This window comes from Stenella coeruleoalba (genome assembly GCF_951394435.1).
Source record: "Stenella coeruleoalba genome assembly, chromosome: 8".
In the NCBI taxonomy this organism is placed as follows: Eukaryota; Metazoa; Chordata; class Mammalia; order Artiodactyla; family Delphinidae; genus Stenella; species Stenella coeruleoalba.
The window spans coordinates 30,235,776-30,524,133 of record NC_137154.1 but is presented as its reverse complement, the minus strand read 5'-3'; the positions used below and the strand labels follow the sequence as shown (position 1 = coordinate 30,524,133).

General features: G+C 39.6%; 4 protein-coding genes across 5 annotated transcripts in view; 1 reads left to right on the top strand and 3 right to left on the bottom strand.

Moving 5' to 3' along the window:
* LOC307190376 (xaa-Pro aminopeptidase 3-like) overlaps positions 1 to 7,499 on the top strand; it is a gene marked incomplete at its 3' end in the record, with an annotated part of 24,468 nt that extends 16,969 nt beyond the window's left edge. The window contains 4 exon segments of the mRNA XM_079929545.1: positions 5,053 to 5,185; positions 6,658 to 6,774; positions 7,106 to 7,204; positions 7,486 to 7,499. Coding sequence (XP_079785671.1) covers positions 5,053 to 5,185; positions 6,658 to 6,774; positions 7,106 to 7,204; positions 7,486 to 7,499 — 363 coding nt within the window.
* A 51,136-nt stretch (positions 7,500 to 58,635) lies between these two features.
* On the bottom strand, positions 58,636 to 111,195 carry CCDC34 (coiled-coil domain containing 34; the record flags this gene model as incomplete). The annotated part of the gene is made up of 6 exons (XM_079929698.1): positions 58,636 to 62,755; positions 64,177 to 64,318; positions 64,878 to 65,036; positions 85,203 to 85,310; positions 105,861 to 105,996; positions 110,738 to 111,195. 6 exons carry the CDS (start codon positions 111,193 to 111,195, stop codon positions 62,541 to 62,543), a joined length of 1,218 nt encoding a protein of 405 aa, XP_079785824.1. The 3' UTR covers positions 58,636 to 62,540.
* Positions 111,196 to 114,554: 3,359 nt separating this feature from the next.
* On the bottom strand, positions 114,555 to 211,601 carry LGR4 (leucine rich repeat containing G protein-coupled receptor 4). Of its 2 annotated transcripts, none has more exons than XM_079929430.1 (18): positions 210,902 to 211,601; positions 160,037 to 160,108; positions 141,865 to 141,936; positions 140,565 to 140,636; positions 132,191 to 132,406; positions 131,275 to 131,346; positions 129,319 to 129,387; positions 128,341 to 128,412; positions 128,087 to 128,158; positions 127,684 to 127,752; positions 125,642 to 125,713; positions 124,570 to 124,635; positions 123,791 to 123,862; positions 122,048 to 122,119; positions 121,668 to 121,793; positions 120,731 to 120,846; positions 120,392 to 120,475; positions 114,555 to 117,617 (listed from the first exon to the last, which is right to left on the bottom strand). In XM_079929430.1, exons 1-18 carry the CDS (start codon positions 211,084 to 211,086, stop codon positions 116,341 to 116,343), a joined length of 2,856 nt encoding a protein of 951 aa, XP_079785556.1. In that variant the 5' UTR covers positions 211,087 to 211,601; the 3' UTR covers positions 114,555 to 116,340. The 2 variants fall into 2 exon arrangements, with proteins under 2 accessions (XP_079785556.1, XP_079785557.1); XM_079929431.1 differs by lacking the exon at positions 210,902 to 211,601 and adding an exon at positions 160,715 to 160,968.
* Positions 211,602 to 223,098: 11,497 nt separating this feature from the next.
* LIN7C (lin-7 homolog C, crumbs cell polarity complex component) lies at positions 223,099 to 235,500 on the bottom strand. The gene is made up of 5 exons (XM_079930098.1): positions 235,435 to 235,500; positions 231,797 to 231,915; positions 231,466 to 231,537; positions 229,537 to 229,746; positions 223,099 to 228,940 (listed from the first exon to the last, which is right to left on the bottom strand). The coding sequence occupies exons 1-5, from the start codon at positions 235,469 to 235,471 to the stop codon at positions 228,785 to 228,787; spliced, it is 594 nt and encodes a 197-aa protein (XP_079786224.1). The 5' UTR covers positions 235,472 to 235,500; the 3' UTR covers positions 223,099 to 228,784.
* Positions 235,501 to 288,358: the final 52,858 nt, after the last annotated feature.

Below are 288,358 nucleotides of genomic sequence, written 5' to 3'. Positions count from 1 at the left end.
GTCACTTCTCTTCCAGATTCAGAGTGGTTTTACTTCCGATGGCTAGCTTAAAACTCTTTTTCAGAGGACTGTCCTCAGGCTACTGGAGCCACTTTGCCCACCTATGCAGAATGACAAAAATGTCTGGGAATTCACATCCACTTCAATTAACCCTTAGCCAATAACTGACAGCTGTGGGGATATGGAACCCCTCCTCCTACAACCAAGAGGAACAGCTCTGAAGTATAATACATACTTCAGAAGCACACTGTGGGATCAGGCTGAAGCTCTTTTCTGTGGGAGCTGGCCTAAGATGGTACCTTGCTTAGCTTCTTTTCCCCAGCTGGCCTTCACTACCCCCTCATATGCTTCTCTAATTGCATTTCTGTAGTAGATCAAGGACACACTCATCTTCATCTCCAAGTTTGCTTTGGAGGCACACAATAAGACAGCAGTTTTATTTTTTTCAATTCTCTATATTGTGTTTTGTTTTCTGTGACTTTCATTAATGCATTTCATCTTTATTATTTTCTTTTTTCTGTTATTTTTGGTATAACTTATTTTCTTGAATGGATGGTTAACTCCTTCATTGTTAGTCTTCTTTTTCTAATATTATCATTTAAGGCTATAAATTTTACGCTAAGTACTGCTTTAGCTACCTCCCACAAGTTTTCATACGTTGCATTTTCATTATTTTTTAGGTGTAAATGTTTCCTCATTTTCATGCTTATTTCCTCTTTGTGATAATCATTAGTGCTGGTCACTGACACATCCAGTTCTCCTCTTTTGGTCAGGTCCCCATCCCAAAGTCAGCCATAGCAATAGATATGCTTTGGTCAACATAAGATGAGTGGAAGTGATGTGTGTAATTTGGGGGCAGAAAACTTTAAAAGCCACATACTCTTCCCTCCACCACTGCAACTAGTTGCCAAGTTGCAGAAGCTGCATCAGCTTGGGTCTCAGAGGGAGGAAAACCGGGAATGGAGCTCCCAACTGGCTTACACTAGAAGTGCACCATATATGGGAAATAAACCTCCATTGCTTTAAGATCTTGAGATATTCTAGGTCTGTGCACTATTGCAGCATAATTTACACTAATCTGACTGTTGCGTCTACCATAGTCTGTAGAAATGCTTTTCCTTCTCTATTTCTAATCTTCAACTGTATAGAGTAGTTCCAGGTATTGTTTTCAAGTTTATATTTTATTGGAGAATGGTCAGAGAATATATCCTATATATTACTAAGTCTTTAGTATTTGATGAGATTTCCTTTGTGGGCTAGCAAGCAGTTATTGAGTCATACATGTGTAGACTAGATTAAGCTAATTAATTGGGTTATTCAAACCTTCAATCTCTTCACTAATTTTTGACTCTTTCATCTATCAATCACTAAAAGATGTTTTTAAAAACCTACTACATACAGATTTTCAAATGTTTCTTTATGAGTCAATTGATTTGTGCATTAAATATATTTGAGGCCGTATTATTAAGTACCTACAAGGGGCAAGGGGTGAACTGTTTTTGTTTGATTATGAAATGAACTTCTTTAGCTCTCATAATGCATTTTGTCTTAAAATCTACTTGTCAGAATGGCTGCTTCTGCCAAGGGCTCTGAAGTTATCCCTGCCTGGGATATCATTGGGTTGAGGGCACTTTTTATAATGATTTCTAAGCTGGGCAGGTGTGGCAGGCTATTCTAGGATCACACACATTGATAAATTCAAGTTCTAACCCCATGTGAGATAGGCCTCTCTTCCTTGTCATCTTGCTGTACTGAAGGTAGATTTTTTTCTAGTCTCCCGTTAGTGATGGTATAACTCTCCAACAGTTCCATCTTTAGGAAGGGGGATAAGTTCTACCTCTTCAGCTCAGGCAGGCCCACCACAGCCCTATCTCCCATCCCTATAGGTAGCCGCAGCATCAGTCCATAATCTTTCTCCTTTGGTTTTCACAGCGCCCCCCCCCCTTTTTTTTTTTTTTTTTTTTTTTTTTGCCCATGGGGACTTTATTTACTGCAAGTAGCACTTTTAAAAGGAGTTTTCCATCAGGAGGATTTTAGGTTATCTAGTACCAGCAGCACTAGATGTTGTCTTAATTATATTTTATAACTGTGTGTCACTAACACTTTTGCCTATCTAAGGTCAGTGGGCTGAAAGCAAGATTTGTGATAGGATGGAGAAAAGAGCATAATGTTCCTGTTCTTTGGAGGATTTTTTATTTTACGAACTCTGAACAAGAGGATGATAATCACCCTCACACCCTAACTTTTTTCTCTTTGTTTTATGTTTTCCTGTCCCTGTATTTTTCCCTGGAGGCAATATCAGGAATAGGAGATTCAGGGATCTTAGAAGGGTAATCAGTGAAAGAACACCGCTGATGGTAATAACAGAATTAATAATGAATTGACATTTATTAACATTTAAATAAGCCAGACCTGAGCAAATGCTTTACACATGTTCTCTCATTGAAACCTGGAAACCCTATGAGCAACTGGACCCTAGGATGCTAAGCAATTTGCTCAGGTCCCCACACCTAGGAAGTGGTTGAGATCCCAACCTTAGTCATCCAAAGCTAGAGCCTGCAAAGGCCTGCACTCTCCCTCCAACATTCCAATTTGAATGTTGAAATTGCTATCCTTTACTTAACACCCCTTCATCTTCTTCCCCCAACACAACATCTACTTAGCCTTTTCATCCCTTCTCATGTTAGAATGGCAAAGGAATATTATTCAAATATAGATTTCTGGAGGATAACTCCTGACTGTGCAGCTCAGGTGATGCCTCCCCCAGGAGGTGTCTGTGGTCGCCTGTAGGGTAGTTCAGTGACCCTCCCAGGGTTCCTGTAAGCACACTGAACCACAGTTATTTCATTCTATGAGTCTCTCCTACTGGTCTCTGAGCTTCCTGATTGTCAAGACAGTCTCCTGTTCCTTTCTGTATCTGAAGCACGTAGCACAGGCCCTGGCATGTAGGAGACACTTGGTAAACATTTGATGAGTGAACGAATGAATGAATGAATGACTGGAAAGTGTTTTTCATGGAGATCAGGACCTCAGCTAAATATATTTCCAAGGATGTAGATGTCTTTTTATTATTCTTAAAAAATTTCTTCTCCTCATGTCCTGAAAACATGCAACCATTCCTCTAGAGATGCATATTTTTCTGATTTATATGTTAAGTCTGTTTCAGAATCGCTAAGGTGTCACAGAACAAGTATGGATACACCTAGGGTCTATGACCTTACTCAGCGCAGTGTTGTGCTGGGCCTGGGGAGGTCTGCTGCCTCCTGGCTTCAGTCTAACTACGAGTCTTCTGTCCAGTTCTGAGGAACGTTCTGTTTTGCCCTGTGCCCAAGCATTGCTCTCCCCTGTTGTGACAGCATGACAACCAGATGGTGCTTCCTCTGTGGGTGGCCACTCTCGGAAACCCTGGGAGTTTTTGCAAACTGATGCACTTATCCTGAAAGCAGCATTTTGGCATCTTTTTATTCTCTTTGTTCCAAAATGCGACTTTCACGTGGATGCCCTTCTTTAACAAATGTAACAAACCCAGGCACAGGTATAAATTCAACTGCCCACGGCTGACCCTGTAGGCAACTTCATTTCCCACTCATTAAAGGGGATGCACCATCTTGCTTTCTCAGAAATAGCATTAGATGTCTCAGTCACCCGACTCTTATTAAACCATGCCAAGCTTCATGTGCCAAAGCTTGACTGGAACTGTTCCTCGTCTGAAAAAAGAAAAACCACATATACTCAGGAACACAGTTCTTTTTAATTGGCCCCAGATGGGATGTGTTAGTATCCCTCCTTTCGTTCCATAATAAATCCTTGTAATTAAATATCAAATACTTATTACTCTTGTGCACGCAGGAGCCAGAAGAAGCTTTTCTCAGCATAGGAAAGTGAGGGGTGAGAGCCGAGAAGATAGAGATGAGCAAAGTGGTAGTTTTTTCGCACTTAGGTGAAGTAGAAAGGCTACAGTCGAGGTGAGCACAGCAGGGCTTGTCTGAGGAAACTCACTGATCTTAGGCTTCTTCTCCATTGGTTGATCAGAAAAAAGGAAGCTGCTTGGTTAAGAGCATGGGCCTCAGTCAGACAGACCTCGGTTTGAACCCTATCTCTGCCATGCAGTAGCTGTGTGATGCTAGGCAAATTGCCTAACCCCTCTGAACTTCAGTTTGCTCATCAATAGAATGAAAATAATTCTTCCTACATCACAAGGTTGTTATGAACATTAAATGAGAAATCTGTTAAACTGTAGGCACAGTGCCTGGAACATAGTAAGTAACTATAATTAGTCATCCCATGCAATAAGAGCTATTGTTATTATTGTTTATAGAAAACAGAGCTAGTCCCACATAGTGAGGTGATGGATGATGTGAAGTTGTGTTAGGGAGTCCACAGACCAAACCAATTTCTCATCCGTGATCTTATCATGATTCCTGACCCTCCCCACTAAAAAGCCACCACCTAAGGGCCTTTTGGAGACATGTCTTTGACTGAATTAAGAAATTATGATACCAAGGCAGGCAGAGAAAGCAAGAGCTATCTTACACATTATCAAGGATTTGTTAAGGGGACCAAAACCTGTTAAACGGCCAGGGTTGCACTGGAGAAAACCAGCTGCTGAGAGACCCAGACAGAGGACAGGTAAGGTTCCATGAGGGAAAAGGGCCAGAAAAAAGTAATCAATGGCCCAAGGCCTAGAACAATACTGCAAAGGGGAAACTTGGGGGTCAGGTCACCCATGGAGCATAAAATTAAAAGGGTAGAATGGTGCTGAAAGGGGGGAATGGGAGAGAAGACTGGAGTCCATCTTTGCCAGTTTAAAAACTTTGCTTTAGGTGAGAACTACAGAAAAGATAAATATTTTGGAAATCAGAGCCATTTCTAAGATTCCTGTTGAATGATCTGATTGTGTAAAAATTCATGAGTAATCATGAAGCCTCATCCTGCGTTTCATTTCAGGCTTAAGTCAGGCTGCATTTAAGAAAGAAATGCAGGAAACCTTAAGCCCCTGTAATGAAGTGGGCTAAAGTCCTTATAAGCAGTGACTGCCCTGCTTTACCACAGCCCATCCGATCTCTGGCGGTGCAGCTCTGGACCTCGCCCCAAGTTTACTCCTCAAGTCAGGAGTTGGAGGCTACTCTTATGCAGGACGAACTGCTGAAGGCACAGAGAGCCCCCAAGTCCCAGGCCTTAACAAGTCAGTTGCCCAGCAATATGTATTGTGTTCATATTCTATTCAAGACAAAGAAATTATCCACAATGAGTAAAACTGGGCTAGTGGGCAAAAGCCACTGTGAGATGACTTGACCCAATATCAGGAAAGGCATCCTAACGGTCAGCAATGTTCTAAGGATAGACATAAAGTAGCAAGATCCCCATCATCAAATGTGTTTCAAGCAGAGGCTGGCTTGTAGAAATTCAGGGACTCAATGAATTTAAAGTTCCCTTCCAATTTCCCAGCCCTATAAAATAGAAGGTATGGCCTCCAATTATAACAAACTTACAGTTTAACCAAGAAGACAGAAACTGTGGAAATTATAACAGAGCCAAAGCAATACGCAATAAGCCAAACTGAAGGTCTAAAAACTCAGGACAGCAATTCCTAAAAGCAGCTCTCCTGAGAACATTTAAGACACACCTGAAATTCCTTCACACCTGAAGAAAAGTCATCCCTTTGCATAAGCAATAATTAGACTGGGCTCCTGGTAGTGAGGATAAAGATGAAGTACACATATGATTTAGAGCCAGAGAAATTAGTTCACAAACTCTTAGGCAGTGCCCACCAGATTCCTATGTAAATGAAGTACAGAGCATAATGCTTGCCAATAAAAAAACAATAACCTCAAATAAACAGTTGCTTTGCCATCTCATGGGAAAAATCAGATCGCTTCGATTCTGTTTTCTGTGTTTGTGCACGCTACGGGTCTATTCTCAATATTTTGCTTTGCAAGAAATTAGAATTCAAAGTCATGGCTTTCCAAACAATTGTTAATTCAGGAGATGGAATCTGTGACCTCACGATTTCCCTTGGGCTTTGAAATCATTACTTATTCATTCTTTATTTCTGACAGTGTCTGAGGAGTAGAAAAAGCATCCTTCATCAGCGTGAAACAGGAGCTAGAGATAAAAATTAACTAGGGCCTTGTTACTCAGCGTGGTCCACAGACCAGCAGCTTTGGTATCGTCAGCTTCTCCTCCCCTCACCCCAACCTCCAGATCTGCTGAATCAGAATCTGCGTTGTAACACGGTCCAGGTGATTTGTATTGCCCTGAAAATTTGAGAAGCCCTCAACTAGGGAACAGTGATTCTGTTGCCAACCTTCTGACCTTCACCATCTGAAAGCATGAAGAAGAAAAAACAGCCTCTGGAAAACAAAAAGGGGAGAAAATTACTCCGATTGTAATCACTAATGGAATCACTGATCAAGCCGTTTGCATTGTTTCAGCAAATTTCCTATCACTAACGGGATACCGTCATGCTTAAAGTGGAATGGCAGAGACACTGGCTTGTTCTGACCCAAATCAGCTGATTAGTCTTGGTTAGTGATTAGACTGCAGTGGAAAGGAGAGAAAAGCCTTCCACAAGGGCCTTGACAAGGAAATGCAGCTGTTTCTCATAAAGTACAATGAATGAGCCTATAATAAGGCTTCGCCCTTTATAACCTGCAGTCTCTTGCCTGTCTGTCATCAGAGAGGCAACCCCTTCCCGCGGGGTTACTTCTGAGGTGCCAAGAGTTGCAAGGAGAGCGCAGATGTGCCAGCGGAGGGGAGCTTTTGAGCTTCCAGGTAAGAGAAATATACTAAACCAAGAAAGGATTTCCTAGACTCCTTCCTCAATTCTAAAAGGCCACTGATTGCAGAAACACCTTAGGCCTAACAGGAGCTTTTCAGGAGGGATTATCAAGACTTGCCTGTATAAGTCACAGACGTCTCCATTTTTAAAATGTGAAATTGAGGAAGGCAGCATTGTGGGGACACATGTTAGAGTCCAGAGAACTTGGCAGACCAGTGCTTGACAGCTTCATTGCCCGGATTTGCTGATGGATGTTAGCAGTTCAGTCTCTACAGGGGTCCCTGAAAATGTATAAGAAAATACAATGTTCACTGTTTTCTGCAGGCATCTATTTTGCTGTGGAACTGAAATACAACCCAAAGAACTGCAAGGAAGAGAAATATCAAGACTCCTTTCTCCGAAGAAATTTGGATGGAAAATCAGGTAAGTCTCAGTTTTGTGCTCCTGCAAAACTTTGCCTTTCCTGACCTGCGGCCTGAGTCTGGTCACCTAATGATCCATTCTTGATGAAGAAAGACCATCCAGCCATGGGTGTGTATGTGTGGTGCTGGGGGGATGGTCAGAAGCAGAGAGAGAAACTGCGGTCCTAAAAGGGGACAAAAATTGTCCCGCAAATACATAGTGAGTCCATGACATTCTGATTCCCTAACATGCAAAGTCAGTGTCTTTCACTCTATCGTACCTCCTCCTTCAAATTATCCTAGGTTTTCTGGTGTAACCGTCAAGCCTCTTTAAATGAGTAAGAGTCCTCTCTCTCTAGCCCTAGCCTGAGAAATGCACACCAATTAAAAACAGCAGGGGGGCGGGGGGGGGGCTTCCCTGGTGGCGCAGTGGTTGAGAGTCCGCCTGCCGATGCAGGGGACAAGGGTTCGTGCCCCGGTCCGAGAAGATCCCACATGCCGTGGAGCGGCTGGGCCCGTGAGCCATGGCCGCTGAGCCTGCGCGTCCGGAGCCTGTGCAGCCTGTGCTCCGCAACGGGAGAGGCCGCAACGGTGAGAGGCCCGCGTACCGCAAAACAAAAAACAAAAAACAAAAACGGCAGGGGGCTTCCCTGGTGGCGCAGTTGTTGGGAGTCTGCCTGCCGATGCAGGGGACACGAATTCGTGCCCCGGTCCGGGAAGATTCCACATGCCTCAGAGCGGCTGGGCCCCTGAGCCATGGCCGCTGAGCCTGCGCGTCCAGATCCTGTGCTCCGCAACGGGAGAGGCCACAACAGTGAGAGGCCCGCGTACTGCAAAAAAAAAAAAAAAAAACAGCAGGGAATGCCACCAGAAAATCCAAAGTCAGAGGTCTTAATGCGTGCCAAAGTTAGACAATGCATTTCCCTATCCTGCTCACCATTGCCACATGTCACGGAATGAGCAATGAATCATCTTTCGCTAAGGGAAGAGCACTTTCTTCCTATGGCCCTCTCGAAAGTTGTTTTCTGCCTTTTTTTTTTTTTCACTTTTAAATTGATTGTGGAAAACGCTTATGTTTACGTAGAAACTAAATTTACCAGAGAAAAAGTCAGAAGGAAGAATCCTAAATGTTAAGAGTAGAAAAATCTGTGTCACCAGAAAACGAGGTCATGTTTGCTTTTATAGGCATTTATCTGAATTTTAAAAAAGAGAAGAAAGAAGGAAAAATCTAAGTGGCTATTTATAAAAGGCAAAAGCTTTCTGAAGAATTCCTCATAGAGGCCTCAAGGCTTTCCAGGAGTTACATCACTGGCTCTTCTTTCCCCTGAATCCTAAAGCTCCCTCTAGTGACCAACAATATAACACTGCCTACAGGTGCAGAGAGTAAACATTTTCTAAAGCCTCTCACTCTTAGATATGGTACCTGGAGGTTTCTACAGCATTATTCACATACGTCTGATCATTTGCCACAAAAACTGTAGGAAGTAAGAAGTAAACACGTTCTTTTCCCCATTTAACAGATAAGTAAACTGAGGCTCAAATGGGGCCGAGAGTTGTGCAAGGTCACATGGCTGGTAATAAGGGGACCTGGCCTCCAATTCCACTTCCCTGGGGTTCTGCTGCACTCCTCACATTCTGGAACAATTGTGTGAACTTAAAATCCATGAATATTCTCATAGAAAGCACTCATGGAAGTATTTTCAAAGGATTTATAGAAGTATTCTTGACTTTCTGGGGTCCCTTTGAGAATCTTATGAGAGCTATGGGCCCAAACTTACATTTTTCCATACAACATCAGGAGATCTTTGGACCACCAGAAGGGTATCCCCTGACCCTCTAGGACGCCAAGGATCCCATTAAAAAGCCATCGACATATCTTGGATATAATCTTGAGATATCAAGAACTCAAGGCATATGAACTTTGAAGTTCTTGTCTCTTTCCCTTCATTATGATGTTTTCCATGCTCATCCAGTTATCTCTTCAGCATTGTTCAGAGTATTTAAAAGTACTGAAAAAAATTAGTATATATTTGCTAACATTTAAGGAAGAGCCTGTGGATGTTGCCATCAACGCATTCTAGCATTCCCACAGGTGTGCCTGGGATTAGTGGCACACTGAGATGTTTCTAGGAAAGTAGTAATTTGAAAGCACTTTTTCAAATGTAAGAGCATACCACAGTCTCACCGGCTGGCTCTGGGGAGAGCCTAAAGAAGCAACACAGTAAATACAGTTTCTTCTGTGAACACAAACCAGTAGTGCTTCCAAATTTTCAGCTCTTTTCATCCTGGCATTTCCAATGGCTTTGCTAGTTCACCTAAGTCTCTTCCAGTTAAGCTCCATAAGGGTGGGGACCATTCTCTTCTCTGAGAATCCGTCATATTCTCAGCATACAACATGGTCCCCAGTTCTAGTATACCCTCAACAAATAGTTGATGAATATGTGAGTGGTCCTCGCTGAGTCACAGCCCCTCTGGGAAACTGCTCATTTCCCTCCCTAATGAATCAGTTTCCTGATGTCCAGGCCTCTGGTTTTCTGGGACACTCACTAGAACACTCCACACAGGCAACCTCAGATTCCAGATACTTGGCTGCTCTCATGAAAAGTTCTGTTCTCTATTCTGGGACCCACACCCACAGGCTAGATTGGGCTACGAACAAGCCTAAGCAACGATAACAGCTTCCTGCCTTTGCCCTCCTAGAAAGGGTATCACAGTTTTGAAGGGATGTATTAAAATTTGAGTGAAAATGCAGTGCTCTAGTGGCTAGAAGAAAATTCAGCCATCGAGGCTAGTAAGAGTTCATCTGAATTAGGAAGGCCTTTTGGATCATCTCATACATACCCCACTCCTCTGAGCTTTTATCATGTAACTTCCCTCAGCTTCTGGTCCACCCTGCCCACCTAGTGAAATGTCACCTCAGAAGTGTCTTCTCCAATGAACTTATGGTTACTGGGGGTTGCGGGGGGAAGGGTGGAGGGAAGGGATAGTTAGGGAGTTTGGGATTGACATGTACACACTGCTATATTTAAAAAAGATAACAAGACCTACTGTATAGCACAAGGACCTCTGCTCAGTGTTATGCGGCAGCTTGGATGGGAGGGGAGTCTGGTGGAGAATGGACACATGTATATGTATGGCTGAGTCACTTTGCTGTGCACCTGAAACTATCACAGCATTGTTAATCGGCTATACTCCAATATGAAATAAAAAGTTTAAAAAAATGTAATTAAAAAAAGGTGTCTTCCCCACCTCTCCTGGTTAGCAACTCTCACCTGTTTCCATAGCAAAGTTCCTACCTTTACGATGGTGCTGTGATCATAATTATATATATCCCCTCCTCTCTCATATGCATGAAGCCCAACAAGAGGGGCAGGAGTTACTGAATTCAAGAATGGACTAGGGGTGGGAATTCCCTGGCAGTCCAGTGATTAGGACTCTGCGTTTCCACTGTTGGGGGCCCGGGTTTCATCCCTGGTCAGGGAACTAAGGTCCCGCAAGCCATGCAATGCAGCAAAAAAAAAAAAAAAAAAAGAGTAGGGGAATAAGGAGGCAAGAGAGAGTCAGAGAAATGGCAACAGAAGGACTCAGCTGGCGTTGCTGGCTTTGAAGATGGAAGGGGCCACGGGCCAAGAAATGCAGGTGACCTCTAGAAGCTGAAAAGGCAAAGAAATAGATCCTCCCCTAGAGTTTTCAGAAAAGGTTTGCCCTGCCAACACCTTGATTTTAGCTCAGTGAGATCCATGTCAGACTTCTGATGACCTCCAGAATTGTAAAATAATAAGTCTGTGTTTTAAACCGAAAAAAACCCCCAAAAGAATGGACTGTTTTACTCTCCAGTTTGTTTCTTATCTTGATTCTGGCAAATCCTATTTTTTCAGCGGTTACTGGTAACAACCCCATGAAAGCATAGGGGCTTCTCAGTGAAGAATTACGGTCCGAGCCACAGCTAAAAGCTGGGATTTCAGGTGGCTGGGGTCTTAGTACCACTCACCAGTCTTTTTACCCACAGTGCTCTTCTTTTCCCGGGTGCCCTATTAGCTATCTTATTTAAATCAAAGTTTCCCAAATTTTTGAGCACCACCTTCAGGGTTTTTGCCATATCAAAGTTAACACCTAAGCTAATATTTACTGAATCCCTTCCTTCCAATTAACTGAATTTTTAAGCAGCACTTTTGCTTTATAAGTAATAGCCATAAAGTATTAGGTTTGTTTTTTATTAATATGCATTAAAACAAAAGCAAAACTATTAAAATTTTTAAAAACCTTTGCATTAAAATAAACTCATAACTACTACAATCTTAAAAATGACTTTGCCTACGTACCCACAGGCGTACCCAAAATCGCCTTCGAGTATCATCAGTGGCGTAGGTGCTCCACTTTGTGAAATACTTTCCGAAGTCTTCACTACCCTCCCCAGGCCTTCTATCCAGACCTACCGCTTCACTCCCAGGAGGCTCCCCCACCTCCTACATTCTTAAAAAGAGTCCATCAGATCTGAATTCCATCAAGCATCTCCCCATACCTTCCCACTCCATACACACCCCTGAAATCACACCTGCATGCGCTCTCACCCATCCTTCCTGCTTTGCTCCCAGATGAGGAGCTGCCCTTCTTTCTATTTAAGAAATGTCTGCTCACTTGTGTGCTGAAGCCCATCCCAATGCGATGCATTGCCTCAGGATCTTACCCCAACAATTAACTTCTCTTTTGCTATATCTAAATTATTTTAATTTGGAAATATATCATGCATACAAAAGCAATAAGTATATCTGTTCAGATTAAATAGTAATAAAAATACAAGCGTGTGTGTGCCCATCACTCAGGTTAATAGAGCACTATTATTAGTACTTTCAAACATGCTCTGTATCTCTGTCATATCTCCTACTCAGGAATAAGCTCTGGCCTTTCTTTATGGTTTTAATGCCTATGCATGCAGACTTAAACAATGTATTTAGTTTTGCTTAGTTTTAAGTCTTATGTAATACAATCATACTGACATATTCTGTGACTCACTTCTTGTATTCAATATTATGTTTTGAGATTTACCCATTTTTGTGTGCATAGCGCTAGCTCTTTATTTCTGTTGTGTATTTCATTTCATGACTAACCTGCAAGTTTCCTTCATTTTGTTTTATTTCTGTAGAATATTCCATTATATGACTAATCCACAATTTATTTATCATGTTACTGTTGTTGGATATCTGAGCTGTTTTCAGCTTTTTGTTATTATAAGCGATACTATTTAGACATTCTTGCAATTGTGTCCTATTGCATATTAAGGATTTATTTTTAGGGCAGTGGCTTTCAAACCATTTAATACAACTCGTACATCTTACATGTAAAATAGATAGCTAGTGGGAAGCAGCCACGTAGCACAGGGAGATCAGCTCAGGGCTTTGTGACCACCTAGAGGGGTGGAATAGGGAGGATGGGAGGGAGACGCAAGAGGGAGGAGATATGGGGATATACGTATGTGTATAGCTGATTCACTTTGTTATATAGCAGAAACTAACACACCATTGTAAAGAAATTATACTCCAACAAAGATGTTAAAAAAAAAAAAAGAAATACCTTTTACAACACAACCCAAAATGATTAACAGAATGCAAAACCTTACTATTAGCAATCCAAAAAAAATTAAACAATCCATAATCTTACTATCAGCAATGCATTCTGATTATTTCTATTCTGTTCTGTTTAAGTCTATCATATTCTGCAGTTTGTTTGTTTTAAAAAAGACTGGTTCACATCAAATCCTCTGGGATTGAGACACATAGTTTTTCGAGGCAGAAGCCTGGTGTGTCCCCCTTTGCCTGGCAAAGCAATAAAGCTATGCTCTTCTACTTCACCCCCCCAAAAAAAAATACTCATTCACCCACCAATGTGGTCTGACCTCGATCAAGAAAAATTAAACTGCCTTATGACACATACCTTGGAGTAACATTGCTGGGTTGCAAAGCACATACATGTTTTAACTTTCCTACATAATGATAAACCACTCTCTCTCAATTTATAGACCAATAGGACATGTAAGTTACAGTGCTCCCTGGCCTTGCTAACTTGGTGACAAATGAACTTTTAAAATGCTTTCTAATTTGTTGACATTCCATGGTAGCTCACTGTGGTTTTAATTTGCATTTCCAAGGTTACTAATGAGCATATTCCCTATACTAATGGACAATTTGTGTTTCCTCTTCCATGAAATGCCTGTTTATATATTTGGCCATTTTTCTATTAGGATACCTACACCTTATATATTTATAAAAGTCCTTTTTATTTTTGAGGTGCTGATCATTTGTTGGAAATGAGTTACAAATATCATCTCCCACTCCATAGCTTGTCTTTTGACTTTCTTTAGTGTGTTTTTTGATGAACCGAAGTTATGTAATATAGTTGAATTGATCAATCTTTTCCTCTATGATTTGCATTTTATTGTGTAATGTCTTAAGATCTCCTGTATCAGGAAATTGTATTAAACTACATAGTCTTCTAAAAGTTTTATGCTTTCAAAATTTGTCTTTCATCCACTAAAAGCTGACTTTCAGTATGGTACAAGGTAGGGAACACACTGTATTTTTTTAATCTACATGATCATGCCAGCAGCATGTACTGAATGGTTGATCTTCTCTTCAGTGGTCTGCAATGACTCCATCATGAATCAAGCTTGCATGCGTGATTGGTTTGTTTCTACACTCTCTATTCGGATCCACAGATCTATTTATACAATGTCTTGATCATCACAGCTTTAGTCCTAAATCTGAGTAAAGCAAGCCTCGCCACATCTTGTTCTTCCTAAGTTTCTGGTCTATTTGGGGACTTGTTTCTCTTCCACATCATTTTAGAGTCACCTTTTCAAGTTTCTCCTAAAACCTGTTTGGATTTTGATTGGAATTACATTGAATCTGTCAATAAATCTGGAGATAACCTGGCATCTTTACTGCACTGAGTTTTTCTATTCAAGATTATGGTATATCTCTTCCTTCATTTAAGCTGTCTTTAATGGTATTCAGTAATGTTTTATCATTTCCTCCACGAAAGGGTTTACATTCCTTAGAAATTTATACTTTATGTCGACGTTATAAAAAGGCAACTAACTGATCACTGCTAGTAAGTAGGAATGCATCTGACTTTCCTACATTGATACCGTATTCAACCACTTTGCCTAACTCTCATTAAGTAAAATGATTTATCTGTAGAAACTTTTAGAATTATTTAAAATCAGTAATGATCTTTTTTCTTTCTAGTCTTTATCATTTTTATTTCTTTTTCTTATTTTACTCTACTGGCCTAAATATGCAGTGGTTTCAGGTGCTAGCCAACCTCTCTGTTTTCTTCCTAATCTTAAAGGAAATACTTTTAACATTTCATCATAAGATGTATTTGCTTTATGTTTTTGTAGTTGCCTTCATCAAATTAAGTTTATTTTTATAGTAAGAGTTATTTCAGCTGTCATTTCTCATAATTCTTACTTGTAGTTCACTTTTTCCTTGTGTGTTTTTTTAATGTAAGACACTATTGAAGTATAGTGAGATCCTATAAACTGTACATATTTAAGATGTACAATTTGATAAATTTTGACATATGTACAGTTGACCCTTGAACAACACAGGGGTTTGGGTGCTGACCTTCCACTCAGTTTTCCACTCAGAAAAACACCTATAACTTGCAGTCAACTCTCCGCGTCCACTGTTCCACATCTGCAGATGCAACCAGTTGTGCATTCATGTAGTACTGTAGTATTAACAGTATTGATTGGAAAAAATCCCCCTATAAGTGGACCCATGCAGGTTCAAACCCCGTGTTGTTCAAGGGTCCACTGTACACATCTGTGAAACATCACCACAATCAAGATAGTGGACACATCCTTTACCTCCTCAAATTTTCTCTTGGATATTCATGAATCCTCCCTCAAAACTTCCCTGCCAATCCTGACACCCCTGTCTCCAAGCAACCACTGCTTTTTGTCAGTAATGATTAGCTTGCATTTCCTAGAAGTTTACATAAACAAAATGGTACAGCGTGTATCCTTTTTGGTCTGGCTCCTTTAACTCACTATAATTATGTTGTGATTCATCCATGGTGTATGTCTGGAGTACGTTCTTTTTTTTATTACTGAGTAATGTTCCATCGTATGATAGACCACATTTATTTATTATACAGTGACGGACATTGAGTTGTTTCCAGGTCCTGGCTACTAAATCACCTTTAGCCTTCTTCTGGGGTGCAATTAAGTTACTTGAGAACTATTTGATTCTGTTGGTCTTGCTCTTAAGCGTTGCTATGTGAGACTAGAGAAGCATTCATTCTTGGACTAATCGTGTCTCACTACTGAGGCAAAACTCTTCTGAGTACTCTCCCGGATGACTAGGCTTATGAGGCTTGAACTCTGTCTGGTGGAAGCAGGAAATATTACCGGCACTGCATGAGCCTTGGGGATTGTATCCTCTAATCACTGTAGATAGCTTTTTCCCCAGCATCAGATAGTTTCCTCACAGGTATGCACTGATCAGTACTTAGCTGACAACTTTAGGAGGACTCTCTGCACATCTCCAGAGTCCTCTTTCTGTGCAGCTCTCCCCTCTAGTACGCTGTCCTGTGTTGTCCATAATGATGGCTCCAGCATCCATCTTGGAACAAGAGGTGACTTTGAGGTTGGAAGCTATGCAGTAAGAGAATAGAGCAGAAAGACAGGTGCATATGTCCCTACTGACCCACGGAGCCCTATCAGCCTAAACCATCCATCTCTCGACTCCTTTTATGAGAGAGAAGTAAATCTCTGTGTTCAATCCTCCATTATTCTGGAGGACAGGGGGAGTGTTACTAACAGCATATCTAGGCCTAAGTAATACATCTGCCAACTCTGAAAGCTCAGTTATCCGAAATTCTTTTCTTGCCTTTCACATCAAACAAATTCTGCTGATTTTGACCCAAATCTTCCCTCACCTTTCATTTTGTACTACCCAAGTCTAAATTCAAGGCCTCAATGTTTTTTGCTTAGACAAACACAGTGACTATTGAAGTAAGTTTTCTAAAACATAAGCCCATCTTGTCTCTGAACCATTTTAAAACCTACACAAGTTCATTATCTACGGAATAAACTCTAAACCCCTTAGCATTTCTTCCTTGGCCCTTCACAGTCAGAGACCTACCTTCTTTTCCTTCTCTTCCACTTCAAATTTTACTGCTGACATATATGATGGATTCTTATATATTAAACATACCGAGTGGTTCCATGACTTTATGCCTTAGTTCACATTATACATGTGGGATGCCTTTCCCCTTTTCCTCATCTATTTCTTTTTGTCCTTTATTTCCCAGTTGGTATATAAGCTCATTCAGCCCCTCTTGTTTGATGTCCTGCATCCCTCTTCCACATTTCCTCCTGCCATCTCTGTATCTTGCACATATCTCTGTCACTGTATTTATTATGCAATAATATTTTGTTTACGTTTTTACCTTCCCTCCTATGCAATGAGTTCTGAAGATGGGGAAAATACCCTACTGACTTCTGTATGCCCAGCAAACAGTATAGTGAAATTCCTAGCTCGTAACATTGGTAAAAAACTATGTACTGAAGTAATGAAAGTGTTTTATGAAAATTAGCAGAAATTAATAAGCAAAACATAATAATTATGATAACTCTCAAGAAAAGATGTTTTCTCTAAAAACTAAAGAGGTGGGTCATGGTGTTTTAATGAATTTGATACAAACAAAAATCTCCAGTAAGATGAGTACAATAAAAGCATCTACCTAGAAGTGGCGTTGAACGAATTCTGTCAGCTATGTTTATAAAGGACTTAGCATCGTGCTTGGAACACAGTAAGCTCCCACTAGCTTGAGCTATCGTGATTGTGATTATTATTAACGTGTAATTCTGTCATAGAACACCAAAAAATATTATGAATGTTAGAGAAATCTTCATAGGGTAGAAAGATATCTAAGACACCTTTATGACTCTGTTGGGAAATTCGTGTCACAAATGTCAAAAATAGGGGCTTTCCTTCCTCCAGAGAGTATACTACATAACTTCTTGAAGTAGTAGTTATTGCTTGGGAATAGAAAGTAACCATCTATTTGCATGAGACCATTTGGTTGTTGAAATTGAAGCCCTAAAACTAGTTATGTGATCGCCTTTGTTTTTCAATCTGCAAGAGGAGCCAGAACTCTGAATCGACTTTAAGAACTCAAACCATACTTCCAAGAAGTTGAGCTTGGGTGTTTGCTTGCGCTTTATATAAATGTACGTATAAACAAAGCAATGCTTTAGCAGGATATGGGAGGAGTGTGAGAGGGAATTTAAACAGCGGACACATTGTCTAGGTTTTCTCTGGTATGAGAGATTAAAGAAATGATCATAGCTTCACACGTACTGCATGTTTGTGCAGTAATTATGCTTTACAATTGGTTCTGGTTTCTCCATTAATGCCAAAGGTTCTTTTTTTGAACGTGATAAACCTTTTTGGCTCCAGCATACCAGTTCCTAACATTCCTGGGCCTTTTTATGCTCAATGATGGAGTTTTAAAAGCTATATTTTGTATAACTCTGGTGTGTGTGTGTGTGTGTGTGTGTGTGTGTGTGTGTGTGTGTGTGTGTGTGTGTGTGTGTGTGTTAGAGCCACAGATAGGGCTGAGGAGATAGAAGAGGAAAAGAGAAAATGGGGCTTGGAGGGCTGACTATATTTTAAAAGTCAACTCATACGGCAATCATTCATAGTCAAAAAAAAAAAAGATAGATTAAAAAACGTGCGAAAGAGGGACTTCCCTGGCGGTCCAGTGGTTAAGACTCCGTGCTCCCAATGCAGGGGGCTCGGGTTCAATCCCTGGTCGGGGAAGAAAGATCCCACATGCTACACGGTGCAGCCAAAAGAAAAAAAAAAAGTGCAAAAGAAAAACAGTCGCAGAACATAATTTTAAGATTCGTACTCATTAAATTTATTTAGGTGACAACAAAACCTGATTCCACACAAACGTGTGGATACATGTCTAGGTCTGATTGTCTGTTCTCCATACTTTGCCTAGGTACGTCCATTTGATTGGCCCCGATAAGGAAAAAGTAGCAACAATTGTTTTGATGTACCGTATGCAACAGAGTTAAAATAGAATTTGCTCAAAATTAGTTTCCTCCTATTTTATTTCACTTTGCTGCTTAGGTTTAGGTTACCCTAAATCGGCCCCATGAACCTGGCATTTTTTAAACTCTTGTCCTTCTCCAACATTTATTAGTAAAGGCATCATGATAAATGGGAAACATTACTGATATTCTGATTTACTGCCAACATTTCCCTTTCTCTAGGTACCAATATCCTAATATTATCAATGCCTATTTTATATCAGGTGTTATGCTAGGTATTCTGAAACCCAGTTCACCTATTAACTAGTAAGTTAGCTTCTCTACACTAATGTTTTCTGGAGCGTAAAATTGGAGATAATGAAAGTACCTACATAATGGAGTTGTAAAAATTAACATAAAGTGCTTAGAAAAATGCCTGGTACATGGTAAACACTCAATACATGTTCATCACTATTATTATTTACTATTATTTAAATTAATCCTCAAAACCACCTTTTGAAGCAGAAATTATAATCCCATTTTACAGATAAGGACATTGTGACTCAGAAGCTAACAAATGTGCTCAAAGTTGCTCAGCTAATAAGCCTCAGAGCTGGAATGTGAACGCATTTCTGCATGCTTTTGAAGCCCATGCTCCACATTATGCTACCTTGCCTCCTCAATCTAACTTTTTATTCATCCCTTGGGCATATGGTCTTAACCCCTCTGTGCCTCCGTTTCCTCATCTGTAAAATGGGGGATATAATGGTACCTACTTCCCACGGTTGTTAAAGTAAACCCTCGATAAACATTGTTATACCAGTGTTTGTCCTAGTGATGACATTCCTTTCTAAAACCTAGGGCTACCTTGAGACTTTCTACGCAAGTTAAGGAAAAACACATAACTGGTTACATAGTAAACCGGTGGCCAATTTTAACCTCATCTTTCACTCAGTGACATGATCATTACTAAAGGTCCCTTTAATCTGCTTAACATTTTATTCCTAAATTTCTCTTTGAACCTCTCTTGGAAGAACCCTAACATCTTTATGTAAGAATAACAGACTCAAACCACCTGAAATAACAAAAGGAGGGATTTTTTTAAAGGGGATCTGTTTGTTCTGGAATACCATGAAAGAAGTCCACTAATTCAGCAGATTACTAGCTTCAAAGCACTTCATCTTGACCAACTTGGAAGCCCAAACACTCCTCATGGTCCGCATACAAATGTGAATTTAACGACTGGCCTGACAAGCACATTATAAAAGTTGTATGAAAGAGAAAAGAGTGAAGTGGGTGACCAAGGAAAGAGTGAGGGTTTCGTTCTGAAAGGAGTCTAGTTTATGATTGCTAACTTGTTATTTCAACAGCCATAGTTAACACTTTCTGCTGTCTAGTCTGGCTTAAGTTGTTACTTTGGTTGGATTTTTTTTTTTTTCCCCTGAAGCATGACGTGGTCTTCCTTTTTCTTAAATGGCTAAAAGTATTTCAAATGACATTCTAAAATCCAGGGGACCGAACAGGGCATTTTTCAAAAAATAGGCTAGTCAGAACTAAAACTTGTAAAAACAAAAACTAAACTCCTATGAGAAATTAAGTATCAAATTTTTCACCAAAGAATTGCTTATCATGTGTGGCATCATCAGCTCTTGATTATACATGTTAGTGGTGGGGACCAGTGACCCAGATAATCCAAAAATCCAAAAATCATTTATCTGGTTTTGGAATGTGGTGGTGGTTTTTTTTGGTTTGGTTTTGTTTTTTGTTTTTTCTTTTGGTATTTACATTTGATCTTGGGTATATCTGGAGTTCTTGGGATTAGAAATAGAAACAAAATAAGGAGGTCACACTGTTTGACTCAGAGAACCAGGAAAAGCCATCCAGATTCTTGACCTTGAACTTGTTCCCAGCTCTGCTTTCAGTTCTACCGGGAGTTAAGACTTCTTTGCCAGACTACCGACTTTCTCTTCTTCAGCCTGCAATATTTGTGGCTTATATCTTTCATTAAGTGAAAGAAAAAATAGTGTTTGGAAGTAGAAAAGCCTACTCTCTAGTGCCAAGGGGAGGACCACATGATGCATGAAATAAGAAAAAAACAGGTACTGGATGATCTTAAATGGGTTACTGCACTCTGTACCCTCATTTTCCTTCCTGCACAAGCTGATTCTAATGAGGGTTAAAAGTAATGCTGGGACAAAGCCCTCAGCCTTGTCCTTGGTACATATTTAGTTCTGTATAAATGACAGCTCTGTTTTATTAGCTTCAGGTTGAGGAAGCTTTACTGCTGCCAAATCACATGGTGAATTATCAATCTGTAAGAGAAGAATTAAATACAATCCTACAGGAAAAATATATTGTAAACATCTTTGCAGAATAAATGAAAAACAGCATTGCTCCACTACCCAAGTGAAACACTTAAAAGTCATACATTTAAAAAGTGTAAATGTCAAAAGGTCAAGAGGGAAGAAAACATTGTAATGCAGATAAAAAACACAGCCAGAAAACTCCTGATTTTTCTAACAAAAAGCCCTCTCTCAGTTGCTTGCAATTATTCCCTTTTATTACCCAAAATATAACAAACTTGTTTCATTTTAATTACTTGCTACCGGCAAGGCAAGCAATGTACTGTGTCACTTTTGTTTGGTGAGCGTTTCATTATACTGCTGGATTACTTATTAATGGTTTGTTTATTTAACTCCCAGGACACAAACGTCTGCATTATCAGAATACAATACCTCTGCCCAACCCATCCTAGAACTTCTTCACAATAGCAATAAATGATGCAGGGTTTTTAAAATATCCATAAACACTAACTATAAACTGGAGGGTGTCATGCAGTAATTGTTCAACTGCATATTCTGCTTTTGGAAGAGAAAGTTGCATTTCATTATCTAATTATGTCCTAGGAGTAATGTAAGTGTTAATCATAGTGGTGTTTTTCCATGATTTTATTCTGTTTCACCTCAGTAATTCTCAGGTTAGTTGGGTTTTGTTACACTTCAAGGATTTTCATTCCATACTATTAAAACTATACAACATCTGTAATACTCATTTGTAGACTCATGCCAAAAAAATTCACTTCCCAAATATTAAAATTGAAATGATCATTCATTAATGATGTGATTTCACTGTGTATTGTCCCTGTGTTCAACTTAGGTTGAACTTCCAAATCAACTTGAATTATTCCAAATGAAGGTATTAGCTTCTTCTCAAACAGTCCCAGTAGTTCTCAAAATTTAGAGTACATAACACTCCAGGAGGGTTTTTTAAAATGCGGATTCCTGGGCTCATCCATCAGACTGTACTAGTTTATAAATTCAGGCGTGGGGATCAAGGGTCTCTGTTTTTAACCAACACCATAGTCAATTCTCGTTCAGACGATTTGCAACACACATTTTTAGAATCACCAACTTATACTAATACATTGATTAAATGTGCAAAGGAATTTAGTTGCCATAACTATACCACAAAACTTTTTTGACTTGTCTGTTAATCCTAAGGATAAGTATTATACTGAAAAATGAACTTAAACACGTTTAAACTTGTTCAACTTAATAATAGAAGTTAGCTATACTTAAAGGGGCATTTTTGTGTGTGTGTGTGAGTCACTACTTCAAATATTTACTGCACGCTTATTTCATACGCTCTGCACTGAAGCATATAAAAAATAAACAAAACTAGATTCCATTCAGCAGGGCTTTAAAATCTAGTTAGGGAGGCAAGATACAACCATAAAGAAGTTAAGTTACTTAAAGTGAATGATTAAACGGCAAATAAGGGGAAATCAGGGGCACTGATAGGGATTGAAGTGAAAAAAAGGCCTTCCCATGAGTGCAGGGGCAGAGAGAGGGAGGTAACACAGACCTTGAGGTTAAAGAAAAGTCAGAGGGGGACTTCCCTAGCAGTCCAGTGGTTGAGATTCCCCCTTCCAATGCAGGGGGTGCAGGTTCGATCCCCGGTCAGGGAGCTAAGATCCCCCATGCCTCGCAACCAAAAACTCAAAACATAAAACAGAAGCAATATTGTAACAAATTCAATAAAGACTTTAAAAATGGTCCACATCAAAAAAAAAAATCTTAAAAAAAAAGTCAGAGGAGTGACTATACATTGGAGTAATTATACTCCTGCACTGCCAGAAACACATGACATCTCAGCAGTACGTATTTTGCTTCAGAGTTCAGAGATGCCAACCATAATTAAACCCAGATGCGTATATCAAGTCACTGCTTACTGTAAAAGGGGCAAGGCTCTAGCCCCAATTTTAAATTTTCTCCAACTGTCCAATTTTTTAATGTCAAAAATTGAAAATAAAAACAACCCTCATCCATGATCAATATTTATCAGAGAATGAACAAAATTGAGGAAGAAAAGGCCAGGAAGTCTAGTGTAGAGGCACATTTTTAAGAAAAATGAAGAGAGGTTTTTATTCAAGTATCATGCTGGAACAGAGGGCAAAAATGGAGGGGAGACAGATATGCCCACCCCCAGGGCATAGACCAGAAAAGATAAATACAAAAGTCATTGGGGGCAGTGTGAGAAAGCAAATGCGTGAAGCAGGCCAGGGTGGGAGGCAACAGGCAGTGTTAAGACCTGTGACTGAAACAACACTAATGTCCATAGAAAATATCAAAAATATAATATTCATTCAAAAAAACCCTGTACACAAAGGTTCATGGCAGCACTATTCATAATAGCCAAAAGGTTAGAAATAGGCAAATGTCCACAACAACCTATGAATGGATAAACAAAATGTGGTATGCCCATACAATGGAATATTATTCAGCCAGAAAAAGGAAAGAAGCACTGATGCATGCTACAACATTGAGGAACCTTGAAAACTTATGCAACATGAAAGAAGCCAGACATAAAAGGCCATATATCATATGATTCCATTTATAGGAAATATCCAGAATAGGTAAACCCAAGGAGACAGAAGGCAGATTGGCAGATGCTGGGGGCTGAGGGAAGGGGAGAATGGAGAGTGACTGCTTAACTGGAACAGTTTTACTTTGAGGTGATGATGTTTTCTGGAAACAGAGGTGGTGGTTGCACACCATTATGAATTCGGCACATTGCGAATGTATTAAATGCCACTGACTTGTTCACTTTGAAATGGTTCATTCTGTCATGTGAATTTCATCTCAACTTTTAAAGGTTTGTATACAACCATGACAACCAGCTAGGTACTGTGGCCTACCTCACAATAGGCATCTACCTTCCAGTCCTTGCCAAGAGCTGCCATGCCTCCACAAGGTCTGCTTGGTGCTGTCACACCTTACTGTTTGAAAGAGAATGGAAACTCAGATTTTTATATAAACACTCACTATTTTAAATATTGGCAGCTAATTCAAAAAATGTAAACTGTGCCGGCCAATGAAAACATACCCCAGGGCTAAATGCAGTCCGTGGACCATCAATTTGTGAATTCTGGCATTGCCCACCCCAATTTAAATCAGGATACTTTTAGTAGTGTATAAACTCACTGTATTGTTTCATGATTTAAATTATTAGAGATGGATTAATTTAAAAAACAATTTGGTTTCCTGAATACACATATAAATATACATGGACTTTTTTGAAAGAAGACACTAACATAAAGGCTGTTTTTTTCCCCATGACACCATGAAATGACAGTTCCCTTTCATGTATTTAATCTGAAATTATGCATTTTTTTCCTCTGTGGATGATATTCTGTTGGAATTATTCCAAACACAAGTTCTTCTCTGCTCAGCAAAAGCATTATGTTGAATAAAATGCAACCATCCATGTGCACTCTTAAACTAACTTCCTTAGCCTTGATCATTATTCAATTTGATCTTAGTTCTGTTTAAGACCTACAAATAAAGTGGAGTAAAGCCCTTATATTAAATAAATTCCAGATACTTATAACTATGTTTAAATCCTCTCCTACCAAATGACAAGTTGTCATGTTAAAATAGAAGAATAGCAAATCATGCAATATTTATAAGAATAAACCAAAAAACTCAAAAGCTCTGAATTTATAAGTACGAATTTGGGGGCAGCATATATTTTAACTTTTTATGTTAAAACAATTTCAGGTTGACAAAAGAGTTGAAAACATAGCATTGAGCATTTCCGTATACCCTTCACCCATCTTTTCCTTAGATATAATCATGGTATATTTATCCAACCATTTTAAACATTTATATAGCCATGGTACATTTACCAAAACTAAAATATTAACATTGGTACAATACCATGAACTCAACTACAGATTTTATTCAGATTTCTGTTCCAGGATCCAATCCATGATACTGCATTGCATTTAGTTTTTTCCTTAGTCTCCTCAGTCTGTGATGGTTTCTCTGTCTTTCCTTGTCTTTTATAACTTTGACTGTTTTGAGAAGTGGTCAGGTTTTTGTACCATGTCCCTCCATGAAGGTTTGTCTGATGTTTTATCATGAATAGACTGCAGTTCTGGGTTGGGGGGAGAATCCCACAGAGGTGAAGTGCCCTCCCAGTTGCATCATACCAGGGAGTCCATGTTGTCAAACCGTGTTATTACTGGTGATATTAACCTTGATCACTTGGTTAAGGTGCTATCTGTCAGATGTCTTTATATTCTCTTCCTCAAAAGTAAGACACTAAGTCCAGCCCACACTGAATGGGAGAGGAATTAAGCTCCACTTCCTGGAGGGAAGAGTATCAAAACATTTATAACTATGTGAAACCACTACAGTAATGAATAACGGTTTGGGAGGAGATAGTGTGAAACTATGCAAATATCCTGTTCCTCCTTAAAGTTTCATCTGCTGACATTAGAACTCAGCAGTAGATCTTGCCTGCAGCAATTACTACTGTGGTGTTCTAAGGGGGATTTTCTGTTTCCCTCATTCCTTCTACATTTATTAACTGGCATTCTTTTTTCTTTTACTAGCACTTTTTTTTTTTAACTGAAGTGTATTTGACACATAAATATTATATGTTATAGGTGTGCAATATAGTGATCACAATTTTTAAAGGTTATACTCCATTTATAGTTATTATAAAAGATTTGCTATATTCCCTGTGTTGTCCCCATGTTTTATCCTTGTAGCTTATTTTATACCTAACAGTTTGTACCTCTTAATCCTCTACCCTTATATTGCTCTCCCAGTTTCCCTCTCCCCACTAGGAACCACTAGTTTGTTCTCTATATCTGTGAGTCTGCTTCTTTTTTGTTATATTCACTAATTTGTTGTATTTTTTAGATTCCACATATAAGTGATATCATACAGTATTTGTCTTTGTCTGACTTATTTCACTTAGCATAATGCTCTCCAAATCTATCCATGGACACTTAGGTTGCTTCCATATCTTGGCAATTATAAATAATGCTGCTGTGAACATTGGGGAGCATATATATTTTCAAATTAGTGTTTTTGTTTTTTTCTGATATATATACAGGAGTGGAATTTCTGGGTCATATGGTAGTCCTATTTTTAGTTTTTTGAGAAACCTCCATACTGTTTTTCACAGCGGCTGCACTAATTTACATTCCCACAAACAATGTATGAGGGTTCCCTTTTCTCCATATCCTCACCAACGTTTGTTAGTTGTATTCTTTTGAGGATGGCTATTCAGACAGGTGTGAGGTGATATCTCATTGTGGTTTTGATTTGCATTTCCCTGATGATGAGTGATGTTGAGCATTTTTTCATCTACATAAATGTTTATTGAGTTCTTCTGCCCATTTTTAAATCAGGTTGTTTGTTTTTTGATGTTGAGTTGTATGAGCTGTTTACATATGTTGGATATTAACCCCTTATTGGTCATATCTTTGCAAATATTTTCTCCCATTTAGTAGGTTGTCTTTTCATTTTGTCGATGGTTTTCTTTGCCATGCAAAAGCTTTGAAATTTAGTTAGGTCCCATTTGTTTATTTTTGCTTTTGTTTCATTTGTTTTAGGAGATGGACCCAAAAAAATATTGCTACAGCTTATGTCAAAGTGTGTTCTTCCTATGTTTTCCTCTAAGGGTTTTATGGTTTCCAGTCTTACACTTAGGTCTTTAATCCATTTGAGTTTATTTTTATAAATAGTGTTAAAGAACGTTCTAATTTCATTCTTCTACATGTAGCTGTCCAGTTTTCCCAGCAACACTTATTGAAGAGACTGTGTTTTCTCCATTGTATATTCTTGCCTCCTTTGTCATAGATTAATTTACCGTAAGTGTGTGGATTTATTTCTGAGCTCTCTATTCTGTTCCATTGATCTATGTGTCTGTTTTTGTGCCAGTACCATACCGTTTTGGTTACTGTAGCTTTGTAGTACAGTCTGAAGTCAGGGAACTTATTCCTCCAGCTCTGTTCTTTCTCAAGACTGGTTTGACTATTTGGGGCCTTTGTGTTTCCATACAAATTTTAAAATTGTTTCTTCTAGTTCTGTGGAAAATGCCATTGTTATTTTGATAGGGATTGCACTGAATCTGTAGATTGCCATGGGTAGTATGGTTATTTTAACAATATTAATTCTTCTAATCCAAGAACATGGTATAGCTTTCCATATGTCTGTGTCATCTTCAATTTCTTCCATCAGCATCTTATAGTTTTCTGGGCACAGGACTTTTACCTCCTTAGGTAGGCTTGTTCCTAGGTATTTTATTCTTTTTGATGTGATGGTAAATGGGATTATTTCCTTACTTTCTATTTCTGATAGTTTGTTGTTAGTGTATAGAAATGCAACAGATTTCTGTATATTAATTTTTTATCCTACAAACTTTACTGAATTCATTGATGAGCTCTAGTAGTTTTTCTGGTGGCCTCTTTAAGATTGTCTAGGTATAGTATCACGCCACCTACAAAGAGTGACAATTTTGCTTCTTCCTTTCCAGTTTGGATTCCTCATTTCTTTCTCTTGTCTGATTGCTGTGACTAGGACTTCCAAAACTATGTTGAATTAAAGTGGCAAGAGTGGGCATCTTTGTCTTGTTCCTGATCTTAGAGGGAATGCTTTCAGCTTTTCACCATTGAGAATGATGTTTGCTGTGAGTTTGTTGTATATGGCCTTTATTATGTTGAGGTGTGTTCCCTCCATGCCCACTTTCTGGAGTTTTTGTCATAAATGGATGTTGAATTTTGTCAAAAGCTTTTTCTGCATCTATTGAGATGATCATATGGTTTTTATTCTTCAATTTGTTAATGTGGTGTGTCACATTGATTGATTTGCAGACATTGAAAAATCCTTGGATCCCTGGGATAAATCCCACTTGATCATGGTGTATGATCCTCCTAATGTATTGTTGGATTTGATTTGCTAATATTTTGTTAAGGATTTCAGCATTTGTGTTAATCAGATATATTGGCCTGTAATTTTCTCTCTCTTTTTTTTTTTTTTTTTTGATATCTTTGACTGGTTTTGCTATCAGTGTGATACAGGCCTCATAGAATATTCTCACAAGTGTTTCTTTCTCTGCAGTTTTTGGACTAGTTTGAGAAGGATAGGTTTTAACTCTTCTCTAAATGTTTTGTAGAATTCACCTGTGAAGCCATCTGGTCCTGGACTTTTGTTTGTTGGGAGTCTTTAAAGTACTGATTCAATTTCATTACTGGTAATTTGTTCATATTTCCTATTTCTTCCTGGTACAGTCTTAGAATATTGTACCTTTCTAAGAATTTGTCCATTTCTTCTGGGTTATCCAGTTTATTGGCTTATAGTTGTTCATAGTAGACTCTTGTAATCCTTTGTATTTCTGAGGTGGTTGTAACTTCTCCTTTTTCATTTCTGATTTTATTGATTTGGGCCCTCTCCCATTTTTTCGTGATGATTATGGCTAAAGGTTTATCAATTTTCTTTATCTTTTCAAAGAACTGGCTTTTAGTTTCATTGGTGTCTTCTGTTTGTTTTTTTTTTTTAACCTCTTTCATTTATTTCTGCTCTGATCTTTATGGTTTCTTTCCTTTACTAACTTTGGGTTTTGTTTGTTCTTCTTTTCTAGTTCCTTCAGGTGTAAGTTTAGGTTGTTTATTTGAGATTTTCTTGTTTCCTGAGCTAAGCTTTTATTGCTATAATCTTCCCTCTTAGAACTGCTTTTGCTGCATCCCACAGGTTTTGGATCATTGTGTTTTCATTTGTCCTTAGGTACTTTTTTTTTACTTCCTCTTTGATTTCTTCAGTGATCCATTTGTTGTTTAGTAACATATTGTTTAGCCTCCATGTGTTGGTGTCTTCTTGAAGTTATTTTCTTGTAGTTTATATCTCGTCTCATAGCAATTGTGGTTGGAAATGATGCTTGATATGGTTTCAGTTTTCTTAAATTTACAGAGGCTTGTTTTATGGCCTAGCATGTGACCTTTCCTGGAGAATGTTCCATGTGTACTGGAAAAGAATGTGTATTCTGCTGCTCTTGGATAGAATGCTCTATTATATATCAATTAAGTCTGTCTGACCTAATGTGTCATTTAAGGCCAGTGTTTCCTTATTGATTTTCTGTCTGGATGATCAGTCCATTGGTGTAAGTGGGGTGTTAAAGTCCCCTGCTATTACTGTGTTACTTTCAATTTCTCCTTTATGTCTGTTAATACTTATTTGTAACTGAAATTCTTTTATAAGGAAGATTTGTCCCTCCCCACCCTGCACATTTATTTATTTACTTAGTAATTTAATCTGTTATGTATATGAATCCATGGATATTTATTTCATTCTTTAGATCATAATCCAATGTAATTTTTATTTATTTTGTCATTCACATTGTTCCAGTCTTGGCTATCAGCAGCTCTTTTAGGTTGGCCCCTGTGTCCTTTTGATATGCTCTCATCTCCTCCTTACTCCCTTACTTTTTGATAGTATATGGTGTTCCAGGCTTATCTTGTATTTTTCCTGCCCCAACCCTTGAATCAAACAGCCATTTCTCCAAGGAATTCTGGCTCCTTTTATTGTTAAATGGCATTTAGAAACCAAGATCTTGGGTGTGTTCATCACTACTAGGTGCCAGTGCTTCTCAGTCCTCTCAAGGAACAGCGCTGGAAATTACATGTATCATACTAACCATTGTAAACACACCTATCTACATTTATATCTGTACCTACCTGTTTGTATAGTAAACCCTAATTCCCACCTTCATTCCACTTATTTGTCACTTCTTTCTCTGATGGTGAAAAATGTGGTGCCTGGCTCCCATTATCTACAATATATTTACTTATTGGTCCAACCCTGGCAAATATGTAAAGTGTCAGAATTGCTAAACTGTACCCCTTGAGAGAAAAAAATTTTACTAGTGTTTTTGTACAGTTCTTTTTGTCTTTATCCTTACAGGATCTAGGCAAAACACTATTTTCCATAATTATTTAGGTAAACTCCTTTCTTTCCCCTCCCCTTCAGAGAGACTCTGCCCTGTATTTGTAATATAGTTAGATTCATTTGTCACAGTCTGCATTACATCCTGGATTCCCCTGGCATCCTGAGTTTTTTGTTTTGGGGTTTTGTTTGTTTGTTTTTTGGTTTTTTGCATGCAGTAAAAGTTATCCTTGTGGTGTATGAGTTTTGAGTTCAAAACTATGAGTTTTGAAAAATTCACAGAATTATATAACCCAACACCATAGTACCATACAGACCAGGCCCATCATCCTAAAAATCCTGTTGTGCTGCAGGGACAGCATTTTGAATTCTTTTTTCAGACTCATACATGTTTAAAAATCAAATATGCAATTGACTAAAATAGTCATTTCTAGACTAATATTATTTCACACTATTTTTTTTTACTTTTTTTTCAAAGTTCATGTTATACTTTAAGAAATTTCCATTATTTATCAAACTCTAAAATTCTCTCTTGAAGAGATATCAAGTCTCAATTACTAATGACATGTATGGATCAACCAAAGCACATTCTGTAGCCCAAGTCCATTTCCCAATATGCCTGGTCCATTCTCCATACAGTCATAGCAAAAACATTTCCACAGTAAGCCAAAGAAAATCAGAAAAATAAGTACAAAAATAACTTTATAAATTACAAATACAGTATTTCTTTTTTAATTCTCCAATGCTTTGAATTTGAAGTTTCCATGTTGCTGCTCTTCTTTTGAGCTGAGATTGGCAAAAGTTGACTATAACTTTGCTCCCTTTTCCCATAAAAATTTAACAACCATTTTTCTATTTCTGAAAGTCAGAATATTTTCATTGCTTTCCTAAATTCTTTAATTTGAAAAAGGAATAAATGAGGGTGAGTCATGTAACAGAAGTAGAAGTCAGAAGCCAGACAGGTGGAAATGAGGTTAAGTCATGGTTCCTGGTTAAAATTCTGAAGGAGGCCTCTTCAGAAGCCAAGGCACAGAGAAACAGAGTGGCTAGCAGGCCTAAATTAGTGACTTGGTTAGTCAACAGACAGGGATCCAGAAAACATTCAATTTTTTAGACTGGGCAAATTGAAAGCACCAAGGGATACCTCTACTCAGCCTATTGCTCCTTTTTTTTTTTTTTTTTAATTTTTTTGCCTTACCATGTAGCAGGCGGGATCTTAGTTCCCCAGCCAGGGATCAAACCCGTGCCCCCTGCAGTGGAAGCTGGGAGTCTTAATCACTGGACCGTCAGGGAAGTCCCAGCCTATTGCTCCTTAGAAGGGTAAAATAAAGTAGAAGATTTCTACTAGAAATCTTAAACCAGCTATGATTTGAGCAGGGGGAAGAGCTCTTAATCCTCAAGTATATCACCTGTCCTTGTCACCCAAGCCAGCTTTGGTACCTGACAGTGGAACTATGCATGCTAATCTGGGGGTTCATGTAGAGGCTTGAATGGGGATGGGTGTGGGAGGTGGTAGAGTGAACTAGGAGAAATTGTATGTGAAATTGTATGTGCCTGTGTGCCTATGCACATTTTTCTGAGGACAGAATCAATAGATTTCAACAGATTATCAAAAGTTTCTGAGTTGTATAAAAAGATCAAGAACTACATGGATTTAGGTTCTGGCTGGAGGGGTCAGCGTCTCCATAAATGTGTCCAATCTGATTCCTCCTGGGTTGCTGCTTCCCAGGAGCAGGTGTCCCACCTGGGAGGAACATCACAGGACCACTGCTGTTTGAGCCTCCCTGGAGTACTGGCCGCACGGTCACTCCCTGCTTCTTAAAACACTTCTGGCTCTGATTTTTATAACACTCCTTCTACAAACGTTCTGTCTCCTGAATTGGCACATCTTAATCACCTCATGTTTCCTGAAGGCTTATGTTGTCTAGTGATGTGTTGTCTGTCCTTTGTTTTCTTTCTACACTCTTTCCCTTGCAGGCTTTATCTATCCTTTTCTGTCAAATTCTCCAGCACGTGCTATAATTTTGCATTTCCAAAACATGCTGGGATGTTTCCATTTAGATACATCACACCTTTCTTAAATTCACTAAATGTAAAAATACAAAGAAATCTTTTGTGATTGAATAAAATTACCTTTAAAAGTTTCTCCCAATATTGATATTTTATGATCCTAGCTTCTGGTAATCATAATGCCCTACTCCAAATGACTTGGGTTCAAAATCTGAGCGAATGACATCAAAGTATTATAAGAATTTGAAATCTAGAAAACGTAGAGAACAGTGAATCAAGACCCCTTAAAACACCTAATGACAGCACAGCATTGCGAGATTAATGAGACAAGTACACAGGGTCCTTGATGATGAAAGAAGGGTCCCAACCCGGCCAGAATAGGGGGTCAGAGGAGGCTTTGCTGATGTAGAGTTGAGACTTAATGGCTGCTTTCAAAACTTCAAGTTAGTTTAAGGGACAGCATTGCAGGAGAAACTAAAAGGTGAGGCATTCTAGAAAAAGGGGACAGAGATACGCAAAGGCATAAAAGATGGGAATAATATGGTTTACACTGGGAACTTTCAAAAGTTGGGAGTATAAGGAGTAAAAGTAAGAAGGTGAAAGATGAGATTAGGGATATGGGGCCAGATGAAAAGGCGGTCCCGTATTCTGTATTAAGGGTTAAGCCCCTTGGTTAGAGAGCACACATCAGAATGGGGGAAGTGGGCAGAGAGAAAAAGCAGTGGTGGGGAGAAAGTATTTTTCAAATTGCCCAGGCTGAGTCCTTTTCCAATATCCTGACACTCTTCTCGCAGGAGGAACACGTCCAAATAGGTTGACGATCACCACGTATAATGCTCACTGAAGGACATGTGTCATGCTGGTGAACACTGTGGAGGTGGTGGGGGGAAGGGGTGAGAAGCAATGCTGGAGGTGTGGGGACCATGGGAGGGCTGGAAGCAGAGTGGTGACATGGTCAGATTTGCATTTCTGGGAGGTCAACGGTCACTGTGGACAGGATAAACAGGAGGGGATAAGATTAGAAGCACCATGACTAGGTAGGGAGCTGGTGGGTGCAGTCATCCAAGTGAGAAGTGACTGGGGCCATGGGAATAGGGATGGAGAGAAGTCAGATTTGAAAAATATTTAAGACAGTGGTTTCCAAACTTATCTGCACATTGGAATCACTGGGGGGGCTTCAAAAAGAGCTTGTGATTCCATTGATCAGGGATGTGGCCTGGCCTTTGGAATTTTTAAAAGATCCCCAGATGATTCTAATGTGCAGACACGTGGAGAGAATCACTGATTTAGGGAATAAAATCAGCGGCAATCAGTGACTGATTAGATGGAGTTGAGAATGTGGGAGAGGCATGTGAAGGATGGCTAAGCCCAGGTTTCTAGCCCTGGACACTTGGCAGAGCTGATAGAACAGGACAGAGGCCTGATCCCTACCCTAGCCTTTTAGAATATTGTCAAGTGTGTCTCAATGCAGCAATCTCTGTTCCTTTTCAAATATGCTGTGACACTGATACTTGAGGAAAGCCACCGCCGAGGCCACTCTTCCCACATGCTGGCCGCTACTGACTGAGCACGGCGGGGGCTCTACAGCAGATCAGTTACTGCAGATGTGGACTCCTCTGGTGGGCAGCTTGGAGCGAGGGACTCACTAGCCTCACTGAAATTTTCTTAGAACTGCACTGCAACCTAAGTTTCTTCCTCCCCAACTTCCTTCCTTCCCTCTCTCCTCCACAGGGGTCGGACCTACATCATGGTCTGATGGGCCTCCTGGCCTCCTCTGGCTCCCTCCCTGTTTTCCCTCATAGGCTATTACTCAAATAATCTCTTGCATGACTAATTATGTCTTGGTGTCTGTTTCTCAGAGAATCCAAACTAACATAAGGTTTTAACTTTCTTAAATTTTAATCTTTCTCTTTGATTCTTATGAATTATGAGAAACAACTCTCCATCATTTCGGCCAAAGACAACTTAAATGAGTTTCCAAGGTGCACACTGACAAAGCTTCAAATTTAATTAGGCAAACCAACCTAGCCAGAGAAAAGCCAAAATATGCCAGGATTTTCCCTCATCAAATTCACATGGACATTTCTGCAAAGTCTTAACAAAGAAACCAATTACATTAAAGGCTCTACATCTTGAAAAGACTGACATCGCATGAAGCATTAAGGTATCAAAAGTGCCTCTGTAACTTTCAAAGACCAAATGTTTCATAAAACAATTACAAAAAAATGACACCACAATGCAGAAAACATCACAGTGGCAACCATGAGGAATTCCCCTTAATTATACAACTTGTTGGGAAATTTGTAGCCTCATACAATCTACTGCCAGGAAGTATAATGTTACTTGCATCAATAAATAAATATACAAAATAATACATGAAGCATCTTCCATGGGTCAAACATTGTATGAGGTACTTTACATGGTATACTAATTTTGCAACCATCTTATGGAGAAAAGATTATTAAGTCCATTTTTTAGAAGAATAAACGGAGGCTTAGAGAGGTGGTGACGTGTCTAGTTCCCACAGCCTAGGTAGCAGAGTACATATTCAAACTCAGGTGAATTTCTACTGCTCCCCTGAGGCAGGCTGCCTTCTGGCAAAACTGGGCATAGCCCATCAGAAGGCTTCCTGAAGTCAGATGTTTTTATGTCACACTCTAAGAGGAAGGGGACATTGCCCTCACTATCCTTACTAGGGAATAAGCAGTGACCTAAGTCCACATCCTAAAAATACAAAAATGAACCACACAGAATAATAGAAGCTTAGAGCAGAAAGGAGCCTTCAAGATATCTAGTCTAACATTGCACAGCTAAAGAATTTGGTGAGAATTTCTTCTAGTTTATTGAGAGACAGACACCTTTTAGATTTACCTATGTGGGTACTTTGCATCTCGGCCTACACCCAGAGAGGAAAGCCCTTGGCCGAGGGAGCAGGAGTTAAAAAGAGGTAGGCGCTGGGTGGTTGTTTTGGTAAATTTATTCAAACTAAGAAAACATTCTGCTCCCACGCTACCCTGTGCAGTGGCCACCAAAGAGAAACAAAGATCGCTCCCATTTCCCTCTGGCCCTCAGATGGTTCCCAGGACCCTGAAGTTGGTGGCAAGGGACCAGCTCCTCCTTTTTGCCAGGTTCCTATGCTAGTTCTATCAGCTTAGAGAATAGGAGTGAGAAAGGCAAGGGAAGTGGCTCTGTGGTTCTGGGAAAGAAAAGGACTGTGTTCCTTCCCAAATTTATTGTCCTGTAAGGTACAGCCTTCACCCTACTGACAGATAATTGAATATTTTCCCTTCTCCAGTGTTCCTAACCCCTTCCATTTTTAAGAGGAAATTCAAGATACCACTTCCCTTTCTGAAAAATTTTCTCTCTCAGGCAGGCTGCCATTATCAACAGTAGTATGTAAATATTCACTATAAAGCTACTTTGTACGTTTTATTTTTTTCTCAAGCCAACATATGAATTTAATTTACAATATTAATGGACACAGTAAATACATGAATATTATTTGCCGTGTTTTCTTTTTTGGATAAAGAAAAAAATTTTAGTTTAAATCATAAAGTATAATTTGTGAGCATAAACTACTCAAAGTTTTGTTATCCACCTGGGCCATGGGTAGCATAAGAAGAAAGTCTGAAAGTCCAGCCTTTGAATTGCTAATGAGATTGCCAGCAATTTATTCTTTAAATAAATAGCCCCATCTGTATTACTTCAGATGCTGAGGCCACAGATGGTCTATTTTTATCATCAAACTTCAAGGTGTACTTTCCCATGGAAGTCTAAAGATTTTCTTTAGAAATGACTACGATTTCAGAAATTTCCCTTGTAACTTCGTAGCAGTGTGTCCATGTATACCAGCAGTCTGAAAGTCACGTTGATGTTCAAGAGCTGTCATATTACCTATCCTTGGTCTTGGAAAGAAAGGTTGCACATGGAATCAGCACTGTTCTAAGCCCTTTCTTTACTCTTCAGCCACCAAAATAATTACATGCTAAGCTTTGTTTATTCGGGTCATTTATTTGAGGCTGCAGGTCAAAACTGAGTCTCAGTTTAATCACTTCCTCCTGGAAGCTTTTTCTGACCCCAACAAAGGTTAGCTTCCTCCTAAGGTGGCCTCATAACTTGTGCTTCGGTGTAAGGACTGGTTTAATGGTCATCTCCGCTAGAATGTAAGCTCTAACAGGTTCAAGATTAGGTCAGTGTTGTTGACCACTGCACCCCCAGAATATAGCATAGTGCTAGAAATGCAATAAGTATCAGTGGAATAAGCAAATAGAAGGCTTCCCTCATTCTATACGAAACTTTATACAACATTTGATATTATAGAACCATCAACTCCCCCTTCAAACTTCCCTGTCTCACAGCGAGAGCACCTCTTGCACCCTCTTCCCACCTTCCACATTGCTTTTCCAGTAGCTTCTCTCCCTCTTTATATCCTTATCCATACATTTTTAAATTGAAGTATAGTTGATGCATAATGTTATTTAAATTACAGGTGTACAGTACAGTGATTCATAATTTTTAAAGGTTATATTCCATTTACAGTTATTATAAAATATATTCCCCATGCTGTACAATTTATCCTTGTAGCTTATTTTATACCTAATAGTTTGTACCTCTTGCTCCCCTCCCCCTAAGTTGTCCTTGCCCCCTTCCCTCTTCCTACTGGTAACCACTAATTTGTTCTCTATATCTGAGTCTGCTTCTTTTTTGTTATAGTCACTAGTTTGTTGTATATTTTAGATTCCACATATAAGTGATATCATACAGTATGTGTCTTTCTTTGTCTGACTTATTTCACTTAGCATAATGCCCCCTAATTCTATCCATGTTGCTACAAATGGCAAAATTTCATTCATTTTTTATGGTTAAGTACTATTCCATTGTACGTATATACCACGAATATTACCCATTCATTGCTTGATGGACACTTAGGTTGCTTCCATATGTTGGCAATTGGAAATAATGCTGTTATGAACATTGAGGTGCATGTATCTCTTCAAATTAGTGGAGTTTTTTAAAAAATATATACCCAGGAGTAGAATTTCTGGCTCATATAGTAGTTCTATTTTTAGTTTTTTGAGAAACCTCCATACTGTCTTCCACAGTGGCTGCACCAATTTACATTCCCACAAACAGTGTACTAGGGTTTCCTTTTCTCCACATCCTTGCCAATGTTTGTTATTTGTGTTCTTTTTGATAATAGCCATTCTGATTGATGAGAAGTGATATTTCATTGTGGTTTTGATCTGCATTTCCCTGATGATGAATGATGTTGAGCATCTTTTCTTGTGCATGTTAGCTGTCCACATTTCCTCTTGGGAAAAATGTCTATTCCATTCTTCTGTCCATTTTTTTTTTACATTGAATGCATATTTCATTTTTTAATTTAATTTTTATTTTATATTGGAGTATAGTTTATTTACAATACTGTGTTAATTTCAGGTGTACAGCAAAGAGATTCAGTTATACATATACATATATTCATTCTTTTTCAGATTCTTTTCCCATATAGGTTATTACAGAATACGGAATAGAGTTCCCTGTGCTATACAGTAGGTCCTTGTTGATTATCTATATTATATACAGTAGTGTGTATATATTAATCCCAAGCTCCTGACTTATCTTTCCCCCTCCCCCAGATTTCACCTTTGGTAACCATAAGTTTGTTTTCATTATCTGTAAGTCTGTTTCTGTTTTGTAAATAAGTTCATTTGTATTATTTTTTAAAAATTTTATTCCACATAGGAATGATATCATATGATATATGTCTTTCTCTGTCTGACTTACTTCACTTAGTATGACAATCTCTAGGTCCATCCATGTTGCTGCACATGGCATTATTTTGTTCTTTTTTATGGCTCAGTAATATTCCATTATATATAGGAACCACATCTGTTCCTCTGTTGATGGACATTTACGTTGCTTCCATGTCTTTAATATTGTAAATAGTGCTGCAATGAACATTGTGGTGCATATATCTTTTCGAATTATGCTTTTCTCCAGGTATATGCCTAGGAGTAGGATTGCTGGGTCATGTGGTATTTCTATTTTTAGTTTTCTAAGGAACCTCCATAATGTTCTCCATAGTGGTTTTACCAATTTACATTCCCACCAACAGTGTAGGAGGGTTCCCTTTTCTCCACACCCTCTCCAGCATTTGTTGTTTGTAGACTTTTTCATGAAGACTATTTGCATTTTTCTGATAATTTGTGACATTGAACATCTTTTCATGTGCTTTTTGGACAACTGTATGTCTTCTTTGATGAAATGTATATTTAGTTCTTCTGCCCATTTTTTGTCTTTTAATTTTGGAATTTTATTTTATTTATTTTTTTAGACAGGTTCTTATTAGTCATCAATTATATATACATCAGTATATACATGTCAATCCCAATTGCCCAATTCATCACACCACCACCACCACCCCCGCTTTCCCCCTTTGGTTGGTGTCCATACGTTTGTTCTCTACATCTGTGTCTCAATTTCTGCCCTGCAAACTGGTTCATCTGTACCATTTTTCTAGGTTCCACATACATGCATTAATATGATATTTGTTTTTCTCTTCCTGACTTACTTCACTCTGAATGACAGTCTCTAGATCCATCCATGTCTAAACAAATGACCCAATTTCATTCCTTTTTATGGCTCAGTAATATTCCATTGTATATATGTACCACATCTTCTTTATCCATTCATCTGTCGATGGGCATTTAGGTTGCTCCCATGACCTGGCTATTGTAAACAGTGCTGCAATGAACAATGGGGTGCATTGTGTCTTTTTGAATTATGTTTTTTTCTGGGTATATGCCCAGTAGTGGGATTGCTGGGTCATATGGTAGTTCTATTTTTAGTTTTTTAAGGAACCTCCATACCATTCTCCATAGTGGCTGTATCAATTTACATTCCCACCAACAGTGCAAGAGGGTTCCCTTTTCTCCATACCCTCTCCAGTATTTGTTGTCTGTAGATTTTCTGATGATGACCATTCTAACTGGTGTGAGGTGATACCTCATTGTAGTTTGGATTTGCATTTCTCTAATAATTAGTGATGTTGAGCAGCTTTTCATGTGCTTCCTGGACATCTGTATGTGTTCTTTGGAGAAATGTCTATTTATGTTTTGTGCCCATTTTTTGATTGCATTGTTTGTTTTTTTAATATTGAGCTGCATGAGTTGTTTATATATTTTGGAGATTAATCCTTTGTCCATTGACTCATTTGCAAATATTTTCTCCCATTCTGATGGTTGTCTTTTCTTCTTGTTTATGGTTTCCTTTGCTGTGCAAATGCTTTGAAGTTTCATTAGGTCCCATTTGTTTATTTTTGTGTTTATTTCCATTACTCTAGGAGGTGGATCAAAGATCTTGCTGTGATTTATGTCAAAGAGTGTTCTTCCTATGTTTTCCTCTAAGAGTTTTATAGTGTCCGGTCTTACATTTTGGTCTTTAATCCATTTTGAGCTTATTTTTGTGTATGGTGTTAGGGAGTGTTCCAATTTCATTCTTTTACATGTAGCTGTCCAGTTTTCACAGCACCACTTACTGAAGAGACTGTCTTTTCTCCATTGTATATCCTTGCCTCCTTTGTCATAGATTAGTTGACCATAGGTGCGTGGGTTTACCTCTGGGCTTTCTATTTTGTTCCATTGATCTGTGTTTCTGAGTTTGTGCCAGTACCATATTGTCTTGATTACTGTAGCTTTGTAGTATAGTCTGAAGTCAGGGAGTCTGATTCCTCCCGCTCCATTTTATTCCCTCAAGATTGCTTTGACTATTCAGGGTCTTTTGTGTCTCCATACAAATTTTAGGATTTTTTGTTTGAGTTCCATAAAAAATGCCATTGGTAATTTGATAGGGATTGCATTGAATCTGTAGATTGCTTTGGGTAGTATAGTCATTTTCACAATATTGATTCTTCCAATGCAAGAACATGGTATATCTCTCCATCTGTTGGTATCATCTTTATTTCTTTCATCAGTGTCTTATAGTTTTCTGCATACAGGTCTTCGATCTCCCTAGGTAGGCTTATTCCTATGTGTTTTATTCTTTTTGTTGCAATGGTAAGTGGGAGTGTTTCCTTAATTTCTCTTTCAGATTTTTCATCATTAGTGTATAGGAATGCAAGAGATTTCTATGCATTAATTTTATATCCTACAACTTTACCAAATTCATTGATTAGCTCTAGTATTTTTCTGGTAGCATCTTTAGCATTCTCTATGTATAGTATCATGGCATCTGCAAACAGTGACAGTTTTACTTCTTCTTTTCCAATTTGTATTCCTTTTATTTCTTTTTCCTCTCTGATTGCTGTGGCTAGGACTTCCAAAACTATGTTGAATAATAGTGGAGAGAGTGGGCATCCTTGTCTTGCTCCTGATCTTATAGGAAATGCTTTCAGTTTTTCACCATTGAGAATGATGTTTGCTGTGGGTTTGTCGTATATGGCCTTTATTATTTTGAGGTAGGTTCCCTCTATGCCCACTTTCTGGAGAGTTTTTATCATAAATGGGTGTTGAATTTTGTCAAAAGCTTTTTCTGCATCTATTGAGATGATCATATGGTTTTTATTCTTCAATTTGTTAATATGGTGTATCACATTGATTGATTTGCATATATTGAAGAATCCTTGCATCCCTGAGTTATATCCCACTTGATCATGGTGTATGATCCTTTTAATGTGTTGTTGGATTCTGTTTGCTAGTATGTTGTTGAGGATTTTTGCATCTATATTCATCAGTGATACTGGTCTATAACTCTTTTTTTGTAGTATCTTTGTCTGGTTTTGGTATCAGGGTGATGGTGGCCTCATAGAACAAGTTTGGGAGTGTTCCATCCTCTGCAATTTTTTGGAAGAGTTTGAGACGGATGGGTGTTAGCTCTTTCTTAATGTTTCATAGAATTCACCTGTGAAGCCATCTGGTCCTGGACTTTTGTTTGTTGGAGGATTTTTAATCACAGTTTCAATTTCATTACTTGTGATTGTTCTGTTCATATTTTCTATTTCTTCCTGGTTCAGTCTTGGAAGGTTATACCTTTCTAAGAATTTGTCCATTTCTTCCAGGTTGTCCATTTTATTGGCATAGAGTTGCTTGTAGAAGTCTCTTAGGATGCTTTGTATTTCTGCAGTGTCTCTTGTAACTTCTCCTTTTTCATTTCTAATTTTATTGATTTGAGTCCTCTCCCTCTTTTTCTTGACAAGTCTGGCTAACGGTTTATCAATTTTGTTTATCTTCTCAAGGAACCAGCTTTTAGTTTTATTGATCTTTGTTATTGTTTTCTTTGTTTCTATTTTATTTATTTCTGTTCTGATCTTTATGATTTCCATCCTTCTGCTCACCTTGGGTTTTGTTTCTTCTTATTTCTCTTGTTCCTTTAGGTGTAAGGTTAGATTGTTTGAGATTTTTCCTGTTTCTTGAGGTAGGCTTGTAGAGCTATAAACTTCCTTCTTAGAACTGCTTTTGCTGCAACCCATAGGTTTTGGATCATTGTGTTTTCATTGTGATTTGTCTCTAGGTATTTTTTTTTATTTCCTCTTTGATTTCTTCAGTGATCTCTTGGTTATTTATTAACGTATTGTTTAGCCTCCATTTGTTTGTGTTTTTTACGTTTTTTTCCCCAGTAATTCATTTCTACTCTCATAGTGTTGTGGTCAGAAAAGATGCTTGATATGATTTCAGTTTTCTTAAATTTACTGAGGCTTGATTTGTGACCCAAGATGTGATCTATCCTGGAGAATGTTCCATGCGCACTTGAGAAGAAAGTGTAATCTGCTGTTTTTGGATGGAATGTCCTATAAATATCAACTAAATCTATCTGGTCTATTGTGTCATTTAAAGCTTCTGTTTCCTTATTTATTTTCATTTTTGATGATCTGTCCATTGGCGTAAGTGAGGTGTTAAAGTCCTCCACTATTATTGTGTTACTGTCGATTTCCTCTTTTATAGCTGGTAGCAGTTGCCTTATGTATTGAGCTGCTCCTATGTTGGGTGCATATATATTTATAACTGTTATATCTTCTTCTTGGATTGATCCATTGATCATTACGTAATGTCCTTCCTTGTCTCTTGTAACATACTTTATTTTAAAATCTATTTTATCTGATATGAGTATTGTTACTCCAGCTTTCTTTTGATTTCCATTTGCATGGAATATCTTTTTCCACCCCCTCACTTTCAGTCTGTATGCGTCCCTAGGTCTGAAGTGGGTCTCTTTTAGACAGCATATATATGGGTCTTGTTTTTGTATCCATTCAGCCAGTCTATGTCTTTTGGTGCGAGCATTTAATCCATTTACATTTAAGGTAATTATTGATATGTATGTTCCTATTACCATTTTCTTAATTGTTTTGGGTTTGTTTTTGTAGGTTCTTTTCTTCTCTTGTGTTTCCCACTTAGAGAAGTTCCTTTAGCATTTGTTGTAGAGCTGGTTTTGTGGTGCTGAATTCTCTTAGCTTTTGCTTGTCTGTAAAGCTTTTGATTTCTCCATTGAATCTGAATGAGATCCTTGCCAGGTAGAGTAATCTTGGTTGTAGGTTCTTCCCTTTCATCACTTTAAGTATATCATGCCACTCCCTTCTGGCTTGGAGAGTTTCTGTTGAGAAATCAGCTGTTAGCCTCATGGGAGTTCCCTTGTATGTTATTTGTCATTTTTCCCTTGTTGCTTTCAATAATTTTTCTTTGTCTATAAATCTTGTCAATTTGATTACTGTGTGTCTTGATGTGTTTCTCCTTGGGTTTATCCTGCTTGGGACTCTCTGTGCTTTCTGCACTTGGGTGGCTATTTCCTTTCCCATGTTAGGGAAGTATTCGACTATAATCTCTTGAAATATTTTCTCATGTCCTTTTTCTACCTCTTCTCCTTCTGGGACCCCTATAATGTGAATGTTGTTGCGTTTAATGTCACAGAGGTCTCTTAGGCTGTCTTCATTTCTTTCCATTGTTTTTTCTTTATTCTGTTCTGCAGCAGTGAGCTCCACCATTCCGTCTCCCAGGTCACTTATCCATTCTTCTGCCTCAGTTATTCTGCTATTGATTCCTTCTAGTGTAATTTTCATTTCAGTTATTGTATTGTTCATCTCTGTTTGTTTGTTCTTTAATTCTTTTAGGTCTTTGTTAAACATTTCTTGCATCTTCTCAATCTTTGCCTCCATTATTTTTCCGAGGTCCTGGATCATCTTCACTATAATTATTCTGAATTCTTTTTCTGGAAGGTTGCCTGTCTCCACTTCACTGAGTTATTTTTCTAGGGTTTTTATCTTGTTCCTTTATCTGGTACATAGCCCTCTGCCTTTTCATCTTGTCTATCTTTCTGTGAATGTGGTTTTTGTTCCACAAGCTGCAGGATTGTCGTTCTTCTTGCTTCTGCTGTCTGCCCTCTGGTGGATGAGGATATCTAAATGGCTTGTGCAAGTTTCCTGAGGGGAGGGACTGGTGGTGGGTAGAGCTGATTGTTGTTCTGATGGGCAGGGCTCAGTTAAACATTAATCCGCTTAACTGCTGATGGGTTGGGCTGGGTTCCCTCCCTGTTGGTTGTTTGGCCTGAGGCAACCCAACACTGGAGCTTACCTGGGCTCTTTGGTGGGGCTAATGGCAGACTCTGCGAGGGCTCACGCCAAGGAGTACTTCCCAGAACTTCTGCTGCCAGTGTCCTTGTCCCCGTGGTGAGACACAGCCACCCCACCTCTGCAGGAGACCCTCCAACACTAGCAGGTAGGTCTGGTTCAGTCTCCCCTGGGGTCACTGCTCCTTCCCCTGGGTCCTGATGCACACACTACTTTGTGTGTGTCCTCCAAGAGTGGAGTATCTCTTTCCCTCTGTCCTGTCAAAGTCCTGCAATCAAATCCCACTAGCCTTCAAAGTTTGATTCTCTAGGAATTCCTCCTCCCGTTGCCTGACCCCCAGGTTGTGAAGCCTGATGTGGTGCTCAGAACCTTCACTCCAGTGGGTGGATTTCTGTGGTATAAGTGTTTTCCAGTCTGTGAGTCACCCACCTAGCAGTTATGGGATTTGATTTTACTGTGATTGTACCCCTCCTACTATCTCATTGTGGTTTCTCCTTTGTCTTTGGATGTGGGGTATCTTTTTTGGTGAGTTCCAGTGTCTTCCTGTCAATGATGTCCAGCAGCTAGTTGTGATTCTGGTGTTCTCACAAGGGGGAGTGAGAGCACGTCCTTCTACTCTGCCATCTTGGTTCAGGGCCCCCACCCTGCCCATTTTTTGATTGGGGTTTTGTTTTTTGGGTTTTTTTTCAAACAGAGCTGCATGACCTGTTTGTATATTTTGGAGATTTATCCCTTGTTGGTCGTTTCATTTGCAAATATGTTCTCCCATTCTGTGGGTTGTCTTTTAGTTTTTTTACAGTTTCCTTTGCTGTGCAAAAGCTTTTATGTTTAATTGGGTCCCATTTGTTTATTTTTGTTTTTATTTCATTACTGTAGAAGGCATATCCTAAAAGATACCACTGCCGATTTATGTCAAAGGGTGGTCTGCCTATGTTTTCCTCTGAGATTTATAGTATCTGGTATTACATTTAGGTCTTTAATCCATTTTGAGTTTATTTTTGTATATGGTGTTAGGGAGTGCTCTAATTTCATTCTTTTACATGTAGCTCTCCAATTTTCCCAGCACCATTTATTGAAGAGATGGCCTTTACTCCATTGTATATCCTTGCCTCCTTTGTCATAGATAAGTTGACCATAGGTGCGTGGGTTTATCTCTGGGCTTTCTATCTTGTTCCATTGATCTATATGTCTGTTTTTGTGCCAGTACCATATTGTCTTGATTACTGTAGCTTTGCAGTATAGTCTGAAGTCAAGGAACCTGATTCCTCCAGCTCCATTTTTTTTCCCTGAAGACTGCTTTGGCTATTCAGGGTCTTTTGTGTCTCCATACAAATTTTAAGATTTTTTGTTCAAGGTTCGTAAAAAATGCCATTGGTAATTTGATAGGGATTGCATTGAATCTGTAGATTGCATTGGGTAGTATAGCCATCTTCTCATGATTGATTCTTCCAATCCAAGAACATGGTATATCTCTCCATCTGTGTTATCTTTGATTTCTTTCATCAGTGTCTTATAGTTTTCAGAGTACAGGTCTTTTACCTCCTTAGGTAGGTTTATTCCTAGATATTTTATTCTTTTTGTTGCAGTGGTGAATGGGACTGTTTCCTTAATTTCTCTTTCTGATCTTCATTGTTAGTGTATTGGAATGCAAGAGATTTCTGTGCATTAATTTTGTATCCTGCAATTTTACCAACTTCATTGATGAGCTCTAGTAGTTTTCTGGTGGTATGTTTAGGATTCTCTATGTATAGTATCATGTCATCTGCAAACAGTAACAGTTTTACTTCTTCTATTCGAATTTGTATTCCTTTTATTTCTTCTCTGATTGCCATGCAAGGAATTCGAAAACTATGTTAAATAATAGTGGCAGGAGTGGACATCCTTGTCTTGCTCCTGATCTTAGAGGAAATGCTTTCAGTTTTTCACCATTGAGAATGATGTTTGCTGTGGGTTTGTCATATATGGCCTTTATTATGTTGAGGCAGGTTCCCTGTATCCCCATTTTCTGGAGAGTTTTTATAATAAATTGGTGGTAAATTTTGTCAAAAGCCTTTTCTGCATCTATTGAGATGATCTTATGGTTTTTATTCTTCTATTTGTTAATATGGTGTATCACATTGATTGTTTTGCATATATTGAAGATTCCCTGCATCCCTGGGATAAATCCCACTTGATCATGATGTATAATTCTTTTAATGTGTTGTTGGATTCTGTTTGCTAGTTTGTTGTTGAAGATTTTTGCATCATATTCACCAGTGATATTGCTGTGTAAATTTTTTTTTTGTAGTATCTTTGTCTGGTTTTGGTATCAGGGTGACGGTGGCCTCGTAGAATGAGTTTGGGAGTGTTCTTTCCTCTGAAATTTTTTGGAAGAGTTTGAGAAGGATGGGTGTTAGCTCTTCTCTAAATGTTTGATAGAATTCACCTGTGAAGCCATCTGGTCCTGGGGTTTTGCTTGTTGGAACATTTTTCATCACAGTTTCAATTTCCTTACTTGTGATTGGTCTGTGCCTATTTTCTATTCTTCCTAGTCAGTCTTGGAACGTTATACCTTTCTAAGAATTTATCCATTTCTTCCAGGTTGTCCATTTTATTAGCATAGAGTTGCTTGTAGTAGTCTCTTATGATGTTTTGTATTTCTGAGGTGTCCATTGTAACTTCTCCTTTTTCATTTCTAATTTTATTGATTTGAGTCCTCTCCCTCTTTTTCTTGATGAGTCGAGCTAAGGGTTTCTCAATTTTGTTTATCTTCTCAAAGAACCAGCTTTTAGTTTTATTGATCTTTGCTATTGTTTCCTTTTTTTCTATGTCATTTATTTCTGCTCTGATCTTTATGATATCTTTCCTTCTACTAACTTTGGTTTTTGTTTGTTCTTCTTTCTCTAGTTCCTTTCAGTGTAAGGTTAAATTGTCTATTTGAGTTTTTTCTTGTTTCTTGACGTAGGATTGTATTGCTATAAACTTCCCTCTTAGAACTGCTTTTGCTGCCTCCCATAGGTTTTGGATCATTGTGTTTTCATTGTCATTTTTCTCTAGGTATGTGTTGATTTCCTCAGTGATCTCTTGGTTATTTAGTAACGTATTGTTTAGCCTCCATGTGTTTGTGTTTCTTACGTTTTTATCCCTGAAACTGATTTCTAATCTCATAGCATTGTTGTTGGAAAGGATGCTTGATATGATTTCAATTTTCTTAAATTTACTGAAGCTTTATTTGTGACCCAAGATGTGATCTATCCTGGAGAATGTTCCATGTGCACTTGCAAGGAAAGTGTAATTTGCTGTTTTCAGATGGAATGTCCTATAAATATCAACTAAATCTATCTGGTCTGTTGTGTCATTTAAAGCTTGTGTTTCCTTATTAATTTTCTGTCTGGATGATATGTCCATTGGTGTAAGTGAGGTGTTAAAGTCCCCCACTATTATTGTGTTACTGTCGATTTCCTCTTTTATAGCTGGTAGCAGTTGCCTTATCTATTGAGGTGCTCCTATGTTGGGTGCATATATATTTATAATTGTTATATCTTCTTCTTGAATTGATCCCTTGATCATTATATTCCTTGTCTCTTGTAACATTCTTTATTTTACAATCTATTTTATCTGATATGACTATTGCTACTCCTGCTTTCTTTTGGTTTCCATTTGCATGAAATATCATTTTCCCTCCCCTCACTTTCAAATTGTATGTGCCCCTAGGTCTGAAGTGGGTCTCTTCTAAACAGCGTATATATGGGTCTTGGTGTTTTTTTTTTTTTTCCTCACTGTTGTGGCCTCTCCTGTTGTGGAGCACTGGCTCCAGACATGCGGGCCCAGCGGCCATGGCTCAAGGGCCTAGATGCTCTGTGGCATGCCGGATCTTCCCGGATGGGGGCATGAACCCGTGTCCCCTGCATCGGCAGGTGGACTCTCCACCACTGCGCCATCAGGGAAGCCCCCTGGGTCTTGTTTTTGTATCCATTCAGCCAGTGTTTGTCTTTCAGTTGTAGCATTTAATGCATTCACTTTTAAGGTATTTATCGATATGTATGTTCCTATTACTATTTTCTTAATTGTTTTGGGGTTTTTTTTGTGTGTCCTTTTCTTCTCTTATGTTTCCTTTAGCATTTGTTGTAGAGCTGGTTTGGTGGTGCTGAATTCTCTTAGCTTTTGCTTGTCTGTGAACTTTTGATTTCTCCGTTGAATCTGAATGTGATCCTTGGTGGGCAGAGTAACCTTGGTTGTAGGTTCTTCATCACTTTAAATATATTGTGGCACTCCTTTCTGCTGAGAAATCAGCTGTTAACCTTATTGGAGTTCCCTTGTATGTTATTTGTCATTTTTCCCTTGTTGCTTCCAATAATTTTTCTTTGTCTATAAATCTTGTCAATTTGATTACTGTGTCTTGACGTGTTTCTCCTTGGGTTTATCCTGCTTGGGACTCTCTGTGCTTTCTGCACTTGGGTGGCTATTTCATTTCCCACGTTAGGGAAGTATTCAACTATAATCTCTTGAAATATTTTCTTGTGTCCTTTTTCTACCTCTTCTTCTGGGACCCCTATAATGTGACTGTTGTTGCGTTTAATGTCATAGAGGTCTCTTAGGCTGTCTTCATTTATTTTCATTCTTTTTTCTTTATTGTGCTCTGCAGCATTGAATTCCACCATTCTGTCTTCCAGGTCACTTATCCATTCTTCTGCCTCAGTTATTTTGCTATTGATTCCTTCTAGTGTATTTTTCATTTCAGTTTTTGTATTTATCATCTCTGTTTGTTTGTTCTTTAATTCTTCTATGTGTTTGTTCTGTATTTCTTCTAGGTCTTTGTTAACATTTCTTGCATCTTCTTGAGTTTGCTTCTATCCTTTTTCCGAAGTCCTGGATCATCTTCACTATCATTATTCTGAATTATTTTCCAGGAATGTTGCCTACCTCCACTTCATTTAGTTGTTTTTCTGGGGTTTTATCTTGTTCCTTCATTTGGTACATAGTCCTCTGCCTTTTCACTTTGTCTATCTTTCTGTTAATGTGGTTTTCGTTCTACAGGATGCAGGATTGTAGTTCTTCTTGCTTCTGCTGTCTGCCCTCTGGTGGATGAGGCTATGTAAGCGGCCTGTGCAAGCATCCTGATGGGGGGGCTGTAGTGTCCTTGTCTCTTGTAACAGTCTTTATTTGAAAGTCTATTTTGTCTGATATGTGTATTACTACTCCATCTTTTTTTTTTTTTTTTTTTTTTTTTTTTTGCAGTATGCGGACCTCTCACTGTTGTGGCCTCTCCTGCTGTGGAGCACAGGCTCTGGACGCACAGGCTCAGCAGCCATGGCTCACAGGCCTAGCTGCTCCACGGCATGTGGGATCTTCCAAGACTGGGGCACAAACCCACGTCCCCTGTATCGGCAGGCGGACTCTCAACCACTGCGCCAACAGGGAAGCCCTCCATCTTAATTTCCATTCTCATGGAATACATTTTTCCATCCCCTCACTTTCAGTCTGTTTGTGGCTCTAGATCTGAAGTGGGTGTCTTGTAGACAGCATATATACGGGTCTTGTTTTTGTACGCATTCAGCCAGTCTATGTCTTTTGGTTGGAGCATTTAATCCATTTACATTTAAGGTAATTATTGATATGTCTATTCTTATTGCCACTTTGTTAATTGTTTTGGCTTTTTTTCTGTTGGTCTTTTCATTCCCTTCTTTTGTTCTATTCTCTTGTGATTTGATGACTATCTTTAGTGTTGTGTTTGGATTGTTTTCTCTTTTTTGTGTGTGTATCTATTGTAGATTTTTGTTTGCAGTTACCATGAGGTATGTGTATTCCATTGAATACATATACCACATCTTTATTCATCACTTGATATACACTTAGGTTTCCTCCATATCTTGCCACTTGTAAATAACACTGCTATGAACATTGGCGTGCATGTATCTTTTACAATTATTTTTTTTTAATATACATATATACACAGGAGTGTAATTGCTGGTCTCATTGTAGTTCTATTTTAGTTTTTTGAGAAACCTCCATACTGTTTTCCACAGTGGCTGCACCAGTTTACATTCCACAAACAATGTACAAGGGTTCTTTTTTCTCCAATGTTTGTTATTTGCGATTCTTTTTGTTAATAACCATTCTGACAGATGTGAGGTGATATTTCATTTTGGTTTTGATCTACATTTCTCTGATGATGAATGAGGTTGAGCATCTTTTCATGTGCTTTCTGGCCATCTATATGTCTTCTTTGGAGAAATGTCTATTTAGTGCTTCTGCCCATTTTTTAATCGGATTGCTTGTTTTTTTGATGTGAAGTTTTTGAGCTGTTTCTATATGTTGGATAGTAACCCCTTATTGTTCATATCGTTTGCAAATATTTTCTCCCATTCAGTACATTTTCTTTTCGTCTTGTTGATGGTTTCCTTAGCTGTGTGAAAGCTTTTAGTTTTAATTAGATCTCATTTGTCTATTTTTGTTTTTATTTCCTTCAAGTGATAGCATAAAAAAATACTGCTGTGGTTTATGTCAAAGAGTGTTCTATTTTTTAATGGGATTGTTTCATTTTTCTGATAGTTCATTGTTAGTATAGAGAAATGGAACAGATTTCTATATATTAATTTTGTATCCTGCAACTTCACTGAATTCATTGATAAGCTCTAGTAATTTTCTGGTGGCCTCTTTAGGATTTTCTGTATATCATGCCATCTACAAACAGTGACAGTTTTACTTCTTCTTTTCCAATTTGTATTCCTTTTATTTCTTTTTCTTCTCTGATTGCTGTGGCTATGACTTCCAAAACTATGTTGAATAAAAGTGGCGAGAGTGGGCATCTTTGTCTTGTTCCTCATCTCAGAGGAAATGCTTTCAGCTTTTCTCCATTGAGTATGATGTTAGCAGTGGGTTTGTCATATATGGCCTTTATTATGTTGAGGTATTTTCCCTCTATGCCCACTTTCTGGGGACTTTTTAGTGTAAATGGATGTTGAATTTTATCAAAAGCTTTTTTCTGTATCTATTGAGATGTTCATATGGTTTTTCTTTTTCAATTTGTTAATGTGGTGTATCACTTTGATTGATTTGTGGACACTGAAAAATCCTTGGATCTTTGGAATAAATCCCACGTGATCATGGTGTATGATCCTTTTAATATATTGTTGGATTTGGTTTGGTAATATTTTGTTGAGGATTTTAGCATTTATGTTAATCAGTTATATTGGGCTCTAATTTCTCTCTCTCTGTCTTTTTTTTTTTTTGATGTCTTTGTCTGGTTTTGGTATCAGGTTGATGCTGACCTCAGAGAATGAGTCCAGAAGTGTTCCTTCCTCTGAAGTTAATTGCAGAAATTTGAGAAGGATAGGTATTAACTCGTATCTAAATGTTTGGCAGAATTCACCTGTGAAGCCATCTGGTCCTGGGCTTTTGTTGGAAGTTTTTAAAGTACTGATTAATTTCATTACTGGAAATTGGTCTGTTCATATTTTCTATTTCTTCCTAGTACAGTCTTTTGATATTGTACCTCTCTAAGAATTTGTCCATTTCTTCTAGGTTGTCCATTTTATTGGTGTATAGTTTTTCATTGCAGTCTCTTATGATCCTTTGTATTTCTGTGATGTTGGTTGTAACTTCTTTTTCATTTCTAATTTTATTGATTTGTTTCCTCTCCAATTTTTACTTGGCAAATCTAGCTAAGGGTTTATCAGTTTTGTTTATCTTTCCAAAGAACCAGCTTTTAGTTACATTGCTCTTTTCTGTTTTTTTTTTTTTGTGTGTGTCTATTTCATTAATTTCTGCTCTGATCTTTATGATATCTTGCCATCTACTAAATTTGGCTTTTGTTTGTTCTTTCTCTAATTTCTTTAAGTGTAAGATTAGGTTGTTTGAGATTTTTCTTATTTCCTGAAGTAAGCTTGTATTGCTATAAAGTTCCCTCTTAGAACTTCTTTTGCTGCATCCCATGGGTTTTGTATCATCATCTTTTTGTTTTCATTTCCTCTAGGAATGTTTTAATTTCCTCTTTGATTTCTTCAGTGATCCATCTGTTGATTAGTAGCATATGGTTTAGCCTCCACGTGTTTGTGATTTTTGCACTTTTTTTTCTTGTGGTTGATATCTAGTCTCATGGCATTCTGGTAGGAAAAGATGCTTGATATGATTTCAGTTTTCTTAAATTTACCAAGGCTGGTTTTGCAGCCTAGCATGTGATCTATCCTGGAGAATGTTCCATGTGCACTTGAAATGAATGTGAATTTGCTGCTTTGGGATGGAATGCTACCAATTAAGTGCATCTGGTCTAATGTGTTATTTATGGTCCATGTTTATTGATTTTCTGTCTGAATGATCGGTCCCTTGGTGTAAGTAAGGTTTTAAAGTCCCCTACTATTATTGTGTTACTGTCAATTTCTCCTTTTATTTCTGTTAATATCTGCCTTATACATTATGCTGCTCCTACGTTGGGTGCATATCTATGTACATATACACAATTGTTATATATATATCTTATTTCTTGGATTGTGTCCTTAACCATGATGTAGTATCATTCTTTGTCTCTTGTAACAGCCATATTTTAAAGTCTATTTTTTCAGATATAAGTATTGCTACTCTGGATTTTTTTTTTTTTAATTTCAATTTGAATGGAATAGCATTTTCCATCCCCTCACTTGCAGTATCTGTGTGGCAGTAGATCTGATGTGAGTCTCTTGTAGGCAGCATATATACAGGTCTTGTTTTTTTATCCATTCAGCCACTCTGTCTTTTGATTGGAGCATTTAGTCCATTTACATTTAAGGTAGTATTTGATACGTCTGTTCTTACTGCCACTTTGTTAATTGTTTTGTTTTTGCTTTTGTAGGTCTTTTTTTCTCTTCTCTTCTTTTGTGATTTGATGACTATCTTTAGTGTTTTGTTTGGGTTCCTTTTTCTTTCTTGTGTGTATATCTATTGTGGATTTTTGATTTGCAGTTACCCTGAGGTTTTTGTATAACATATATATATATACATACACACATATAATATATATTATTTAATATATATTAAATATATATTGTTTAATATAAATTATATATTTAATATATATTAATTATACATATGATTGTTTTATGTTGCTGATCTCTTAATTTCAAATACATTTTAAAAACCCTGCATTTGTACTTTCCTCCCCTCACTATTACTGTTTCTGATATTATATTTCACATCTAACTGTTTTGTTATCCCTTAACTGCTTATTGTGTATATAGATGATTTTAGTAGTTTTGTCTTTTAACCACCCTACTACTTTTGTGTGTGGATGATTTACTACCTTTACTGTATGTTTGTCTTTACCGGTGAGATTTTTCATTTCATAACTTTCTTGTTTCTAGCTGTGGCCTTTTCTTTTGCACCTAGAGAAATTCCTTTAACATGTGTTGTGAAGCTGGTTTGTTGGTGCTTAACTCTTTTAGCTTTTGCTTGTCTGAAAAGCTTTTGATTTCTCCATCAAATCTGAATGAGAGCCTCACTGGATATAATATTATTGTTTGTAGTTTTTCCCTTCCATCACTTTAAATATACTGTGTCAGTCCCTTCTGGTCTGCAGTTTCTGCTGAAAACTCAGCTGATAGCCTTATGGGAGTTCCCTTGTATGTTATTTGTTGCTTTTCCCTTGCTGCTTTTAATATTCTCTTTATCTGTAATGTTTGTCATTTTGATTACAGTGTGTCTTGACGTGTTCCTCTTTGGGTTCATCCTGTATGGGACTCTCTGTACTTCCTGGCCTTAGGTGACTTTTTCCTTTCCCAGGTTAGGGAAGTTTTCAGCTCTTATGTCTTCAAATATTTTCTCAGACCCTTTCTCTCTGTTCTCCTTTTGGGACCCCTATAATGTGAATATTAGTGCGCTTGATGTTGTCCCAGATGTCTCTTGAACTGTCCTCATTTCTTCTCATTCTTTTTTCTGTTCAGTGGCAATGATTTCCACTACTTTGTCTTCCAGCTCACTGATCCGTTCTTCTGCCTCATTTAGTCTACTATTGATTCCTACTAGTGTATTTTTCATTTCAGTTATTGTATTGTTCATCTCTTTGCTTGTCTTCATCCATTCTCCTCCCAAGTTCTTTCATCATCTTTATGATCACTACTCTGAACTTTTTCTCTGGTAGAGTGCCTGTCTCCACTTCACTTAGTTCTTCTTGGGTTTTATCTTGTTCCTCTTTTTTTTTTTGCCTAGGCTGCACGGTTTTTGGGATCTTAGTTCCCCGACCAGGGATTGAACCCACACCCTCGGTAGTAAAAGCACAGAGTCCAAACCACCAGGGAATTCCCACTGTTCCTTCTTCTTGAACATGCTCCTCTGCTGCTTAATTTTGTCTAAGTTGGTATCTGTACTTTTATGGATGTGGTAGATTAATTACGTTTCTCAACCTTGGAGATGTGGCCTTCTGTAGGAGACGTCCTATGCATCCCAGCAAGCACACTCCCATTTTGTCACCCAAGCTATATGCTCTAAGTGTTTCCCCTAAGAGGGCTGCATGCTTCCTTCTATTGTGTCAGGCTATGTGGGCAGTCTGGTAGGCTTGGTTGGTCCCTAGCCTGGTTAGTTTCCAGGCCCTGCCTTGTGCAGATTCTGCTGGCTGCTGGTTAGTGGGGCCTGGCCACAAGGCAGCTACCTGCAGAACCCCAGTGGGCCCCAGGTCTAGTGCTGGCTCTCTGTTGGGCAGAGTCAGGGTCTAGAAGACTCCGAGGGTGTTGCCCCTTAACTGGTGGGTGAAGCCAGATCCTGGAGTTAGTACCAGACTTTTAGCAGGCACAGCCAGGTCCTGGAGTGTGGCTGCAGGGCCCAGGGTTCCCAGAGCTGGTCAGATAACTGGTGGAGGGGGGACTGGTTCCTGACACAGTTGGATATGAGGCCTAGAGTGTCCTGAAACTTGTTTTGACCTGCTGATCAGCAAGACAAGGGCCCAACTCTTCCCAGGATAGGGTCTGGCTTGCTGTGGGTGGGCTGGGTCTGCAGGCTAAGGATTGTGGTTTTCTTAAGTCTTGTGTCTGCCCCATGGTGGGTGAGGCTGGTCTAGAGGCTTGTGCAGGCTTCCTGGAGGCCATTGGCGGTGCCTGCCCACTGGTGGGTGGAGCTGGGTCTTGGCCCTCTGGTGGGCAGAGGTGTGTCTAGGACTGTGTCTAGAGGTGACTGTTGGCTTGGGAGGTCTTTAGGCAGCCTGTCTGCTGATGGGTGAGGCTGTGTCCCTGCCCAGTTAGTTGTTTGGCCTGACGTGTCCCAGCACTGGTGCTTGCAGGCTGTTGGGTGGGGCCAGATCTTGGTGCTAATGAGCTAGAGGGAGGATCCCACAATAGCAGCCACCAGCAGATGTACTCATGTGGTAGAAAGCTCCAAATATGGCTGGCACCAGTGTTTATGTCCCAAGGGCGAGTTGCAGGGGCCCCCTGCCCCCACCTCTCCAAGAGACTCTCCAAGACCAGTAGGTAGGTCTGGTCCAGGCTCCTATCAAATTACTGCTTTTGCCCTGGGTCCCAGTGTACATGAGATTTTGTGTGCACCCTTTAAGAGTGAAGTCTCTATTTCCCAGTCCTGTGGGACTCCCAAAATAAGCCCTGCTGGGCTTCAAAGCCAAATGCTCTAGGGGCTCATCTTCCTGGTACAGGACCCCCAGGCTGGGGAGCCTGACGTGGTGCTCAGAACTCTCACTCCTGTGGGAAAACCTCTGCAATATAATTATTCTCCAGTTTGTGGGTCACCCACCCAAAGGTATAGGACTTGATATCACAAGTCCATCATTCCTGCCCATCTTGTTGTGGTTCCTTCTTTATGTCTTCAGTTGTAGAAAATCTTTTCTGTTAGATTCTGGTCTGTTTCACAGATAGCTGTTCTGCAGACAGTTGTGATTTTGGTGTGCTCATGAGGGGAGGTGTGCTCAAGGTCTTTCTACTCCAGTATCTTGGCCCCTCTCTCCCTATCCCTATGTTCTTTATGTCCTTTCTCTATATTCCAGCCTAGTCCATCTTCTCCCTGTCAGCACATGGTAGGCATTTGATAAATATGTGTTGAATGAATGAATGAATATCATGCTTCAAACTTCTCCTGGGAAATGTGATCCATCCCCATAGCTTCAATAATTAAGTCAAACTGATGAGGTCTAAATATCTGTCCCTAAACTGTATTTCTCACCTGGGCAATAAACTTGCATCTCCACAAGTACCCCATGTCAATATGTTTACAACTAAAGATTTCCAATTAAATACAACAGAATAATCATATACAATTATCTCTTTTCCTTCCCCAATCTCTGCTAAAAGGATGGCAAAGGAATTTCTTTAAGAAAGAAAGGGGGAAAAAAGGTACAAATCCACAAGGGTAAAGAGGATAGAAGAGAACAGTTAACTAAAGATTTCAACAAATTTCTGGAAGGTGGAAAATGGACAGAGGTGAAAATAACTGAGTTAGGATAGTAGCGGGGGTTAGGACAGTAGGGATGTGGTGTTTTATCTCATCACTAAGAATATTAATAAGTTACAATTTTTTTCTGCTTTTTAAATCGGCTCTGTTTCCTCCAGGTGCCTTTTTTTCCCCTTCCGTTTCTCTTTTCCTTTTAAAGGTTTCTAAATGATAAAACAGATACTGGGTGAGGGCAGGGTGTGAAGGGGGGAAAGAAAGCTGATTCAGCCTACAGAACCCTGGAAGGGCTCAGCATATGGAGACCCCAGGTACCACGGAGAACAGAGCTTATGCACTATCTGAACTGAAACATAGGTAAAGTGAGAGTGTTTCATAATGAAATGTGATATACAGAGCCACCTTCTCAGATGCTACTCAGGAAAACTGCAGCTGGTTTGTATTCACCAGGAAGATTAGAAGAATGTTCTCTGAGAAATTAAATAGCCTAAGGGGAAGGCTTCCAGGTATTTGGAGGTTCCCTCAACAACAAAATCCACCATCAACAAGCCCTGCTTATGCCAACGTAGCTTCCATTCAGCTTTTTAATGCCCCATTCTTAAGTATGAACAGACAGAAATTCACATTGTGAACATAAATGTCAGACGGGGATTAACAAACATTTGAGAACTGAAAAAGAGAAAATGAAGGGGGAGAAAAGGCACCTGGAAGAAACAGAGCCAGTTAAGTACGAAGAAAAAAAATGGCAATTGATGTACTTAGAGATGAGAAAAGATATTACAACAAAAAAATAAGTACAGGATGTTATGAAAAAGGGAATAAACAGAAAAAACAAAGAGTGCTTGGGATTTAAAATAAGATAGCCATAAAAAATTATTCAAAAATTAGAAGATAACATCAAAGAAATCTCACAAAAAGTAGTCCCTCTTACCAGGGAAAAGAAAAAAGAAAGGTAAGATTAGAGGGGAAAAAACACTTTAAAAAAATAATTAGAGAATTGATTCAGGAAGACAATAATTGCCTAAACAAATCGCAGAGAAAGACAACAGAGAATTCTGTGGGGAGGAAATTATCAAAGAAGTAATACAAGTAAATATCCCCCTGGAAGCAGGACTGTGAGGTAGCGAGAAGTGAGGCAAAGCTTTTATTACTTTTTTATTTTTACACTGTGTGCATTTACTACCATGACAAACAATTTACAAGAAAACAAACAAAAAACCCCTCAGTTCTTACCCCCAAATCTGTCCTTCTTTTCTGTATTCCCTTTCTCTGCTAATGTTATCATCACCAGTCAGCTCTAAAACAAGTTCTACTCTGGACAGATTTTTCACACATCTCTTCTCTATCTCTACTGTCCTCACCTGATCCTGTCACCTCTCCCTGGAATAGTTCCACAATATCATCACTGCTAGCTCTGTTTTTGGCCTCTACCTCCCTGCACTGCCCCCATCCTGCTATTGAAATGCTTTCTTTTGGCTACACGGCATGTGGGATCTTAGTTCCCTGACCAGGGATTGAACCCACACCCCTTACATTGGAAGTGTGGAGACTTAACCACTGGACCACCAGGGAAGTCCCCCCCCCCCCTTTTTTTTTGGAAATACTTTTTAAAAGTTTTTCTTGCCTGCAATGGACTGCTGACAATGCTCTTCTTTTGCAGTCCCCTACCTCTGGGATACATAAACCTTGAGGCTTAGAGTTGGTAGGTAGGTACTGTCCCTACCTACCTTATTCACCACGGCCACTCCTAAACCTCCCTACCTTCTTCAAAACTCCAAGTTCTTCTGAAGAATATTTCATCTGACCATACTAGCCAATATTGCTCTTTTTGACTGTTACCTGGCTAATAAGTTACATTGGTTCACTGAAATTCTAGCACCCGGCTCACCAACTTTCTTTCTACCACTACTTCTATCATAATCCTTGACAATTTCAACATCCATATTAAAAAAAAAAAGTCCTTCCAATATTCTGGCCTCTTACTTTTTAAATTTCCTCAACTTCATTGATATACTCCATTTGGGTCACTACTGCTGTGGTCATACTCTGGATCTTGCTGTCACCACCTTCTAACCACAAGCTCCTTCCTCTCCAGTTTCCCTCAAGCATCCCTGACCCAACATTCTCCAATAGCACTGGAAACGCTCATCAACTGAAAATTCTTCCTCACCACCCATCACTCAGCCCTTGTTAAATACCATGTTTCAGTGCTATGATCACCCCCTTGAAATCATTTTGCTCCTTTCTCTCTCCATCCTACCTGCCCTGCTTGTCCAACCCTAATTAAGCCTTACTCTGCTCCTAAACCCAAGTAGCTAAACTTTCCTCCAGAAATGGAGAAAAACATGACAGAATCCTGCTAATTGGTCCCTTTTTGGACCAAAATTATCAAATGGCAAATAACATTGCCCATCGGTCAGTCCCACTGATTTCCCTGGTAAATTTGTCCTCTGCTCTCCAAAATGCTCACTTCTCTGTAACCTTTTCCCCTTCCTACTTGCAACAACACATGCCATCCCTTGGCTGACAGCCTTGCCTCCCTTTCAGGCCTCATTGAAAAACCAGAAGCTATCAGACAAGAACTGCCCGTATCCTCCTCCTACCATCAATGCTATTAACTCAAGCTACACCTGAGCCTATGTACTATGCATTCTCTCCTGAAAAAATGGAAGAAATTTCCTTGCTCCCACATAAGCCATCATTTATTTATTTTTTTGCTATTTAAGAATTGCACTGCTAAAACCGTCCTTGATCTCTCCTAAATCTTCAAGTACTCTCCTTCACCTAGATCATCAACATCAGCAGGGACACCTGTTTATTATCACCTATTGTAAGCAAAACAAACAGAAAATGTCCTTGACTTATGCCCTCTTCCAGCTCCCACCTCACTTATCTTCTCGTCACTCTAAAACTTCTCCCAAGAGTTGTCTTCAGATATGGTCTCCACTTTGTTACCTCCCATTCTCTCAAGTTATTTTGCACTTTCATACTAGTTTTTCATATCATATATATATATTACACAGGAGGGACACAGAACATGGTTGTTAAGCTTGGACTTTGAACTTAGTTCTTATCCCTATTCTGTGACTCACTTTTTTGTATAAAAGCAGCATAGCTTCTCGGTGCCTCAGTTTCAACTATAAGATGGGGATAATAAAAGTATCTCATAGGGTTGTTGTGAGGCTTAATGAGTTAGCACATATAAAAGCACACAGAATACTGCCAGGCATATAGAAAGTATTCAATACGTGTTTGCTATTGAGGTCAACAGTGGCCTTCCTTCATCTTATCATACGCAACAAGGAAGGCTCTTTCCTGCTTTTCCTCGTCTGTCAGGTAGCACTGGACAGACTGCTCAATTCCCTGCTTCTAACACTTCTACTCATGGCTTCTGTGACATCATACTCTACTGGGTCTCCTTCTACTTCATGGCTGCTCCTTCTCAGCATCCTTGCTAGCTGCTCAATTTCTAAATAGCTGAATACTCAGCCTTCTTTTTACTATCTAAACTCTTCCTAGGTAACCTGATCCAGTCCCATGCTTTTAAATACCACCTACATACTGATGTTGCTTAAATTTGTATCTCCAATCCTGGCTCTCCCCTGAGCATCAGACAAGTATCTAACTGCCATTTCTACCAGGATATTAAGTTGTACCACGAATCTAACAGACCTAGGACAGAATTCTGAAGGACTCCCCTCTTTCCATTCTCAGCCTATACATCTGCTCCTATCACTTTCTAATTCTGTGATAGTTATCATCATTCACCCAGTGGATCAGGCCTAAAAACTAGAAGTCATATCTGATTTTTCCTGCTTCCCTCAACCAGACACCCAAATGTTAGCAGTCCTGTTTGCCTCACCTCCAAAATACATCCCAAATCCACCTCTACTTCTTATCATGTTGCTGCTGCCACGTTAAAACAGACTATCACAATTTCTTTCCTGGATACTGCAAATCCTCCCAATGAGTCTCCCTGCTTTGATTCTTGGTCCCCAGCAAGCCAGTTTCCTCACACAGCCAGAGTAATCTCAAAGTATAAAACAGATCACATCAATTCCCTGCTTAAAAACTTTCAAGGGCTTCCCAATACAATTATGATAAAATCTGAACTACTGAACTCAGGATTATATATGATCTGGCCCTGCCGGACTCTCCAACCTTCACTCCTACTATTTTCCCCAGTGCTCTCTCCACTCCAGCCACACCAACCTTTCTTCAAACACATCAGATTCATTTCTGCATTGGGGCCTGTGCACTGGCTGTTTCCTCTGACTGGATATCTCTTTCTGCAGATTTTAGCAAGGCAAGGCTAGCTCAGCCGCATGTTACCACTTCAGAGATGCCCATCCACTTAAAAGAGTAGACCCACTCCTCCACCCAGTCACTATTTATCCCAATAGTGCCCTGTTTTATTTTTATAGCACCTAGAGCCACATAAATTATTTGTTTATATGTTTAGTATCTGTTTCCTATCACTGTCATGTAAGATCCCATGTGGGCAGCAGGGACCCTCTCTTATTCACAGATGAATCTCCAGCATCTAGAATACTCACTCGCACATAGTAGGTATTCAGTAAACATTGATTCAACTTGAAGAAAATGAAGACAACAGTATTCACTTTTTGCCCTTAGCACAGGGGTAAATGAAAATCCACTCCAAGTACTGACAAGTTGATTTTGATATATCACCAGTCAAGATTGGTATGTTAAACAAAGTCAGTTATTATGTAAATCAATTATCACTAAAGAAAGAATATTGGTACATCTTATCAGAATTATCATCATACAAAAAAGAAACAAACTTGCATTTTTTGGTACTTCCATGTATTATTTTACATCCCCACAATAAGTTTCTAAATTAGATAAGGTATTGAACATTGAAAAAAATGAGGCGCCTTCCAGATAAGTAGATGTAAAACTAGGTCTATAATACCTGTGTTCTTTCTTTCAGATCATGAATTTGTTGACATTATAGGTTGCCTAGATATTTTAGAGCAGTTCCAATCAAGTAGCAGTAGAGTCAAAGAGATATTTTAAAAACCTCAATAGAAATTTCATACAGTTAATATAGTTTACAATGCCTAGAATACCAAGTATCCTGACTTTAAGAAAAATTGATTCAGGTTAAAAACACTAATCTCCTAGTAACAGGTGTATTGATTGGTTTGAAGAAGTCTTTGATGAATAAAAATGGAATTTTAGTAATAAATGTTTGATGGTCAAAATCTTTTAAAAAATGCACCATTGGGGTAGTAAAACAGGGTATCACAAGCCCACAGGATCAAGTCCAAATTCTGTAGTATACAGAACCTTTTTACTCCGACCCCTGCTTCTCTCCCAGCTACTTCTCACCACATGTTCATGATGGTTAAGGTCAGCCTCATAACCATCTAGAAAATTCCTGCTTATCTTTCACCAACTCAAATGTCACCTCCTCTTTGTAACCTTTCTTAATCCCTTCTCAGGCTGAGCTATCTCTTATCTATGTTCTCAGATGAACTCTGAGCATGATTTTAAGTATAATGTATTACAGCATTTATTCTATGTTTTCCTGGCTAGGCTGTAAATGTTTACTGAATTAAAGAAATATATCATTCAAATTCCTAAATCAATATGCAAAACATTTCTCACAGAGCAAATGTTCAACTAACATTGGTCAAACTAATTAATTACTGATTGAATGAAAAGTTTTATTAGGATTATGGTTACAGCTAAAAGTTGCCTAAATGACTTAATATGTGTAAAACTGAAGATTTTTTAGATATAACAACTATATCTAAAACGCCCAGGAACACAAGCCTATATATGCTGTTTTTTACACACAAGTTTATTGCTACCCTGGCAAATTCTACATTCTCTCTACATAGGAGAATTTGCTCGTGTAGAATGATCACCTGTTAAGTTTCACTGCATCTAACAGGTTCCAAGAAGGATGGTCAGGCCACAAAATCTCACCAATATTTTGACCCAACAAACTCTGACTCCTCCCAAACTGTTCTCTGCTTAGAAGTGAAAAAATAAAATAAAACCAAATGAAGATGCCTGAATTGAGTGCTCAGTCCTTATGGGGCTCACACACCCCCATGAGCAGGAAAAAAAAAAAAATTTTTCTAGATTTCTGACAGTATGAATATTCTTCAAAGATCCCATTGCTGTTTCCTGCAGTTGATCAACACCATTGCAGGTTAATCACTAGAAACTTGACAACTGACTAACCTAGCAGAAACATGAAATACAGTCTAAATAGGAATCACTTTTAAATGAATTCACTGAACTTTATATTGCCCCAACAGATTTTCATTTCTTGATAGCCCACTAAGAAAAGATACAGACTTTTAAAACTTAATAAAAAGCATTGAGTGCTACTTTAGTAATCCGTTGATATACTATCCTTAATGTGTATTTATTAAGATTTTTGATTTCAACTTCAGTAAAATATCACTCAACATTTAACATTAAAAAATAATGCATTGATATTTCTAATTTTAAAATTAACAACGTAACTAATTATAACTATTTGTACAAAGTATAGCAAAGTATAGCAAAATATTAGTGTCTCAAGATTACTACATACCAATCTAAGATTGAGTCCAAAACAGTGTTTTTAAATTTTCCTTTCAAAACCCAAACTTCATTTCTCTGTTACCAAACATGACTTCAGTTAGCGATTTACAAATATTTACACAGGGAAAAATATACCAAAAGCCATCAACAAAGACTGTTTTTGATTACTCTGGGATTCTAACCCATTTAGATTCTTCTAAGAATTATCTTGAGCATGCAGTTTAGAAATGCTTGTTTGAACAACTTAATCTTACATTGTTCATAAACATAAACACACAACATATAGTATGAAAGAACACATGAAAAATTGTTGCTTTTACTGGTATTAGAGGGTAGTTTTAATACAAGCTAAATACAAACACAATTGTTAGATTCAGTCACGTATCCTGCAAAACAATATGCCAAGATCAACCTTGAAGCATTTATAAAAATGAAAATGTATAAAATATCTTCCTCAATTAACTCTAAGGACTCTGTATACAAATGCAAGAATTTGAACTTATCAATAATACATCAAATGTTGAGCAACTAATTGAGCAGTAAAAAAACAATTTCTGATTTTAAAATTAAATAGCTCCAGGTAAAAGCATGTAATTTCCCACATCTACTATCTTTGTATTCTGCACAGAGTTCCAAGGCAAAGACTGCTTCTGGATTTATGCATTACCAGAGAGGATGACCTGTTTGGCTGGCTTATCACAGGCCTTTTAGTCTTCTTTCCTGATAGATCCTTTGCTCCTTTGGGAGGAGGCACAGGAGCTGGTTTCCATGGAATTGGGTTATAAAAGGCTGGCTCCGGATAAGAATTTCCACTGTAAAAACCTAAAATTATGAAAAAATCAGAACAAAACAAGAAGAAAACTTTTTGAGATCAAAGAAACTACATATTTTAAAATTCACAGAAAAATGTTAAAAGGGCAAAAATATTATTGATAAACCAATTTGACTCATTTAAAACTTGAACTCTCAAATATTTTCAAACACAGTAAGTACTGAAGTAAAAATTAAAATATAAATCTAAGCATTCAAAGAACATTAATGTTCACATCTATATATATAGAAACTCATAAAAGTTCTCCTAAGAAATTAATTTTAGAACCCTTAAAAAGAACAAAATCTTCATTTTAACTCAGTCTGGGAAACCGCTGATTGTGTACATGTTTCCCCTAGTTGGACACTAAAGTTTGCAGAAAAAATGTATGTTGCATATGTAGCTAAAGTGAATCAAGATTCTTGTTTAGAACCACTTAAATTCTAAATCACTGTCAATCAGATTTCATAATATCACTGTAATTTTGATAATTAAGAGCAGTAGAGCATTTGCAAAGATATTTATTAGAATAAAACTTATTTAAATGCAAAAAATAAAATAATCCATTATTTCACCAATTAACTTCTAGTCAATATGTATATTCCACCTAAGTTTTAACTTTACTATCCAATCATTTGGTTAAAACCACTGCTTATTACTCTTATTTCAAATAAGAGAACGAAAAAACAGAGCAGACCCTGCTCGGTAGCTGTAATGGATGACCTCTGTGACATGCAGGAGAGGCCTAAATCCTGACAGCAGGAATGTGTCATTCAGACATTGGCAACCCACTTTGACTGCATAGATATGTCAACACACACTTCACCACGATGGTCAAAACAAAGTCTGGAATATGTCCTATTGTGTGAACAAAACAGAATGGGAGTATTTTTAATAATAAATCACTTAAACAAGTGAAGGCAGCTGTCAGCAAGGCATGAGCTTCCAACATGAAGTACAAAGAAAAACATGCATTGCCATTTATAATCAGACCAAGCCTAAAGGCCAACCAGGTCTGTGTCTGGTTCATGTGCTGTCTAGTATTCCACCCTGCAAAAAGAATGTGCCAAAGACACTGGAAGCTCTGCCTCAGAGAGGGTTAGAAAAGGGGAAGAAAATGACCCCTTCAATATATCCTGATTAAGGCTTTAAAATCCAAGGAATGTAAGAAAATTTTACTTGTTTCTTAACCTTAGAAATCATTACTTTGCAGTTTTACCACTATTGCCTTTAAAATGTATCTGGTTTTAGAGAATGACAACAAATTTGTAGTATCTCCACAGGAATACAGTATGTTATAATCTTCCAGAAAATAGTAATTTGAAAGAAAAAAGATTTTTACACATTTCTATTTCTGTCAAAAGGAAACATAATATATAATATTCACTCCTGCAAGCCATATTTATGTAACCCACATAACATAAAAACCAACCTGTGAGTTTTCCATTGGCATAACCATAGCTCTTTGCAGCTGGACGAGGTTTATTTTTTGCATTTTCCAACCATTCCTTAAACTTTTTTTCTGCTATTTCCTTTTTTTCCTGTAATTCAGCCTGCCGTTGTTTTTCTTTTTCCTTAAAATGACAAGACCAAAGAATCTCCAGGGATATTCTGTAACTAAAAATTCTATTCAAATTCTACTGACTCTTTTCCCCAGTAGCTCCCCATCCCAATGGCTTTCTGATCAGAAATACTGAATCATAATTCTATAGAGAGCAAAATTTAACATGATCAGGGATGTGATATGAAGGTGGCTGCCTCTAAACAATGACATTAAACCTAAGAAGAAAAAAGCAATTTGCTGTTTTAAAATAGAATAGTAATTTATACTAATGTAATAAAACTTTCCATAAAAGTGCATTGAATAATATTTAAAAGCATAAACAACAATAAAAAGTTTGAACCTGACTGCAGAAATATCAATAGGCTTATTAATACTTCTCAACCTAAGAAAACCACAAATGCATATTCATTTCTGAAGCTTAATTATAGTATAACAAGTAGGGGTAGCTACATGTATTTATATTATGATAAGATAGTGCCAATTTTCTATTAGAAACTCTTTATACAATATAGCTGGCACATGTAAACACGAAAGTCATGTATTCTAACTGATCACTTTAGTGAAAATACCTTTTCTTTCTTCTTCTTCTCACATTCTTCAGCATTTTTTTTCTTTAACCATTCTTCATATTTTTCTTTTGCTTTTTCTTGTAAATGTTCTTTCTCCAGCTCCTTTGCTGCTTTTTCCTCCTTTTCTTTATTAATTTTTTGTTCCCTTTCTTTTCTTTTCTTAAATAAAAATGAAGGAATTTTAATTGGAGTATCTGTAGTCATCCTCATACAAGGGAGAAGTGTTATATGCAGCAATTCTCTAAACTTCAGTTATTTCTTAAAATAGGTGGTAAAATAGTGGTTGACACAGTGTGGCTTATGAAAATATATAACATACCTGCACTTACCTGATCAATTTTAGTCTACCAGCTTGAGTATACGTTTCATGATGGCCATAACAAAGGTCTTGCTTGACAAAGTACACTCAGAGACTGGAACAGTGTTAAGTAAATAGTAGGTGTTCTATAAAGATTTGCTGAGTAAATTAGTGGACAGTAATTATGACCTATTAGACTGTCCTGAATCTTAGTGTTTTTTGATGGATGTTTACCCCCACTCTAAAACAGGAGCCACATGTGTACACATTCCCCAGACAATTTGCCAATACAAATACTTGGATAAATTTTCACCATCAAAGAGTTACAGAGCACAAATTTTGGGCCATTAAGTACTGCTATAAGGGCACATACAGACAAATCTCTGGCTATGTAATTCTTATACGCCTTACACAGACCAAGGATTGGCAAACTATGGCCTGCAGGCCAAATATGGTCCATCAACCACCTGTATTTGTAAACGAAGTTTTACTGAAATGTGGCCACACATTTATTTACATATTTCTTGTCTATGCTGCTTTTGCACCACAACAGCAAAGTTAAATAGTTGCAACAGAGATTGCATGGTCCACAAAGCCTAAAATTTTATCTAGCCCCTTGAAGAAAAAACTTGACACAGACTATAAGTCAATGTTTCTTCCTTTTCTCACTCAAAAGATAATCTACCAACACAGCTAAATTCTAAATAACCAATGACATGGCTAGCTCTCTTTATCAAAGGTTTAGAAAATAATCTGCAAACATGAAGTATATGCAATACAAATGCCATATACATCACCCTTCATCGAGCAAAGAAATATGAGCCAAGAAATTCTTCCCTTAAAAGCGTCTTGTAGAATACTTTAATACAAGCAATTCAAGTAAGACCCAAGTAACGAACATCAGTTACATACAACATGTGTCCAGTGCTGTACAGGAAAGGCGGGTCTTAAAAATCAAAGCACGGGAATTCCCTGGTGGTCCAATGGTTAGGACTTCGTGCTTTAACTGCTGAGGGCACAGGTTCAATCCCTCCTCAGGGAACTAAGATCCCACAAGCCTCGAGGAGAGGCCAAAGAATAAAAAAATTAAAGCCCCTGTCATTCCCCAGGTTACTATATTTCCTTATTGTTGGTCTGCCAATAGCTGCAAAAGGAAATCCTTTCTTGCTGAGAACTCAATATCCATTGAAATAATGCTGGAATTTAACTATTGGGTTAAATTCCACAAAGAAGTTAAGTAATCTGCCCAAGGTCGCACAGATGGTAAATGACAGATCACTACATATCTCTTATATACATATGAGAGAACGCTGAAAACAATTTTTTGCCAATAAATTCAATTTAAATAAGATGTCAAAATTACTTAAAAATACATCACTTTCCAAAACCGATTCAAGAAGAAACAGAGTAACTGAATGAACCTCTACTTGTAAAACAATTCAGAATTTAAAACTTTCCCACAAAGAAAACTCTAGCCTCCAGTTGCTTCACTGGTAGAGTCTATCACACGTCTAAGGAAGCAACAGTACCAATTACTACACAAATTGTTTTAAAAAACAGAAAAAGGGAACACTTCCAAGCTCATTTTAGGAGCCCACTATTTCTCTAAAGTCCAAACCAAATATGAAAATTACAAGATAATATTAGGAATAAGTCAAGATAACTGCTCTCATCAGAAACATGAAATACTTAGGGATACATTTTAAAAAGACGTATAATACCCCTGTACACTGAAAACAAAAAAAAAAAGAAGAAAAAAACAGATAAATATGGCTTAAATAAATAGAAAAAAAATCATGTTTATAGATTTATAATTTGATATTATTAAGATAGCGATTTTCTCCTGAATGATCTATATATTTAATGCAATCCCAATAGTATCAGGCACTATTCAAGCAAGCATGATTAGGGAAATTGATAAGCTAATTCTAAACGGAAAGGGTGCAGAGCAGCTAAAACAATTCTGAAATAGAAGAAAAACGATGGAAGACTTACACTATTTGATTAGAAGAATTTTAAATTCAAGAATTACTATATAAAGCTATAGTAAGCAGATAGTGTAGTACTGGCATAGGAAATGGGTCAATTGAACAGGATACAGTCCAGAAATAGACCCAGACGTATTTGGTCAATAGATTTGAAATAAAAATGTCAGGGTAACTGAGTAGGGAAAATATTATCTTTCAACACAGTGTTGGAACAACTGTATATCCATATTCCAAAAAAATGAACCTTGACCCTTGTCACATGCCAACATTAAAATTAACTCAAAATGCAAATAGGTAAAAGCTGAAGTTATAAAACTTCTAGAAGAAAACAATGGAGAATATTTTATAACCGTGGCATAGGCAAACGTTTCTTTAATAGAACACAAAACCCACAGACTATAAAAGAAAAAACAGAAATATGGAACTTAACCAAAATTTAAAATTTCTGCTCTTTAAACATATAAAAAAATTAAAAGGAGGAAATATTTATAATACATGTTACAGGACTTAAAGGAATATAAGAAGAATTCTTACAACTTACTATTAAGGCACACAAAATGGGAAAAACTTAAACACTAAACTAAACAAACAAAAAACAAGAGATGTAGAAATGGTCAGTAGTGCTATGGATTGAATTCTGTCCCACCAAAATTCATATATTGAAGCCCTAATCCTCAATGTAACTTTTTTTTCTTTTTTTTAAATTGGAGTATAGGTGGTTTACAATGTTGTGTTTAGTTTCAGGTGTGCAGCAAAGTGATTCAGTTATACACAGACACATTCATTACTCTTCAGATTCTTTTCTCATATAGGTTATCACAGAATATTGAATAGAGTTCCCTGGGCTATACAGTAGGTCCTTGTTGTATACAGTAGTGTGCGTATGTTAATCACGAGGCTCCTGATTTATCACCCCCCCCCCCATGTTTCACCTTTGGTAACCATAACTTTGTTTTCAATATGTGTAAGTCTCTTTCTGCTTTGTAAATAAGTTCATTTGTATCATTTTTTAAAAATTTGATACCACATATGAATGACATCATATGATATTTCTCTTCCTCTGACTTACTTCCCTAAGTATGATAATCTCTTGGTCCATCCATGTTGCTGCAAATGGCATTTTGTTCTTTTTTATGGCTGAGTAATATTCCATTGTAAGTATGTACCAACTCTTCTTTATTCCTCTGTCAATAGACACTAGATTGCTTCCATGTCTTGTCTACTGTAAATAGTGCTGCAATGAACACTGGGGTACACCTATCTTTTTGAATTATGGTTTCCTCCAAATATATGCCCAGGAGTGGGATTGCTGAATCATATGGTAGTTCTAGTTTTAGTTTTTTAAGGAACCTCTATAATGTTCTCCATACTGGTTGTACCAATTTACATTCCCACCAACAGTGTAGGAGAGTTCCCTTTTATCCACACCCTCTCCAGCATTTTATGCTTTGTAGACTTTTTGATGATGGCCATTCTGACCGTTGTTAGGTGATACCTCATTGTAGTTTTGATTTGCCTTTCTATGGTAATTGGTTATGTTGAGCATCTGTCCATGTGCTTTTTGGCCATCTGTATGTCTTCTTGGGAGAAATGTTTACTTAGATCTGCCTACGTTTTCAAAAAATTTTATTTTATTTACTTTTTTATACAGTAGGTTCTTATTAGTCATCAATTTTATACACATCAGCATATACATTGCAATCCCAATCGTCCAATTCATCACACCACCATACCCACACCCCCGTGGCTTTCCACCCTTGGTGTCCATAAGTTTATTCTCTACATCTGTGTCTCAACTTCTGCCCTGCAAACCAGTTCATCTATACCATTTTTCTAGGTTCCACATACATGCATTAATATACGATATTTGTTTCTGTCTTTCTGACTTACTTCACTCTGTATGACAGTCTCTAGATCCATCCATGTCTAAACAAATGACCCAATTTCATTCCTTTTTATGGCTCAGTAATATTCCATTGCATTTATGTACCACATCTTCTTTATCCATTTGTCTGTTGATGGGCATTTAGGTTGCTTCCATGACCTGGCTATTGTAAATAGTGCTGTAAAGAACATTGGGGTGCATGTGTCTTTTTGAATTATGGTTTTCTCTGGGTATATGCCCAGTAGTGGGATTGCTGGATCATATGGTAATTCTATTTTTAGTTTTTTAAGGACCCTCCATAATGTTCTCTATAGTGGCTGTATCAATTTACATTCCCACCAACAGTGCAAGAGGGTTTCCTTTTCTCCACACCCTCTCCAGCATTTGTTGTTTGTAGACATTTTGATGATGCCCATTCTAACCACTGTGAGGTGATACCTCATTGTAGTTTTGATTTGAATTTCTCTAATAATTAGTGATGTTGAGCAGCATTTCATCTGCTTCTTGACCATCTGTATGCCTTCTTTGGAGAAATGTCTATTTAGGTCTTCTGCCCATTTTTGGACTGGGTTGTTTGTTTCTTTAATATTGAGCTGCATGAGCTGTTTATATATTTTGGAGATTGATCCTTTGTCTGTTGATTCGTTTGCAAATATTTTCTCCCATTCTGAGGGTTGTCTTTTCTTCTTGTTTATGGTTTCCTTTGCTGTGCAAAAGCTTTGAAGTTTCATTAGGTCCCATTTGTTTATTTTTGTGTTTATTTCCATTACTCTAGGAGGTGGATCAAAAAAGATCTTGCTGTGATTTATGTCAAAGAGTGTTCTTCCTACATTTTCCTCTAAGTGTTATAGTGTCCAGTCTTACATTTAGGTCACTAATCCATTTTGAGTTTATTTTTGTGTTTGGTGTTAGGGAGTGTTCTAATTTCACTCTTTTACATGTAGCTGTCCAGTTTTCACAGCACCACTTATTGAAGAGACTGTCTTTTCTCCATTGTATATCCTTGCCTCCTTTGTCATAGATTAGTTGACCACAGGTGCATGGGTTTATCTCTGGGCTTTCTATCTTGTTCCATTGATCTATGTTTCTGTTTTTGTGCCAGTACCATATTGTCTTCATTACTGTACCTTTGTAGTATAGTCTGAAGTCAGGGAGCCTGATTCCTCCAGTTCCGTTTTCTTCCCCTCAAACTGCTTTGGCTATTTGGGGTCTTTTGAGTCTCCATACAAATATTAAGATTTTTTGTTCTAGTTCCTTAAAAAATGCCATTGGTAATTTGATAGGGATTGCATTGCATCTGTAGATTGCTTTGGGTAGTATAGTCATTTTCACAATATTGATTCTTTCAATCCAAGAACATGGTGTATCTCTCCATCTGTTGGTATCATCTTTAATTTCTTTCATCAGTGTCTTATACTTTTCTGCATACAGGTCTTTGGTCTCCCTAGGTAGGTTTATTCCTAGGTATTTTATTCTTTTTGTTGCAATGGTAAATGGAAGTGTTTCCTTAATTTCTCTTTCAGATTTTTCTGAAAATCAGTGTATAGGAATGCAAGAGATTTCTGTGCATTAATTTTGTATCCTGCAACTTTACCAAATTGATTAGCTCTAGTAGTTTTCTGGTGGCATCTTTAGGATTCTCTATGTATAGTATCATGTCATCTGCAAACAGTGACAGTTTTACTTCTACACTTCCAATTTGTATTCTTTATATTTCATTTTCTTCTCTGATTGCCGTGGCTAGGACTTCCAAAACTATGTCGAATAACAGTGGTGAGAGTGGACATCCTTGTCTTGTTCCTGATCTTAGAGGAAATCCTTTCAATTTTTCACCATTGAGAATGATGTTTGCTGTGGGTTTGTCGTATATGGCCTTTATTATTTTGAGGTAGGTTCCCTCTATGCCCACTTTCTGGAGAGTTTTTATCATAAATGGGTGTTGAATTTTGTCAAAAGCTTTTTCTGCATCTATTGAGATGATCATATGGTTTTTATTCTTCAATTTGTTAATATGCTGTATCACATTGATTGATTTGTGTACATTGAAGAATCCCTGCATCCCTGGGATAAATCCCACTTGATCATGATGTATGATCCTTTTAATGTGTTGCTGGATTCTGTTTGCTAGTTTGTTGTTCAAGATTTTTGCATCTATATTCATCAGTGATATTGGTCTGTAACTTTCTTTTTTGTAGTATCTTTGTCTGGTTTTGGCATCAGGGTGATGATGGCCTCATAGAATGAGTTTGGGAGTGTTCTTTCCTCTGAAATTTTTTGGAAGAGTTTGAGAAGGATGGGGGTTAGCTCTTCTCTAAACGTTTCAAAGAATTCACCTGGGAAGCCATCTGGTCCTGGACTTTTGTTTGTTGGAAGATTTTTAATCACCATTTCAATTTCATTACTTGTGACTGGTCTGTTCATATTTTCTATTACTTCCTGGTTCAGTCTTGGAAGGTTATACTTTTCTAAGAATTTGTCCATTTCTTCCAGGTTGTCCATTTTATTGGCATAGAGTTGCTTGTAGTAGTCTCTTAGGATGCTTTGTTTCTCTGCAGTGTCTGTTGTAACTTCTCCTTTTTCATTTCTAATCTTATTGATTTGAGTCCTCTCCCTCTTTTTCCTGACAAGTCTGGCTAATGGTTTATCAATTTTATCTTCTCAAAGAACTAGCTTTTAGTTTTATTGATCTTTGCTATTGTTTTCTTTGTTTCTATTTCATTTATTTCTGCTCTGATCTTTATGATATCTTTCATTCTGCTCACTTTGCATTTTGTTTGTTCTTTCTCTAGTTCCTTTAGGTGTAAGGTTATATTGTTTGAGAATTTTCTTGTTTCTTGAGGTAGGCTTGTAGAGCTATAAACTTCCCTCTTAGAACTGCCTTTGCTGCATCCCATAGGTTTTGGATCATCGTGTTTTCATTGTCATTTGTCTCTAGGTATTTTTTAATTTCCTGTTTCATTTCTTCAGTGATCTCTTGGTTATTTAGTAACGCATTGTTTAGCCTCCATGTGTTTGTGTTTTTTACGTGTTTTCCCCCTGTGATTCATTTCTAATCTCATAGTATTGTGGTCAGAAAAGATGCTTGATATGGTTTCAATTTTCTTAAATTTACTGAGGCTTGATTTGTGACCCAAGATGTGATCTATCCTGGAGAATGTTCCATGCACACTTGAGAAGAAAGTGTAATCTGCTGTTTTTGGATGGAATGTCCTATAAATATCAACTAAATCTATCTGGTCTATTGTGTCATTTAAAGCTTCTGTTTCTTTATTTATTTTCATTTTGGATGATCTGTCCATTGGTGTGATTTGTTCAAGTCCCCCACTATTATTGTGTTACTGTCGATTTCCTTTTTTATAGCAGTTAGCAGTTGCCTTATGTATTAAGGTGCTCCTATGTTGTGTGCATATATATTTATAACTGTTATATCTTCTTCTTGGGTTGATCCCTTGATCATTATGTAGTATCCTTCGTTGTCTCTTGTAAGATTCTTTATTTTAAAGTATATTTTATCTGATATGAGTACTGCTACTCCAGCTTTCTTTTGATTTCCATTTGCATGGAATATCTTTTTCCAACCCCTCACTTTCAGTCTATATGTGTCCCTAGGTCTGAAGTGGGTCTCTTTTAGACAGCATATATATGGGTCTTGGTTTTGTATCCATTTGGCAAGCCTGTGTCTTTTGCTTGGAGCACTTAATCCATTCACGATTAAGGTAATTATTGATAGGTATGTTCCATGACCATTTTCTTATATTGTTTTGGGTTTGTTTTTGTAGGTCCTTTTCTTCTCTTGTGTTTCCCACTTAGAGAAGTTCCTTTAGCATTCGTTGTAGAGCTGGTTTTGTGGTGCTGAATTCTCTTAGCTTTTGCTTGTCTGTAAAGCTTTTGATTTCTCCATCGAATCTGAATGAGATCCTTGCCAGGTAGAGTAATCTTAGTTGTAGGTTCTTCCCTTTCATCACTTTAAGTATATCATGCCACTCCCTTCTGGCTTGTAGAGTTTCTCCTGAGAAATCAGCTGTTAACCTTATGGGAGTTCCCTTGTATGTTATTTGTCGTTTTTCCCTTGCTGCTTTCAATAATTTTTCTTTGTCTTTAATTTTGGTCAATTTGATTAGTATGTGTCTCGGTGTGTTTCTCCTTGGGTTTATCCTGTATGGGACTCACTGTGCTTCCTGGACTTGGGTGGCTATTTCCTTTCCCATGTTAGGGAAGTTTTCGAATATAATCTCCTCAAATATTTCCTCTGGTCCTTTCTCACTTCTTCTGGGACCCCTATTATGCGAATGTTGCTGCGTTTAATGTTGTCCCAGAGGTCTCTTAGGCTGTCTTCATTTCTTTTCATTCTTTTTTTTTTTTATTCTGTTCCACAGCAGTGAATTCCACCATTTTGTCTTCTAGGTCACTTATCCGTTCTTCTGCCTCAGTTATTCTGCTGTTGATTCCTTCTAGTGTAGTTTTCATTTCCGTTATTGTACTGTTCATCTCTGTTTGTTTGTTCTGTAATTCTTTTAGGTCTTTGTTAAACATTTCTTGCATCTTCTTGATCTTTGCCTCCATTCTTTTTCCGAGGTCCTGGATCATCTTCACTATTATTATTCTGAATTCTTTTTCTGGAAGGTTGCCTATCTCCACTTCACTTAGTTGTTTTTCTGAGGTTTTATCTTGTTCCTTCATCTGGTACATAGCCCTCTGCCTTTTCATCTTGTCTATGTTTCTGTGAATGTGGTTTTTGTTCCACAGGCTGCAGGATTGTAGTTCTTCTTGCTTCTCAACTTAATCTCTTTAAGGCTAAATGCGCATATGCCAACATTAGCAGCCTGAATCTTACAATACCTGCTAGTGTTGAAGGGTCTCCTGCAGAGGCAAGGTGTGGCTGTGGCTCACTGTGGGGACAAGGACACTGGAAGCAGAAGTTCTGGCAAGTACTCCTTGGTGTGAGCCCTCCCAGAGTCTGCCTTCTACCTACTTTTTGATTGGGTTGTTTATTTGATATAGAGCTGCCTGAGTTGTTTGTATATTTTGGAGATTAATCCCGTTTCAGTTGCTTCGTTTGCAAATATTTTCTCCCATTCTGTGGGTTGTCTTTTTATTTTGTTTACGGTTTCCTTTGCTGTGTAGAAGCTTTTAAGTTTCATTAGGTCCTATTTGCTTATATTTGTTTTTATTTTCCTTAGTCTAGGAGGTGTATCAAAAAATATCTTGCTGCGATTTACATCAAGGAGTATTGTGCCTATGTTTTCCTCTAAGAGTTTTATAGTGTGTAGGCTTACATTTAGGTCTTTGATCCATTTTGAGTTTATTTTTATGTAGAGTGTTTATGAAATGTCTAATTTCATTCTTTTACATGTAGCTATCCAGTTTTCTCAGCACCACTTTTTGAAGAGACTGTCTTTTCTCCTTTGTATATTCTTGCCTGCTTTGTCATAGATTAATTGACCATAGGTGGGTGGGTTTATTTCTGGGCTTTCTCTCCTGTTCCATTGATCTGTATTTCTGTTTTTGTGCAAGTACCATACTGTTTTGATTACTGTAGCTTTACAGTATAGTCTGAAGTCAGGTAACCTGATTCCTCCAGCTCCATTATTCTTTCTCAGAATTGCTTTCGCTATTCAGAGTCTTTTGTGCTTCCATATAAATTTTAAAGATCTTTGTTCTGCTTCTGTGAAAAATGTCATTGGTAATTTGACAGGGACTCCACTGAGTCTGTAGTTGCCTCGCGTAGCATAGTCATTTTGACAATATTGATTCTTCCAATCCAAAACAATACCTTTCCACGTCATCTTTGTGTCACCTTTGATTTCCTTCACCACGTCTTATAGTTTTCAGAATACGGGTCTTTTGTCTCCTCAGGTAGGTTTACTCCTATGTATTTTATCCTTTTTGATGCAATGGCAAATGGGATTGTTTCCTTGATTTCTCTTTCTGATCTTTAGTTGTTAGTGTATAGGAATGCAAGATTTTGGTGTATTAATTTTGCATCCTGTACATTTACTGAATTCACTGATGAGCTCTAGTAGTTTTCTGGTAGCATCTTTTCTATGTATAATATCATGTTGCTGCAAACAGTGACAGTTTTACTTCTTTTTCAATTTGCATTCCCCTTATTTCTTTTCTTCTCTGATTGCTGTGGCTAGGACTTCCAAAACTATGCTGAATGAAAGTGGTGACAGTGGACATCCTTGTCTTGTTCCTATCTCAGAGAGAATGCTTTCAGCTCTTTACTGTTGAGAATGTTAGCTGTGGACTTGTCATATAAGGCCTTTACTATGTAGAGGTAAGTTCCCTTTATGCCTACTTCTGGAGAACTTTTATTATAAACGGGTGTTGAATTTTGTCAAAAGCTTTTTCTGCATCTATTGAGATGATCATATGGTTTTTAGTCTTCAGTTTGTTAACACGGTGTATAACACTGATTGATTTGTGGATATTGTAGAATCCTTGCATCCCTGGGATAAATCCCACTTGATCATGGTGTATGGGATTCAGGTTGCCAGTATTTCGTTGAGGATTTTTCCGTCTATGTTCATCAGTGATACTGGCCGGTAATTTTCTCTTTTTGTGGTATCTTTGTCTGGTTTTGGTATCAGGGTCATGGTGGCCACATAGAAAGTTTGGGAGTGTTCCTTCCTCTACAATTTTTGGAATAGTTTCAGAAGGATAGGTGTTAACTCTTTTCTACATGTTTGATAGAATTCGCCTGTGAAGCTATCTGGTCCTGCATTTTTGTTAGTTGGAAGCTTTTTAATCAGTTTCAATTTCAGTACTTGTGATAGGTCTATTCATATCTTCTATTTCTTCCTGGTTCAGTCTTGGAAGCTTGTACCTTTCTAAGAATTAGTCTATTTTTCCAGGTTGTCCATTTTATTGGCATATAGTTTTTTGTAGTAGTCTCTTATGATCCTTTGTATTTCTGTGGTGTCAGTTGTAACTTCTCATTTTCATTTCTAATTTTATTGATTTGAGTCCTCATTTTTCTTGATGAATCTGGCTAACAGTTTATCAATTTTGTTTATCTTCTCAAAGAATCAGCTTTTAGTTTCATTGATCTTTACTACTGTTTTCTTCATCTCTATTTCATTTATTTCTGCTCTGATTTTTATGATTTCTTTCCTTCTACTAACTTTGGGTTTTGTTTGTTCTTCTTTCTCTAGTTCCTTTACATGTAAGGTTAGGTTGTTTTTTTGAGATTTTCTTGTTTCCTGAGTTAAGACTGTATTGCTATGAACTTCCCTCATAGAACTGCTTTTGCTGCACCCCATAGGTTTTGGATCATCGTGTTTTCATTGTCATTTGTCTCTAGGTATTTTTTATTTATTTATTTATTTATTTTTTGTCTCTAGGTATTTTTTAATTTCCTCTTTGATTTCTTCAGTGATCCATGGTTGTTTTGTAACATTATTTAGCCTCCATGTGTTTGTGTTTTTTACGGTTTTTATTTCCTGTAATTGATTTCTAATCTCATAGTGTTGTGGTTAGAAAATATTCTTGATATGATTTCAATTTTCTTAAATTTACTGAGGGTTGATTTGTGGCCCAAGATGTGATCTATCCCGGAGAATGTTCCATATGCACTTGAGAACAATCAAAGGAATGTTGTAATAAATACCAATTAAGTCCATAGGGTCTAGTATGTCATTCAAGACCTGTGTTTCCTTGTTGATTTTCTGTCTGGATGATCTGTCCAGTGATGGGACTGGGGTGTTAAAGTCCCCCACTATTATTGTGTTAGTGTCAATTTCTTTTTTTATGGCTGTTAGCATTTGCCTTGTATATTGAGGTGCTCCTATGTTGGGTGCACATATATTTGTAATTGTTATATCTTCTTTGTGGATTGATCCCGTGATCGTTATGTAGTGTCCTTCTTTGTCTCTTGTAACAGTCTTTATTTTAAAGTCTATTTTGTGTGATGTGAGTTTTGATACTCCAGCTTTCTTCTGATTTCCATTTGCATGGGATACCTTTTTCCGTCCCCTCACATTCCCTCTGTATGTGTCCCTAGGGCTAAAGCAGGTCTCTTGTAGACAGCATATATATGGGTCTTGTTTTTGTATACATTCAGCCTGTCTGTGTCTTTTGGTTGGAGCATTTAATCCATTTACATTTAAGGTAATTATCGGTATGTCTGTTCTTACTGCCAATTTGTTAACTAGGATTTGTTTTTGTAGGCCTTTTTTTCTTCCCTTCCTCTTCTCTTGTGATTTTTTTCCCCCTCTGTGGTACACGGGCCTCTCACTACCGTGGCCTCTCCCACCGCAGAGCGCAGGCTCTGGACGTGCAGGCTCAGCGGCCGTGACCCACGGGCCCAGCCGCTCCCCGGCATGTGGGATCCTCCCGGACTGGGGCACGAACCCGTGTACCCTGCATCGGCAGGCGGACTCCCAACCACTGTGCCACCAGGGAAGCCCTTCTCTTGTGATTTGATGTCTATCTTTTAGCGTTGTGATTGGGTTGCTGCTTCTTTTTCGTGTGTGTATCTATTGTAGAATTTTGGTTTGTGGTTCCCAAAAGGTTTTGACCTAGCAGTCTATATATGTACAAGACTGTTTTAACTTGCTGGTCTCTTAATTTCCAATGCATTATCAATATCCTGCATTTGTACTCTCTTCTCACAACTGCTGGTTTTACTATCATATTTGTGTGTGGAGATTTCCTACCTTTGCTTTATGTTTGTCTTAACTGGTGAGCTTTCCCATTCATAATTTTCTTGATTCTAGTTGTGGTCTTTTCTGCCTAGAGAAATTCCTTTAGCACTTGTTTCAAAGTTGGTTTGGTGGTGCTGAATTCTCTTAGGTTTTGTTTGTCCATAAAGCTTTTGATTTCTCCGTCAAATCTGAATGCCAGTCTGCTGGGTAGAGTATTCTTGGTAGTAGGTTTGTCCCTTTTGTCACTTTAAATATATCATCCACTCCCTTCTGGCCTGCAGATTTTCTGCTGAAAAATCAGCAGATACCTTATGGGGATTCCCTTGTATGTTATTTGTTTCTCTTCCCTGTTGTTTTTAATTGTTTCTATTTAATTTTCATCAGTTTGATTAGTATGTGTCTCATCTTGTTCCTCCTTAGGTTTATCTTGTATGGGACTCTCTGTGCTTCCCAGACTTGAGTGTTTCCTTTCTAATGTTAAGGACGTTTTCAGCTATAATCTCTTCAAATATTTTCTCAGGCTTTTTCTCTCTTCTCCTTCTGGGACCCCTACAGTGCTAATATTGGTGCATTTAATGTTGTCACAGAGGTCTCCAAGACTGTCCTCATTTCTTTTCATTCTTTTTTCTTCATTCTGTTCTGCAGCAGTGATTTCCAACATTCTGTCTTCCAGCTCACTTATTCTTTCTTCTGCCTCAATTCTTGTGCTATTGCTTCCTTCTAGTGTATTTTTCATTCCAGTTATTGTATTGTTCATCTGTTTGTTTATTCTTTAGATCTTCTCTTTGTTAAACATCATTTGTATCTTCTCAATCTGTGCCTCCATTCTTTTCAGAAATTTTGGATCATCTTTACTATCATTACTCTAAATTCTTTTTCAGGTAGTTTGCCTATCTCCACTTGATTCAGTTGTTCTTGTGGGTTTTTATCTTGTTCCTTTGTCTGGAACATATTTCTCTGCCATCTCATTTTGTCTAGCTTTCTGTGTTTGTGGTCTTCTTTCCACTGGCTGCAGGATCATAGCTCTTCTTCTGGTGTCTGCCCTCTGGTAGGTGAGTTTGGTCCTGAGGCTTGTGCAGGCTTCCTGGTGGGACTGGTCCCTACCCACTGGTGTGTGGAGCTGGGTCTTGTCCCTCTGGTGGGCAGACCATGTCAAAGGGTGTGTTTAGAGGTGGCTGTAAGCTCAGTACGGCTTTAGGCAGCCTGTCTGCTGATGGGTGGGGCTGTGTTCCTATCTTGCTGGTTGTTTGGCCTAAGGCATTCATGCACTGGAGCCTCTAGGCTGCTGGGTAGGGCCAGGTCTTGATGCCAAAATGGCAACCTCTGGGAGAGCTCAAGCCAATCAATATTCTCTGGGGCCTCTGCCACCAGTGTCCTTGCCCCCCCCCATAGTGATCCAGAGCCAATCTCAACCTCCCCAGGAGACCCTCTAAGACTCATAGGTAGGTCCAGCCCAAGCTCCTATGGAATTACTTCTTTGTGCTGGGTCCCAGTGTACATGAAACCTTGCGTGTGCCCTCCAAGAGTGGAGTCTCTGTTTCCCCCAGTCCTGTGGACCTCCTGCACTCAAGCCCCACTGGTCATCAAAGCCAAGTGCTCTGGGATTCCTCTTCCTGATGCCAGACCCTCAGCCTGGGGAGGCTGAAGTGGGGCTCAGGACTTTCACTCTTGTGGGAGAACCTCTGTGATATAATTATTTTCCAGTCTGTGGGTCGCCCACCTGGCGGGTATGGGATTTGATTATGTTGTGAAAGCACCCTCCTACCATCTCATTGTGGCTTCTTCTTTGTCTTTGAATGTAAACTATCTTTTTTGGTACGTTCCAGTCTTCTTTGTTGATAGTTGTTCAGCAGTTTGTTGTGATTATAGTATTTTCATGAGAGGAGGTGAGCTCAAGGCCTTCTACTCCACCATCTTTTCCAGAATCAAGGGGCTGCTTTTAGTTTGGATGCTTGCTGTCTCTTTCCTCAGCATGGGCTGGCTGTTATCCCCTTGATATGGGGTGTGCAGGTGCAGCAGCCCTTGTGCACTCCCCGGACAGTGTGGGCAGCACTTGGCAACTTCTTGTGGATCTCGTAGTGGTGGCCCGTGCCTGCCTATGGAGCCCATGATTGCAGTGGTGACTTGAGCCCACACCCAGAGCTTCTGTAGGCAGTGTCCCGTTGCCTGGGAGCACTTACAGGGAAAGAAGCTCTTATGGTGGTCCTGTCCCTCTCCTCATGTGCCCCTAATAGTGGCACCTTACTTTTCTGGCAGGCACCAGCTTCTCCTGAGTACACCCTCAGTTGCCACAAGCTAGCCTCTGCAGACTGTCTCTGAACAACCAACCCTGGTCCCTTCCCTGGGTCTGACCTCTGAGGCCTGAGCTTCAGCACCCAGTCCCCACCCGCATCAACAGAGGAGCATCTCAGGCTGGAGAACGCAAGGTGGTGGTGCCGACCTTCTGTGCAGGTTACTCTCCATTTTGCCTTCTGCAAACCGGTTGCTGTGCTCTCCTCCTAGGCCCCGAAGCTCCGCCTCCATCCAGGCTGATCCCCCACCAGTGAAGGGACTCCCAGGGTGCGGGAACCTTTTCTCCTTCACAGCTCCCTCCCTGTGGTGCAGGCCCGTCCCCATTCCTTTCTATTTCCTTTTGTCCTACCCAGTTACTTGGAGGTTTTCTTGTCCTTTCAGAAGTTTGAGGTCTTCTGCTGGCGTTCATTAGATATTCTATGTGAATCGTTCCACTTGCAGATGTGTTTTGAGTGTTTTTGTGGGAGTAGGTGAGCTCCCTGTCCTATTCCTCCACCATCTTGAGTCCCCAGCCTGTAACTGTGTTTTGAGACAGGACTTTTAAAGAGGTAATCAAGTTCATAAAGGTGGGGCCCTAATCCAAAAGGACTGGTGTCCTTACAAGAGGAAGAGGAGACATCAGGGATGGGCATGTACACAGAAAAGGCCATGTGAGGGTATGGAGAGAAGGCAGTCATCTGCAATCCAAAGAGAGAGGCTGCAAGAGAAACCAAACCTTCCAGATACCTTCATTTTGGACTGTCAGCCTACAGAACTGTAAGAAAATAAATTTCTGTTGTTTAAGCCACTCAATCTGTGGTATTCAATATTTTGTCACGACAGCCCTAGCAGACAAAGAGAATAAGCTTATGAAAAGATGGTAAATACCATTAGATCTCAGGAAAATGGAAATTAAAACAACGATGATAAACTACTACACACTTAATAGAATGACAACGTTAAAAAGACTGAGAATCTGGCAAGGATGTGGTGCACTTGGAACTCTCAGACAATAGTGGTAGGAATGTAGAAGTGGCACAAGCACTTTATAAGAAATTGCTGAACTATTTTTTAAAGTTAAACACACACTTACCATACAACCCAGAAATTCAGTTCCTAGGCATTTACCCAAGAGCAATGAAAACAAGTATCCACAAAAAGACTTGTACGTAAGTGGTCACAGAATTTTATTCATAATATCCCAAAACTGGAAACAACCCAATTATCCATCAACTAGTGAATGGTTAGACAACTTGTGGTATTCCACAGAATAGAATATCACTCAGCAATAAAAAAGAACAATCTTAATACCTGAAATATCGGCAATTTTTAAAAACAGAAGAAGCTTGACACAAAGGAATATATATTGAATGATTCTACCTATAGGAAATACTAGAAAAGGCAAATCTAATCTACAGGAACAGAAAGCAGACTTATCCTTACTTGGAGCTGGGGTTAGTTGGTGGGAAGCAGGGGCTGAATGCAAGGGAGCACAAGGGAACTATCTGGAGTGAAGGAAATGTTCTCTACCTTGACTGTAATGCCGGTTTCACAGGTACATAAGCTTGTCAAACCTCATCAAACTTAAAATGGGTGTGTTTTATTGTATGTAAATTATTGCTCAATGAAGTTGATTTTAAAACATCAGACAGACAGGCCCTCTGCAGCATTTAAACTACAGAAGAGAGGATAGAATGCCTTTAGTTAGCAAAACGAGACCAGAGCAGACATTCAGAGAGAAGTACTGAGAGAGAGCAGCCAGCCACTAAGTGGCTTCAGATTTTCTGGCACTGCAGTGCTGTACCACACAGAGAATAACAATAAATCTTTCTTTTTTTTTTTTAAGATGGTGCCCTGAGAGAACCTTTGTTTCTTCAAACTAAAGGAAACTAACAAACCAACTGACTACTCAAAGTTTCTGAATTTCTATTTTGGTTTCTTCAACAGTATCTGGCACATGATAAACGTGTTGAATGCATGAATGATGCACTGATGACAGTGTTATCAATCATACACTTTGCTGATTGGAATTAATTTTTTACATTAAAAGAGCAGTTCCATAGTTTAAAAAAACTGTTTAAAAATAAATTTATTTTTAATTCTCAAACAATGAAGGCAAATGCCCTTTTGCAAGATATGTGGTAATACACTGTAAAAAAACAAATCTAAAAAATGAATTAGCATGGCAACACAAATGTCAGAGTACCAGATGAGATAAGCCATTTATTTGAAAAGGATTTAACGATTTATAGCACAATATAAGAAATTAGCTTTGCTAATGGATACATAAATTCTTTTTGTCTGATTTTTTGATAGAACACAGTGAAAATGACTTAGAGAAAATAATGCCACAGATATATCTAAAATGTGAATGAAGCTGGAAGCAGCAGAGGACCACACACCATGAAATGTAAACAGAGGAGAAAAAAGCTAGATGCCAGACAGGAAGAGAAGAACCAGAAGAGCAGTCTTTACAAATAGAGGTAAGTATAACCAAGACTGAAATAAGAAATCTGATAGTTCTTAAGGCACAAAACAAAAAAAAAAAAACAAGAGTGATCAATTATTCCTTAGTATGCACAGGAATTCTGCAGAATAAGTAAATTTTTCAAGGTTCATTTTTAAACTCTTCTCAACCTTATGGAATTTTGCTTTCGATAATTAGTGATTTATGTCAGGGCAAGCCACTTCCCTTCAAAAGAAAGAAATAATTTTTCTCAAATAATTGGATTAGATCTACTGCCACTAATTAAAACAGAGAATATATCATCTCTACATTCTTAGACAAACAACAACTATGTTTGATTAGCATGGTAAAATGAGCTTAATGGAGTCAGAAGATAAGAGAAGCTTTTAGAGGAGAGAGCATACTATTCAGTACATGCAAAACTTTTATTTTCTAGCTATATATTTCAAAAAAGTATCACTCAAAGCTTGGTTGTAGTTACACAGGCTTATTTTGATTTTGGCATTTATTCACAAAGAACTCTTTCTTGTATTATGGGATGTAGCAAACTTAAAAAAAATAATTTACTTCTGAAGTAAAGAACAAATATATTTATGGTTATAACATACACACGCCTAGCCAATTTCCTTCTTACAATACTTGGATGAAGAAAGCTATGTCATCTTCAATTTACTGGAATTATTTACTAGGTACTATTATTAATACCACTAGGCACTGCATTCAATAATAGTTAGGACCCAAAAGTTAGAAATAATTTAAAATTTTTGTCTTACAACTTAAACATTTGACTGAATTCATAAAATTGGATATTAATAATAAAAGCACTACCATTCTAAATGTGTAAAAAAAATCACAACAGAAAACAAAGTGACAAGATATTTTTTACATTTCTAATTTGAGATCTAATACAAGACTGTATTAAAACTGAAAGGAAAATGATACGTTTATTCATTCACTCATTTATTCCAAAAACAAATGCTTACTATATTACAAAGCATTATGTTAGTTAGATCTTGTAATGGATAGAAAATAACTTAAAAAAAACAAAAAAACCAAAAAGCTCCTATCCTTAAGAGTCTTAAAATTACAAGGGGGGCTTCCCTGGTGGTGCAGTGGTTGAGAATCCACCTGCCAATGCAGGGGACATGGGTTTGAGCCCTGGTCCGGGAAGATCCCATATGCCACGGAGCAACTAAGCCCGTGGGCCACAACTACTGAGCCTGCGCTCTAGATTCCGTGAGCCGCAACTACTGAAGCCTGCACGCCTAGAGCCTGTGCTCCACAACAAGAGAAGCCACTGCAATGAGAAGCCTGTGCACCACAACAAAGAGTAGCCCCTGTGAGCCACAACTAAAGAAAAGCCTGCACGCAGCAACGAAGACCCAACGCAGCCAAAAATAAATTTATTAAAAAAGAAAAAACTTACTTACAAGGGAAGTAAAGACATGTGCATAATACAACTAGCAACAAAGTATATCATATACTGCATTGTATTTTGTATAAAGTGATATAAATTAAACAAGGACTCAGAAGAAAAGAATTTCCAGCATGTGATCAGCGAATGATTCATGTAGGAAATACTTTGAGTTGGATAATGAAAGGTAGGGTGAAAAATGTGATGAGATCCCATACTGAAGAGATACCATATTAAAAAAAAGGAAATGAGACACAGAAGTGTTCTCAAAACTTCTCATGAACATATATTCCTAGGGGCGGGGGAGCACAGTCCAAAGCCCGAGATTTCTTTGAAATCTACTGTGTATTTTAAAAATAATATAAAATTTATGTTCTACTCTATTAAATATCTATGCTTGCTTTAACATAAAACTAACATTTTTCCTTTCAAAATTTTCCAGCAACACTAATACTCCAAGAAGATGGGCCATGCTTATCCTGAGTGTGCTCCCCAAAGATGCCAGTCAGAAGCTGACAGTATGGAATGAAGGGCAGCACAGTTGGAAGGAGATGTGGCTCGGAGAGCAGAGAGTAGAAGGTATTTAACCAGCCAGGCTAGAACAGTTCAAATGTTATTCAGAGGACAGTGGGGAATCATGAAAGATATATTTTGAACTGAGGGATGACACCTGACTTTTTGGCAAGATTAGTCTGGCAAGGACACAGAGGATGAAGTCATATTTTGTGGCATTTTTAAGCATCAGGTACTGATCTAGCTGCTGGATAACTGAACAAGAGGCAGAAATCCCTGCCCTTATGGGGCTTACATTTCAGTATGGGGAAATAAACAATAAATAAGTTGAAAAATGTGCTAAGACCTGACAGGAAGAGATCACAAACAGGAGAGTGGTGACTGTAAAGGAAAGGCGAGGATGATTAGAAACAAAAGAATTCTGATTATGCCTAGGTGATTGAGATGATAGTAGTACTAATATCAGAAATCAAGGAGTCAGAATGATGGTTCTATGAGAGGAAAATGGATAAAAATGGGTTGTTTTATATTTGCAGGTCCAGAGGTCCCTACCAACCTAACAGGTGAAAATCCAAGGCTCTGGGAGGTCAGGTCTGGAGATACAAACTTCATGACTACCTGCAGTCAGATACGAGTGGAAGCCACATGAGGGAGAAGGGAGAGAAGCAGAGAGCAAAGGGCAAAAGATTTGATAAATGTCCCTGAGGGGAGAAAAAAAAAATCAGGTTAGAGAAGAAAGAATCTAAGAGAAAATGAGAAAACATAGGTAATGACAAGGAGTAACAGGAAGAAGACTTTGCAAAGGAGACGTCAGTATATGTGCACACTTTTTTCTCCTTACCTGTTCATTCTTTTTCTGAACCCATTCCTTGTGCTTTTCTTCAGCAATTATCTTTCTCTTTTCACGTTCTTCCACTTCTTTCTTTTTCTCTAGCTGTTCATTTAATTCCTGTGGATTTTATTCAAGCAAAAGGCAACATTTAATAGAAGTACTCAACCTCACATATTTTTTTTAATGTCTGAGGTTAACCAAATTAAACAAGAATATAGTTTCCTTTATAGAAAATATACCATTAGTGACAATAACTAACTTAAGCAACTAGTCTATGATGAAAGGAAGGCATTGGTAAAAAGTGTAAGTCATTTTCTAGAAATGCAAATAATTGCTTGGCAGCAAAACACTAGTTTCTTAGACTAAACTTCAGCTAAATTACCCTCATTGAAATCAACTTTCCCACACATAAATTTTGGCATCACTGTACACTACTGGCAGAAGCTCAAGAAAATTGCAACTTTTTTACAGTTATAAAAAGCTTCTAGATTCTTGATGAAAATAAAGGGTAGGAATTAAATAATCCCTAAATTAAACTTTTAATTCAGAGTTACAGCAAAGAAGAAATGTAGGGAAAAAAAGGATCCAGATTTTTCTTTGCTGATTTTATAGCTGCTGGAGTGTAAAACAAAACCACATTCATATCCTAGATTATTTAACTGCCTTGCTGTCACTCGAATCTACACGTTTGGGCATTTCCTCAGGAGAAAGAATGTGGAAAGTATGGCCAAATAAAACTACAAGCTGAATGCCACCACTCTGTCACTCATCAGTTACATTACTGCATGAGTTGAGAATGCTGTTCAAACTAGACTCCTAGGACTCTACTACCATAATTACTGGTTATTCTTCTCTCTCCTTAGATACCAGAAATTGGATACTTTTATATGTCTTCCACTGGACCTCATCCCCATGCCTCCCTTTCCCAAGGACCTACCTACCTCAGCATGGGTGGCAGTGAGAAAGACAATTTTTCAACTCTCAGACAATTCCAGTGTGTTAAATGAAACGAAGATAAAACTTGACACCAAGAACATATCTTGTATACTTGAGAACAACTGGTCTAAGGATACCTGTCTTCCGTGATCTCTCATCCTAGAATTCTGCTGCATCGGAAATAGCTTCCCTCACTCATTCAGAGTCTTCCAACTTTTAAACACTATACTCTCCCCATCCCCCCAAAGTAAAATATCCATTTTGGTTTTAAAAGGACTCTTCATTACCTCTGCAGCTACTATCCCTTGATTACTCACTTAATACTTTTTTTTTTTTTTTAATGGAGCACTTACTATAAAGATAGCAAGAACTGAGATGCAGGGATGAAATTCCAGAAGTCTCTGATGTAATCTAATTCCGTATACACAAAATAATGAAGTGCTGCATTGTGAGATACTGTGTAGAATAAGAGCTCAGAAAAGGGAAGGGAAGATGAGAGGAGAAAGAGTATGGCTCAGGGTAGTAAAAAACGAGCACCATGAGAGGAACAGTGAGGAGATGGCTTGACTAGAACAGGGAGGGGAGGTGACTAGAAAGACTGTGGTACTAACTAGATGGAAAAAGGTCTTTTGAGACAGGCAGAGTAAATTAAACACTATGAAGCAGGAATACATGGCAAAAGATTTAAAACTCTTAATGATGAAAACTGCATTTGAAGGGATCAGAACTATCATGAGGGAGACTGACTAGGAGGTTGCCACAGTACGAGTTGGAAGGGGACAAAAGTCTGGACTAGTGTCACGAAACAAGGGGGAATATGTGCATGTGCATGACAGACTCGATATAGATTTGACAACCACATTTTCCAAAATAGTCCTAAATCTGATCGTCAAGAAAGTTATTTAAATATACAACTAAAGATAGGACTGGTTACATTTATGTACCCTTTAAAATTCTTCATATAATTAAACTCAAAAGTCAGGAAAAAAATCAGACATTGTATTCCTATTTTATGGTTCACAAATTTTAGTTAATGCTGACATAAGAGTTAAAAAGATGAAGGAAGGGTCAAAAGTACCTAGAAAATGCTACCACTGACCCAAACGGTGCTTTAATCTCAGGATGTCTGTTCAAGTGATTTGCAACCTCAGAATATACATCACATTCTGAGAAACAACCCTCCCTTCCAAGGCTGGCTCCCCTCAGAATTTCCCACCTTAAATGCCTCCATCTTTTTGCCACTAAGGCCAGCCTCTTCCAGACACAGCTGGAGTCTTCTCTCACAAGGCCCCTATGTCATCTTCTGGTACACCACTGAATTTCAACAGAATTATATATCTTCCCACAGCGTAAACACTTGATTATAGAAAACCAAAATCCAAAGAGGATCCTAAACATGCATTTTTAATTTCAATAGCTTTTGCTGACTTTCAAAGACAGTTTTACCACTAAAGGTAACAATTAGAAAAACTCAGTATCTGAGTTCCACCAACTCTATATCCTGCCCTATTCCTTCATTAAGGGCTGATGAATGAATCAAAGGCCAAAGCATGATGGTGGAAAAAAAAAAAGCACCTGAATTAGTCACAAATTAGATAATTTTTATAATTTAGAATAGACGATACTAAAATGTTAAAGCAAATGTTAAAAATTAAAATTAGCCAAAGGCCATAGAGAATTTAAGGTAGTCTGCTAAAGAATTTTTTTAAATAATAAAAATTTAAGTAAAATTTACATGCCCTACAAAACCAATATGGTAGCTTTTCACAATACTAATGTTCAATATTTACCACATTTTATCACCTCAACATAGTTACAAATGTAAAAAAAAAATTGTAAGCCTAATTTTGATGAGTTAAAATAATTTTTAACTCAATCTTACAGGGATATCTGAAACAAATCTAAATGTTGCTGAAATCAAATTTATGATGGGGGATGATCTTTTTAATGACCCAATTACCTTTAAATTTTCCTTCAAGATTTCAAGGAAGAATATAAGAAAGCCAGGGTAAATTTAAAATTAAATACTAAGTCTGACCCCTTTATTTCTAAAATGCATCTTGGTATTGTAGAAAAAAACACTTATTAAATTGGAAGTCAAAAAAACTAGGATCCAGTCCCAGCTTTGCCACTAACTGAAAAAACCTTGGCAAAGCTACTCTCTGGCTCTCATGTTTTAATAGGGATCTGAGATGAATTGTTCCTTGTGGTTAAAAATCTGTGCTTTTAATGATATGATTTATAAATAAGTTAGAGAATACAGTAAATAAGGACAGAAAATAAGGAAAACATGACTTAGAAAATAAAACAAAGGGAAAGGCATGAAAAAAATGTGAATACCGCAAGAGCTCAAAATAAGTTTATACCAAAGTGAGTAGTTTACCCATATGTTATGATATCCCTGGCATAACTGATATGGTTAAGACTCATGCTAAAATATTTTAACTGCTTCAGAGTTGAGTAATGACATAGATATAAGAAATGTCCAACTACTAAATATGTGAAAAGGTTTAAGTCATTCAATTATACTCTGCTACCTGCTTAATCATTGAGGTAGGAACTTTATATTCATTATTTTAATCTGTTCTCAAAATAAATCTTTAGTAGTTACTATCATCTCCTTTAACACGTAACAACAACTAACTTTTACTAAGTGCTTCCTATATATTAGGCCACATCCTGCTGTTCACTTAGTCCCCAAAACACTATGAGGTGAATGTTATTCTCCGCTTTCACTGATAATCCAGGCAGAGAGGTTAAAGATCCAAGGCCTCAGTTTTGAATCCAGGATGTACGACTCAAGAATTTATGCTTTTAACCTCTCTACTACTGCCTCTCTAACATGTGGCTTATAGATGAAGAGATTGAGGCTCAGAGAAGTTAAGTAACTTTTCCAAGATCACAGATTTAGAACAGCAAGACTAGAATTTGAGCCTAGTTCCATGTTACTCCAAAGCCCAGGGTTCCTTATAATTTAGTGTAATTTAATTAACTTTATGGTAATGATGACTCTAAAAATGACTTGAAGTGACCCTCCTTTTCTTAGTGTAACAAGTGACTTCTGGTGAGGCTAGAGATGAAGCTAAATACCATAAAGTGAGCTCCACAATACCACTGATTCACTAGAGCAGTGTTTTCCAAACTGTGAGTCTAAAACCAATGTCTGGGTTATGACTAGCCTTTAAAAAAAGAAAGAAAAGAAAAAATAGAATATTACCAGGTTCTGCACAAAATTAAGATATTTCAGATACATATGTAAGCAGGCATTACATATATGTATGCATTTGTGTGTGACATGAAGCAAAGTAGATTTCTCACTGTGAACAAATATTTTGAAAGTTACTAAATAATGGAATTAGTAATGTTAAAACTTGAGGTTGAAGTAAGAGAAGTAAGAGTCTGGGGTCTCAACAACACACTAATTCTGAAAATGTGATGACTATGACCAAAGAGAGTGGCCAAGACGATGGAGGAGAGAGACCCTGAGCTCACCTCCTCTCACAAGCACAACAAAAAAATCACAACTATCTACAGAATAACAATCAATGAAAAAGACTGGAACCTACCAGAAAAGATCTTCTACCACTAAAGACATAAAGAAGGAACCACAATGACAGGTAGGAGGGACAGACTCACATTACCCCCAAGGGTGGGCAACCCACAAAGTAGAGAATAAATACACTGCAAAGGCTCTCCCACAGGAATGAGAGTTCTGAGCCCCAGGTAAGGCTCCCCAGCCCTGGGGTCCAGCACTGGTAATACGAGTCCCCAGAGCATTTGGCTTTGAAGGTCAGCGGGTCTTAACTGCAGGAGCCCCACAGAATTGGGGGAAAAGAGATTTCAAACTTAAAGGGTGCATACAAAATATTATGCATACTGGGACCCAGGGCAAAAGCAGTAATTTGATAGGAGCCTGGGTCAGACCTACCTACTGGTCTTGGAGAGTCTCCTAGGGATGCATGAGGTGGCTGCGACTCACCCTGGGGACATGGACACTGGTGACAGACACATTTGAGGGCATTCAGCTGTGTGAGCTGATGGAGGCTGCCATCTTGGCTCACTATCACCGAGACCTGGACCCACCCAAAACCCTGTAGGTGCCAGTGCTGGGATGCCTCCAGCCAAACTAACTGAACAGAGACACAGACTCACCTACCAACAGACAGGCTGCCTAAAGACTTCCTGAACAAACAGCCACCTCCACACAAGGCCCTAAACACAGCTTTCCCCATCAGAGGGCCAAGACCCAGCTCTACCCACGAGTGGGCAGGCACAAGCCCTTCCCACCAGGAAGCCTGCACAAGCCTCTGGACCACCTCATCCACCAGGGGGCAGACCAGAAGCAAGAAAAATACAATACCACAGGTCGCACACTGAGTCCAGCAACAGCAGGCCAGACAGACCCTACCCTGGGACCGCCTGGGCTCTGGCCCTGCCCACTAGCAGGCTAACGTAACCTTTGGGACACCCTGGACCCCATACCCAACTGTGTCGGGAACCAGCCCCCCAACACCAGATTTAAAACAAGCTCTGGTATCCCTGGGCCCTGAAGCCAGGCTCCAGGACCCAGCTCTGTCTGCCAGTAGTCCTGCACTAACCCCAGGATCTGGCTTCACCTGCCAGTAGGGGGGCAACACTCCAGAGTCTTCAGGATCCTGACTCCAGCCACTAGTGAGCCAGCTCTACCCCCAGGACCCCCTAAGGTTCTGCAAAAGCTGCCTCATGACCAGGCCCCACTGAACAACAGCCAGCAGTATCCACACAACGCAGTGCCTGGCAACCAAACAGACTAGTGGCCAACCAAGCCTACTAGACCACCCATACAGTGAGCCTGCCAGAACAGAAGGACCCGTGCAGGCATATAGCTTGGGTGACGAGACAGGAGTGCACTGCTGGAACACATAGGACGTCTCCTATAGACTACTTCTGCAAGGTCGAGAAAGGTAACTACCCTGCCACATACATAAAAATACAAATACCAACACAGACAGCAAATGAATATGTGCCAGATGAAGGAACAAGATAAAACCCCAAAAGAACTAAGTGAAGTGGAGACAGGCAATCTACCCAAGAAAGAGTTAAGAGTAATGATCATAAAGATGAGGAAAGAACTTGAGAGGAGAATGGATGCCAGAGCGAGAACTTAGAAGTTTTTAACAAAGAGTTAGAAAATATAAAGAACAGCCAAACAGAGATGAATACAATAACTGAAATGAAAAATACCCTAGAAGGAATCAATAGTAGACTAAATGAGGCAGAAGAACAGATCAGTGAGCTGGAAGACAGAGTAGTAGAAATCACTGCCACTGAAGAGAAAACAGAATAAAAAGAAATGAGGACAGTGTAAGAGACATCTGGGACAACATCAAGCATATAAATACTTGCATTATAGGGGTGACAGAAGGATAAGAGAGAGAGAAAGGGCCAGAGAAAATATTTAAAGACATAATAGCTGAAAACTTCCCTAACCTGGGAAAGGAAAATGTTACCCAAGGCCAGGAAGCACAGTGTCACATACAGGATGAACCTAAAGAGGAACATACCAAGACACACTGTAACCAAAATGACAAAAATTAAAGATAAAGAGAGAATATTAAAAGCAGCAAGGGAAAAGCAACAAATAACATACAAGGGAACTCCCTTAAGGCTATCCACTGAGTTTTCAGCAGAAATTCTGCAGGCCAGAAGGGAGTGGCATGATATGTTTAAAGTTATGAAAGGGAAAAACCTACAACCAAGAATGCTCTACCCAGCAAGGCTCTCATTCAGATTAAATGGAGAAATCAGAAACTTTTCAGACAAGCAAAAGCTAAAAGAATTCGGCACCACCAAACCAGATTACAACAAATGTAAAAGAAACTTCTCTAGGCAAAAAAAAAAAGGCCACAACTAGAAAGAAGAAAATTACAAAATGAAAAAGCTCCCTGGTAAAGGCAAACATACAGTAAAGATAGGAAAATATCCACACACAAACATGATATCAAAACCAGCAATCGTGAGAAGAAATTACAAATGCAAGATATTGGAAATGCATTTGAAATTAAGAGACCAGCAACTTAAACCTTGTGTATACATACAGAATGCTATATCAAAGCCTCATGGGAAGCACTAACAAAAAATCTACAATAGATACACACGCAAAATAGAAAAAGTAACCAAACACACCTCAAAAGATAGTCATCAAATCAGGAGAAGAGAACAAAAGAGAAAGGGAAGAAAAAAACCTACAAAAACAAATCCTAAACAATTAACAAGATGGCAAGAAGAACATACATATCGACAATTACATTAAATGTAGATGAACTAAATGCTCCAACCAAAAGATACAGACTGGCTGAACGCATACAAAAACAAGACCCATATATGTGCTGTCTACAAGAGACCCACTTCAGATCTAGGGACACATACTAAAAGTGAGGGGATCGAAAAAGGTATTCCATGCAAACGGAAATCAAAAGAAAGCTGTAGTAGCAAAACTCATATCAGACAAAATAGACTTTAAGATAAAGACTGTTACAAGAGACAAGGACACTACATAATGATCAAGGGATCAATCCACAATGGTAAATATATATGCACCCAACACAGGAGCACCATAATATATAAGGCAACTGGTAACAGGCATAAAAGGAGAAATCAACAGTAACACAATAGTGGGGGACTTTAAAATCCCACTTACATCACTGAACAGATCATCCAGACAGAAAATCAGTAAGGAAACACAGGCCTTAAATGACACTTTAGACCAGAGAGACTTAATTGATATTTATAGAACATTCCATCGAGAGCAGCAGACTACATATTCTTCTCAAGTGCACATGGAACATTCTCCAGGACAGATCACATGCTGGGCCACAAAGCAAACCTTGGTAAATTTAAGAAAGCTGAAAACATACCAATCATCTTTTCTGACCACAATGCTATGAGATGAGAAATCAACTGCAAGAAAAAAAGTGTAAAAAACACAAACATGTCGAGGCTAAGCAATATGTTACTAAACATAGATCACTGAAAAAATTAAAGAGGAAATAAAAAAAAAAACTTAGAGACAAACGAAAACGAAAACACAATGATCCGAACGCTTTGAGATGTAACAAACGCAGTTCTAAGAGGAAAGTTTAGGTCAATACAAATTTACATCAGGAAACAAGAAAATCTCAAATAAACAACCTAACCTTACACCTAAAGCAACTAGAGAAAGAACAAACAAAACCCAAAGTTAGTAGAAGGAAAGAAATCATAAAGACCAGAGTAGAGATAAATGAAATAGACACAAATAGAAAAGATCAATGAAAGTAAAAACTGGTTCTTTGAAAAGATAAACAAAATTGATAAACCATTAGCCAGACTCATCAAGAAAAATAGGGAGGGCTGAAATTAATAAAATTAGAAATGAAAATGAGAAGTTACAACTGACACTACAGAAATACAAAGGACCATAAGAGACTACTATAAGCAACTATATGTCAATAAATGGACAACCTAGAAGAAATGGACAAACTCTTAGAAAGGTACAATTTTCCAGGACTGAACCAGAAGAAATAGAAAATACGAACACACCAATCACAAGTACTGAAACTGAAACTGTGATTTAAAAATTCCCAAATCTTGAGAGATCGGGAAAATGGTGGAAGAGTACGACGCGGAGATCACCTTCCTCCCCACAGATACACCAGAAATACATCTACATGTGGAACAACTACAGAACACCTACTGAATGCTGGCAGAAGATCTCAGACCTCCCAAAAGGCAAGAAACTCCGCACGTACCTGGGTAGGGCAAAAGAAAAAAGAATAAACACAGACAAAAGAATAGGGACGGGACCTGCACCAGTGGGAGGGAGCTGTGAAGGAGGAAAAGTTTCCACACACTAGGAAGCCCCTTCACGGGCGTAGACTGCGGGTGGCGGAGGGGGAAGCTTCGGAACCGCGGAGGAGAGCATAGCAACAGGAGTGCGGGGGGCAAAGCGGAGAGATTCCCACACAGAGGATCGGTGCCAAACGGCTCTCACCAGCCCAAGAGGCTTGTCTGCTCACCCGCCGGGGCAGGCGGGGCTGGGAACTGAGGCTCGGGCTTCGGAAGTCGGATCCCAGGGAGAGGACTGGGGTTGGCGGCGTGAACACAGCCTGCAGGGGGTCAGTGAACCATGGCTAGTCGGGAGGGAGTCCGGGGAAAAGTCTGGACCTGCCGAAGAGGCAAGAGACTTTTTCTTCCCTCTTTGTTTCCTGGTGCTCGAGAAGAGGGGATTAAGAGCGCTGCTTAAAGGAGCTCCAGAGACGGGCGCGAGCCACGGCTAACAGCGCGGACAACAGAGAAAGGCATGAGACACTAAGGCTGCTGCTGCCGCCACCAGGAAGCCTGTGTGTGAGCACAGGTCACTATCCACACCTCCCCTCCAGGGAGCCTGTGCAGCCCGCCATTGCCAGGGTCCCGGGATCAAGGGACAACTTCCCCGGGAAAACGCATGGCGTGCCTCAGGCTGGTGCAACGTCCTGCTGGCCTGTGCTGCCGCAGGCTCGCACTGCATCCGCATCCCTCCCTACCCCCGGCCTGAGTGAGCCAGAGTCCCCGAAGCAGCTGCTCCTTTAACCCCATCCTGTCTGAGCGAAGAACAAATGCCCTCCCGTGACCTACACAGAGAGGCGGGGCCAAATCCAAAGCTGAGCCCCAGGAGCTATGAGAACAAAGAAGAGAAAGGGAATCTCTCCCAGCAGCCTCAGAAGCACCGGATTAAAGCTCCACAATCAACTTGATATACCCTGCATCTGTGGAATACATGAATAGACAACGAATCATCCCAAATTGAGGAGGTGAACTTTGAGAGCAAGATTTACTATTTTTTCCCCTTTTCCTCTTTTTGTGTGTATGTGTATGATTCTATGTGAGAGTTTGTCTATATAGCTTTGCTGACATCCATTTGTCCTAGGGTTCTATCCATCCGTTTTTCTTTCTCTTAAAAAAAATTTTTTTTCTTAATAATTATATTTATTTTAATAACTTTATTTTATCTTACTTTATTTTATTTTATCCTCTCTCCTCTTTCTTTCTTTCTTCCCTCCTTCCCTCCCTCCCTCCCTTCTTCCTTCCTTCCTTTCTTTCTACTTTTTCTCCCTTTTATTCTGAGCCATGTGGATGAAAGGCTCTTGGTGCGGCAGCCAGGAGTCAGTGCTGTGCCTCTGAGGTGGGAGAGCCAACTTCAGGACACTGGTCCACAAGACACCTCCCAGCTCCACATAATATCAAACGGCAAAAATCTCCCAGAGATCTCCATCTCAACACCAGCACCCAGCTTCACTCAACGACCAGCAAGCTACAGTGCTGGACACCCTATGCCAAACCAGCAAGACAGGAACACAACCCCACCCATTAGCAGAGAGGCTGTCTAAAATCATAATAAGTCCACAGACACCCCGAAACACACCACCAGACGTGGACCTGCCCACCAGAAAGACAAGATCCAGCCTCATCCACCGGAACACAGGCACTAGTCCCCTCCACCAGGAAGCCTACACAACCCACTGAACCAACTTTAGCCACTGGGGACAGACATCAAAAACAACGGGAAGTATGAAACTGCAACCTGCAAAAAGGAGACCCCAAACACAGTAAGATAAGCAAAATGAGAAGACAGAAAAACACACAGCAGATGAAGGAGCAAGACAAAAACCCATCAGACCTAACAAATGAAGAGGAAATAGGCAGTCTACCTGAAAAAGAATTCAGAATAATGATAGTAAAGATGATCCAAAATCTTGGAAATAGAATAGACAAAATGCAAGAAACATTTAACAAGGACCTAGAAGAACTAAAGATGAAACAAGCAATGATGAACAACACAATAAATGAAATTAAAAATACTCTAGATGGGATCAATAGGGGAATAACTGAGGTAGAAGAACGGATAAATGACTTGGAAGAAAAAATAGTGGAAATAACTACTGCAGAGCAGAATAAAGAAAAAAGAATGAAAAGAACTGAGGACAGTCTCAGAGACCGCTGGGACAACACTAAACGCACCAACATTCGAATTATTGGGGTTCCAGAAGAAGAGAAAAAGAAAGGGACTGATAAAATATTTGAAGAGATTATAGTTGAAAACTTCCCTAATATGGGAAAGGAAATAGTTAATCAGGTCCAGGAAGCACAGAGAGTCCTATACAGGATAAATCCAAGGAGAAACACACCAAGACATATACTAATCAAACTGTCAAAAATTAAGTACAAAGAAAACATATTAAAAGCAGCAAGGGAAAAACAACGAATAACACACAAGGGAATCCCCATAAGGTTAACAGCTGATCTTTCAGCAGAAACTCTGCAAGCCAGAAGGGACTGGCAGTACATATTTAAAGTGATGAAGGAGAAAAATCTACAACAAAGATTACTCTACCCAGCAGGGATCTCATTCAGATTTGATGGAGAAATTAAAACCTTTACAGACAAGCAAAAGCTGAGAGAGTTCAGCACCACCAAACCAGCTTTACAACAAATGCTAAAGGACCTTCTCTAGGCAAGAAACACAAGAGAAGGAAAAGACCTACAATAACAAACCCAAAACAATTAAGAAAATGGGAATAGGAACATACATATCGATAATTACCTTAAATGTAAATGGACTAAATGCTCCCACCAAAAGACACAGACTGCCTGAATGGATACAAAATCAAGACCCATATATATGCTGTCTACAAGAGACCCACTTCAGACCTAGAGACACATACAGACTGAAAGTGAGGGGATGGAAAAAGATATTCCATGCAAATGAAAACCAAAAGAAAGCTGGAGTAGCAATTCTCATATCAAACAAAATAGACTTTAAAATAAAGACTATTAGAAGAGACAAAGAAGGACACTACATAATGATCAAGGGATCGATGCAAGAAGAAGATATAACAATTGTAAATATTTATGCACCCAACATAGGAGCACCTCAATACATAAGGCAAATACTAACAGCCATAAAAGGGGAAATCGACAGTAACACATTCATAGTAGGGGATTTTAACACCCCACTTTCACCCCTGGACAGATCATCCAAAATGAAAATAAATAAGGAAACACAAGCTTTAAATGATACATTAAACAAGATGGACGTAATTGATATTTATAGGACATTCCATCCAAAAACAACAGAATACACATTTTTCTCAAGTGCTCATGGAACATTCTCCAGGATAGATCATCTCTTGGGTCACAAACCAAGCCTTGGTAAACTTAAGAAAATTGAAATTGTATCAAGTATCTTCTCCGACCACAACGCTATGAAACTAGATATCAATTACAGGAGAAGATCTGTAAAAAATACAAACACAAGGAGGCTAAACAATACACTACTTAATAACGAAGTGATCACGGAAGAAATCAAAGAGGACATAAAAAAATACCTAGAAACAAATGACAATGGAGACACGACGACCCAAAACCTATGGGATGCAGCAAAGCAGTTCTAAGAGGGAAGTTTATAGGAATACAATCCTACCTTAAGAAACAGGAAACATCTCGAATAAACAACCTAACCTTGCACCTAAAGCAATTAGAGAAAGAAAAACAAAAAAAACCCAAAGTTAGCGGAAGAAATCATAAAAATCAGATCAGAAATAAATGAAAAAGAAATGAAGGAAACGATAGCAAAGATCAATAAAACTAAAACCTGGTTCTTTGAGAAGATAAACAAAATTGATAAACCATTAGCCAGACTCATCAAGAAAAAAAGGGAGAAGCCTCTAATCAATAGATTTAGAAATGAAAAAGGAGAAGTAACAACTGACACTGCAGAAATACAAAAGATCATGAGCGATTACTACAAGCAACTCTATGCCAATAAAATGGACAACCTGGAAGAAATGGACAAATTCTTAGAAAAGCACAACCTGCCAAGACTGAATCAGGAAGAAATAGAAAATATGAACAGACCAATCACAAGCACTGAAATTGAAACTGTGATTAAAAATCTTCCAACAAACAAAAGCCCAGGACCAGATGGCTTCACAGGCGAATTCTATCAAACGTTTAGAGAAGAGCTAACACCTATCCTTCTCAAACTCTTCCAAAATATAGCAGAGGGAGGAACACTCCCAAACTCATTCTACGAGGCCACCATCACCCTGATACCAAAACCAGACAAGGATGTCATCACAAAGGAAGAAAACTATAGGCCCATACCACTGATGAACATAGATGCAAAAATCCTCAACAAAATACTAGCAAACAGAATCCAACAGCACATAAAAAGGATCATACACCATGATAAAGTGGGGTTTATTCCAGGAATGCAAGGATTCTTCAATACACGCAAATCAATCAACGTGATACACCTATTAACAAACTGAAGGAGAAAAACCATGTGATCATCTCAATAGATGCAGAGAAAGCTTTTGACAATATTCAACACCCATTTATGATAAAAAAACCCTGCAGAAAGTAGGCATAGAGGGAACTTTCCTCAGCATAATAAAGGCCATATATGACAAACCCACAGCCAGCATCGTCCTCAATGGTGAAAAACTGAAAGCATTTCCATTAAGATTGGGAACAAGACAAGGTTGCCCACTCTCACCACTCTTATTCAACATAGTTTTGGAAGTTTTAGCCACAGCAATCAGAGAAGAAAAGGAATCCAAATCGGAAAAGAAGAAGTAAAGCTGTCACTGTTTGCAGATGACATGATACTATACATACAGAATCCTAAACATGCCACCAGAAAACTACTAGAGCTAATCAATGAATTTGGTAAAGTAGCAGGATACAAAATTAATGCACAGAAATCTCTGGCATTCCTATACAATAATGATGAAAAACCTAAAAGTGAAATCAAGAAAACACTCCCATTTACCATTGCAACAAAAAGAATAAAATATCTAGGAATAAACCTACCTAAGGAGACAAAAGACCTGTATGCAAAAAATTATAAGACACTGATGAAAGAAATTAAAGATGATACAAATAGATGGAGAGATATACCATGTTCTTGGATTGGAAGAATCAACATTGTGAAAATGACTCTACTACCCAAAGCAATCTACAGATTCAATGCAATCTCTATCAAACTACCACTGGCATTTTTCACAGAACTAGAACAAAAAATTTCACAATTTGTATGGAAACACAAAAAACCCCGAATAGCCAAAGCAATCTTGAGAACAAAAAACGGAGCTGGAAGAATCAGGCTCCTGGACTTCAGACTATACTACAAAGCCACAGTAATCAAGACAGTATGGTACTGGCACAAAAACAGAAATATAGATTAATGGAACAGGATAGAAAGCCCAGAGATAAACCCATGCACATATGGTCACCTTATCTTTGATAAAGGAGGCAGGAATGTACAGTGGAGAAAGGACAGCCTCTTCAATAAGTGGTGCTGGGAAAACTGGACAGGTACATGTAAAAGTATGAGATTAGATCACTTCCTAATACCATACACAAAAACAAGCTCAAAATGGATTAAAGACCTAAATGTAAGGCCAGACACTATCAAACTCTTAGAGGAAAACATAGGCAGAACACTCTATGACATAAATCACAGCAAGATCTTTTTTGACCCACCTCCCAGAGAAATGGAAATAAAAACAAAAATAAACAAATGGGACCTAATGAAACTTCAAAGCTTTTGTACAGCAAAGGAAACCATAAACAAGTCCAACAGACAACCCTCAGAATGGGAGAAAATATTTGCAAATGAAGCAACTGACAAAGGATTAATCTTCAAAATTTATAAGCAGCTCATGCAGCTCAATAACAAAAAAACAAACAACCCAATCCAAAAATGGGCAGAAGACCTAAATAGACATTTCTCCAAAGAAGATATACAGACTGCCAACAAACACATGAAAGAATGCTCAACATCATTAATCATTAGAGAAATGCAAATCAAACCTACAATGAGATATCATCTCACACTGGTCAGAATGACCATCATCAAAAAATCTAGAAAGAATAAATGCTGGAGAGGGTGGGGAGAAAAGGGAACACTCTTGCACTGCTGGTGGGAATGTGAATTGGTACAGCCATTATGGAGAACAGTATGGAGGTTCCTTAAAAAACTACAAATAGAACTACCATATGACCCAGCAATCCCACTACTGGGCATATACCCTGAGAAAACCATAATTCAAAAATAGTCATGTACCAAAATGTTCAGTGCAGCTCTATTTACAGTAGCCCGGAGATGGAAACAACCTAAGTGTCCATCATCGGATGAATGGATCAAGAAGATGTGGCACATATATACAATGGAATATTACTCAGCCATAAAAAGAAACGAAATTGAGCTATTTGTAATGAGGTGGATAGACCTAGAGTCTGTCATACAGAGTGAAGTAAGTCAGAAAGAAAAAGACAAATACCGTATGCTAACACATATATATGGAATTTAAGAAAAAAAAAATGTCATGAAGAACCTAGGGGTAAGGCAGGAATAAGGACGCAGACCTCCTAGAGAACGGACTTGAGGTTATGGGGAGGGGGAAGGGTGAGCTGTGACAGGGCAAGAGAGAGTCATGGACATATACACACTAACAAACGTAGTAAGGTAGATAGCTAGTGGGAAGCAGCCGCATGGCACAGGGATATTGGCTCGGTGCTTTGTGACAGCCTGGAGGGGTGGGATAGGGAGAGTGGGAGGGAGGGAGACACAAGAGGGAAGACATATGGGAACATATGTTTATGTATAACTGATTCACTTTGTTATAAAGCAGAAACTAACACACCATTGTAAAGCAATTATACCCCAATAAAGATGTTAAGAAAAAAAAGAATAAATGAGATGAAGCATGAAAAAAAAACAAAAAAGATGTGGCACATATATACAATGGAATATTACTCAGCCATAAAAAGAAACGAAATTGAGCTATTTGTAATGAGGTGGATGGACCCAGAGTCTGTCATATAGAGTGAAGTAAGTCAGAAAGAGAAAGACAAATACCGTATGCTAACATATATACATGGAATTTAAGGGAAAAAAATGTCATGAAGAACCTAGGGGTAAGACAGGAATAAAGACACAGACCTATTAGAGAATGGACTTGAGGATATGGGGAGGGGGAACAGTAAGCTGTGACAGAGCGAGAGAGTAGCATGGACATATATACACTACCAAACGTAAAATAGATAGCTAGTGGGAAGCAGCCGCATAGCACAGGGAGATCAGCTCGGTGCTTTGTGACCACCTAGAGGGGTGGGATAGGGAGGGTGGGAGGGAGGGAGACGCAAGAAGGAAGAGATATGGGAACATATGTATATGTATATGTATAACTGATTCACTTTGTTATAAAGCAGAAACTAGCACACCATTGTAAAGCAATTATACTCTAAAAAAGATGTTAAAAAAAAACACACAAAAAAAAAACTCTTCAGAAAGTGGGCTTAGAGGGAACCTATCTCAAGAAACTAAAGGCCATATATGATAAACCCACAGCTAACATCATACTCAATGGTGAAAAGCTGAAAGCATTACTTCTAGGATTAAGGAACAAGACAAGGATGTCCACGTTGCCACTTTTATTCAGCATAGTTCTGGAAGTCCCAGCCACAGCAATCAGAGAAGAAAAAGAAATAAGAGGAATCCAAATTGGAAAAGAAGAAGTAATCCTGTTACTGTTTGCAGATGACATAATACTACACATAGAATATCCTAATGATGCTACCAGAAAACTACTAGAGCTCATCAATGAATTCAGTAAATTACAGGATACAAAATTAATACACAGAAATCTGCTGCATGTCTATACACTAACAATGAAAGAGCAGAAAGAGAAATTAAGGAAACAATTCCATTTACCATCACATCAAAAAGAATAAAATACCTAGGAATAAACCTACCTAAGGAGCCAAAGGACCTGTACTCAGAAAAACATAAGACCCTGATGAAAGAAACCAAACATGACACACACATGTGGAAAGATATACCATGTTCCTGGGTTGGAAGAATCAATATTGTCTAAATGACTACACTATCGAAGGCAATCTACAGATTCAATGTAATCCCTACCAAATTACCAATGGCATTTTTCATAGAACTAAAACAAAAGAATCTTAAAATTTGTAAGGAAATATAAAAGATCCCAAATAGCCAAAAGACCCCAATAGCAGTCCTGAGAAAGAAAAACAGTGCAAGAGGAAATCTGGCTCCCTGACTTCAGGCTATACTACAAAGCTACAGTAATCAAAACAGTATAGTATTGGTGCAAAAAACAGAAATATAGTTCAATGGAACAGGATAGAAAGCCCAGAAATAAACCCACGCACCTATGGTCAATTAAGCTTTGACAAAACAAGCAAGAATATACAATGGAGAAAAGACAGTCTCTTCAATAAGTGGTGCTGGGAAAACTGGATAGCTACATGTAAATGAATAATATTAGACTGTTCTCTAACACCATACACAAAAATAAACTCAAAAAGGATTAAAGCCCGAAATGTAAAGCCAGATACTATAAAACTCTTAGAGGAAAACATAGGCAGAACACTCTCTGTCTTTTATAGTAATGGAAATAAAAGCAAAAGCAAATAAATGGGACCTAATTAAACTTAAAAGCTTATATACACAGCAAAGGAAACCATAAACAAAATGAAAAGACAACCTACGGAATGGGAGAAAATATTTGCAAATGATACAACGAACAAGGGATTAATTTCCAAAATATACAAAAAGCTCATACAGCTTATTATCAAAAAAAAGAAACAACAGAATCAAAAAATAGGCAGAAAACGTAAATAGACATTTCTCCAAAGACATACAGATGACCCACAGGCACACGAAAAGATGCTCAACATAGCTAATTACAGAGAAATGCAAATCAAAACTACAATAAAGTATCATCTCACGCTGGTCAGAATGGCCATCATCAAAAAATCTACAAATAATAAATGCAGGAGAGGGTGAGGAGGAAAGGGAACCCTCCTACACTGTTGGTAGGAATGTAAATTGGCATACCCATTAGGGAGAACAGTATGGAGGTTCCTTAAAAAATTAAAAATTGAGTTACCGTATGATCCAACAATTCCACTCCTGGGTATATATTCAGAACAGATGAAAACTCTAATTTGAAAAGATACATGCATCCCAATGTTCACAGCACCACTATTTCAAATAGCCAAGACATGGAAGCAACCTAAATGTTCATCAACAGACGAATGGATAAAAAAGATGTGGGATATATATATATACACATACATACACACATACACACACACACACACACACGTGTATACACACATACACACACACACAATGGAATATTACTCAGCCATAAAAATGAATGAAATAATGCCATTTGTAGCAACATGGATGGACCTAGAAATTATCACACTAAGTGAAGTCAGACTGAGAAAGGCAAATATCATATGATATCACTTATACGTGGAATCTAAAAAAATGATACAAATGAATGTATTTACAAAGCAGAAACAGACTCACAGACATAGAAAACAAACTTATGGTTACCAAAGGGGAAAGATGGGGGAGGGAAAAATTAGGAGTTGGGGATTAACAGATACACACTACTGTATATAAAATACATAAGCAACAAGGATTTACTCTATAGCACAGGTAACTATATTCAATATCTCGTAATAACCTATAATGGAAAAGAATCTGAAAATGTGTATATGTATGTGTGCATATGTATATATAAAACTGAATCAGCTTGCTATACATCTGAAACTAATACATCATTGTAAATCAACCATAATTCAATAAAAGAGAAAGAAAAAGACTGTGACTAGCAATGATATCAATAACAATACCAATAAAAACACCAGCCATCTTTATAATTTGTCTCATTTAATCCTCTAAAACAGGGGTCCCCCAACCCCCAGGCTGTGGACTAGTACTGGTCTGCAGCCTGTTAGCAACTGGGCCGCACAGCAGGAGGTGAGGGGTGGGCAAGTGAGTAAAGCTTCATCTGCCGCTCCCCATCGCTCGCATTACCGCCTGAACCATCTCCCCCTCCCCAAATCCGTGGAAAAACTGTCTTCCATGAAACTGGTCCCTGGTGCCAAAAAGGCTGGGGACCGCTGCTCTAAAAAACCCTGTGACCAGATAGCATTATTTTATCCTTACTGTAGAGATGAGGAAATGGAAGTGTAAAAGTTTAAATAAGCCTGCCTGACATCAAACCATAAGGTCTTTCTCAAGTCCTGTGCCCTTCTAAGCAGAAACAAATACTACTGTGTACTTTTCCAAGAATAAATTTGTACTTAGAATACAAAGTATACTGCAATAGGGAAATTGCAGAATGTACTGGCTTCTACAACCATTTGAATCATGCCAAGACTGCCTACCTGGCTAGAAAGCCATCACAGAAAGAACAACTAGTTTCAAAACTGAAATGGAAAATTTACTCCAAGAAGATCATGGAGGGCGAAGTTTCAATTCCAAGGATTTTACAGTAACAGGGAGAGTAATAAATTAGAATAAACTTAAATATGCAACAATAGTGAACTGGTTAACTATATTCTATTATATATTCAATACATTCTAAATATATTTTAATAATCTTAGCCATTTTTAAATGATGCTATAAAAATATTTAATGATACAGAAACATTAATAATGCAACAAGCAGAAAAAAGCAGGTTACAAAAGAGTGATCCTATTTATTAAAAACAAGACATATCCCTCACCACTCAAATCTACCTGGTTTCTGTGTCTGGATAGAGAGAATTCAGTTGGTCTAGATACTGGAGGATGCCAAACTATCCAAATCTATTTGGCTGCTAGGTTCTAAACAGCAAATGATAAGAGTTCAAAGAATGACGGATTCATGTGAAAATGTATCTCAAACTATTTTTTGAGTTTGGACAGAGTTCAGAGAGAATTACGAATACAAAAATGTCCACAAGTGAGGCAGGGAGGCAAAGAGAAACTGAAAAAACCTGAAAGCCCAGAAGATTCCCATCTCCCAGCACAAACTCACTCTGGGGCACATGCTCTGAGTGATATGGGGATAGATTTCCAGCCTCTACTTCAATTTTTATTTCTCTTAAAAATTTTACCAAGTATATGCAGCTGACTTTAGTTAAATGTACATATGGTGACACTATATGAATATACATTTGCACATGTTCTTTAAAATTTACATAGAAGAAAATGTGGAAGGCTATATGCCATAATATTAACAATAGTTATGGGGAATTCCCTGGTGGCACAGTGGTTGGGAGTCTGCCTGCCAATGCAGGGGACACAGGTTCGAGCCCTGGTCCGGAAAGATCCCACATGCCGTGGAGCAACTAAGCCCGTGTGCCGCAACTACTGAGCCTGCGCTCTAGAGCCTGTGTGCCACAACTACTGAAGCCCGCGCGCCTAGAACCCATGCTCCATCCGCAACAAGAGAAGCCACTGCAATGAGGAGCCCGCGCACCACAACAAAGAGTAGCCCCCGCTTACCACGACTAGAAAAAGCCCAAGTGCAGCAACCAAGACTCATTGCAGCCAAAAATAAATAAATAAATAAATTTTTTAAAAGACCACAAAAACAAACAATAGTTATCTCCAGGGGACAAGATTAGAGATTTTCATTTTCCTAATTATGCTTAGCTGTATCTTCCAGATGTTCTTATAATGAACATGTATTATTTCTCCAGTAAGTTATTAATATCAATATAGCAAACTGATACAAGAAAATGCAAAAAGTCTGCTGTGAGGGATAATAACAATAACATTTTAATTTTGACAGCAGCTCTACTTTGTGAGCTCATGGACTAAATAGAAAGAATACTGTCTAGTTTTACCTCTAGAGCCTTCCGTTGCAGACGGTCACGTTCTACTTTTTCTTTGCCAACAAACCACACTTCCCACGGTGTCAGGCTGCTTTCTGGTAACTGCACCTGTTTCTGTTCTTCTTGGTTATCTTCGGGTCCAACCACACTATTGCAAAAGAGAGGATACTACAGCACTTGTACTCAAAACTCTTTGGCTTAGCAGTCAAAGTCACTTAGCTGTACAATGAAAGCAGAATTCCACAACAAATTTACAATACTGTGACTTTTATATATAAATATGCTGAATTAATCATATATAAATATACACTTGAAAAACCATGATCAGAAAGTCCAATGTTTGAATTAGTTTACCCTTCAGACTGTCTTTGAATTCTCTCATGTTCTAAAATCACACCCAGTCCATTTGCCTCAATTACAACAATTTTTTTTTATTCTTAAAAATCTTATATCTGGACTACTAATTACAACACATGTGTCTAGCCAGATTCTGGAGCAGACTTTTCCCTTTTCCTCCTTTAAATACTTCACGAAGGGAAGAATACATACCTACACAGCGAGGATGGTAAAGCTGATGTGGTAACAATTAAGGTTTTGGTGTGAAGGGCAGACAGAGTTCTTTACAATCTCAACTTTTCTGTAAGTTTGCAATTGTTTTGAAATAAAAAGGTATCAAAAATATATGGTCCTTGTATTCTTTCATGTTTTGGTGGACTCCCTTTTGCCAGTTCTCAGATAGGGTGTCCACAGCTCCCCAGAGTTGGGTTACCTCCTACCATTGTCTCCACCACGAACCTCTGTCAGTCTGTCTCTTCTGGGTATGTGGAAAAGTAAGCACTCACTCAAGCTCAAAAGAAGAGGGGAGGAGAAGTACTGTGAGAACATACATACATAAAGAACACAGGGCCTTGGTCAGATACACAAGCCCCATAAAGCAGGAACAGCTGAACCATGAGCACGCATGGAAAGAAAGCTTGTTCAGGACCCGAGGCAGCTCAAAACACTACAGTATTATAGACTCAGCCCCTCTTTGTCTCTAACATTCCTGCTTCAGGCAACCAACTGCCTCGTCCACTGCCATGCTCAGCTTTTTCTGCCTTGTAGCTTCCATTTACTTGTTTTTTTCTGCTGTTTCTTCATTCATCCATGTCATTATGGAATTTGTATTCTAGTGGGAAAGGGACACTGTTGATGTGTCATTTATTTCCTATATCTTTCCTTGTCAGTCTTGCAGAGCACCACCTTACCCTCCCGGAGCTTCCACTGTCACTAGGTGCTGATGAGGCCTGGATTGGGCATTCCAGGCTAAACCTTGCCCTTCAGCTCCAAACTTTCATTTTCAACCATCCAATAGACAGCTCCACTTAAATACCAAACTCAACCAGTCTAAAACAAGTCAAATCATCTACCACCCACTCACTACCCTCCCCATCAAGAAGAATCTTACTCCTCCTCTTATAATCCTACCTCGGGGAAGAGTACCAATACCCACCCAGTTAGCCAAGCCAGAAGCCAAATCTTTGACTCCTGCTTCCCGTCCACATTTGGTACCTCTAGGTCCCACACCCATATAATCACCCCATCCTGTCTATTTTACTTCTTTCAGTTTTCTCAAGCCATTCTTCTCTTCTACAACCTCACAACTGCTGTCTGGTCATAACTGGCCTTTCTCCCTCCATTTCAAACTATTCTCCACCGTTGCCAGATTCATCCTTCAAATGCATCCTTCCGACATGTCACTCCCCATCTCAAAATTCTTCAGTGCTCCTCTGCCCATAGGATGAAATCCACACTCCACAGCCTAACACCCATGAATCGGCCCTGCTTATCTTCCAGCCTCTTCTTCCACCAATAGCTGATCTGGACTCTACGTTTCAGTCTTATTGAACTTAGGCACGTTGATGAATATGCCACGCCCTTGTGCTCTGCAGGTTTGCTTAAAATTCTGAAATTCTTTTCCTCCACCTCCACACACGGCCAAAGTAAGAGTTTAGATTTGGGAGTAAAACATTTGGGTGAATCTCTACCTGCTGCTTCCTAGCTATGTACATTTTTTAACCTCTTTAAGCCTCCGTTTCTCATCTGTTAAGTGGAGAAAATAGTAGTGGCTACCTCACAGGTACTGCGGCATGAACGATCCGCACTTACCTCAGTTCCGGGCACTCAGTAAGCATTTGGAACGTGTCAGTTAGTACTACTAGGAGGAGTATAGCTAATTCCTACTCTCCCTTTAAGATTTAGCTCAGGTTTTAACCTTTATTGCCTCATTCTGCAAAAAATCTGGACTAAGTGCCTTAGGCTTTCTGTCACTTGTCCATCTCTGCCAGAAACCATGAATTCCTAAGAGACAGAAAACATGTCTTAACTCATTTTTTATTTCAAGAGTCTAGCTTAGAGCCTAGAATATAGTAGGCTCCTAAGAAATGTTTGTTGAAAGAAGAAATCAGTGAGATCAGTGTTTTCTTTTTAAAATGACACTTTAAATATTACATTTCTTGCCTCATCAGTTTTAACAAATATATTCAAAATGTGTGGCATATATACTACAGCTCTAATCATAATCAAGAGAGGCTTGATAAGCAGCTGTTTATGACCAAGACGTTTATTAAGGCACGGGTTTCCTAATGGGTTTCCAGGATAAAGCTGAACAAACAGCAGGCCCAATGCATATTATAAAAGACTCCAGGAAAATATTTCTCATTATCTTGTCTGAAGTCACCTGTGAGCTTTATTTACCGCAGTGCTATCCAACACACCTGAAGGTCAGTGCGTCCTCTAAGCACAGCTCTATACACCGAAAATACCTGCAGCTCAACCCCATCATGTGCAGCTGATGCCTGAGTCTATCCCAAGAAAGCCTCACCCTATTAGTTTTGCCACAGTCAGATCCCTGTGGCAGGTGAAGGATGGAAAAAAAAAAAGGCATAAAATTCCACACTCTGGTCCACAAGAGGATGCTCACCGCTACAGCTCAGGCACCTGCCCTCTTCATCCCATCACCCCCAAACTGTCAGGGCACCAACTAAAGGTGAGAGGTAGGGAGGAGGAATAAGGAAATGTTCTAAACACTTCTCTTTCCTGAAAAGAAGTGCTGGGTTTTCTGAAGCATTTGAAAACAATCACCACAACTATCTGTTCTCTAGGAAGTGGGAAATAGGCATTCCTTCAGCATATGTTTATTGAACACCTAATAAGCATCTGACACTTGCCACACACAGGCCTGACAATTCCTGCATTCTCTCCAGACCACATCTTACCTATTGCCTTGATTCAGAGGGGATGAACTGTGATAGGAAGGCAGCTATGGCCCTGGGGTGTTACCAGCTCATTCGCGCTTTGGCTAAGGTTTGACATAAATATGACTGGCTCCTCCTGTAATGAGCTCTATTTGGTCAGGGCTTTGGCTCTTGGAAGCTAATGCAAGGTCTCAGTAGCTGAGCTGTAGTTTTCATGGCCATCATTCCTTGGGTTGCTAAACTGTCTACATTGCTTAGTCCTGCTGATTAGGCTTAGAAGGTACTTTATTTTAAAATTATTTTAAAAATCATTTATTTTAAAAATCACTGAGACCAACTCGATCCTGAAGAATCTGTACAAAGGCCCACATGAAAACGGACTCCTGAAACTTTCTTGTTGTTACAACCAGTCTGGACAAGTGGCTTGCTTGGTCACTCTTACTGATCTCCATTCCTACCAAAGTACTAATGTTTACTTCTCATTCTTAAGAGACTCACTGTTGTAACTGTGTATGTGAGTCACTTCATACGGTTCCATATTCCATTTACTCACTCTGTGTATGCATGTCTTATAGCAAAGGGGTTTAACTGGTTGCTTACACATAAAGCATGGGTTCTTTGGTCTGTATGTCTTAGATCTCCTGTATTATGCCTTGTGCAGCTTGACAATCAGAAATTTGTAAATGCTTCCTTTAGATGACATAATGAGTCTACCTCTGAATGGACCTGCATCACTAAGTCTGTCCCAGAAAAAGATATTCCTGCAGGGATAGGCCCTTTGCTCCTACTTCTTTATGCCCAACAATAGGCACGTAGCATAGGGAAGAGAAAACAGGAGCAATATACCTTGGGACTAGGCCCAGCTTTGCTAATAACTAGGTGTATGCCTTTGAATTAGACTTTTTATTTGTATCCTGAGCCAGTTTTGTTATCTGTAAAATGAGTGGCTAGATGTAGGCTTTAATTCCATGAGAGTAAAGACAATGCCTATCTTGTTTATGGGCCCCATATGGCACAAACTGCCGAATGAACTGCAGAAATAAATAAATTAAGATGGCTTTAATAATCCCTTTGATTCTAACACTCTCTGATTCAATGACTTCTTTTCTACTGTTAAGTGCTCAGAGCAGACCCAACATTGTCTCTGGATGCTGAAGTTGACATTGCTAGCCTCCAAGCTTCAGCTCTTAATCTAAGACATAAAAAGTATACTGCTTACTACAACATACTTCACTGACAATCAGACTGTTTTCAAAATAGCTCCAGGTATCACTAAGGTGCAGTCAACTACATTTTGGTATTAAGGGTTTGGACAAGAGTTCTAGTGTCCCCAATCTGTTCTCTGAGTTTTCATAAAACTCCTGAAATTGCAGCAAAATTTTATGTTTAAGACTAGGTGCGTTTCTCTGGGGAGCGAGACTGTAAGAATCATCACATTCTCAGGAAAAAGATTAAGAACGATGATAAATCTGTGGTCATGTGTAAGAACCGGCCCAGACTCTATGCGCCAAAAGCAGCAGCACCTGCGGATGCAGGTGCCCGTGCAGCCTTTGAGAGGGAAGACAAGAGGGTGTTTGGCCGCCAGAAGAAAGTACTTAGAAAGGTCTAAGAAATCTTGAGAGGGGCTGTATCGGCCGGCGGCCTCGGGTTTACCTGGAGCACCCCTGTAACTCCATTCCTCTCGGGCTCTCCACCTTGGCCTCTGAGTCATGAGCATCTTCGTCCACATCTACCTCCTCCTCCCCGTCACCGTCGTCGTCGTCGTCAAACGGGAAGCTCTTGTGGCCGAGAGGAGACAACAGCGACATGGTGGAATAGCCGCAGCTCAGCGGCGGCGACACTGAGCACACCTCCACCGCCTCTAGCCCCTGCCCCCGGGCGCCCGCCATGAGGACGGAGAAGGAGCCCGAGGTGGGCCGAGGCCTGGACCTGCAGTCGGCCAAGAACCGGGAGTCGGGAAGGGGCAAAACAACCCCCCACCGCCCCACAGCCCTCATGGAGCCCGCCAAGTTCAAACCGGCAGGGCTGCGGCGGCGGGGACGTGCTCTCCCAGCAGGCCCCGCGCGCGGCGGCGCGGCCAATCCGGGCGGGCGCTGACTTTGCGTTGCCATGGCGACGCGTGGAGGCCGCCTGGGCTTTGTCCAGCCCTGTAGAAGGTGGCTTCCGGCGCCCTGCGGGCTCTTGGCAGCCCTCCCTCCTCCCTGGCCTGGACCTGCGCTACTTCTTCTGACTTAAACCCGCGCTCCGCTCACGGATAAGGTCCCGCTCCCGGCTGACAGCTTGGAGGGCCCGTCCCTTGTTTGGTTCATTCGGTACAGGAAATGTGCTATCACTGAGTAAGGCAGATATTTTGGGGGGGAAAAGCAGGAGCGAAAACTAACCCCGTATCATTACAAGGTCAGGGTTACAAGGATCAGCCGTGATTTCTCTCAGCACACGGCCACACACGGCCGTATTTTAGGGGGTGGGGGGCGAACATTATCCAAGTTTAGAGATGTATCTAAAAATGCACTTTTGGTACAATCTTTCATTGTTTTTGGTAGCCCTTCGTCTGCCTAGCATCTTACAGGAACTCGTTTGTTTAGTGCATATGAACATCGGGGCCTTTCTGAAGGCTCTACTGTACTACGGTCTGTGCTAAGCACTGGAGATATATAAAATACAAGCCTTGCCGTTACAAGCCGTTACAAGCTCCTCATTCTTTTGTGGTGAAGAGTCATACCGTGAAAATATTCTGTTATATGCATTTTGTGAGGAATGAAAACATTTTGTGGGACTTCAGAAGGAGTACTCTCCTCAGGGATTGGGGATGGGGATGAAGGTAGTAAGGAAGAGGTGATACTAAAGCTGGTTCCTTTATTCATGCTGACAGAACTGTGTACACTTCTAAGTAAATGGGCTTTATCCAGCTCATAATGCATATTGCTGTAGAAATATCACACAATGAAAACTGACAATGGCTAAAACAGCACACAGGATTTGTCATTGACCAAAGAGTGATATGAAATCTTCAATGAAATTTAGATCTGCAAAATTTGACACCAAAGAATTACAGTAGAAATAATAGTAACTAAGGGCAATCCAGAAGACAGAAGCTATGGTTAATAAAATATGACATGGTTAAACTATTTAAATGGAATGTAAGTTTTGTTAAAATTTTCAGTAAAAACAATGAAAATGGAAGAAAACTAGAGCAATTTAAATGAGTGATAGAATTGATGGAGGAATAAAATGGCTTTGAGTTTTCATTCTGTATCCCAATTACTCAATATTGGTGTATCTGGTTAAAACCTTTTAGGAGAGCATCTCTCGAATCAATAACAACAGCATCACCCTGGGCCACTTTAGGGCTTCATAAGGGGGTAAACTTGAGAAGCTATTCCCAACAAACATCACCCCACATTACTGAAGCATAGTAGGAAAAAAAAACACCAAGTTTTAGTATGTAAGAGACCTGTATTTGAATCCGTGGTTTTCCTCTTATTTGCTAGTTTTCCCTAAACAAGCTGTTTTGCCTTTCCAAGTTCTGACTTACTCCTCTGTAAAATAGGGAAATAATCTATCTCCCAGTCATATTTTATTAATTCTCAAAGCTTCTAGCACAGGACCAGACAAGAGAAAATGGTAAATGGTAACTTGTATCATTTAAACTCCAAAACCGTTCCACTGTAACCTCTTGCTATGGGATCTAAAATGTTTTAAACAAATTATGCCCTTGACGCCTCAGAATCATCATGATGACCAACTACTGCATTATGCTGTAACAATCCTGGAGCTAAGAGGCTAAGAGCTGCTGGTGCTGGTGCTTGAACATAATCAAGTCCTGTGGTCTCCTTTCTTACAGCGCCTTTTCGTTACTGGCACAGAAACCATAATCAAGTTTGGTTGCATTATATAAAATGTATAAATAAGCTCGAAAGAGGGCCTCTCCCCTTAAGTTTCAGGGTATTAACTTAGTAACTTCTCTTCTTACTACTCATTTATTTTCACTTTCACGCTATATTTGAGATAATTCCTATTTTTTGCTGGCTTTGTAAACTTGTGTAAGTGAAGAGTGACCCTTGCTTGAAAATCTCTGTTTCAAAAATAACATCATTATCAGTGAGTCCTATTGCAATATATGACACAATTTAAAAAAATGTATCCCTGGACATATTGAAATATTTTCAGATGAAACAATTAGTTTTAGGTTTGCTTCAAAATAATCCAAGGAGCAGAGGGATTAGAGAAGGTGAGTGAATGGGATGAAGGGGAAACAAGATTTACCATGTGCTGTTGACAGCTGCCAAAGCTGGATGTTGGGTATGGGCAGTAAGGGCCTAGGGCATGGGAGGAGGGGTAATTATAGTATTCTACTTTTGGTTATGGGAATTCCAAACATATACTGAAGTTTAAAACAAACAAAAACAAAAAACATCTCAAATTAAGGGGAACTGGGTGCTGGTTTGGGTTCTAATTTGCTGTATGTGTCAGGTATTCACTTAAATTTCATTAGGCCCTCTATTTTCCCATCTGTAAAATGAAGTCTTGATGACTGTGAATACTGAATTATTTCTAAGCACAATAGACCCTTCTTATCCACAGGGGATATGTCCCAAGACCCCCAGTGGACGCCTGAAACTGTAGATAGTACCAAACCCTATGTATACTATGTTTTCTTCCCCATACAGTTTAATTTATAAATTAGGCATAGTATGAGAATATCTGAATTGCCAGCATCACTATTCTCATGCTTTGGGGCCATTATTAAGTAAAATAAGGGTTCCTTGAACACAAGCACTGAGGTAGTCAGAGACAGCTACTAAGTGACTAACAGGCAGGATATACTGCACAAAGGGATGATTCGTTTCAGAGTAGACCAGCGCAAGATTTCATCACACTACTCAGAAGGGTGTGCAATTTAAAACATGAATTTTTTATATCTAGAATTTTCCATTTAATATTTTTGAACTGCGGTTGACTACAGGCAACTAAAACTATGGAAAGTGAAACCTCAGATAAGGGAAGAAAGGGAGGACTACTGCATTTGAGCAATTGGCTATAACTGGAATCATGCAGTTTTTAAAATAATTTGCTTTTAAATAAGATATAATTGATGGTATCCTCTTAAATTTCACAGTTTGTTTTCCGTGAGTATGGTTCAGACTTAAGATAGAATAAAACCTCACTTCTAAATTTCAGCAAAGTGTTCTCTCAACATTTCTTCTAATACTCTTAAAAATATTTTACTTCAATTTGCTTAGTTTAACACTAAGCAAATTCATTAATATATCTAGTATAAATTAAGGCAAAATAGATTGCTTTCCAGAAACTTTAATAATTAAACACACTGCATACAATATTGTATTTCCTACCATATGTATAGTACAGTTTACCACATATTTTAGATATCTGCTATTCTATTTTTTAAATGAATGCAATGAAAGTATTCAGTAACATGACTTTTGAAAAGAAAAAACTTTTAGCTAGATGTTTTTACCAAGTTATGATTTAATATTTATCAGATGTGTAAATATACAAACATGATAGCAATTTTAAAAACTTGTGAATAGTTGGCCTTACAAAATTACAACACACTGTAAATAAATCCCTCCCACATTTTATACAAACTACATGATTTTGATATACAAAGATTCTGTTTTTATTACACTGACAATATACAACCAAGACTATTTACAATGCAAAAAGTATATAAACCACAATTTAACATTCTGCTACTGGCAGCCACTATAGTTTAGGAGGTAGCTTTAATTAAACGAAATGAACAGAAGCCACATTTCCCAACTTGTGTTCTAAAAATAATTTACATAAGATAAAAATTCATTATATGCACATTATATACAGTTTAATTTTTAAACTGCAATCTAGCTTAATGTCTTTTAGTATCTCCTGAACAACTAATATGGCAGTGGGTTTGCTACTGATTTAGCATATTGTTCAAAAAACGTATTGAACCTTTATAACTTTAAGACTCCACGTAGTGAACATGTCAGAAGTCCATAGGTGAGAATCAAGTAAAATTTTTGATTTTTAAAGATATACGCCTAAGCTTTATGCCTTTTATTTTCTCCTTAGTGACATATTTGGCTTGTCAGGCCTAAGCTTTATGCCTTTTTTTTTCCTTAGTGACATATTTGGCTTGTCTCCCAAGAACACCGTTCCTGAGCTGTTGCACAGGCTCTTGTAAATCAAAGTAAGGGGGAAAATGTATGGCAGCTTCCATATAATAGTATAGGTTCAGGAGAATCCAGCTCACTAATAAATGTAAGTGCTTTGTGTCATAATTACTCACAATTTCTTCCAACTAAATGAAATCACTTGCCACAATTTACTTTCTGTATAATTTAAACTATAGGTAGATCACAGACCAACAAAACTGGAAAATACTGATAGCTCCAAGGATATTAGGACGTGTTTTATCAATGAGAACATCACACGGAGCCATCGAATCCCTCAGATACTATTAAAGTCCCATGTAAGTAGTTTAGCCAAATCTACTAATTCACACAGCAATGAGCCCTTTACTTTTTCCTAATAGTGTGATCACAAAACACTGAAGAAAAAATTGCTGTGATTGAAACAAAGCAGTGTATAATGACTGAAAACAAATGTGTTCGGTTATTCTTTTAAAATCTAACAGTTGTTAATATTGTTTTAAAAACATCTTCAGGTTTTATATTTAAATCTCTTAAACAATCTCTATTATGTCAGAGATGGATTAGACAATGCCAGACGATGATGCCTACATGCACTCTCAGAGTCCTATCTGGGAAACAATCCCTTTTTTTGGCCCTGCAGTAAGTTGTCCTGAGATTAATGATGAAACATTAGGTAAAATTAGCAAGACTTTTTCTTCAATTATACAAAATCACCATTTAAAATATTCTTAAAAAAATATTAACAGCTGTTCTTTATCTTGTGCTTAATTCAGAAATAGGTATAAATTTGCTTCTTATGGATCAGAAAAACCTAACGCTATATTGCTATGATATACATAGAATCTTTTTCAAGTTATACATTTGTTTCAAATAGACTACACATTGCTTGGACACTGCATTTTTTCATCCATTGATAGTTTAGGCACTTGTTCTTTGCAAAGGTCTGGTTTAAGAAATAAACTGCCGCCTTTCTCCTTCTTCTAAGTGACACCAGGCAGTGATCACAGAAGTGCTTCCCAGATGAGAGATCAGACTAGGGTTCATTCTATAAACACTGTGATTTGGGTTGATGGGGGAAACAGTCACAAACACACTGATTCAGTCTTTAACTCTTGGGAGATTGTAAGCATAGCGCACCAAAGGGAATCCTCGACTCTGATAGAAGCAGGCTCGTCCACAGGCCTGCACCTGGTCAGAACTGTCCGAGACAAAGGAATCTTCTTCATCTGCGTAATCAGAATGGGCAGACTGCGTGCCACAGTCGGACCAATAGCCGTCCGGTCTTTGGCAAGAACCCACTGCCAAGGCAGGACAGCTGTGTGATTTTATTAAGTGTTTGCAGGACACTGGCTTGGTCAACAGAAAGGATTCACAGCAGTCACACACAGTCAGGTTACCCTGCAAGTGTGAGTACATGCCGCAGTCATAGTAGAAATCCTGTTCCACACAACCAGCTTGGCTGCTGACGGAAACCGACACGGATCCGTTTTTCTTGGTAATATGTCGCTTCAGTAACTTCCAGTCTTCTTTAAACTTTGGGTTGAAGAAGACATACAGGACTGGATTCAGGCAAGCAGGCAATGGGAAAAATATCAGAGTAACAGACTTCATTATTTCGGGGCTGATAGAGATGGCAGTGATCAATGGCGCAAACGAGAAAAAGGCTACGGGGCAGAAAAAGATGCAGTTGGTGAAGATGAGCCAGGCAACATGCTTAATCATGCTAGAATGTGAGTTCTCTGAAAGGTCTTCTTTTTCCAAGTTGCAGTAGAGTTTAGTGTAGATGATGGCCATTAATAAAAATGCTAGTGAGTTTAACAGCACTAAGGTTACGGTAAATCCCAATGATGGGGTCTCTCCTGTGGGAAATGGCAAGCACAGAGGTGATGCAGAATATTCCCCTCCGTGGAAAAGGGGAAAACAGCCTGCTACTGCCGCACCCAGAAGAGCAAACAGGGCAGCAATCCGGAACTGTCTGAGATGATTGCTTTTCCCATTTTTCATTATATCTTTTGCAGATAAGCTTCTTTCGACGGCCGCTAACATTAATAAAAATATGGCACTCTCTGAGGAGAAAACGGCAAGAAACCCAGCTATTTTGCAGCCACTGCCAATCTCCCACCAAATGCCAAATTCGGCAAATCGGCCCCAGGACACAGCATCCAGGAAAGTTAAGATGCCGGTATAGGCTCCCATGAATAAGTTAGATACAGAAATCAAGCCTATGAACAGTTTGGAGGAAGGCAGTGATGTACAAGATGCAAATGTTGTTAAAATGACAAGCAGGTTGAAAAGCAATGCAACCAAGAAAATGAACCACACAGTAAGACGGATCATCCAGCTTCCCAGTAAATGTTCACAGGGCTTAAAAGCACCTAGAATGAAAGAGAGAAAAGACAACTTATAAAAGACCATATTCCATATGATATGGCTTGAGAGAGAAACTAGAATAATTAATCTACTACAAATTGAACTGATCCCAATAGAAAAGATTACCGTTTCTTTGATATTTTAGTCATTGGACTGGGCTATTTAAAAATTTATTTTAATATATATTTATTTCATTTCTTTTATTAACTATTGGGCAAACCATACAATGATATTTAAAAGAAAATTTTCACTTTTTCTTATACCTAAGTTAATATACATAGCACAGTGTCTAGTACCTGAAAGGTACTTCATAAACTGAGGGCTTGCAATCAGATATACTAGAGTTTGAGTTTGGGGTTCATAACTTGCTGCTCTTACTTGAGAGGGCAACTTAAACCTCTAAGAATTTCATTTTCTCACTTGTGGATAATAACACCTATTTCACAGCGTTGTGTAGCGTAAGTAAAATTACATACACAAGGTACTTAAGCGGGCTACTGGGTACATAGTTGTACTTCAGTAAATGTCAGGTCCTTTCCTTCTTCCTTCCTAGTTCCTAATATACTTTATACTAATTGTATATTATATGTATGTGTAATACATATATTTTTTACACATTTCTTATAGCTTTCAAAAGCAATCTGATGAAGCAGGTTAAGATAGGTATAATTATCCCCATTTTTCATCCAGAGAAACTGAGATTTCAAAGTGTTTGGTTGACCTGACAGAGGTCATTCAGACAGTATGAGAGCCAAATCAATGTTACACTAGTTAACACCAATGTTAACTAGTAATGTAAAACTATGTCCAATAAAACCCTACATAACGAACTAGGATTGCAAGAACTAATTTAGTAGCTGAGCTGTATGTTCTAGCAACTGACTGGCATGCTAATTATGTCCCAAATGACAACCGTTTTATTTAAAAGTTAGAGAAAACAGGGAGATCAGCTCGGTGCTTTGTGTCCACCTAGAGGGGTGGGATAGGGAGGGTGGGAGGGAGACGCAGGAGGGAGGAGATATGGGGATATATGTTTATGTATAGCTGATTCACTTTGTTATACAGCAGAAACTAACACAACATTGTAAAGCAATTATACTCCAATACAGATGTTAAAAAAAGATAATAATATTTAAAAAATAAAAGTTAGTGAAGAAAAACAGAATTTTGTCTACAGAGCGTAAGAAAACTATGTACTGCAACTGCCCAAAAGACACGTTCTAATTTATGTTTCTGGATTGTCCTGAAGTTTGATACATCCCATAAAGCAACTTAATCACTGAGATATTCACAGACCTAACAAACCAGCTCTGCACCATTTATATGGATCTCACTCAAGGAACTTAAAAAAAAATTTTTTTTTTCTAATTAATTTTTTTATTGCCCCGTCAGGGAAGTGTTAAGAGGAACCTTTCACCTTTATCTCTGTATCTGAACTCTTCCTTCTGCAAGGAACAAGGAGTAGCTAATCCGACCTGGGAGAACAGGACACCCTTTGGAAAGTGTCTGATTAGTGGGTGGAATTACTTTCCTTCAAAAGCCTGGGAATCTGGCTCCACCCAGTCTGTCTTTGGAAACCTGCTGCTTCCTCGAGTTTTAAAAGAAGGTTCCTGCTCTCCTCCACTTCCTGCTTCTGTGTCAGCACATGGCTGTCTCTGTGTTACTACAAGTGAGTGGAGTGGAGGAAGCAGACCTGCACTTCACTCCTATTGCCACCTGGGGAGATGAGCTCAGACCAACTTTCCTTCTGGTTGACCCCCAAGGTTTAAAATCAGTGTGGAAGAAATGGAATCTCTGCATATTCAAGTTTACACTCCCCTTTAATAAAGACGTTCCCTTCCTTATGTACATTCTCCAACACAAGAACCCCAGCAGGGCAAGTGACCCCTTAATTTCTACCAGTCAATACAGAAACTAAATAACTGCATAGACATAAATGATTCTTGTTAATCCCATTCACTCAGCTGATCACTTTAAGATTATTCTCTATACCAGGCACTGTGCTAAGTATTAAAAGAACACATACACAGCCTCTGAGGAAGCTCACAATTCAGTAGTAATCATTAAAGAATCCATAATATTTACGATTCTGAGTTATAAAATTAATGTCCAGATCATCCTGTGTGATCATATTAAAGAGGAATCTACTTCATAGCACACAATTTAGCCATTATTTAAATTTTTCTTTAACAGTAAAATTCTAAATCCATCTTCTCTGACAGATTAGGCAGAATACAGTCATGACCAATACGTGGTGTCAATTTAATAACTTTCCCAAGTCTACTGAAGTTCAATGAAATAAAACAGAAAGAAACGTAATGGCAACCCGCTTGTTGCAACTAGACAAAGCCCGCACACGGCAACGAAGACCCAACGCAGGCAAAATAAACAAACAAATAAATAAATTTTTTAAAAGTAATGGCAAGGTTTCATTAAAAAAAAAAAAAAAAAAAGGATAACACCAAAAATCCTTACAGACCAGTAAGAACTGGACCTAGGGTTAAAGTTCCATGAAGAAAGAGCCTCTCCATCCTCAACGTGCATAACTCTCGTCTGGGGAGCTTGTTAACACAAAGATTCTGAGTCACTGGGTCTGGGCCTGAGACTCTGCAAGAGATGGCTAAGCTCCTTGTATACAGACCACACGTTGAGTCAGGCCTTATGAAACCATCTAGTCGCACTCCTGTCACAGAAATCACATCTATCCCTGGAAGTTTTAGGTATATTTGCCTAGTGTTCGTTTAAAGCGAGAAACTGCAGCCAAATGTGTTAGGCTTACCTGTCGAGGGTGTACAGTGGATAATGATTTGACTGTGCTCCTCCTTTTCAGCACTGCTGGTGACAACTGCTAGGTCAGTGGGACCTGAATATATAACACAAACTGTTTAATTCAAGGTTCAGGCAGTTCAAAAGACCCATCTTTTCCTGCAGTCTTCTCTCTTGTACATGATGTAAGTTCAGCTTGCACCAGGCTTAATAACATATTAAAGATGTCAGGAACACAGTACACAAAAGCCATTTTTCTCCACAGATTTCACATTGATCCTTTGCAAACTGATTACAATAACAGAGACTTTGATTAATGCTGTGTTCTATTTTCAAAAGTTCATGCACTTGCCTTTATCCTTTGCCACACTGTGATCTTGGAGGCTGTTATCTTCTGTGCTTGAATGTGCATAAGAGTCACAACCCCAAAATGCACAACACTGATAAGCATATGGTACAGATAAAGACCTGAAAAAAATGGCAAAATCTATACTGAAATACCAACTTCACAGACATGCTTTTGTTCTGTAAAAAGTAAATACTTTAAGCTGGTCATTATCCGCTCTGGACTTAGTTTCTTCATCTGTTAAAAAGCTCTGGTATCAGATGACACCATGAGTTTCTCCATTTATATAAGGTATGCTTTTAAAAACAATTTGAATCAAGACATCTTTAAAATTTAATAGCAATACTGCAATTTAAAGTAAAATCTTATCAGACTCCTTTCATAAATGAGTTAACCACACCCAATTTATCATATGAAACTGGTAGTTTCATTTAAAATTAATGTCCCAGGTCATCTGTGACTTTACACCATTAAAGGAATTCACTTTGTTCATATAAGTATAATGAAAATATTTATTCTCTTCTCCCATAATAATATTCCCAAACCCTCTCTCTACTATATCTAGTAAGGTCCCCTCTCTAACTCTAATATCTCTGTAAAGTATTATCACATTGTGTCAACTTCCTGTAGGTTCACATGTGCTTTCTGCCATCTTGTTGCAAATGACAAATCCCACTATATACAAAACCATTCTGATGAAGGGCTAGATTATCTCTTTGACCAGCAACGTGGTCTGCAATTCATGTCCTCAACAACTATGGACTAATGCTCATGTTCTATTTTTTTCCAAGTTTGTGAGGACTGAGGTTGAAAATACTCTTAAATGACAGCCTCCCAGAAAATCTGGGAACCACAGCAAAAAAAAAAAAAAAAACCCAGGACACTCTATAATCTGGAGGTTTACCAAAACTTCCACAAAAAAGAAAAATAAGCAAAAACACACCTGAGATTAACAAAGTCTTTTGCTGCTAAGGCTTCTTTCAGCTTGAAGTTGCCCACAAGTTTCAGCTGATTTAGTCCATTTAGGCCTTCCGTTGGAAATGAAGTTAATTCATTGAAACTTATATCTCTAAAATGTGAATAAGACTTCAAATTAACTCCTAAGACACAAATCTGTACATGCATTAACATCACAAGTCTCAGAGCTCTAAGAGGAAGTTTAGGTGTGCGAAAACCATTTCAGAAGCTGCCACTACATCATAGCAGGTTAGCATTTATACAAGGGAACACTAAAAAGAGAAAATGATTTGGGTAGCACAATGCTAAAACACAAGTTTCTGCAGACTATTCACTACTTTCATGATATTGCTGCATGAAACTTACAGGTTAGTTATTGACCCAAGCTTGGCAAAAGCTCTGTCGTGAATTTCATGGATCAGGTTTCTACTCAGATCTCTGCAATTATAAAAATAAAGTGTTACTCTTTTGAAATAAATTCCAAATGCAGACTACACTTTAGAATCTGCTGTAGTCACAATATCCCTGATAAGATAACAAAGATCTTTAATCTTGTTCAACAACATTTTTAATGTTTATGTTAAAGTCCTTCCCTTCACAGCCAAATATTTCTTGGAATGTGTTCCAGGGAGCAGTAATTCTAACTGGCATCTGTTTCAAACAGTTGTGAATTTTCTCCACCTTATCATTCTGATACTAGTTCAGAAATATAAATGATATGATATAACTTCTGGTCCTATTAACTAGGTGAGGAAAAGCACAGCTCCTGACAAAGCTGAAAATAAAAACAGGCTTCAGGTTATTTGCCTTCTCAAAGGTTAGTGATAAGGCCGTGAGGGAAGACAAATAATCAATATGCAAACAAGAGCATTCCAGAAGGGCTTCAGATATCATTCTTTCCCCGAGCAGGAAATAAAAACCATATCAACACCAGAGCCATACACTATATTCAGGAACACACCCTGAGGAATTCTGATATTACAGAATTAATAAAACATAGAAATAATCTGCAACCACACTTACACGGAGCCTTAATGGAAATTTAAAGATAGGTTAAATTCATTCCATGACACATCTCCTGGATAACAGGAAAATTCGACAGACTTGGTTCCAAATCATGAAAAGGCCAGCTAGCTTTTCATTGTTGTCACTTATCAGCGCTCTAGAAGTGATGGCAGCTGGGAGCCAGTCCCCTTCCCCACTACTGCCCAGACCCACAGGAAGCCTGTTAGCAACAAGGAAAGGTCCAGCAACCCAACTACCAATAAAGTATTTCTCTAGTAGACGCATGTTTAATTTCTTAATGGGGATCTACTGGAAAACATGATTTTAATATATGTAATTACACTTCACTGTCAATGTTTCAAATTCTTTTCTGTATAAAAAAAAATTGTTCCCTATTTAGTGTATTGCGTCTTCTGCATTGCATGAAGGCCGTGACATGGTTTGTCTGTATTCCCAAGTGCTTAATAGAGTACCAGGCACAAATATGCACTCAAATACAAATCACTTTTTAAATGAGTGCTTCTACTGCATATTAGCTGTGTTTGCCATGATAGGTACCCCAGTGCAGGGGTCAGCAAACTTTTTCTGTAGAGGGCCAGACAGTAAATATCCTTCACCTCTGGGGGTCACACGGTCTCTACTGCAACTATTTGACTATGCCATAGTATGGTGAAAGCAGCTTTAGGCAATTCTTAAACAAAAAGTCAGGGCTGTGTTCTAATAAAACTTAATTTACAGAAACAGGAGGCACGCTGGATCTGACCCACAGGCTATAGTTTGCCCACTCAGCCCCTAACAAACTGACAAACTTCATTATTATGACTTGAAAACACACAAGGTGTGTTTCTCAAGCTATACACGTTATACTTTTTCACTCACAAATGGGCAATCTCATAAATTAGCAATCTCATAAATTAACTAAGGTGAAAAAATGCTGAAAGGAAATTATTTATGAAGTACCATGTGGTAAAGTTTGAAAAACAATATTTATGCATAATAAATCCTATATTTAAGTATATCTACTAACATGGGAATTATAATGATACATTAATTTACAGTTTAACAAAAATTTTATTTCTCTCTAATAATCACAGAGGAACTTACAGAATCCTTAGGGATGTCAGGCCTTGAAAAGTATCTTCCTTTATTTGGTGGATCTGATTACGTTGCAAAGAACTAAAAAAGAATAAGAATTAAAGATAAAAGAAAGAGAAAAGAAGCAAGAAAATATTTTCTATTTTGAAAAATAACATTTCTTAATTAAACTTTTTCTAAGTTTAAACATTCATTCATGAGTAACATTAATTGATCTTGTTGAAAGTAAAAGGAACTGTTGTTTCCTCGTCTAGAAGATGAAAGGGTTAGACTAATTGGTATTTCACCCAAAATTACACTGAGAGTTAAGGTACACTATCTAAATTCCTCACCAACTCCACACAGGAGTGACAGCAGGAAGACAACATAGTGAGAAAGGACCCAAGACGCAACCATACCAAGTACCACAGAAGGAAGGTCAGAGGAAGGAGGAGATAAAACATGGGAGTATAAGTTCCTCCCTTTCCTGACCTCTCAGTCAACTCCCACCAGAGCTGTCCTGTATAGCTACACTGTAGATATCCACATCTGGACCAGTTTTTTGTTTGGTTGGTTTTTCATATACACCACCCTCCTCCCATACCATCTCATAGAATGCCTGATAGACAGGTGCCCGATAAATGCTGGTCACATGAACACACTTGGTACCATTGGACATTTATTCATAGGAACACCTGATTATGTGAATTTCTAAGATCTTAATATGAAAGCCATTTATTTACAATAGGAAAGGCTCAATGAATTAACAATAGACCATAGAAAAAAGAGTAAGTCAAAGACCAACTTACATTTCTTCCAGAGCATGGCAACCATTAAAGCTGGGAAGGTCTTTTATATTGTTGTAAGATAAGTCCCTTAAAATAACGGAAATTAACAAATTAATTTTATCTTATCAGAATACTACATTATGAGAGCTGTACTCAGAAGCACTGAAAGCAGTGCTAAGATCTGTAATAAAGAAATACGGCTAAACAACAAAAGCAACTTTTTTTTTTTTTACCCAAGACACATAAGCTTTCTAGAGCACCTACCTCAGTGACAGAACAGGCTTAAGACTGGCAAACTTCAAGTACATAATGTTGAGTATAGACAATATAAAATATATTTTAAAACATTAAGAATATACAATAAATATGAAAAATACAGTGCAGAAAATATATAAAAATTATGTCCAAATGGTAGAGTTACGAGTTTTTTAATTCATATTTTTATAATATTGTTTATACCATAAATAATTTCTATGTTGTTATTGAATTTAAAAGCTGTAAGAGGAGTGTTATATGTACTCACATTTTAAAAAATATTTATAGTAAATAAAAAATTGGGACTAGTTAACTCTGTTAATCCCATGCAATGTTTCCTCAGTGTTATCATTGTGTTTGATACTCCATGACACCATTTAACTACTTGCTTGATCAGTCAGTCATTTATTTTGTTACTATCTCTTGCCACTGAATACTTAACAACTTAGTAACTTAATTGTTTGTTCTTGTGACAACTTTACATCCTTTATTTACTTTTAATTTCCAGGGCAGCTTAGAGATTTTGGAAAGCTCCATGCTTAATTGGTTCCTGATCCAAGAAAGACTGGGGCTCTTACTTGGGTTATGGATGAAAGAGCAGCATACAGACAGCTAACTCCCCTGGGGCAACTAGAATAAGGATGAGGAGTCAGGATAAAAAAAGAAATCAAGGAAGCGGGATACTAAAATTCCTGCTCATTTCCATGAAGGGAACCAATAAGAAATAATTATACCTTAATGTCACCTAATGAAAAGAGTTCATTAAAAATAAAACTCAACATGTGTGAAGTACATAAAACAAAGAAAGGCAGGAGAAGGGAAGAAGAATCCAACTTACAAAGTCCTAAGCATCTTCTGTTCTTGGCACAAATTACTGGATATGCTGCTTATCTTTGTACCGGTCAAGGTCCTATGGAAAAACATGGTCTAAGAAATGATTCAAGTTGAGATGGTAAACAAAATTCTATTCTCATATAGAAACATACATGTTCACATACTTGCATATGGACTAGAGTCTATGTGTCCCACTGCCTAACTACTCCCTAAAGTAAGGCACGTGGGAAGAAGAATGAACCCTTAATACCCATATTATTTTCATAGTAATGCAGAAGAGCTTGTGACACGAGAAGTTAATATTGTCCAGATGATAAGCTTGAGTTCTCATGTGGACCAACAGAAAAAAATGAATCCGTAGTCACAGCCTGACCACAAGTTCTGCAAGTTCTGTCACCCCCTCATACCCAAAACATTTGAAACCAGGATAGCATCCTGCCCCCCAAACCATGTTTCTATCTTTTCTTTCAATCAACCTGACTCAATGTTCTGAAACTTTCTTTTAATCCCTGTATGATCAGGCCACTCAAGATGGCTGTTCTCTTGCTCTCTGTATAGCCCCTGCCTGACCAGGGCCTGCTTTACCCTACTCACATGACTGACCTTCCTGCATACTTGCCCCAGACCCCAGCTAGTGATAGTTCTTATCAAAGGGTGGTGAGAGGCATGCCCCTCTGCTGGTTTCCCTGGTAACTAATTAGCCAACCTGATGTCAATTCCTATAACTGGCAATCTCCCCTTCCCCCCACCCCGGGAGCGAAGACTGCTGCCATGTCCTGCCTTCCGTGTGCCAGCGGGGTGTTGCTCCAGGACCTTGCTTCAGACATGTAAGCTCCCCCATCCATTAAACCACTGCTGTCTCTGTTGCTGACTCTGGGCTCTTTCTTCGGTCATGAAGCTGGACAAGTGCAGGTCTTATAGACCTGAGCGGTGCAGCCCAGCAATCCCCTCCCTTTCTACCTCCCCATCTGCAGTCAGTCACCAGTTCCTGTTCTTCCGTCTTCTGTAGGTCTCAGCATCTGACCCTCTCCATTTTTTCTGCTACTATGCAGATCAAGGGTGAAATGATGCAGAGAGGGGTAGAGGAATCTCAGGCCACATGGAGGAACTCCAGTGATGGATCGAAGACACAGAACTCTCATGGTTAAATGTGTTCATTTAGCCAAGTGGAGTATTCCCATGGCCCCCTCACCATTCTACCTCTAGTCTCTCTTCTTACCCTCCTCACGCCTCCTCCTCCAACATTTTCAACACCTCCAAACTGCCGTAAGAGTAGACTTTAAACTCCTTAGCTCAATGCTTCCCAACTTTTCTTACATCTTGGCACACACGAATGTTGTAACTTCTGCGGCACACTGTGGTAAGGCTCCTTGTGGCAGAGATCCTAACCACGGTCAGGCCCCACGTGGCTTCTGGAGGGCTGAGGTCATCAAGATCTTAGATGCACCTGCAGCCCATTCACAGGCCGCCCACTGAGAAGCTTTACCATAACCAAATGTTCAGTACTCAAGGTCTGTCACTTTAAAATTACAAGCCCAACAATTTTCCAGATTTCTCCATATCATTCCCCATTTGATTATAAACATGCAATTTTAGCTATATTTGATCATCTGTATGCCATACCTGAGTATATTTTCAGTATTCCCGGTTTTACTAAATCCTGCCTTTCTAAATAAAAGACCAGGTCTGGGAGACCTGACAGTATCCAATTTTGAAACATTTCACCTCTTCCATAAAGCCTTTTCTGATCGTCTACATCGATTGCTCCACTTCTGAACTCCTAAAGCACTGCTTCTAATTTGGTACTTACTTACTGCCTTATAGTTTCAGTGACCTTTTCAGAACTTACCTCTCACATACTAGGCTATATACTCTACCTGAGTTGACTGACTCCAAACCCTATCCATCTCTATGCGTGATATTCACAAACCAAGATTGTAGAAATCAACATTAACTCATCATCATCACCAAAAAGCACTGGCAACCTACTAGCAGGCCAGCGTGGTGTTATCTTTACACAGCCCTTCTTCAAAAGGCCACACTTACAGACTCTCCAGATGGGCAGTTCCAGTCAGATTGGGAAACCGCTGTACCATGCTTGCACCACGAATGACTCTTTAAGAAATTGGGAGATAAAAAGTAATTTAAAATAAAAATTTTCATAGATAATATTTTCATTTTATTTTTTAAACAGCTTACAATTACAGTACCACTATACCTAAAAAGATTAGTTTCATCTCTTGATTGGACCTGAAAGTGTGATAATTTTGACCAAGTGTTCACATAAATAAGAATCATCATAAATTTTCAAAATTGTCTTTTGGATTTCCACCCAAGAAAAAGAAAATAAAAGATTCTGCTGTCTGGAGCTACAATGATAAATTCTAGTTTTCCATTAAAGCAACTGTGTAAATATTCAGGTTTGTTTTTAAATTTCTATAATACTTACAAGGAATGCAGATCAGATAAATTGTGAAATGCTGAGTTCCCCACAAAAGATAGAGGATTATCATACAAATGTCTGTAAAAATAGCCAAAAAAGCAAAGTTTTCATATGTTCACAAGCACTCCAACACTAAATCTATGTTCACAAAGCTCATATATCTAACAGCCTGAATTTCCATTCTTTATCCAGATGTTTGGCATTGTACAGACATTGCTTTACATGATTACATATTAAAAGAAAATTTCAAAACTACTTACATAGTTCTTAAGAGTGGATTACCATCAAATGCTCCATCAGGAATAACAGAAATAGAATTACTGTGAAATAACCTACAAAGATAGAAGAAAAATATTTTGAAATGTTTATCCCCTTGTGAAATAAGTTAAAACCTGAATATCTACTACTCTTCAGTAGGATGTAAAATATAACTGATAACAACTACATGAAAATTTCAAAAATGTGGGGAAATTGAATTTTTAATTCCATCTCATCTTTTTCAGGACCATACCTAATTCTTTTTAAACCCACTGCTTAACCTACTACCACTGCCAGGTTCCTTATATACATTTAGCTTGCTTCATCCTCAAAGAACTTTTGACTGCATGCATCACAGGTCTTCTAACCCCAAAATCTCCCTCATTGTCACCTGCATTTAGTTTTTAAGAAATGCATCTCAGAATATTTGCTATCAACTCATGACACACGATCTCTGTTATGCCATGTGCATTCTTATCTCTGACCTTGACAAATCCAATATCTAAAATGCTCCCTCATCTCTTTCATTTATCTAAATATTTCCATTCTTTCAAGTCCAGTCAAATTCCTTCTCTTTGGTGATGTTTTTTTCCAATGACCCCAAGCCTCAGTGAGGTCTTTTTCTGGAATGATTTATTTATCCTATTCACTCAGCACTTATTTCCACCTAGAAACTGCTCTCTGTCTGTCTTATATGGTCAGCCTCCCCAGTGGGACTAAGACCACAGCTCCTATAAAGCAGAGACCATACCTTATGGCTTGCTTCACCAGAATCCAGCCCTATACAGTAATCTATGCTCAGAATTGTCCGTGCTAGCCAATATAATCCAATCTGTATGATTGTGTGTGCATGTGTGTGTGTGTGTGTGTGTACTATGATACATATAATGGAACAAAGATGTTCTAAAATCTCATTGTTGGAACATTAAATGGTGAGTTCTAGGGATATTAAGGCACAGATAGAGCAAAGCAATACTCACAGCTCTTTTAGGCTGGGAAGGGCTTTAATTGCCTGAGGAAATTCCCCCAAATTATTATAGTTCAAGTCCCTAGAAAAAAATTGGAAAAATACATAAGAACATTGAAGGATGGTCACAATTTATAAGGTATTTTGGTACAAATTTTTTTTTTTTTTTTTAAATCACATCCTCTGGATGGTAATCTTTCTTTGACAACCAATCGCCAGTCCATTTAATTAAATGTACACCTTTTCTTAGATTACTGAATAGAAAAAAGAATCTTAATGCTTCTATGATGTTTTAAGTCAACAACTTTAAAAGTGCAAACAACTCTCAGAATCACATATTACGGGTGCATTAAATAAGCCAATCACCTGAATGGCAGTTCTCCATAAAATGGAATTTATTGACTATCATCTGTAAATGACAATAGCCTGAGATTGAGGTTTCTATTTTAGGTTTAGAGTGCCTTCCTGAACTTCTGGTATGAGGGCGGCTGACCTCGGCCCTAACATCAGCAGGATGACCTAAGTATGAATAAGGAGAAGGACCAGGACGGTTTCATACAACCACAGTCCTCAAGTGGGTTACAAATTGTTGAAAAAGTTCCATTAATTAGGAGAGGGAAAAGCCGTAGTGATCTGTACTTCTAAAAGTCTTAATTCTGAGTGTATTTTATTTTATTTATTTACTTTTTGGCCATGCCACAAGGCACGTGGGATCTTAGTTCCCCAACCAGGTATTGAACACTCATCCCTTGCACTGGAAGCGTGGAGTCTTAACCACTGGACAGTCAGGGAAGTCCCTCTGAGTGTATTTAAACTTTAATTTCTTTTAACCTAAAGAGAATGTTAGCATATGATCAGCGATTGATTTCAGAATGAGAGTAAATAAAATCAAAAGGCCAGCACCTTAGAGACCAATGTTGTTTTCCTTTTCTACATAGAAAAAAATGGTAAATAAAAATTTAACTGGGAAGAAGAGGTTTAATTTTAATATAATTAGAATAATATATTGGAATAATACAAGGTTTAGGATCAGAAGACCCGCCCAGTCTTTTGTTCCACTGGTATTTACATACTTAGAATAGAACTGGGTTCGGCAGTATCTTCTTCAAGAGCTTCAACTTTCAAATATCCACTGATACTTACTATCTTTTAGTGGTTTAAACAGGAAAGTGAATTAATAGAGTACTAAAAGATTTTAAGTCTTCTCATTGACTGACAGTTAACCCAAAAATTCAATTAAACAAAATATTACAAACCCTAAGCATTCCAATCAGATGTTACTCACCCATCTAACTGGGACATTCTCTGAATCATTTACTATACCACGATGGCTAATATTATATGTCTCTGAATAAAGGCAACTAGTACAAACCAAAACAACAAAAATAAAGACCCTACTCTTGATTACACACAGCTGCACTATGTCTTTTGCTCATATCATGGTACAATGGACAGTTTTGAAACAGCCAGAATTCTCTAACACTTTAACAATAGAAACAACAACAAAAGTATCCTAAGCAAAATGGAAACCTTCATCACATTTAGCATATAAAAGCAGACATGGTATTAAAACCCACTGTTAACAATTAGCAAGGCAACTGAGATGAGGGAGAAAATAAAGAAACAAAACAACTTTTCCAGTATTAATTTTATAAGGTTCAAAGTTCCAAAACTGCCTATCATACTAACAAAACCAAAGTTTTTGAAAAGGTGTACGGCTTGGCAGACTGAGCTGGTTTTACCACGTCCTTTTGTAAGAAATATCAACCTGGTGCGCCATTTTTAACCAGAAACCTAGATTCGTTTTCATGACTGTGTTATCTGAAGGCAAGACTTTAGTCATGTATTAAAGCAAATTAATCATGAGCTGAACTTAAGACCATTACTTTTTTTCCTTTTTCTGCAATGAAATGCAAAATTGCGCTGTCAACTTCCCAAGTGTGATCATCCAAAATACGAATAAACTTACAAGGTCTCCAGGTTATCGAGTCCCTCGAAACAGTGTTGACCCAGGCTTTTAATTTTATTGTTATGAAGATGCCTATGGGAAAAAGCACCAAAATGACTTTTGCCTCACCCAGAAGCAACTATTATAATGTTTTACATGTCTAAATTGGTAGAGCTTAAAGGAATGGTGCAGCTAAACACTGCAACACTTGACTAATGGAAAACAAATAGCATTGGGTAGATATCTCTTGATAAACACTGCACAGACTCGGATTCACTGAACATAGGAGGCCAGTGGAAAAGCAACATATCTCTAGTGGAAGAGGGGTGCACACATGGAAGATTCTTAATTATTTATCCATATCCAAACAAAAGTTTTGATGAGCTTTTAATTATATGAAGCAAAACTTTGATGAGTTCTCCTATGGGGAGGCAGGGGAAATGTCAGCTTACATCAGTGAGAATCAGTAACAGATTTTACAAGAAATGCCACTTTATTATGTCCAAGTTTTTGAAACAACAGAAAATCACATACTCTTTGAATAGACAGTAAAAACATGAAATATCACTGAAACTCATTTTCTATGGGCATCTCCAAAAGGATTTCCGCCTCTTTTAACACTGAATGCATTGCTGGGATACAAGTAAAAGCTGTACCAGTGTTTGCTGAATGACCCACTTTCTTCTCCTGACTACAAATGGCCATTTATTTTTGAGACATTCAACTGTTACTATCGAACGTTAATTTTTATAAAATTATCTTGTTTTGTATTTTTAAAAGTCAGCACATGTAACTTTGTAAAAAAGGCAGATCCCCCAAACACCAGCTCTCCAAGAAAATACTCCGTGAGGTACTTTCATAACAATTTGTCACAAGAACTCTGCTTTTGCCCCCAAATTAACACAAATATATAGTATTAAAAGGGGTGGATACTTACAGAACCACCAGGCTGGACAGGTTAGTAAATGCAAAATCCGGGATGCTGGAGATTTTGTTGAGAGCCAAGGTCAGCGCCTGCAGGGTCGGCAGATTGCTGAGGGGATGCACTGGCACCTCTGTCAAACTGTTGTCATCCAGCCACAGATGCCGTAACTGAGTGAGCCCCTCAAAACTGTCCTCAGGCACTGCGGTGATATGGTTGGCATCTAGACGCCTGACAGAGAAAAACCACCACCTTCAATAATGGATTCTAGTGGAATGAGTCAAGGCAAGTCACACAACTCTCAGGGTTCAAAAAAAAAAAATGGAGTTCTAAAAATGACCAAAGCCACAGCATCCCTTATTTCTTTAATTTCACTAGAAGTTTTCCTAAAATCCAACAATGTTTCCAAGACCAGCATATGGAACTCAGGTGTCTCCCTTCCTTCATAACAAAGAGATGCATACAAATCTGAATCCTTGGCTAAGCACAACTGTATGGCAGAATGATATATTAAAGAAAGAAAGAAACCCTCAGAGCTCAAGTGCGAATTTTATGTTGCAGAATGTACTTATCAAAAATATAGAAAAACAACAAGAAAAAACTAAGCTGACCAAATAATCTATTTTACTTACAGTTTTATAACTAATATTTGATATTAAATTTAATTGCTATTCTGACTTGGTACCAAAGGGGAAAGAGTAAGAACATACTTACAATTTTTTTCTACAGCAACAAACCATTTCAATAGATTCTCAACAATCCTTATTACCACCAGGCAATTTAAAATATAAGTGTCAGGCTTCCCCGGTGGCGCAGTGGTTGAGAGTCCGCCTGCCGATGCAGGGGACCGGGTTCGTGCCCCGGTCTGGGAAGATCCCACATGCCACGGAGCGGCTGGGCCCGTGAGCCATGGCCGCTGAGCCTGCGCGTCCGGAGCCTGTGCTCCGCAACAGGAGAGACCACAGCAGTGAGAGGCCCGCGTACGGCAAAAAAAAAAAAAAAAATATATATATATATATATATATATATGTATGTGTGTGTGTGTGTGTCACGCACTGGCAAAGCAACCCTCTCCTCTTCTCTTAGGCCTAAGTACATCTGAAAAATTAGTTTGTCAAAATTAACAGATATTAAGAAAAGGGCAAACTGTCCCTAGGAAAAAATTAAACAGCTCCTCCAATCAACATTATTGTGGCTTTAGAGTTTCTTAGATTTTCCCCAAAATTTTGGAATTAAGGACACCTTACTAATAGGATTACCCATACTTAAAAATTAAATCCCCATCTGAAAATCTGAGAAACCAAGTCCTAAATGTTAGTTTTGACACAACCAGGAGCAATTGTTGGAATAACTGCTTTTCGCCAAAATGACAAGCTAGTATTAATATGGTGAGGAACCGTATGCACCAGGCAAATCACAACTTTCTTCGCAAATACCTTGTTGATATAACTTCACTATTTAAATCCATATCTCACAGGCTTGGATCTCTTGGTGAAAATTAGGGAACACTAGAAAACAGGTGCAAGGTCAAAACGGCAGTCTTTTTTTTTTTTTTTTTAGCAGTACTTAGGCCTCTCACTGTGTGGCCTCTCCCATTGCGGAGCACAGGCTCCGGACGCGCAGGCTCAGCGGCCATGGCTCACGGGCCCAGCCGCTCCGCGGCATGTGGGATCTTCCCGGGCCGGGATGCGAACCCGTGTCCCCTGCATTGGCAGGCGGACTCTCAACCACTGTGCCACCAGGGAAGCCCAGCAGCCCATTTTTTAAAGAAATCAACTTTGGCAGTCTTCAAGTTCAGGAAATTCTGACTTCAGAGTGCTTTTCGTGCCTCCTGTTTCCCTGTGCTGCTCCAGCTTCGTATCCTGCCATAAGTGTCTCTTTTCCCTCCATGCAAGTGCTGAGCCCCCGCTCCCAACTAACTGCCCTAGCCCCAAATGCAGTCTCCTTTCCAGAGGCAGATTGGCCGAGGTCAAAGACCCTTGGTTCCGGTAAGGATCTGATGGAAGCCTTCTGTTTGATAGTCAGGATAACTTGAAGAGCACTAAAAAGTGGAGAGCTTCAGAAACTGAGCAGCTGCCTTAAGAATCCACTTAGAAACAAACAGTTTTAGGTTTGTTTATTCCTTGTACTTTCTAGAACCTACCTAACCCTGAGAAGAGACAGGCATCCTTTATATAACAGACTGGCAAAGGACTGGCTACAGAGCTGCTTAGCAGATTTTCTTTAATGAGTAGATGGCAGTGTGTTCAAGCACACACACACATACACACATACACACGCACACGCTTCACAGCCTCAAGGAACTTCTACTTAGGAAGAGAGAGACATTTTGTTGAGGCGGAGGGAGTTAAGGACATTTATTTCACATTCACACATCTGGACATTTTCTATAAATAATGTGGAGCTGAAATATAATCATACAATTAACCATATAATGTAACTAAATCATGCAATTAAATTCTACACGTACCTAATCTATCTGCAATTCATTCAACTCGTGTAAACTGAGAATCTTGTTAGGTACAAAAGGTAAAAATGGTGAACACGACAGTAATGAGGAGACTGACCCACAATATAACTAACAGACTGAAAAATGACTGCAGAGTGCTTAAAAAGTGCTATGAAGTAAATAAACAGGGTACTGAGATCAGGATTAGCAGGGGCTGAGGGGGAGGGTAGCTTCTTCAATGTATTGGTCAGGAAAAGCATCTCTAAGAAGGTGCCATTAAACTGAGATCCAGAGCAGGTGGCAAAGGAAGCTGGGCAAGGAGTGTTTGAGGCAACGGAAACAGTGAGGGCAGAGACTCAGTAGCAGAAACCAACTGGGTGTGGTCCCAGCAACTCCCAGAAGGTCTGAGTGACTAGAACACAGGAGGAAGAGAGTGGAGGGTCCAGGGAGACACAGATGTGGATGCAAATGGGGACCAGATGACACAGAGCCCCATTAGATCAGGTGAGGATTTAGATTGTATTTTAAGCACAAATTGAAATCCCTCCCCAGTTTCTCTGTGTCACAACAGTTTAAAAGTTTAAATTGCTCATGTTATAAGAGTGAGGATAATGTTCATTCACACTGTAGAAAATAATGAGCAGTGCTCCCCACACATACACACACAACACTCCACTGACATTAAGTCCTCTCTATATGTGTTTCATTAAGATGTACATCCAGTATAAGGTAAATAAGTACTAGGGATGTAATGCACAACATGATAGATATGATTAACACTGCTGAATGTTATATATAAATGCTGTTAAGAGAATAAATCCTGAGCTCTCATCAAAAGGAAAAAAAAAATTTTTTTTCTATTTCTTTAAGTATCTGTATGAGATGATGTATTTTCACTAAATTTATTGTGGTAATTATTTCATGATGTACATAAGTCAAAAAATTATGCTGTACACCTTAAACTTATACAGCACTATATGTCAATCATTTCAATAAAACAGGAAGAAAAAAAGATGTGGCAAAAAACTATAATAAGAAAAGTTGTCTAGACTTTATTTATTTACTTATCTATCTATCTATCTATCTTGGTTGTGTCGGGTCTTCGTTGCTGCACACAGGCTTTCTCTAGTTGCAGCGAGCAGGGTCTACTCTGCGTTGTGGTGCACAGGCTTCTCATTGCAGTGTTTTCTCTTGCTGCAGAGCCCGGGCTCTAGGTGCACGGCCTTCAGTAGCTGTGGCACGTGGGCTCAGTAGTTGTGGCTCACGGGCTCTAGAGTGCAGGCTCAGTAGTTGTGGCGCACGGGCTCAGCTGCCCTGCGGCATGTGGGATCCTCCCGGACCAGGGATCGAACCCGTGTCCCCTGCGTTGGCAGGCGGACTTTTAACCACTGTGCCACCAGGGAAGTCCCTTCTAGACCTTTTTTAACATAAATCCAGTATTATATACACCATTTAGGCTCCTGCAGAATTCTGTGCTACACCCCACCAAAGAAAAGGGGTGGTCTTAACTTAGCAAGATAACCAGGTGAGTTCTGAGCTAAGATAGTAATGAAACTACCTTCTATGCAAAATAATAATACAACAAAAAGTGCACAGACACAATTTCCTCTTTTAAAAATTTCCCCAAATTGTAAAGTCAGCCATACGTAAGAGATCAAAAGGAAGAAATCTGGGGAAATGGAACCCTTAAATAAAAAGTTAATGAGAAAAAGGATTTGTGGTGACTCAAATGGTTAATCCTTACACCTCAATCCACATGTGGGTGTTGGTGGCACACCCATAAATGTAATGAGTTTGCACTTACACTGAGATCAATGTTTCACAGAGAAATGGTCTTAGAAGGCATGGCTTTGTACCAATGACCTACACTATTAAAATTCATCCTAACTAACAGACCAAAAAACAAAATCCTGTAACTGATTCTTTCAATAGGGGCAGTAAATGGCATTAGATATCTCACAAAGTGAAGAGATTATGTGGCTTAAGTTATTTTACCATTTCAACTTCGTTTGGCAAGAGATAACTATTACTTTATTTAAGTGCACTTGAGTTGTTAAACAGTTAACAATGTATTAACTAAATTCCCTTACTATTTTCGTCTTTAAAATGTGCTTCTTTTCCCTATTCTCAAAAGCCTGTTTTATATCTTACTAAGACTCACATACTTTTTTCTCTTGACGTAAGTGAAATTACAGTAACAATTTTAAATGCAGCTATTTACTGATGAATGTCTATGTTATCATAAACACTTGTTCTGTGTAATCAAAAGCTCACCCTTTTTCTCTCTACTCCTCACTTACCAATAATGTAGACATTATAGTATTATATTCTGTTACCAGTTTCAAGTTCAAAATACTTAGATTCTGTTACGGTAGAAAACCTAGGAAATTTAGTCTTTGAAATCCTTTAATAGTCAATATAAGTGTGAACAACTATAAAGAAAAAAATTCTAGTGGATCAAATTCTGACATGTCATTTTAATATCCTGCTCAGGTAACGCTTTAGCCATTTTCAAGGCTTCGTGGAAGGTTGTTAGGTTAGCTTTTTATTAATATATACAATTTACTTTCAGATTTTATAGCCATCATCACCCATTTGCATCAAACCACTTCTGATCAATTTCAAGCCCTAATGAACTTTGCTCCTTCTGAGTACTATTTCAAAACCACAAGGAAATCTTTCATGTAATTCAGGTCTGAAGATCAGATTTGCAAACTGACTCAAGTGTTGATAACACTGTTTTACACCAGGACAGAATTTCAATTGTATCCAACTTGACCACTGCACCCACTATGCTAACAAACCCATGAACATTTCCTTCTTAAATAAAACAGGCCTGGCACATAGCTCCTTATATTTCTGATACATATAAAAAAATCCCAGTGCCTTTATTAAAAAAGTAGTTTGACTCCTCTCCTTACCCCTACCTCCCTCCCATCCCAATCTGGGAGATAATTTAAACAATGCACTGTACTCAGTGAGTGATGAGCACAGTATGCTTGTTTAAAACATTATTTTAGAGGAAGATACCTATGATTTTTGTGAAAATACTTTATTTTTTTTTAACTTTTTATTTTATATGGGAGTACAGTTGATTAACACTGTTGTGTTAGTTTCAGGTATACAGCAAAGTGATCCAGTTATACATATACATGTATCTATTCTTTTTCAAATTTTTTTCCCATCTAAATGATCAAAAATACCATGTGTACTTTAGAGTACTTATGGACCACAAGTTAGAAAAAAACCTATTTGTATGTTTTCTTGGTAATTTTTCTAATGTTCAAAGATTTTAGCCTTCTCTTTTTCAGCCTTCCAACAAGACAAAATGATTGAATATTTTGATCATTAAGTCTTGGGAAATAAGAACAATTCTGTATGAAGGTTTTGAAGGAAAACAAATTCTGAAGAAGCAAAAGAAAAAGAGAACTATTTAAAGTATCTAATGACTTCAGATCCAAGGGAGGTAAGATGGCTCCTTCTGTGTACATCCGTCCAAGGTTAGAAATGGTGCAGAGGCAGCGAAATCACCTTTCTTTAAAGGAACTCATTCCAATCTATTCCCTGAAATAGTCTCTGTGGAATCCCATTCAATTAGTGATGGCAGATAATGAATCCTTATGTTCCATAACTCGGCAGTTGGTGAAATGAGCTACTTAACAAGTATCTACCTTAAAATAAACTTACATTGAAACCAGAACTTAAATGGCCAATACCCCAGATACTCCTTTTTATGATAGTAGATACATTTTAAAGTTTAACCTTTACAGCATATGCTATGCTTTATTAGTACATATTTTCATTTTCATATTACTGCCCATTAACTACCAGATTATCTAATCTAAAATCAAAGGTAATCCATAATTTACAATTTCCAGTGATGTGCTTTTGGTGCAGTTATAAATGGTTTTATATCAGCGAGTGGAAGGGACAAGCCGGTCAGTCACTTTCACCTATGTCTTCTCTAGCTCATGTGCATCTCTACAAATGCTTACCTTTACAGTTATTTCCAAGGGCAATAAAAAAAAATTTATGGGACAGATTAGTACACAAATATGTGATGTGGTTATACCCTAATTTTATAATTAAAATTATAAACACCTAAGTGTGATAACTATTACAGTTTTTCATTCAGTGATTCTCAGAACTTCTGTATCCATGAGGATGATCTGGGGAAATTTTTTAAACTACAGCTTCTTGGACCCTACCTTTAAAGAGAGAGTATCATGACTCCTAGGATGTGGCCTAAGAATCTGCATTCTAACAATATCCCCCTAGTGATTTTGTTGAGGGCGGGCCAAGTGCCACACTTTGAGAAACTAGGCCCTAGTCCCACTGTATTTAGTGTTAGGACATGAACTGAGGCAATGCACATTTGTGTTCATCACTGTAGTAGAATAAGAAACTAATGAAATTGCTTGTTTTAAAGAATACTTTTTCATTACTTTCAGACTTTCATTACTTTCATTACTTTCATTACTTTGCCTAGTTAGGCAAATTGGGTAATCTAATAATCAAAAGAAAGAACAGATAAAACAGTCATCATTATTAATATTAATAAACAAATGTTTATTGAGCACTTACTACATGTCAGATACCATTAAAAGTGCTTTTCATGAATTAAAGTACATGGTAGGTAATAAGCAAACTACTGCACAGAGAATTTTAAATAACGTGCCCCAAACCAGCTAACAGATAACAAGTGGCAGAGTGGGGATGCAAAACCAGACAGGCCTGTTTCAGAATTCTAATTAATCTGAATTTATCTGAACTTCTTTTGAGAGCAATGTAAACATTCTGACAGATAAATATGCAAAGGGCTTCTCTTAATCTTGGCGAAAGATTACAATAACCACATGCTTCAGTTCAGTGCTTCTCAACCTTTTCTAAAACCGAGCCCCTGAAGACAGAGAAGCTGGATCTTCTAACCCAGGGATGGGGAGCCCTGACAACACTAGTCCACAACACGCAGTCTAGTCATGAACAAATATCTGTTTATTTAACATAAAAATGGTTGTTTCTTTAGAATCTTTGTGGGTTTGCATGGTTCCTGTGATACTACTGCTGCTTACCTGATCCCCCCACTCTAGGGGGAAGCGGGGTGTGCATAGCTAAACCATGGAGGCAATGACCCCCATTCTCCAGGTTCATATACATATTAATATATACATACGTTTATATGGGAAAGAATTCAAACAAGAATAAAGTGAAGTGCTATGCGAAAAAGCTTTTGAAAATAGTGGCTAAACATGGTAAAAACCAAGAGCTGAGATCTTTTTTGTAATTTAAGTATACTTGATTTACAATGTTGTGTTAGTTTCTGGTGTACAACAAAGTGATTCAGTTTTACATATATGTGTGTGTGTGTGTGTGTGTGTGTGTGTGTGTGTGTGTATCATATTCTTTTCCATTATAGTTATTATAGGATACTGAACATAGTTCCCTGTGCTATACAGTAGGACCTTGCTGTTCAAGAGCTAAAATTTTGAACATTCCACATCAAACCAAACTTTCCTCAAAAAAAAACCTGAGAAAAAGACAGCACAGGCGATTAAGTCACCATCCCTGATGACTGCTCAACATCCACAGATGAGGGTCCATAACTAATTTGCTCTGATGATCATTACCACCTGAAACAGCAACCTCTCTGGCTGTTTCTTGAGCGTCATGGCACAAGACTCTGGAACTCCTGTACACACATAACTCTGATTCCAAAGAGGGTGTAATCGCCTGCTACATGCAAGCTTGTAGCTTTCTCCCAGCCTTTGAGACAGAATATTCCAATGGACATTTCAGTAACAGCAACTAGCCATCCCCATTTTTATCCCAGATGAAAGGATACATGTCTTCTTTCCCTAGGATTCCAGTTCTTTACCTATGTAGTAGCCAGAGTGTTCTCCTAATGATTCAAGAATGCAGCAAACCAAAAAAGTTACTTACAAAGACTGCAGAGCACTCAGTCCTCGAATGGCTTCACTGGGTACTGTTTTCAACTGGTTGTTCTGGAGAGTTCTGGAAGGAAATTTTGGGTTAGTGAATAAGAAGCAATTATGACCATTTTTTCTTAGAAGAATTTAGAACAATTTCTTTCCAAAAACATCTTTCCAATCGCAAAAAAAAGGATCAGGAGTCGAGGTGGAAAGCACCCAAGATAAGAGAGTTGCCAGAGAGCAAGAGGCATTTGTCGTAAAGCCAGAAATGAAACCTAGGCCTCTGTCCCAAGCCATCTCCTAACACAGACCTGCTGGGTCATCCAGGATTGTTTCATTCTCAGGAATTAAGGCACCCTAATTAATATTCATCACCCAAGGTACCATTAGTGTTAACTGGGAGGTATAGCAAGCAAACCCACTAGAATCCCTAATGCCTTTTCAAATTGAAATAAGGCACAGCCCAGAAACGTGCACATTAGAGAAAGACAATTTTATCAAGAGGACAGCAGACCCTGAGCTCTTTCAGTGGCCATGTCCCCAGTGAATGCAGGGCCAGGGCAGAAATAAGCTTTAATTATCTAATAGTCTCCGACCTGGAGAATGGAGATACAGATCAGTAATGAACATGAAGTCTTTACTAGTTTTTGCCTAATGTCCTTCCTGGTCATATTAATAAAATGACTGCCTGACAAGAATCATCACCACAGAATGGAATGGAAAAGGGCCCGTCTAACTCACTGAACCAGAGAGGTCTAGTGACTTACAGATGGTCACCCAGCGGGGCAGTGGCAAGGTGGGGCCGGCAGTCAGTTTACCGGCTCCCCAATCTGCCAGTTCCTGACCGCTGCCAGGAATTTATTTCTTGATCTCTCGCAGGCTATGTAAATGATAGGCATCTCAATTCCCTTTAGCTCTAAAATGATTTTACATCTGGAGCTCTTGTAAGCCATTTTCCCTTTAGGGTCAGTTCATGCAAAGTTCTTATAGCTATAAATGAAGTAGAAACAAAACCTTACCAGTGAAGCTTAAATATGATTTTGATTCAATGCATTAGCCACACAAAAAGCCTAACATTCAACTGTAATGCACCAGAGGTCAGAGTGCCTGTTATTTCGACGTTAACTTTAGTTATCTAGACCCAAGGTTGCCTAAATCAGCCTCTAGCCTCCCACACTACCCATTGGCCACTCCTTAAATCTTTTAATCCTGAACTAAAAGAAACTGTGCTTAATCTAGCTCCGAGCATGTTGACTACGCAGAAAGAAAATACACAGCCAGCTGTGAAACTCTAAAATTGCATTACTTACAGAACTTTGAGTTCTTTCAACCCCGACAAGGCCTTTGGGTGGATAAAAGAAAGGTCGTTGCCAGCCAGTCGTCTAGGAGAAAAAAAAAAGTAGCAAGAGAAAAATAGTAATTCAGACTCTTAAAATTCATAACTCACAATGACCCAGTCTGCTATTGAAGCTCTACATTAAACATCTCTCTAGTCTATCCGACATTAAACATGGACTTAAACCTCTGCTAAAGCAATCCCAAAGTTCTTCCAATGAGATAAATGCCTCTAGAATTTTTTTTTTTAACTTCAATACAATAATTTAAACAGGCACATTTTTATTCTGGTGAGGTCAAGCAAGCCAAAACATATTGGACCAAATTAAGTTTGCTATTCATGGTCACTCTCTGCCGCTTGCGGTGTTTTCCAAGTGCCTCATAAATACAGAGCACTGGGCAGCAGGCAGGAGTTTTATACAGATCAGAGCACACCAGTCTGTCAAGGAGGAATGAATGCCTTCGGGAGACAAGGAGAGCCTGTTATCTCTCCATAACCAAGGGCAGCATATTCCGTGCAAAAGAGAGGCAAAAAGTGAAAGTCACTGTAAGCATAACTTCCCAAACAAAGGCATGTCTTTTTTTTAAAGATAAATGTTTTCCTAGAGAAATTTCAAAGTGACAAATTTAAGTGCGAGTAAGAGTGGAGTAAGAAAAGGATAAGAAGTCCTTGGGCCCTTTTGTAAGAAAGGAGCACGCAATTCATTCTGAGCCCCACTTTTTCTCCCGTTTTCCCAAACACTCAGACATGGGAGGAAAAGTTGGACAGAGAACTTTAGGGAGAAGAAGCAGGAAGCAGGACAGCAACTCGTATGAGTGACTTGTAAACAGGTGAACTGGAGGCAGGTTTTCAAGTACAGTTGACCCTTGAATAACAGCGGGTTTGAGCGGCACGGGTTCACATCCACGCAGATCTTTTCCAATAGTAAATACTACTGTGCCACACAGTCCAAGGTTGGCGGAATCCGTGGATGTGGAAGAACCTTGGATAAGGGGTGGGAGTGGGGGTGATGATAAATTATCAGTGGATTAACCCCCATGTTATTCAAGGGTCAACTGTATTGACTTAAAAATGATAGTTGCGTGCCCCGATGATTAAACATAGGACTGTTCCAGCTTCCTGGTTCCATCAGGGGAACTCTCCCAAGCAATGAGATTCTGTATGCATGATTTCTTTTTAAATGCTTTCTCCCCATCATGTCTTAGGATCATAGTCATCAAGTCATATTAATTCCTCCTCGAAAGAGTCTAATTTCCATTGTCCTTTCTCTTCTTTCTGTAAGCACCCTGCCCTCCTGAGCCTTATTCAGCAATTCATTCATTCACTAAAAAGTTTCATTCACTGATTAACAAACATGAGCACCTATTCAGCTCCAGGCAGAGGAACATCCTCTCCTTAGGCTTCAAGTCCCCCCACTTCAATCTGTTCTTCTTAGACACCCTGATTTTAGGGACATAAGGAGGGCTCCTTTACCCTTCCTAAAACTTGAAGTCACAGAGATCTGAAACTCTATTTTTTAGATGCATTATTTTCTCTTGAAGTTTTTGTCCCAGTTAAAATGCAAATAGCCCTGGAAAGGATAATACTTGATCCTTACTAACTAAGCATTAACACAGAAATGTGTACTGAAGATGTGTGTGTGTGTTGCAGGGAATGGGAAAGTGAAAGAGGACTCAGAAACCAAGAGTGAGTGTGTAGAATTATTTCTTCAATTGCAAGGACAACCAGGCGGGATTCTCAGGCAACACTACAGGTTTAACACAGGGTTCATGCCCCTAAACTAAATTCTCCCTAGAAAGCCCTCTCACCGTGCACGACTTTGTTTCTCACAAGGCACCCTAGCACCTGAGCTCTAAACTGCGTGCCCTTCAAGGGCATCCCTCAACCCAGGCTCACAACAGCTTACTCTACATCATCAGCCTCACGGCCTTTCACCTCATGGGGTCCACCATATGTAAAATGAGGGACCGCAGAAGATGGTGTTAAGACTTTTCAACACTCCTCCTCAGCAAATCCTCTGGGCTCTAGACTAGCCAGCTTGACCACTATGTCTTTAAATGCTTCACCTCACAACCTCATCTTCACCCCTTAAATCCCCGACTCCAGTGTGACTTCCCTAGAAAATGTCAGTTCTTACCAACATGCCTTACGTGTGGATTCTTGGAAGGCATAACTAAACAGGCTACCTTCTACTGGCTGTTTCTAGCACATTAGTTTTATAGGCCAAGTACAAAAGCTTCCAAGAACAGAGTGTGCATCTCACAATTCTGTCACCACCTACCAGTGTGTCAACCCATTAGTCAGAAACTGCATTCTCAGCATTTCCTCCTTGAAAACAGATAGCATCCTATAGTCTACCTTAGTGCAGGCTTAGTACAAGGCCTCTCAAGGGGATTTCTACACCCCAGACTCACTAATTACATTCAACTGATAATGCTCATAGCTGTAATGCAGTGTTTAAAACGTCACATTTTAGGGCTTCCCTGGTGGCGCGGTGGTTGCGAGTCCGCCTGCCGATGCAGGGGACACGGGTTCATGCCCCGGTCTGGGAAGATCCCACATGCCGCGGAGCGGCTGGGCCAGTGAGCCATGGCCGCTGAGCCTGCGCGTCCGGAGCCTGTGCTCCGCAACGGGAGAGGCCACAACAGTGAGAGGCCCGTGTACCGCAAAAAAACAAAACAAAAAAGGTCACATTTTATAAGATCAAATTGGACCATAAGGACTAGAAGGAACAATAGCCTCCTTCCCCCCAGGGCAGCAAGTAGTCACGTGACTCTGTTGTTATCTGAAAGACCAGCCTTAAGAAGCTCAAGTCCACCAAAAAATGAACACTGTAAACAGACCAAGGGTGTCATAGTATTCTTGTGCTTTCCTCTCTTACTTTTGAATGTCCCCCTATCTATGGGCTTTCCTGAGGAGTTCAGTCTATTGTACTAGGGCTCATGAAAAGAGGATTTTACAAGGTGACAAAGGCAGTGGCACAGCACAGAACACCTGATTACCTTTACTTGTCAACAGAAAACAGTGTTGAGCCACATGAGCCAAAACATTTACTCCCTTTTCCCAATGATCTGCCTCTTGATAAGCCTGGGAAAACTAAAGGAGCCTGACTTCCAAAAGCATCCTTTCTTTCTACACTACTTACAGTTCAGAGAAATGACCAAATGGGCTGTGCACGTGACTTATCCTGCACTCCAGGCCTGCTCTCCGGAGAAGCCTACAGGGCTAGGATTCGGGCGGGGGCGGTGATAATGCTGAGCGAGGTGGGGCTCACACCACTCTGATTACTTCGTTCCTTAGGAGAGTAAACAGATCAGGTGGAGCCTTCAGGAATGCATCTACCCATGTTTACCTAGCTCCTGGGTTAATGAATAATAAACACGGCAGCCCCGTAAAGCCTCTGCAGCTTCAGCAACTGCACCCTCCCAAGCCTCTTTACATTTTGCTGATTTTATGACCCAGTACTTCTTATGGTAGACCCTGGGGATGCTTCATGTCCAAAAACTCAGATCCAGGAGAGAGCAAAGTGAATAAAGAACAGGGTTAGGGACAAAGTCCCAAAATCTCTGGGAGAAAAAAACCTACCATGTCATGTGCCCAGAGCAGTTGCAGGCGCTGAGCTAGGTGGTTTACATTCTTTCCTTTTAATCATCTCCTGACAGAGTCCCTGAGAGGTTAGGTGACTTGGCAGAAGTCACACAGCAGGTAAGCGGGGGAGCCAGCATTCCAGTTCTCGCCTGACTGGCTCCAGTGATTATCCGCGTCCTTCTGCAACTCGATGCCTCTGGTGTGTCACCAAGAGGCTGGGAAATAATTCCCAGAAGGTGAAACAAAGGGGACCTGGGCAAGTTAATAGCCTGGTTTGAGGAGCAACAGCTCTCACCCAGCAGACCAGTGCTCACAGCAGGGACTACGGCATTAGGAGCGCCGAACTGCAATTATGGAGGAATTTCCCCACAGCCAAAGATGACCAACGGGAAACGGGGGAAGATGGGATCCCTGGGTGGCTAAGGGTGGCAGGTGGCATGCCCTAAACTCACTCTGACTCTATTTAGGGTACAGAACAGTCTCCACTGTGCTTTTTTAGCAACTCTCAAAGAAAAAGAGATGGCTGATCCCGAGGAAGAACTTGTCCCCCATGGCCCTCTACTAGCAAAGGGCAGCTCCTCCCCAGTCTAGGCCTGCCATTTGTATGCGCTACACCCAACAGTTTTCTCAGCGTCTCACTTCATGAAGACCTACTGGCTGGCTCCAGAAAACTCTTTTAATGTGGTAAATAATGATATTTATATCTTTTACTATTCTTCCAATGACTGTGAAGCCCTAAAGAAAAAACTCATCAGGGTGAGAACAGAAGAGTGAAAAGTGGTACCATGTTCTGCCTGCTAAAGGGGGGCGGTCCCCCGCATCACTGCCTACCCTTCTGCGTCCCGTAGCTCTTCAGTCTCCAAAGCCCACAGGCAACCTCATGCAAAGTCTCCATCCATCCACTCTTTTACTCCTCCTCCTGCCACCTAAGTCTAGACCCTCATTTTCTTCTTCTTGGATTCTTGCCATGAACCTCCACAAGACTCCTGCCTCAAACCACTTCATTATAATACTGTGAGATCTAAATCTTAAAACGCACAACTCTGAGCATTTTCCCAAAGGCTTTTTTTCCCACTGAATTAGCTAGACCTTCAGGATGATCCTCTCCCCTTTTCACCTTATTCCCGAATGTTCCTTGTGTCCTACGTTTTAGGACACCCTGCTTTCCCACCTCGGACTCTTTGCTCACTCATGGCACTGCCTTCGTCTGAAATACCTCCACTCCAGTCTCTGCCAGCTGAAACCTTATTCATCATTATTGCAAGCTGGATGCTACCAACAGTGTGGAACTATTAGGATATACCCTTTCTTGGATTCCACAGGTTATCTTAGACGCAGCTCTCTTGTCGGGTGCATCTTATTTTGCCTCTGGTTACTATGAACTTGTTGCAACTCCTTCATCTGTATTACAGGTGCCTTATGGGCAGTGACTAGGTCATATTCATTTTGGATCCTCTTGTGTGGGACCTTAGATGAAACAGACACTCAGTATTTGCTGTAATGCCTCAACTAAACCCCAGTATAAGACTCTGGATTCAAAAAAGGTAACACTGCTATTTAAGGTGTGGGGAAAGCTGACTTCGCTTTTCTGCATGTTTTCTCCTCTTGTTTCATTGCTACTCCCCCACTCCCCTCTGCTCTCCTAACGGGACAGAACTACTTGGGCTTGATTTGAAAGTGCAATGGCAACAATTTTCTCTCTTAACCTGTTCTGGTAGTATATTTTCTTAAGGAAGTGGGATGGACCTTGAACATGAGAACACCAGTCTCCCGGGTCAACAGTGTTATCTCAACACACGCTTGGTCGTGCACACAATCGTACAGAATTAAAACAAGTCTAGCAGGACTTCAAATGGGGACACAGTCTATCTCAAGGCAACTCCTATTTATTCTGCTTGTTAAAACAGTCCCAGAAGCAGAGATGGAGAGGGAAGAGACAGAGAAAGGGTGGAGGAAAGGGAAACTGATCCATTAGCCTCACGCTCCCTTCGGATTTGGAACCATTCCAGGAAACAGGATACAAGTGGCTCAGCGTATATGTCTTTATGAGTCTGTTTTGTGTGCATTTTTATTCATAAGGACCATGGATATACATTAGGGGCTCCTTTTAGGGGAAGCTAGAGTTTTCAATTATATCCTCGATTCTTAGTGCATATGCTACATGATATTTTCTATCTGCCACGCCTCCCAGAAGAAGGAAAGCAGGAACAGCGCTGGTTAAATGGACACTGGTCCATGGTCACCTGTGCCAGAGGGTTCATACCTTCGTGAGATGCACTGAATAGACTGGGATTTCTTCATCTGGGAAGCAATTTAAAGCAACAAGGGAGGCGAGTGTGAAACAGAGAGTATGCCAATTGGTGTTATGTCTCTGAGAAGTGCCTGGATTTAGGTTTCTTCTGGTCTATGACAGAAATGTCCCCGTAGCCATTTGGCTGGAATTCCAGCCAAGAATCAGTGGGGTAAGGACTATACTGTCCACACTGACTAGACACACGGGCTGGCTGAGGGGAGGGCGGAGGAGGGGTCAGAAGCTTCCAGCAGCTGTCGTGAGGAGTGAGCAGAGGGAGGCAAAGCAACTGCAGCAGGAAGGCCCAGGCCCCAGCACGCGCTGCACTCCAACAACGGAGAGATGTGCTTGTGGCAATCTCTCTGTCCCCTGGTGGAGTGGACCTGGACCCTAGGTGACAGAGCCACAGCCTCCCAGCCGCTCACATGCCCACCGCCACTTTGCAGAGGTGGTTACCAGGTGGCCTGGCCTTGTGGCAAGTCCTGCCAGAAGAACGGCTGTGAGCACCACCCTTCCCTTCTGGGCCCCGTATATCTACCCCTTGGCTACGGCTTCTCACCTCTCTCACCATTTCTTTCCACACCTACGTGTCCCCACCCCCAAGAGATCCTCATTCCACGCCACGCATACGACCTCTCACAGATGGGACCCACACATATCCGGGCCGCCCCTCCTGCGATGCCGTTAAATTCTCTCGAGGGGGTGCACCAGCACGGTGCCACGCTCTGTGCCAAGTTCCACAGACGCAACCACGAGCCCTGACTCTGCCTTCAGAGATGGCGCGTCCAGTTCAAACCTGATCTGGGCCAGGAAGGCCACCCACGGGAAAGCATCCAACAGGAGATGAGTGACGCTCTCCTATTAAATACAATCTGACATCAGCAGGACCCAAAATGTTTGCAACAGTTTTAAAAGTAAAATTTAAAAAAACTTATAATGTGTACCTCTAATAAGTCCTTAATCATCTATTTATATCTTCTTTTTTTTTTTAGATGCTGGGGGTAGGAGTTTATTAATTTATTAATTTAATTTTGGCTGTGTTGGGTCTTCGTTTCTGTGCGAGGGCTTTCTCTAGTTGTGGCAAGCGGGGGCCACTCTTCATCGCCACGCGCGGGCCTCTCACTATCGCGGCCTCGCGGCCTCTCCAGTTGCGGAGCACAGGCTCCAGACGCGCAGGCTCAGTAACTGTGGCTCATGGGCCTAGTTGCTCCGCGGCATGTGGGACCTTCCCAGACCAGGGCTCGAACCCATGTCTCCTGCACTGGCAGGCAGATTCTCAACCACTGCGCCACCAGGGAAGCCCCTACTTATTTATATCTTAAGGCCCTACTAGGGGCTCAGAACTCTGCTGGATCCTGTGAAAAATTAAGAATTCAAGAAGTGTACTGTTCCCATTTAGGGATATTTGGTATCAGTACATCTTAACAAAAACTAACATTTGGGTAACAGTTTTCATTGTCATTACCCCACCATGTTGCAGTGGGCCTGCTCCTGTTATTTTTTTTTTAAACAGATGAGGAAAGTGAGCCTCTGTTTCCTCTGTGCCTTGTCTAAGATCCTACAGCATAGCTAAAGAATGTAAATTTTAGAAATAAAATAAGGTAATCAAAACAAAATAATGGAAACTCTAGAGACAAAACCACGTTGTTTTGTGACTGACTTTCAAAGGACCAAAGGATGTGGCTGTTTTCTTGGTAATACGGAGGGCCAACAACTGACTAGCATCCTTGACAGGTCTCCTTGGACATTCTTCCCACCAAGGTTAAATAAACTTCATCTGCCACAGTGGAGCAGAGAGTCCTGAATCAACTAACAATGTTTTACCCTATTTCTTCACATACCAGGGAAGAGTTTTATACTTTCATATAACTTTGGAAGAATATGTAAAAATTAAATATATTTTTTGAACATGCATGTATTAAGAACCCTTATTATTCCCAAGGTTTTTTAATGTAGTCTTCCTTCACAGAGAAGGGGAAAATTATTTCATATATATATTACATAGTTCTGTCTAAATGCACAAAAATGAAAGCAGTAATGCTTAACAAAAAATAAGCTTGTCTGGGCTTCCCTGGTGGCGCAGTGGTTGAGAGTCCGCCTACCGGTGCAGGGGACGCGGGTTCGTGCCCCGGTCCGGGGGGATCCCACGTGCCGCGGAGCAGCTGGGCCCATGGGCCATGGCTGCTGAGCCTGCACGTCCGGAGCCTGTGCTCCGCAACGGGAGAGGCCACAACGGTGAGAGGCCCATGTACCACAAAAAATAAATAAATAAAAAAATAAAAATAAGCTTGTCCTTGCTAAAACTCAGTCTACAGGCCATCTAGAACTAGTCCACATACTAAAAGAGCTTTATTCAATTCAAAGAAACTTAAGTTCCACTGGCACCCGACTGCCCTTTTGTGTCTCTCACTTCCTCTTATAGTAAGTAACCCACAGAAGACTTTAATTTATAGGCAAATCAATAAAAACCCTGGCAATAGTTACATTTCCTGAGCAAAGTTTATCCTGACAACCTAGTCATTTATCTTCTGGCACTAAACACATGTAATATCTAGCCATATGAGGAAATATGTTACAGCTGAAAAAAAAAATTACAGCTAACATCAACCAACAAATATTGACCTTCTACTACAAGTCAAACACCATAGGTATGGCAAAGTTAAGTACTGAGTTTTCCCAAAACATTTCTCCTTTCTTTTCTTTTAAATAAGGATAATTCATTAAACATAAGACGTCAATGGAATTTAGTTTTTATATAGGCTGATAATAAACTCAAAATAAGAGGAGATCCTTTGTCTTAACCCTTCCCTCAATTTCAAATTCAAAAATGTGGTCACTGTCACCAAAGGTCATGCAGGAGGTGTGTGACAATAAGTGCTGCGCTTAGAGGAAAGTCCATGGAGTTGAATAGACAGGTGCGCACTGATACGCTTAGAGCACAAAATAACAAGACACTCAATCCAGCACTAAATGGTGAGGGGCAGAGAAAGCACAAGAGGAATTTGGATAAGGACCAGGGAAGGCTTCTTATGGCAGAAAGGGCTCAAAACAGACTGAATAAAAATGGGTAAGATGTGAATTGGATAGAGAGGAACTATGGTACATACTGTTGGTTGCCTACCATATACCCACTCAAGCCTTCCTGGAACAGCCTGGGTTTATTCAAATATGACTTATCTCCATGAGTAAATTCTGATTGGTCTTAACCAATTATGCTGAGAAAAGAAATTACATACATATACTAAGAGAAAAGTCGGGAAGTATAAACAACAAAATATTAACCGTGGGTATTGCTCAGTGTAAGATAATAGGTGATTATTTTTCCTCCCTTCTCCTTATCTTTCTATGCATCTAGACTTTAAAAATTGAGTATGCGTTGATTTTAGGATCATTTCCTTACAAAGGCAAGTGCATCAATGAAACAAATATTTCTAGCAGCTCTAACATAATCTTTGATGTACACATAAATTCCAGCAGGGGAAAATGATGAACAAATTCTGAGTTAAAATTCTACGAAAGCATAAAAAAATTGTGTTAAATAAGCATGACTTGACTAAGAGTGGACAATACATGAAAGAAATGACTTAGCCTATTTCCTTACTGGAAAATTCAATCATGCCAGTAGAATATTAAAGACATTTTCACTTACTTGTAGTTAGTACTACCTTTAGTCAAAGAACAAATAATTAGCTTTGATTAAAATAGGTAAATGAGCCAGCAAACTGTGGTTTCATTAGCCTCGCTACACTTTCTGAATCCCAGGTGAAACACTTTAACAACGAACTGTTGATTCTCCTGTTTGATTTCCCCTAGTTGCTTATGAAACACTAACTTATCAAACCCCAATTCTGAGTATATCACATGTTTCACTGCCTCTACTTCTAAGCTGCTAAGCACTATAGGACAAAGTTACAGAGCCTGTTGGTTCCACTGTAAATTTATATTATCTAGGCTTTAACCTTCCTATTCTTCAGTGATCCTTTGTTCATTTCAGGTTGACCCAAGTAAACAAACATTTCTTACAGCTGTCTACTCACTAGGTTCCAGTAAGCCGTGATAACTATAGTTTCTTTCTCTCAGGCGTGTCTTCCTTCCCCCTTCTGCTTCGTCTGGGGGACTTCTTCTCTACTCCAGGCGGTCCTAGTGAGGATGAGCCCAGGACCCAGGATGGACCATACCAACCCAAATAGAAGAGAGTGACTGGTTCAAGGACAGGCACATGAAGCCAGCCTGGCCAATGAAAGTTCTCCTAGGACTTTTCTGCTGAAAGCAGCGAGGAAGACTTTAGATATTCATCTTGGATCTCAAGATGCAAAGATGTACGTGGGGGCTGCTGAAGGTTATTTCTCCCACTATAGAACAAAGAACAAAGCCAAAACACAAAAGTAGAGACAACTGAAGCTGAAGCATGAGAAAACTCTCACAACTGTGAAACCTCCAGATGCAGGACCATCTGAAGCCAACTCCACCTCTAGACTTCCTAGATCTACATAAAACAATAAATCCTCTATTATACCTCAGCTGGGTTTTTGTCTCTTACACCCTGTGGACTCCTGTCAGATACAGGACATATTCCAAACTTTACCTTCTCTCCCCAAACCAGAAACTACCTACTAGCAGTCCCCAAATGCCTGCTTCATGATGAACTTCTTTATCCCAAAGTTACTCTCACAACTCTCAGTAGAAATGACTCTTAAGGAAAAAACACAACTTAGGGCTTCCCTGGTGGCGCAGTGGTTGAGAGTCCACCTGCCAATGCAGGGGACGCGGGTTCGTGCCCCGGTCCGGGAAGATCCCACATGCCGTGGAATGGCTGGGCCCGTGAGCCATGGCCGCTGAGCTTGCGCGTCTGGAGCCTGTGCTCCACAACGGGAGAGGCCACAACAGTGAGGCCCGCATACCGCAAAAAAAAAAAACAAAAACACAACTTAAATTCAAGGCCTTTTCTCATAATCTGGCTGTGGGCACCTTTCTCTAGCATGTCAATGTTGATCCTTCATTTCTTGTGAAAAACCTCCCCTCCTGCAGCTCCCCGGGCACAGCTCTGCCCTAGTTCTCCTGCTTCTCTGGCACTTGGTCTTCTTCCCACACCCTGATTCAAGTGTTTCCCAACAAGTTGTCTTTGGCCTCCTTCCTTTTCCTTCTACCCTCTCTCCCTTGGCAAGCTCTTTCAACCTAATGTTTCCAGTAATCCCCTCAAAATAAAAGACTCTAAAATCTATACCCATGAAACTCCATTCTATAATCCACACCCATAAATCTCTAGTCTCAACTCCACACCTATATTTCCAGACACCCCTACCCACCTCTCACCTAAATTCAAGATGTATGTTCAAAAACTGCATATGCTGTCTTCACTTCTGAAAGTTTCTCTTTCTGCATGGTCTTTCATTTTGTCAAAGCACCACCAGACTCCTGGTAATCTAAAAATGAAGTGTTATCGACGACACCCCCTGTCATCCCAGCTGAGATGTCCTCTTGCTTCTATTCCCATAACATCTTTGGCTGAGTTCCCTCCTCCCTCTCGCTGCCTCTCATCTACCCTAGTTCAGAGACTCACAGGTCTCAACTGGACTATTGCCATTATCATCTTCATCAGTCTCCTACACTCTCTTAATCCCAAGCATCCTAACCTCTGCTATGAGATTATACTCATGGAAGGTCACATCTGATCAAGTCATTTCCTAGCTCAGAAAACTTCCATAGCCACTCAAAACTTGACACTCCTCCATGAGTCTGCCAAGAAAGGTCCTCCGCCTGGCCCTGAACTCCTTTCAAGGTTTCTTTCCCATAATTTCCTTTCAGGAATTCAGCCCTAAACTCAAACCAAATACCACAGCATTCCTCTCCCTATCCCAGTCTGTCGCCATATCTTTGCTCATCCTCCTTTATCCACATCTCCTCATGAATAACTCCTACTATCCCTCGAGGCTCTCCAGAAATGCCAGCTCTTTGATGAAGCCTTCCCTAATCTTTTTGCTTGAAGTTATTTCCCTTCTCCTTTGAACTCCCGTAACTCTACAATACCATTCACTCATCTCTCTCGAAGGCAAGAATCCCGGTTTAATTCAACACTGCACATAACGCTTTACCTAACACAAGTTTGGTGAATCAATGGATTGTTTAATAAGTCTTTCCTCATCCTTTCCACGTCTACCAGGCCCATTGCTAACATGCTGTGTGACCTTGGGAAAGTTACTCAACCTCTCTGAGGAAAAACTCAGCTTCCTCATCAGCAAAATGGGAATAAATATAGCTTACAGAGTTTTATGAGTTGAAACAAAACCATGGTTGTTCTAGGAGGGCCTATCTGGTACACAGTAGGGCCAATTAGTAGAAGGTCCCTCCATTTCTCTTTTCATCCTTATAATCTAATCTGAGAGCTCTCCACATGACACACAGGGAATGGTATGAATCAGAGTATTATACTCCTCTGTGAGATGATTATGTACTTCCCAACAGCAAGTGTAGGGATCATCGCTACCAAGGCATCCTATCAGAGCACTAAAAAGTGGGACAAGAGAATGCTTCAAAGAATGTAATATTTTTAACAATCAAGTACCACTGGAGCGACTGAGGAACTCTTCTGCCTTTTGGGGGGAAATTATTGCAGTTGATAAAACTTATCTGAGAAGCCTTTATCAAGGGAGTAAATGTTAAGCAAGTCAAACGTTAGTTTGGAAGCAAAGGAAATTCCTTGTAAGTACTGGAAGAGAACAATCGTCAGCTATTTTCTAGAACTCTAAACAACCCAGTAAGACTATTTGAGACTACTTATGCATCTCAAGATATGAAAAGGCGACAGGATATAGTGGATATGGCTCTGAACTAGGTAGGTCTAATTCTAGCTCAGATACATACTCACTGCTGAGCCTTGATATTCTCATCTATAAGATGGTGTGGCTAGACCAGAAAACCTCATTCTAGGAAGACCTCCTTGTTAACAAGTGTTTTGTTCAATGAACTTATTACTATGGGAAATGCCGGGCAGCCAACCACCTTTGATGGTTAGCTGTGGACATAGAATTGCAGACGATAGTAAATAGATGTCCTCTTAAGCTTCCTTCCAATCCTGTGCCTCTTGAGGCCGTATCATAGCTTAGAAATTAAGAGGAGGGGCTTCCCTGGTGGCGCAGTGGTTGAGAGTCCACCTGCCGATGCAGGGGACACGGGTTCATGCCCCGGTCCGGGAAGATCCCACATGCCGCGGAGCGGCTGGGCCCGTGAGCCATGGCCGCTGAGCCTGCACGTCCGGAGCCTGTGCTCCGCAACAGGAGAGGCCACAACAGTGAGAGGCCCGCGTACCACAAAAAAAAAAAAAAAAAAAAAGAATATTAGTGGAACAGCTATCAAATCTGAACAAGAATTACAGACCAGATAATACATATCAATGCTAGTTTTCTGAGTTTGACAACAGTACTGCAATTATTTAAGCAAAAGTCCTTGTGTTTTTGGAATAAACAATGCACTATTTAGAGACAAAGGAAAATTATGATTACAACTTACTTTCAAAAGGCTCAGAAAAAAATGTACACACATTGAATATTGTGTGCATGTATGTGTGTGTATACAGTTTTATATGTAAGTATTGGCTAAATTAAAGTATTTAAAATTTTTAGTTTTGACCCACTCTGTATCTCCCTGTTCAAATTACTTACTAGTCCTCTTTTGTACAGTAATGCCTCCACTTAGAATTAATTGTCCTACGCACCAAAAAAACGAGTACTCAGAGACCTAATTTTCACGTTAGCATTGCAAAGAGTTCCAAAGCCAAAGTACATTTTGAAATGGATAGAACTAGCCCAGTCTTATAGTATGTATTAAACAATAACTGTGCAAGTGCCAAAGCTGGCAACCGTTTCCACTGCTGTTGCAACATCTAAGCTCAAAGTAACATCCATGGATTGATTTCTCAGTGGGAGGCTACAGAAAAGTAGTTGGATATTCCTTCTGCTGTTTCTAATTAAATCAATTTCACAACTCCACATTTCAGCCATTCCCTAAATGGCTACCAATGCCCTGACAGGTCCCAAGGAGAGCCAAAAATAGTTGCGCCAGCATCACATAAGATAACCCATCCTGTGGATGCTAAATTAATATTTCCCCAAAATTCTGCCTTTCCTTTCACGTCGCTAACAGAAACCTATATCGGCCCACTCCAACTCCCATCTCCAGGCAAAACAACCTCTCCCCCAAATACTTCAAGAAAGACTGCAATGTTTAAGGGGATTAGTGAAATTTACATTACTCATGTCAACGTAGCACTTCATGGTCACAAAGCACTTTTATGTAAATAATCCCCTCTTCCCTTTACAATACTACAGTGAAGAGTCCCATTTTAAAGAGTAGGAAACTGAGGAAACAAGAGACTGTCCCAAGATTTTAGACATTTTATGTATTGAATTTAGGGCCAGACCCTATGTTTTAAGATACCCAGAGAAAGAAGGGGGAAAAAATATCAGTGAATGGCATCTAGTCATTCAGGACAAAGAATCCTAGTCGCCTCCCTATCGCTCACCCTCATACCCAATTCAACTCCTTCAGGATAAAGTCTGGAATCCTTAGCTTAAAAAGTCCCCTGATGGGGGCTTCCCTGGTGGCGCAGTGGTTGAGAGTCCGCCTGCCGATGCAGGGGACACGGGTTTGTGCCCCGGTCTGGGAAGATCCCACATGCCGCGGAGCGGCTGGGCCCGTGAGCCGTGACCGCTGAGCCTGCGCGTCCGGAGCCTGCGCTCCGCAACGGGAGAGGCCACAACAGTGAGAGGCCCGCGTACCGCACACACACAAAAAAAGGCCCCTGATGATCTGGCCACATCTCCTAACATTTCTCTACCTTTCAGTATTTCACGTTTCTCTGTATTTCAACTGGAATAACTAACAACTTCCTAACACTTCCTAAGTGTCCTAACACTTCTGAAATGTCTACCTCCATGCCTTTGCACATGCTATAAGGGTCTTCCTGGAGCGCCCGTACTACTCATCCTCACCTGGCTAATTCCCACGTGTCCTTCAAGACTCAGCTGAAGCTATTCTGGAAAGCTTTTCCCAAATCCTCCAGTCTCAAGTAAACAGGTTATTTCAGGCTTCTGCTGACCCAGCATTCACTTGTTGGACCGTCTTTACCACGTCGCACCAAGTGTTGGTTCCACCTCTTCCTCTGGACCCATGTTATCCAACTGAACTTTCTGCAATGATGGAAAATTTCTATATCCACACGGTCCATCACAATAGCCACTAGGCACAGGTGGTTACTGAGCACATGAAAGATGGCTAATTCAACTAAAGAACTGGGTGTTTTGTTTGTTTGTTTGTTTTTGCGGTACGCGGGCCTCTCACCGCTGTGGCCTCTCCCATTGCGGAGCAACAGGCTCCGGACGCGCAGGCTCAGCGGCCATGGCTCACGGGCCCAGCCGCTCCGCGGCATGTGGGATCTTCCCAGACCGGGGCACGAACCTGTGTCCCCTGCATCGCAGGCGGACTCCCAACCACTGCGCCACCAGGGAAGCCCAAGAGCTGGGTTTTTCATTTAATTTTAATTTTTGTAAATCTTGATTTAAATAACCACCTGTGGCTACAGCACAGCTCTAGACAAACTGTCAGCTCCAAGGACAAACACCATACTTACTTGCCTCGGTATCCCTGACACCGACCATAGGACCTGGCACAGAGCAGGATTCAGTGTTTGTCGAAAGAATAAGTGAATGTGTAAGTGTCTACAAACACTTATTAAGTTGGGAAGTGATTCCACCCAATATTCCCAGCATTCTGGGTTAGCATATAAAATTCGGCCAAACCAGTCACCTCTTGTAAAGCGCACCTTATTAACTATCAGGGGAAAAAAAAAAATCCTCAGTAAATCACTCATTTCTGCTCAGGGCACTTTAGCTTCACAATCGCACTTAAATGACTTCCAGATGACTTCTGGACAAAGGGTGACGCTGTTTATGAAATATTACAATACTCATGCAGCATCATTTTGGAATGTCGAACCCAACTGCAGTGTTTTATAAAGAAAAAACATGGGCTTTTTACCCTGATTCTATTAACATAGAAAAGAAATTTCTATGTTATTTCTATTAACATAGAAAAGAAATTTCTATGTTAGAAATTTCTTGAATGCCTTAAGTATTCCCAGCATATTAAAGACTATTCTGAAGAATTCTGTAAAATTAACCATCAACTCTCCTGACTGAATTCATGTTTGAAATCCCATACAGTATTTGGAGAAGCTGTACAGACTTGATTTGATGGGCTTCCTCACTGCCATGAGCAGAATACAGAGAGAACATGACCTCCTACAAAGGACTAGCAGTCAAATCCAATTTGGTTCCAATTAAAACTCTCGGTTGACAGAATTCATGAGCTTGACATATGCTCGGTCATTTGAGATTTTAAGAAATCCAAGATGCGAACTTCACAAAGCAGAGATTAACCAGGGCGGACTCCGCATCCAGGCACCCACTACCAAATCCCTCCGAGTGCACTGGCTGGCAACAAACTGGTCGGCACACACCGCCCACCCAGAGCAAGGAGGGCTTCTCCGTTTCCCACCCGGTGCGTCTCACATCCCTGGTGGTGATACAACGGCTGAACAACTGCTCATTAATGGCCTTTCGCTGTATAATTACTTCTGTAAAGGGAGACTAATCCTGAAGTCTAAAACTGTATGTGAAATAAAAAGAAATAGGTGAAGCATCCTAGAGCTTGAGTGGGTGGGTGGGAAGTGAGGGATTCAAATACATAGTTCACTGCTTTTTCATTGAATTTAAATGTTTAATTAAAACTGAAGAGCTATTTCTTACAAAAGAATTAATGTTCACTCAAGAAAAAAAAAAGGCAAAAATAAAGTAAAACATACATTTAAACCTTGTACCAAGGGCAACGGTTGGTATATAGGCTGCAGCTTTGTTTCCCCTTTAGGCACTTTTAAAATAGTGAAATAAATACCAGCCATCATTTACATAACACTCACTCTGCTTCATGCACTGTCCTAACTATTTAACATCTATTTAATTCATTCTGTCTTATCTGCACCTTAAAGACAAAGAAACTGAACAGAGGGAGGTTAAGTAACTTGACCCAGTTCACAAGCTTGGAAGTGGCACATAATCTCTGTCCAATTTTTTCTGTGGGAACATTATGTTCAACTAAGCAGTGTGGGAAGAAAAACGTCTCCTTAACTTCACTAAATCCTTAACTGCTGTTTCAATATTCTGTCAGAAGCAGCGAGCACAACCTGCTTGGCTTATATTTGATTCCTGTTCCCCATGTGCGGGGAGGGGCCGAGTGAAGATAGGAGACAGTCACTGACTTGGATCTAATACTCAACAGCTGGCTGCAGGGCACAATCCGTAATATGAATTTAGATTCCTTCAGGGCCATAGCTCTTTGATGTTCTTACCATCAAACTGTCACCTTCTTGCCTCTACATATTACATAACCCACTGGCTTAGCCGTTTTTAAAAGCCTCCATTTAACGTGAGTCAACTCTGCTTTTATTTTTTTAACCTGGATTCTAAAAATCTACCGTTCCCAATTCCTATAAAATCTAAAAATGCTTATTTGGGTGATGAACTTCAAATAAGTGTGGAGAGCAAAACAAAATGGAGGTTATAACAGGTGGAAAGAAATTTTCCCCCATGTAAACTGTTAAATTGGAAATTTTAAACTGTTAAATTTCCAATTTCAGAAACTGTTAAATTGGCAGTGAGATGCCACCGCCAAGCTCGGAAACAGCCTTAATGTTAAAGATGTTCTCAGAGACCCGTAAGATGCGCTATGTCCTCAGCCCAACCCCCAAGACCACCTGCCAATGTCCAAGGAGACAGTTTTCTGCTCGTTCACGTAGAGGTTGTCTGCTGCATCATGACCCTGAAATACTTTGAATTATTCTTTATGGCTCTGTTATCCACACAGCAACTCCTGTGGCAACCATGGTAATTACACTGCAGCCTTGTTATCTTGGGATAACACTGTAATTAACCTGTGTCACTGCAGCATTCATGGTCATAATAATTGCGGCAAAAAAAGTCCTATGGAAGTAGCACTTTTCGTTCTGGCTTTCAAAAATAACTTCAGCAATCGTACTTCTTAAAAACTCAAATTTGTTTTGCCCCAAGACATATGATTTCCTCTGTACAAAGGCCACTGAACCAAGCTCTCTGAGTGCCCCCTGAGAAACAGTAGACTATCTCTGTCATAAGAGCTCCCAAAGAGAACAGGAGAAACAAACAAATGAACAAAAAACATTTCTCGAAAGAATACTTACAGCTCCTCTAGAAAAGGGAAGTTCTTAAATGCATCTTCTGGTAACTGAGTAATGTTGTTCATGCTGATATCCCTGGAAAACAAAGTTAAGAAAATTGTTAACTAAGTGATATTAGACTTAAAACACTTAAGTCAACAGAAAAATAATTAGGTGCTGAAATTTTGTAAAGAAGCAAGAAAAATGAGACAGACGTAGGAATAGTCATAATTCAGTTTCAGAATGCAATGCTCAGAAAACAGAAAAGCTAAATCTTTTATTATAAATTACGTCCCATCATTTATAACATACCCAGATCCTGGGTTTTCACCCTTTAAGTATTCTTGGAAAAAAATGTCTCCAAAGACCTACAATGAGTGAGCCGGTGTGGCTTTTCATTGCTCTGGTGTTCAAAGTGCTGTACCTGATAAAAATAAACAAATGAACACCCAGAACTTGATAAAAGAGATCTGCAGGTATGGGTGGCTTCTTAAGCCACTGTCAGGGATAATAAAACAGGTCCTAACTGTACCCCAGTCGTATTTTCTGCAAAACCTATAAAAGTCCTCCAGGTAATAGCTGTAAGTAGATTTCATTTTTAGCCTATGAACAGATGCAGGCTGCAAACAAGTGCATACATGACAGGTATGCGGTCCATTTCCAGTTTTTCCTTAAAGAGACAGCAGCAAGGAGGGTACTCACTCGACGATATCACTTGACAATTAACTAGTGCAAGCAGCTGAAAAAAATTCTTTATTAACCATTTCCTTCTTCCCTGGCAGCTGCCTTTTGAACTGGCTTTCTCCTTCCACACTCTACTTAATCTGGACACTGTAAAAGGCAGCTGAAGGCAGCCTCACCAGGGACAGCCCCCGCAGGCTCTGGGTTGCCTGCCTTACCCAGATGCCTCTGCCTCTTATTTGCTGTTAAATTCTCTGGCTCAGCCCACAGGTCTCTCCTTTCTAGAAACCACCATGAAAATTCACATGTGTGACTTTCCCACAACTGGATTAGACATAATAGTCTAAGGAGGTGGAAGAGACATCAAGCACACAAAAACCAGCCGACAACAATACCACTGTTCTTTTCACTACTTTGGTCAGGTAAAAATCTCCTTTAAAGGACACCTTCAGTATCAAGGTAGGTGAGTCCCTTCTCCCCATCTTTCCTCTCACGAACATTTCGAAACGGTACTTGCATCTCTTCTTACTAGCCCTTCCCAAGGCAGGTTTGGAAAACTTCTTGGCTTGGGAATAATAAGAATGGCAGTTGCAAAAACAGCAGTAGCAGCTAACATGTTGAGAATACTGATCATGGGATAAGACTGCATATCAAATCTCACTTTACGATTGGGGAAACCAAGGCTTACTGGGGCAAAGTAACCTCCCTGAGGCCACCAACGAGTGGTGTAACAGGACATGTGAGCTCCACAGTCCAAGATCTTAACTCCAAACTCTGAGTCTTCTAAAATATCATTTGAATCCTGCTACTTTGCTCCAGTAAGTAGTTAAGACATAAAGCAAACCCTGAGTCCCACCAAGGTTAAAAAGAGGGAGGGATACTGCCTCCAAGACCTTGGCACAATCATCAATGAATCTCAGGAAGAGCGCTTCTGATTGATGATTTAAAAAAAGAACTATAGGGCTTCCCTGGTGGCGCAGTGGTTGAGAGTCCGCCTGCCGATGCAGGGGACACAGGTACGTGCCCCGGTCCGGGAGGATCCCACGTGCCGCGGAGCAGCTGGGCCCGTGAGCCATGGCCACTGAGCCTGCGCGTCCGGAGCCTGTGCTCCGCAACGGGAGAGGCCACAACAGTGAGACGCCCGCGTACCGCAAAAAAAATAAAAAAATAAAAGAACTATAAATAGCTTTAGCCATTGAAGAAACAAAGTTCTGAAAATTCTCTGGAGACAAATCCCAAGACCATACGGATTCACATGCATTCCAAAATTGTCTGTCATTAAAAACAACTCAAATTCTACTAAAGATAACTTACAAGAAAAACAAAATTAATATACTTTTCAAGGAATTATTATTTTTAAATGTAGGCCCTGATACTAATTTAATCAGCTATCATTATCCCTGGAGAAGGGGGAGGGGGAACCCTTCATTTTTCATAAACACTGGAGCAATGTGCGAGAGAAATAGCACCCAAATAGGGGTCAGATGGAATATTGTTTCATCCTGGGCCTCAGTTTGCTCATCTGTAAAATGGGGGAGTTGAACTGATTGATTGGGGGTCTTCCTGGCCTGACATTATATACTTCTGTGATTCACTTTTTTTTTTTTTTGGTAGTTTTCATGGAGGGGCTCATCCTCCCTGATGAAGATATATGAGGTTCAATTGATGGAAAAGGCATGTTTCTGAAAAATTTACCACAACGCAAAATTTAAAGACTACTAGTTTGCCATTATAAAACTACTGAGTCACTCCCACTGGAGCACATTTGCCCTTAACGAATAAATTCACTCTTAAGAATACAACAAAACTTTTACTCACGTTGAAAAGTAAAATAATAATGAGTAAGCAGTGATTCTGTAAAACATCACACAATTTTGGTGTTCTTTAGTCATTCCAATAAAAGGAGAATGGACAACTATAATTTATTACTTTACAAAAGGAGGCACTCCATACTGTTTCCTCTTAAGTTTGGCACACCTGAATTCAGGTGAGTATCACAGCAACAGAAAAACTGACTGACTGCCTCATCAGAAAAGACACATGATTATGAGAGAATTTATACCACACTCTTCCCTGCATTCCAGTTTTTAAAAATGCGTACATCTATATAACTGTCTCATTTTTCCCCCCTCAGAGTAACAAGACATAACAGGTAGCTTTGCTGTGAGCTATAAATGCAATTAGTGGGACTCCATATTTACAAACTAATAAGTGTTAAACACGTGGTGAGGTTTTGTTTCAAAACTTCAGGTTCAGAAACAACACTTGTTTCCAAATTGATCTGAATTTCACAGACTCAGAGTTCTATCTTTCTAGGTATTTTCCATCATATTTTCTAGGCCTCAGTTACAAAGCATTTGTGAATAAGGAAGAGAAAAAAGTAAATAAATAAAAGAAAGGGAGGGGGGACCTGGAAGATGTTATCTCCAGAGAAGCTCTGGAAACATGTAGTTACAGAGTATAAGGTGGGTGGGTACTCATTTAAAATAATGAGGACTAATGGTGATAAACAACCTACAGACAGCCTTAAGAGTATATTCCAGACCTGACATCACCAATACTGGCAAGAGAGCTTGAGGCTGGAAAGGATGCTGGGGGTGATGAGTTAACTGTAACCATTTACAAATGGAAGTCCTAAGCCAATAATTACAAATATATTGGGCTCATCTGCCTATAAATTACTAAAATACATAAGTAAAAAAGTGGTATATATAGAAAATTTTCAGCTAGAAGGTAACACCTCTAGGTCAGTGCCTTGACATTCATTATGAGCAACACAATCTTGCCAGGAATATCTGTAACTAAACCCAGAGATCTACCATCCTGCGTTCCTACAACGAAAATAAGTGTACCATGGAAAACAAAATAATCTTACAAGGTCAGAGCACCACCAACTCATAAACACCTCTGAAGAGTAATTTCAAGAGAACTGACGGCTTTACTTGAAGCCAGCCCAGCATGGATGGAAGGGTGCAGGCTTGGGAGACAAAGGCTTACCTATCAATTCACCAGCACTAGCTCTGTGATCTTGGGCAAGCTGTTCACCTTTTCTGATTCCTAGCTTCTTCATTTGGATAAATGGAGGAAGTAGTAACTAAACCTTGTAGAATGCTGTGAAGAGCAGAAGATCAGATTCATCACATAAGAAGCTAAATAAATAATAGGTGTTATCTCATCATCCTCCGTGTTCTGGCTGCTCCTGGAAGCTGTGTGAATCTGGTGGACAGAGAGCCAGCAGGCCAAGAATCTCAGCGCCTTTGGTGGCCTTCCTTCCCAGAGAAGAAACCACTTTTACACAAGGGAAACACTAAATGGTGCAGAAGGTCTAGAACCTGGAGTCGTTCCTAACTACAAAACTGGATTCTAAACTCCAGAACTCCAGGAGTCCAAGCTGTTAAGATAGAAGAGCTCTTTGAGATCAAGTACTTTGTTTTAAAAGAAAAATGTTGAAGCCCAGTTGTTAACGGAGAAGGGAGGGAGGGAGGAAATTACATTCTTATAGGAAATTGTTAGAAGGACAGGAAAGACAAGAGCCATTTTCAGAAAGATCAGGAGGACGTCCAGCAGGGTAAGTGATGAAGCAGGGCACAGAACCTAGAGCTTTTGCTTAGTAGGGGGGGGAAGCCTGAATGTATCTTTTCTATACATACTGGTTCCCTAACAGATTTCTTTATAGTGGGGCCTTTCAACGTACACCAACTGGTACAGGGCACACGCCTGCATATAACACCCAATGCAATATTCCCCAATTTTTACAACAAAGATCAAAAATGCAAAAGCACATCACCCCACGAGGAAAATAAAGGTGAATGCTCCAACACCAGCAGTCACTGATTTCAAAATTAACAGTGAAATGGCGCAACTGTTTAATTCAAACTGCTAAATCTCCCCAGTGCTTACACTCTCATCTTTTTTTTCCCTCATAAAATTCATTAATATTAAAGTATCTACAGAGTAGAGAGGAACATCATGTTTCAACAAGGTACCTTGTAAAATGCTCCCAAAGCGAGCCTAACCTGTTTGCTGTTGGCCCAGCGTGTACCACCGTGGACTCTGCCACCACATGCTTGCTGGTCTGGGCCTTTTGCCATGGAATTATTTAATTTTAATATACTGTGATTGACCCACGTTATCTAACTTTGAATAAGCCTTCCTATTTGTGTTAGATAAAACTACACTGCTGCTGCCATAATGTTAATAGTAAGTCAAATATTACCCAGCAGTCTGAGAAGTTGATAAATTATGTTTAATAAATTACAAACAGGTTCTAGAGAAAACATCATTCTCTAATATATTCTCCAGAAAGTGGTGGTGATGTCCTTAGACTCAACAGACACATGCTGATAATGATTAAGAACTAATACTATTCCAATGACTTTTCTAGGGTCTTGTCATCCACCAAAAATTTTCAGGCCGCTCTCCAATTAACAGATGTCTATTGTCTGAACAAAAACAAAAAACTAAAACTAAATTTGAAAAATAGCCTGGGTAGAACACATTGGAAGGGAATGTCTCTCTCACGCACAAGTAGTATAGATAACACATACACCACCAAAGGTCTAGACAAAGCTTATATAGAGTTTAATTTCTTTTCTGACAGGGTTCCATATCTTTGGGCAAGTGATCTCTTTTGCTCCCTACTTTTATAATAACAAAGCAACCTATGTTCACTGTTTTCAAAGAATTGAAATACAGGGAAAAGCATCCACAATATCAATACCCAGAAATAACCACTGTCCTATTTCATGGGTGTCATTCCAGGTTCTTTTTCTCTGGATGGTATGTATTTTTGCCAACATGAAATGCTATCGTTCTGAACGTATGTATCTCTTGATGCCTAAGATTCTTCATTTGCAAAATGGAAAAAAAATTCTCTGAAAATATATTTTAATGAAAGCATAAGTACTTAATATATCTCAATGCTATTTTGGGCAGGCCATACATCATGGGAGGGGAACTTCACACCTGGAAATCACCGTGCCAAAAGGCAAAGAGGTTAGTTAAGTCTCTTTTCCAGAGACAAGGAGATATACTGTCACCCATTTAACAAATATGTACAAAGCACCCAATTATCCACATGGGTGCAAGGCACTGTGCTAGGATGGTGAAGTTTTATATCAAAAGATATATTCACAGTTCTCTTTTTTACTCTTTTAATTAAAATCCATCACTCCACTCTATTCTTAACTTATTACTGCTTGAGACATTGTTGCAATATGTAATTAAGTTTAACCTTTCTAAAATGCATTCTTGCATTCTGGAAGCAATAAGAACAGCTACATATGTGTAAAGATACTGCTCTTTAGTTACACTGCAGAAATGGGGCCAAAATGGTGTGGATGCCATTTTAGTCAGCTTTTGCTCTAGAGATATTTTTCTGGCCTTAACGTGTTTTTGCACTGCTAGAATCCAACTAGATGGCATGATGGACACCCTTCTGATGCCATGTGAAATATCTCTACTCTTATTTTAGGCAGCAGGATAAATTGGCTCCATACTATCTGGCATCTTCCCTGGTGTTTCAAGCACAAAGGCTCAGTGCTTCCCAGCGGACAGATCTAACACTTGATTCTCCAAGCCTTGCAATCCTTAAGAGGAGAACCGCTACAACAACCATACTGTCACTTAATAGATAAATGTTAATCACTGCCAAGAAAAGTTACCACCTTGTAAAGTCATTATCTGTTTAAGGTATTTGAATGTCCTAGTATATAGTCTTCAAATCTTAAAAAATAATAAAAATACAGTAAAAAGTTTTGGCTACAGGAGATATAGAGAAGAATGTTTAATTCATTTTATGATCTTCTACTTTCATGGATTAAAACCCCTGTTTTAGAACCTTTTAGCATTCTTCCACTAAAGACTTCCAAAGCTCTATTGACACTGTTATGAAAATGAAAAAATACAAAACAAACTGGAAAAAAACATTCACAAAACACTATGGGATAAAAGATTTGTATCTATAACACAGAAAGAACACTCAAAACTCAGTAAGAAAATAAACCTGATTTTTAAATGAACAAAAATATTTGAATAGGCGCTTCACCCAAGAAGATCACACAAATGGCAAAAAGCACATAAAAAGATGTTCAACATTAGTCATTAGGGAAATGCAAATCAAATCACAAGGAGATAGCACTCAGCTATCAGAATGGCTAAAAAAAAAAACCTGACAATAACAAGTGCTAGTGAGGATACAGAAGAACGGGAACTCTCATACACTGCTAGCGGTACAACCATTCTGGAAAACAGTCTGGCAGTTTCTTATAAAATTAAACATATACTTATGACTATGACCCAGCAATGCTAAGTATAAATGGATGGGTTAGGAGAAAGGTCGGCTACAAAGGGAAAGTTTGGCCCACAGGAAATGCTCTGTATATCTTGATTTTGACTGGTGGTTACATGATTGTATACCTTTATCAAAACTCTTAGAACTGTATACTAAAAGTATGTATTTTACTGTACATATCAATAAGTTAAACATCAATTCTTGTGTTGGCCTTTTATAAATAAGTATATATATGATACTACCTCTTCACATTTCTCCCACAGGAAAAAATAATTCATCCTGTGGCTAGAAATCCTCTTTTCCAGGACTTGCCCAAAACCAAATAACGTGATGCACAGCACTGGCTTGACTTCAGAGTCAGGAAACCTGCAGGTTTTTTGCGTTTTGTTTTGTTGCCTTTTTTGTTGTTTTTTGCTTGTTTTTCCAGCCTCTGCTATCCACTTGCAGGACACTGGGCCAAGCCTCTTCGTTCTCTCTTTACTGAGCACCTATTAGGTTTGCAACTGACTGTATGCTCGGTCCCAGGTAGATAAAGACAAAGAAGACAGAGTGTTTATCCTAAGGGCGCTCTGCAATAACAAAGCAGTAAGTACTGTGATCCGCGTGGCAGAGTGAGGGAAGATGGTCAACCTAACGTGGGACCAGAGAGAGACTTCCAAAGGCAGGGCGGTGGTACCAAGTTGGAAAGGGCAGATATTACTTTATAGAGAGCTGCTATTTCAATCTCTGGTCTCACTCGTTATGTCGGCACTATTTCCCAACAGAGATGCAATTGGCTTTTGTGCAGGACAGTTCTTCGTTATGCAAGACAGTCTTGTCTTGCCTAGCTCACTATTGGGTGCTTGGTATCCCTGGTGCCCTGGTGCACTAATTAGTGCAACCAAAAACATTCCCCAAACGCTTCCAACCTTCCCACAGGAAGCTGGAAGCACAGAGAGGGATGTGAAATCTATTCAGTGGGTGACAAACGGCATCTTATAAAAAGAAATATAAGGAATGGTTAATATCAAAGTTAAGCACATCACACAGAAAAAGAATAAATATTGTTTCATGACAATTATTTACATTTCATATATATATATTGGGTCATGATGTAAAACATAGTCATCACTGGATTCATAGGAAAAAAAAAAATTGAAAGCCTCTGAATCAGATAACTTGTTTGTTTGGGTAGAGGGTGCCTTCCAGGCAGTGGGAATATCATGTTAAATGAGATAAAACCAGAGTGGTCAAGGAGATAAAACTACACAGGAATTGGAGTATTCTAAGCACAATGGATATAACTGGCAAGAGAAGCTACCAAGGCAAGCAGAAAGTATGTCCCCAAAGGCCTTTGTGTATGACCTCTAGAAATCATAACTTTATTCTAAAAGCATGGAAAGCTGCCAGAGGAAGTTTAAGCATGTCACGTTTGCTGCAGAAAGATCATTTTAGCAGCCATCTACTGCCATGGGATGAAAGGAAAGGAAGTTATTAGGAAGAACAAATCCCAGCTCCTCCGGAACTCAACCTCCTCTACTGAAAAATATTCTGAACTTGCTAACTTCGAAGGTCCTTCCCAAATCTATCATTATGGCTCCTACTTTGGCATTCCTGCTCCTGCATATTTCGTGCATAATTAGTAGAAAATAAGAAACCCTGCGATTCACTTTTTTCCTATACGTGCAGGCACATTTGCTTGTGTTAGCAAGTGTGTGAGTGAGGACTTAAACATACCCCCTTCAGAATTACAAGGGTTCAGCAATTAAGAAAGATGCATGACTTCATTTCCAAAGGTAATATTTTATGCTGTAATTGTTTATGGTCTCAGTGAAGCAATACAGCCTAGGAGACACTGAAGGTTGTGTTCTTCAAGGAGATGTTAACCCAACAAGGTAGAAAAGAGAGAGAGCAAAACACCAATGTGTAAACCTCACACCCCCACGAAAGGCAGGTGTCACTTAAATTACACATCCTCAAAAGGGTAACTTAAAAAATAAAGCTAGGGCTTCCCTGCTGGCGCAGTGGTTGAGAGTCCGCCTGCCAATGCAGGGGACACGGGTTTGTGCCCTGGTCTGGGAAGGTCCCACATGCCGTGGAGCGGCTGGGCCCATGAGCCACGGCCACTGAGCCTGCGCGTCCGGAGCCTGTGCTCCACAACGGGAGAGGCCACAACAGTGAGAGGCCCGCGTACTGCAAAAAATAAAAAAATAAATAAATAAATAAAGCTAGTTAGGCTAATTCAATAGTATTTTCTAATACTGAAAGAAGTTCCACTTGTTTTCGGGGCTTTTTTGTTTTTTGTCTTTTTAAACAGAGCCTGTTTTCAAGTGTGAGATGTGTTCTAAAGAGGAAAATATAAAATACTCTAAATCCGGAGCACTGTTTACTAAATGGCAAAGAACAATGAATACCAAAGACAAAAAGAACATTCCTTTCTATAGTTTGATCGAGGACCCCTAGCATCTGGCATCACATGGAACAGACAAGGGTTAAATGATAATATTCCTTGTTTTCTCGCTACTGAACGGGTGTTCTCAGGCATTCTTTGGGTGTTAACAGCTGTTCTGGTAACCCTAACGATGACAAAACAGTGCTCATTACCAGCCAAGACACACAGACAGAATGCAATTTCAATAGTCCATTTAACATCAACAAGAAGGATTGTAAGGATTGTCGTCTGGGCTGATTGGAAACACTCAGTTACTTCATCCTAGCAGACAAAATGCACTATTCACAAAGAAATCAATCCCACAGCATTTATTATGGTAAATATTCTAATTAACTAAACGGTTGATGTTTTATTATAGCTACACTTATTAACACCACTGATAGGAAAACATTACTTCATGGTCCTTGCCTTCAAACATGCACACCCACCCACAAAAACTGCTGTTCAGACGCTCATTTTTTTAAACTTCAGCTCACAACCAATTAATGGGCAGTGAAATCATTTTAATGGGTCATAGCCAACTTTTTTTTTCAATTGAAATAAGAAGGAACAGAGAATAAAATAGAAAAATATCAGAATACATCAAATGTAATAAAGGTAAGTATTGTCTCACGAAATTTTGTTCCTGCACTCGTGGGCTTCTGTCTTCCTGATGGCAAAGTCGCAAGTTCATATATATCGTGTAGTTTTAAGTTCATATATATTGTCTGTGTAATATAGCAAGATCCATGAGTTCAAGGACTTGAGTATTCAAGCCAAATCTTTTTATTCCTCCTGCCAAATGGATTCAAAACTCCAGCTGCTTCCCCAGCACCACCAGGTTGGCAGAATGGATTTAGTAACCTTTAAAGTACTTCCTTCAAGTACACCCCAGTACTTTCATATTTTAGTGACATTGGTTTTCTAAAACTGACAGTAGCAATATGAGAGAATGTCACAGTGAGCTACCCTGAACTTTCTTTATTAAAAAGAGAGAGAGAGAGGGAGGGAGGGAGGGAGAGGAAGAGACATACAGGCACACATTTAAAAGACTTTATTACAGTATTACTTTTCAACTGTTTCAACAGAACTGTGGATAAATCAGCTGAGTTAGCTAAATTTCTACTTGGCTACCCTGGGCTCTATCGAGATTTCTAGAAATATATGATAACAGCATGACAAATTTCCACTTACATAAAATGCATAAAATGTTTATAAATAACCTGACAAAACCATCCTTCAATAATGTAGTGATTTGAAGGTTAAAAACAAAAAAGACCCCCCCCCCACCAAAAAATCTACACTCCAGTAAATCCTTTCTAATGCCCCAAATCCAAAAGAGGCCTCCCAATAAACACTGTTTGCACATCCAATAATCATCCCAGGCAAGAGGAGCTTCAATTTCCAAGACACTGAGGCACTGACCTCATTATGATGAGGCAGTCTATACCCTGAAGACCAGCTGCCAACCGTCAAGGCCTGAACCCAGGGGCAGACTCTGGGGTTTCACCATTCCTGTAATGCAGGCTTTGTGGGGCGACTGCTTCCCTTCAAGCCAGGAGGCATGCAATACACACACACCACACACACCTTCCCCCTTCTCCGCTCTGGTGGCCATTTTTTAAAAGGCTTGTAAAGTGTATTCTATCCATAGATGAATGACTCAAAATTGTAACTGGGATGACAATCATTTCTGTTGACTATTAGACAACAGACATTGATAATGCCAGTTGATAAAAAGTCATTCAAGATATTCCCTTGGGAATGACTTACAACTCATTAAAGTCAATATAGAAGCAGCTAGGCAATCAAATCTGAGTTGATCCTGGATCTTTGGGAGCAAAGATTCTCAAGTCTGGTTTTCTCATACTTCTGGACAGCTCTATTTGTGATAAGTCTTCACGTTCTAAGAAGTTCAGGTCACAAAGAACTTCACTTTCCTTTTAACTTTTGCAATCATTATGGGTCATATGGTCCTTTGTTTTTTACCCTGGACAGAAAACAATAGGCTACCCTGAAATCTGTTTAATAAAAAGAAAGAGAGAGACACACATACACACTAGGAACTCCAAAACACAATACTCTGTAATGACCTATATGGGAAAATACCTATATGGGAAAAGAATCTAAAAAAGAGTAGATACATGTATACATATAGCTGATTCAGTTTGTTGTACACCTGAAACTCACACAACATTGTAAATCAACTATACTCCAATAAAAAATTAAAAAATAAAGGCACAATGGATAGTTAAAAAAAAAAAAGTTATTGCTTTAGAATGTCCATCCAGGAAAACCTCTCAATTCCTCAGCTGACTTGATGTTTTGTTGAAGCAGTTTTGTTATTAAATTGGAAACCAAGAAGAAATAATGTCTTAGAAAATAAATTCCTATAAGGAGGAGGATCTTTAATCCCCCCAACCTCCAGTGAAACCAGGTACACATTTCCGATCCATTTGTGCATGGGTGCATGCACGCGCGCGCACACACACACACACACACACACACACTCTCCCTCTCTCCCCCCCACCCGCCCCCATAAAGAGCTTAACCACAATTAAAGAATGTTGCAGATTAGGAGGCCAATTCAGATACCAATAAGGAGGATGACAACTCACTCCAGTCTGCCTTGGACAATCCCAGTTTACATCTATTGTCTCAGCATAATTATTATTATTATTATTTTGTGTGTGTGTGTGTGTGTGTGTGTGTGGCCTCTCCCATTGCGGAGCACAGGCTCCGGACGCGCAGGCTCAGCGGCCATGGCTCACGGGCCCAGCCGCTCCGCGGCACGTGGGATCCTCCCGGACCGGGGCACGAACCCGCGCCCCCCGCATCGGCAGGCAGACTCTCAACCACTGCGCCACCAGGGAAGCCCTCAACATAATTATTAATAGTCCTCCTTTTCACTTTCAAAGGGGTGGTCATTTGGATGATAAATTAAATCATCATCCCACTAACAGCTATAGATATGACTGAATAGTGTTGAAGGGGTTATGATGGGAAGAAGTGGAAATCTTGGTTTGGATTACCTTGGGGAGGGCTTAAATAAAAGGCTAATTCCTCATCCGTATAATATTATGATGATAATAATAATATGGAAAACATCTTATGAGCATCTGTAGTGTTTGTAAATATCACTTTGATCAATTTCCTGCTCCTCCACCTAGACCTTCTGTTCCATTAGGGCAGGGTCTGTGTTTTGCTCACGAATGTACCCCAAGCCTCTAGCTCAATGTGTGGCCACAGTTTAATGAATGACATGCCAGACACTACATTAAATGCTTTAACAGTCATGTAACAAGTACTTACTTAGCATTTCCCAAAAAAGAGAAATGTTTAAAAAGGCTTAATTTCCCAACCATCTAAAGATAGTCAAAGGCCTGGCTGCAGGAGAAAAGAAAGGAGAGGCATATAAAATATCTTCATCTTGACAACTGACACCTGATCTGCGTCTGGGACAGACATCAAGAACACATTGTTTATGGACAGCAAAGGGCATTAATGACAGATTTCCTCCCAAAGTCTACTGCTATAACAGAGTAATAACCTTACATGCAAACACATTTGGGAAAAAGCAAGAAAGAGAGCAAAGCTTTCATTTCAATACAAGTTCCTGGATTTACAAATAGCTTGGGAGGAATGATGTAAAATTGGATTTCAGTAAAACTAATTTTTCTTCCTCAAAAATTCAAACTACAGGCTTTGTCCTATAAATAGCATCTCAAAGAACCACTGAACTAGAAAGCAGAGTGATTAAAAGTTTCTCCCAGAAGCCTGACCAAGAGCCCTGGGTTTGAACACAGCTCTGCTCGCTCACTGGCTGTATAACCCTGTTATAATCATCCTGTTATAACCCTGTATAACCCTTAATTTCTCTGTGCCTCAGTTTCTTCAAGTGTAAATGGGGATAACACTTCTGACTTCAGAACATCGCTGTGAGGATTAGAGGATGTAACCTCCAGCCAGTGCCCAGCACAGTTACCTAGCCCACAGCAAACACTCAAAGCCAACTATTATTATTTTTATTATTATCATCATCCCCCATCACCATCTAATCTAATCATCTCATTTTAATAATGAGGCAAGAGGCCCAGAGGGGTTAAATATTTAATTAATCAAAGAACCAAGATCAGAATCAAAACGATAAATCCCAGTTCAGGGTTCTTTCTACTACCTTAAACTAGAGCACGTGGCAGTAATATTTTAGCAGTATGCTTTGGGACTGGGGAAAATAACTTCCCCAGAAACGTGTTCAATGGTGCTTAGATTCTGAAGTTAATGGGTAAGAGCTGGCTGAGCCCCTCAACTGTAGCTCAGCTAATGAACAAGTACTACAACCAAAACACGGAAAGAAACAAACCAATGCTACCTGTGCTTAACTCAGTAAATGCATGAAAAGTCTCTTTTTACTCATTAAGGATATTGGTCCTTGAAGAAGTCTTATGTTTAAAATGAGGCCAAACCGTAAAATGGAATTCTGGACACCTTTAAAAGGTGTTGATGGGGCTTCCCTGGTGGCGCAGTGGTTAAGAGTCCGCCTGCCGATGCAGGGGACCTGGGTTTGTGCCCCGGTCCGGGAAGATCCCACATGCCGCGGAGCGTCTGGGCCCATGAGCCATGGCCGCTGAGCCTGCGCGTCCGAAGCCTGTGCTCCGCAACGGGAGAGGCCACGACAGTGAGAGGCCCGCGTACAGCAAAAAAAAAAAAAAAAAAAGGTGTTGATGTATTGATGGATTAATATGTTCAGTTTTATGTAAAGAACTCACAGCTTTTTTTGTTGTTCAACATATCTTTATTGGCTTGATGATTAAAACATTCCCTCTGATCTTAGGGGGCGGGAAGAAAGGAGCTGTATGCAAACCAGGTAAAAAGGTAGAAGGCAGGGCCTCTGATGCTAAAGGAACAGCATGTGTGAAGGACAGCAAGTAGGCTGGTCTGGCTGGGATGTGGAGTTCACAGGTCAGGGGCAAACCCAGAAGGATAACATAGGCTCAGATTACAGAGCACACTGAATGTCCGTATAATAAAGAACTTGAGGACAGAAACCAGGAGCTATGGAAAATTTTTTAAGGAACATAAAGAAGGCTGCTTTACAAAGAAATTCTGGTGGATGGGCACGACGTTTACCTTCTCTACACCTTTACGACTACCTTGATTGAAATGACACACTGGCACTCTGCTACTGGCCCACGCTGAATGAGGTCAGAAGCGGCAGCGCCACGAAACGGATTGCTATGGATACTGTAAGAATGAGATGAGGTTATGATTCATGAAGCCACACAGTGTTCCCTTCAGCAGAGCCCTTGGGAAAAACTTCTCTCTGACCTCAGTTCCAAGAAGAGCTGTGTTTCTCCTGCACAGTGTGTCCTTTTTATCTTATAGACAATGTGGAATCACAGAAGTGGATTCTCTCTCCCTCTTCCCATCAGCTACTAAGATTTTCTGAGCCAAAATTGTAACCCCCTCTTTCACAAATGTATATACATTAGATGGGCAGCTTCAGGAATTCCTGTCTTCAGTTGATCTTCTCTGGTCCTAATCTGGGGGTAAGGGATAGTCCCAGTCTTCTAGCCAGTTATTTTGTATTTTATCTTAAGCATTTTGGTAAAAGCTATCTTGAATTCTTTTCTGAATAAGGAGGATCAGACCAGTCCTTTTTGAGCACTCTCTATGTGCCTGGCGCTCAGAAGCCAACAAATGCACAAGCCCATTTGGGTGGTTTTATAAAAGGGTGATCCTGGAAGCGAGAAGGTTGAGAGGGAGAGATACAACAGCACAACGGCCAGAGAGGAAAAGGAAGAAAAGAGCCCCCTCAGAGGCAGAACCAGCAGAACGTAGTGATTAGAGGCTGGGGAAAAGGTAAAGTTGAACCTCGAAGATGACACCGTGGTTTTTTGCCCACAGATCTGGGAGGGGGATGCTGCCATCAGTTAGGGACATGACAGGAGGGCAGAGTGTGTTGGCTCTGTCAGGTCATGAGTCGTTATGTGTTGGATGGTAAAAAATGCCAGCCCAGAATTGAGGCACAATGTCAGGGAGGGGTAAAGTCACGGGAGAATGAAAACTCCAGAGTGGGTGGCCTCGCCCAGAGAGGACATGCAGAAATAGAAAGAAAATGGCTGAGAAACAAAGGTTTAGAAATAACTCAATTGGAGGAACAGAAAGAGGAAGGGAATGATCAGGAAAGGGAGGGAAGAATCTGAAGGAAAATCTTCTCAGAGATCAAGTAAATACACTGTCCAGTGCCACCACGTAATCAGGAAATAGATTAGCCACAGGATTTGGTAATTAGATCACTTGTCAATAGGTGTATCAGAGCATGAATCTCATAAACACTAACCATGACTAGAATTTTTTCTTTCTTATTTTGGCTCTGGGAATAGAACAAAGAAAGGGAGAGAATTTCCTGAGGTAACTGGGCAAGATTTAAAAGAGAAAAGGAAAAGAAACACAAGGTTTAAAGAGGATGTGTGTAAACATGTGAGAAAGAGACCGCCTGAGGTGGAACTGACTGGGCTAGGATGCTGATAGATGGGAAAGGGCACCTACAATGTGACTATTCCCCCTGCTGGGAAGGAAGGGGCGGGAGGGTGGGCTCCCTCAAGAGCAGGTGGGGCTCCTGGCTGACCACACCTCCCAAGGGTGCGGCGGTGCAGACAGAACCCCAGGTGTCTGTGACTACTTGGCGTCCATTCCTTCATTCTCTAAGTCCAGGAGCACTGATTCCAGCCTCACTCTCACACTGAATGTATTCCTTTCACTCCTACAGCACATCACAACTACATTTTTTTCCCCTAATGTGTTTTCCCAGCTCTTTCTCAGCTACAGTAATTAATTCAAATACACCACCACTTAAGTGCCAATCAAAGCCCCATTGAGATCTAAGAAGAACAATGGTGTGCTTATATGCAGTCTATTAATTTAAATTACCAGCGGAGTCACTACATGCCAACAATTAAGCAATGACACACACACAGATTATACTCTCCATGAATATACTAAACCAGAGATTTCAGAGAATGAGTTGCCTGGATGGCCAAATTTTCCAGATAACTGAGTGAAGGTTTGCCCCTGGGGGCAGCGGGCCGGGCGGGGGTGGGGTGGGGTGGGGTGGGGTGGGGCGGGGCAGGGTACCAGCATCCAAATAACTTTTTTTTAACTTATTTATTATCTCCTTAGAACTCTATTCACTCTCCAACAAGGCCCTACCTGACCTATCCCTGGGTTCCCCCCCAACCTCATCCCAAACCATTCATTCCCCTACCCCCAGCTCACCCAAGCTCCTTTCTGTTTACCACTCTGAGGCGTTTCCCCAGCTCCCCTCCGGGCAGGTTCACGCTCACCTTCTGGTTTCATCTCAAATGTCAACCTTTAGCCCCATGACAGTGGCTTCCAGTTTACTCCCTCACCATCCAGTTTATTTCCTCTTTCTAGCTCTCATCCTTCAAATTATCTTATTTGTTACCTTTTCATTTTTTTAACTAATTAATTTTTGTTTTTAAATTTTTGGCTGCATTGGGCCTTCGTTCTAGCATCATCCGGGAATCTGATAGAGAGGTACAGTCTTGGGTTCTACTCCAGACCTACTAATCAGACACTCTAGGGGTGTTAACAAGCTCTCTGGATGATTTTGATGCACGTGCAAATGTGAGAGCCACTGCAGTACCTTATATTATGCTGCTTCCTTAAGTATTCATGGTCTTCCCCACCAGAAAAGAACATTTACAAGGGCAAAGATCTAGTCTGTCCTGTTCACCACCAATCTTCTAACTCCTAGTCCACGACCTAACACACCGTAGTTACTTTAGGAGATGAGGCATCTCATCCCATAATGAAACTGTGGGCTACTGAACTAAAACTACTCAAACGTTTTGAATGTTTAAACGCCTATCGTTATTCAATACCCCGAAGGCACCGCTAAACTCAGGTACCTTTTTCTTCTGCTTTTCTTACTTCTTGACACTTAGGTCACTATATTTCCCCCCATATTTCTTAGCACTCAGGATAGAATGATTATCTCTTTGTAGAGCTGACAAAACCACGGCAAGGTGACCAATCCTTAGAGCACTCTGGCCACACTGTAGAATCACATCTGTCTCAGGAGGTCAAACACAATTGCTAAACACTGGCTTTGCAGCAAGGCTGCCTGGGTTCAAATCCAGGCTCCACCACGTATTAGCTGTATGAACTTCATCAAATTGGTCAACTTCTGTGCTTCAGCTTCCTCATCTAAAAAATAATGAATAGGGGCTTCCCTGGTGGTGCAGTGGTTAAGAATCCGCCTGCCAATGCAGGGGACACGGGTTCGAGCCCTGGTCTGGGAAGATCCCACATGCCGTGGAGCAACTAAGCTCGTGCGCCACAACTACTGAGCCTGAGCTCTAGAGCCCTCGAGCCACAACTACTGAGCCCGAGTGCCACAACTACTGAGCCCGCGTGCCACAACTACTGAAACCCGAGTGCCTAGAGCCCGTGCTCCGCAGCAAGAGAAGCCACAGCAATGAGAAGCTGCACACTGCAACGAAGAGGCGTCCCCGCTCACCACAACTAGAGAAAGCCGGCATGCAGCAACGAAGACCCAACACAGCCAAAAATAAATAATAAATAAATAAATTTATATAAAAAAATAATGAATAATGGCACCTACCTCAGAAGGTTGCTGGGAGAAGTAAATAAGGTAACACACGTAAATTGCTGAGATCACTCCCGTCACACAGGAAGTACTCCATACACACTGGCTATGAGACATCACACCCTGCTGGTTACTAGCCCTCAGACTTCGGGTAAATTCTTGGCCATGGTAGTTCAGGACCAAAATAGGGGTCTCTATAGCAGAGCACTGCCACTCTCTAGTAGGCAAACAATTAAAAAAACATTCCACATACCAGGAACACCGATCCTACTTCAGATGGGCTACCTTTACAGTTCCCTGAATACCTCTCCCACACAGACTCTTCCTCCATACTCTCTCTCCCCAACCCCCATTTTTGACCTTGTGTTCAAAGTGCTCAGAAACAAAACAAGTACAGCCATCCCTTGGTACCCTCTGGGATTGGTTCCAGGACCTGTGGTGGATACCTAAATCCTTGGATGCTCACGTCCCAGAGTCAGGCGCCTCTGCATCCGCAGATTCAACCAACTGCAATCGTAAACATGGTACATGGTCTGTGGTTGGCTGAATCCATGGATATGGGACCTGTGGATACGGAGGGCCAACTGTATTTGCTTTAAAAATCAGAGATCTTCTGGAAGACAACTGCAATTGACTGCAACTGCACAGAGGTGGTAAAGCAACAAGCGGGGGAGTGCGGGAAACTGGCTGATCTACTCTAGACAAAAGTGTCCCCGGTGAAGGTCCAAAAGCAAAATTCAAGAAAAAGGGTCCTGCAAAAGCAGCCCATTTCTGCTCTTCGGATGATATAAACAGAGAAAAATGAAGAAAACCAGAAATCATGGAAGAGTAACTGGCATGCATCAGAGCAGTTTCAGGGGCTTCCCTGGTGGCGCAGTGGTTGAGAGTCCGCCTGCCGATGCAGGGGACACGGGTTCGTGCCCCGGTCCGGGAAGATCCCACATGCCGCAGAGCAGCTGGGCCCGTGAGCCATGGCCGCTGAGCCTGAGCGTCCGGAGCCTGTGCTCCGCAACGGGAGAGGCCACAACAGTGAGAGGCCCGTGTACGAGAAAAAAAAAAAGTAGTTTCAGATACCTACAGAGCTTACAAAGGCAGCAAGTATCTTAGTCACTGGGAATATCCAAGAGCATCATTCAGTGGAGCACTGACAAGCCAGCATTCTTGCTTAAGAACTTGCAGAGGCTCCCTGTTGCTCATGGTGCCAAATTTAAACTCCCCTCTCCCCGCTCAAGGCTGGGATTCTCTATCAGCTAACACCACCTTCACCTTCTTTTTCTTTCCACGCTTCATCTACACGCACCTGCTCTGACTAGGTCTTCCTCCCTCAGACCCCCGCGCCCCATCCCCTCCCCGCCACTGAGGACTAAGCCTTCTCACTTTTGTTCACGTGAGACAGTGTTCCTCAAAACGTGGGGATAGTGTGTAGTCTGCCAGCAAGACACATTGAGACCACAGAGATATTCAAAGTTCACCTTGGAGCAACTTGACAAAGTAATTTTATGCCTTAAGTCAAATAATAAAAACTTTATAGGTTTGTATCTTGCCATTTTACTTTTTTTCATTTTATTTTTCTAAAAATTAATCATTATTATATTTTACAAAAGTATCGAGCCACACTGGATTGGAAATTTAAAAGAACAAAGCTGGCCCATCACCACAGATACTTTAAGAAACACTGCACTAGACCCCTCACACTTCTATTCTCTCCTCCCACAACCTAATCTAATTTTTTTCAAGGCTGCCTATAAAATACCCTCCCTGAACAATACCACTCAACGGGAACCTTCTTTTCAAAGTTTGTACCCATCATCATTTCAGCTGCTGGAAATTGTTTAAGGAACTGAACAGAAAGGTAAAACTAACCATTTGCAAATTGCTTGCTCTAAGGAGCCCTGTTTTATTTGCTTTACGCTTCTCTGCACCCACTGCAGAGCAGAGGCAGCACGGTGTAGTGGTTCAACTTCTGGGCCAAAACCAGACTCCAAAATGGAACCCAATGCCCAAGGGCCATCAACAAACGCTGGCCATGTGGCCTAAGACAAGTCCTTTAACTCTTCTCTATTTCCGGTTTCTCTTCTGGGATGTGAGGCTGGCATGGTATGCAAAGCCTTCCCAACTCTAAAATTAAATGATGTCTGTTTGTTCTTAGAAAGGCTCTCAGGTTCCTCATGGGCAAATGGGAAAGCATCTGCCTGCCACAGGGCTGGGGAGGTAGGAAAGCATTTTGAAAACTATAGAGGCCTCTGTGAACTTGAGGATTACTATTATTATGCTGCATATACTAGGTGCCCAAGCAGAATGCATGAACTAAATAAGGAGACTTCATGTAGCCTGCCTGCAAAACTGAAGGCTGAGATGGTGGCAGGTCTCGAAACTCTGACTAGGGGGGCCACAGAAAATACAGGCTACCTGGTCTAGAGAAGATGAGCTGAAAAGGAGGAAGAGAAGAGCTCTTGTGGAGATCAGAGAAAATGTAGATGAGCAAAGTAGGTACAATGAACAGATGCTATAGATGGGAGAGGAAGAAGGAGAGAAACGATTTCCAACTGTCTTATATAGGCTTAGTGTTTACACTTGTGTCCCCTTGTAATATTCATAACAACTCTGGCCTTACATACCCAAAGTAAGATAAAATTTGGAGTAGAAGCCTTCGGTCTTTCCATTATACTGAAACTGCAAGGCAGAATATATCACAAAATATAACATAAAAGGACATTCTTAATGCTTTAGAGATGTTCAGTAAGAGAAGCCGCTGCCTTGTCGCCGGAGATCTTGGGCACTGGCTAGAAGACCATTTGTCAAAGACACAAGAGAGGATGCCTACTATGAATTCAACTCCCAGAATTCTGGTACCTGAAATCAGTAGAGCTTCCAACCCTACCCCCTAAATCCCACACGACTGGGGAGACCAAAGCAGGGTTGCCATTTTTTTTTTTTTTTTGACACGTGAGAACATCTATAAAACATCTATTTTAAGGGTGTGGGGGGCATTTAATATCAAAATAAGCCATAAGGACATAATCTTAGAATAAAAGATGGTCTTTTCAGATGACTAAAAGACTTATTTAAAAATCACAACATTACCCCTAGTCTTCATTTTTCACCCTGCAATTCGTCACACAGGCAGGTGGGAACCAACACCGTTATATCAGACGACCTTTCTGACTACTTACAATTTTTAAGTGGTTTTTAAAGGATCAATTTTTAAAGGATCAAATTCTAACAACAGTATTATCTTTTCTAGATAACATTTTTTTGACCAAATACCACTTCCACTAAACAACACTACTTTCAATGACAAAAAGAGCTGGCACCTAGTGCCAGGCGCTGTAACAAATGATCCACATGCCTTACTCTCACAACAATCCATTGCTATTCCCATTTTCCAGAACTGGCAGTGGAACTGCCCAAAAGTAAGAAGCCAGGATTCGAGCTCCCAGACGGCTTGTCTCCAAAACCCTGTCTCCATAATCACTGTACCATAAGCCTTAAAACACATGCACACCAGGAAACTAACACAATATTGTAAATCAATTATACTTCAATTAAAAAAAAATTTTAAAAACACACACACACAACTGTCAGGCACTACCAAATTATTTTAAGAAATATTCTGAAACCATTTACTTTTCCAGGAAATTTATCCTATAAGAATAGGAGTGTCCTTTGGTTTGGTGGAAAGTGAAGCCACTTATATAATTAAAACATTGACTGTGTAGTTTTTCCACCATAGTTTTCCATCATATAGGTGGAGAGAAAAAAAAAAAAAAGAAGAAGAAAAATCTCAGGAAAATAAATCATGAGAGCAGTAAAGATGTTTCCTAAGAGCCCTACAATTTTCGTAATTATAGTTTACAACAATGGTAGTGAAAATCGCTAGTGGAGTTTTTGCCCTTGTCACAGGTGTTAACTTAATATTGTTTGTTCATAATGTTATCATGCAAATCATATTCCTATAAGTAACTCCAGGCCTACATATCATGTGTTTGCAAATCCTGTATCTGTATGATGGGCCTCCTGCTTGGTTGGGCACTGCAACCAGAAAAATGGGTGGGGTGGGGTGTTGAAAGGAGGTTGAAGGGGGTGAAATATGGGTGACACTAAAAAACCTGGCACACATCACGTCTGTTTGGTTTGGTTACTAACTAGTTTTAATTTCAAATAATCCCCCCCAACACTTTATTTTGGTTCTTCTGTTGTTTCCACCCAATATTTAGACAGCAACATGAGCCATAGAAAGTTGGGATGGGTCTAAAATTTGGGGGATGGCAAGGCCGAAACGCTTGGCCCAGAGTGCAAACTGCCACTTATGTGGCTGAGCCAGGACAACCAATGTAAACATGTAAGTTAGTCCAAATATACACACTCTCATTTTTATTTTAAACTGATTTTGCATCTTAGTAATTTCTTCCTTAAAAATAACCAAAGAACCTTATTGTCTCGGCCAATTTTTTTTAATAAGTTGCTATTTTGAAAAGAAATCATAATTAGCCATACACAATGGATAGACCCACGACACGCTGCTAGTTTCTAGTGTTGAAGAAAGTTTCAAAGTGGTACCTCGTAGCACTCATTCAAACCAATGTATCTCCATAATGTGCACTTTTTACAAAGTGCTTTACAAACAGTGAGTTAAAATTCGAAAAGAGTCGTTATTTTTACTGAATACCACCTGGTCAGATATTTCCTATAAGAATAGGGGCTAAATCTGTCCTTCTAATCCTTGTCATGCCAGGCATGGAAAGAAGATGGTTCTATTTCTAAAGTATTTATAGTTTTACCTGAATCTCATTTAAAGGACTAGAGTCGTGTGTGTGTGTGTGTGTGTGTGTGTGTGTGTGTGTGTGTGTGTGTGTGTTTATGCTAAAACAAGCCACAGAGATGATCTAATCAAAGCTGCCTCCAACCCCAATCCCATCCCTAGAACTTGTATTGATGAACAAATCTAAGCCCCAACATGGGACATTTTCTTTTTTCAAAGCTACATAACCAAAATCAAGCCCAGGATCTTTTCCTATGTTTCTCCCAAATTAGTAATTAATGTGCATTACATACAAATATCAAAATCTAAAAACACACAAGAAGATAGCAAAACAAATGCCAAGTCTAGAAAGAATATCTATTTTCCTTACCTAAGATCTGAAGAATGTACAACAATGGTTCTCAACCAGGCTTGATTTTTGTCTCCAGGAGACATTTAGCAATGAGTGGAGATAGTTTTAGTTGTCACAACTGGAGAAACGGGGGTTCATCTAGGGAATAGAGGCTAAGGATGCTGTTAAACCTCCAACAATGCATCGGATAGGCTCTGAGATGTTTTTATTTTATTTTATTTTTTTTTGCGGTACGCGGGCCTCTCATTGTTGTGGCCTCTCCCGTTGCGGCGCGCAGGCTCAGCGGCCATGGCTCACGGGCCCAGCCGCTCCGCGGCATGTGGGATCTTCCCGGACTGGGGCACGAATCCGTGTCCCCTGCATCGGCAGGCGGACTCTCAACCACTGCGCCACCAGGGAAGCCCTGAGATGGTTAATTTTATGTGTCCACTTGACTGGGCCACAGGGTGACCAGATATTTGGATAAACATTATTCTGGATGTGTCTGTTGGGGTATTTCTGGATGAGATTAACATCTGAATCAGTAGAGTGAGTAAAGCAGATAGCCCTCCCCAAGGTGGGTGGGCCTCACTGTATCTGTTGAAGGCCTGAATAGGATAAAAAGGTAGAATGAGGGGGAATTCACTCTCCCTGCCTGTCTTCAAGCAGAGACATCAGTCTTCTCCTGCCTCAGACTCAGACTTGGACTGAAACTACACTACTGCTCTCTTGGGTCTCAGGCCTTCAAACCATCAGCTCTCCTGATTGTCAGGCTCTGGATTCACATTGTCTCCCCTGGGTCTCTAGCTCACCAACTGCAGATCTTGGGACCTCTCAACTTCCATAAACGCATGAGCCAATTCCTTATCATAAATCTCATATATATATCCTACAGAGTTCCATTTCTCAGAAGAACCCAGCCCCACAGCAAAGAATTACCCAGCGTAAAATGTCAATGCTGAGATTGAAAAACCATGATGGACAAGAATACTGACATTGTCTAATGGAGATATTATTTATATATAACAGAAAATTTACCATTTTAACCATTTTTAAGTGTACAGTTCAGTGGCACTAAGTATATTCATACTGTCATGCAGTGTCCATCAACCACCATCAAACCACAGAACTTTTTTCATCTTGCAAAACTGAAACTCTGTACCCATTAAATCATAAATCCCCATTCCTCACTCCCACCAGACCCTGGCAGCCATCATTCTACATTCTGTCTCTATGAATCTTACTACTCTAAGTACCTCAAATAGAATGGAATCATACAGTATTTATCCTTTTGCGACTGGCTCCTTTCACTTAGTATAATGCCTTTAAAAGTTTATTCATGATGTAGCATGTGTCAGAATTCCCTTCTTTTGCAAGGCTGAATGATATTCCATTGTACCCATATACCACATTTTGCTTATCCATTCGTCGACCAGTAGACACTGGGGTGATTTCTACTTTTTGACTATTGTGAATAATGTAAGTGTATGTGTTCAAATATCTCTTCAAGAGCCTGCTTCAAGTCTTTGGGTATATAACTAGGAGTGGAATTGCTGGATCATATGGTAATTGAAATTTTGAGGAACTGTCATACTGTTTTCCACAGTGGTTGCACCATTTTACATTCCTTCAGGTGCGCTTTGAATTGACAAGGGTCTCAACATCTGCAGTTTTCGTGTGTCCACCTCTCTCTGCTCTACTTCCCTCCCCATATCCTGGCCCTTTCACGAAGCAGGTAGTGAGCCAATACATTAAAAACTGGAGCACCCTGAAAGAAATCCTAGGAAATGATGTTTTAATATGAATAATCATTCTCTAATGTTCCTTGAGGTACAATTTCTATCATGCATCTTAACCAGTGTGAGGGGGCATGCAGAGGCATGGAGAACATGGGAAGGAATACAATTGCATGCCTAGGAGATCCTTCTCCAAACCCATTCTGAAAGCCACCTCTGTCTCCAGTCTGTGAAACCTGATAGCAATAATTCCCACATCATCTTGAGTTTTCTATGTGGCACCTTCTTTGAGAAAAAGGGTCTTCCTGTTTTTGAGACCTCTTATTTACAGACACCTTATGGAAAAAGATTCTGGTGTTACACAGTACAGTACTATTAAGTAGTCTTTTGATCCAAGATCAGTCATTTCCATGAGTTAATTCCTGGAGAAATATAGTTTTACATACTTAGGCACAAGACAAGAGTAGGTCCAAGATGCTCAGGAAGTCTGAATTCCAATTATTTTGTAACTTCGTTCCCACAAAGACCCTTAGGCTTGTCCTGATTTCTGACTAAAATGTATGGTCAACAGGCCTACATGGAACAGTTCGGAAGGATAAGAAAGTGATATCTCACATGTCTAGAGTGCCTGAAAGCAGTGGTTCTCCAAGTGTGCTCTCGGGACCAGCAGCAGTAGCATCACCTGGGGATGTACTAGAAATTCAAATTATTGGGCTCCACCCCAGGTCCGCTGAATCAAAAACTCTGGGGGTGGAGCCCAGCTATCTGAGTTTTACTTACCCTCTTGGCGATTCAAATACACATTGAAGTGGCACATTTGAGAACCACCGCCTAGATCTTACTTTTACATTCCTGATATTATTTGAACTTCACAACAACCTTGTGAGGCAGACAAAGCTGGGATACTGTCCCTTTTTAAAAATGGGGAAACTGAGGCCCAGAGCAGTCACCTGACTTACCTCAAGTGATATAGCTAAGGAAACGGAGGGTTAGAACAAATTTGTTTTTTATCAAGTCATGAATTACATTACAGGTAATGTAATTATTGATAGTATCATACATGTGAAGGGCTAGAGAAAAACTGGGGGTCACATAGCCAAGCAGTCTCATTATACAGATGAGGCAACTAGAACCCAGAGCAGGTTTTACATCTGAATAAGACCACACAGCATCACAAGGGAAAGCTCCTTCTCCATCAAGCCGTTCTGAGCAGTGAGCCTCTAACAGTTAACTAGCTCCTCAAATCATGAGTCACTTTTTATTCCTCTGAGGTTCATGTGATAAGTATTTAGTTTGGGACCTACTAGGTATTTCACAGAGAAAAGCAGCACTGATGACCAAATAGACTGTTCTCATCATTAAACAAAAAGTCACCTCTGATAAGACAACAGGATAAGAAGGTTAAGGATATAGGGTGAGAGACACTGAAGGAATTGTCAGTGGACCTTTATCGGACCAGGGAAAGAAACAAATAAATGATGGAGAGAAAGTAAAAGGATCCAGGGACTTGAGGACATGATGAGGTTGAAAAATCTGAGTAGTGACAGTCATGGAGAAACTGAGCTAAATATTTTCATAATAATAGGTTATGGTCAAGAGGTATTTAGCAGCTTGGGGTGTTGGCAAGGTCCAGGCTGCAGCCATGGCAGGAAATGGCTGCAGTGGAGGTGATCAGGGCTCACCGGTGTGATGAAGAGAAATGAAATGAGAGGCAAGGGTGTTGGAAGACATACCCATCTGGGATAAATAAATGACAGGACTTACAGTAGTGCAGAGATGGCAGAAATGAGAAGACCATGAGCTTAGCACCTAATTCTTCAGAGGGAGCCAAGAGAGAAGTCAGCCGATGACAGTACTAGGGAGGGATCAGAACTGAAGGTCATGCACCACAGAAGGAGCAGAGGTCGTAATGACCTCCGGGCAGAATTGGGGCCAGGCAGGAACATCAATGCTACTCTCTAAATGGTGTGGGAAGATGGGCAGCACCTAACCAAAAGGCTGCAGGGAAGCAGTGTCCTCAGGAGAGAACCAGCAAAGAGGCTGAGAATGCAGGAAAGTGTTTCAACCTGAGAAGGAGAGTTAGAAAGAACATGGGGCAAAGGTTTAAGATGGAAAGGAGGAATGGGGAACCAAGTTAGGGGAGAAGAGATATACAACCCACCTCCAACACCACGTCTTGTGGGAAGTCTACAATCATAGCAAAATTACTCTCCCGTGGGGATGAAAATGCTATCCCAAGACCCCAGTGAGCCCCAAACCGAACTTCAATATAAAAAAGCTTGTCCAGGGGCTTCCCTGGTGGCGCAGTGGTTGAGAGTCCGTCTGCCGATGCAGGGGACGCAGGTTCATGCCCAGGTCCGGGAGGATCCCACATGCCACGGAGCGGCTGGGCCCGTGAGCCATGGGGAGAGGCCACAATAGTGAGAGGCCCGCGTACCGCAAAAAAAAAGCTTGTCCAAATGAAACAATCCCATGTAGCTACACAACTAGGTTACCCACCTTGCCATAAAATTGTATTTCATTTTGTGGTACAACTTGGGGGACCTCGCCCTTCCATTTTCATGTACTGAAATGATATCTACAGAGTTCTTTAAAACCACCTATGAGGTAATCATCTTCAAAACAGATCTGCAAAGTGGGAAGTGAGCTAAGTGTTATTACCACTATGTTGCCAATAAAGCCCAGAAGTTAAGTGACTTTCCCTGGGTTACAGAGCAAGACAGAGCCAGGCCTGAGATGACTCTTAAATGAATTATGACAACAGTTCTCAAAGAACAAGTCCATATTCCAGGATGTTCCCAGATGGTCTACAAAGCAGGGAAGAGTCACACTGGTTCTGTCCTAGGCCAAGGATTAAGAGAGCACAGCAGAGGGAAGCCATTTATTCTCATTAAATTATCCCTTACAACTCAACCCTCTGCTACTAGAAAACCTGCTAGGAAAAAAAACAAATTGGGTAAGAAGTTACTGAACTCTTGCCCCCTGGCTTCAGATTTAGGTATGAGGTGACTCCTCAAGCCTAAAAAAAGAAAGGGAATTAGCAGATCAAACATTTATTACTGAACCAAACTTGGGTCTACTGGCCCGCCATGCAGCAAAGCCAATCTACTGACACCAGGTTGTGATGAAGGAAAATATAGCATTTATTGCAGGGTGCCATGCCAGAACAGGCATCTCGGGCTCAAAAGACTTGAACTCCCCATTGGCTTCTGGAGGAGGGTGTTTAAAGGCAACATTTGGGGTGAGGGTTGCAGCTTGTGAACTTTCTTCTGATTCGTTGGTGGTGAGGTCACAGGGTGATGTTTTGGGAATCTTAACCATCAACCTTCTGGTTCCAACCAGTCTGGGGTCTAAGTGCTGGTGGCCAGCACATAGTCACCATCCTCCACCTGAGTGGGGGTCTAGTTTCTGCAGAACAACTCAAAAATACGTGTCAGATTGTTATGTATATCCCCTGAGGAGGAACTAGGACTCTGTTTTATTGCGGAACTATTGTTCAAGCTGTCATTACTTTTCTTGTTTAATCTCTTTTCCTTTGCTTCTGCACTCCCTCACTTCCCTGATTAGTAACTGCTTGAGTTTGCTCTTTAGAACTCAGGGAAGGCCTAGGAGACTAAAGCCTTTTTCTACAAACAAGAAACAGGGGACAAGGAGGGGCTTTTGTATCTAGGAAGGCCCTGCAGGGTCCTGCTCAGTTTCAATCCTCCCTTTTCTTTGATACTCCTCAATTCTTAGGGGAACAAGGCCAGGACAAGAAAGCCCACGAAGTTTTGGACAGAGAAGTTAATCATAAACTCAGCAGGGGGACTTAGTTTTAGGGGGACTCAGTTTCACATTTCCTATGGGCCAGGCACTGGGCTAGACACATAACAGGCTCAGTTCATTTAATTCTCACAACTACTCTGAGAGACAGGTATTATTAACTCCAACTAGAGGAATAAACTGAGGCTCAGCAAGGTTAAGAAACTTGCCCAAGTAGACTGGACATGGTGCCTTGTCCACTGCACCAGGATCCTCAACAGATAAAAATGAAGACCTAAAGTCTTACTGAAGGAAAGCACAGCTGACCCTGTGCCCCAAGCCGCACCTCCTGCCCCATCATCTAAGAGTGTATGTATCAGAGGAGGGTGGATCCTGAGAGCTGATCTCTGTGCCCCTCCCCCAGCTCCACCCCATTATTACATGTTAGTTTAATATCAAGGCTCATGGGAGATTCCTCCCAAGTTACATTCCTATTACAGAAAGCTTGAGTGGCCAGAAGTCTGAACTAATGAGTAGGTGGTCTCTGAGACTCATTTGTCCCACCTAAGTAGCCTATGTATCAAAATAGCTTGAGATTCAGGCAACACCACTCCATCTTCCAATAATTACTCTGCAACTTTAACAAGGCGGGGGGGGGGCAGAGGTGAGGAGTTACTAAAATTAAAATAGGGAAAAGTTGAAGCAGCTTACAAATATACATATTCACAAATATCTTATATAACTTTAATGTTGGAATCTCATACCTAAAAAGCTGTTTAAAAATGAGTATATATATGTATCACACACACACACACACACACACATAGATGTGATTTTTAAAAAGAGAACGGTGGAACAGCTAGAACATGAAAATCACCCTTTCATGATAAATTCCAGGGCATATTCATAACAGGAGTCAGACAGATTTTGTTTTCCACCACATAGTTCTATAAAAATAAACTGTCATCACAACATCCTTGTGGTAGTAAAAGGCCATATTTGCCTGCAGTTAAATCTAACAGCAGCTGCTCTATGGAAAAAGACGGCCCAATAATTGGCTTCTTTCACCTCTGTTAATCACGAACAAAAGTGTCATTCAGTTTCAAAATGGACAAAATGCTCCAATGGATGGTCAGCTAGCTGAGCCAATGGGGTGGAATAACAATAACCCTGTAGCATTTTCCTTTTTCCTTTTGTTTGGTCTTTCAAAGCCCTTAATTAAGACCTGCACAAAGCACCCCTACAGGCCTTTTTCAATGAGGCATTACACGCCTGTTTTCTTGTATTTAAAGAAAAAAAATAGCAGGGATTTTCTGAGACACATTAAACAGAATACACAATTTCCATTTATTTGCAACTGAAATACTGTTAAAATTTTAGAGCTTAAATATTATCATCAGTAACAAAGCAAGTTCTTTGCATGGCAGGCTTGGGGAGTGGAGGCTGAAGGAGGGGTTGTTTAGAAGGGGGTGGGTGGAAAGCAGGATCAGAAGTGCTGTGCAACCATTTCTCCAGAAATACAACTGTTAGCAGACCTCATTTAGAATGATCTAGACTGGGCTCCTAAACCTTTCATTAGCTTCACATATACACACTGAAAGAAACAGCCAAACTCAAGAGGTATTCTTAAAGCGAACAGCTAGACAAGAGACAAAAAACTGGAATTGAAACTGCTTCTTACAAACTCCTTAAAAATCACAGAGAAAAAGATAAAACATTTTTACAGTTAAGCAATCTCTATAAGAACTTTGTGCAGTTCTATAATTCATGTCTGCCCTTTTTTTCCCCCCCATCTTGGCTTTAAACAAAGCTTCACATATTATAGTGGATAAGAATCAGAATGTCTAGCTTTTTAAAATCTCCATAGCCTAATTAACTTTTCATTATTCAATTTTCTTTTTGCACAACCTAAAAAAGGCCGTTGTGTTCGTTTTTAAACGCTCTGAAATATAATCTTTCCGGGTTGGAGACTGTTCTGAAAATACCTAGTCCTGCCCATAATTTGTTCCTCCCTCCCCCTCTCACAAATATCCTGAGTGACAGCTTAATGTGACAGCTTTCTTGCCACAATTCACTGAAGGGGAGTGGCAGGTAGGGTTCTTGGAGAACAAATACCTAACAAAGCCATCATTCTGGGGAGTTACTTCCAAACTGTCAATCCAATCCATCAAGTAGAATGTGCTCCACTATTCTCTTGTAAATGTGCTTATTTCAAACAGGGCAGAACTCAGGCAGCTGCCCCGCAGAAGACTAAATGACCCAGCTCAAATGTCACCTCTGCTGCGAAGCCTTCCAGCTCCCCAAGGCAGAGCAAGTTCCCTTCCTCTCTGCTCCCACAGCCCTTTTGTTCATCCCTCCTGATGGCACTCCCACGCTGTATTTTATTTGTGTTTATGTCTGTCTTCTCCACCAAACCAGATCACCCGTGTACACTTGTGAGCCAGCGTGGTAGAGTGGAGGAGGGCACAAGCTCTGGAGTAAGATTGCTGGGTTCAAATCCTGGTTAGAGATTATTAACATACGACCTTGAACATGTTACTTAAGCATTCTGTGCCTCAGTGTTCTGAGCTTAAAATGGGGATAAAGAATACCTTTCTTATACATTTCCTGTGATGATCAAGTGAACTTGCAGATGTGAAGCCCTCCACACAATGCCTGGCACACGTAGGAGCTTGATCAATGTTAAAACAGGAAACATCATCCTTATCTTCCCTCCTCCCCCCATGAAGACAGTAGCATGGCTGGAACAAGAGGCACACACTCGATGTTCGTGGAATAAACTTTTGCTAAGCATATTAATTTACTAATAAAATGTCAATTTCCAAAGGCAATTTTTCCAGGTCTTTCAGTGTATTCAACATTTACGAGTGTGTTACGTGCAAGGCACAAATATAGGCAAGGGAAGAGCTAAAGCGATGCTAAGCGAGACTTGATTCCTGCCCTCGTGGAGCTTATAAGCAATTCTGAGCATGAGGCATCTGGAAATATATGTCTGTAGTATTAATGGCTGAAGTTATGCTGAAGTTATGCCTGATACGAGTTTTCTCAACAGTGCATATATTACATCGTAAAGTATTTCAGAGACTTATGTACAACAACGTGTCTCATTTTGCTAAAGAAACAGCAAGTAAGAGAGTTTAAGGATGTTATATTTCAGATACTTCAGTGAAGTCTGTAATTCTTACGAATCCTCATGCTAATACTAATATAGCACGTGCACTGGCTCCAGGGCCACAGCTTGTCCTACGACAAGAGTCATTGCTCTCTGGAGCCCTGGAAGAGTCAAAACTACTTAGGAATGAAATTTAAAGATTTGGGTCATGAACACATGTGTACCAAGTTATTGTTTCCATTAAGCTCTTTTCAAAGACTTTACTGTTAAATATAGAATCACTTGTTTAAATGTTGCAATTCTAGGAAGAGCTACTTTAATGAAATCATTGCTAATTAAAAACCATTGTTAAATTAAAATAAATCATGCAGTGTTTTAGTTGTTCTCTAGTTGAAAAGAAGGTTATGGAAACAAAATGATTTTGCTACACATTTGCCCACGATACAGTTTCTTTTGTCATAAAACACTAACTTCATGAGAGTGAATAAATTCATGAAAGCTACCAATAAATATTTGCCTTTGACAATGTCAGGCAGATTTACTGCATCCCATTCTCTTTAGAGAAGAGTAATATCTGAGGAGTAGAAATTAACTCCATAAACCAGCCATTGGAGCAAGCCCCCTGCAGGCAGGCAGGGGCACTGCCTCTTCCCTCTTCTGTCACCAGGTTAGACCACCAGCGAACATCTCTCACTCTCTCATGGATATTGCAAATTCAAACAAAACAAAACACCATGATAAATTTTGGTGCTTTTCTTATTTTTCCATAGAGGTATGCAAATGGAGGGGGAAAACTCACCTAGTTGACAATATCTGACGATCAGTTACCTAAACTCTAATAATAAATCAAACTGTCAAGTCTTATTTTCTTCATCTAAGAGCAAGTGGTGTCCAGCATCTTAACACTGCCCAGATATTTACTGTCTGTCTGTACAATGATCAATGCCTATTTAAATATAATGAATCCTTAAAGCATCCCTGAGAGTTTACAATGAATAGTATTGAATTTATTGTATTATCAGGATAATTAAAGTTTAGTACAAATCTATCTTAATCATTGTATGAAATTTTGAAAATATTTATGAGCAAAATTCTGTTACTTGAGATGCTACTTACAGAAATCAAATGGCAAATGTCTCTACTATTTTAAACTCTCAAAGTATTCTAGAACACATATTGCAAGAGAGCTTCAATTTTCTGCCATGCTTCCTGACCAATTCTTTAACAATTGTAATGGCTTTATTAGCTATTCAGTAAGTATTCCTTCGATTTACTCCTTATGTTAGCAAAATGAGCTGGTTCTCCTAACAACAGATCATTTAAGGCAAAAATGTCTCGTAAGCATGAAAATTGAAATTGTTTATGGATACAAAAAACACCTCCGTTAAAAACATCTTTAGGGCTTCCCTGGTGACGCAGTGGTTGAGAGTCCGCCTGCCGATGCAGGGGACGCGGGTTCGTGCCCCGGTGCGGGAAGATCCCACATGCCGCGGAACGGCTGGGCCCGTGAGCCATGGCCGCTGAGCCTACGCGTCCGGAGCCTGTGCTCCGCAACGGGAGAGGCCACAGCAGTGACAGGCCCGCGTACCGCCAAAAAAAACACATGTTTAACTAATGAGATAAATGTGATATTCTATTTTCTAAGAGTGTACCCTGACCCAAAACAGCCTGGCCTACAAGCTACAAGCATTTTTACTGTAGAATAGCCAATGACCCTATGAAGCCACTGTTATTCTAGACCTTTTCTGAGAGAAATGGAGCAGTTAATATTGTTTAAGGAAATGGGAAGGGATAGAATTTTGAAGCTGGGTGACAGGGGCCTGGGGAGGAAAGTTCTGAAACTATGCTGCCCCCACCAAAATGACACTGAACAGTTTAGGTCTTATAAAGCGTCTATAGGAGGCATGGGCATATTACTCTACTTGAAACAAAGCCCTGGGTAGAATTAATACTTTCAATTTCTCCTGGTGGAATATTTTCAATTCCTCGGAGCAACGAGACACTTTCAATTCCACAAACTTCCACCTGGGAAATGAAACAGAACTTCCTGCAATGTTGTGGCTGTGAAATTTAAAAAAAAAAACCAATACTCTCATGGAAAATTTTTCTCGCATCTCCATGCCATGCTTTAGGGCTCTAGATGCAACTAAACTTATCTTAAAAACTAAACAAACTGAAACAAAGACATCTCTTTGCCAACCCCTCATAAGCCTCTCAGTTGCATCCCGCAGGTCTGAGCCTCATCTTGACAATGATCCGTTACATAATGATCTCTATACTTTGACTATGACAACATGTGACTGCCTTACAAAAACACTTCTTAAAAGTACTCAAGTAAAAGTACTTGCTTTTAAGAGTCTAATCTTATTTTTGAAGTTGGCATAATTGTTCACTTAAAATAAGGAGATATTAACTTGAAAAGAGAGACTCTACAGAGAATTATTTAGTACCATTTAGTCATGAACTTCTCTGCCTACAACTTCAGACAAATGCATCGCACCACTGCTCTGATGAAGAGCATCCACTGGGCACATCACGCAAGAACTGAGGCCTAAGTCACTATGTCAAAGGTATAAATTATGGTCCAAAGACAGCTCCGGGCACTGCTGAGCTTGGAATTGCTTGCTGAGCAGCCATGTTGTTCCAAACAAACTCAATGCTTAAGAGGCTAAAGGGCAGTGGAGGCAATTATTGGAAGGAAATTTCTCACTAGGCCAGAAAGGAATAATTAAGCCTTTGCATGCTAAATCACATCACTGGGGTTAACAATGAAGTAATCAAGTGTAAATGGTGGCAAAGCCTATCTATAGGACTCATGAAAGGAAATTAAGGTTGTGGGTACTCTAAACTATTGTTGCTTAAATACCACAAAAATTAGTCCTGAAAACTTCATTCACTTATCCTCTCTTTATACAAATGTGTGTGCTTTTGGTGGGAGGCAAGAAATTGGTTAATCCAGCAATTAAGGCAAATATACTGAATCATCCGAAGTAAAACACCACTCAGCTACTAATTCACAGGCAGAGATCCAACACAATTCCCCACACTACTTAGACTGGACCAAGTGCTCAGTAATGAAGAAGACGCACATGGGATTTATTCAAATATATGGCTAAAACATTTAAGTTATAAACCTAATGCACGATTTATATATTACACTTTCTATGCCGCAGGGTGTAGAAGAGAATTCACACACACACACACACACACACACACACACACACACACACACACACAGAGCTAGGTGGGATGTGGGGAGACAAATTCGGGGAGAAACATGGAGGACACACACATCATCTCCAACAACTGCTCAGTAGCAGTTAAAACTGGTTTAGGAATTCCCCGGCGGTCCAGTGGTTAGGACTCTGTGTTTCCACTGCAGGGGGCAGAGGCCCAATCCCTGGTTAGGGAACTAAGATCCGGCATGCTGTGCAGCGTGGCCAAAAAAAATTAAAAAATAAAACTGGTTAAGCTCTAAAGGGAGCAAAATAATGTGGGCCTGACAGTTAAAAGGTCTAGATTCGACTTGGGCTTTGCAACCTCAGGTTATTATCTCACCTCAGAAAGAGTTTCCTCGTCATATTTCAGGAGTGAGACCAAGAGTAAGATTTCTACTAAGATTTCTCAAGACTCTAAACTGATCTGGTGTAGTAGTTGTTGTTGTTGGAAATAATTTAAGACTCAGCAAAAGTTGCAAAAATGGTGCAGAGTTCCTATGCATCCTTCACCCAGCTTTCCCGATGGCAACATCTGACATGACCAGAATACATTAGCTAACCCAGGAAATTTACTTTGGTACAACATTATTATCTTAAACTACAGACCCTACTCAGATTCCACAACTTTTTATATGCACTCCTTTTTTTTTAAACCACACGTACGAATTCATATGATCACCACTGCAGTCAGGATAAGGAACTGCTCCCTCACCACAAAAAAAACAAAAACATGGGCATATTACTCTACTTGAAACAAAGCCCTGGATAGAATGAATACTTTCAATTCCTCCTGGCAGAGTATTTTCAATTCCTTGCAGAAAATAGACACTTTCAATTCCACAAACTTGGAAAATGAAATAGAACCTCCCATAATGTTGTGTTTGTGAAATAAAAAAATACTCTCAAGGAAAACTCTGCTCTCACCTCTATTCCTCGCTTTAGGGCGCTAGGTGCAACTACAACTTTGTCAAAAACTAAACGAAATAAAACAGACTTTTCTTTGCCATCACCGCCCCATCACTCCCTCCTGCTACCTCTTTAGAGTCTCACTGTCCTCCTATCTCTAACCCTAGCAACCACTAACCTGTTCTCCATCACTATAATTTTGTCATGTCTAGAGTGTTTTAATGGAATCACCAGCATATGTAACCTCTTGAGATTGGCTTTTTCACCCAGCGTAATACCCTTGAGAGTTATCCAGGCTGCTGCATGTATCAATAGTTGGTTATCTTACTGCTGTGTAGCAGGCCACTGTACTGATATAGTTTATTATGGCATGTGGATTTTCAACTTTTTATGTTTTAACTAAATTATAATTATGGGATGGGGAGGAACTTTTAAAACCTTGCTTTGCCATTGCTTAAGATGGGTTCATACTCCAAGAGATACTGATTCTCTTAATTGGTGATTACCTTAATCACTCCAAGATTCAAGGCTTCCCTGACAACCCTACTTAAATAGTGAGCCCCCTTCATCCTGCTTTATTTTTCTCGACTTAGTATTACCTGATCTTATATGTTTATTGTATTTATTATTTTACTGTCTACCACCACCTCTACTGCACCCCATGCCAGGTAAGTTACATGAGGGCAGGGACGCTGTCAGATATCATCAGATGGGACTTCCCTGGTGGCACAGTCGTTAAGAATCTGCCTGTCAAAGTAGGGAACAGGGGTTTGATCCGTGGTCCGGGAAGATCCCACATTCCTTGGAGCAACTAAGCCCGTTCACCACACCTACTGAGCTTGCACTCTAGAGCCTGCGAGCCACAACTACTGAGCCCGTGTGCCACAACAACTGAAAGCCCACACCCTAGAGCCCGTGCTCCGCAACAAGAGAAGCTACCGCAATGAGAAGGCTGTGCACCACAACGAAGAGTAGCCCCCGCTTGCCACAACTAGAGAGAAAAGCCCACACACAGCAACAAAGACCCAACACAGCCCCCCAAATTAATTAATTTAATTTTTTAAAAAAAGATATCATCAGTTATCTGTGTCCCCCCAGCACCAAGAACAGTTCTTAATACTTAATAAATGTGTTGAACAAATTAACTTTTAAAATAATGACTTATTATCTCAATAAGTATTACTTTAGAGTTGAAAGATTACTGAGTCCATGAACCATTATACCAATATTAGTAGCTCTCAGAAAATAGCTTGAACTGATAAAATTATTTGCACAAAACCTTTTTATTCACCTCTACAAATTAACTGCCTCCTATTATACAATTTCAGTAAAGTACTGGTTCCTGAAAGACTGGACAATAGACAAGGAAGAAGTATAGGAAATCTTACCATCTGACAAGCATAAGCCATAAGCAACACGAGTCAAAAGCCTCATTAAATATTAAAGGTTTACGTAATCAAAGAAAGGACCGTCTACTCTGATAATGTGCTTCCTCCTGCTTTGTTTTGTCAACATACTCTGGAGGGCTACCAATGGTGCTGGGCACCTCATACAACTAAATGTAACTGGATTTCTTCCATGTTAAATGGAGAATGTGAGCCAGATCAACTGTCTTCTACCAGTTCTTAAAAGAAGTGAACTTTTAAGAAAGGAAAGCAAGTCAGAAAAATATTAGCAAAATTTTGGTTATGATTTATGTAGTTGAAATGCTGAACAAATAATAAATAGATATCAGGTCTCTAAACATGTACCTGTAAATATATGTATGTATATTTAAATATACATATGTATGTATTTATATATTTATTGGGGACATATGTATGTAAATATAGGCTCTTTGGTGCATGGTCCATACCACACACAAAACTTTTGGTACCACTGCACCAGAGACCTTTAAGATTTAGAAGGGTCCAAATCTACATTCTAAGGAGCTGAGAACACTTCAAGCAGAGCACAGACAGATTTAACCTCTCCAAAACTAATTCCTCATCTATAAAACAAGCAGTTCATGATATCCACCATACACAAGATAGATAAACACCTGAATCTAGGAAGAGCACTAAAGGACACTGTCATACAACCCACTCAACCAAGGAACCCTGGTCTGAAAAAACAAGATCCAACACCCCATCCACAAGACCTCATTTCTTACCTGTGTGCCCTCACACCCTGGGGTTTCTCCATCTCTAAAATGCAGAATAAAAGCATGTGCTTTAGAGGGCTGATGGGAGTATTACATAGATAACGCATGCAGAGGCACTTCACCTAGTACCTGGTACTCAGTGACATTTATGATTTTTAGCATCTATGTTCATAACAAGATGAGGATGATAGTTTATCTGAACGGCAAGACAGACCATGAAGAGGCTCTTCATGACAAAGAATGCAACTTAAGTGAAATAAAACAGCAAAATGCTTCCAGAAGAAGACAACCTGTAGAGTTACCAGGTAAATGACTCTCCATGATGGGACTGGCACATTCCAAATCAAAACTGTGGTCACAGATTCAGTCATGAACAGCCCTGCTGCTAAAGGAAAGAGCACATAGATTGAAACAGGAACCCATCCAGTCTGTAAAATATTAACAGCTTAATAAACATCAGCTCACCATCCAAAAACACAGTATTCAAGTCAACTGAAGAGTACCAGCTAAATTAATACCAAGTTGACTCCATGAAATGCCTTGGGGGGAAAAAAAGGCTCATGGGTGATTCACTTTTATGCTGACTTCCCTATAAAAACATCTTCAACAAGAGAGGCAGGAAATTCCAGTGAGTGAAAGGGGGCAACTATATGGAAACCATCATACTGCACACTTTGCTTTTTAATTTACTTCAGTGTTTTGGTTTAAAGAAGCACATTCAGAAATTTGCTCCTTAAGAAACAAAAAGTGAGTATGCTAACGGATCTGATCCTCATATACCATCCAACCGAATTCCAGAAAAGAAAAAGCAAGCTAAAAGGCACACAACTGATATTTACTTTCCTGACACAGAAAAACACTATTAACATAGAAAATGATGTGAAAGTTTTCAAGGAGATCAAGTCATAGAGACCTTTTAAAAAATTCTGCTAGAAATAAAAGATAACTTAATTTTACCCAGTAAATTGATTTTTGAACGTAAGTTACTCCTGAATCAAGGCACAGCACCCCACTGTATGTACACATATATTGATACACGTGTATGCTTTTTCGGGATACTTTATTTTCAGTTCTGATTTTTTTCCCTGTAGTAACCTGTCGCTTCTCACCATTTCATTTGTCACTTTAACCTTATCCTCTTCTGAAACTGTCAGCTCTCCATGCTAACTACAGAATGGACAAATACCGAACACCAACTACCACCCACTAACTGGGATGTCATCACTAGTTACCTAACCCTTTCCAATCTTTGTTTGCTTAGCTGTAAAATGGAAACCATGCCATGTGTAACATGCCAAACACACAAGTAGGCCTAGCAATTCCTCACCAAATTTCCATTTTTTCGAATCAGACTTTCCAAACACAAACACACTAACAATTCAAAGCTTTTTCACTGTCAGCAAAATGCTCCACATTGGTATCACTTCTACACGAGTCCTTCAGGCATCATGGTTAACTGCCAGGTATCAAAAAAAAGGCTGGGGCTTCCCTGGTGGCGCAGTGGTTGAGAGTCCGCCTGCCGATGCAAGGGACACGGGTTCGTGTCCCGGTCCGGGAGGATCCCACATGCCGCGGAGCGGCTGGGCCCGTGAGCCATGGCCGCTGAGCCTGCGCGTCCGGAGCCTGTGCTCCCCAACGGGAGAGGCCACAGCAGTGAGAGGCCCGCGTACCGAAAAAAAAAAAAAAAGAAATATTACATACTGACCTACACAACAACATGGTAGAATCTCAAAAGCATTATGATAAGTAAAAGAAGCTAGGCACAAGACTACAGTCTGTTACTTTCCATTTATGTGACATTCTGGTAAATGGAAAACAATATAAGAGACCCAAGGTAGAACACAGATCATCAGTTGCCAGGGACCAAGGGTGGGGAGAGAGGATGACTACAAAGGGCACAGGGGGGAGTGATGGAAATGTTCTAGATCTCGACAATGGTGGTGGTTAAACTCCTATACACATTTCAAAACTGTACACTTAAAAGGGTGAATTTTTAAGATTGAGAGGTTTAAGGGAGTTCTCCCTATGAATCAGTAGTTATAAAGGTCAGTTAAGTAGTCAAAGAAGGAAGATGGAGCATTGGAGATTATACGAGTTATTTTAGAAAACACATATGGAGTCACTAACAGAAAGTGAGGGGCTCAAATAGGCTCATTCGTGAACAACTGTATAACCAAAACTTTTTAAAATGTAACCGTACAAATTTAAAGGAAATCTACCTATAATCAAGAACTACAAAAGGAGTTACTCTTATAAGAAAACGTGAGAGGCAGTAATGTCTATTAGCATGTTGTTTTACAGCTAATGTTCAGTAATGATACCAAGAACCATCAGAAATACCTTCTAGATGAGATGCATATACACATTTAAATATTTGGCTATATCTGGGACAAAACAGGAGCTCACCTCCTTTTCAAGCAATCATCTACTCCTGTCAAAACCAGCCCGCATGTCTAAGAAACAACAGAACTAGAAATTCAGGCTAGGGTAACTTAAGGGCTGGAAAGGACCCTGATGAAATGTATGTCATTATTTCCTCCGCCAAAGTCATGAATCTTCTTATCTTTGGTGTCATAGGGTTGTTTTTTTTTTCCCTTCTCCTTCTGGAATGCCACCTCAGCCAGGGTGGTGCCAAGGGCAAATTCCTTTAATGCAGAAAAAGACCTGAAGAAAAACAGCAGTTGATTTACCCCTCTGTTCCACGTTCTTGGCCCTCTCCTGCCACACCTGCTGACAAGCCTCCACACTGTGGATTCAGATGCCACAAAGCAAAGCCGTTAATGCTAGCTGAACTGAAACCAAGTCCCCAGTAGAAGCTGGTGCTACGCAACAGAAGCCTTAAAGGTCAGTGTGGCAGGGCTTGGCTAGCATGAGAATGATCAACTGACCTCCTTCTGCAGACTGAAAGGAAGATAAACACAAAGGCAGACAGTCCTAAAGGTACGTTTTATCGGGAATCAAGCATCCTTGTCCCCAACTTGTGTATCCATCAAACACATGCCACATATCAAACTTGGGAGCACAGCCTCGAAACGTCCTGCATACACACACACACACACACACACACACACACACACACACACACACACACAAATTCCCTTTGGTGAAATAACTGATCAAGCAGGAAACCCCACCATGGAAGCAGGTCATACAAACTTAATTCAAATTGATATTAGAAACTGGCTTATCCAAAACACGAGATTTCCTTTCCACAGAATGTAATAGGGCTTTGGAAAACACAGTCTGATTGCTAACAGCAGGGCCTGTGGTTAGCACACAAACTTGCCAACCTACCATGAAGGATGAAGCCTTCTGCTGCATGCCCTCACAACCCCAGACTGTTTGCAAAGGGCAGGAATGAAATATTCCATATGTTTTCTTTGTCAGTGACATGGCTATTGAAAGCAAGGCCATGGTAGTCTCCCTGCTGAGGGACTGGGTCAAGCTATTCATGTGTAACCAGGCAGATGTCAAGATGGTAATGGGAAAAACATCTCAAACATTTTTTTTTTTTTTTTTTTAAAGAAAGAGACCCAGGGTAGAAAATGCACAACTGTATCTGAAACACTCAACCAATCTAAATAGGTCCTGAGCACTCTTGCATGTTAGCTGCTACTCCGAATTTACAATTCATTTTCAAATCAGAGCTGAATCAAAACCCAGAAAAGTTTTCAAGCATTCTGAGAAAGATTTAACTGTGCTTACCAAGAATGTCATATAACTTTTGAGAAATATGAAAGATTTTAAAGAAAGGATTTTAGTTCTAAAGTTACTTCAAGGATAATAAGCTTTTCTTTATCCACAAAACACAAGCATTGGTCTCAAATGTAAAGAAAATACACAGGTATCCAATAACCAGTATAATATCATTTTCAAAGTACTTGAAGCAAAAAGTTCTCCCATAATCTGCATATTGCTAGAAACAAGGTGATATGAAGAAACAAGAACTCAGCTAAATTGTCAAACCTGAGCTAATCTTATCCATCCCCAACATGGAAAGTGATGAGAAACCGTTGGGCACTCACTGGCATGAGGCTTCTTAAAGAGTTAAGCGTTGTCTCATGAAAATCCTCAGTGTTCCAAAGTCTGGAAGTAGAAAATTATTATCTAAAGATCACACTGACACTGTCTAAGGTCACGTGCCCGTTTGCTGTGAGGAGAAACAATGCGTTCCCCTATTAGGGGAGCGTCCTTCAACTTGACCAGCCATCTCAGGGAAGCAATGCCCAGTCAGAGACCAAGGCAAGAAAGCATGATTTCCTCCAAGCTCTCTCCTCTAGAGAAACTGTAACTCCCCACCACTAGGCTTTCTTGTTAGAAAGGGAGTAGCACCACCTGTAAGAAGGAATCTTGATAAAAACATATGCATTACTCTTTCTCCACCAGGATCTTTATGGTTTTCTGAATGAAAAGTCTACCAGATGAAGAGCCTTTTTTCCATTAGCACAAGGGCTCACTGTGAAGTCTCCAACAGGCTATAAACCTGATATACATTCAAAGAACCAGAGAAATAGAGTTTAGAATTTTAAATCTAAGTGACTTAAAGGGATAACACACATAGACAATTGCTTAGTCGCTCCCCAAAGAAATGAAAACATAATGTAATGGGTCCTTGCCACCACTCAAACAGGTCATGCTAAAGTTTCCTACATGTGACCCTTAAAGATAAAGTCAAGTGACCTCTTCTTGCAGATGGAAAAGACAATGTCCAAAGGGATTAAGTGATACCTTCAAGCGCACAGATTTAGGACCTCAGGGGTCTTGATTCCTTGGGCCACACTCTCAAAAATAAAACAACTTCTGAAGTCCTGTTCATAAAAATAGGTGCATAAAAAGAAGACTGGAGAGTAGATAGTGACATAAAAAGCTGGATTATGCGACCACGGACTCAAAATGACCTTGGAGAGAACAGAAGGCCAACAAGAAAAAATTTTCTTTCTTACAAAGTTAAGAAAACATTAAGATTTTAAGACAAACCCCACTAATCAAATGAGATGAACTAGCAGTAGCACAGAATGGATGAAAACTGGGATTATGATAAACTGCTAAGTATCAGTTAGTAAATCCATGTGTAATCTTTTAAAACATGATACTAAAATGTTAAATGCATTGAATACTCCTCTCTTAACTCTGATCAAATTGTATGAGAATTCTGTACATGCTTGATGTGAGATAAGGAGAGCCTGAAGAGGACCCAAGGGGCAATGATCAGATTCGGAAAATGCAAAAGCTGGATTTAGCGCCTAAAACAGAGAAGCGTGTGAACAGTCTTCAAGAACATTAAGGAACCTAAAGGTTAATCAACAGTATTTGCCTTCTCTCCCCTCACCTCCATAGGAGTTGCTAGACTTCGGGATAGAGTTCTTATGGTGTCAGTAAGGTATTCAAGACAGAGAATAGTGCCGATTCTCTGGAGATTCTCAGGCAAAAAAAGAAGCACCCTGAGATGGCTTCCACACACGGGAAGGGTGACAACGTAGATCGCAGTGGTGGCAACCACAGGTCTCCTCTCTCCTGAGAAAATCTAGTCTGCCAAGCCCTTCTTGTACTATCCATACTAGTCGTATATTTTCTCTAAGGGCCTCTTAGCATGAAGCTTACCCTGTAGGGAAATGGGAAAAAGCAGAAGTTAAACAGCATCATAGCCCAGTCCCCAGAGTTTTAGAGAGAAGACTGCCAACTCGGAAGCATACCTCCTACCCTGCACTTCCCAACAAGAAAACGTGAATAAGAGTGAGATTTCTAACGGCCATCTATCTACCTCCCTAGGAAAACAGCTCTAATCAAGCTCTTCAGGGGAGCCTGGAGGTCACCACTTGCATTCAGTTATGCTGCGGCTTATACTGAGAGCTCCACATGGGCAGTCAGAGCCCGGGCGGAGTGGGCAAGTGGGATCCCAAGCAATCCTAGGTGCATTCCTCAGCCATGCTTCCCACAGAGCCAAGGGAAAGGCGCCATCTCCCTGCCAAAGTTAGGTCACTCTACTCGGGAGGGGAAATTCCCCCAGAGAAAACTTTCAAAATGTACAGGGAACAGGGAAAATCTAACTCATGATTTTTCTGGATACCACGCTCTGAAATCTGATTCAAAGAGCAAAAATATTCTGTTGCCAGTGTGCACTGAGATTTTCATTCTTTTAATGGTCAATTTTATATGTAAAACTTTGTTTAAAAAAAGGGGGGGCTGCATTCTCCTAGTGTAAAAATAGAGGGGGGAAAAAACTAGCTCAAGGGGCTTACATAACTTTTTACTTATCTTGACTCGGAATACTTAAATACAAATGAAATATGAAGGATAAAGGGTCATTAGCTATCCCGTAATATATTAAATATGCTTTCCCCACACATGTTTTCTCACTAGCACAGACAACAGACCAGCCCGGGATCTAAACGTATACCCAGTTTTGGCCCAGCTGCCTCCCAAAATATCTATGGTTTACATTTCCTTACAAGGATATTCTTATATTCTTAATGGGCCAACGTGTTGCCACAGAGGCTTGGTTCAGTGCTTTTCCCATAAGATCTTTCATTACAGAAAAGCTAAGAGAACTACCAAAATATGTATTTTTTAAATGTTCATTTCTGAAGCCTACACTCTTAGATGGGCATTCCTGAACCCCAATCACTTGCATCTAAAATAAGAGATGCAAAATGCAAAATGACAATTCTTGCTGTAGACTTACTGCAGGGGCAGAGGGGGACCTGGCTGGCATGATTTTTTGACTATTAAAATATGTAACAGTATCAAAACGTGCTTTAGAGACTAAAAACAACCACCCATTCAGAGTTTTAACTGCCTGTACATGACACAGAATATTTCTATATTTCTACAAATATATATATATTTGTATATTTCTATACAAAGTTTAATAACAAATATTTGTCTATGGGTGGGTGAATCCAGAGTATACTACTACATAATTACATCTTGCCATTTAAAGGGGGTATTTGAGTAGTAACTTGCTCAAGTCTTTAGAAAGTTGAGATGTTACTAAATGTATATGAACTATAAAATCATTTCTAAACTCAATTTTGTACTCACCCAATTTCAGACAATAGAGCCGATACCCAGCCTACAGTTTGTTCACCAAGTGTTGAGACACAAAAGAAATGTCTAGAAAGGCAGACAAATTAGTCATTGTGTAAGAGTACTGATTTGCTAAATGCCCTAGTTTTTTTTCTTCACTGACAGAATTTAAAACTAAAGCATTTTATTATCCTCAACGAATCTTTCGAAAAACTACACTTCACTGAACAAAATTGGGGACAAAGTTATCCGTGTCCTTGTATATACAGGAAAACAAGCTTTGGGCATTGCCCAAAACTTGAAGGCTTCAGGAGGCAATTAAAGAGCAATCTAGATAATACATTTCTAAAGACAAAACCATGAACTCTCATTTAAAAATAATTAAAAGCAAAGCTGTCTGATCAAGTTACATTAGTTACGTTTCTCAGAGTTTAAGGCACATTGGGCAGGGTTTAACCTGTAACCCAGGTATACTGATAAATATTGTGCTTTTATGGAAACTTCTATCTTTTTTATAGAGAAAAAGTGGGAAACGGTCTTAGAAAAATTTCAATGAGTCACTAAAGGATTCTTACAACTTCACTTGCTTGATAGTCTACACAGATTCAGAGAGATTCAAAGCAATGAGAGCCATTAGTCACCAATATGCATTATTTCCTGACAAGAAAAATGGAAATAAAAGGATAAGCACAACCAAGGAGACCAAAAACCAAAATCCAAACTTGCAGGCTGTCAGTGCTTTCCGCCATTATAAAGATGACTAAAATAAGAATTTGAGAGATAACCTGACAGAGGCCAAGAAAACGCCCAAACTTGCCTGGATCCACCTACTAGTACAGAACTTTGATCTTCCCTAAGAGATTAAGTTGTCAAATGTTACCTTACGATTCACGTAAGAGCCAAGTGCCTGGACATTAAATGCTTGTGATACCATAACTGTCATTAGCATTTAGCTGGACTGAAAATCATAAAATATTAGTGGTTACCACAAGCCTTCAGGAGCCTCGAATGAGAATCACTGGTTTAAATCCTGGGTAGAGCTCAGACCACACCCAGCACATTGTTGCCTTCTGAGGCAGGTTCCCCATGCATACATTCCAGTAGAGGTGGACAACTGGGGAAGTTTCCTGGGTCAGGGAGGGATTTCAGGATTGAGACACCTACACTATACTTAACACAACACAGAGGATGGGACAAACGTATGGGGAAAAAAATCGAATTAAACAGAAAGAAAACTTTTGGCAATAAGACTTGTTTACTTCCTTGTTCTCAGGTGAAGAAGCCAAGGCCCTGAAGGGTTAAGTGTGTCACCACCTCAAGGTCACTCGTGTGATTTATTGACAGATCTGGAAACCAGCTCTCCATATTCCCAGCAGAATGCTCTTTCTTCTCTTGTTTAAAGAGAACCCAGCAGTTCACTAGTTTGTAAAATAAACGACCTGTACCTAAAGATGTTCATATATTGGCCTTGTTTAGAACAAAGTTCCCTGGTATATAACACAAATACTTCTCTAGAAAGACACACCGCAGAAAATAAGCTAACAGTGAAATTTACAGACAGTAACTTACAGACATCAAAATATCAAAACTCGACCATCAAAAAAGGTATAAACATTTAGCCACTGATTACTGACCTGCCAGGGAATACAACTGACACTGGAGGAAATAAGAAAATACTTTCAAATAATACTATTAAAAGAAAGGTGCTTGGGGTCGTGAAAAAAAGTATACCTTAGGGAAGAATCTGAGATGATGCTTCCCAAAGAAGAAAAAGCAACAGATTATTTTTTAAAATCCTTCAAAGCCCCTCAGGTAACCATCAGTTCTATATAGAAAGCTTGCTAACCTGCCCGTGTACAAGATACACACACCGTGAAGGCTGCAGAGATTATGACTAATTATATGGAAGTGAGGACGTTGAGTAACTTTTTGTACAGTATCCAAATTACTGAAACAGAGTGATTTTAGTTTCCAAGTGTGAAGCCATACCAACAGGAAACAAGCGGGGCTATTCTACCCCAGCAAAGCGCCTTAGCTAGTCATGCATTCTGTAACAAGTCTCCATGGCAAATTTCCTAACACACACTTCTAAACACAAAGAACTCCTCCTCCAAGTGAGTGGCAATAAATAGGCTTGTGCAACTTCAACTAGATGGATATTCAGATACTTCTGGGATCTTTTCACGAGAGTAGTCGATCACTATCGTCACCTTGCCATCCTAAAATTGTGTAAGAATTATAAATCATAGAATGTCTGGAAGCTACAAGCAGCCTTACATAGAATCTAGTGAATCCAATGACTTCATTTTCCAAATGAAGAAACTGTCACCAAAAAAACAAACAAAAAAAAAAGGTAGAATGACTCGCCCAAGGCCACACAATTACTCAGGGGCATGGTGAGGGCTCAGACCTACCACCCTCTCCACAAAGCCACAGAAACAGCCTTTATAATCCTAAAACTATGCACCAGACATAACCTAGCATGCGGAAATTTGTAACCCCCGTCTACAAGTCTCAAATTTTGTGACAGTAACACACAAACCAGAGGACACACGTTCACTATCCCCTCCCCACCACCACCATGACTTCACCCCTTTCTCTCTCAATCAAGAATCTTGGAATGCAGGTGATTAAGAGGGACCTTATTGGCTCTAATGGGGAATAAACTTGAACCCTTCTGATTAAAAATACACTTCAGAATTTTAATACTAGTCGGAGTACTTCCTTTAAAACACCTCAGGGTGAAATGTGACAAGCCAGTGCACTGTGACACAGGATCAGGAACTGCCGCTGCAAAATATAAATAAGCACTACAGGTGCAGCAAACTCTGTGAACACGGGAATCCCATCAACAACACTGAGGATTACATCTGACTCTGCCCCCAGACTCAGATAAAGCAGCTTTCAGCAGGAAATAGACACTGTTAGGCTGAACAAGTTTAAACGAGCCTAAAGGAGAAAAAGCAGGTATCCTCTCTCTGGGTTCTCAGATCTGGACAAAAAGCTAAATGCTGAGAATGCGGAGTTTGGCAATCCCGCGTGGGAATGAGGGCTGAATTCCAAGCCCCAATCCTGCCCCTCAGTGTGGCCTTAAGTCCTTATTTATTCACTGAAGCATTAAGCGCTTCCTTTGTACCGGACTCTGGACTCCAAGTTGAGTAAAATAAAATCCCTGCTCTGTCAACGAGGAGTCCCAATGTGGGATGTGTACACACCTGAGTGAGGTGAAGGTAAGACACCACTGAGGAATGACAAGAAAATAACTTCGATTAATAATTAGTCTCATCTTTTTGACTTCTATTTTTGTGATTATCATTTTATGTATAACTAAACAGGCCTTGGTGCCCATGCTCCAGAAATTAGACATCAGTGGATCAAAGTTTGGGAACCATGGATCTAGTTCCTTGGTGTGTACCTGTGTTCCACCAAATCTGTGATGGGACAGCAAATCAGAAGTACTAGCAAAGAGACCTTGGGTGATTCCAAGGTGTCTTATAAGATCAACTGGAGTGGGCAGATCACAACACCCGCCCCTCTTCAACATGGCTTTTGAGATCACTGGTTTCCCAAAATGCAAATACACGGCCCTTGAAAGGCCCTTTACAAGGGCTCGTCATTATAACATATATTTTTATTTATTTATTTATTTGCGGTACGCGGGCCTGTCACTGCTGTAGCCTCTCCTGTTGCGGAGCACAGGCTCCGGACGTGCAGGCTCAGCGGCCATGGCTCACGGGCCCAGCCGCTCCGTGGCATGTGGGATCTTCCCGGACCAGGGCACGAACCCGTGTCCCCTGCATCGGCAGGCGGACTCTCAACCACTGCGCCACCAGGGAAGCCCTATAACATATACTTTTAAGGGTGAAATGAAGAGTATTCAAGTGAAATAAGGAGTTATCAGGAGGTACAACTACTCTACAGGTCACGAAGGGAAAAAGAAAATATAACACATTTGCCCACCACCACAGCTCAGAAAGTGCTATGATGATGCTAGTTTAGACAATCTGATCTGGACTGGTGCCAATTATTTATCTGTTTCCCAAGCCACGAACAGTCACTTATGTAAGGCTCAAGGTTGAGAATATAGCATTTCACTACCTTTGGTGAATTCTAAAGAAAGATGCCTGATGCTCTATAGCAAGGAGTGTGCTCTCATAAAAATAAAAATTTCTTTGTGGTTTTTAGGTACTAATGTAAAACAGCCCTCTTCCTTATAGGGCAAGTCTACACATTAAAACTCAAGGAATCTGCTAAACAAGGTCTTTTCAACTGGTCAAAATAGTAAAAGTATGCTTTTCTCTCTTGGACCTGAAAGAGGTTTCAGGGAAAGCCACCTCTCCTGAATGAATTCCCTAAAAGTATGAAGAGGTCTTGGGGAAAAAAAACAGCCCCTTCCCCTCTACCCAGTCTTCCTTCCCTTACTTCTCCCCACTCCCACACAAACTTTCCCACGTAGGGTACCTTTGTGGGCAAATTGCTTGTCACTGCAAAGTTAACTTTTTTTTACTGAAAAGTTAAATTTCACCATATTGAAGGAAAATGACTTCAAATGTGTAACTAAAACCTGAGACAAGGGGAAAAAAAAAAGAGAAGGGGGCTGGCGGCCAAAGAATGAGACAGGTTCCAAGTGACCACAAGACTCAAAAAAACCCCACTGGCAGAGGGCAAGTAGAACACCTCCCACCAGCCACCTGGAAACAGCACCGCTCTGGCCTGCACAGAAAGGATCTCTTCACGGGGTCTGTTATTCCTTTCACACTGTCTATTTCTAAGAGGTCCCTCTCAGCAGCTGTAAGGTAAAAGGAAATTCCCTTTACCCAAGGCCTCTCAGAATCCCTTCCTCTCTCAAACAGTTCTTTCACTGCCCTTGATTTAATCTGGCCGCACAGCACAGCAAGGCAGGACAGGAGCATACACCAAACCCTGCACGCAGTTACCCTATTCTTTCTCTACTGGTGCCATCTGCCAACACCACAGCCAACACCTATTTCAGAGTCTTCGTTTCTAAAGCGAATGTCTAAAGCTCTCCGTCCCCGTTTGTGGAGGGGGGTTTTGGAAGTCAGAACCATCTGAGTGACTTTCCCAACCTCAGGCAGCTCAAAAGAAAAGTTCTACTGGTTAAGGAACAGCAGAAAACTGCTCCCTTTTGGGACAGGCAGAGCTTATGCTCTGGAACTTTCATTTTCCTCCAATATCCTGTACTTCAGGTCAGCATTCCTTCTTTAAAAGGCCTTGCTGGGTAAAAGTATTTCACCCAGAGAAACCTGCAATTTCCCCCCCTCCCTTCTCCGTTGTTTTCGCCCGGTTTCCCTGCGAGCTCCAGAACCCCAGGCGTTTGCTGGTGAGTCCGGAGTGGAACTGGACTGAGGTGCCAGGTCGCTCCCACCCCTGCCCCCCGCCCCGGACAGGGCCAAATGGGAAGGCCATTCGCCCCGACTGCGGTACAGGTGTTTTCTTCTCCCCACATGCTGGAACCCAGGAGGCTCCAGGTGCTTCCCCACGAAAATTGCCTCGGTCTCAGACTCAGGCCAAGTTCTAGCCGCCCTCACCCCTGCCGCCTGCAAAACTCTTGCCAGCTGAGCAGGGGCTCGCGGGAGAAGAGAAAGTCGCGTGAAAAGGCTGCCTGGGGCAAGTGTTTCCAGATTCCTCCTTCCTCCTCGGCCCCACACGCACTTGGGAGTTGGGGGAGGGTGGTGGTGATCGTGCCCGAAAAGTCTGGGAAAAAGAGCTACACGGGTCTCGGACCCGGACTGGCAAAGCTTGTGAAGCTCGCGGCGCTGGAGCGGGGCAAGGAGGTGACGGCGCCCCCCTCCTCGGGACACTGGGGATGGAGTGGGATCTGCCACTGGCTCCGCCCCCCGGAACCCCCTCCGGCGCCCCCTCCGCCCGCACTCACAGCGCTTGGGTGAAGGCGCTGAGCCCCTCGGGCACGGCCGTCAGCCCCTTCCCGGAGCAGTCCACCCGACGGTCGCCGTCGCAGCTGCAGGGCGCCGCGCAGAGAGGCGGCGCCGCGCCGCTGGGCTCGGCCGAGCCGCGCAGCCCCAGGGCGAGGAAGCAGAGCAGCCCCAGCGGGCCCGGCATTGCTGCGGCCGCCTCCAGCGCCGGCCTCTCCCGCGGCGCCGCGCCTTCGGCGCGCCTCTGGCGCCCTCCGACGCCCCCCGCCGCCCTGGGCGGCAGGCCTGCGGGCTGGGCCGGGGGCTCTCCTCTCTCTGCAGTCGCGGGGGCTCGGCCCCTTCAACAGTCCGCGGCAGCAGCAGCGCAGGGACGCGGCGCTCCGGAGTTTCGCCCTACCCGCTGCTCCATGGAAGCGCAGAGGCAGCCCCGTTCCTCCAGCGGCTCAGGCCAGCCGGCCGGGCCGGGCGCAGCTGCAGGGGCCGCTCTCTGCCATCGCACCCGCCTCCCGGTCCCCGGCCTCCCGCCGCAGCCGCTCTTCAAGGTTGCGGAGCGCAGCCTTCAGCCATGCCGGCCCCTCGCCACAGCCCCCCGCCCGGCTCTCGCACAAACACCCGGGCTCTTTCTCGCTCTCTCGCAGCCGCAGCTCAATCTCCTCCCGTCCTTTTCCCTTCTAGGGTTGCATGCTCGGGTTCCCAAGCCCCCAGTCGCTGGGTTATGCAAATCACTTAGGTACATGCAAAACTAACCCGTCTCCTGGAGCGCCATTGGCCGGGGGAGGTCTCGAGCTCATTACTATGCAAAGAGAGGAGCCGCCATTGGCCGAGAGTGGGACCAGAGGGGCGTGGTAATCGGGCGTGAGTGACAAGGTGGTGGTGATGGTGGTGGTTCGCGGCAAAAATCCCTGCCTTGGCTCGATTTGCGTGGCAGGTTGTGGATCGAAGGTGGAAGCATCCGAAGACTTAGAATCTGGGTTTTCCCTCCCCCACTCGTCGTCTTCTCTCTGCAGAAATTGGATCTCCTAAATTGGATGACCTGAAAAGTAGAACTTGCCTCCAGCATTCAGTTAAGTTTCAAATGACTCTCCACTGTTCCAAATGGCGAGGACTTTGGGAGCTGTGCAAATGGAAGAAAGATTTTGAAGAGGAGAGAAAAGGTTTCTCTTAATCTGACATAAATATTTGAGTTTTAGCTATATACTAAATTAAAACTGTGTACCCCCCATCCCCCAAGCGCCTCTCACTTCAACTGACATCTTTATATCTACCTTGATATGCACTTGATAGCTAAGTCTTAGCAATTAGCCATCCACCATACAGAGTTTTGGTGACCGCAACTCAGATCGCTTTCTCATCTACTTTAAAATCCTAGAACACAGGAATCTTGTTAGGGTCAAAGGAGGTGATGTTTCTGAACACTGGGCAATTTCTCCAGACAGCTTTTGCTGTCATTTGAGTTCTAGGTAACTACCCTTGAGAAGCCAGCAGCAACTTTAGTGTTAGGTAATTATCAGCATTCCTTCCTCTTCTGGACTTTTGTGGCTTAATAGACCCCACGTTATTGTTATCATTGTTTGTACCAAATACTGCTTTATGGGCACCTCCTTTCTTGCTTTCCACTGTGCCTTTGGGTTATTTTACTCTATTTTGAAGACATTGCCACGAATACTTTAAATTAAGGCAGGCTGGGTTAAAAATGTCACTGTTATCAAGTTGATTACTCATGTCATGTAAGTAAAATTAAAGAAAATGGAAATAAGTTGATGCAGACCCAAGGAGTTTAAAATGAAAATTTTCCATCATATTTACATTCAGGAGTTTATTTTAAAAATAATGCCCAGTTGGGCACATGACTAACATACAATAAATTTATCCACACGCTTGAGAGTCAAATAAATACAGATATGCCTTGACTTTAAGTTTTAGGAATGACCTATTTGCTCTAATTGTAGGTTCGAAAGAGAAATTAAAGGTAGGTGGACAACCCTACCTTTTATAGATAAGAAATCTGAAGCTTGCAGATGCTGTGCTCTGCCCAAGATCATCACAGAACAGCTCCTGGGCTCCTGGTTCCTTGTATGTTGCCCTTGGAGGCTTCCCTAAATTGGTTTCCATTGTCTAAATCGTTTCCATTATTTTCTAGCAACTCTCATGAGCAAGTGAAGAGCAAATTGTTAATTTCATTTCTTTATTTGATTCCTTTAATGTCTCTCTTTCGTAACAACACTGGAAGATGACAGAATTTCTCTTGCCAAGGTATCACTATCTTCTGTTTTTTTTATAACAATTATATATTATACTGATTGACTTTAATTTGTCCAAATAATTCATTTCCTTTCTTTTAAAGTAGTGGTTTTTAAACTTTAGTTAGCATAAGAATCACATGCAAAGCTTGATTAAAACTGCAAAGTGTCTTAAAAGCCTTAGAGCCTCGAAATCAGCATTTTGATACATGTCAAGTGAAAGTGAGACAGGTGGTCCTTGAACCACACTTCGAGAACTTTATTCTTTGCTTCCAAGGAATAAGATCTTAGGGCTGGCAACTTAGATGAAAGGAGAGATTTGGATTGTGGAAAAAGGAGAGATGTAGATTTTATTGCAGAATAAATTCCTATTATCTAGGAGATGAAGAAGGTAAGAAAGGAGGATTCAAATTGGCAGCTTGTCCAAGATGACAAAATATCAGGAACAAAGGACTTGGGCAGAGAAAAAAAGAGGTAAGATATGCTAAAGTTTTAGTATTTCTGGTAGTTGCTACATTATATATGTTTTGCTTTAAAGAAAAACTAGCCAATTAGTCTTCACTTCTTGGATAAGATGCCCCAAGAGAGGAAAAAAAACGCTGATTTTTAAGATACTATCCCAGACAACTAGAGAAAAATGATCAGCTCTTACATAACCCTTAAGGACCTAGAAAGATATCTGGATGAACCAAAATTTGATGGCAAACAAGTAATAAACTTAGTAGAGACTCTGCCTCCAGACTGGTTCCTCCTTCTAGTTTTTCATGGCCATGGATGAGTAAATGGATAGCATCCACAGGCTGGATAAGAGGAAGCGGAGCCTAGCTACAGTGCCTCTGCATTGCAGGGTACTTTTGGGCAACAAAGGAGGCACACCCTTCGAGTGATGTTCACCTTGGGGCTTTTGTGCAAAGGGCACAGGGCATGTTGACTCATGGACAAGCTGGATTTTGTCCAACTCACACCCTCACCCAGACATTCTTATAAATATAGAGCCTACACAAGTGTATGAAGAAGCCATACCTGCAAGCTGCTCCATTAAGGAAACAAAACCTGGGAGATCGTGAAGTTTCTTCAGTAGTGCTGTAATAACTGGATTATAAGTCCTCGAATGTACAGAATTTCACCTTTTATAAAGTAACTCCAATTTACAATAGAACAAAAATCTGAGTTCACGGCAATCAGCTTAAGAAATAGAATGTTACAAATGTAGTTGAAGTTCCCTTTGTACCTCTCCCCAATCATATTCCTTTCCTTCTTTCTCTCTCTGGGAAGTAAGACCTTTCCTAAACTCCATAATTAATGCCCGTGCATATTTTCATGCTTTTTGTATGGGTGCATCCCTAAACAATATATATTATTGTTTTGCATATATAAAGAATATCAATCTGTATTCTTTTGCAACTTGGTTTCTTCATTCAGCCTGTGAGCTTTATCCATGTTCATGAAATATGTACTATTGTTAATTCATTTTCCTTACTACCTAGTATTCTGTTTAAAGAATATACTCAGTATTTATCCATTCTATGAATATGAAACTTATTTGTATTTTTTCTAATAACGCTATCATGAATATTCTTGTACATGTCTCCCTTATATATGCCAAGAGATTCTCTAAAAGGTATTTCCTTTATACACGTGTGTGTGTATGTCTAGGAGTGGAATGGCCAGGTCATAGACTATGTGCACTCACTGCTATTGGATGTCAAATTGCTTTCAAAAGCGACTGTACTTATTTGTGCTTCCTTCAGCAGAAAATAAGAAACCCCATTACCCTACATCCTACCAATACCAATATTGTGAGACTTAAATATTTGTGAATCTGATGCACCTGGAATGAAATCAAAGTGTAGTTGAAATTTGAATTTCCCTGATTACAACTGCATATTCTCATGTATTTACTGGGCATTTAGTGTGCTCTTCTATGCATTGCCTATTCATTTCCTCTGCCTGTTTGTTTTCTGTTGGGTTGTTTATATTTGTTTTTCTTGTTTAGGGCCAGATAGTAAAATTTGGAGTTTTGTGGACCACGGACCACATGGTCTCTGTCATAACTATTCAACTCTGCCATTGTAGCAAGAAATAAATGATACATAAACAAATAGATGTGGCTGTGTTCCAATAAAACTTTTTTGGCAAAAACACATGTTGGACTAGTTCTGGCCCGTGGGCCATATAGTTTCCCACCCGTTTTATAGGTGCTAATCCTTTATTGAAATCTAATTATTCTTTGAAAACCATTTGTAGGATTATGTAAAATTCAGAAAGACATGCCTCAAAGGTAACCATCTTTCCTTGCATGTTGACATCAAGCACTTTTAAACTTCTGGTCTCCATGGTGAGCTCATGCTGAAGATTATACTGCAGAATAAGCCCCAAAGAATCTGTTGCAAGCTTAAACACGCCTCTCTTTCTAGAATGAATGGTGTCGAAGTTATCCTGGGCACTTAGGGTTTATCATACCTCCCATCCAAAGACACCCCAAATATTTGACCTGATGCAATCACACGACCGGTGAATAATAGCTATTGAGTTTATGAAAGCATCCTTGCCAAACCCGCCACCTCAAGTTAGAAGCCATATACATATATTAAAAATACGTATGTATCTATATATATACATACATATATATGGGTATTTGTATGTACATATACATACATAAACATTTCAAAACATAATAGGTTCAGGAAATAAAGAAAGAATATCAAGTCTATTCCCTATCCATCAGACATCTGATATGTATCTACTCTAGCAACTGAGTCCTCAAGATAAATGCTCTTGTTTCTGTGCTCTGATGCCTCCACATTTGCATCTGGGGCTTTGGGCTGGAGGAGCTCCCACACTGGGCCCAGAGGCTTGCAGTTAGTGTTTCACTCACTTGTCCTTTCCTTCTGACTCTCAGTGTCTGTACAGTGGTCCTATTTTGCACAGGAGATAGCATCTATTTTTTAGGGATAATTTAACATAACAATGATTATTTTGAAGCACACAAAAAAATAACAATATGAAGTTGTTGAAAAACTAAAAATATCTTTTTAAGCTACACAAGTGGTCAAGTTTGGGCTTCTGGGCCCTCTTTCCTCTGCCATCTGTGTAGAACTGATGGACCTTTGGGATGTGAGGACTGACAGTGAGGCTTCTGGTGTGACTGACTGAAGGCCATTCTTTTTTTTTTTTTTTCTCTTTCTCTTTCTTCTTTTTTTCTCTTTTCTGAAGGCCATTCTTAAAGCCAGACCTTTTCAAAACATGATCCAAAATTTCTTAGTTTCCTGACCTGGTCAAATATCCTGTGGTCAGATGTCCTTTTCAGTACTTCTGAAGACCCATATTGACCCCAAACTTCAAAACATTAGGACAAATACCAGAAATATTTTCCTACACATAATATTCCTAATACATATTCCTAATCCTTTCTAAATCTGATTTTATTTTCCCAATCTTTCCATTTCAAATCTAACCCAAGAAGAGAATGAGACTCAAAGGAACAATTTCTGAATTACAGAACCGCACATGGATCCCAAGGTCTGAGTGCATAAACTACTGGTGAGAAACAGAATGAGGCAAAAAATTAAATGAGCGTTAAAGTAACCAGGTGTTGTAATAGAAAAGTAAAGGGAGAAAAATCAGAATAGAAAACTGGAAAGATTATCACCTAGTCATGCTGAGAATTTGTTAGGGCCAAAGTATTAACACAGAGTTCAGTCATAGAATTTGGTTCCTTTTCACTCCCTCAGAATTCCAAATAGAACTTTAAACATTTTGGAAAGACCTTAGCATGAGACAATTATTCCAAAGAACTACAGGCAAAGTCTGGGCATCCCATAAAAGACGTGTATAGAAAACCAACACTTGGGGTGGGAGTCTGCAGTGGGGTTGAGGGTAGTTCTGCTGCTGAAGTGTCCTGGAAAGCTCTCTTTGTCTACAAGAATATACGTGGAAAGAAATCTAGAAAAGCAGGCAATAAGAGATTTTAGACTCAAGGAGAAACTGTGGGAGGATGTGGAGAGAATACTTTACATTCTGTGGGTTGTCTTTCTTTTCCTGACCTGGACACCTAATGCTGTCTCAAAAAAGACCTCTTGGGTAAACACCTCTTAGGTGATTCTCTTTCTTTTTGTCTAATGACAGCTGCTATGACTCTTCGAAATAAGAGGAGTGGCAATCAGAATGAAAAATTTAAAAATCCCAAGGTTTTTGAAAATGTCTTTAAAATCATTTCAAACATAAAAAATTCTGAGGCAATGCTCTAAAAATTCAGGCAATCTACCAACCATCTGTAATTTTCAAGATTACCTTGGAGAAGGGCAAAGTAAGGAAAGGTCTGGAGACTGGATCAATGGCACTGGATGTTAAGGTGATGCCAAAAATGCTTTCTTGGGGTCTGGTTGACAAAATCTGGTACTAGTTATTAAACTCTTTTTTTTTTTCTTTTTTGCCTCAGGTTAGTGTTAAAATATATGAATTCAGTTTATAGAACATTATGAGGAAAGTTTAAAAAAAATTCAATATGAAAGAGAAAATAGAGGACCTTGAGATATTAGGGAAACACATTATAGTAACTTTGCCAGTTTCTCCTTTTATTCCAAAATAACACAAACTTGTCAAGCTTTTCAACATTTTTTGGGGGGGATTTTTTTTTCAAGGAATAGTTACCATGCACCTAGGCCTCACAACTTACTCTGCTGGGGACTGAACAGTTTAGATTTATGCAGGTCAGTCCACAGGTAAATCACTTGGAAAAGATTTTTTTTTAATATTTATTTATTTATTTGGCTGTGCCAGGTCTTAGCTATGGCATACTGGATCTTCCTTTAGTTGTGGCACACAGGCTCTTAGTTGCGGCATGTGGGATCTAGTTCCCTGACCAGGGAGCAAACCCGGGCTCCCTGCATTGGAAGCAAGGAGTCTCAACTGCTGGACCACGAGGGAAGTCATTGGAGAAGATTTTAAACATAGAAATTCCACCTCCATTGATTCTGATACAGTAGGTCTGAGATGGGGCCTGGGATTCTCCATATTTAAAAAGTTCCTGATTCTGATGTAATCAGCAGGATTGTTGGTCAGTTAATCTCCCTGCAGTCAGAGATCTGAGAGGTGCATTTTGTTGTCAGCCTCTGACTATAAGGTATGATTTGGAGTCTCTCCTGTCAGGCAGCTTACAATTCAATTTAACTTACAGAATTAAGAAATTTAGGCTTAAAAAGGACCTTAAGGCTTGTTCAATCACCTGCCTAAGGCTTAAGAATGTTCAACAGCATCTCTGCTTCTTTTGGATACAGCTACCGTCAGCTCATTCACACTCCCATTGGTAGTGGCAGTTCCAGCTGTTAGAAAGTTCTGCCTTATGCTGTGCCAAACTTTCTTCTTGATACTTTTGAAATCCTCAGAAACAGAAGGAACTTTGGAGATCATAGGTTAAATCTCATTTACCAGAGAGAAATCAGACCCACAGAGGATAACTAAATTACCAAAGGCAACATACTGAGTCACTGGCAGAACTGGAGCTAATGTCTAGGTCAGTTGCTCTTTCCACTCTATACTTGGTTTAATATGTATTTTTAATTTTCATGGAAAAGAGAACATTTAAAAAAAAAAAAAACAAATTTAGTGTCATAGAAAGCCAGTTAATCTCAGTACCTCAGTTTTTGATTTATTTAAAGGAACTTACCGTGTCCCCTCTGAAACGACTTTTCTCTTGATCAAACATCCAGTTTGAATTTGGGTGAAGATAACTGAAAGATGTAAAGACAAAAATAATTTCCAGTCAACTTAAGTTGTTCATACTTAGTAGAAGGGCCAAAATAATACTAAATCAGTTATCCTCCCCTCCCTCCCCAAAACCTATATACTGAATGGTAGATATTCTTGTAATTTGGTAATTTATATAGGTTTGTTTTGTTTTCTTTTAGAATGTGTTTGGAAATTTTTCTTTCCACTTTTACAAAGGTTTGAACTTCATAAAATACATTGAAATATTACTTTGGGGCTTTAAAGAAAAGATTGGGTACATTTTAAAACTTAGGCCTGATCTTTAATTAGCAAGAACTACTAGGAAATTCTAAAGTAGAATCAACAGCACTTTGGTGCCACCTGGTGGTAAAATATAAAAAGGTAGGAGAAAAAGGTTATACACAGTTTAAGAAATCTGTGAGGTTCTAGTTAAAGAAGAAGGTGGGGATAAAAGGGGGTGTGTGCATGTTATTGACTCCTTCCTTAATCAGTTTTAAAAGAAAAATGTTCATATTATAAAATGACACATTTAGATTAAAAAATTCCAATTCTGTCAATATTTGCAAATTTTAAGAATTTTTAAGTGTTTTAAAAATTTGTGTTGTTTCCAACCACTGTTTACAAAATTATTTACATGTTTACACTTTTATTGGGCTACAAGGACACCACAATTTCTAGGTTTTAACTTCCATCTCAGTTGCTACTCCTAACTGCTTCCCCCCTTAGAAGCGCTCACACCATGGGAGATCAGTAAATCTGGGAAGAAGGAAGAGGCATTTTTGTCTCACCTCTGCCCTTCTAGGGATGGGGTCTAGGGAGTGAGCAAGCTCTGCCCCTGAGGAATGGAGATGATGAGAACTCAGTCATGGTCCAGATGAAGAGGGTCAATATGGCTAATTTGAGGAAGGACGTTTTCTTCTTAAGCCTAAGGTATGTATGCCTGACCCATCTTTAACAGAAAGTGAGCTCCAGGGGGCAAGGGCTTCGTTTCTGTTCTCTCCTGCACCCCTACCCTCTAAAACGTGACTGGCACAGAGTAGATAATCAATAAATACTCGGAGTATGAATGAATAAATAATAAAGGTGGTATTTTGGCCCCCATCTGCCAACTCATTTATTTCCTGCCATATTCAGAAACATAGTGGGGAAGAGAAACTATTTATTGGGCCCTGTCCATACCCCAACTCCCCAGATAGTCACATAGATGACTTCTTCAATTCATACCATTCAGGTTTCTGTTCAAATGTCATCTCCTCAGAGAGGCCTTTCCTGTCCTCACTCTCTAAAATAGCATCATTGTGTTCTTTCATATCGTTCTCTCAACAAGTATGGATCGTCTGCCATGTGCCAGGCACTGTTCTCAGCTCTGGGTACATGGCAGGAAACAAAACAGAGGCCTGCCTGTCCTCAAGAAGTTTATGATCTTGGAGGGGGAGTGGGCTGACAAAATAGACAAATACCTATCAGCAGAGGGCGAAGGAGATTTCAGGCTGAGGGAACAGCAAGTATAAAGGCCTGTCATGTTGGAGAAAGGGGACGAGTGGGACTAGAGAGGGGAAATAGTGTGAGGAAGGCTGCAGAGGCTGGCCATACAGGGCTGGGGGGTCATGGTGAGGTGCTTAGATTAGTATTCCAGCTGGGGTGGGGAGCCAGTGGAAATAAATGGTAAGGACAACTAATAGAAAGGGATCATGAGCACAGAGTAAATCCTTAAAAGATAGTGCTAGGGGCTTCCCTGGTGGCGCAGTGGTTGAGAGTCCACCTGCCGATGCAGGGGACACGGGTTCGTCCCTGGTCCGGGAAGATCCCACATGCCGCGGAGCGGCTGGGCCCGTGAGCCATGGCCGCTGAGCCTGCGCGTCTGGAGCCTGTGCTCCACAACGGGAGAGGCCACAACAGTGAGAGGCCCGCGTAGAGCAAAAAAAAAAAAAAAAAAAAAAAAAAAAAATAGTACTGTCACTGCAAGCATTATGGGACGTGCAGTTGGTGCTGTATGGAGGCTCCAAAGAAAATCACAAAGCTAGCTGCTCAGATATGGTAGGCCCGTGTCCCTGAGCCCATCTCAGCCCAGAATGTGAAGGGACTGTGGCATCACAGGTTGTGAACCTTGACAAGTGATTTAATGTCCCTGAGACATCTAATGTCTTAGGGACATTTAATGTCCCTAAGAGTCTTATTTTCTCTTTGGCTCTCAGCCTTCTTACCCTGCTGGACTTCCTAACACTCATCACCACCTAAAAGTACATTAAGTTTTCTTGTTCCTCTGACTCTCCTGCTTTTGTGCATGTGTGACACAGGACTCTAGCTCAAAAAAGAAAACATCTAAACCAAAAACACCTAGACTTCCCTGGTGGTCCAGTGGTTAAGACTCTGCACTTCCAATGCAGGGGGTCGGGGTTCGATCCCTGGTCAGGGGACTAGATTCCACATGCCGCAACTAAAAAAAAGATGCTGCGTGCTGCAACTAAAGATCCCGCATGCCACAACTAAAGATCCCACATGCCACAACTAAAACCCAGAGCAGCCAAATAAACAAACAAAAACCCACCCAAATCACTGAGAAAGCTAAGAAATGAGGAAAAAAAGATATGTATGTATGTATAACTGAATCACTTTGCTGTACACCTGAAACTAACACAACATTGTACTTCAACTATACTTCAATTAAAAAACGAAAAAAAAACTATTGGGAATTCCCTGGTGGTCCAGCGGTTGTGACTCAGCATTTTCACTGCCGTGGTCCTGGGTTCAATCCCTGGTTGGGGAACTAAGATCTTGCAAGTTGCGTGGCGCGGCCAGAAAAACCAAACCAAAGCAAAACAAAAAAACTATTATATATAGCATGGATAAACAACAAGATCTACTGTATAGCACAGGGAACTCCACATATCCTGTGATAAACCATAATGGAAAAGAATATGAAGAACAATGTGTAGAAATGAATCACTTTGCTGTACAGCACAAATGAACATTGTACAATAAATCAACTATACTTCAGTAAGTTTTTTAAAAAATGAATGAGAGGAGGGGACTTCCCTGGTGGTGCAGTGGTTAAGACTCCATGCTTCCACTGCAGGGGGCACAGGTTCAATCCCTGGTTGGGGAACTAAGATTCCGCATGTCACATGGCATGGCCAGAAAAAAAAAAAAAGAGGAAAATACTAGTTAAAAGTGCAGTGTGGCACTGGTGGAAAAGTATGGGTTTTGAAAACAAATTTGGGATTTAATCTTGGCTGTGTTAATCACTAACAGTGTGATTCTGGAAAAACTATTTGGTTTCTCTGATTCTGTGAAAGTTATGTGCCCCTATCTTGGTGTACACCATCGTTATTGTTTTTATATGGTTCCAGTGTAAGTTCTTGATCTACCTGTGGAATTATGAAAAGTAAGCCAATTCAAGAGGGTATATATAACAAGTCACCATACTGTGCTAGGCGATGGGGGAACAAATGTGAACAGAACAGTTGGGATCCTTCTTGCTGTGATTAGAACTTAAAAATTCTAATGGGAAGGCACAATTAAGCACGTAACATAAACAAGGAAACAAGGTGTTGCCATATTAATAGAGGAACCTACCTTTAGATGGAACAGATGGAGGCTTAACAGAGGTGGTGACTCCAGCTTACACCTGAATGAGCAGCCACCCAGGGGAAGAACCAGAGGGCAAGCCTTCCAGCGAGGGGGATTTGGAGTGGAGTAGAGCAAATGGGGCACTAGGATGAGACGAGGCTTGAGAGGAAGTGGGGAATGGATTATGCAGAACCTTTTCAATCATGGCAAGGGATCTGGATTTTATCCTAAGCACAAGGGGAAGTTTTGAGGGAACAGCACAATCAGCTGTGGCTGAATTACTGCTTTGCATCAGGCACGCACAAGGAGCCAGCACAAACCTTTACAGGGTGAAATGGCCAGAGACAAACGCTCATGTTCCCATCAGAGCAGGGGCTGCTGCAGAAACGCCTCTCCTCAGTGCTGAATATTCTGCCACTGCCAACTCCTGGAAAGTCCTTGAGTTGAGAACGATACAGCTAATTTAGTAACTGGCAGCCTAAAAAGAAAAAGCTAAGTTCTGAGGGGCTGATAAGCCCAGGAAGCCACTGGAGGCACAGCCCAATTACACAGATGCATGGGTGTTATAAGCATTTCAACCACAGCAAAGAACCCCTCCCCTCATCCCCAGAGGCCAGGACTCCATCATTTCTTAACCAAAACCATTTCTACTGAGACCCTTTTATTGCACAGAGGAGGAGCCACATTTAATTTTGCTTCAGCACCCATTTTCAATAGTGATGCCACCAGAACATGGATTCTTATGCATTTGTTTTCTAGGGCTGCCATAGTGAAGTACCACAAACTGGGTGGCTTGAAGAAATTTAACGTTCCAGTTTTGGAGGCTCGAAGTCCCAGATCAAGCTGTCCATAGGCCTGGTTCCTTCTGAGGGCTGAGGGAGAGAATCTGTTCATGCCTCTCCTTGTTTCTGGTGGTTTGCTGTTAATCTTTGACATTTCTTGGCTTGTAGAACTATCACCCCAATCTCTGCCTTCATCTTCCCATGGTGTTCTCCCTGTGCATATGTGTCCAAATTTACCTTTTGTTTTAATAAGGACGGCAGCCATACTAGAGTAGGCACACCCTAATCATCTCACTTTATCATCTCTAAAGACCCTATCTCCAAATGAAGTCACATTCTGAGGGGTTAAGACTCCAACATATCTTTTGGGGGTGGGGGAGACAACACACAATTCAACCCACAATACCTTAAAACACAAAGTCAAAAATTAGCACCTAAACTCTGGGTTCAATGTACGTCAAGTAAGAGATACCAGAAATAAAAATTTTCCCTTGGCTATTTCATGCTTTCAGATTGCACTTCTCTGCCAAATAAAAAACAAAATTAAACGTTTGGGTTTTTGTTACTCTCTGATGAAATGCAGTAACTGCCATGTAAAGGGACCTTATCTGCAGCCAACGGCTAAAGTTTTTAATCCAATTGTTTAGAACAACTCTGGAGAGACTAACAAATTAGAATTCTTCCAAGCTTTCTCTCCTAAAGAAAACTTTTTAAAAGGACCAAATCTTGACTGTGTCCAAAATATGCTTCTGTAGCTGATGAGAATTAGGAGAGCTCTTACACATAACTTGCTGTTGGTGTGAAGTGCTTGTCCTTTTTTTTTTTTAAAAGAAGTTTAAATCAAAATAAAGTTGACAAATGGGCTCTGCATGAATTTACTTTTGCTCTGTATATAAAGTGAGTCCTAAAGATTTCACGCAGGCTTTCTGCCACCAAAGAAATAAATGTACAAAAAACTGCCACTGAAGAAATACATGTACAAAACTTTTCATCATATTAAAACCAGAATAATCAATGATAATGAATATAACAAAACTAGAATTTAAAGATTTAGAGAATGGGTATTCTGGTTTACTAAAATTTTGAAGAAACTGAGGGCTAACAATAAATATATTTCGTTGTACCCCTGGTTGCTTGTATAATTTTATGCCTTTAAAAAATTCACTATGGTGAATTATGCCTTGTATTGTCTGAAGCCCATTCCAGCAATCCACTGTCTCTAGGACATATCCTCCCCACAAATTGCTTTTCTGATTGAACAAGTCCCTTATTGGGACTTATTTTCTTATGATTTTCATTCTGAATGCGACCTCAACCCTACATCCCTCAAACTCCAATACTTTTAGAATTCCAGGAGTTTCTTTGATCAGAGTGAAATCTGAAAATTCCTATGCATCTTATTTCTTATTTTCAAGCATAATTTAAAGGTTGCTTATCTGTTTTCTAGGCATCAAAAATAAGAACTTGCTAATTTTAATTATTTGGCCACAATGTCTTCCTTTAGCTAATAAGGTCCTGAAGCTATTATACTCGAAAATAACAGCAAACACAAACAAACAGCACTTACTATGCAGGCACCTTTCTAAGGGATTTACAGATCATATGACACGTATAGGCATCCTTACTACACACGACAGATGAAGGAACTAAGGCACAGAGAGGTAACTTGTGTAAGATTACACAGTCATAGTGAATCTAGGATTACAAATCAGGACAGTCAGGCTCCAGATTCTGTGCTCTCAATCACATGCCAGACAGCCTCTCTTAAAATAATACAAGAGAATCTTTTCTGCAGTTTACGTTTTACGAAAGGCAAAGCAAAATATGGGAATTTGAAGTTTCATTCCAGTAACCACCAGAGTATGCTTTTACCTCATTTAAAAGTTATTTTATACATTTCTTTCAGAAGCACATTGTGTAGTTGCATCAAAATTTTTCAAATCCAAAGAACAAGAATATAACTAATACAAATTTATTTTAAATAAGCCTTTGAAGCAGAATTAAATTGATAAATGAAGCCATCCACTGAAAAAGCGTTAAATCCATTTTGGCTATTATATTCCTTTACTTCAAACTTAAAGTAGAAGCATACTGTTTACTAACGTTTTTAAAAACTATGTCCAGATACAAATTAGTTTGGAAGTTCTTGAAAGTTAATGTGGAAGCAATTTGGGCTTTTCCACTATTTCATCATTATAGAACTACAACCACCTTTGAAGAAACACTGTTAGTAACATTTTGGACAATAAAAACTATAAACCAGATTGTCAGTAGAGGAACAACAAAAATATATGTTAGAAAATTCATAAACATACATTTATTCAGGAAATACAATTACTAGAGTCCTTAATATTTCAATGATCATTCCACATAATAAAATACTCACAACATATATTCTTTTAAGTCTACATCAAGTCATGCTGACATTCTTTTCAGATAATCCGTAGCCATCTCTTCTATTAAATGCTATAATATCCATTTGTATTGTAAACAAAGTATTGAGCCAAAGTACTTGAGCAAAGTAACTTTCAAAAATTTAGAAGAGGAAGACAATGTTTTGTTTTTTAAAAAACACATCTGAATTATCAAACCCCAAAGAATTAGGCCACTACAACCTAGTGTTATACTAATGGATAAAGTGGCCATATGAAGGTAGCACATAATTATCAATGAAAATATTTCTCATCTGTAACTTTTAAATATGCTTCTCAAATAATAAACATTTATTTTTGAAAGTTTTAAAGGGAAAGGGGGCAGAAAGATGACAGACATTAAAAATTTACATTTAAACTACTGATATTTTACTTAAAAAAAAAAGAAAGAAAAAGGGAGGCTGTAGTTACTTCCCAAATAAGGAATGCCAAGTACCTTTATTTCCTAAAGAAATTACTAAGAAATTGTACCAATCATTACATTTGCAGCTATTTAGTAGTAGCTGTAAACTGAATTATTCTGATACTTCCAAAAGTGTACTTAGAGCATTTTATAAAGGGGAAAACAAGTGGTTCTCAACCCTCGGTGTCCTTTAGAACCAGCTGGAAAGCTCTGAAAAACTAAGCATCTGGTCCCACCTCAGAGATTCTGATTGAGTTGGTATCAGATGGGACTCAAGTGTCATTATTTTTTAAAGGCCTGCAGGGTATTCTAATGTGCAGCTAAGGCTGAGAATCACTGAGTCAACTCATTTTGAAATACCAAGAAAATAAATGGAAATTGGGAAGGGAAGATAATTTATATTTATAATTTACAAATCAAACACCTACTATATACTTACTATGTACCTAGTTATGTTCATGAATCATACATTTATAAGATGAAAATTGCCTTCATTTCCTCACTATACTAGACCACTATCGTACATCTCTGCCACTGAATGACTGCATTTTTCTATGGTCAGGATTTAAAATTCTGGGATACGCTATGAAAACTGCATTAAAGAAAATAAACTACTGCTACTCATGCTCAACGGGAGCAAGCAAAACTACTGTATTTGGCTCTTTTAAGCTATCCATATTTTAAGAATTACAAATAAGTGCCAACCCACACAAAGAACAGATTGTGGATTACTCTAGAAGAAACAAAAAATAGCTTACTCAACTTACTAAGTTTCAACACCAAGAAAGGTTTAACTTGGCTGAAAGTTCTGAAACAGCTGAGATACTGAACCAGGAAGCTATAATTTATAATGAAATGTTGACACACCCTTAAAAGCTACTGCAGCTGTAGTAATACTAAGATTTCTTCAGGGTTTAGTTACCATGTAATGCAAGAATACAAGCATAACAATAATATTACTGTTTTTATATGCACCGATACCGCTCTTTAATATATAAAGCTCTACAACAAATACCTCTAATTATTTTACAATTAAATTAAGTCTGTAACTCTTCTACACTACTTTGGTCTCAACATTTTTAAAACATCAATTAATTTGGAAATATACAATTTAATAACATGATCCTATCAATAACAAGCACATTTTGTAGTGGACTAAAGACACATTCAACCATGCAATCCAGTGTTCAATACCTAAAAGATAAATAACAATGCTGACTTTTATTCTGAAAATCATTGGAAACTGGAATAATCTTTTAAGACTCACAGTGCTCACAAACATGCAGAAAAAGATACACATTTCTATTCTTCCTGAAGGAATGTCACAAAATGCCCACTCTTTACACAGGGTTGATAATTATTGTAAATTCCTTATGTATTTCAATCCATTATTTTCTTTCTAGCACCTGTCACTTAAAATTTCTAAAAGCCTGACAAATGTTCCTGTAAGTTGTGTCTGAAAATGAACCTTACCTCTTTAATTTCTGCCTTTAAAAAGACCTCAGTCACCGTCATCCACTAATAGCTGCCTTTCAGTAAAACAGTGACATCCAGTGGACAAATCAAAGTATCTCAGAATTCCCATCATTATAACTGAATCATAAAGATCACATCTCTAAATCCAACTAGTGAATGAGTTCTTACTCATTTTGACAAAGCGTCTGCAGATTCTTATGAATGTATCACCTCATGATTTCTATATATCTTAAATATACCCTTCTATCTTTTTCCTATTTAATATCAAGTCTTTAAATTGAGCTACTTAAGTGTGTGTAACTCTTTAGCCTAGTGAGGTTAAAGGTATTACTTTTTCTTCTTTGCTATTTCCCACCACTGGCTTATTAACTGGCTCATCTCTAGAAATGGAACGATGAAAATATAAGAAATATATTTAAATAAAAATGAATAGCATTAAAAAAATTTGCAAAAGATGAAACCTAAACCTCTTTTTGCATTTGTAATTTATGATATATTGTTGACTATAAATAGAAAGATGTTATCAGTATTGCTAACAATCAAATTACATTCTCTTGCCTCACTACTCAAATATTATGAAAGAATACATATTTTAGCAATGATTGTATCAGTGTTTAAAAACTTTTATAAATCAGTATAAATGAATATTCATTATATATTATGTTTAAATAAAAGTAAAAAACTTCCACTGTGCTGAGTTATAATTTACCATTGATAATATATATTATGTGTGTGTTCCAAATACAAAACGCATCAATGTTAACATTGATAGTGTAATAAACTGCTGTAGCTGAGACTGTTATGTTTAATTTCTTGGAAAACCATAAAGAAATGTTACAGGTGAAAAAAAAAGCAAAGAAAAGAATGGAGAACTGTTATTTTTAAATAAGCAGCCAAATAAAGAAAACTTTTTTTCCCTAAAAAAAGGTTAAGAATGTAAAAGTACATTTTAATATTAAAAAAGCATTTTTAAAAATCTATAACAACTTTATGACAAAATCTGCATTTGTTGAAAAAGGCCTGTAAAAACAGCAGGACGGAATCGCCCTCATCACCTTTTTACTTTTTCTTGTCAGAAAAAAGTGTATGCATCTCTGGAACCATAAATGATGTTAAAATAGGCATTTATAAAATGGCAAGGAGGATTTCACGGGAAGTGTTTTTGTTTTTTTTTTACAATCATTGGCATTGCGGCCATCAGTAGGTCACAAGTAAAACTTCTCTATCTAAAAGCAAAATGGAGTGTAAAGTTTTAGGTCTGTTGCCTGCGTTTTGCTGATCTCATTTTTTCAAAGCGTGACTCCATTTCTTCCAAGACCTTGGGTGTGTACCGTACTACTAATTTAACCTTTCCTTGAGCTGCTTTCAGCAGTTCTACAGCTTTTTCATGATGTTCTCCTTCAACGCTCTAGGAAAAGAAAAACCACACAGACACAAACACAATTAATATCTAGGTTTTGTAAGTAACTCAAAATGAAAAATGTTTAAAATATACACAAGTAAAAAATTTTTAATGTTGTATTTCAAACTATAAACCTATGAAATAATCCTGCTTTATCATTTTAATCAGTGTAAAATCCTCTGCTAAACCATATTCTGTTTGTAGTTTAGGAACTGGTTCTTTAGGTTCCAAATAATTAGCATATCAATGTACATGCCCTATTATTTCACTAGGTTAGAAGTAAATCAGGCAATTGCCATTCTATAAGACTAAATTGAGGATAGACTTTTAATTTAATGTATTGCCTTAACTACTAAGGACCTTAGTTACTTCATAAAAATCACACTAAGCATTGTTAATTTACATTGGAAAGAAGCAAAACACACCCAAAGTGCTTCAAAAAGTATCACTCTACTAAACAGTAGTGCCTAAGATTCCCCCAAGGGATTTCTAAACTACAAAGCTTCTTTGGTTTTTCCCTACATCTTCTGTTTCTATAACTCAAGTACACCCCCAAGTGGTCACAACACATTGCTACAAGTAGAAATAAAATGCATCCCTACCACTCCATTAACAGAAAGGAGTTGATCTCCTCGCTTGAGACCCCCGTGTCTATCAGCAATTCCACCTGGAATTATTCGGGATATATAGATTGGAGAGTTTTGTTCTTTGCCTCCCATAATATTGAATCCAAGGCCTTCTTCTGTTTTTGGGAGCTCAACAACTCGAGGATGAGAATGTCCTTCACTGGCAGCAAATGCAGCAACAGTAGCCTGAAAGAAAATTTTACGTACTTAAAAAAACAGGACATTTGTTCACTTCATTCTTTTTTTTTTTTTTTTTTTTTTGCGGTATCCGGACGCGCAGGCTCAGCGGCCATGGCTCACGGGCCCAGCTGCTCCGCGGCATGTGGGATCTTCCCGGACCCGGGTACGAACCCGTGTCCCCTGCATCGGCAGGCGGACTCTCAACCACTGCGCCACCAGTGAAGCCCCTGTTCACTTCATTCTTTTGTCCCTTTTTAAAAAACACTTTTGAAGTAAATATTTTTGACGTCTGAATGCCCACAAATGCACTGACAGTGAAGGTAAGCTAAGCAGATGGTGTTTTAAGGAGGATGAGTGAAAAGCCTACCCTGGGATTATGCAGGAGTGTTAAGGTCGTTCAGGCCACTCCTAGGCCTTCCAGTGCCCAGAACTTCTGTGCAGTGCTTGGCAAGCAGGCTTGCTAGGAAGATGAACAATGTGCACACTAAAGAGGAGAACCCCTCCCCTCACATGCCAGCAGCCCTGAGCTCTGGGGGCTGGGAAGCCTGGCCCCTCCAGGGGCTTCTGGGCAGGGCGCAGCCCACCTACGCAACCTGTACAGAGGCAGCTGTCCTTGTAATGCAGTCATTCTGGCGGCTGTACTATTTGCACTGTATACTAACTCATCAAGAAATAACTCAATATTGAAAAAAAGAGGGGTACACAGAGTCAATGTGAATTGTGAAACAGAGCCACATCTTTAAAACTTTCAAATTTAGACTAATCTAGACTAATTCTAACAGAGTTGAGATTCTGGGTTTCATTTTGCTTTTAAAGATAATTAAGTAATCTGGTACTCTTTTTTTTGTGTTGGATCAGGGTACGTGAGCAAACATGGGAAGGAAGAGAGAAAGAAAATCAAGATTTGTTGAATACCACCACATTCTAAGCTCTGAAAGAGGCCTCATTTTACAGATAATGGAACTGAGGCTCAGAAATTCAGGCAGCTGTGAAAGTCAGCAATTAAACCCAAGTTTTAATCGTTTTTTCCTACTCTGTCAAATAATACCCACATGTTTAAGTGTTTGTACTCAACAGAGAATCCAATACTGCCTTTTGTGAACCAGTAACTATCAATGAAAAACTACCTGTTAATGACTAGTTCTAGTTTAAGTCACTTACTGCCGATATTTACTTATTCTAACCACATATGATGGACACTGAGGTCAATGCCTGAATTATCTGAGGAAAATACTGGCAGAGAAAAGCACATAAAACCTACCACCTGCAGCTCTGAAGAGGTAACCTCCTATTTGCAGAGTTAACGTTAAGGAGAAAGTGAAGCGCAACTTGGAGGGAGTACCCCAGATCTACCATTAACTATTTGCGTGGTTTGAGGTAAGTAACCTAATCTGATGCTTCCCCACCAATAAAGTGAGGCTAATAATTCATACCTCAGAATTCTGATGAATATTTAAATAATGATATATACATTACATATAGCAACTATGTATATATGTATTATTTGTGTGCAAGTATATTTTTAATGCATCATCTAAACTGCATAAAATATCTTCTGTAAAACCAATTAAAAAAGTCCTATTTCTCAGGAATCGAGAAGTTTAGTGTACCCTGAAAGATACTGTTAGTTTTCAAAATAAGCCTATCGTGAATCTAATAATTGCACATTTTAAACCTTTAATTTATGAAGAATCCTCTCCCTTTTAATAAATGAAAAAAATGTACCTTTGCAGTCGCATTAGCTCTCACTTCAGGACTGCTACTGATGTCCACAGTCTCGTAAACATGTTCATATACCTGCAAAACCCGAAGTTATTATTGCGATTTTTAATCTCAGAATATACCATGTTTGAGCTCTTTGTGAAGTTACTGAATGTGTTAAAATTTTAGACAAAGTTATGCATCTTTGTAAAATGTTTTTCTATTAGAAATTCCAAAAACAAGAGAGGCAGGTTCTAAAGTTCACTTTTTTAAGAAACTCTGAACCCAAATTTCAGAATATTACCTTACCCTAATTAACTCAGATTTTTAGTAAATTTTAATACCATTTACTCACCTCTCTTACAGCATTGCAGAATTCACTTTGAAGGACTCTTTGTAAAGCCTGCAGTTTCTGTGGCGGTACCTCTCCACTCCTTTGCAGTTTTTCCAACAATTCAATTGCTCTACAAATATCTATAGTTAAACAAACACACACTGATAGATAATTTTCTCAGAATATTCTCTAATATTTATTTCTTTTTTGGCCATGCCACGCAACATGCAGGCTCTCAGTTCCCCATCTAGGAACTGAACCCGTGCCCCCTGCAGTGGAAGCATGGAGTCTTAACCACTGGACTGCCAGGGAAGTCCCAGAATACTCTCTAAATGCTTGTGTAACAGCGCAGCATTTAGGATTCATTCCTTAACGACTAACAAGAAATACGTATAACACAGAGAGAAAAAGCATGAGTATGAACTTGTGTGTGGTGTGTTTGTGTGTGTGTTCATGTATGGAGGATGGGAATGTAAAGTCTGAGAAGAATGTTAAATTTTACTGTGGATTAGGAATACTGATGTTGCACCAGCATAAAATCTGGAAAACAGCACCTTTGAGAGACACAGGAAAATCAAATATAAAGTACTAAATGTCACAGGAAAGGACTGGAGCTCAAATGTCATAGACACATGAACACTGTACTGCTTCAGAAAAGCTGACAGTATTACCAGAAGCTATTTAGTCAATAAAAATTTACCTACCATCATTAGTAACCAAAGCACTGAACAGTATAAAACAGTGTGCTAGTGAAATCACTGTTTATTTCCCAAAAGGAAACGTAATATGTATGTAGATAGGAAAACTCTTCAATAATAGGTGCAGTTACTCGCAGGAACACATTTAAAACAATGATAGAAGTGAATAAAATTAACTGGTCTGTTTTCAACTTAGGATCATTAACACAGTGTATTTGGGATACACAGTGTATGGGATTCTACACATCTATACAGATACATTAAGCATGTTAGGCAATTCTCATTGGGAAGTGTGAGGCTAAGTATTTTAGGAATTAAGAAATTTTATAAGATTCAGTCAAGTTCCAACACTGTCTAACTCTCGTTGGAGTTTTGTTTTTAACTTTTTTGTACCACAGGGGGCTATAGTACCTATTATTCTAAATTGTTTTGTATTTTCTAAACATGTATTTGACTGAGCTTGTCTTTATTAAAACACTGTGAATCTGGTCTCAGTAACAGCTGTGTGATCTTGGGCAAGTTACTTAACCTCCCTGTGTCTGTTTTCCACTGTAAAATGGAAATAGCAGTATCTCCTTTATAAGAATTACTTGAAGACTAAAACAAAAATACACGGTAAGGGTCTGGCATATAGCGAGCATAAATGTTATGTTACATCAGGACCAATTAATCATAAGAAACAAGGGATTCTACACATCTATACAAATACATTAAGCATGTTAGGCAGGTCTCATTGGGAAGTGTGAGGGTAAGTATTTTATGAATTAAGAAATTTTACAAGATTCGGTCATGTTCCAACACTGACTATCTCCCTTGGATTTTTGTTTTTAACTTTTTTTGTACCACAGGGGGCTAGAGTACCTATTATTCTAAATTCCTTGCCTCCTTTTGTCTTAAATGGAAGAAGTTCTGAATTTTATATTATACTGAAGGACTGGAACTTTTTTCTTTATAGAATTCGTATGTGTTTGCATCTGGAAACCTAGGAATAAATTGTAGTGAAGAAAGAAGTAGATTCTTCAATTTCAGGTAATAAAAGCTTAAACTGTTGTTAATCCAATGCAATGGAAAAAGACTTTCCCCATTCTGATCTCCCACCACCAGAATGGCTGGTGAATGAGGAGTGCTGGTTCATCAAATATTCTAACTTACAAAATTACAATATGTAAGCTCTATAAAAATTTCCAATTAACAAAAAACTGAAAAAGTAAAATACTCTTTACTGAACCTACACTGTACCCAGTATGTGCTCAAAGGGGTTCCACTGAATCTTGTTTTGACGACTTTGAAGGCATTCAGGATCTTGATCATATGCACTATTTTTATATTGTAGGATTGCTGGAAGAGTTTCTTAATAAAGTCTGTTAAACATAATGCTAAGTATTAAGAATCAGAGTTGGTGTAATCTGACTTTTTTATTCTGCTAAATGGCATCCACTGGCAGTTCATCCTACTAAGGTTCTGAGCTGTGGAACTACTGTGGAACTAAAATGAACTCTTAAATAGGAGAAAACAAAGCCATGACTACCAAAACTAAATGCCAGAGGTGAAGTTTCATATTTTGTACTGCACTTAAAAATACAAAAGACCACCAACATGTTAGAATCCTACACCTGGCTTTCAAAGAAAAACACCTACTCCTGTTAACACCAAACAAATTTGTTCCCATCTACAAAGCACAGTGTCATTGTGTTCAGGGAGAAGATGTCACAGTCTTAGGCCTAACTTAGCAAGTCTTCCCAGAGTAGCTACTCCTCTGTCAAAAATGATACTTTAATTAATGGTCTGGTGGGCTGGAGAAAAACAACATCACTTGTAAAGAGACTTACAAATAGTGAACACCATAAGGGATAAACAATGTTAAGCGTGCACTAGTTTGTGTGAAGGCATGAGGAAAGACTCCACATACAATTCTAAAAATGTATTCCTTTCTTAGAGCAGAAGTTAATATTCAGAGTGTAAATGCAAATGCTAATATTTTCAAGATATTTTCAATCTCCATCCTATACTTTGTTTACTACTAGAACTCCAAATGTTTAGTTTGTACTTTTTGACTCTTACCGATGACTTCTAATACTGGTGTGTCAAAAGTATGCTTGAAATTATTTGAAATAAAGCATTTGGGGAAGAGTGGAATGCTGAAAATCTGCAACAGGACACTTTAAGGCTCATAGCCTTGTACCTCCACTGGCTTTTCCGTTTCTAATTACTCAGCAGAACGGGTTTTATTTTCCTTGACAGCCTGCTCTAAAAAGCAAGCCACCAGCCAGTTAGCAATCGTAGGATTTGTAAAGAAGGAATAAGGCTGCACTTTCAAGTATTTTACAATCTACCACGATTCCGCCTAGTTATGTAACCTTCTTCCCAAGACCAGCTCAGTAGGAGTGTTTTTAAAGCACCTTCTCCGTACCCGGGAGGGGCCCCACAGCCAGGAAATACCCCCAATACGAATACAAGTGAGGTTGTGGTGGAAGTAATGATGCGTTTTGTGCACAAATAAGGGGACGCGGGAACGTTCTGTGGGAACGCGCTGTGTGTCCGGGCTGGGTGGGTGAAGGCGGGGACACTGGGTTGTGCACGCATCAACACCGGGCAGTGCGTGTAGCCTGTCCGAACTGGGCGTGTGTTGTTTGCTCAGCTTGACACATCTCTGAACGCTGCGTCTGCCGTGCCCACCCAGGGAGAGCGTGTGCAGCGTTGTGTCCGCGAATGCAGACAGGTCGTGGTGAACTGTGCTGTGCTCCCGAACGGTTCGTGTGAACACAGGACGGGTCTGAGGATCAGTCAGGAACAGCAAGCGGCCTCCCCGGGGCCGGGCGCAGCAACGTCGGCGGCCACCGGCGCCAGCGCGAGGGACAACCTGGTTCCGGGTCTCGGAGCTTGGCTGCCCCACGCCCCCCGGGGATAAGGCACTCCCCAACCCCCTCCGCCCACGTCGGTCCCTGCCTCGGCCCCACTCACCCCTCTCCAGTCGCACAGGTTCCCCCAGCGCCGCCATCTTCTCCCTTTGCTTGTAGACCCACAGGAAATGACGACACAGGGGCTGAGGTGGAGGGGAGGGGCCTAGCGGGAGCCAGGAGCCCGGAACAGGGGCCGGCCAGTATCGCGAGAACGGGAGCGGTGTTTCCGAGCGTCGTGGCCGTCTCTAGAGTATGGGGTACCTATGTGCCGGGCTTCCGAGGTCGGTCTTGTGCTGCAGCTGCAGCGGTCGTAAAGTTCTCAAATCCTCCGGCCAACTACGATTGAAAAGAGCCCCTTTCCCGACTCGTGCCCCCTGCGTGGGGATTCAAGCCTTATCCCACTCTCTTGGGAACTCTTGGCTCCACGTGGGAGAGTCTGGATTCTTGTTCCACCTTGACCATTCGTGGCTCTGTGAGCCTGGACTGCTCACTTATCCTCTTTCGGCCTCAGTTTCCCCCTCTGTCCGACAAAGAGTCCTGTCTCCGAGTTCTTTACATTCTTAAACAATGAGATTCGATGACAGGTGTGTAAATGAAATATAAAGTCTCCATTTGTGGCTGCATTGCTTTAATTGATTTAACAATCCAAGGCATGAATTTTCCCTAGAAATCTGTTTGTGAATAAGGATGGAAAGTGCAAAAAGCATGAAACATACCTGGGTGAGCGAGAAAATAAGGCACTTTGGTGCACCCCAAAGCAACAATTTAAAAAAGCTGATCCAAAATCTTATGTAAATGAAATATTGGGAAGCAAATAATATTCTTAACACATTATAGATTCTTAGGGCCACTTTTGAAATTCATGAACCAAGAAAAGTTTTAGACCTTAGTTTAAGTGAAATATTAATTTGCCCAGTATTCAAATTCCACTAACATTTATTTGAGCGGTAGTCTATGCTGACAAACAACTTTTCAACACTTCATGACAGGATTGTTTTAACCTCCTGGTTGCCCCAGATCCACCCTTTCCATTCAACTATAATGTTTTCTTCTAATCCATCCGAATGCCACCATTATACTCTCTTTTCCCCCTTGAACCCTGATCCCATCATCAAAGGTTTCTGTACAAAAACTTTCAATGGCTTCTCCTCTTGTTTCCTCTTTCTAAAGGCTTGCATACTCTGAGCCTAACTCATCTATCTAACCTCATTTCTCATTATCCCTCCAATGCAATAACCACTCCAATAGAGGCAGAATATTCAAAACCATGTTTCTTCTTGCTTCCAAGTCTTCATTTATGTCGTTTTTATGTGGAATGCCCTTCCGCATTTCCTCTGGTTCTCCAAGCTGTATACATCCTCAAACTGAACCCATCTTCCAGGGCTGCAGAAGACATGCCACTTCTACTAAGCTTCCCTTTCTCCATCCTCTTCCCCTTCTTTGGCCCCTAATGGCCCTTATATCCTGCAAAAGCATTCATGTACTTATCTCTTATTCATTGTTGTCATTTGTTGCCACAGATATTCAAGAAATGTTTATTAAACACTTAATGTCTTCCAGGCACCTTGCTAGGCACTGAGAATAATACCACGTGGAGAAAGACAAACGCAGATGTTGCAGCTGTTTCTTCAAGTATTTTCTTTTCCTCCATCCTCCAGCTCCTCTCCTTTGATAACTCCACTTACACATATATTCCTCTGCCTGACATCGTCTATAGCTCACTGATGCTCTGTTCGTTTTGGTTTTTCAAGCTTTTCTCTGTTTCCTTTTTGCAACATCTAATATTCTCTTAATCCCATCTAGTTCATTTTTCATCTCAGATATTGTCATTTTTATCTCTAGCAGTTTGATTTAGGGGTGTGTATGGGGGTGTTTCTACATTTTCCATGTTCTCACTTAACATGCTCAATCTTTCCTCTAGCTTCCTGGACATATAGAATAAGATTATAATGACAATTTTACTTTGTCTACTAAGTCTATCATCTGTGCTATTTCTGGCACTGCTTCTATTGATTGATTTTTCTCTTCATTGTGGCTCATAGTTTCCTGCTTCTTGCATGATTGGTAACTAACTAACTAAATAAGGCCAAGCATTGTGAAATTTACTTTTTTGGGTGCTGGATATTTTTGTACTCCTATAAATATTTTTTGAGATTTGTTTTGAAATGCAGACAGAACACTTGAAAATAATTTTGTTTTTTGAGGCTTGATTTTAAGCTCTGTTAAGTGGAACCAGTTGAGTCTTTTGTGAAGGGCTAATTGTGTCCCACCACTGAGGAAATACCCTTCTAAGTTCTTTACCTCATGCCCCATGAATTACGTGGTTCTACTCTGATTGGCAGGAATAGGAACTATTCTTATGAACTGGGATTGTGGACTGTTTGCTTTGTTCCTTTTGAATGATTCTTTCCCTATCCTTGGTAATTTTTTAATACACATAATAATCATGAAATTTCACAATTCCAGGGATAATTAGAAGATCCTCAAAGTTTGCAGGGGAATAAAAAGAATGAAAAGTCACATTCTAAGGACTGGGACTCAGAACATGACAAATCATTAATTATTTGAAGCATAGGTAAGGAAGAAAAAGTATTAGGAGCTACTTCTGAGCAGGGAAAATATGATTCAATTAATTAAGAACCCATTTATATTCAACGTACAAAGTAAATGAAAGAATCAGTTAATTTGTAAGGAGAGATCTCCTAAAATGTCCCTTCCTAATTCATGTATCTTTGAGAATTAGAGTTAGGAGAGATCTAGAGAGTTCCAACTCCTTCACTTCATGGGAAGAGAAGACTGATCGCTGTCCCGCATCTCAAAGGAGGCAGTTGTGAGCACAAATGAGGCAGACCTGCTTTTGCTTGTATGCCTCTGCCAGGTTATTAAATCACTCAGCTTCTTAATTGAGAATTGCTCTTCCTGTGGAAAAACTCCTCTTCACCTGTTGCTTCCTCGCATTACTTCCTGCTTCGGAGATGGAGAGGAACACTCAGAATAGGAAGCCTGAGTCTAGACAAATCCCAGTGAAAGCTAAATTATGCAAATGTCATCTTTGTATAAGAAATGAAAGTCCTAAGTAGGATGCAGGTATGAAAACTTTCTTCACTCAAGACATTGCAAATAGAATGTACTAAGACAGCATCAATTAAGAGAAAACTGGAGTGGGTGGGGAAAATTGGGGGTAGAATGCTGTCTAGGGAAGCTGGGAAAGTGGAAAGTAATGTGAGGAAGTCAGACACTCCAGGTGGAATGTTTTACTATTTCATTGCCTGTTGAACCATATACAAATAGGCACTACTATATAGAATAGATATTTAAAAGAGTTATATCTTATTACAGAGTAAAACATTACTTTTACAAAAGTAAATTACTTTTGTAAAACATTACTTTTACAAAAGGACCTATTCAGGCTTCTATTAGTACAATTAAAGTCTCAGTTTTCTTTCTTTTTCCAACCGAGTTTCTATAATATACTCCTCAGAAAAGTAAAATTTTTGATAAATGGCTTTCTTTATTTGAAGTGAATGATCTTGTCAAAGTGAAGTAGCCTGCATTTTAAATAAATTAAACAATCTGTGAAAACACTTGGTCTAATCAACTAAACACCACAATATGGGGAAATCTCTACAAGAACACCTATTGAGGGGAATTTTTCTTGGTCACAGATCTCAGCTCAGAACACAAAACCCCATCTCAGAATACCAGAAATCTAAGGTAAACCCTACTTGTTAAAATGAGTTGCAGGTTATGTTAAAGTGTAAGGGTTTACTTTTTTAATGTCAATTGTTTCATCATCACTCTACACTACATGTAAAGGCACAGATTGATGTATTTTTCTGGCATCTTCCTGACGCACCCTTCCCCTAAATAAATCTGTTTGCCAGGATCTTGTCGCTTAAATTAGCCATCTCAAACTCTTGGTCCTGCCAACACAGGCAATTGTGCCAATGTTCTCAGCATTTACTGGCACACGAGCTGTTGCCTTTTCTTTGGCTTTCTATGTGTACCTAAGGCCATCATCCCTCCTTCACAAGACAGCAGTCTGGCTTATGTGTCACTGAGACAGACTTCAGAATTGTTTGGACTCACTCTGGTTCTCTCCAGGGTGTTCATCCTGCACGATGTATTTTCAGCCATACAATATATTGTTCAGAATTTGTCGTGCACATACTTGCAGATTGGCAGAGCCACCTGCCAAAGATGAGAACCTTTTAAGTTGTTGTCAAACGTCATAAAATGTGTTCCGTGATTAATTCTGTGGGCACAGATTGGTTTTTGCACAGAGTCCAAAATTTGGGATATGTCACAGTGACTAAATGGCACTGGCATGCTGAATGAATTTGGAATTTGTTTTGTCAAGTGTGGGAGCAAGCACACAGATGGGCTTTGATCCAGTGGTGCTGCTTGGAATTCTCATTATAGCAATGATGTCACTTGTCACGTGGAGTGGGTGATAATGCTGCCAAATCATGGGCAAAGCAAGGCAAATAAAGTACAGAGGCCAGGGGAGAGGGTTTATGGTAGCACAGGAAGCTTTCACTATTAGCTGACCTCTGCTTAAATGACATAAACATCGTGTCAGGGCTGCCAAAAACACACTTAGTTGAAATACAAGCAGAGAAGTAAAATTCCAACTGAAAGGGCTTTTTAAAAAGGGCCCATATAACCTAAGTCTTCACTTCCCAGAAAAGACCAAGTAAAACAAACATGCCCTTGCTTTTTAGATAAGGCTGTGAAAAAAATCTTTGAGCCGCAAGCAAATTCAACCAAACCAAACCCAAGGCACTTTGCTTTATAAGAAAAGCTTTGTGGATTCAAAAGGTCAGCAACCATGCTGGGAAATGGAAAACAAACAAACAAAAATCTATGGTGGCAAAGAAATACAGCATATTCTCACCAAGTATGCACATCAGAATTCTCTTCAGGGCTTAAAAAAAATACATTTATTGTGCAGCTAAAGCAGTACATAGAGGGAAATTTATAGCTATAAAAGCCTATGTTAAAAAAGAGGAAAGACTTGAAATCAATAATCTAAACTTTTATCTTAAGAAGCTCAAGAAACAAGAGCAAACTAAAGCCAAAATAAGTAGAAGGAAAGAAAAAGTAAAGATTAGACAAGGAGTAGAATATATATAGTAGTATATATAAGTAGTATATATATACATAAGTAGGATATATATATATATATATTTCTAATATATACATACATGAAAAAAAATCAATGAAATCAAAATTTGGTTCCTTGCAAAGATCAACAAAGTTGACAGACCTTTAGCTAGACTGATCAGGAAAAAATGACAGAAGATTCAAATTACTAAAATCAGGAATAAAAGAGGGGACATTACTACCAACCTTACAGAAATAAAAAGGAGTATAAGGGAATACTATGAAAAACTATACAAATACATATAAACTCACTATATATTATATATAACTAATATACATATTCATGCCATCTAATTTATCTAATTTGTTGATACATATAACAGTATGTATGAGTATGCACATGTGTGTATATATATATATATATATATATATATATATATATATATACATATTTTTTTCATGCTAGAGGCCCATCATATAAATTTTGATTCAGAAAGTCTCAAGTATGACAGGAACATTTGTATTTTTGGAAAACTATGATGGTCTTTGTAATGTGCTCTCTTTGCTGAGACCTACTGACCTAGTGCATAGCACTTATTCAAAAATATTGTTGAATTACAATTAACTATTTATGTATTAGTTAATATTAGGTGCAGATGCATATAAACACAAAACTTCAAAATATCCATGCATTTAAAGTAAGTAAAAGAAATTCAGAGATAGGTAATTTGGGGCAAGTATTTTATTTTGAATGACAAAGGGCCCAGTTACAAAATCTCAACTCTGTGCCTTGGGAAAAAGAGGAAAAAGAATGCTGGGATAAGCCTCTAGAATATTTGCCATACCATACCACAACTTCTAAAACTTAACTCTAAACTTTGTTCCTGGAGCATTCTAGGTCAATAGATTTATTTTCTCCCATTAGAAAGTTTCAATCAATTAATTCAAAAGAATTTACTTAGCAAGTGCTATGGGAAAGAGGAGAAATGCCAGATGTGTTCCTCCCCTCAAGGAAATTTCAAGCAATTTGGACAATGAAATCTATACAAATGAACCAATCCAGAATGCTTTCTACCAGCACTTACCAAAGTGCTATGTTTTACAGTTTGGCCCACTACTGTATATTTACATTTAAGCTTTGAAAAAGCATTCAGTCTGCAAATGGACTCAAACTAAAATATTCATTGAAATGAAACACATTACTATGTTAAGGTAAATTGAGTCTGAAAAATTAACATTTATTCAACCACAAACCATTCCAAAATATGAAGATTTAAAAAAAAACACCCCAAACTCTCCAGAATCCATTGTTCTTCATGCTTCTTATAACTTACCAGGCATGGACAGAACTTTGCAAAACAGCATTAGAATAATTAGCTTCTTAATCTTTCAACTGATGTGGTCATCAAATGGCTAGTCAGAAAACAGAGACTATAGCCTTATCACATCAATTCTGCAAATATGTCCCGATTACCCACTATAGTAAATCACTATGCTGGGTCCTAGAGATACCCGGAAGATAGCTTACTCTCAAAGAACTCACAAATCCAGTGGAAGGGGATAAGGGGATAGACATCTAAGCAACCCCAGAAACAAAAGAGGGATGTGCTAAATGTTATTACTTCTGTTTTTACTGCTTTTGTTGCAGGGGTTTTAATTGAGTAGTGTTGTGTAGTAAAGAGTGGGGTGAAGTGCTTTCTCATGGGGGGTAACTAGAGAAAATTTTAAAGAGCAGGGGTTCTCAGTCAGGGGCGATTTTGGAGCCCAGAGAATGTTTGACAGTGTCTGGAGATATTTTTAATTGTCACGACTGCAGATGGTGGGATGGGGGTGAGGATTGCTACTGGCATCTAGTGGGTAGAGGCCGGGATGCTGCTTTAGCATCTTACAATGTGCAGGACAGCCCCCTCAATAAAGAATTATCCAGCACAAAATGTGAATGGTGTGAGATTGAGAAACTCAGCTTTAGCAAGAAGGAAACATTTGTTCAGGAATGATGAGAATGTTGACAAGTGGGTAAGTGGGGAATGGGAATGCCAGAGAGAGGGCTTTATGAGCAAAGCCATGCAGGAAAAAAAAATGTCTGCCCTGTTTAGGAAATGAGGAGGTCTTCCGTGGGGTGTAGGTGCCTGCCTGGGATTGGGGAGTATGTGGAAGAAAATGAGGGCTAACATTTAGGCTGAGATGGGGACTTCCCTGGTGGTCCAGTGGTTAGGACTTCACGCTTCCACTGCAGGGGGCACAGGTTTTGTTTGTTTGTTTGTTTTGTGATACGCGGGCCTCTCACTGTTGTGGCCTCTCTCGTTGAGGAGCACAGGCTCCAGATGCGCAGGCTCAGCAGCCACGGTTCACGGGCCCAGCCGCTCCGCGGCATGTGGGATCTTCCCGGACCTGGGCACGAACCCGCCTCGCCTGCATTGGCAGGCGGACTCTCAACCACTGCGCCACCAGGGAAGCCCGGGGCACAGGTTTGATCCCTGGTCGGGGAACTTAGACCCCACAAGCCATGCGGCCAAAAAAAAAAGAAAAGAAAATTTAGGCTGAGGTGGATTGTAGAGGCTCCTGAATGCTTGGGTTTATTCTTTGGGCTAGAGTGAGCCATCAGAGGATTTTAAAAGCTGAAGAACTACAATTAGAACTGTTATTTTAGAAGTATAATCAGAGGGAGAAGCTTAGACTCTCATAGCAGATAGTAAGAAAATTCCTTTGAGAGAGTTACCTTTGTTTGAGCGTTGTCTGTTGTTAAGCTCTGATTCCTAGTAAGTGCCAAAACTTCAAGAAGAAAGGAGAGATTCTGCGTAATTAGACCAGGGTGAGATGGTGTGAGGTGATATGGGATGACTCGTGAGATGAGGAGGGGCAAAAGGATAAGGGAGAGGTGCACTGCTGAATTTTACTCTGTGAGATCCTTCCTCGTGGCCTCTAACGCTGAGTAATACAAAAATCACAACATGCTTGTTGTATTTGGATTTCCCATGGAAGGTGACTATATTTGGATTGAATGGGGGTTGGAAGAGCAGGATGGTGAGAATGGGGCAATGGTGGCTAGAAATGGGGCAAAGGGTTTGGATGCTTCCGTAATAAGCAATTTCATCTCCCATCTCCCGCAGAATGGGCCACTCATCCCATACCCTCGACCTTGTCCTTATCAGTAACTCCTACCTCCCACATCTTAATCTTAATCTCAAGCATTCCACTCTAGGACCCCCACCTCATATCCTTCCAGTTCTCTGTCCCTTCCACCCTGACTTGAAAATACTTTGACCAGATAATTCATATGTCCTACCATCTTTTCACTGTCCCCATTTTCCACATGTCCTAACTTACCTCCTCATCCAATCTATCTATAGATAGATTTTATATTCTATCCTAATAATCACTCACATTACACACCTAAGTCCCTGGCACCTCTCTTTTCTTTGTCCTTCTTTGGCAAAACTCCAATCTGGTCATTTACAACTCTCTTCCTACTCTGCACTTGTTTTCTGGTTGCTGAACTTGGATGGAGGAAAACACCCAATCTTACCCATGGTCTCACTTTAAACTCATGAACCACTAAACTCAAGTGGGCCCAGCAATTCTAATTCATTTCCCTAGTCTATTCACTCTTACTTCATAAACAAGATTTCAAACCTCTCTTCAAACTTTCAACACTTTCTCTTTCTTCATCATTCTAAGCTAACAACCATAATTTCTTTTTCACTGAGAAAATGGAAGCAATCAGAAACGACCTTCCATAGGCTGCTTCCAGCACTTCTACAAACCTACTTGCATCTATGCCTATGTTCCATCTTCCATTCGGTTACCCTGAGCAACTGTCCATGTTCCGAGTTAAGGCACGCCCCTCCCTTTGTACACCAAGTCCCAGGACCCCACATCTACTCAAGGAGATTACTCTGGTAATTTTTCTCTAGAAATTTTGGAGAGGCTCTCTCTTCTTCATTATCAATTTATTTCCATCAGTATATAAACATGCTGTATTTCTCATATGAAAATAGTATCCCTTGATCCCATGTTTCCCTCCAGCCACCTGCCCATTTCTCTTATCCCCTCTATAGCAAAACTCCTTCAAAGAATTGCCCATACTTGCAGTCTCCATTTCTGTTTCCCTCACTTTCTCTCTTTTTTAAAATAAATTTATTTATTTATTTTTAATTTTGGCTGAGTCTTCTCTGACCTCATTGGACACCTTTCAGTCATCTTTAATGGTTCGTCTTTATCTCCCTGGACTCTTAATTTTGCGGGGTCCCCAGAATTCCATCCTTAGACTTTTTCTGTTCTTTGTCTACTCTCACTGCCTAGCTGATCTCATACAGGCTTATAACTACATACTAACCATACCAGCACTGTCCAATAGAAATAGAATGTGAGCTACAAATGAGTTTTAGATGTAATTTTGAATTTTCTATAGCCTAATTTAAAAAAGAAACAGGTTAGTTTTTTTTTTTTTTTTTTTTTTTGCGGTACACGGGTCTTTCCTGTTGCGGAGCACAGGCTCTGGATGCGCAGGTTCAGCGGCCATGGCTCACAGGCCCAGCCGCTCTGTGGCATGTGGGATCTTCCCGGACCGGGGCACAAACCCGTGTCCCCTGCATCAGCAGACGGACTCTCAACCACTGTGCCACCAGGGAAGCCCTAGATTATTTTTAATAATATATTTTATTTAGCTAAATATAGCCAATATTTTAACATATCAATATGTAATCAATCTTAAGTTATTAATGAGATGTTTTCCAATCTTATTTTCATACTAAGCCTTTGAAATCCAGTGTGCCTTCTACAGTTAGAGCACATCTCAATTTGGACGAGCCACATTTTTTTACGGACTTAGTTTTTTTTTTTTTTAAATTGTAATACGGTTAATTTACAATGTTGTGTTAGTTTCAAGTATACAGCAAAGTGATTCAGTTATATATATGTGTCTGAGTGTGTGTGCGCACGCGTGTGTGTTCTTTTTCAGATTCTTTTCCATTATAGGTTGTTACAAGGTATTGACATTGTTTTTTACCTGTTTTATATACAGTAGTGTGTATATGTTGATCCCAAATTCCTAATTTATCTCTCCCCACACTGCTATCCCCTGGACGAGCCACATTTTAAGGGCTCAGTAGCCACCATGGCTACTGTATTGGACAACATGGCTCTAGATGCTGAATATTGGCTTTTACTGAGGAAGATGAGGAGTTACTGGAAAGCTTGGAGGAGGGAAATAACTTCTTTTTAGAAGATCACTCCGGCTGCTGTGTTAAAAATAGACTAAGCGGGAGCCAGGAGGAAACAGAGAGACCAGGTAAGAGGCTAATGCAGGTGAAAAACAGGGAGACACTAGGGGACTTATATTATAGGAAACATAAAAAGTGGTTATATTGAAGGTAGAACAAATAGGACTTCTGGATGGATGGTACAGAAAGAAAGAAAGGAGTTTAGGGTGATTCCGGGGTTTTTGATATGAGCCACTGGAAGAATTGGAAGAACAGAGATGCCTTTTTATTTTTATTTATTTATTTTAAAATGAAATCTTCTTTATTTATTTTTGGATGCGTTGGGTCTTAGTTTCTGTCCGAGGGCTTTCTCTCGTTGCGGCGAGCGGGGGCCACTCTTCATCGCAGTGCACGAGTCTCTCACTGTCGCGGCCTCTCTTGTTGTGGAGCACAAGCTCCAGACGCACAGGCTCAGTAGTTGTGGCTCACGGGCCTAGTTGCTCCGCGGCATTTGGGATCTTCCCAGACCAGGGCTCGAACCTGTGTCCCCTGCATTGGCAGGCAGATTCTCAACCACTGCACCACCTGGGAAGCCCGATGCCTTTTTAATTAATTAATTTATTTGTTTATTTATGGCTGCATTGGGTCTTTGCTGCTGTGCGCAGGCTTTCTCTATTTGCAGCAAGTGGAGGCTACTCTTTGTTGCGGTGCACAGGCTTCTCATTGTGGTGGTTTCTCTTGTTGCAGAGCACGGGCTCTAGGCACGCAGGCTCAGTAGTTGTGGCACGTGGGCTCAGTAGTTGTGGCACGTGGGCTCAGTAGTTGTGGCTCACGGGCTCTAGAGCACGGGCTCAGCAGTTGTGGCACACGGGCTTACTTGCTCCATGGCATGTGGGATCCTCCTGGACCAGGGCTCGAACCCATATCCCCTGCATTGGACGGTGGATTCTTAACCACTGCGCCACCAGGGAAGCCCCAGAGATGCCTTTAAGCAAGGTGGGGAAAACTGAAGATGAGCAGGTTTGGAGAAGGCAGATTGGTAGCTCAATGTTGGTTTTGCTAAGTGTGGGTTTTCGATCAGACAAATAATAAAAAGAAGAAGATAGTTTCAGATAGTAATGTATGTCATGAAGAAAAGAGAATAACTGTTGAGTGACTCTGGGGGTCCTCCTTAGATGGGCTTATCAGTGAGAGCATCTCTGAATAAGGGGCATTTGAACTGAGTCTGGAACGATGAAGTGAGGCCAGCCAAGCAAAAATCTGGAGGAAAAGGATTTCAGGCAGAGGGCACTACAAAAACAAAAGTCCTGAGGCAGGAATGTCTGAGAAGGAGAAAAATAGCCAATGTGTCTGAAGTGAGTACAATGGAAGGATGGGGGTGGGCAGCCATCCAGCACCTTTTCAGTTGTGGTGAAGGAGCTGGGATTCTGTTTTATGTGCACTGGGAAGCTTCTGGGAGGTTTTAAGCTAGAAGTGGCATGATCTGATTTACATTTTACCATGAAAACTCTGGCTCCTAAGTGGTGAATGGATTTATATTATATTACATTAGTTATTATTGTTATTCTTATTTTGGGGGACAAAGGTAGAAGCAGGGAGAGTGGTTAGAAGCTTTTCCAGTAACTGGCCAAGACTTTATGCCTCTTCCCATGGCATTGCTCTACGTATCATGCTAAGTCTTGTCTTTTTTTTTTTTGTGCTAAGTCTTTTCATGAGTTCAAGGGATTTCTCTCAGTAGAAAACGCATATTCCTCACCTCTCTGTCCTTGGTTATGCCCAGCGCCATGTCCTACCCACAGTAGGAGACTCAATGCATGTTGTTGAGTGAATTATAAGGCTCTACTCATCAAGGTTCAAGAGCAAGTTTTTCACATCTTTATCTTTCTTATATATGGCATTTTGTCTGTCCCTTAATGGAAGCTCAGTAAATGTTGTCACGGTGGGGCAATGCCTTCTTTCAGATAACCGATTTACTGAGAGGGATCCTTGGAGAGCCAGAGGCCGTAGGGAGGGTTTGGGCCTTGCTGGGGTGCAAGGCAGGGAGAAGGCAGGGAAGGGGAGCATGTTGAAAGAAGGGAGGTGGGTAGAGACACTGACTTTGAGCATGCCAAGGACAGATCTGGCCTCATCTTTAATTTGGCCTAGGGCTGGCCTGCTTCCCTGGATGGTGATGTGATCCCTCTGTATGGGAATGGCTGAAATGGTTTGATCACCCCGGAACCATAATCCATCATCCAAATCATTCATTAAGGAGGGCTTTCTGTTTGGCCTTGTTCAAAATCAAGCCTAGAGGAATTTGCCATCCAGCATCAAAATTTTCTCTGTTGGTACTGATGCTGCAAGTCCCAGCAAACGCAAGACGACAGGCTGAATTCAAGCTTTCTGGCACTCCTCCTTTCCTGGCTGGGACAGATGTCCTCAGGCCTAATATCAGCCTGGCAGAGGGTTGAATGCTGGACGGAGTCTCTGCTTTGCTGAATGTACTGGGCTTGAGTTTGATTCTGTCCCATAGATGTCTGCAGAGAGGAGGGATGACATTTGGCACCGAGATAGAAACCCAGGTGTCTGGCTGGTTACAGTCTCAAAAGCCTTGTTCTTTTCCTTTAAGTCTCTGCAGCTATTTGGACTCCATCTCTCATCACCCAGAAGTTTCAGTGCCTTTAGATTAGGGATCTACACCCACAACTGATGATCCACTGGACTCCCATCCTTGGCATCTGAACAGAGCCAACAGGGCTGGTTACAAATTCATTGTTAATTACTGTGTGTAATCACATTAGATCTAGGTTTGGAGACACCCTACTTTGTTATTGTTTCGGATCTGAAATGTGTGTAAAATTCTTTTTAAAAGCGTGTCATTTTTGTTTTCTAATTAGGATATTGGGGTTTGGAGTGGCACCATTGTGCTGTTATTTAATCACGCTTTTTCTGGGGAGGGAGGAAGGAAAAGAGTTTCCTTTTTCTCTCAACAATTACTCTCATTTCTGCATTAAGAGGGTGGAAACTTGGTTCCTCCCTCATCCCCTTAAGGCAAAGAGTCGATGGCTCAGATCCACAAAGGTTGTTGATTTTGACTTTGGGTTGCCCTACTCTGTTTTTCCCCTTCTCTCATGCTACCTAGCACAATAGGTAAGTTCTTCTAGCCAACACTCCGTAAGGGTGGGGTAAGAAAGGCAGTCCATTTAAGGTTTTTTTAAGCTTTGGGTAATCTGCCTTTATATTCACTAAAACCAGCCGGGTTGGTGGCATATTCTCCTTTGTCTTTACATCTGAGCTGAACTTAAAGTTTAAATGGTGCCTGAATGAATCACATTGCTTGCATTCTTGTAAGTAACTGCAAAACATCCCAGGCTCGCAGGAACCCGTGGAGGATGGCCTACACGAGGATGTCACTGCTGCCATATTAGCCACTCCCTGCTTTGCTAAAAACTTGCATTTCTTATATACTGCCCCAACCCCATAGAGAACTGATGGCATTCTAATATCATTCTTGCCCATCACCTCCCTCCTTTGAGAGGGAGTCAACATTTCCCCTTTCCCACTGCACCCCATTCACACTTTCTTGCTTTACAACCTGAGCCTCAGTTTCCTCATAAGTATAATGGGGATAATAAGAAATAACTGCCTTGCCACATGCCACAGAGTTATTGAGGATCAAACAAGATAATGGCTACGAAAGTGCTTTATTTCTACAAATGTATTATCATTTGCTTACTGTTCTTTGTTAGCTAGTGTTGGGGAGGAAGACATTTTCCCCTACCCTTCTAGGTTCTTCTGGCTGGTCTAAGAATTACACTGACATGAGACAGATTAACAGGAGAAAATCAGATAAAAGTTTAATAACATGTATACATGGGGAGAGACCCAGGAGAACTGAGTAACTCACCAAAATGGCTGAAGCTCTCACCTTAAATACCATATTCAGCTAAAGACAAAGGAGGATGTTGAGGTTAGTGGTTTGGGACATCAAAGGGGAGGAAGGCAATTGACATGGAGATGGAAAAGCAAATGTTTGGTAAGCAAATGTTTGCTGGGACAGCCAGAGATGATGGGATGCCGAGAGGGATTTTAACAAGCAGACTTTGCTGGGTTCCTTTCTGTCTATATATCTAGTACATATTATACTGATCTATGGTGACAGCTCCCTGCCTGGGACAGGTCCTCTAACTACATTCTTCAGGCAGTTAGGGGAAAAGTCAAAGTTTCTTCTTGAGCCTTTTGGGTCTTGATTGTTTTCAGTTTGAAATAATCCACATGCCAAAGAGACATCTTTTTTTTAATTTTTTTCTTTTATAAATTTATTTATTTATATATGGCTACATTGGGTCTTCGTTGCTGCGTGTGGGCTTCCTCTAGTTGTGGCGAGCAAGCAGGGGCTACTCTTCCTTGCGGTGCACAGGTTTCTCATTGCGGTGGCTTCTCTTCTTGGGGAGCACAGGCTCTAGATGCATGGCCTTCAGTAGTTGTGGCACGCGGCCTCAGTAGCTGTGGCTCGTGGGCTGTAGAGCGCAGGCTCAGTAGCTGTGGCGCATGGGCTTAGTTGTTCCACGGCATGTGGGATCATCCCGGACCAGGGATCGTACCCATGTCCGCTGCACCGGCAGGCGATCCCTAATCACTGTGCAATCAGGGAAGTCCCCAAAGAGACATTCTGAGATGGCAAATGTTGCTTGCGTACACTAGCTACATGGTGTAGCCTGCCTTGTGTTTCAAAGGTTGAAGTTCTGTTGGTCCTGGTAAGTTGAGGACCATTTCAAAGCCCCAAGAAAAGGACTGGAAAAGAAAGCATATAAGAAAAATGTCTTCTTGAATAGTTCATTCATTTCCTATGCACGTTATTTATATTCTTTTCACTGGGGCATAGGTTGAATGTGGCTGCCAGGGCTGTGAAATAAAAGGCGGCATCACAGGTCCTTTGGGAATCAATCAACCACTCAGAATTGGATTTCCCCTTGATTTTCAATAAATGGAGAACAACAGAATGTGATTTGTTCTAATTATATAACAACAGGATTCTAAGCATTGCTTTACAAATAGCTGCTTTTATGTCATAATAATGAGCTTTGAGGGGAAGCATTCCGAGCCCTTGTAGCATATTCTTTGTTTTCTCTATTTTATCCCCTTGAGGAAGACGATAAACTGAGGCACGAAGATGAGTGTAAACTCTCCAAAGACGTGGAACTGTTGTCTGAGCTGTGACAGCTCCTCACCTGCTTTTTTTTTCGTCTATACATTTTAAATGTCTTCTACAAGCTTTAAAAAAAATAACTGAATAAGTCTATGTTTACACTTTTCACACTGCCTTTTAATTTATTTTTGGTTAGTGTTCACTCTAGGTTTCTGAGGGCTTAAAGCTATCTGCTAAAAGCTGCTTTCTCTGTCCCCAAAGAATATTTAACCCACTCTGCCAAATAAGATCTGCTAGGTGAAGCCCATCTTGACACAGGAAAAAGCAAAAGGAAGTAATATTTATCAGTGTCTACTCCATGTGGGGTCTCACGCTAGGTCCTTTACACAGGTCATTTTATTTAATCCTCACATCAACTCCACAAATTACATAAAATTATTTTCATTTTATTGACAAGTACACCGAGGCTAGTAAGTTGCATCATCAGGATTTATCCACCTATGAAATATTTCAGTCCCTAGATGTTCTGGTCTGCAGCATTTACATTTTTGAAACATTTATAATCTTTCCAAAATTATAGTCACATCTCCCCACCTTGAGAGACCTAACTGTCTTTGATTTTAAAAGAAAGTATTCCCTCCATCTACAAAGTAGTAGAGAGTTAGTTATAGTCTAAAGGTTAAATGTAAATCTGCAAAAATGCCCATACAAATAACTTACTAATAATTTTTCATCAAATATAAAGATGAAATATTAGTGGTCCTGCCTGTATCATTTTATGAAGATTTAGCCATTTTAATTATGACTTACATCAAATACCTCAGATTGCATTATATACTTTTCATAGAGTACACAAATGTACTTATCATTGTTCTTTGACTTAAAAGAGTCTCTGGGTACAAAGATTTCCTGGTGGCTGGGAAACTGCCAGAATGCACACTGATGAAAGTGCACTGAGGAAGCACAGAGACCGTCCTGCAGTCTGCAGCTTTCATCACTGGAGCTCCATCGTGCATGTGTCTGCCTCTTCACAGGTGGCAAGGTTATATCATCTTTGCCCAAGGTAAGCCCTTAGAGTTAATGTTACCTTTTTCAGCCAAATCTGAGCCACTTAAAATAATCACTTGGAGCACAGTATGATCACCCCCTAGTGGGAACTTGCAAATGGTATCAGCACCAGGGAGCTAAAGGGCAGAAGAGCAGATGGACTGCCACCTTTTCAATTGTTGTTGTTTTTCCTATTGTTTTCCTTAAGAAAACTGTAATTTGTTGCACAAATACTATGTGCCTGGCTTTCCAAATGACATTACCTGATTTATATCTCAACAACTCTGCAAGGAAGATATAATTATCCCCAGTTTTTCGACAAGAAGTGGTTAAGTATCTCACTCAAAGTCATGTAGAGGCCCAGATTCAAACCTAGGTCAGTAGTATTTTCCTGCTCTATCAATAGTTCCTCCTTGGGGAACAATTCCCAGGATTTTCTTCATAGGAGAGTTGTCAAATACAATAGAACAAGTACCTTAAAAAATAATATAAAACAACAAGGACCTACTGTATAGCACAGGGAACTGTATTCAAAATCTTGTAATAATCTATAATGCAAAAGAATCTGAAAAAGAATATATGTGTGTGTGTGTGTGTATAGACATACACATGTATGAGTCACTTTGCTGTACACCTGAAACATTGTAAATCAACTATACTTCAATTTAAAAAATAGTAATCGGAAAATAAAAAAATGTTTATAGAAACCATTTCTAGTACACTGTTGGGCTTTTTAAAGTTCTGGGTTAGTATTAGATAGGCCTTTTACTAATCCATTTTATTTACTTCTGTCTGCCACCAGCTGTAGCTACCGTATAAAAGCCAGTCACTTAGAGTTCGAGGTACAACTCTGGAATATGGTGCTAGACAGCCTTTTTCCTCAAACAGCTTGGGATAATCTCTGGAAAGCTACAGATTGAGAAATGCAGTGTCATAGAGGGTTAAGTAGTTGGACTTAGTAGTTATGTGATTTTGGGTAGATTATGTTGACTTTCACCCCCAGGTTTTTTAAAATTAATTTTTATTGGTGTATAGTTGATTTACAATGTTGTGTTAGTTTCTGCTGTACAGCAAAGTGAATCAGTTATACATACACATATATCTACTCTTTTTTAGATTCTATTCCCATATAGGTCATTACAGAGTATTGAGTAGAGTTCCCTGTGCTATACACTAGGCTCTTATCAGTTATCTATTTTATACATATAGTAATGTGTATACGTCAATCCCAATCTCCCAGTTTATCCCTCTACCCCCTTTTTCCCCTTGGTAATCATAAATTTGTTTTCTACATCTGTGACTCTATTTTTGTTTTGTAAATAGGTTCATTTGTACCATTTATTTTTTAGATTCCACATATAAGCATTATCATATATTTGTCTTTCTCTGTCTGGCTTACTTCACTCAGTATGATTATCTCTAGGTCTATCCATGTCGCTGCAAATGGCATTATTTCGTTCTTTTTTATGGCTGAGTAATATTCTATTGTATATATGTACCACATCTTCTTTACACATTCCTCTGTTGATGGACATTTAGGTTGCTTCCATGACCTGGCTATTGTAAATAGTGCTGAAATGAACATTGGAGTACATGTATCTTTTTGAATTATGGTTTTCTCTGGATATATGCCCAGGAGTGGGATTGCTGGATCATATGGTAGTTCTGTTTTTAGTTTTTTAAGGCACCTCTATACTGTTCTCCATAGTGGCCGTACCAATTTACATTCCCACCAATAGTGTAGGAGGGTTCCCTTTTCTCTGCACCCTCTTCATCATTTATTGTTTGTAGATTTTTTGATGATGGCCATTCTGACTGGTGTGAGATGATACCTCGTTGTAGTTTTGATTTTCATTTCTCTGATAATTAGCGATGTTGAGCACCTCTTGGCCATCTGTAGGTCTTCTTTGGAGAAATGTCTATTTAGGTCTTCGGCCCATTTTTTGATTGGGTTGTTAGTTCTTTTGATATTGAGCTGCATGAGCTTTTTGTATTTTGGATATTAACCCCTTGTCAGTCACACTCCCAGTTTTGCTAGTTGTAGAATGGAGATAACAGTACCAATCTTGTGGGGATCATTATAGTGAGAATTAAATGTTAAGTCCTTAGTACAGAGGCCACCCCATAATATATACTCCAAATATGATCACTAATATCACTCATAGTTATTATTAATTTTTTAATCAGTACCATAGCCCAAGGAATCCCCAATTCATTGTAATTACAATTCATATTATTACCCATCCTTGTATACTCACACATCACCTAGCAGATGAGAAGAGCTACTTGACTCTCCATTACTTGGTATATGATTTTGTGGTGGTTTGGATGTTGTATAGTTAAGGAATTATCATACTGATGAGCTTGAAAATGGCCAGAGCATTCTCTGTCGTAGGGATTAGGATCACATCTGAACAGTGAGCTCATTTGTTACGTCAATCACTCAGTAAGGCTGGTATTCCAGTGAATGACAGAAAGGAACAAAATGAAAAGTTTCTCCTGGATGAAATGTACTAGCTCAACAGGAGATAGCTTCATTATGATGAGCAGTAAGATAGCACACACACATGGAGGCATTGTGCTTAGAGATCAAAGGAAGCTGCTAAAGGTATATTTGAGGTGGGTTGGATCCTTTTGGGCAAGAACAGAGTTTCCCAGTATGCATTCTGCAGCCTTCTTGTCTTATGTGGGTTAAGTTTCCATGGTCAAGTAAGAATGGGAAATATACCATGTTATATTCCGTTCCCACATTAGGAAGTCACAATGCATATGAGACATTTAAGGCTCTAAAAATACTGTAGGAATCAATCCTTCTTCTATTTATGCCTGATCATGAGTGATTTCCTCATTTTCCCCATGAAAATGTTTTTAAAAAGATTTGGGGGAGCATACATATGTAAAATTTGGAGATGAGTAAAACAATAACATGTCTATTTATAATATTTAATTTATAAATTTAGATGACATAGGTATTCATAACAACATATTACAGAAAAATACTTATTCAGAAATATTGCTTTTGCGAACTCAAATTTTATGAGTTTTTTTTCTTCCCACACAGAAGAACCCCCAAGGGAAAGTAAGGGCCTGGGGATACAGACTTGGCCCCTCTTATTCTGTCAACTCTCTCTCCTTGGGGTCTCAGCACTGACTACCCACTGCAATCTCCCTGGAGGCTTAAAAACTACATGATGCCACCTGAAAACATCTAAGTCAGAATCTCTGGGACTGGATCCCAGGCATTAGTGATTTGCAGTCTTCCTTAGTGATTTGCAGTCTTCCTTTTAGGGTTAAAACCTCTAAAAGGTCATCCCCTTATGTCAGCCTTCTGAAAATTTGAAGAGTAGTGACCTATTGGAAGGAGTTGCGTCTGAACTGAGAAAGAATCTGTATAATGTGCAATGTTTCTTTAAGTACCTCCTCCCCACCGCCAGGTCACTCCTAATATCCCTATTACAGACTTAGACACACAAAGCCCTGGCATAGCCCCAGTGAAGAAGCTGCATGCGTCCGATTGGATGGGATATTATTGGTAATGGGCAGTCTCATTTCTGAATTGAATTTGAGTGCTGGGAAATCATATCGGCTAACATTTCAGTCCTTTGTTTGTATTTGTATATTTAACAACAAATGCTTGCTCTTGGGGCTACACGGTTCTCATCTCTTTCCATTTCCCCTCACCGTGGCAAGGTTCCTCTATGTATTATTTCCTCTGATGGGAAAGAGAATCTGCAGTGACCCTTCTTCTTAGCCATAGGCTGCCTCCTCGTGAATTGTAAAGACGGCAAAAGACAGAGTAGGAAGTAAAGCCTAGAATCCTTCTCCTATGGAGGTGGCCTGTTCAGAAGGCAGTCCATTTTAGAGATAAAAACCGAGAATACCCAGTGGGGAGCAATAATAATAATACCTTACAAATGTAGGATGTGTCATAACTTTTAAAACACCTGGGCATTCATCACTTTTCCTTTGAACATTTCAAAGAGATTGATGGAACAAATACCAGTAGCGTCATTTTAGGATGAAGAAACAACAGAGACACTGTGAAGATGAATCAGTTCCCCATGAGAACAAGAACAAGAACAGAGGTAGGACTAGTACCTGGATCTTCAGGTAGTACTCACCTTGAGCAGCTTCAACGATCGTATGGTAAACCAGTGGTCCTCAGATCTGTCTACTCAGTAGAACAGCCTGGGAAGATCATAAAATAATACAATTACCCCGACTCACCAATGGGACTCTAACTCAAAAGACCTGGAGCTCAGGGAATCTGTACTTTAAAATAATTTCCCTGTAGTTATTCTCAATTCTGAATAAACTTTAGAATTATCTGGAGGTCTTAAAAAAAAAAATCTTGTCCAGATTGTACCCCAGATCAATTAAATCAGAATTTCTAGTGTTGGCACCCAGGCATCAGGGTTTGTAAATATCTCCAGGTGATTTCAATGTGCAGCCAAGCCTGGGAAACAGTACTCTGGACCAGAATTCTACAAGCTCTTTTTTCCTGAATTTCATCACAGCAAGTAGGGAAAGATGAGTGTAGAATTGAGAGTGAAAAGACCAGCCTTCAAGTCCTGTGTCTGCCTTTTGGGAAGGTCACTTCATCCCTCTTAGTCTCAGTTTTCTATTTTATCAAATGAGGAAAATGACAGTACTTACCTCACAGAGATACTATGAGAGTAGACGAGACAATGCATATGAAATCACAAAGTACCATCCACTTATTGGCTATTCCTACCATTTTCCAAAGAGCTCTCTTAAAGAAGATGTGGTTTTTTCCCCCAGATGTTCCCTTTGTGTCTGAAGGTCCCACCCTCGACCTTACCTCTAGGGCATGGAGCAGTACTCCAAAAGTTTCCACTAATAAAAGAAGGTTTGGAAATCGGAGGGATGTCCTCAAGGCTTCTTTTCACCGTGCCATTGGCATGTTCAGCCCTCTGCCCACAGGAGTTATGAATTTGCCAGTTTGCCACATGTTTACTCAGAAGGACAATTTTGTTTTCATAATACAGGAACACTGAAGCTATTACTAGTCACCTTCCGCATTCCTCCATCTAACTCTTTGAGTTCCCCTGAATGTGCCCCCAAACACCTCTTGTTTAGTCCCATTCAGCAAATTAGGGAAGGTTCCAGTATGTGTTTATTATCCAGTAAATGCTGAGTTCACTGTAACCCTGGCCCACTGGAGAACAAATCGACCCATACTACAAACACCCACTCCCTGGCCTAACATATTGTACTGGTTAGAACAGAATCTTCTAATATTAGGAATGGTAGCATGAGGATCATTTCATAATCGCAAACACAGGCAAAAGCAATCATGAAATTATGGATGACTCATTGTCAAAGGAACTCTTGAATCATCTTGGTCAACCCCCTAGGTTCATCAGATGGGGAAACGTCTGCACCAAATTCACACTGTGCTATTAGTCTTCTCTCTAATTGATTGTTATTACCAGCTTTATCTTGACCACGTCAAATGTATTTTTAAACCTCCCACAATTCCCTCCTCAGTAGGTAAAATATTTTGTGTGTGTGAGTACCTTTCTCTTATTTCTTACATATTTGCTCGCTTCTTTCTCAAACTAGACAGTGAGTGGAAGTCACAGGTTATTTCTTATTTCTCTTAAATAAAGTAGTACCTGACACACTGTAGGGTGCTAGTACACATATGTTAAACGTAGGATTAATTCTATATTCTTTCCCATTGAAGGGGGGTTGTTTTCTAACAAGCCAAGGAAACTTAAGATTTGCTTTGTATATCACTTTCTCTAACATTCCACGAGTACAGAAATTTTGCCATGATATGTCTACATATATATTTTAGAGAGAAAGGGGAAGAGAGAAGGGGGACAGGAGGTAAAGGGAGGGAAGAGGAGAGAAGAGTAGATGAGGAGAGGAGAAATAACAAGAGGAGAGCAGATGAGAGGGGGAGAGAGAATACTATTCTAGGTTTGGGGATACAATGATGAACAAAACAGCCAAAAATACTTGCTTTCATGGAGCTCCCATTTGTGTGTGTGTGTGTTTTGGGGGAAGAGACAATAATAACAAAAAAGTAAATAAGCACAATATAACACTGTTAGATGGTGATAAATGTTATAGAGAAAAACGAGGTAGGCTAAGGGAACAGAGAGCACTGGGTGGAAAGTCTATTGAAATTTTAAATGAGTGAACAAGGAAGGCTTTGGTAAGAAGATGATGTTTGAGCAGACTTAAAGGAGCTGAGGTAGGGAGGCTTCAGGCTATGTGGGTGAAGAACATTCCAAGTGGAAGGAATAGAAATTATAAGGTCCCTCAGGTGGGAGAGAACCTGGAATGTTCCCAGAATGGCATGGAGGCTAGCGGGCTGTGTATGGTACAGGTGCAGATGAGAACATAGGAGGAGGGAATATACGGGTGGCTGAGTGGGGTAAGATGGGTGGTAGGGGTAGGTGAGCTTTGGAGGGACCTTTAATGCCATTGGAAAGACCATCGTTTCCTCTGACTGACATGGGAAGTCACTGGGGAATTGGATCTGACTGATGTTTAAAAGTGTCATTCTGGCTGCCGTGATGAGAATAGTGGATGGGAAGGTAAGTGTGGAAGTGAGAAAACCAGTTAGGAAGTTATGACAATGGGACAGGTGGCTCAGAGCAGGGTGATGGAGGAGGGCGTAGTAGAGGAGGACGAAGTCTAGATAAATTTTGAAGGTTGAGCTAATGGGATTTGCTCTCAGATTGATTATGTCATGAGGAGAATTAAAAATTACTCCAAGTTGTTTGATCTGAACAGCTGAGAGGATGGATTGGTGGAGTTGCCAGTAATTGAGAGGAAGGCACCTAAAGGAGAGGATTTATGATGAAGGGGAAGATGATATGTCTGTCTGTCTGTCTGTATCTATCTGTCTATCTATCTATCTATCTAATAAGCTCAATATTATATATGAGATCAAAACACAGAGGATAAATAATATGCTGAAGGTCTCATAGCTAATATGCAGTACTTTGGGATTTAAAGTATTTTCGACTTCAAAACACCTATTCTGGGCTTCCCTGGTGGCACCGTGGTTGAGAGTCCGCCTGCCGATGCAGGGGACGCGGGTTCGTGCCCTGGTCCAGGAAGATCCCACGTGCTGCGGAGTGGCTGGGCCCGTGAGCCATGGCCACTGAGGCTGTGCGTCTGGAGCCCGTGCTCCGCAATGGGAGAGGCCACAACAGTGAGAGGCCCGCGTACCACACGCACACAAAAAAAACCCCTATTCTCCCTACCCAACTAGGACATTTTCATATATGTGTTATCACTTTTAATCCTCACAACAATTTTATCCCCATTTGTCAGTTAGAAAAACTGAAGTTCAGAGAGTTCAAATAACTGGCTTAAGTCATGTTAAGTGAGAGAGCAGAGATTCAAACTTGGTTTCTTTTTTCTTTCTTTTTTATTTGTTTATGTTTGGTATTTTTTAAAATTGAAGTCTAGTTGATTTACAATGCTGTGCCAATCTCTGCTGTACAACAGTGACTCATTTATACACATAGAGACATTCTTTTTCATATTCTTTTCCATGATGTTTTATCCCAGGAGATTGGATACAGTTCCCTGTGCTATACAGTAGGACCTTGTTGTTTATCCATTCTAAATGTAATAGTTTGCATCTACCAACCTCAAACTCCCAGTCCATCCCTCTCCCTCCTCCCCTCCCCCTTGGTAACCACAAGTCTGTCAGACTTGGTTTCTAACTCTCACACCTATATTTTTTCTATGACACTACCCTCCTGATTATGTATACCTTACAGGATGGTGGTAGAAATTAAATGTATGTACCCAACACATACAATGTCTGGCACATAGTATGTTTTAAATAAATGACAACTATTACTGCTTAATGTAGATTTCATTTGTATATATTGTGTTTCCCGCCTAAGGGAACTGCTTTATGTTTATTAAAATATGAGGCTTAAAGTAAATCTTTTGTAGCCTCAAACACATCAGAAATATTTATTAATATTTACTGAGTGAATCACAAAAGGAGCAATTGAGTATATTACAAACAACATACCATGGACACTTCCACAATGCATATTGGTGTTTCCTAGTAGAAGAGACATAAAGGTAGGAGCATGTATGACTGAAGAAAATACATGGGGTTATCAGAGTTTCTTTTAGTAAAAAAGATCAAGAGCCTTGCAGAAGAGGCCCCCACTCTGCTGCAGAGATAGCTTTGTCTGTTCGTTGCTCAACAACTCTTGCCTATTATAACTCTGTGATTAACTCTGCACCGGACCATCTAGAGTTTTCACATTTGGAATCACTTTGTTCCTCTCTCAAATGAGGTGATGGATTCATTAATTCACCAATATCTTGTCTACATTCAAATTAAATCTGATGTGCCCTAAGACCAGGTCTGAGTATTTTTCTACCACACAGAATTTTCCACAGAAATTTAAAAAATAAATACCATTAAATGCTTGTCTAAGAAAAGACGAAAAGTCTCAAATCAATAACCTAGGTTTCCATTAAAAAAAACAAAACTAGAAAAACAGGAATAAAGTAAACCCAAAGAAGGCAGAAAGAAGGAAATAATAAAGGTAAGAACAGAGATCAGTGAAATTGACAACAGAAAACAATAGAGAAAAACAATAAAAAAAAAGGCTGATTCTTTGAGATTAATGACATTGATAAGCCTTTAGCCAGACTAACAAAGAAAAAAAGAGATAAGACACAAATTGCCAATATCAGGAATGAAAGAGGGGTTATCACTACAGATCCCACAGACATTAAAAAGATATTAAGGGAATACTAAAAACAACTCTATTGACACAAATTTGAAAACTTAGAACAATTCCTTGATAACAACACACTACCAAAACTCACTCAAGATGTAATAGATAAGTCAAATAATTTTATAACAGTTAAAGAAATTGACTTTGCAGTTAAAAGTTTCAAAAAAAAAAATCAATCTTCAGGCACAGATGGTTGCACTAGTAAATTCTACCAAATATTTAAAGAAGAATTACAGCCAATACTATACAATCTCTTCCAGAAATTAGAAGATGAGAGAACACTCCCAACGCAATTTATAGGCCAGAATTACCCAGATACCAAACGTACTAGACAAAGACAGCACTACAACGAAACAAAACAAAACACTACTACAGGCCAAATATGCCTCATGACTATAAATGCAATAATAATCAGTAAAATAGAATATTAAGAAATTGAATCTTTCAATATATAAAAATAATAATCCACTATTACCAAGTGGAGATTAAAACTGGGAACATGAGACTGGTTCAATATTAAAAACTTAGTGTAATCCACCATTCAGATTGTAAACAATCTAAAAAAGAAAAATCACATGATCATATCATATGCAGAAACAGTATTTGACAAAATTCAACATCCATTCATAAGAAGACTCTGAGCAGACTAGGAATAGAAGGAAAGTTTCTTAACCTGATAAAAGGCATCTACAAAAACACCTCGCTAACATCATACTTAACGGTGAAAGACTGAATGCTTTTCCCCTAATTGTATGAACAATGGAAGGATACCCACTTCCTTTTTTTTTTAACTTTTTTTTTTTTTTTTTTTTTTTTGTGGTACGCGGGCCTCTCACTGCTGCGGCCCCTCCCGCCGCGGAGCACAGGCTCCGGATGCGCAGGCCCAGCGGCCATGGCCCACGGGCCCAGCTGCTCCGCGGCACACGGGATCCCCCCGGACCAGGGCACGAACTCGCGCCCACCCCAGCATCGGCAGGCAGACTCCCAACCACTGCGCCACCAGGGAAGCCAAGGATATCCACTTTCAACACTCAACATTGTATCGGATGTCCTAGCCAGTATAAGGTAAGAAAAAGAAAGAAAGGCAAGCATATTCTTAGATGATATGATTGTCCATTGAGGAAATTCCAAGGAATCCACAAAAGAACTCCTAAGCTAGTAAGTGAATTTAATTAGATTGCAGGATACAAAGTCAACACACAGGAATCAAATGTATTTCTTTATAGTAGCAATCAACAAAATTTTAAAAATTACATTAGCTCAAGGGGCTTCCCTGGCAGTCCAGTGGTTGACTCCACCCTTCCACTGCATGGGGCATGGGTTCAGTCCCTGGTTGGGGAATTAAGATCCCACACACTGCATGGTGCAGAAAAAAAAAAAAATTACATTAGCTCCAAAAACTTAAATACTTAGATATAAATCTAACAAAACATGAACAGGGTTTGTATGAGCAATACTACAAAACCCTGACAAAATAAATCAAAGAAGATCTAAATTAATGGTGAGATATACTACTTTATGGATTGAAAGAATAGGCATAGCAAAGATGTAACTCTCCCCAAACTAACCTATAGATTTAGTGCAATTCTAGCCAAATATCAACATTATTTTTATAGATGCAGATAAGCTGATCCTGAAAGGTATATGGAAAGGCAAAGGAGCTATAATAACTAAAATGATTTTGAAAAATTGTAATTAAGTTGGAGAAATCACACTGTCAGATTTTAAAGATTTACTATAAAGCCACAGAAATCAATTCAGTGTGACATTGGCAAAATGACAGACACATAGATCAGTGCAACAAAATAGAGAACACAAATATGCCCATGTGATTTTCCACAAAGTTGTGAAAGTAGTTCAATGGAGGAAGGATGGCCTTTCAACAAATGGTGTTGAAACAAATGGATAGCCGTATGCAAAAAGTGAACCTTGATCTTAACTTCAAACTCTGTACAAAAGTTAACTCAACTCACATGGGTCATAGATCTACATGTAAAACATAGAAATATGAAATTTTAAAGAAATAAAAGGAGAAAAACTTTGTGACTTGGGGTTAGACAAAGAATTCTTAGATGTGATACCAAGAGCACAATCTGTAAAAGACAGATGAATTAGATTTGAGCAAAATGAAAAACTTTTGCTTCAAAGGCACTATTTTGAGAATGAAAAGACATGCTATAGACTGGGAGAAAATATTTGCAATCACATATCCAACAAAAGACTTGTATCTAGAATCTTAAAAGAACTCTCATAACTCAACCATAAGAAAACAAACAACTCAATTTAAAAAAATACTGTGTTCATGAATTAGAAGACTCAACATAGTAAAGATTTAACTACTCTCAAATTTATCTGTAGATTTAACTCAATTCAAATAAAAATTCCAACAGGATTTTTTGAAAGTATATAAAAACTCATTCTAAAATTTGTATGGAAAAACAAAGGAACTAAAATATCCCCAAACAATTTGGGCAAAAGGATGGCAAACAAGCACATAAAAATATTTATTTGCCATTTGAGAAATGAAGATTAAAACCACAGTGAGATACTGTGACACATCTATTAGAATAGCTAAAATAAAAAATATTGATAAGTGCTGGTGAGGATGTGGAGCAACTGGAACTCACAGACATTCCCAGTAGCAAAATGATATAGCTACTCTGGATAGCAGTTTGGAAATTTCTTATAAAGTTAAACATATATTTACCATATGACCCAGCAATCCCATTCATAGGTATTTGCACTAGGGAAATGAAAACTTATCTTCACATCAAAACCTGAACACGAACATTTATAGCAGCTCTCTTCATAATTGCTAAGAATCGAAAACACCCAAAAGTCCTTCAGTAGGTGAATGTATAAATAAACTGTGCTATATCCGTATAATGGAATACTATTCATCAACAAAAGGAATATTGTGCAAATACAAATTGTATTTGTACACAAAACAATTTGGATGAATCTAAAAAGCATGATACCTATTGAAAGAAGCCAGTTTCAAGAAGTTGTATAATGTATAATTCCATTCCTATGCTATTCTCTAAAAGACAGGACTGCAGTGACAGGAAAAAGATCAGTTACTTGTAGGAATAAGGAGTAAAGAGAAGGTGTGACTACAAAGGGATAATATAGGGAATTTTGGGTGCGGGGCAGCCAGGATAGGGAACTGCTCTGTCTGTTCTTTTACTGTGGAGATAGTTACATGAATCTATCCATGTGTTAAAATTCATAGAACTGTATTTTTAAAAGTCAGTTACATTGTATATCAATTTTAAAATAAAATAAAATAGTTACTTAAGAAATTTTTGGTGCTGAAGGACTAAAGGATTTGGACTTTAACATTTGGTTGCATTTATTCCCTGAATTGTTCATATTCATTTATCCCCTACAGAGAGAGTGTCGATCAGTTTATATTCATATACATATTAATGAAGCTGGAATAGCTTTGGGATGGAATATAATGATTTAGTTCTGTATATGTTGGCCTCAAGGTATTTGTGGGATGTTTCTGGTGGAGATATTTGTCATGTACATATCTGAACCTCAGCAGAGAGGTGAGGATGGGAAATTCCATTTAGGAAGAAACATTTAGGAAGTTTGCCATGTGGATGAGACCACCCAGGGAGAATTCATGAAGTGAGATAAGGACTCAGCCTGGAACCCAGGGACATAAATATCTGAGGGAAAATGAGAGAAAAAACTCATAAAGGAGATTGAAATGGGAGTAGGAGGAGAAATAAGGCATCAGAGTAAAGAAAGGCTCATGAGGTCAAGAGTTGAGTAAGAAAAGAAGAGTCAGCAATCTTCAAAGGAAACCCTCCTACACTGTTGGTGGGAATGTAAAATTGGTACAGCCACCATGGAAAAAATTATGGAGGTTCCCTAAAAAACTAAAAATAGAGTTACTATACGATCCAGCAATCTCACTCCTGGGCATATATCCAGAAAAGACAAAAACCCTTATTCAAAAGGATACAGGCACTCCAGTGTTCATAGCAGCACTATTTACGATAGCCAAGACATGGAAACAACCTAAATGTCCATTGACAGATGAGTGAATAAAGAAGATGTGGTGTGTGTGTGTGTGTGTGTGTGTGTGTGTGTGTGTGTGTGTATACACACAATGGAATATTACTCAGCCATAGGAAAGAATGAAATAATGCCATTTGCAGCAACATGGATGGATCTAGAGATTATCATACTAAGTGAAGTAAGTCAGAGAAAGATAAACATCATATGATATCCTTTATATGTGGAATCGAAAAAAATGATACAAATGAACTTATTTACAAAACAGAAATAGACTCACAGACTTTGAAAACAAATTTACAGTTACCAAAGGGGAAAGGGGGGAGGAGGGATAAATTAGGAATTTGGGATTAATATACACATTACTGTATATAAAATAGATAAACAAGGACCTACGATATAGCACAGGGAACTATATTCAATATCTTGTAGTAACTTATAATAGAAAAGAATCTGAAAAAGAATATGTATACAATGGAATCACTTTGCTGTCTACCTGAAACATTGTAAATCAACTATACTTCAGTTAAAAAAAAAAACACATAAAACCTTTATATTTATACATGAAAAAAAAAAGAACACTCTCCAATGGCATGGAGAAGTTGAGTAGGATGAGGTTTGAAAAGTCACCATTGTGTTTGACAACTAGGAGATCACTGTAATGTTGTAAAAGCACTTTTAGGGTACGAGCCAGAGAGACATAACTTTAATAGTGAATGGAAGGTAAGAAAGCATCTTCGTAATGTTTTGGCTTGGCTGAATTTGAATTCTTGAATAAGGTTTTGTTGTGAAGATTACTATCTCAAATCGCCAAGCCAAGCTAAATGAGAATTTCAGTGAAGCTTTGCATTTCTGGCAAAACTTGAAGCCAAGTAATAATTACATGTGTTTAGGGTTTAGACATAATCTGTTTTTTGAAAGACTCAAAATTAGTAAGTCAATTCAACACTGCTAATTGAGCACTGACAGTGTTGCAGACAATGAAAGACATATAAAGATGTACCAGAAATTAGAACTGAGTTTATTTAACTTAACCTCTTCATTTGAAAGATGAAGAAACTGAGACTCAGAAATGAAGTAACTTGGCCAAGATTGTGTTGAATCTGCTTCCCTCCTCTCCCGCTATATCATATTTTGCTAGTTCTTATATCTTTCCCCTTACATAAAGCTCTTCTCTACAACAAACATAGTACACATAGAGTAGATACTCATAGCCTATGTTTGGTCCCTTTCTGAATGGATTTGTGTAGTTGGGTGAACCAGAAATTTATGGGAAAAGGGGAATTACTGTCCCTGGAGTAAATCGGCAACAAATTCAACGTGTACAGGGTATGGGTGTGGTCTTGATGGATTTGTAGACTTGGTATAAACAGAAAGAAGAGGTCCAGGCACACCTCAGAGATATTGCAGGTTCTGTTTCCAGATCACTGCAATAAAGTGAATATCACAATAAAGCAAGTACATGAATTTTTTGGTTTCCTGGTGCATAGAAAAGTTATGTTTATACTATACTGTAGTCTATTAAGTGTGCAACAGCATTATGTCTAAAAATTTTACATACCTTAATTTAAAAATACTTTTTTGCTAAAATATGCTCACCATCATCTGAAAAATGCAAGGTTACCATAAACCTTCCATTTGTAAAAAATGCAACATCTGTAAAGTGCAATAAAGCAAAATGCAGTAGGAGGACGTATGCCTGTACAAGGATACAGAGTGCTTTTTTTTTTTTTTTTTGCGGTACGCGGGCCTCTCCCTGTTGTGGCCTCTCCCATTGCGGAGCACAGGCTCTGGACGCGCAGGCTCAGCGGCCATGGCTCACGGGCCCAGCTGCTCCGTGGCATGTGGGATCTTCCCGGACCGGGGCACAAACCCATGTCCCCTGCATCAGCAGGCAGACTCTCAACCACTGCGCCACCGGGGAAGCCCCCGACTGCTTTTTGAAAGCAAAACAAGACATTTGGCAGAAAAATATTGTGATTGATAGGTACACATGAACAGATATTTGATTCTCCCCCTAACTGGACACTATCCTTCTAGAATTCTTTGCTAATACGATGAAAGTTTCTGTGGTTTACTCTAATGAGAGAGACTGTTCCTTTAACATAATTCCAAATAGTGTTTTGGAGGAACAATTTGGCTAGAGTTTGGCTAGAAAATACCTAGAAGATACCTTGATAACTATCAATGAGAGACTATGTTCAGAAGTGTAGTGAATAAGCATGCTGGTGTTCAAGTTAAATGGTGGATCTCAGCTTGAGTTCATGTTACCTACCTGTTTTGTAACCTTAAATAAGTGTCTTGACCTCTCTAAGCCTCAGTTTCCTCCACTGTAAAATACGTAATGTGGGAATACTGAAAAGAACACATAGGATGTCCTTCCTATAGCACCAGGTTTATTAAATGATCTACTTAATAAATGTTAGGTTTCACTTTTATTATTAATCAGGAGTGTAGCTCTATTCGGTAGGAAATGGCCAAAGACAATACAAGCCAACATTTTTGGACACAAATAGTTCCTGTCTTTTGTAAGTTGATCTTTATGTGGCTTAAGCTGGCATGGCTAGGCCTCTCACTGGGAATTGTAGAGATATTTAGAGTTGAATACAAAGGCCTGAGCTCAAATGGGATAAATGATGAGAGAATACTAAAGATATAAATGGAAAGGCATACTCTACTAGGGGGCTGGGGGTTGGGTACAGGCATTATTTGTCAGGTGACATCAATGTCCCCAGCAGACTGGGTCAGTGGGAAGGGGGAGACTGGGTGGCATTTACTGCTGTCAGAGGGGCCTGGAAGCAGAGAGCAGGGAGATGCTGCTCAAATTTCTTTAGGATGATGAGAGGATTATAATGTTCTAAGAGATTACTCAAGTTTAGAAAGAGGAAGTAGTCGGATCTCATTTTCCTGCCCCTGAGAATTTAAGGCGTTGGATGCCACGTTTCCAGTGCTTTTTATTCATCCATTCCTTTAAAAAAATTCTTTGAAAATTAAGATGACAAAATAGAGGTGAAAGTGCTTACCTCATTTGTTTGTTGTAGATTCTCTTGGACTCCAAAGTAAGGAGGTGATGGGGCGGGGAGAACAATTTATATTCTTTTCATCAATCATTGCTGTAACTTAGATGTTTAATGTATGTGTGCTTACGTACGGATACACACAGACAAAAGATATTCTATAAAACTCATTTATGAGGACTCATAGTTGCATCACTCAAAAAAGTTTCTGTTCCAGTCATGTTTTTAAAAAAACTTTTATATGGGATTGTAAAATATTGTGTGTCAGCACACAGTTATCTCTTCCCCGTAAGTAAAATTCCGGAGTAGATTAGGAGCTCATTAACTGGATTGAGCCCCGGTGGTCCTCAACCCTAGCTGGACTGTAAAATCAGCTCTATAACTTAAAAAATATATATATGTGCCTGGCCTGGGCTCCACTCCAGAACGTTTAAATTAGACTCTCCAGAAGTAATTTCCTTGAATTTACTCAAAGAATCTAAGATTCTAAAAAACTGAATTGGCACAATTTTTCTAGCTCTTACAGCAAAATTCCTGGTGTAATGACTCTTCTGTGAATAACTTTTAGAATGTTAAAGTTTTGCAAACTCTGACCCAGTGTATCAATCCTGAGGAATAGAGCAGAAGGAAATGCATGCAAAAATTTATCAACCGTGAGTCACCGAAACAATGTTTTTAATAGTAAAAATTGGAAACAATCTAAATGTGCAACAACGGGAGTTTTTTTTTTTTAATTATGGTACAACCATTTAAGGGACTACTTTGCAGCCATTACAAATAATGTTGTAAGAGAAATACTTAATGCATACAACATGCCTGCAATTCCATTAAGAGAAAGAAAGATGTTATATGATAATTTGTATGGTGAGATGTACTTTGTAAAAAAAAGTCTGTATGAATAGGAGAAAAAGAGTGGAGGAATATATTCTAAAATAGTAACATTTATAAGATGATAGGATGGAAAATGAGATGATTTTTATATTCTGTCCTAGGCCTAATGTTATTTTCTAGATTTTCTATATCATGCATAGATTATTTTTATAATGAAAAAAATATTAAGATTATTTTTATGATGAGAAAAATGTTATTAAAATAAACACAGCTATAGAAACCTAAAGGAGAGTTATATTAAAACATTACTCTGTGGAGCCACTCACTTTGTGTTTAAAGTAATTGACACTTTCATTTTGTATATATTACCTATGTGGATAGATTCCATAGGTAAAATAACCTTACAGAAACAACTTTGAATTTTCTCTGAAGGCAACCACAGGCAGGTCCTTATACAATGTACGACTTTGATTCAGGAAGGAGAGTCTGGAACAACTGGCTTAATTTGGCAAAGACAGAGGAAGATGGGATTTTGTGCTCCGTGATTGGTTGTTGCAGTTGTTCTGAATAGGCTGCTTTCTTCCTTAGTGATTTATAATTAGGAACAGCTGCTATGAGCTTTGCATGAGGTTTTTTCCTCCTTTCAACCTCCCACCCCTGGAAGTTAAATCTACCTCTGTAGTTAAGAAATGGGTGGAATAGATAAGGAGGAGGGCTGGCAAATTTGTATACTTCTGCTTCAAAACACGAAAGTGAAGTGTCCTGTGGGAGAACTGAACGTGGTGGTATAGCATTAACCTATAAAATGTCTTTCAACATCAGATTGGGAGAACACAATAATGTTAATTGACTGGGCAATTGATGCAAACAATCATAAAAGTGAGCAGACTCCCTTCTCCCAAACCAACTGGACTTCAGGTCAGCTAAGAAGCCAAGGGTGAGTTCAAGGCTGCACTGTCTGAAGACATATCATTGTCCTGTGTGAGAAAAGGAAATGAAGAGTGGTTGACCTTAGTAACTTTGTAGGCTAAAAGGAAAAAAGAAGAAAATATTCTCACTCCTTTGTATAGGCTTCTTAGTTGTTTTGTGTATGTTATTCCCAAACTGATGGAACCAGAAAGACCACACGACCCCTCTCTCAAAGGAAAGGGTGTATCTAGAAGGGGTAGGCCTCTGGTGATACCTTGAGGAGTCACTGATAACTTCCCAAGCCTAACCTCCCCACAGCCACTGCCACCCCACGAGTGGAGACTGGGTGAGCTTTGGAGAGGGCAGAACTTGACTGTTGAAGATGAGTCTCGGAGACCTTCTACCTACTCATGTAATCTCACAGATGATGAAGTTCGCACCAGTTTAGCCAAGAATGCCCAGAGTGGGAACAGTGGAATTCAAACTTTGCTAAGCCCATGTTTTCCAAGTGATTTCTTTCTCCCATACAGAAAGTGGGAAGAAGACAGTGTCTGTCCCCCCAAACTCAAGGGCTGATGGGAGGAGATCTCATAGAGTATTCACTGTAAAAAAGGAGAAAGTGGCCAGGGAAAGGATGGAGGGCAGCAGACAAAGTAATTGCCAAGCTCAGGTGTAAGGTCTGTCTGGGGTGATGGTAGCTCAGATGTGGAGTATGGACCAACTATGAGAACATAAGGGAAGATTTGACCACATTTGGATATAGACCAGCTTCCTCTGTTCTTTGTTAAATTAAATGAGGTAAAAAGCCCTTAGCACCATTCCTAGCATTTGGTAAATCCTCAGTACACAGGAGCTTTTACTGACCATAGACTGGACATATATAGGCTACTAGTGAGAAAGTCCCTACACTTGAATAAGCCTTAATGAATCTGCCATGACCCCATTGCTAGGCCGATTTTATGTTTTTGCTGGGCTGCCACAGGGTTAAAGGCATATTAAAATATGTATTAAAGATATAACACTAACATGTTTTTAGAACATATTAATACCTGTCTTTAAAAACATGTTGTTTTCTTTCTCGTCCTCTCTCAACAAATGTACATATATATACACACTCGAATCTCCCTATATATACACAAGATACGTTAGCATTATCTAGAAATAGATACACATACACTAAGCTATCATCAAGTTTATATGTACTTAAAGGCACATGAGTTTTAACTAGGTATATCTCTCTATAATGTACTATATGTCTCTATGTAGATCTATATAATATTCTATCGCCCATCATGAATTTTTCTGGCTCCTACAGGAAATGGCCCATGTATTTTATGACCAATGCAAGGACAAAAGATTTTGCATATTTAAATTATATCAGTACATAGTCTATGAATAAAAATGACATAACTTAAAATATAGCCTTTGACATTTATGTAATACCTTCATTATTTCTGAACAAAGACTGATCTACACATTCATTTTGTGGAAATAAGTTTTATAAATGTGATGAATGAGATTTTTTTTTCCCCTTAGTCCTTAAAATGACAATGTAAGGAAATGGGATTTCTTTTGCCTGGAGATGAAACTACCCAAGGGGTATAATATTTCCAGAATGGATATTATAGAAGTGGTGGGAAGCTGCTGTATCTCATTTCCAATGAGGCCATGAGAAACTGATTGTAGCAGGAAGTTGCAGTTTAAGCTTTAAAATGACTTTCCTGTGAGGTAGCATAGAAGGAATTTATGTATTCTCTCTTTTTTTCATGTTTCAAAAAAAACCATGAAAAATTAAATTAATTAATTAACTGAGGTTAATTAACCTCAGTTATCTGAGATTAATTAAGTTAGTCTATTCCACAGCCCATTCTAAGAAGAAATGTCTCCTTCCTTCTCTCAGTAATCTCTGTTGAGGTGGTGGGTGCATCTAGGTGGCTAGTTTTATGTCACCATGACCCTGGTACTATTTTCCTTTCCCCCAGGAACACCAGCTGATTGGACCAGAGATGGGAATTGTAACCAAGGAAAACCAATCAGAAAGCTGTTCTGAGACATCATGTGGCCTGACATTAAAATATGGGCTGAACCTATCCTATTTACTTTCTCAAATTACTAGAATATTTGCAAATGAAGCAACAAGGGATAAATCTCCAAAATATACAAACAGCTCATGCAACTCAATATCAAAAAAAAAAAAAATCAAAACATGGGCAGAAGATCTAAATAGACATTTCTCCAAAGAAGACATACAGATGGCCAAAAAGCACATGGAAAATGCTCAATATTGCTATTTATTAGAGAAATACAAATCAAAACTACAATGAGGTATCACCTCACACCAGTCAGAATGGCCATCATCAAAAAGTCTACAAACCATAAATGCTAGAGAGGGTGTGGAGAAAAGGGAAACCTCCTACACTGTTGGTGGGAATCTAAATTGGTACAGCCACTATGGAGAACAGTATAGAGTTTCCTTAAAAAACTAAAAATAGAACACCATTATGATCCAGCAATCCCCCTCCTGGGCATATATCCAGAGGAAACCATAATTCGAAAAGATACATGCACCCCAATGTTCATTGCACCACTATTTACAATAGCCAAGACATAGAATCAGCCTAAATGTCCATCAACAGAGGAATGGATAAAGAAGATGTGGTACATATATACAATAGAATATTAATCAGCCATAAAAAAGAATGAAATAATGCCATTTGCAGCAACATGGATGGACCTAGAGATTATCATACTAAGTGAAGTCAAACAGAGAAATATAAATATCATATATCACTTGTATAATCTCCAAAAATGATACAAATGAACATATTTACAAAACAGAAACAGACTCACAGATTCAAAAACAAATTTATGGTTACCAAAGGGGATAGGTGGGTGGGGGAGGGATAAATTAGGAGTTTGGGATTAACATATACACACTACTATATATAAAACAGATAATTAAAAAGGACCTACTGTACAGCACAGGGAACTCTACTCAATATTCTGTAATAATCTATTGGGAAAATAATCTGAAAAAGAATTGATATATGTATATGTATAACTGAATCACTTTGCTGTACACCTAAAACTAACACAACACTGTAAATCACCTATACTCCAATATAAAATAAAAATAAAGAAAAGAAAATAGTAGAAAATATGCATTTTAACAATGGCAGCTGAAATTGAAAAGAAGCCATTAAATAGAAGAGAGTTGTGACCAGCCATCTACTTAAAAAATTAATAAATAAAAAGCAGACGATGAGGAAGCAGACAAAATGATGGCTACAGAAAGGAGATTGAATAGATGCAGGAGAGAGAAAGCTAGTAAGAGTGTTCACGTGAGCTTCCTAATTAGAGAGCGTCTAATTCACGATGGTTTTCCAGACTATGTGTCAAGCACCCTATCCCCTTTCCTCTGAAGGAACTTGAGTTCTGTATCAATTGGGTGACTTTGGCCACAAGAAATAAAAAACCCAGCTGAAAGTGATTTAAACTAGGGGCTATTTATTATCTCACATTACATGACATCTGGAGACCAGGATGATTTTAGGGATGGTTCTGTGATGTCATCAGAGACACAGTTCATTCTGTCTTTGCTATTTGCTAAACTCAACATCTTGGCTTTTGGCTGAGGCTTGTTCCATCATGCATGCCAGATTCCTTTAACAGCATCATTTATCAACCTTACTTTCTCAGAGATATAGTCCCCAGAACCTCCTAACCTGCACCAGTGTGGACTGATTTCTCCCTAGGTTTCCTGCTCAGTTGCCATCCTGAGGTCCCTGTCTCCACCATTATCCTGGAGTTCCCTGGGTCTGTTTGTTGTGTTGAATGCCCTCCTTCTCAGATTTCTTGTCTTCAATTTTCTTGCTTTATTCCCTTGATGGAATAAATCCTCTAGTAGCTTTCTGAGACAGGGTACATGGGAAATATATTTTTTGAGCCCTTGAACAGTTGAAAATACATTATTGTATCCTAATGTTTGATTGATAGTTTGGCTTGGTATAGATTATAGTTTGGAAGTAATTTTCACTGAGAGCTTTGAAGGCTCTACAGCCTCCCAGCTTCCCATGTTACTGTAGAGAAGTCCAATATCATTTTGATTCTTGTTCTTTAATAAGTATTATGATATTCCTCCACCTCTATAATAGACTCTCTTTGTCCTCAGTGTTTTGAAATTTCATGATGATGTGCCCTAATGCCCTAGTGTGGACCTATTTTTATTCTTTGGCACCTGGTAGGACCCTTCAATCTGGAAACTTACAACCTCCAGTACTGGAATTTTTAACAAATTATTCTTTCATTTTATCTTCCCCTATTGTTTTTCTTTTTCTTTTCTAGAATTCTATTATTTGGGTGTTGTACATTTTTTCCTCTACTATTGCCTCCCTCATCCACCTTATTTCACCTTTTGCTCTATTTTTAGGAAGGTTTCCTCAGCTTTAACATCTAATCCTTTTATTGAAAACTTTTCTCTCTCTTATTTTTAATTTTCAAGAGGTATTTTCTGTTCTTTGAATCTCTTCCCTCATCTCTTTTGTAAAAAAAAGATAAAAATAGCATCCTGTTCTTTCCTTGAAGTTTTTTTCTCCCTGTATCATAGCTGTCTCTTCCAAACTGTTTTTCCATATTTGTCTTGGACTCTGTTCTTCATGTTAGAGACTTCCTCTGATGATCCTTTACAGTCTAAGCTTACTTAAGAATGGGCTACTAAAAAGGTAGTTGAAATCTTTCACACATGACTGGGTCTTGTTAACTGCGAGCTTCAGTGCTATGTGATCTGGCTGGGAAGATTTACTGGAGGAATCCTTGATAACATGATCTTTAATTTTTTTCTCTTGGCTAGAAAGATAACCCAGAGAAGAATCCTCTAGTCTCCTGCCTGGAGGTTTTAATCCTGGCTACCAGCATTTTAGGAACCCTGTTTGTGGAAGAGTCCTGAGGCTCTTAACAAGGAGTATGTAGAATTTCACTTAGTCTCCTTGGTACACCCCTATCCTCAACTTTGCTTGGTGTTCCTAAGCAAGAGGTCCTCTGTCCCCTCCTGGAAAGTGACTCTTCAGTGTAGGGAGAGGTAATTTATAGATGCATAGAGGAGATTTTGTAGATGTCTTTTTTGTTCCTTAACAGATTTTTAAAATTCTTTTGTTTTCAGCCTGGTCTTTACTCCTGTGACCAGAATTTCCATTTCCTGATATTTTGGAGCGTTCTTGTGAAATTGATTTTTTTTCCTCAGCTTTATTCACTGATGGCTTAGAATTCAACTTTCTTAGGTCTGCAATAGGTTCCTACTTTAAAATTTTTAGCATTTATAATCTTGCTGGTCTTCTTTCTCCTATTTTCTTGTTCTTACAGATTTATCCTTTAAAGGAAATTTTTTTTACTGTCTTTTTAGTGGGGCTTTGGAAGGAACCAGTGGTGAATACATGTATTCAAACTGCCAACTTTATTGTGAAGCCCATTGGACAACTCTTCTTAAGACTGAAGACATTTTTCCCAGAAGCTTCCCCATTAGGCTTACTCTCCTTTTATTGGCCAGGATGGGGCTACCTGCTAATACCTAAATCAGTCACTGGCAAGGGGAATGATGTCACTTGGATTGGCTTATACAAACTGCAATTCATTCCTCGGGGGTGAGGAGGAGCCCCTTCCCTGGGCCCTTTCTATGGAGCATGAAAAACAAGAGTGCTATTCAACATACTCAGCATCAGAAACAGCCTGGCACCAACCAATCAGAATGGAGACGCTGCCCAATCAGAGCAAATGAAACCCTATAAATACCCAAGTGGAATCTGATTCTGCCAACAAGGAAAAGGATGAGAAAGGATTTGTGTAGGTCCTCACAAGGGCGGCTGCAAAAGCCTCTGTTCCTGGCACCTACAGCAGTTGTAGAAAAGAAAGTATTGATACAAAACTGCTTTGGAGAAAGGACCACGTCACCTCATAAGGATCATCCCAGGCTATAAATTGTCAACCCAAAGAGAATCGCTCCATTTAATAATTTTTCCTTAGAGCAATCTACCAACCTGAACTGAACACCATTGCAGGGAGCCAGAATGAGTACAAATTACAGAGCTGAAGCACTTTCCAATTCTGGTAAAACAGGAGGCTTTATGTACAAGGTTGCTCCAAGACTTCAAGAATGAACTTTGGGAGAAAGGTTCTGCCTCAAAGGTGTTTACAACTCATTGGCTTTATCTCACTTGCCAGCTCTTGATTGATGACGTCTGTCTAAAGGACTAGCCTGGGTAGAACTCTGGGACCTGACTGGGATCAGCTGGAAAGAGCGCTATGCTCATTTAGCGATGTGAGTGTGGGTATTGGTATGAGGAGTGGCAGCACATGGCTGTGCATTTTCTCTCTTCTTTCAGACCGTTCCCATGTGAGCCAAGGCTCCGTGGAATCACCCAAGCTGGAGACTTCCAGGTTGCAAACTGTATCTAAGACAAGGAGATGACCCTTCTTCTTGGATGACATTCTCACTCAAGGAAGAGGCGTATCCTGGAGGAAAAGATCTTAGGGGTTTTGCTCTCATCAGGGTCAAAGGAGAAGGAAGTTTTGTTGGGCTTCATCTTGAGAAGAAAGCTAGAAGACAGAGGTTCAAGGGAGTTTCAGTTACTCTGAAATGAAACATGGATGAAGAAGTATAAAATGTCTCCAGAGCTCTGTGACTAACAAAGCCAAATTGACGATATTTATTTCCTGGAGATAATTAGCAGTTAAACAACTTGTGTGTTTGGGGTCATCAAATATGATTGTGAGTAGGGAGAGCAACTAGCCCTGGAGCAACATAATTCCAAGGATGGAGTGGGTGGTGGCAGTTATCACAGGAGAGGAAATTTGTTGAATCTCTGGCCCCCCTGGTAAAGAGAATGTGAAGAAAGGCTGAGAGGGAACTTTGGGCTGAGTAATAGAAAGGCCCTCATGGAGGCTCCAAATATAGTGCCTTGTACTATTCAATGCACTTCCTCACTGCTGTCTCATGTAATTCTCTGACTACTCTTTGGGTGAGGTACAGTTGATATTTTTAGCTCTGTTTTCCTAATAAGTAAATGAATTTTCAAAGAAGATAAAGTCACCCAAAGTACACAGCTCAATAGAATTTGGTCCAAGACTAGAAACAAGTTCCCCCTACAGCTCAGGAGTATCTCACTATGTTGTAATGCCACTGGAACCTAAAACAGCACTTCCTAATCTGGAGGATGTCTAGGAGGATATTAGGTGAAGGTGGGAGTGTAAGGAAGAGTGCTCCAAGCAGAAGGAATAGCGCTTGCAAAGCCCTGAGGAAGGAGGAAGATGGTGCTTCCTGAGAACCAAAAGCAAGGCTAGAGCGAGGAAAGCAACGTGGGCACTGGCGTGAGGTGAGGCTAAATGTGTAACAGGGGATGGTCAGGAAGGGCACTGAGGGCTAGTGTCCAGTTCTTCAGCTGGATCTGCCTACCTGCATCAGCAGATTCCCTCCTAAATAGCATCAGCGCTATCTCTTCCTAGGACTTTTGTTACAGCAAATGGTACCAACTTGGAGCCACTGGTGGCAGGGTCGGGGAAGGGCGTGGGATTACTGTAAATACATAAACCCATTTGCACCTCAGACCTAGTCTGAACAAATAACATGTTCTGCACTTTTACGTACTACTATTTTTCAAATGAATAAAGATGTTGAAATGAATAAAACTCAAATTCATTTCAAAGGACTCCTGAATTCTTAGGAGCTTTGGGCTAGTATGTATACAAACCCCAAGTCTCTGGCCTCATCAGCCTGTAACAACAGATACAGTTGCAACTCCTTTTGCTCTACAAATTGTTATGGCTTGAAAATTGCCCCACTTAAAATATCATCCGGCTATTTCTGAGTGTTTGCGTGGGAACGGAATAGGTCTCTTGGGCTTCTCATCTTGTCTCTACACTGTCTTCCCTGCTCTGCTTCCCTCTTGGTTCACTGCAATTCTGAGCCCATCTGTGTTCATTCCCACCTTCCATGACCCCACCGCTACCTTGATGCCTTGACATCACTCAGTCTCCCCTGCTATCTTTGCTCATCCCCACTGGTCATGTCAGCATAGCTACTGTTGGGTGCAAAGGCTCAAGTAGTTTGCCCTCTGCTCGTATGGGAAGTCTGGCATAACCTGCTGAGGTTGGAGGGTGGTCCTGGGGTGGACCTCCCCTCCAGCTATCATTGTCTGCACCTCTGCATCTACAGCTGCAGCTGATGTAACTAGCGCCAGCACAGATGCTCATGGAAAGCAAAGACTTGTGATCCCTCCTCTCTCCCAGCCTCCTTTGTACCAGGGCGGCTTACTCTCAGCAGTGGAACTTCTCTGAGCGTCTCCACGTGTAGTATTCCAATCCAGCTGGTCCCACAGAAAGATAGGAAGCTTTTGGTTTCTTTAGTCCAGGCAACAGCAAATTACGACTCAGGGGCCAAATCCATTGTCTGTTTGTTTTTGTAAATAAAACTATCCTGGAATACAGCCACATTCCTTTATTTACATATTGTTTATAACTGCTTTTCACACTGCAGTGGCAAAATGGAAAGGTTGTGACAGAGGCAGTATGGCCTGCAAAGCCAAACATATTTATGATCTAAATCTTTACAGAATAAGTTTGCTAACTCTTTATCTAGTCATTAGGTCTGCCATATTTTCTGCCTGGAGAGTAACTTCTGCCCAGTGGAACCATCATTCCCTTCAGTGGAAAATGATATTCTTCCTTGCTAAGGTATGGTCCTGTCTCATGAACTCCACCTAACAACTACACTCTGAAAATATAGGGATAATTTTTCTTAAAGCTGTGCTTTTCAGTCTGATCTATGGCAACCCTGTTATTTGTACTTTTTGCACGAATCAGCAATAGTATTAACAGAGTCCTGTTAATAGTTTTGCTACCTATCATCTGTCTTACTGTCTATCCATTGATATATCATGTATCTACATAAACATAATTTGAATTACATATACATATCTGCATAACACAACATTGTCATATAAAAATGTGACTGTAACTTTATTCACTGAACACTAAATGAGAGATATTATTATTTTAAATGGTTACATTATTAATTTATTTAACATTATTTATTGTATATTTAGGTAGATCACAATTTTAACCTTTTCTGTGCAAACTTACACTCTCTCCAGAAAGACTTCATTTTTGCTCCAGCAAAAGTCCCTTGGAAAGCTCCTACTAACCCATCTATGATCATGTGACCATCAATGGAGCAGAAGTACTATGTATAGGAGAATATGCATATTCTAATTGACCACGCTGGGGTCAAAGGCCAACCCTGGAGTTTGAGTGTGGAGTCAGCCCCACACAATACAAACCAAAAAAGAGAGGTCCCTCAGACAAGATAAGTCCTTTGTAGGCAGATACAAATGTATTTTTTCCTGAGGCATATAAAGAGCTAGATCTGAAGATACCAGGACTTCGGCAGCCCTTTTCTCCCTCATCTTAGGCTTCTAACTATGTTATAGGACTACTGTCACTGTACCAAACCAACTGTAATGGGAGGATACATTTTCAGCCACACCTGTTACTCTGTAGTTGTAGGAAAATGAAATATTCAATCAACAAATAGTTACTGACCATTTTCAAGAAACCAGGCTGAGTGTTAAGGATGGAATGGGGAAGAAGACTAGTTCTTACTCTCCTGGAACTTGAAGTGTCTTAGAGGAGCTAGACTGAGAGAAATACAGCATGGCAGAGTGATGTGAGAGAGAAAATATGTGATGCTCTGGCGGCATGTGGCTAAGGTGCTTAACTGACTCTGATTTATGCAGAAGTAATATTTTGACTTACATTAAAAAAGATCAGGCATACCCAGATGAAGAAACAGGAAAAGTGTTCCATGGAGGGGAAACAGCACTTTGCAAAGGCCTGGAGGAGAGAAAAAGTTTAGAGAACTGCTCACTATTTCTTATGCTTGGACCACAGAATATTAAGGGGCACGTGGTGAGAAACAGGATTGGAGAAATAAGTGGGGACCAATTCGTGAAAAGACTTGTTAAGTCATGTTAAGGATTCAGAGTTTATCCTGAGAGAAACAGGGTTATAGGGAATGGTTTTAAAATGGAAGATGGATGATATGATCAGATTTATACTTTTAAAAAGGTTACTCTAGTTGCAGTGACAAGAGTGAAATCAGGGTGAGAAAGCAAAACTGGAGGCAGAAAGATCAGGTAAGAGGCTATTCCAGTAATTAGGGCAAGAGGTGATGGTGGCCTGAACTGAAGCAGCAACAGGGACAATGAAGAGAGGTCACTGATTTGAGAACTACTGAGGAGGTAGTTTATCAGGTGTTTTAATGCCCCTTCTCTGAGACCTAGTCCCCAAGCTCTGGGTACTATATATATATATATATATATATATATATATATATATATATATATATATATATATATATATATATATTTTTTTTTTTTTTATTTTTTTTTTTTTTTCCTGGTACGCGGGCCTCGCACTCACTGTTGTGGCCTCTCCCATTGCGGAGCACAGGCTCCGGACGCACAGGCTCAGCGGCCATGGCTCACGGGCCCAACCGTTCCGCGGCACGTGGGATCTTCCCAGACCGGGGCACGAACCCGTGTCCCCTGCATCGGCAGGCGGACTCTCAACCACTGTACCACCAGGGAAGCCCTGGGTACCATATTTTTGATAAAGGATCTTCTGCCATGTTTCTGCAGTCTCCCTATTCCTGGGACTTTGTCTGAGTCTTCTCCTGTCATCTGAACACTAGAGTACTGTTCTCCTACTTTTGCCTGATTGCTAGAGCCGTGCTACCTCTTGATGACCCTCTACAAAGGATCCATATATGGAAGACACTACTTATTTGGATTTGCATTGTCTTCTGATATCATGGACTGAAATCTCTGTGTGATTTCATGACTTCTCTCTCAGGTTGAGCTTTTTGCTAGCAGTTGTGTATTTCAGGGAATGAATCTAGTTCCAAATCCTTCTTTTCAGTTTTCGTGGTTATTTTGTCAGAACTTAAGATGTGCTGAGCCAATTCTGAGCTACAACAAACATAAAGAAAGGTAGGTGGTGTCCTGTGCTTCATGATATTAAAAATGCCAATTCTGTGCTTTTTATTCACTTATCTCAACTGTTTGAGAATTTTTTGATGGAATGAGAAGTGATAACTCTCTCCTGCTCTCCCCTCTAGAGTTCTTTTTCTTTTCATTCTATATTCCTATATGCTGATGACTCCAAAATTTATAGTTTCTGTCCTGAAATCCACCAGGTATTCACTGCCCACTGAATTCCTCCAGCTGGATGTCCCCCAAACACATAAAGTCCAATCTATTTAAAAATTGAACCATTTCCTTACTGCTTCTTTCCCTTCTCTTCCTCCCATATTCTTTGTGCTAATGACTGGTCTCATCAATCACCCCCATCAAACAAGCAAAAGATGTGAGAGTCATCCTGGAGATATAAAATCTTCCTGTATCCTTACTCTACAGTCTATCAGGATTCTGTCTCTTAAATATATTTTAAAAATTCCTAATAAAGATGTAAAAAAATAACATAAAATAAAATAAAAATCCCTTATCTCCTCTACATTCTTACTTCCTTAGTTTAGTCTTTTTATGTCTCACAACGACTAGTCATTTACTGGCTTCTCCCTTTGCTTCTAGTCTTGTTATGACTCAATCCTTTAAGAAAAGAACCAAATGACCGTCAGCTTCCTATCTTCTGATAGGAACTGATGTGAAATGAGCATATGGAGGTTGCTTGTTGAATATACACTCACCTCTGAATAAAGAGGACAGTCAGGGCCACATGTGTCTCTTCCTTCCAATACTCCCTTTGAAGTAAGGTCTTCTCTTATCTATATTTTCCTTCTGGGTTTTAGAAGATTCCTCCTGTGCTATGGAAGACCTCAAATGAGGTTTCTATTAAGGCTTTGAGAAAATTTGAAGCTCTTCTTATTTTTTATTTTTATTATTTATTTATTTATTTATATTATTTTTGGCTGTGTTGGGTCTTCATTGCTGTGCATGGGCTTTCTCTAGTTGCGGCGAGGGGGTGCTACTCTTTGTCGTGGTGTTCAGGCTTCTCATTGCAGTGGCTTCTCTTGTTGCAGAGCACAGGCTCTAGGCATGCGGGCTTCAGTAGTTGCAGCACGCAGGCCCTAGAGCGTGTGGACTTCAGTAGTTGAAGTGCATGGGCTCATTGGTTGTGGCGTGGGGCTCTAGGGTGCAAGGGCTTCAGTACTTGTGGCATGTGTGCTCAGTAGTTGTGGCTTGCGGGCTCTAGAACACAGGCTCAGTAGTTGTGTTGCACAGGCTTAGTTGCTCCACAGCATATGGGATCTTCCTGGATCAGGGATCGAACCTGTGTCCCCTGCATTGGCAGGCGGATTCTTAACCACTGCGTCACGAGGGAAGCCCTGAAGCTCTTTTTAAATAAATAAAAAGTTTAGCTTTTTCACAGGCACTGCTATGGCTTACTTTGGGGGGTGGGAAGGCCTTCTGCTGGGGTGAGAATACAAGTCAGGCTCCTGAATTTTCATAGCGGAATGTCAGCCTTGCCACCTGACAGTCTAAAACATATGCCTAAAGCATATGGATCTCTTTTCAATCAACGCAATGTCTTCACTTCCTCTAAAGAGCTCAATCTTGGCCTGACTGCTATTCAGCCCTGTCAAAAAGCTTAACTGAGAAGAGTGATATTTGAGAGATATTTGGAGCTAACCATTCAGTCTCTACGTTTTAACCTTAAACCAAGTTAAAAATTTGTTTGGACTACAGCTCTAATTCCATTAGAAATGTCATCACTGGATAACATTTAAGTAATATGCTACCTGGTTTTATGCAAGAATGACAAATACATGTCTACTATGAACAACCACCTCTAAAGTATTTTCCCATTACCTTACTAAATGTATCATCAAGAAAAAAATGTTTCTAAAGAAGTGGAATACTTTTTATATTGGGTAATGAGAGCTATATTGATTCTGTTCAAGACAAAGTTTTGATCGTTGAGCCACCCCCTTCTTCTGGGAGTAACAGTTATAAAACAATAACAATAAAAGAGAAAATGTAAAGGACAGTAACACTCTAAAGAACAAAATAAATATTTCTTTGGATCAGAAAGAGAACAGAAATGCAAAGCAATAAGTGAGGCTGTTACTGAGGGTATGCTGGACTCTGGCACCGTAAAAAGGTAGAGGCAACTAGAGTTCAGCTTCCATGGGGTGACAGGGTATTAATGCGTCAAGCAAGTGGGGATCAGATCTGGGATCACTCTTTAAAGTTAGGGTATGGGATGGGGTACCATTCCATGAAAGGAAGCTTAAAAAAAAAAACAAAACATTTGCCTACCACCACCTGAACACCCAGAAAAGGAAGATACAGACACAGTTTTGAAGCCAGGATGTTAGCCAAGATGACTTCTGTCTCAGTGACTAGAGCTCTAATGTCACAATTCCTGCCACCTTAGCCCATACCTGTCCCATTAGCCTATCCCTACGGGGCAAGATATCGGATGTAACAGTGTCAGATCTAGCTCTAACTTGGGTTGGGTGGGGGTAAATGAAAAACCACCAGAAAGGAAAGGAAGGATAGAGGGTAGTTGGAGGAAGAAACCCCTAAATAATTGACAAAGCTTCCTCCTACTTAAGATAGACCTGAAAATCTAAATTCCATAATTCATGAAGAAAAAATGCTAAGAAAAGACAGCCACCAAACTATTGATAATTTATAATCTATTAATAAATCATTCATTTTCAGATGAAGTAAAAATAATTGAACAATCTGAAAAAATTTTTATGGTAAGATATTTATGGACTTTCACCAACAAGATAAAGAAAGGAAAACATCTATAATGAAGAATAAGAAACTATGGAACAAACATGCAGAAATGAAACAATAACAGGCAGATCTAGATACAGCTTATAAGAAATTCTGGAAATAAGATTGCATGATCTTTAGAGAGGACACAATCGAAGAGATAATTAGTAAGGCCAAAAAGTAGAACTGAGAAATCTGTGAAAAAATCAGTTTGAAGAAATGGAGCATAGATTGAGGAAGTAAAACTTAGGTCTAGTAGAAGCTCCAAAACAATTAGAATAAAGAGTGGAGAAGAATAGTTGAAGAGCCACTGGCTAAGCATTTTGTGTTGAAGACACAAATCCGCAGATTAAAAACATAATCCATGTTCTAAGAAGGATACATAAAAATAAATTCATGCTTAGATGTGTCATAATGAAATTAGAAATGCATAAAATATTAAAATCTATTAGAAAAATCATATTCTTAAAGGAATGACCATTAGGCAGGCAGCTGACTTCCCACTGGCAGCTACAGATACTAGGTGACAATGGAGGAATATTTACAAACTGCTGAGGGAAAAATCATTCTCAGTTTAGAATTTTATGTCTGGCTAAACAACTTGAGAGTAAAATATTAACATCAGTTCTGGGACCTAAACACAATAAGGCTTTCCTGCACACACCTAGGTCACTTAAGCTTTGACAAAGGAGGCAAGAATATACAATAGAGAAAAGACAATCTTTTCAGCCAGTGGTGTTAGGAAAGCTGGACAGCAGCATGTAAATCAATGAACTTAGAACACACCCTCACAGCATACACAAAACTAAACTCAAATTGGCTTAAAGACTTAAATATAAGGTATGACACCATAAAACTCCTAGAAGAGGATATAGGCAAAACATTCTCTGACATAAATTGTGTCAATGTTTTCTTAGGTAAGTCTCCCAAGGCAATGGAAATAAAAGCAAAAATAAACAAATGGGACCTAATCAAACTTACAAGCTTTTGTACAGCAAAGGAAACAATAAACAAAATGAAAAGACAACCTATGGACTGGGAGAAAATATTTGCAAATGATACAACTGGCAAGGGCTCAATTTCCAAAGTATACAAACAGCTCATAGAACTCCACAACAAAAAAATGACCCAATAAAAAATGGGCAGAAGACCTAAAGACATTTCTCCAAAGAAGACATACGGATGGCCAACAGGCACATGAAAAGATGTTCAACATTGCTAATAATTAGAGAAATGCAAATCAAAACTACAATGAGGTATCACCTCACACACGTTAGAATGGCCATCATCAAAATATCTATAAACAATAAATGCTGGAGAGGGTGTAGAGAAAAGGGAACGCTCCTACACTGTTGGTGGGAATATAAATTGGTGCAGCCACTGTGGACAACAGTATGGAGGTTCCTCAGAAAACTAAAAATAGAGTTGCCATATGATCATGCAATCCCACTCCTGTGCATATATCTGGACAAATCTCTAATTCAAAAAGATACATGCACTCCAATGTTTACTGCAGCAACATTTACAATAGCCAAGACATGGAAGCAACCTAAATGTCCATTGACAGATGAATGGATAAAGAAAATATGGTACATATATACAATGGAATACTACTCAACCATAAAGAAATGAAATAATGCCATTTGCAGCAATATGGATGCAACTAGAGATTATCATATTAAGTAAGTTAGAAAGAGAAAGACAAATATATAATATCACTTACATATGGAGTCTAAAATATGACGCAAGTGAACTTATCTACAAAACAGAAACAGACTCTCAGACATAGAGAACAGACTTGTGGTTACCAAGGGGGAGGCAGGGTGGGGGAGGGATGGAGTGGGAATTTGGGGTTAGCAGATGGAAACTATTACATAGAGAATGGATAAACCATAAAGTCCCACTGTATAGCACAAGGAACTATATTCAATATCCCATGATAAACCATAATGGAAAATATAAAAAAAGAATGTATGTATACGTATAACTGAGTCACTTTGCTGTAAAGTAGAAATTAACACAACATTGTAAATCAACTATACTTCAATAAAATAAAGTTTTTTAAAAGTAAAACTTTCCTGGAAAGAAGAAAAGTTTTTTCTCAGTATGTCTTCTCACAGCATCATTCCCCTGGACACATGCTGAGTTAAGATAAATGTGGTATGCTACATGTTAAGAGACAATAATCTGCCTTATTTACTGTGAAATTCTTGATTGGTGGCAGTCCATCTGGACTGAGGTTGCTGTAAGTGGGTATATAAGCCTTGGGCCTGTGTGACAGGAGCAATATAAGATTGACGAGAAACCCAGGAACTGGCTTCTCTATGCCAAGTTAAACCAAACACATGTTGAAGTTATCCCTATTTGTTACACACATCCTGTTTAGGTAAGGGGAGAAGCAAGAAGCTGTGTACATATATATAGCTTCAGGGTCTACCCAGTGGGAAGAATACTGTTTTTCCTGACTTATCCTATAAATCTAAATAAATGTAATAATATATTCAATCTTACTGTGTTGTATGAGTTTGATTGCCAATCCTAACTTGTGATCACTGATAGTGGTGATTTACTCTCATTAAAAAGAATAAAAAACATTTTTCTACATACAAAGATAAAGAGAATTTTTTACTCACAAGCCATCATTGAAAGAACTATGAAGGATATAATCTAGCAAGAAGAAAATTGAACTCAGAGGAAGACTGTGATGCAAGATACAAAAGCAAGCAGAGAAACTGAAAAGAGTAAGTGGAGAAGTATCCAAAAAAGTGAAATAAATATCTAAACAACAGTAATAGAAAATGAAGTGGAGGGACTTCCCTGGTGGTACAGTGGGTAAGACTCTGCACTCCCAATGCAGGGGACCAAGGTTTGATCCCTGGTCGGGGAACTAGATCCCTCATGCATGCCACAACTAAGAGTCTGCAGGCTGCAACTAAGAGTCCGCATGCCACAACTGAAGATACTGCATGCCACAGCTAAGACCTGGCACAGCCTAAATAAATAAGTTAATTTTTTTTTTTCCAGTACGCGGGTTTCTCACTGCTATGGCCTCTCCCGTTGCGGAGCACAGGCTCCGGACGCGCAGGCTCAGCGGCCATGGCTCACGGGCCCAGCCGCTCCGCGGCATGTGGGATCTTCCCGGACCAGGGCACGACCCCGTGTCCCCTGCATCGGCAGGCGGATTCTCAACTACTGTGCCACCAGGGAAGCCCAATAAGTAAATATTTTAAAAAGAAAGAAAGAAAGAAAACGATGTGGAGTCTTCACTGGACACTTAACATTTTAATATTTCTGTCCTGTTTGAGAGGAGTATAAAGATACCCATGCTGAATGACTTCACACTCTTCCTGAAATACAAACTATCTATTTTTAAAATTTAAGAACAACCATTAAGGGGATAGAAATACTCTCTACAACTTTGAAATTCATTGAGAAAAAGAGAATATAGAAAATTTTGGTAGTTCATCAGAAGTTAGGAAAGGAGATAAATAGAAGCAAAATGAAAGGGTTAGAGTTAGGTAACCAGTGCATATCCCTTTTTGCTATGGCTGTCAGGAAGCCCAGATAAATTTTTTTCTCAACTATTTCATCCTGTGTTCCTAATATGGTTTGTCTTCCCTTTTCATAAGATAATTTTTAATCTTTATTACCTTCACTTTAAATATCTATATATTCAAGTTAATTTTCTTTTTGTATTAAAATCATGGAATTTTAGATCTGGAAAAGTTCTTAGAGAATTTCTAGTCCAGGGATAAAAAGCAAAGCAAATACACTACTATGATCTTATCTTGTGTGTAAGGCTGACATTACTAATTAAATACAGTGTTCCTTCTCACTAAGCCTAATCATGGTCTTAGAGTACTTCTTAAAACGTTTTCCTATTTCATTTTGTTGGCTCAAGAGATGAAACCTGGGCTTCCCTGGTGGCACAGTGGTTGAGAGCCCGCCTGCCGATGCAGGGGACACGGGCTCGTGCCCCGGTCCTGGAAGATCCCACATGCCGTGGAGCAGCTAGGCCCGTGAGCCATGGCCACTGAGCCTGCGCGTCCGGAGCCTGTGCTCCGCAACGGGAGAGGCCACACAGTGAGAGGCCCGCGTACCGCAAAAAAAAAAAAAAAAAAAAAAAAAAAAAAAAACAGATGAAACCTATCTACCAATCCAGATAGAGTCCAATTATGTCTCTGATACAGGAAGAGACTGAGACATGGAAACGTGAGGCAATATGCCCAAAGTCACACAAAAACTGAGACAAGAACTAAGCCTACCAAGCCCAGTGTTTCCTCTTCTACATCACACTGAGTCAATAAATCCTAGAGATGTCCTCCAATCAAGGAAACTTCTAGAACCCCTGAGAATGCTGCTATTACTCTGCTGAAACCTTATTTTTAACTTTATTTTTTTAAAAATCAGTTGTAGTTTCCAGTTCTGGACATGACAGAGGAAACGCATTCCATTTTACTCCTCCCATTAATCACAAAAAAACCGTGGACAAAAATATGTAAGTCTGAAAAATGCGGAAGAGATAGTAGATTGCCTAGGGACCTCAGTACTCAGGGAATTTCCTGGAAGTGAATCCTCGGGGCTTTTTTCTTGCCTCCTATTTGTCCTGTCCTTGGAACTTGAGAAGCCTACAACTTGGAAACGGTTGCAGACCAAAAAAAAAAAAAAAGCCCCAAATGCAGCCTGGGCTTTCCAGCCAAAGAGCTGGAAAAAGGTCTTTGTGAAAAGTATGGATGGCCTGGGGGTCAGAAACCTTTACCCATATCTGCCTGCTCTTAAGGTGCATACCGTGAACAAGTCATGCCCTCCTCCACCCTGATGGGCACTGCAGCGTACAGTCCATGGTCAGAACCCTGTTGTCCAGACCCCTTGCAGTGAGGAGGTGCTGGCCTTCCCCTGCAGAACTGGGGGTGGAATTCTGACTTGCACACCTCTATTAGTCTGCTCGGGCTGCCATAACAGAATACCACAGACTGGGTGGCTTAAGCAACAGAAATTTATTTTCTCACAGTTCTGGAGGCTAGAAGTCCAAGTCTGTGATGCCTTCTCACTGTGTCTTCACGTGACTTTTCTTCCATGCATGTGCAGAGAGAAACGTGTTTCTTCGTCCTCTTAAAAGGACACTAGTCCTATCGGATTAAGGTCCCACCTTTACAACATCACTC

Coding starts and splice junctions, on each gene's coding strand:
- LGR4 (XM_079929430.1), bottom strand. CDS start 211,086: ATGCCGGGCCCGCTGGGGCTGCTCTGCTTCCTCGCCCTGGGGCTGCGC. Junction 122,120..123,790: donor CTGACATCCCTAAGGATTCT/GTAAGTTCCTCT, acceptor TTATAATTGCAG/AGATCTGAGTAGAAACCTGA. Junction 120,476..120,730: donor CAGTGTGGCAAAGGATAAAG/GCAAGTGCATGA, acceptor TTATATATTCAG/GTCCCACTGACCTAGCAGTT.
- LIN7C (XM_079930098.1), bottom strand. CDS start 235,471: ATGGCGGCGCTGGGGGAACCTGTGCGACTGGAGAGGG. Junction 231,916..235,434: donor ACCTGTGCGACTGGAGAGGG/GTGAGTGGGGCC, acceptor GTTTAACTATAG/ATATTTGTAGAGCAATTGAA. Junction 231,538..231,796: donor TCTGCAATGCTGTAAGAGAG/GTGAGTAAATGG, acceptor CGGGTTTTGCAG/GTATATGAACATGTTTACGA.